This window comes from Pelophylax lessonae (assembly GCF_965119305.1).
Source record: "Pelophylax lessonae genome assembly, chromosome: 4".
NCBI lineage: Eukaryota > Metazoa > Chordata > Amphibia > Anura > Ranidae > Pelophylax > Pelophylax lessonae.
Genome location: NC_138771.1, coordinates 504,062,811 through 504,351,168, shown reverse-complemented (window position 1 = coordinate 504,351,168; position 288,358 = coordinate 504,062,811). Strand labels below are relative to the sequence as shown.

Sequence of the window (288,358 nt, the reverse complement as noted above, 5' to 3'; positions counted from 1 at the left end):
TGCCAAACTGATAGAAAACTGCCTACAACCTCCTGTTCCTGATTCATGATGACCAAGTCGGCTTTGTCAAATCCATAAAAGAAAGAGATAACACCTCCAGGGTGCTAGACATTACTGACCATGCACATTCCAAACACCTCCCACTTTGTCTTTGAACCATTGATGCAGAGAAGGCATTTGACAGGGTCAGCTGGCTATTTCTAGAAGCCTCTCTGCCCACAATTTTTCAGCCAGAACTGCCAATTTCAGACAGGAATGGCAAGGTCCCCATATGAAGTCGAGATTCTGTGTATAGGGTTGAGAGAAAAAACATTTAGGTGGGATAATGGGGATCATGTTAAATATATAGAGGAAACGTGGAAGGATACCTATTTTCACTGTGTTAATGAGCCCAAACCATGAAATATTTTTATATTTCCAATGTGCCAAATCTTTAAATGTGTCCATGAAAATTCTGTGTGTTGGAGCTGGACAGAGTCCAGAGAAGGGCAACTAAATTAATATGGGGTCTAGAGGACCTCAATTATGAGGAATGACTATAAGCACTAAATGTATTCTTCCTGGAGAAGAGACACTTGAGAGGAGATATGATAGCAATATACAAACACAATTCCAAAATTGTGAGTAAAAAAAGAATAGACTAATTTAAAAATAGGATTCAGGGGGGGGGGGGATTAGATTATAATGGGGCAGACAGGTCAGACAGGGGTCAGCCCCTATTGGTGGGTGGAATGGGGAAAGATGGGGGGAGAGTTATGGCAGAGGATAAGAAGGTTCCCATGTTACAAACCACCATTGGAAGTGGTACTATTTGTACCACAATTAAAAGCATGCAAAATAAGTGTGCAAAATGGGACAATGATTTAAAGTGTTTGTTCACAATGCCAGAAGTCTGCCAAGCAAAATAGGTGAGTTGGAAGCTCTAGTGCACGAGGAGAACTATGACTTAATTGGTATTGCTGAATCTTGGCTTCATTCTTCACATGACTGGGCTATTAATATTCCTGGCTATGCTCTCTTTCAGAAAGACAGGGTAAAACGGAGGGGTGGTGGTGTTTGTCTGTATGTGAGAAGTGATCTCAAAGTGAGTGTGAAAGATGACCTAGTTGATGGAGAGTGTGCTGAATCTGAAGCAGTATGGGTTGAAATGTACATGGGTGTGCGTAAAACAAAGATTATCTCTGGAGTTTGTTATAGACCTCCCAGTATTAATGAGGATGTGGAGACTCAGCTTCTGGCACAGATAAAAAGGGCTGCAAGGGCTGGGACAGTGTTAATAATGGGGGACTTTAACTACCCAGACATTGACTGGAGTAATGGCACTGCTGGAACAGTTAAAGGGCAAAAATGTATAAACCTATTACAAGACCATTTTATGGTGTAGTTTATTGAGGCCCCCACCAGAAATGATGCTCTGTTGGACCTGATAATCTCAAACCATGCAAAGCTTATTAACAATGTTCATATAAAAGAACATCTGGGTAGCAGTGACCATAACATGATTTCATTCAATGTTAACTGTAAGCAAAAAACGCATACAGGAAATACAAAAACACTTAACTTTAAGAGAGCAAATTTTCCAAGAATGAGGGCTGCTCTCCAGGATTTAGACCAGGAGGGAATATTGGCATTGATGAGCACAGAACAGAAATGGGAATTTTTCAAAAAGACTTCGTGCAAACTCACTGCAAAGTATATTCCAATGGGTAATATGTCTAAAAGACTAAAAATAAAACCTATGTGGCTCACAGCAAAAGTTAAAAAAAGCTATAGATAAAAAGAAAAGAGCTTTTAAAAAATATAAAAACGAGGGAACACTATCATTGTTTAATTGTTACAAAGAATATAACAGAATATGTAAAATGGAAATCAGGGACGCAAAATTTCTAAATGAACGACAGATTGCAAAAGATAGTAGGACAAACCCCAAAAAATTCTTCAAATATATTAACAGTAAAAAGGTTAGGTCTGAGCATGTAGGCCCTTTACAAAATAATCAGGAGTGGGTGACTGGGGACAAAGAAAAGGCAAATTTATTAAATACAGTAAAACCTTGGTTTAAGACTAACTTGGTTTGAGAGCGCTTTGCAAGACAAGCAAATTTTTAAAATAAATTTTGACTTGATATACAAGCGATGTCTTGATATACAAGTAGCTTCATGTCACAACTGGGTATAAAAGAGAAGAGAGGCGCCTCTAAGTGTAGCAATATGGTTACATTTAATAAAGGTTCAATATTTAGCAGCTCACATGGTTGATAATTAAAACAGACACATCTAAGTATGCAGACATCCGGGGTAAAGCTGTCCACATAGACCATCCTCCGCACTGCCATCTTCATCACACCCTTCCACGCTGCGCTCCACGAGCGATTCAAAGTCTCGCTTTCAGATCACTCTACTGCAGGGTTGTCTTCCCAATCACAATTGCAGACTGACATCGGTGAGAGCCAGTGGTTCAGAAGACGGTCTATGTGGACAGCTTTACCCCGGATGCCTGCTTACTTAAATGTGCCTCTTTAATCATCAACTATGTGAGTTGCTAAATGTTGTACCTTCATTAAATGTCCCTATACTGCTACACTTAGAGGTGCCTCTCTTCTCTTATACTCTGTAGCTCCTGCTGGATTTTGCTTCTAATCCCCTTGTGGAGGTGTCATTTGTGGATGGACATTTTATGATGACACAACCTATCACATTGCTATAATCTTTGTATATAGACAATAAACTGAAAGACTTATAAATAAATGGTTGTGGAACAAATCATCTGAGTTTCCATTATTTCTTATGGGAAAATTCGCTTTGATATAAGAGTGCTTTGAGCTTACAAGCATGTTTCCAGAATGAATTATGCTTGCAATCCAAGGTTTTACTGTACTTTCTTCAGCTCTGTATATACAAAGGAGTATGGGGGAGCTCATGACCATAATGAGGATGGTATTGACACAGCCCCAAATGATCCAAAAGTGACACGGTCCAGAAATATTTAGACAGAATAAGGGTGGATAAAGTGCCTGGACCAGATGGCATCCACCCACACATCCTAAAAGAATTGAGCGCTGTAATTTCTAAGCCTTTGTTTCTAATTTTTAGGGACTCGTTAAGGACTGGAATAGTACCACTTGATTGACGTAGGGCCAATGTGGTGCCTATATTTAAAAAGTGATCAAAGTCTTTGCCAAGTAACTATAGACCTGTTAGTTTAACTTCTGTAGTCGGGAAGATATTGGAGAGTTTAATAAAAGATCACATAGATGAGTTCTTGCTGGAAAAAAATATTTTAAGCAACAGACAGCATGGGTTCGTGAAAGACAGAAGTTGTCAAACAAACCTCATTTCTTTTTATGAGGAGGTAAGTAAAACCTTGTACAGAGGGGTGGCTGTGGACGTAGTATACTTGGATTTTGCAAAACGTTTGACACAGTTCCCCACACACGGCTAATGTGTAAGGTAAAGTCTACTGGCTTGGAATGATCGGTTTGTAACTGGATAGAAAATTGGCTAAAAGATAGAATTCAGAGAGTAGTGGTTAATGATTCTTACTCTGAATCATTAACTTACTCTTACTCTAAAGTTATCAGTGGTGTACCCCAAGGTTCAGTGTTGGGACCCTTACTTTTAATATCTTTATAAATGATAGAGGGTCTGGGATTAAAAGTAGCATTTCAGTCTTTGCAGATGACACCAAGCTTTGTAGTGGAATAACTTCTTTACAGGATGTCTCCAACTTTCAAGCTGACCTCAATGCACTGTTTCATTGGGCAACTATGTGCAAATGAGGTTTAATGTTGATAAATGTAAAGTTATGCACTTGGGGGCTAAGAATATGCATGCATCATACATACTAGGTGGAGTAGAACTGGGGGAATCCATAGTGGAAAAGGATCTGGGTGTTCTGGTAGATCATAAGCTTAATAATAGCATGCAATGCCAAGCTGCTGTTTCCAAAGCAAGCAAAGTCCTTTTTAGCATTAACAGAGGCATGGACTCCAGAGAGAGACATATCATTTTGCCCCTGTACAAATCATTAGTAAGACCTCACCTGGAAAATGCAGTTCAGTTTTGGGCACCAGTTCTTAAAAAGGATATCTGGGAACTGGAGAAAGTGCAGAGAAGGGCAACCAAACTGATAAGAGGCATGGAGGAGCTCAGCTATGAGAAAAGATTAGAGGAACTGAATTTATTCTCTCTTGAGAAGAGGAGATTAAGGGGGGATATGATCAACATGTATAAATACATAAGGGGTCCATATAGGAAACTTGGTGTTGAGTTGTTCACTTAAAGGTCAACACAGAGGACAAGGGGGCACTCTTTACGTGTAAAGGAAAACAGATTTCGTCTCCAAATATGGAAAGGTTTCTTCGCCGTAAGAGCTGTGAAAATGTGGAATAGACTCCCTCCAGAGGTGGTTCTGGCTATCTCACTAAATTGCTTTAAAAAAGGCCTGGATTCTTTCTTAGGTGTACATAATATAAATGGATATGGGTACTAACATTTTTTTTAGGTAAAGTTGATGCAGGGAATATCCAATTGCCTCTTGGGGGATTAGGAAGGAATTTTTTTCCCCTGCAGTAGCAAATTGGATCATGCTTTGCTGGGGTTTATTTTCGCCTCCCTCTGTATCAACAGCGGGTATAGGATTGTGTATATGTGATTGTATGGTTGGGTTTTCAATACTGTTTTTTTTTTTTGGTTGAACCGGATGGACTGCATCTCTGATGGTATGGGGTTGCATGAGTGCGTGTGGCATGGGCAGCTTACACATCTGGAAAGGCACCATCAATGCTGAAAGGTCTATCTAAGTTCTAGAACAACAAATGCTCCCATCCAGACGTCGTCTCTTTCATCGAAGACCTTGCATTTTCCAACGTGACAATGTCAGACCACATACTGCATCAATTACAACATCATGGCTGCGTAGAAGAAGGATCCGGGTACTGAAATGGCCAGCCTGCAGTCCAGATCTTTCACCATAGAAAACCTTTGGCGCATCATAAAGAGGAAGATGTGACAAAGAAGACCTAAGACAGTTGCGAAACTAGAAGCCTTTATTAGACAAGAATGGGACAACATTCCTATTCCTAAACTTGAGCAACTTGTCTCCTCAGTCCCCAGACGTTATAAAAAGAAGAGAGGATGCCACACAGTGGTAAACATGGCCTTGTCCCAACTTTTTTGAGATGTGTTGATGCCATGAATTTAAAATCAACTTATTTTTCCCTTTAAATTATATATTTTCTTAGTTTAAACATTTGATATGTTATCTATGTTGTATTCTGAATAGTGTTGAGCGAACACGGACTGTATTATTCGTGTTCGTACCGAATAATTGGATTTTTTTTACCCGAACACGGACACGGACACTTTACTGTATGTTCGGGTAAAAATCCGTGTTCGGTCGTTTTATTTCTGGGTTTTGCATGCTTTGGCGCTCTTTTCATGGCGGGCTTTCAACAGCCAATCAACAATCGTTTAACTGGTGTGCCTTAAGCCATCCCAGCCATGCCTGCAAATGTCTTAGTAGCTGTGATTGGCCGTCTGAAGCATGTGACCAAGTCTTTATAAGTTCGAGGCAGCCGCCGCAGCAGCGTCATTCTGCTGCTTAGCTAAGGGACAGAGCACACATCAATGTGCTGGCTGCTGATTAGGGAAAGATAGGCAGGAAAAAACCATTTGTGTCCGGATAGAATTGAGGGACAGGTCGGAGTGTTTAGGCAGGGCGAGTTGTAGGCATTTTAGGGATAGAGTCTGCTGAATTATAGGGTCAGTGTCTTCTACAAACTACAATCGATATTGCTGTGTGGGGGGTGGGGTGAATCTGCACTCAATCCTGATCTACGATCTCTTCTCAATCCTGTTAGGGACAGAGTCTGCTGAATTTTAGGGAAACTGTGTTCTACAAACTACAATCGATATTGCTGTGTGGTGTGGGATTGGAGATAGGCAGGTGTCAGTGATCCACATCCATTTTTCTGTGTGTGAGCTGCAGTGAACACAATCTTTTTGGGCTGCAGTGAACACAATCTTTTTGGGCTGCAGTGAACACAATCTTTTTGGGCTGCAGTGAACACAATCTTTTTGGGGTGCAGTGAACAAAATCTTTTTGGGGTGCAGTGAACACAATCCTTTTTGGTGTGCAGTGAACACAATCTTTGTGGGGTGCAGTGAACAAAATCCTTTGTGGGGTGCAGTGAACACAATCTTTTTGGGGTGCAGTGAACAAAATCCTTTTTGGGGTGCAGTGAACAACATCATTTTTGGGGTGCAGTGAACACAATCTTTTTGGGGTGCAGTGAACAAAATCCTTTGTGGGGTGCAGTGAACACAATCTTTTTGGGGTGCAGTGAACACAATCTTTTTGGGGTGGAGTGAACAACATCCTTTTTGGGGTGCAGTGAACAAAATCCTTTTTGGGGTGCAGTGAACAAAATCATTTTTGGGGTGCAGTGAACACAATCTTTTTGGGGTGCAGTGAACACAATCTTTGTGGGGTGCAGTGAACACAATCTTTTTGGGGTGGAGTGAACAACATCCTTTTTGGGGTGCAGTGAACAACATCCTTTTTGGGGTGCAGTGAACACAATCTTTTTGGGGTGCAGTGAATACAATCTTTGTGGGGTACAGTGAACAGAATCTTTGTGGGGTGCAGTGAACACAATCTTTGGGGGGTACAGTGAACACAATCTTTTTGGGGTGCAGTGAACACAATCTTTGTGGGGTGCAGTGAACACAATCTTTTTGGGGTGGAGTGAACAAAATCATTTTTGGGGTGCAGTGAACAACATCCTTTTTGGGGTGCAGTGATCAAAATCCTTTTTGGGGTGCAGTGAACACAATCTTTTTGGGGTGCAGTGAACAAAATCCTTTGTGGGGTGCAGTGAACAGAATCTTTGTGGGGTGCAGTGAACACAATCTTTGGGGGGGTACAGTGAACACAATCTTTTTGGGGTGCAGTGAACACAATCTTTGTGGGGTACAGTGAACAGAATCTTTGTGGGGTGCAGTGAACACAATCTTTGGGGGGTACAGTGAACACAATCTTTTTGGGGTGCAGTGAACACAATCTTTGGGGGGTACAGTGAACACAATCTTTTTGGGGTGCAGTGAACACAATCTTTGTGGGGTGCAGTGAACACAATCTTTGGGGGGGTACAGTGAACACAATCTTTTTGGGGTGCAGTGAACAACATCCTTTTAGGGTGCAGTGAACACAATCTTTGTGGGGTGCAGTGAACAACATCCTTTTAGGGTGCAGTGAACACAATCTTTGTGGGGTACAGTGAACAGAATCTTTGTGGGGTGCAGTGAACACAATCTTTGGGGGGTACAGTGAACACAATCTTTGTGAGGTGCAGTGAACACAATCTTTGTGGGGTGCAGTGAACACAATCATTGTGGGGTGCAGTGAACTCAATCTTTGTGGGGTACAGTGAACACAATCTCATACTTCTGAAGATTTGAGGGTGCTGCCTGTTCCATACTCCCCCTACTCCTCATCTAGCCTTTTAGGGGTACAAACAATAGTAATTGGGGCCTAGTGTGGTTGTGTACGTGTGATATACATACACTTTTTTTGGATCATATTTTCTATTCCGCTATTTAATCAAAAACCTTTGGGGATCAGTTAAATTGGGGGATAGTCTGTGTTGGTACGTGTGAGAGAGATCCACCTTTCCAAGTTGTTGGGGTTCATCTCATACTTCTGAAGGTTTGAGGGTGCTGCCTGTTCCATACTCCCCCTACTCCTAGCCTTTTAGGGGTACAAACAATAGTAATTGGGGCCTAGTGTGGTTGTGTACGTGTGATATACATACACTTTTTTTGGATCATATTTTCTATTCCGCTATTTAATCAAAAACCTTTGGGGATCAGTTAAATTGGGGGATAGTCTGTGTTGGTACGTGTGAGAGAGATCCACCTTTCCAAGTTGTTGGGGTTCATCTCATACTTCTGAAGGTTTGAGGGTGCTGCCTGTTCCATACCCCCCCTACTCCTCAACTAGCCTTTTAGGGGTACAAACAATAGTAATTGGGGCCTAGTGTGGTTGTGTACGTGTGATATACATACACTTTTTTTGGATCATATTTTCTATTCCGCTATTTAATCAAAAACCTTTGGGGATCAGTTAAATTGGGGGATAGTCTGTGTTGGTAAGTGTGAGAGAGATCCACCTTTCCAAGTTTTTGGGGTTCATCTCATACTTCTGAAGATTTGAGGGTGCTGCCTGTTCCATACCCCCCCTACTCCTCATCTAGCCTTTTAGGGGTACAAACAATAGTAATTGGGGCCTAGTGTGGTTGTGTACGTGTGATATACATACACTTTTTTTGGATCATATTTTCTATTCCGCTATTTAATCAAAAACCTTTGGGGATCAGTTAAATTGGGGGATAGTCTGTGTTGGTACGTGTGAGAGAGATCCACCTTTCCAAGTTGTTGGGGTTCATCTCATACTTCTGAAGGTTTGAGGGTGCTGCCTGTTCCATACCCCCCCTACTCCTCATCTAGCCTTTTAGGGGTACAAACAATAGTAATTGGGGCCTAGTGTGGTTGTGTACGTGTGATATACATACACTTTTTTTGGATCATATTTTCTATTCCGCTATTTAATCAAAAACCTTTGGGGATCAGTTAAATTGGGGGATAGTCTGTGTTGGTACGTGTGAGAGAGATCCACCTTTCCAAGTTGTTGGGGTTCATCTCATACTTCTGAAGGTTTGAGGGTGCTGCCTGTTCCATACTCCCCCTACTCCTCATCTAGCCTTTTAGGGGTACAAACAATAGTAATTGGGGCCTAGTGTGGTTGTGTACGTGTGATATACATACACTTTTTTTGGATCATATTTTCTATTCCGCTATTTAATCAAAAACCTTTGGGGATCAGTTAAATTGGGGGATAGTCTGTGTTGGTACGTGTGAGAGAGATCCACCTTTCCAAGTTGTTGGGGTTCATCTCATACTTCTGAAGGTTTGAGGGTGCTGCCTGTTCCATACTCCCCCTACTCCTAGCCTTTTAGGGGTACAAACAATAGTAATTGGGGCCCAGTGTGGTTGTGTACGTGTGATATACATACACTTTTTTTGGATCATATTTTCTATTCCGCTATTTAATCAAAAACCTTTGGGGATCAGTTAAATTGGGGGATAGTCTGTGTTGGTACGTGTGAGAGAGATCCACCTTTCCAAGTTGTTGGGGTTCATCTCATACTTCTGAAGGTTTGAGGGTGCTGCCTGTTCCATACCCCCCCTACTCCTCATCTAGCCTTTTAGGGGTACAAACAATAGTAATTGGGGCCTAGTGTGGTTGTGTACGTGTGATATACATACACTTTTTTTGGATCATATTTTCTATTCCGCTATTTAATCAAAAACCTTTGGGGATCAGTTAAATTGGGGGATAGTCTGTGTTGGTACGTGTGAGAGAGATCCACCTTTCCAAGTTGTTGGGGTTCATCTCATACTTCTGAAGGTTTGAGGGTGCTGCCTGTTCCATACTCCCCCTACTCCTCATCTAGCCTTTTAGGGGTACAAACAATAGTAATTGGGGCCCAGTGTGGTTGTGTACGTGTGATATACATACACTTTTTTTGGATCATATTTTCTATTCCGCTATTTAATCAAAAACCTTTGGGGATCAGTTAAATTGGGGGATAGTCTGTGTTGGTACGTGTGAGAGAGATCCACCTTTCCAAGTTGTTGGGGTTCATCTCATACTTCTGAAGGTTTGAGGGTGCTGCCTGTTCCATACTCCCCCTACTCCTAGCCTTTTAGGGGTACAAACAATAGTAATTGGGGCCTAGTGTGGTTGTGTACGTGTGATATACATACACTTTTTTTGGATCATATTTTCTATTCCGCTATTTAATCAAAAACCTTTGGGGATCAGTTAAATTGGGGGATAGTCTGTGTTGGTACGTGTGAGAGAGATCCACCTTTCCAAGTTTTTGGGGTTCATCTCATACTTCTGAAGGTTTGAGGGTGCTGCCTGTTCCATACCCCCCCCTACTCCTCATCTAGCCTTTTAGGGGTACAAACAATAGTAATTGGGGCCTAGTGTGGTTGTGTACGTGTGATATACATACACTTTTTTTGGATCATATTTTCTATTCCGCTATTTAATCAAAAACCTTTGGGGATCAGTTAAATTGGGGGATAGTCTGTGTTGGTACGTGTGAGAGAGTTCCACCTTTCCAAGTTGTTGGGGTTCATCTCATACTTCTGAAGGTTTGAGGGTGCTGCCTGTTCCATACCCCCCCTACTCCTCATCTAGCCTTTTAGGGGTACAAACAATAGTAATTGGGGCCTAGTGTGGTTGTGTACGTGTGATATACATACACTTTTTTTGGATCATATTTTCTATTCCGCTATTTAATCAAAAACCTTTGGGGATCAGTTAAATTGGGGGATAGTCTGTGTTGGTACGTGTGAGAGAGATCCACCTTTCCAAGTTGTTGGGGTTCATCTCATACTTCTGAAGGTTTGAGGGTGCTGCCTGTTCCATACTCCCCCTACTCCTCATCTAGCCTTTTAGGGGTACAAACAATAGTAATTGGGGCCTAGTGTGGTTGTGTACGTGTGATATACATACACTTTTTTTGGATCATATTTTCTATTCCGCTATTTAATCAAAAACCTTTGGGGATCAGTTAAATTGGGGGATAGTCTGTGTTGGTACGTGTGAGAGAGATCCACCTTTCCAAGTTGTTGGGGTTCATCTCATACTTCTGAAGGTTTGAGGGTGCTGCCTGTTCCATACCCCCCCTACTCCTCATCTAGCCTTTTAGGGGTACAAACAATAGTAATTGGGGCCTAGTGTGGTTGTGTACGTGTGATATACATACACTTTTTTTGGATCATATTTTCTATTCCGCTATTTAATCAAAAACCTTTGGGGATCAGTTAAATTGGGGGATAGTCTGTGTTGGTACGTGTGAGAGAGATCCACCTTTCCAAGTTGTTGGGGTTCATCTCATACTTCTGAAGGTTTGAGGGTGCTGCCTGTTCCATACTCCCCCTACTCCTCATCTAGCCTTTTAGGGGTACAAACAATAGTAATTGGGGCCCAGTGTGGTTGTGTACGTGTGATATACATACACTTTTTTTGGATCATATTTTCTATTCCGCTATTTAATCAAAAACCTTTGGGGATCAGTTAAATTGGGGGATAGTCTGTGTTGGTACGTGTGAGAGAGATCCACCTTTCCAAGTTGTTGGGGTTCATCTCATACTTCTGAAGGTTTGAGGGTGCTGCCTGTTCCATACTCCCCCTACTCCTCATCTAGCCTTTTAGGGGTACAAACAATAGTAATTGGGGCCTAGTGTGGTTGTGTACGTGTGATATACATACACTTTTTTTGGATCATATTTTCTATTCCGCTATTTAATCAAAAACCTTTGGGGATCAGTTAAATTGGGGGATAGTCTGTGTTGGTACGTGTGAGAGAGATCCACCTTTCCAAGTTGTTGGGGTTCATCTCATACTTCTGAAGGTTTGAGGGTGCTGCCTGTTCCATACCCCCCCTACTCCTCATCTAGCCTTTTAGGGGTACAAACAATAGTAATTGGGGCCTAGTGTGGTTGTGTACGTGTGATATACATACACTTTTTTTGGATCATATTTTCTATTCCGCTATTTAATCAAAAACCTTTGGGGATCAGTTAAATTGGGGGATAGTCTGTGTTGGTACGTGTGAGAGAGATCCACCTTTCCAAGTTGTTGGGGTTCATCTCATACTTCTGAAGGTTTGAGGGTGCTGCCTGTTCCATACCCCCCCTACTCCTCATCTAGCCTTTTAGGGGTACAAACAATAGTAATTGGGGCCTAGTGTGGTTGTGTACGTGTGATATACATACACTTTTTTTGGATCATATTTTCTATTCCGCTATTTAATCAAAAACCTTTGGGGATCAGTTAAATTGGGGGATAGTCTGTGTTGGTACGTGTGAGAGAGATCCACCTTTCCAAGTTGTTGGGGTTCATCTCATACTTCTGAAGGTTTGAGGGTGCTGCCTGTTCCATACTCCCCCTACTCCTCATCTAGCCTTTTAGGGGTACAAACAATAGTAATTGGGGCCTAGTGTGGTTGTGTACGTGTGATATACATACACTTTTTTTGGATCATATTTTCTATTCCGCTATTTAATCAAAAACCTTTGGGGATCAGTTAAATTGGGGGATAGTCTGTGTTGGTACGTGTGAGAGAGATCCACCTTTCCAAGTTGTTGGGGTTCATCTCATACTTCTGAAGGTTTGAGGGTGCTGCCTGTTCCATACTCCCCCTACTCCTCATCTAGCCTTTTAGGGGTACAAACAATAGTAATTGGGGCCTAGTGTGGTTGTGTACGTGTGATATACATACACTTTTTTTGGATCATATTTTCTATTCCGCTATTTAATCAAAAACCTTTGGGGATCAGTTAAATTGGGGGATAGTCTGTGTTGGTACGTGTGAGAGAGATCCACCTTTCCAAGTTGTTGGGGTTCATCTCATACTTCTGTAGGTTTGAGGGTGCTGCCTGTTCCATACCCCCCCTACTCCTCATCTAGCCTTTTAGGGGTACAAACAATAGTAATTGGGGCCTAGTGTGGTTGTGTACGTGTGATATACATACACTTTTTTTGGATCATATTTTCTATTCCGCTATTTAATCAAAAACCTTTGGGGATCAGTTAAATTGGGGGATAGTCTGTGTTGGTACGTGTGAGAGAGATCCACCTTTCCAAGTTTTTGGGGTTCATCTCATACTTCTGAAGATTTGAGGGTGCTGCCTGTTCCATACTCCTCCTCCTACTGCTCAACCATCCTTTTAGGGGTACAAACAATAGTAGTTGGGGCCTAGTGTGGTGGTGTACGTGCGAGATACATACACTTTCTTTTTGATCATATTTTCTATTCCGCTATTCAATTAAAACCTTTGGGGATCAATTCAATTGCGAGATAGTCTGTGTCGGTACGTGTGAGATCCACCTTTCCAAGTTGTTGGGGTTCATCTCATACTTCTGAAGATTTGAGGGTGCTGCCTGTTCCATACTCCTGCTCCTACTGCTCAACCATCCTTTTAGGGGTACAAACAATAGTAATTGGGGCCTAGTGTGGTTGTGTACGTGCGAGATACATACACTTTTTTTGATCATATTTCCTATTCCGCTATTCAATAAAAACCTTTGAGGATCAATTGAATTGCGGGATAGTCTGTGTCGGTACGTGTGAGATCCACCTTTCCAAGTTTTTGGGGTTCATCTCATACTTCTGAAGATTTGAGGGTGCTGCCTGTTCCATACTCCTCCTCCTACTCCTCATCCATCCTTTTAGGGGTACAAACAATAGTAATTGGGGCCTAGTGTGGTTGTGTACGTGCGAGATACATACACTTTTTTTGATCATATTTCCTATTCCGCTATTCAATAAAAACCTTTGAGGATCAATTGAATTGCGGGATAGTCTGTGTCGGTACGTGTGAGATCCACCTTTCCAAGTTTTTGGGGTTCATCTCATACTTCTGAAGATTTGAGGGTGCTGTCTGTTCCATACTCCTCCTACTCCTCATCCATCCTTTTAGGGGTAGAAACAATAGTAATTGGGGCCTAGTGTGGTTTTGTACGTGCGAGATACATACACTTTTTTGGATCATATTTCCTATTCCGCTATTCAATAAAAACCTTTCTAGGGCAAGATCTTAAATTACAGAAATATGAGAAGACCGTCAAATAAGGGCCGTGGCCTGGGTCGTGGTGCTGCTGGTAGAGCTCCTGTTGCAAGGAGAGGACGTGGTCGATCTGTGCCAGCTACACGCACAAGTGAAACACCTTCCTCAAGTGTGAGTAGGCGACAGAACCTGCATCAGTATTTGGTAGGGCATCAAACGCCCCTAGAAGTGATGAGGCCAGAACAAGTTGAGGCGATAGTAGATTGGTTTGCTGCTGACAGTGCCTCCAGTTCCTTCACATTGTCTCCCACCCAGTCTACTGCAGAAAGGTCAGAGTTGGCACCTGCAGCCAATGTCCAACCGTCTTTCACCTCACCCCCTTGCAAATCAGGCCAGCAGTCTGAGCCCCAAGCCATACAGCAGTCTCTTATTCTTTTTGAGGACTCTGTCAGCAGGGTTTCCCAGGGCCATCCACCTAGCCCTGCCCCAGAAGTGGAAGAGATTGAGTGCAGCGATGCCCAACCACTTATTTCTCAAGATGAGTACATGCAAGGATCATCGCAGCACGTCTCCGATGATGACGAAACGCAGGTGCCAACTGCTGCGGCGTTCAGCATTGTGGAGACCGACAAGGAGGGCAGGGGTGAAGACTGGGTGGAAGATGATGTGGAGGACGATGAGGTCCTCGACCCCACATGGAATGAACGTCATGCAGGTGACCTGAGTAGTTTGGAGGAAGAGGCGGTGGTCGCACAGAGCCACCAGCACAGCAGAAGAGGGAGCAGGGTGCAGAAGCGGAGCGGCCGTGCCCTAGACACTACGCCCGCTACTGCCCAACGCAGCAAGGGAACGAGCGCACCAAAGTCAGCTCAAAGGAGTTCTCTAGCGTGGAAGTTCTTTAGAAAATGTGCTGATGACAGGACACGAGTGGTTTGCACCCTGTGCAATCAGAGCTTGAAGCGAGGCATAAACCTTCTCAACCTGAGCACAACCTGCATGATCAGGCATCTAAGTGCAAAGCACGAGCTGCAGTGGAGTACACACCTTCAAAACCAAGAAACGTCTCTGGCTCATCCTGCTTCCTCTTCTGCTGCAGTCTCGGCCGCTCCAGCCACATCTGTAGTGATACCGGCACCTGCCACCCCGCAAACAGACGATCTGTCAGCAACACCACCACCTGGGTCACCAACAACCATCTCCACAATGTCCCGTGGAAGCGTTCAGCTTTCCATCTCCCAAACACTTGAGAGGAAGAGGAAGTACCCCCCTACCCACCCACGATCCCTGGCCCTGAATGCCAGCATTTCAAAATTATTGGCCTTTGAAATGCTGTCATTCCGTCTGGTGGAGACGCACAGTTTTAAAAACCTTATGTCGGTGGCTGTCCCACAGTACGTCGTGCCCAGCCGCCACTACTTTTCCAGGCAAGCCATCCCTTCCCTGCACAACCAAGTGGGGGAAAATATCAGGTGTGCACTGCGCAACGCCATCTGTGCCAAGGTCCACCTAACTACGGATACGTGGACCAGTAAGCACGGTCAGGGGCGTTATATCTCCCTAACGGCACACTGGGTAAATGCAGTGGCGGATGGGCCTGAGGCGGATAGCAATTTGGCGCATGTCCTTCCACCACCGAGGATTGCAGGGCGCTTCAGTTTGCCTCCTGTTCCTAACTCCTCCTACTCCGCTTCCTCATCCTCTACCGCCTCCTCATCCGGACAGCGTAACACCTTCACCACCAACTTCAGCACGGCCAGGGGTAAACGACAGCAGGCAGTTTTACAACTTGCCTGTTTGGGGGACAAACCACACACCGCGCAGGAGTTGTGGAGGAGCATGGAACAGCAGACAAATGAGTGGTTGCTGCCAGCGAGCCTCAAGCCCGGCCTGGTGGTGTGCGATAACGGGCGAAATCTCATAGCAGCTCTGGGCCTAGCCGGTTTGACGCACATCCCTTGCCTGGCGCATGTGCTGAATTTGGTGGTGCAGAGGTTCCTTAAAAACTACCCCGATATGTCAGAGCTGCTGCAGAAAGTGCGGGCCGTTTGTGCGCACTTTCGGCGTTCTCACCCTGCTGCTGCTCGCCTGGCAGCGCTGCAGCGTAACTTCGGCCTTCCCGCTCACCGCCTCATATGTGACGTGCCCACAAGGTGGAACTCCACCTTGCACATGCTGGAAAGACTGTGCGAGCAGCAGCAGGCCATAGTGGAGTTTCAGCTGCAGCACGCACGCGTGAGTCGCTCTGCGGAACAGCACCACTTCACCACCAATAACTGGGCCTCCATGCGAGACCTGTGTGCCTTGTTGCGCTGTTTTGAGTACTCCACCAACATGGCCAGTGGCAATGACGCCGTTCTCAGCTTAACTATCCCACTTCTATGCCTCCTTGAAAAAACTATTCGGGCGATGATGGAAGAGGATGTGGCACAGGATGAGGAGGAGGAGGAGGATGAAGAGGCTTTCAGGGCAGTCATTCGCAAGGGGCTCCGAGGGTGGGTTCCTGCACACGCAAACGCCAGGGACGCAATTGTCCAGCAGGGGCACAGTTCTGGAGGATGAGGAGGATGAGGAGGAGGAGGAGCTGGAGGAGGAGATGGAACCATGTTCACAGCAGGGTGGCACCCAGGCCAGCTCATGGCCATCACTGGTGCGTGGCTGGGGGGATACAGAGGACACGGACGATACACCTCCCACAGAGGACAGCCTTTCGTTGCCTCTGGGCAGCCTGGCACACATGAGCGATTACATGCTGCAGTGTCTCCACAACGACCGCCGAGTTGCCCACATTCTAACTTGTGCTGATTACTGGGTGGCCACGCTGCTGGATCCCCGTTACAAGGACAACGTACCGTCCTTAATTCACTCACTGGAGCGCGATCGCAAGATGCGCGAGTACAAGCGCACGCTGGTAGACGCCATGCTGCTGGCATTCCCATCTGACAGCGGGGCCACAGTGGAAGCACAAGGCAGAGGAGGAGGAGGAGGAGGTCGCCAACGCAACCAGGGCACCGCCAGCACCTCAGAAGGCAGGGTTAGCATGGCCGAAATGTGGAAAAGCTTTGTCAGCACGCCACAACAAACAGCAGCACCAGCAGCTCAGATGGAACGTCTTAGCAGGAGGCAGCATTTTACCAACATGGTGGAGCAGTATGTGTGCACACGCATACATGTAGTGAATGACGGGTCTGCCCCCTTCAACTTCTGGGTCTCCAAATTGGGCACATGGCCTGAGCTTGCCCTTTACGCCTTGGAGGTGCTGGCGTGCCCTGCAGCCAGTGTATTATCTGAACGGGTATTTAGCACGGCTGGGGGCGTTATAACAGACAAGCGCAGCCGCCTGTCCAGAGACAATGTGGACAAGCTCACGTTCATTAAAATGAACCAGGCATGGATCCCACGGGACTTTTCCGTACCTTATGCAGAATAGCAATGGATACCGACCTTACCCACCCATTGTTCCATTTTTGCTCTTTCTCACTCTTTTGGGGTGTACCCTCATTTAAAATTTTTGAAAAGAAGCAGTGTTGGCTACCTCGTCCTCCTCCTCAGGGCCAGATTAATGTAGGGGCTATTGGAGCTGCAGCTCCAGGCCCCTACCTTTTATATAGGCCCCGGGTTGGCCATATTCACTGTTACCGCTCTTCTGTCACTTGTAAACACAGAAGTCTGGCTTCTATGCTCGCTTCCCCAGGCAGCACCCTCAGAACCTCCCCACACAGCGTGAAGGCCGGACAAGGAGGGACAGTTGGCGATGCATGGATGTGTTTATGGGCTTCAGAGACAGCATCCCATGTTGAATTAGGCATGCATGGCTGCACCCTTCCTCCTCTGGGTGCATGGCAAGGCACGGCCCTTAAGGCCCTTCAAAATCCTCAGCACCAAGCCCATGATGCTGTTAATCCGGCCCTGGTCCTCCTCCACCGCCGCTTCCACCTACACCGCCCATAGGTGTGCGCAGCCTATTGCATTAAGGTGTGCACCCCAAAGTTGAAATACACATGCATGTGTTTGCCAGCAGGGAGAGTAATGTATCGGGGCCATGTACCTGTAGGCAAGGAGAAATAGAGCAGAGCAGGTCCCAGGGAGATCTTTCCCATCTCCTCACTGGCAATGCTATGTGCCCTAGGTGATTAGGGTGTGCCCAGGCACACCCAGCACACCCTGTGCGCACGCCTATGTCACCGCCACATCCACCACCACCTCAACCTCCCTCCTACTCCATATGGGCCTCGTCCTTCAGAGATGAAGAAGAACATTGTTTTATTTTTCTGTTTTTTTTTGTTGTTTTAAGTTATTTCCCTATCCACATTTGTTTGCAGAGCACTTGCCATGCTCTTAATTACGTTTTGCTGCCATTTGCAGCACTCTAGCCCTTTCCTTTGGTGTTTTAGAGCCATTTTAGTGCCTTAAAGTTCGGGTCCCCATTGACTTCAATGGGGTTCGGTGTCCGGGAAAAGTTCGGTAAAAGTCCGGGACACGGACCCGGACTTTTTTTTAAAGTTCGGCCGAACCCGTCGAACACGGACATCTAGGTGTCCGCTCAACCCTAATTCTGAATAAAATATTGAAATTTGAAACTTCCACATCATTGCATTCTATTTTTATTCACAATTTGTACAGTGTCCCAACTTTTTTGGAATCAGGTTTGTACAAATTTCTCAACGGTTATCCCAGCGTAAGTACAGTATGAAACTTTTTAGTCCCAGGGAGTGTAAGAGGACACAGGGCCACACAATGAAACTGGAAGAGAAGCGGTTTAACCTCAAGCTGCGTAAGGGGTTTTTCACTGTCAGTGCGGTGAAGATGTGGAACTCTCTTCCACAATCAGTTGTGTCAACAGGAAGTACTGATAGTTTTAAAAGACTCTTGGACGTGCATCTTAGTGAAAACAATATACAGGGATATTGGAATTGATTTGCTACACGCATACACACCAACACAGGCTAAACTGCGTGGACCATTGTCTTTATTCAGCCTTACCAAATATGTAACTATGTTCTTATTGTTGTGATTTAAAGTGATACTAAACACACACTGTTCAATTTAAACTGACCCTAATATTTCTGTATGTGAAAATGGCACTGTAATTGGGGTGCATGCGCGCGATCACGGAAGATAGCCGCCTGAACTCCATGCTCCGCGCCACCGGACACCGTCCATCCGGCTTCTCAAGCACTGCCTCCCCTTAGCAACAGCCTTGTTACCTCACCTGATTGCAGACATCACCAAGCACCGGAGGGTATGCGCTACTCGTCTAAATACGGGCAGAAACAGCGATCCCAGCCGAAATCCTCCCAGACCAGTTGGAGGGACAAGATGGCACCCGAACCTCCGGAGCCAGATGACACCACGCGGCTCTCCTCCTCCCTGGCGGACAGACTGCAGCAATTCCCCGTGGACTTGGTAAGCCCCGCTCCCCCTGATCCAGACGCCCTGCTGACTAAGTTTCGTGCCATAGTCTGGGACAAAATCGCCATGGCCTCCCCCAAACTGTCCTCTGACCTCAAGCAGGGCCTCAAAGAGATAGGCCACTGCACCAATCAGCTAGAACAGAGAATGGACTTGACCACTACAGTTTTAGAGGGCCATGAGGATGAAGTCGATAGACTGACTGGGGAACTAAATACTCTCCGTGACAAACTGGAGGATGAAGAGAATAGGGCCCGCAGAGACAACCTCCGCATCCGCAGGCTCCCAAAGGTCATTACTGATCTACAGGGCAATGCCACAGCCTTTTTTCAGGAGCTGGAATGCCTGGAATTCGATAGGATTCACAGATCCTTGGCGCCCAAACCTTCAGAAGGCCCCCCAAGGGACATTATTATAAAGTTCCACTACTACCATACCAAGGAAAGATTGCTACAAGCAGCTAGGGACCTTCCTGATCTTTCCTTTCACAATCACTCCCTGCAACTATTTGCTGATCTCTCCCCAGTCACCATAGCCAGGCGGATCCCTGAAGCCGTACCTGCAAGTCCTACAGACTCACAACATTAAATACCGATGGGGATTCCCCTTTAAGCTCTCTTTCTCCTTCCAGGGCCGACAATTCCGACAAGTTTTCTCCCTGGCTGATCTACGCCGCCATTTTCAGGAGCTGAACCTGGATCTTCCTTCTTCCCAGATGGCCTCTACATTGTCCTCTTCGGTGCCCCGCCATTGTCCTCCCCGCCCAAGCAGCTGTCCCAGTGATGTCATCACGGCTCTCAAGCCCTCCGCTCCCTCCAAGCCCACCGTTTTCGGGATGTTCCCATAAAATGACACTTTTTGGCCCCTCACTTGGTTTGGTTTTTATTTTTGCTCGGGCCTAGCCCCGTCTTGTAAGGACCTCCTACCCGGCTCCCGTGGACATATTTCTAACCCACCTCTGGTGTTACTAATATAGTTTTGTTTGTTTTGCCGGGGGTCCAACATTGGGTTGGCTGCCCTCTCTGTGGCCCCTTAGTTTTCTGGGGGTCTGGGGAACTCTTGCACTAGATGGCTGGGCATTTTTGCGGTTATTGCTGCTTTTTTTTTTTCTAGCCATCCTGACCATTTTTTATATATACCAAGTTGTTATCTTCTTTATGACTTTTGATGTTTTTCTACTTGATTGATCATTGCTGCAGTGCTCATTTTGTACATTGCATGGTTGAGTACCCAGGTACTCTTCCCTCCTCTTTATTTAATAGACAGATGGGTCCGGTGGACCACTGCCCCCCTGTTGAGTCGGATCTTGCCCAGGATCATGGTCCACCTCTTGATGCATTTTTTGCTTTACCAATGCTACCATTTTTATGTCCTCTCTAACCTCTTCGTGTTTTTCTCCCTTGCAACCCTTACTTTTTTCTCTATTGCTGCTTCTCCCTCTCTTCTCTCCTCCCCTCTTTTTCTTTCCCTAGGTCCTGTGGGGTTTTTAAATTCCTCAGATGGAAACATATCATTATAGCTTGCCTTCAAGAAACCCATTTTTCTTCCTCCTCTCACCCCAGGTACTTTGACGCTCAGTATCCCCAGGTGTTTCTAGCAAATGGCCCAACGAGGCAGCGGGGGATACTGATTGCAATCCGTGAGACTATTCCTTTTCATTTCACTAAACAAATAGTGGACCCGGACGGTAGATCTAAATTATCTTTCCTTTTTTTTTTTTCATTTATTTACCAATCATTCATTTCTCATTTCACTTTATCTTTATTATTAATTTTACTTTTATTTTTATTTTATTTTTTATTTATATATTTTTTTTATTTATATTTTTATTTTAATATTGACGTACATATATACAATTTTTTCCACATGGTTGTAACACCCATCCACACTTCAATCTTGGTTGTTTAGTTTTTGTTTTGTATTTATCATTATCATTGTGTTTGTGTTTTGTCAAGGTGGAGCCAGAGAGCGGGGGGCAACGCCTCTTCCTCTGTACATCCATTAAATTTTCCCCCTGCCTGACAGCCACAGGAGATCTGAAGAAGGGCCTGGCCCGAAACATGTTATCCCCTCCATCCGTGGCTTCCTACATCAGCTCCGCCAGTTGTATAGCCAGTCGTATAGCACAGCCGTTGGTGCGCTGCCTCTGCACCCCTCCGGCGGCCGTAGAGCTACATCTGTGCAGCAGCCCTCGGTGCGCATGTCTCCGCCAGGCGCCCGGTGACGTCATCATCCGGCGCCTAGGTCAGTCGGGTCCGAGGAGTAGCGGCCGCCGCCGCCTCGGGGGTGTACCATCCGGTACCGAAGCTGTCTGTAGGGGTCGAGTACTTCACTCCCCCCCCCTCCCCTCCACATCCCAGGCACCATCCGGGCCGGAGGCACATCAGCGGAGAGGTTTCCCGGGTTGGTCGAAGCTGACAATTCCACCGACAAGCGCTACACCTTCCAGGCTTTGCAGGTGGCTAGACGTCGCTCCCCCGCTCCTGGGTCCTCCTTGATCTGAGGTATTTTCACCGGTTCTACATCTGACTGTTGTCTGCTGCACCCTTGGCATACCACTGGTTTTTCCGTCAAGGAGCACATTTTTAACTTATTTTAATAAACAAGGTTTAATGTTTTAAGATTCCGAGCAGCATCTATTTTGTCCTGGTGCCCTTGTGTCCGGGAGCGCCATTATACCCGTTTTTGTTGTTACAATTCCTCTGACTTTGTAGATCTAAGGCGGGAATTGCACCCGACTGACAGGGACTTTACTTATTATTCTCATCCTCACCGCTCCCATTCTTGTATAGATCATGTATTTATGCTGCGACAACATCTTCCCCCGGTTTCTATATTGGCTGTTCCCTGGTCTGACCATGACCCGGTCCTGGTAGCGTGTGAGTCTATCCTGTGTCGGCCCCATCGCCCCTCTTGGATTTTGAACGATTCCCTTTTATCTTTTCAGGACATTCAGGTATAGCTCTTGCAGGCATCGAATGAATACTTTACTCTTAAAAGGGCTCGGTCTCTTCCCCAGTGACCCTGTGGGAAACTTACAAGGCAGTTCTAAGGGGTCATGTTATCCAAATAGCGTCTAAACGTAAAAGGGAACAGCAACAGCTACAACAGACACTAGAGTCCTGCCTGGAACAACTCTCCGCAACTTTTAATCAATTCCCCACCTCTGCCAACCACAGGCTGTTGGCCCAGTGCCGTGCAGAGTTAGATTTGTGTCTTACTGACAAAGCGGAGCGGACCTTGCGCTGATCCCACTAATTATGGTACGCCAAGGCTAACAAGCCAAATGCCATGCTGGCCAACAGGTTGCGGACATTTGCCCCTAAATTGTTCCCTATTACCCTCCGCACTCGCCATAACACCCTCACAAGTAACCCCCTTCGGGTCCTGGAGGAATTTCGCAGTCGCCTCGCCAAACTGTACTCTGCCCCTGCGCAGGATGGCTCTCAGGCTGCGGAAGTCTTCTTGCACCATATCACGCTTCCCACTCTTTCTGCATCCCATAGGACACTTATGGAATGGGATATCCAGGAATCTAAGGTGTTACAGGGAATTAAGGAATTGAAGGTGGGCAAAAAACTGGGCCCGGGTGGCTTCACTGCATTGTACTATAAGAAATTTGCCTCAGTACTGACTCCCCCTCTAACGGCGATGTATAATGTGGTTAAGAGTGGCCAACCTCTGACCCGGACTTCTTGACATCTAACATCATTATGATACCTAAGCCGGACTGGGATCATTCTTCCTGGGCCAACTTTCGCCCTATATCTCTTATCAATATCGATATGAAACTCCTTACCAAAATCTTGGCCACCCGGTTAAACTCTTTTCTTCCCCGCCTGATCAAAAAAGACCAGGTTTTGTACCTCGACGCCAGGCAAGCGAAGCGGTTAGGAGGATCTTACAACTCCAACACCTCGCCCATCAGCGTAAGTTACCTGCTATGTTGCTGTCCTTAGATGTCACTAAAGCCTTTGACACCCTTTCCTCACCTTATCTTATGACTGTCCTCCGCCATTATGGGTTTGGTTCCTCATTTTTGTCCTGGTTGGCGGCTCTTTATGACTCCCCCCGGGCCAAAATCAAATATTATGCGTTCAAATTGTCCCCCTTCTCCATTGGACGGGGCACCTGCCAGGGGTGCCCTTTGTCCCCTCTCCTATTTATCCTGGCCTTGGAGCTGTTAGCAGAGACTATCCGTTCGCACCCCGATATTTCCGGTATCAAGGTTGCGGGCTCAGTACATAAAGTATCCATGTTCGCGGATGACATTCTATTGTCCCTCACCTCCCCTAGAATTACCTTGCCCTACCTCTTGGCCATTTTAGACTCATTCGCTACCTTTTCTGGTCTGCATATTAACCCTGCCAAGTCTAAGCCAATGTTGGTAACCCTCCCCCCCGCTGATATCGAGGCCCTTAAATCGGCCTTCTCTTTCCAGTGGCATAATACTTTACCTTATTTGGGGGTCAAGCTCTCACCGGCTTATGACGATCTATACTCTGTCAACTACCCACCCTTTTTTCGGCAATCGACTGATCTGCTTTCCTCTTGGTCCCACCTGTCCTTGTCTTGGTTTGGCAGAATTACTGCTGTACGTATGACTTACCTTCCGAAACTGTTGCATTATTTTAGGGTACTACCAGTCCCTATCCCATCGCATATCCTGCGTATCCATCAGCGCAAACTCCTGAAATTTATTTGGGGTTCCTCTAGACCTCATATTAATAAAAAAATTATGTATGCGGGTAAGATATCTGGTGGTTTCTCAGTCCCCAATCTGCATGCCTACTATATCGCGGTGGCAATTGCCCTGCTACCCCATTTACATGACACCTTTCAAATGCCAATGTGGGTCACGATTGATCTAGTTGATTCCCATCCAATCCCCCATACTTCTGTGCCCTGGCTCCCTCTGAGGCACCACCCGCCGCACCTCAAACCATGCTTACTCCATTCTCTTCGTCTCTGGGACTCTGTCAAATACTCGGCCAATCTAATCTCCCCTCACCTTTTCCCATGCCCTATGTTCCAGCCTGGCTTTGAGAACCCTTGGCAGTTCTCCTGGTGGATGGACCATGGCTTCAGGGATGTCCATTCGTTATTTACCCCCACTAGGATAATTCCTTTTGGTGTTCTCAGATCTTCTCACGATATCCCCTTGCGTGAACACTACAGATATCTTCAACTTTGCAACTTTTTGCAGCAGCTTATCAAATCCAAACCCTTGCCCTATACGTTAACTCCCTTCGAAAGCCTTTGCAGGGCTAGGCCCCATTTCACTGGGCTTATATCGCTCTTATACGCCTCTATAATTTCTTGTGACAAGCCCTCACTTTCCGCCTCCCATTCCCAATGGGAGGCGGAACTGGGGAGACGACTGCTCTCTCAAAATGTCCCCGTAATGTCATAATCTTAGAAAATGCCTATACCGTAAAGTGTTTTACAGATAGTATTATACCCCTTCTAGACTGGCCAAATTTATACCAACCTACTCTCCCTTATGTTTTCGGGGATGCTCCCATGAGGGGACAATGGCGCACATCTGGTGGACCTGTCCTAAGGTGTGTAGACTTTGGATCTACACATTGCGTCGTAATATTTTTCATCTTAACTTGAAAAGGATCCGTATGAAGCTCTTTTATGTAAACCTATAATAGAACTGTCACGTCGACAACGCCTATTGGCCCAGCATCTGTTTACTGCTACGAAACGGACTATAGCCCGGTCCTGGAAAACCCCCCTCCTCAGTTTTGAGACAGTCAAGAACCGCATGAATGACATTCTGACCAATGAAAAGCTAACCGCTATAGCCACTGATTCCCATGATAAATTCCTTAAGGTGTGGGATCCCTGGATTTCATATGTTACTCCATCCAGATTCCAAGTTGCACTTATCTCCATTTAAATGCTCCCCGGATGCTCGCCCCACAGGACCTACTCCTCCTTCTCTCCCCTTTCTGCCCTCTTGTTCTCCTTTCCTCCTCCTTTCTCTTCCTTTTCTCCTTCTTTCTTTTCTTGCTCCATCTTCTTCTTCTTCCTTTGTGTCTACTTTGTCCTGGCACGTTCTGTGTCTTACGTTCTATGATTATGTCTACTCATAGTCAGTGGAACCCTTTTTGTTGTTACTTTCTTTTTTTTCCTCATCTTTTCCCTCGGTATGTTTCTTATGCCCTCCTCATTTGCTTGAAGGGAAAAGCAATGTTTGCTACCTGCAGGTGGGGGACTATTTGTCCCTACTCATTTGTCCTTTATTACCTGTATACATATGTTATGACATCTTTGGTACAGTCATGTCTTGCATTTGTTTCTCATGCACTTTTCTATTTTTGTTGATGTGTTCCATTTTTCTATTGTATTCATCCACATAGACTTGTTGTATGCCTATGTTTGACATTCAATAAAACATTTTTTTGTAAAAGAAAATGGCAGTGTAATTATTTAATAAAAAAATTAAAGTATCATTTTCTTAATCGATATACAACTGTCACGTGACCCAGGACTTTCCCAGCCTGTCTGCAGAAAAACGTAAACAGGAGGAGCTCCTAGTCCTCTGCTGCTGGTCATGCCCCTCCAGCCTGTGTCTTAAAATAAGAGGGTGGTGAAGTCTCCATTAATCTACAAGTAATATCCCTCCCCCATTGTGTTTACCTGGTTAGTGGGCATGGAGGAGGAGGGAGGGAGTAGGCTGTCATTTACCACTGTGTATATGCCCACATGTGTGATTATAGTCGCATGGGCTGCTCAGACGTGATAGGAGAAAATGCTCAGCATAGAAACTCACTGAAAACTGAGCATGTGTAGAGTTGCCACCACAGCTGAAAAAATCCCTAGCTGAATTGGAGACATGGACAGAAGTTGGAGATAGAGAACAGCAGGATTTCCCAGGTTTTTTTTTTACAGAAAATAAATCTCAGGTAGGCCCATCTTCTTTAGAATAGGACCTCTGACCCACTAAGCCAGTCGTCTAGTTGATGACTATCTTCGCCTCCATGTAAACAGCCTCCCCACCTACCTAAAAAAGATACCCTTCACCTCCTTAACATTCTGGATGGCATGAATGTTCCATCGGAATCCATCATCACCTCTGTAGATGTAGAGGCTTTATACTCAAGCCTTCCCCATGACAGGTGGGTCCATATGAGCTCAATTTTCTTGGGGGAAAAAAGTGTAGAGGTGGGACCTTCAGCTCCCACTACCTTCAGGTGCAGGGAGTGGTGATGGGGACCACTTGTGCCCCATCGTACATCAATGCAAAGAACACTGAATTTTTAAGGGTACATCACTGCTGCTTTCCTTCATTTTCCTAAATTACACAAACCCCAAGTCCCTATACAGGGGTGTCCAATTGTGGCTGCCATTGGCTCTCTCTTGGAGCCCCTTGGCAAATGGGTTGATTTCCATCTTCATCCCCTCATCCAGAGGCTCCCAGGTTACATCCGTGACACAGGACATGTCTTACATGAACTCCAAAATGCAAAGTGGACGGATGATTTAGTCTGCATAACTTTGGATGTCACTGCATTGTATTCTTCCATATCCCACTTACTGATGTTAGAAGCTGTAAAACTCACCTCCAGAAGTATAGTTCCTAAACATTAGTAGTTCAGGACTATCTTCTAAGATGCATAGATTTTCTTTTGACTCACAACTTTTTTTTTTTGGCAATACCTATTACTTGCAATTGTGTGGTGCATCTATGGGTGCCAAATTTTCTCCACCCCTGGCAAATATTTATATGGGTCGGTGTGAGGAATTTGATATTTTTTCCCATCTTAATCCATTTCATAGCAATTTATTTTGGTATGGCAGATTCATTGATGACCTGCTTATCATTTGGGTTAAGGATAACGCTACTTTTGATATCACACCTTTTTTACACCACGTAAATGCCAAAGATCTTAATTTAAAGTTTACTGGTAAGTGTCACAACAGAGTCATGGATTTACTTGATGTCACCTTGGAAGGTGATCCCTTTCCCCAAACTGTTTCCACTAAAACCTTTTGTAAACCCACCGTGGGTAATACCACTTTACTGGCCAGTAGTTGTCATCCAGCCCATACTATAAAGGCCATTCCGTAGGTGGGTTTACTTGAGCCAGAAGAAACTGGTTTCTTTCATTAATGAATGCCAAGTAATTAGGAACAGGCTTGAATCCAGAGGTTATCCTCGGTGGTCCATTCAGAGAGGTTTTGAGGTTGCAGCTGACAAACAGTAAGCAGATTTATTATCCAACGTCTTTGGAGGCAGGCATAACATCTGAACTTCTGTATAGGGGTATATATACACAGACACATATATGTATATATACACATACACACATATAGGTGTTAAAGTAGCGGAGCCCTATGCCTGCAAATAATTTCATTAGCACAGGCATAGGGTTCCGCTACTTTCACACCTATATGTGTGTATATATACATATATGTGTGTGTGTATATATACCCCTACACAGAAGTTCAGATGTCATGCCTGCCTCCAAAGACGTCCACAAAAAAGCCCAATAAACGCCTACAACAAAAACGGCCAGGTGTGAAAGGAGCGGAGCCATATGCTTCCTCTACTGCAATTCTAAGACAATTGATCTTTTTTCTATGGCGGTCACCCTGACATGGAAGAGTTTGGTCACCCTGCCATAGCAGTCAGAGTCAGTTCACCCTACACTACACCACGGTCACCCTGACACTTAACACTTTCCCTACAGAAACTAGATTATTGAATCTAACTATAGTGGAAAATAGTACCCTAACTACACTAGATATCCCTTTCCTCAGACTAATAATTGCTAAATGACACTTTTGCAGCAGGAGTAACAGAACTGCTTCCACTCTCTTCCACAGCCCCTGTATTACAGTGCTAGAGATTTGGCAGGGTTATGTTATATACTGGGGGGCGTATTCACTACTGATTGGCCTCTGGACCCCCTAGTCACTCCAATCACATTCCTAGCATCCTCCTGCCCCCTCAATTGGCTTTTAATGATGGTTCTGGTCCAATCACTGGCTTTTAAAGCCCAGTTCCTGTCCCATTGCATTTTGGTCGGTTCTGGTTGCCGAATTCCGAACTTTTTCCGCAAAAAGAATTTCGAACAGTCAATGTTCGGGTCGAACCGATGGTCTACCCGAACCGTTCGATCGTCCCTATTTGTCACGTCATACTCACTTGAATATCATCAAATCACTAACATCATAAAGCGGAACCTTCCTATTCTGTATTCTGATAAAACCTTATATGATGTTTTATCCAATGGTGCTAGTGTCTCCAGTCGTCACGCACCTACACTTACATCCCTTTTATCTCCAAGAAAAAATGTGGTTATCAAATCAGGGGTTCTTATAAATGTGGATTTTAGACTTGTAGATATTGCTGCACACATACTGTGTCCCTGCGTTTTGTTTCTGCCAACACTAAGGAAGAGTTCAAAATACTACAGGAATACCTCAACTATGGTAGAGATTATGTTGTTTATCTAATCCAATGCACTGTGTGTAGTTTGCAATACATTGGTTGTACGATTCCTCCACTTTGTTCCCACATTGCAGAACATTACTGGGTTAGTATTAATAAAAATACTAAAAACATTTCCACCATATCCAAACACTTCAGGGATGTGCATGAAGACAATATGAGATTACAGACTCGCATCCCTCTTGGCCTTAGCCATAGAAGGGAGGGATGTGTATTTGTATCTGATACACACATATCCAAATTTATTTAGCTCCGCTTTCCCTATACTCCATTGGTGAAAAGGATAAGGTAAAAAGCCAATGCGGCTTCTGACATTCAAAATGTTCCCACACTTTGTTAAACAAAGGGCTCTAGAACACAAATATAATAAAATAATGAATAAACCCAAACAAGTGCATATAATAAATATTGAATAGATACATAAATGTGTTGTGTGGTATCACACAAACCACAAACTTTTTATTAGGTAGAAGCCAGGCTGACCATCCAACACACACAAAATACATTTAAATAGAAACAGATATCTAGAGGTATATACTTTTCCAGTATACTTTTTCATTATACTTTTTTAGTATATTTAATGCTGTTTCTTTTTTATCTTTGTGATACATGATTTTATACACATTCAGTCAAATTGTATGCTTATAGTGTTCTTCTTTTGTATGTTTTGATGTTTGCCACCACCCCTTTTCTGGTCATGTGACCCTTTAGGTTAACTATGTGATTTAGTCTACACTATTTAAGCTGTTTTGTGTCACTTATGTGTTAGCCATGAATAAGGGCTGATGGCCGAAATGCGTTGCCTTTTTATGTGACTGTTGTTTATATGCTACAATAAAACAATGTTTGAGCCGATGTCCATAGCACAACCCTTTCTCTTTTTTGGTATGGATTACATGGAGGTTTACAGAGACCTCATAGGCTTGGTGCTGTGTGTTTGAGGCTCACCAGACATTGCACAGGAGGTAGAAGATTTGATGCACTTGTTCCAGTACGTGAACCTATATCTGGGGGGGGGGGGGGGTGGGTGGTAAGTGTCACGTGTTCTCTTCAGAAGTGTTGTCATGTTATTTACACCATGTATTTTTGTGTAGCAGATATATTGACGATATTTTGATTTTCTGGATGGGACCCAGTGACTTTTTGATTGCTTTTGTTGAGGCATTGAACATCAATTTTAACTTGAATTTTATGCTGGCATGGCACAACGACTGTCTTCCCTTTCTTGATCTTTATATCAAGAAAGGTATAGATAGTTACATTAGTATGGACCTTTACCGCAAGTCCACTTTAAAAGCACCCCCCCCATCTCATTAATTCTTTACCCAAGGGTCAATACTATCATCCAAATGTAACTGTAGCGATTACACCTCTTTAAAAAAAATGTACAACCAGGCTAAAATAATCCTAGAGATTTATTGTAATTTCAAGGAGAAAGGAGCACAGACTCACAAAGAATCTGACCAATCACGAGATTTACCAAATAAAAAAAAAAGAGCTGGGAAAGATCTTACAGGCCCAATTGGAACTCTTACAAGATGATCCAATACTAGCCTGTTTGTTGATCTACAGCCTCACATCACTTTTAGAAAAAATTAGTCCCTTCTCAAGGAGTCATTAAGTCATTTTTCAAGGAATAAGGGCAGGGACCCATGTGGATTTCTTCCACTGGGCACCTTTAAGTGTGGCAATTGTTCATATTTCTAGGATATTAAACAAGGCAAAGCAAATTAACTACTTAATGGCAATCAATTAGGTGCAGCACACTTCGTAAACTGTGATACAATGGGGGTAGTACACCTACTCACATGTGGGTGTGGTAGCTACTACATTGAATAAACAAAAATAAACTTTTGGAGACGGATTAAAAATCATGTTTTGGATAGCTGATGCATTATTATCAATTAACCGATTCCAAAACATTTTGCTACCCACCACAAACATAAATCTGACCCTCTGAAATTCCAAGCTTTATCTAGAATACACCCCCCCCCCTGTACAAGGTGGGAATTTTAATAAAAAGATATTACAAGTAGAGGCAAGATAGATCGTTACAAGTAGTGATGGGCAGAGTGTTCGGTTCCCACCAGAACATCTCGAACAGGGAAAAATTTCTAGCGAACATGCAAACTAAAGTCTATGGGACACAAAAATGAAAAAGTTCTCATTTTAAAGGCATATATGCAAGTTATTGCCATACCAAGTGTATGGGGACCTAGGTACTGCCATGGGGGACATGTATCAATGCAAACATTTTTTTTTAAAACTATCGTTTTTACAGGAGCAGTGATTTTAATGATGCTTAAAGTGAAACAATAAAAATGAAAAAAATGCATTAAATATCATGCCGGGGGGGGTCCCCGTAATGTGCCTGTAAAGTAGCGCATCTGTACGATGTACAGTATCTCACAAAAGTGAGTACACCCCTCAAATTTTTGTAAATATTTTATTATATCATTTCATGTGACAACACTGAAGAAATGACACTTTGCTAATATATAAAGTAGTGAGCGCACAGGTTGTATGACAGTGTAAATTTGCTGTTCCCTCACACAGCCGTTCATGTCTAAACCGCTGGTAACAAAAGTTGCCTGATGGAGAGATTACAGCCACAGCGGGTAACAGCTATGAGCAGCTGCACTTGGTCTGGAATGGAGCATGGCACAGCACAGCTTACTTGAGCCACCAGGAGCCACCAGAAAAATTGCCGCTTGATTGAAAAGGTCAGTGGATACTACTGAACAGACTGTCGGGTCTCTAGCGGTCGGCTATAATATCAGTGCATTGAAAAAATTTGTCCTGTCTTGGGTGGAACTGCCACTGGACTTGGATGTTATCAATAACAGCAGGATGATTTGTTCAAGAAGTGTGCCGCTATCCTCTGGCTCCATTCTCTCCCCCCCCCTCCCCCTCCTACAACGGACTTCCACAGCGATAGCTGTTGATGATTTTGAACCCTGCATATGTATAAGTCTGAATTTTGGATGAATGTTGAAATAAGGGAAGATCCCTAAATATATACAGTAAACTTACCTGAAAAGACAACGGCATCTGGTACTTCAGACTACAGGAATCTCTTTAGGGGGTAAGCAAGATCTTATCCATCCATGAACCATTATATGACTTTAATGGATATGGTTTAGGGATACAAACTCTTATTTCCATTTGGGGACATATACTTACTGTCTGTCCTGATATTTCGATCTACAGCCTTATTGGTTTTTACAGTATACCTTGATCCCACTCTGGATGCTTTTTGTGCGGGACTTTTCTTAGTGAGGTTTTCTCTGTTAGTCTGCAATGCATTATAGACTTTAAAAATAAAAAGAATAATGCAGCGCTGAAAAAGGTATAACAATGGAGAACTATCTCAAATACACATTATATGATATAAAAACGTCTCTTGTGATATAAGTTCATAAAATTAATGTGATGATATTCAGTGGGTGTAGTCCAGTGAACAAATGGAAACAATGATGAAAAGGAATTGATTTCTCCACCACCAAAAACAAGTGAAATGCAAACTCACCAGAGCCAAATGCTGTCTAGATTATAGGACAGCAATTGTTTCCATTTGTTCACTGGACTACACCCACTGAATATCATCACATTAATTTTATGAACTTATATCACAAGAGACGTTTTTATATCATATAATGTTTATTTGAGATAGTTCTCCATTGTTATACCTTTTTCAGCGCTGCATTATTCTTTTTATTCTTGTATTCTTGTGTATGTATATTTTAAAAATGTTTTGCTAGCTGCTTTTTTTATCAGGAGCGCTGATTCCCTTTTTATTATTTATCTGCATTATAGACTTTGTTTATTCCATTTCAAGATGTGTAGGGTACTTGATCATCCAGCCGATCCAGACTTATATACAATGGCATGTGCTTTAATGGTGGGTAAGGGAAAGGTGCACACATGTTCTTATGGCACTCAGTATTTTGTAATTTTTCTATGTAAATTCCAATAAAAACTTTATTACTATACCACCAGCAAGTCTTCGGCCCTGCTAATAACCGCCTGGTTGTCTGGGTCTAGTCTCTATTCCCAGTTTAACCCTTTTTGTTTGACCAGACCCAAAGGGCCTGGTATAGATTTTGGGGGGGGGGGACCCAATGATTTTTTCTTTTTTTATTCTGTCTTAGGGTTCCTATTAGGTTAGGGTTAACCACTTAAATACAGGGCACTTTCACCCCTTCCTGCCGAGACCAATTTTTTAGCTTTCAGTGCTCATTGGCATCTATGGGAAATATTGGTCTGCTTGGCATGGCACTACTCCCCGTCTTTGATATTGGCATCTATGGGAAAAATTGGTCAGCTTGGCATGGCACTGCTCCCCGTCTTTGACATTGGTGTCTAAGAGAAATATTGGTACGCTTGACATGGCACTGCTCCCCGTCTTTGACTTTGGTGTCTATGGGAAATCTTGGTCAGCTTGGCATGGCACTGCTCACAAACTATAAGTGACGGGGACAAAAAAACCTGGGGAGCACGAGAGGGGACCCAGGACTACAACATATCTATACATCTTAAAAATAGGATATGCCTGTACACTACACTGACTGCACTAAACTAAACTTAACACACTATCCACTAACTAATCTCTATTATAACTCACTATACACGGCTGCTGTGTCAGCAACAGCCTTATATAGTGTTTGGGGGTGGACTTAGCCCCTGAGCCATGATTGGCTAAAGGCACCCTGCCTTTGGTCAATCATGGCTCTGACAGGAAATTGTGCTATGATTGGCCAAAGCATACAGGTCAGGTGCATGCTTTGGCCAATCATCAGCAATCAATGCACTGCAAACTTCCCGCTGAGCGCCCCATTTGTTTGTGTGTTCGGCGAACACACGAACAGCTGATGTTCGAGTCGAACTTACGTTTGACTCGAACATAAAGCCCATCCCTATTTACAAGCAAACAAACCCTCGGGCCAAACAATGCCATTAGTGTTGCAGCTTTTCTTTGAGGGATGGACAGGATTTTGAACTGTCTGCATAGAGAGATTTTTTATTTATATTTCACTGCCACTTCCAAACTGTACCACATATATGTTTTGTTTATAGTTTGTATGCCCCCAAATGGTACGGGAGAGTATTACCTGTTTTTCCCCTTTATTTCTCCCCCCCCCCTCTCTCCTTTTTATTATTATTATTATATTTAATAGTTAATTTTTTTTCTTTCGCGATCACTGCTGGATGCGTCACTTCTGGGATTGTCTCCCATCGTTCTCACAGGGAGGACGGGAGGTGACACATAGGGGGCTGGGTCACTTCTGGGTCGCCACAATATGATGTGGAGATGCTGTGCACACCAGGGGAGGCACTGTGACAGCCATCCGTTGCTGGTGCAATCGGCCACTCCTGGCCCGATTCCATGCTTTAGTCTTACCCGGGTAAAGGGTGAAGCCCTCCCACCTCACTTGGGCTTAAGGCTCTTTGGTTGGTCCCTGCCAAGGGGATGCGGGCAGCCTCCAGAGCACACTATCCCTCAAAAATGCATATACACTATATTGTCAAAAGTATTGCCTTTAAATGCACATGATCTTTAATGGCACCCCAGTCTTTGTCTATAGGGTTCAATATTGTGTTGGCGACCCCTTGCAGCTATAACAGCTCAAACTCTTCTATGAAGGCTGTCCAAAAGGTTTAGGAGTGTGTCTATGGGAATGTTTGACCATTCTTCCAGAAGTGCATTTGTCAGGTCAGGAACTGATGTTGGACTCTCCAACAAATTATTTGGATCAGTGCACAAAGCAAGGTCCATAAAGACATGGATGAGCTAATTTGAGATGGAGAAGCTTGACTTTTCTGTACATAGCCCTGACCTCAACTCAAGTTTCACCTATATGGTTGGTGTGGAAAATATATAGTAGATAATATGCATCATCCATGTGGATGGATAAGGTATGTGGTTATACAAAAAGGCCTGTTACATGCCCAGTGATGATCTCATATGTTGGGGTCAAACAGAAAACTAGTGTGCCATTTACAAAGTGATCCCTTGGTAAATGGCACACTCTCTGTCTCTAAGGGTATGTACCAGGTTTTTTTTGTATAACCACATACCTCATCCATCCACATATCGGGAGATGTTGCATATTAACTACTATATATTTTCCTCTGATATCTTTTTTTGATTACAAACGTTTTTATTGGAAGAAAGTTTTACAAACAAAATTTGAACAATGTATACAATGACAATGAGCAAGAAACAAGTATCAGAGTACATTGCAGAAAATAAAGCATCAAAATGGGATTATCGCAAATAACCTTTGGCAAAGTATAGGAATCACAATTAGAGACCATGAGGGAAATAAAGACATACAGCTGCTACATCAGAAAGGGGTTCCAGTACTCCCATTTCCTATGATAGAGGTGCATAGTATCATACAAAGTATGGTGGATACGTTCTGCAAGTTTGATCATCTCCATCCTGGTTAGTACTTGCGACCAAGGAACAATGAAGGAATGCCAGTTTAGCACTATCACCCATTGGATAGCTACAAATAACGTGTGGATTAATCTCATATGAGGAACAGGAACACCGGGGACTGAAGTAAACAGAAGACACATAGGTAATGTTAACGAGATGGGGTGACCTGAAATTGATGATGAAATCATGGTAGCTTTCTGCCAGACACTTTGGAGGTATTGACAGCCCTAGAAAGTATGAGTAAAGGAGCCTATCTCTTGACAACCATGAAAATACCTGGGAAAAACCGTAGGATAAATGGTGTGGAGTTTAGCAGGTGTCATATACCATCTAGTATGTAGTTTGATTGCAGTTTCACAAGCATTGACTGATCTGGTAGCTTTCAGCAGGTTATCTAGCATTTCCCCCCATTCAAAGGGTGTGAAAGTGAGGTTAAGTTCATTTTCCCATTGTAAAATCAGTTTAGATTTTTCTGAGAGTTGCATTTCATTAAGGAATTGATAAATACGTGAGATAATACCCCTATCTCTAGACTGGGACTCACAGATATGTTCAAATAGGGGGAATTGGAGGTTGGATGACCGTGAGCCCCTACATTCGAAGAAGTGTTGAATTTGAATATATCTGAAATACTCAGAGGGGGAAAAGCCATAATCCGCTTGAAGTTGACTAAAGGATTTAAACTGGGGGCCTAACTTTAAGGATGAAATTGTGGAGAGTGCCATTGGTCGAAATGGTGTCTGTGTAGAAAAGCTGGTGGGAAGTCAGGGTCACCAAGGAAAGAGTATAGGGGTGGGAGCGGAGAGGCTAATTTGAATCTGCTGCTGTATAGAGACCAAAGACAGAGAGTTTGGGATGCAATACCATTGGAGGGGGCAAAATCAGAGGGTCTTATAGATTGAGACCACAACAAGCCCTGTAGATGGTATGGAAATATGGAATAGGTTTCAAATCGTAGCCAGGGGACATCCATTATATGGGCATGCCACTGTGCTGTTTGAGCGAGTCTCGCCATGAGGTAGTAGTGCCACAGATCGGGGAGACCTAGGCCTCCAAATAGTTGGGGTTTATACAGCAGGGATCTATGAAATCTAGGCTTTTTGGATTTCCATATAAATTTGTTAACATCTCTCTGAAAGGACTTAGGGACATACAGTATCTCACAAAAGTGAGTACACCCTTCACATTTTTGTAAATATTGTAACAACACTGAAGAAATTACACTTTGCTACAATGTAGTGAGTGTACAGCTTGTATAATAGTGTAAATTTGCTGTCCCCTCAAAATAACTCAACACACAGCCATCAATGTCTAAACCGCTGGCAACAAAGGTGAGTACACCCCTAGGTCAAAATGTCCACATTGGGCCAATTAGCCCTTTTCCCTGTCATGTGACTCTTTAGTGTTAAAAGGTCTCAGGTATGAATGGGGGCAGGTGTGTTAAATTTGGTGTTATCGCTCTCACTCTCTCATACTGGTCACTGGAAGCTCAACATAACACCTCATGGCAAACAACTCTCTGAGGATCTGAAAAAAGAATCGTTGCTCTACATAAAGATGGCCTAGGCTATAAGAAGACTGCCAAGACCCTGAAACTGCATCATGGTGGCCAAGACCATACAGCGGTTTAACAGGACAGGTTCCACTCAGAACAGGCCTTGTTATGGTCGACCAAACAAGTTGAGTGCATGTGCTCAGCATCATATCCAGAGGTTGTCTTAGGGAAATAGACGTATGAATGCTGCCAGCATTTCTGCAGAGGTTGAAGGGGTGGGGGGTCAGTCTGTCAGTGCTCAGACCATAAGCCACACACTGCATCAAATTGGTCTGCATGGCTGTTGTCCCAGAAGGAAGTCTCTTCTAAAGATGATGCACAAGAAAGCATGTAAACAGTTTGCTGAAGACAAGTAGACTAAGGATATGGATTACTGGAACCATGTCCTGTGGTCTGATCAGACCAAGATAAACTTATTTGGTTCAGATGGTGTCAAGCGTGTGTGGAGGCAACCAGGTGAGGAGTACAAAGACAAGTGTGTCTTGCCTACAGTTAAGCATGGTGGTGGGAGTGTCATGGTCTGGGGCTGCATGCGTGCTGCCGGCACTTGAGAGCTACAGTTCATTGAGGGACCATGAATGCCAACATTTACTGTGACTTACTGAAGCAGGGCATGTTCCCATCCCTTCAGAGACTGGGCCGCAGGGCAGTATTCAAACATGATAACGACCCCAAACACACCTTCAAGACAACCACTGCCTTGCTAAAGAAGCTGAGCGTAAAGGTGATGGACTGACCAAGCATGTCTCCAGACCTAAACCCTATTGAGCCTCTGTGGGGCATCTTCAACGGAAGGTGGAGGAACGCAAGGTCTCTAACATCCACCAGCTTCATGATATCGTCATGGAGGAGTAAAGGACGGCTCCAGTGGCAACTTGTGAAGCTCTGGTGAACTCCATGCCCAAAGGGGTTAAGGCAGTGCTGGAAAATAATGGTGGTCACACAAAATATTGACACTTTGGGCCCAATTTGGACATTGTTGCCAGCAGTTTATACATTAATGGCTGTGTGTTGAGCTATTTTGAGGGGACAGCAAATTTACACTGTTATACAAACTGTACACTCACTACTTTACATTGTACATTGTATCAAAGTGTCATTTCTCCAGTGTTGAAACATGAAAGGATATAATAAAATATTTACAGAAATGTGAGGGGTGTACTCACTTTCGTGAGTTACTGTATATACTGTAGCCCACAGGGTCACTGTGTTGACAAAAATACATTCCTTCTACAGTGAGATTTACAACTTACACCAACACAGGAAAAGAACCCTCTTTGATTGAAAAAAGGTATACCCTACTCTCAAACATTTCTATCAATAAACTTTTGGGACCCTGGGTAGGAGTGGACCCAAAACCTGGTCATTAAGAAGTTTTGACAGATACTTTCTATATATATATTTTCCACCTTCTTATACTGTGCATTAAAACTGATGATGACACTCCACCGATTTAAATATTTGTTATTATCCATCTTCAACTCTGTACACAATAAATGTTCTTTCGGGTTCTGTATGACATCCTCAACTATCTTATCCAGCTTTTTGGGAGAGTAACCTTTCTGTAAAAACCTTTCTTTTAACACATTGGCCTGAGATTAAAAAGTCCTCATCTTTGGTACATTTTCAACATACTCGCATCATTGCGACATATGTATTTTTTCTCTTAGAAGTAATTCTAATGTTCAACTGTACCTATATAAGAGATAGGCGGTCCTGAGGAAGTGGATGCCTCCGCGAAATGCATTAACCTAATTTCCTAATCTCTACAAGACTACCATGCTATGTAATTTTCATCTCCCTAGTGGATGGTGATTGGTTGTATCAATGTTCATGCATATATGATGTATGTTTTTTTTTTCCGGAATGAAATAAAGATATGTATATAATTCTTAACATTATCCTATGTATTTGTGTCCACTGGAGGGGTATTTAAAATCCTACTATGTATTTGTATATTGTGGGCTCAGTTTAGGGATGAGGCACTCCACTTGCACTATTATCTAGTTTGAACCATCCCCACACACATAAAGTATTTTTTGAGCATGTGTAGAGTTCCCACCAGAGCTGCAAAATTCCTAGCTGAATTGGGAACATGAACAGAAGGTGGAGATAGAGAACAGCAGGATCAACCAGGTTTTTTTGCAGAATGCAGAAAACAAATCTCATAGTGACATCTCATAGTGAGTGGGTATGAACAGCATGTAATAAAGCATTTATTGATAGTTTTTTTTATGATGAGGGTTTAGTGACACTTTAATCGCTTTAAAAAGTAACAGCTTTTTTTCAGTTCTCCTCTAGATAATGAGAAGGTCATCAATAAATCAATTGGAAAAGACTAATTCTACCCTTCTATTTTGAAGTGCTTGAGGACCTTTATATAAGCATATACAGATTCTAACTCACTTCTCTTCTGTAGATACTAAGACAGACTAATGTACTAACTTCCTCAAAGAAAATGGTTGTGCCTGCCTGCTGAAATTAAAAGATTAGCTCCAATGTTGTAATAACACAAAAGCATTGCACAGAATGTTCCTAGAGATGAATATTTATTTATTTTTTTTAAAGAGGAGCAGTAATTTAATTTTTAAAAGCCCTGTCTAAACAAATACCCCATATGATGTTGAGTAATTTTATTACCCCAAAACGCTTATCCTATTACCTTCTCAGATATAAGTTGACTTCATTAGTGGGATGTAACCTTCACCATGTCATGACTAAGCTCTGCCAACTGAAATTCTATTGTCTAAATAGGGGACAGATAGTTGCTAATCAGGCACTGTCAATGGGCAGAGAGGAGGCAGTGGATGGAGCTGACCCATGAAAAGTAGCACAGCCAGGCGCTAGTCACAAAGTGACAATAAATCAGAGCAGGGGGGTTTGGAGAAAAGGCTTTTCCTGTCTTATAATGGCGATGAGCATCTTGTAGTATTCCCTCTCAGGCAGAGCTGCTACTACTAATGTTTAAAATGTAGTACAGGTTCACTTTAATTATGCATTTTTAGTGCATTAAAGGACATTTTACTATAAAAGGGCAGGACAAAGTCATCAGTTTGGAATACCTTTATACTTTATTTAAAATACATATGAAACAAATTTAAATTAGAATTAAATATTTCATTTTTTATTTTAGAAAAATTATCACAAACTGTACACTCCATGACAAATATTTTGAGGTTTGGCTGTTACAGTACTCATTTGTAATGACAAACATTTTTGTACAATTTCCAGAGCAGACATTTTTTTCAAATACTGAAATGCAATATATATTTTTTCAGGCCAGTGCAAGTACATAAAATAAAAACATGAACCATTTATAGTACAATAAATATATATATTCTCCATAGCTCAAAATTCACAAACATTTGTGTCAGCGCATACAAAAAGCCAGATACACAATTTTTCAAAAATTTTCTTTTTTTTTTTTTTTTATTTAAATAGTACAGAAGCTGGAGATACTGACTTTAACAATAGGCAAGTATCAAATCACAAACTCCATTAAAAATTCACATTATTTTGGACACAAGGAAAATTATACAAAACGCTCAAGTATTTTGTTCAATTTGCCAACAACATATAGCACACATAATCAACAGCCTGCTTGTTTTCTTTTTTGTTTTTTTGTGGCTTTCCCTATGGATGTCTTCTATACATAGGATTTTAATGCTACAAATTCCATGCCCACATATCATTAAAGAAAAACTGCTTTTTCCTGCCAATATATAGGTATTGCAGCGGTGTAACCTGGCAAGTCTAATTTAACTTATAGAAGGCCTTTTAACAACCTCAGGCAAAACTTAAATATATAAACATTGCATCAAGCCTACATAGACCTTGGTGGCTAAAATAACCATTTTTCCTTTCAAGTGTTTTTACATAACTTGCATAATTTAGTGATAAATAGTTTTGCATAATTCAACCAAAAATGTTTTTGGATTGCATATTGTTCAAGACGGCTTTCAAAACATGTTTTAAACCCTGAAAAGAAACTAGAAATATTTTTTATTTTTAATTGTTGACCTGCACTACTTTAAAAGGTAATTTTGTAATCTAGATTAAAAATGTCCAGTTTTTTTTCAACATGGATTTTTTTAACGTTTTATTTAATGCAAATATTCGTTTTCTACACGTTTAGTCCATGTACAAAAATTGCTTTTAAAATGGAACATATACAAAGATCTAGTTCTTGATTTTGCATGATTAGGAAAAAATATATACTGTTCTCTTTTCACAGTCTATCTTTCTGCAGTTTTTTATATTTATTTGTTTTTTTTCTTCTTCTTCTTTATTGTACAGAACAAAATAATAGATTTTTGCCCTCAGAAAGGCAATTTATTATAAGGCAATTGTCTAGAAATGTTTGTTATATATTATCAATAATTCTGTAACAACAGCATATTTATTTTTTAAAAATACATAAATGGGAACTGGCCAGATTACATGGCTGCATGAACCTAAGGTATTTTTCCCTGCCTGCCCTTTCTATAATACTGTTGTTACTATAGATCTCACCATTTAACTATGTACATCAACAAATATATACAATCTCATTGGTACACTAATTACTTAGGAAAAAAAAATTGTAACACTACATTTGGAAGAAAAGGAAATACCTTAAAAAATAATTTGACTTCCTAAATTCTAAATATTGGAGATATGTTTTGCTGGATATGGAATTGAAAAAAAAAAGTAAAGTTCTACTGTTGTCATGGGTGGACAACAGGGCTACATCATGTGGCACCCCTGAAAGGGAAATTGAGGCACTGAAAAAGGGTGCCTGTTGCCAACACACAATGGAGGTGTACATTTTGTTTTTTCTTTTAAGACTTTTGGTCTACAAAATGTCTACCTTTACTGTATGCAGTCAACAGATACACTTTAATAAAACACAATAATTCCCCATAACCGCATGGCCACGTCAAGCCTCAAGGCATTTTTTTTTTTTTTGTTAATTAAAACATTCAAGTTTTGTGCATTCTTTTAAAGGTATTTAAAGATATTTTATATACTTCTTTATAAAATAAATTGTAGGTTTACCCCATTAAATACATCTAGATACAGTGAATTTGTAAGCCAAAGCCTATTAAAATTATTTATAAAAAAATAGGAGCAAATAATACACAAATAAAATGTCAGCTGTTTAGGCTAGGAAGCATAGAATGTTTTGTGCTGATTTCTAATGTTCAAATTATTATATATTCTTTTTACTTAACTATTAATTGTCAAGTGTAGATTAGAAAATTAAAGCTTTTGGTAAATAAACCCTTTAGCAGTCACCTCTCTTTACTCTGCCTATACTGTAAACTGGCTAAATTCTGATTGAATGGGTGAATGGATTTATAGATCCTTTTTTTAATTTTTTTTCCATTAAAATGAACCACCAATTCAGGTTCATTTTAGGCAACCTGCAAGAAATGTGACAGAAACACAGAGGTAGGAAATTCTTGACTCTACAATAAGCCTTGCAGATGAAAAATTGTAGGCAATCCACTTCTGAAAAACAAAAGGCATGTTTGGAATTCTGATTTTTGACAAGATTGGCCAGTAGTGGGTGCCACAGACAGGCAGAAATTGTAATGAAAGCAGAGGCTGGCAGCACCAGAACTTGTTGTGACTCTTACCTCAATAAAGAATTGGTATATGCTCTACAAACATGGTAGGTCACATAGAGATTTTCCTTCAGGTTAGCCTCCATTTGGCTAGATAATCTTCCTATCCCCACAACAAGTTATGAGTGGATGGGCTAGCGTAAATGATAATTCATACCAGATTGAATGAACCTGCAGATTGCTTATCTACCAAAAAAAATGAATGAGCTCAATTGAAGCTGTAAGTGAATACAGTAAAACCTTGGATTGCAAGCATAATTCATTCTGGAAACATGCTTGTAATCCAAAGCACTCTTATATCAAAGCGAATTTCCCCATAAGAAATAATGGAAACTCAGATGATTCGTTCCACAAGTCCTTCAGTTTATAGTCTATATACAAAGATTATAGCAATGTGATAGGTTGTGTAACCATAAAATGTCCATCCACAATATGCAGCCTTCCCAAGGGGATTAGAAGCAAAATCTAGCAGAGCTACAGAATATAAGAGAGATGAGAGGCGCCTCTAAGTGTAGCAATATGGTTACATTTAATGAAGGTTCAACATTTAGCAACTCACATGGTTGATGATTAAAATAGGCACACCTAAGTATGCAGGCATCCGGGGTAAAGCTGTCCACATAGACCATCTTCTGAACCACTGACTCTCACCACTGTCAGTCTGCAATCGTGACCGGGAAGAATAGCCTGCAGTAGAGTGATCTGAAAGTGAGGCTTTGAATCACTCGTGGAGTGCAGCGAGGAAGGGATGATGAAGATGGCTGTGCAGAGGATGGTCTATGTGGACAGCTTTACCCCAGATGCCTGCATACTTAGATGTGCGTGTTTTAATCATCAACCATGTGAGTTGCTAAATATTGAACTTTCATTAAATGTAACCATATTGCTACACTTTAGAGGCTCCTCTCTTCTTTTTTATACATGACGCTACTTGTATATCAAGACATCGCTTGTATATCAAGTCAAAATTTATTTTAAAAATGTGCTTGTCTTGCAAAGCGCTCTCAAACCAAGGTTTTACTGTATTTTGGACCCTTTATTACCTCACTTTTATTTTAGGAATATAGTATCTTTCCTGCAGGTGTGCTCTGCCATCATGAAATAATTACTTTTATCTTTAATATATCCTTATTTGAGCAACTATGTCTAGATGATTCAGTTCACCTATAAGGCCATGTGACAAGCCATTTCTGTATCTTAGGAGAACTCTTATTAGTGCATTCACTCACTAGGAACCCATGCTCTAAAGAAATGATGTTTCAGGAGCCTTCAACACCAGCGGATTTATTATAAAACAGATCATGATGCTGAATTGTGGTGGATCTCAAGTAGAGTGAAGCTGGATTGGGTTTTTGTGATTCAAATCTCAATAGAGTTTGCTCATAACTGGATACAAACACCACTCAAAATATATTTAATTTTTTTGCAACTACTGAGCTGTTAATGACTGTATAAAAGCATTCAAGCTCAGCCTTGAGTGTACTGAAGAGTGTACTGAAATTCAAAACTAGCTTTTATTCTTACAATGCTCATTTGATGTTGTTCTACAGATCCTTCTTGATTTCATTCATTGTTCTGTTATTAAATTGTCACTTTGAATAATAATCAAGGCATATCATGTTGCTCATGATTCGCTAAACCCAATTATGCGCTTGATCCTTAAGACGCCGTCAACTGCTAGATGTAGCAAGTTAATTAAAGATCCTTGGCATGTTGACTTCATAGTAATTATTCTGTATTATTGCATTTTATTTATTGAATAGGGAAATATATCCCAAAGTAATAAAAAGTTATACATCATGCAGACCAACAAACTTTCAGCTTACAAATTTAAGCAATTTAAAGCATCCATGTAAGTGAATCCATGATCACTCACATAAAGCGATATTTCTGAAAGCTATGTCTAGCTAAGAGGTGTCTTAATGGCATTAATTGGAGAACGTAACGGGAGATTCCTTTTTAGTAAAAAAAAAAAAAAGTTTGTTTCCCGCTCCTAGTTGCCATTGGTGTGATCTCTTGGCTTGGATTGTTTTCTTTTTTACAGTGAGCATGTATATATGCAGGCAGCTAGAGTAGGCTTAAAAGAGTAAGGGTGCTTTGAATAAAAGTTGCCCATTCCATCAGGCCTAGCCCTCCTGATTTATTGTATCCAGTAGCACCCCCTGCCCCCCCCCCCCTCGAATGCCAACCCTATAAGCTCACTAAACCTAGAAAGGCAGACTAGAGGAGCTTTCAGAAGTGGCCCTGTGTAGCTCTTTGAGGATTTACTGGACAGATGTGACCAGCCTTTTCTTGAGGCATACTACCACTGTCCAACTCTCCAAGCAGTTATGCGTGTGTGTGTGTGTGTGTGTGTGTGTGTGTGTGTGTGTGTGTGTGTGTGTGTGTTTAGGGTTAGAGAAAAAATTAGTCAGGAGGGTTAGGCATGGGGGTGGTTAGTTGTTTAAACAACCCTTAAACTTAAAATTCCATATTTTGAAGTGTTTCTATTTGTGATTTTCTTTTCCAAATAAAAATAATTATTTAAGACAATTCCTTGCCTGGGAATGAGGAAATGTGTCTATGGAGTCACACACTTGGAAAACTATTTAAAAAAAAACAACATTTTATTTTATTGCATAAATCAGCTTATGTCAGGATGGATAATATTAGCTTTGTAATAATAAAACCCTAAGCATAAAGCAGTAGAATCTGCAAAATAAAAGGTGTAAAATATAGGTGTAAATAAGACAGCAAAGGAAAAGAGAACATTTTGGGATAATCATGAGCTTTTGGTAAAATTTGGCCACTTAGGCAAAATGAATTGACATGTATTTGAATAGCTTCTGAGGTTATGGAAGCTGCATTCAGCTATGCTGGGCCTGTTTTTGTAACAAACAACTGCCCCTCATTTTTAGAAAAATTAAGAATAAAAAGGTTTATTTCTATTTTATAGCAACTTTTTCCTATTTAATCTGCTCACTCCTATTAAGCTGGCAATACACCAGTGGAATTTTATCTGAAATTTTCAGTTTTATGAACATTAATTCGATTTTCTAATCGTTAATGGTGTTTTCTTGAACAAACACATTTCTAATGATGAATGTGGTTTTCATTCAGGAAAGTCAATTTATTTCAAAATCAAATGTTAAAAGCAAACAACATTTTGAAATACTTTCAAGCGACAATCGTCAAGTCATGAAATGTACTGAGAATTTTTGTATGAAAATTTGTACAAACATTCACTTGAAAACCTACTAACGTATGGCCAGATTTTGACAGGTTCAGTAAGTTTTTTAATGGAAATTTATTTTAAGTGATAATAACTATTGTTATTTATAGGGTTGATTCACATATGCCAAACAAAAAAATACATATTCTATTCTGAGTAATTTTACCCATTAAAGTGCAATCATTTAAAAGACATTTGTAAAAGTAGAGAGGTTGATAAAGCATACGGATTATTATTTTTTTTACCTTAAAAGCAGTTACAACATTGAACTCACAAGTCTAATTTTACATAAAAGAGCCACTAGCAACAATATTCACGAATGCAAAGGAATTGCACGAATTCATAAAATTACATTACTTGAGAGGTTTGACATTGTATTCGTGTTTGCAGAGGACCTAAATGTAGCTGGGTGTAATTACCATCCCAGGCTATGTAAAGGCAGAGATAGGAACTTAGCTGGGTATAGGAAAAATGTCTTCTTTAAGCATATTGACCTTTAACTCATATGTTTTCATGTTTAAAACAGATCTAAAGTTTTTTCTTTTTCTAACTGCAAAAGTAAATAAAAAAATGAATAAACCTAATGTTAAAAAATTTGCATGCATACATACTTGTAAAACTAGATGTCTTGTGGGTTTTCCAGGCAGTTTCAGAGCTGCTGTGTGGGCCTGGAATACTCTATGATGTTGTGGCATCTGACAGCTCTGAGACCATAGACTTTCCACACCTCCCTGTTAGTGTGGCATTATGTTCCTATTTTTGCATAAGGTGCAGAGACCAACACTGCAAAAAATTACATGTCCCCTCCCAGTTCTGCCCTGTGCTTTCCGTTCTCAGATGATAGACGGCTTCATTTAGCAAATACATAAAATAGTGGGAAAGAGGGAGGAATATGGTTGAGATAGAAAGCTCTGGTATAAGCCTGATTCTTGGCAAAGAATAAGAAAAAATACCTACACTAAACATCTTGTGAGGCACTGAAAAGAATATTGTCCCAGATGGTAGCACCACCCTCACCATCTACGTTTAATGCGGATTGACAGAGTAGGAAAGATACAATATGGATAATGTAAAGTAAAATAGATTTGCAAGTGTGCATTCATGCACAATTTTAAAACTGCAATTTTAGAGTTTTTGATTTAAAAAGATGCTTTGGTTGTACGTTAACCTTTTGCCACTGACAGCACACAAATATGCAGCCTCTTGACGGCTGGGCCTTGGCAGCGAATGGCCACATATTTGTGTGCAATATTACGAAAAACAGCTGTGCCAAGAGCACAAGCCCTGCGTTCTCCCAACACCGCTACGGATAGCTCCCATTAGCTGTTTGTGATCGGGAGCTTTCTGATCATGTGACCGTAGTGACAGCCAATCACTGCATTTTCATTGTCATAAACCCCGCCCCATCTCCCGGCATCTAAAACCCCTTAAAGGGTAGGGAGGCGCTGGTGCCAAGGGGTTAATAAACTATGAAAATATTTGTTTTGCTGAATGTTTATTTTTTTTTTTTTTTTTTTATATTAAGGGTTCAAAGGCTTTTTAACATTGAGTTAATCCATTCTTTAATTATACAGTAATCTAAGTTCTTCTCTAGAATCTGCCAGTGAGTTGTTTAATTTGCAAACGTCTTGTAAAACATATTAATAATCACAGTAAAAAAGGAAAAACTGTTAACAAAGCTAAAAGCTGTTAAGATAAAAGTATATTTCAAAACACCTGAAAGGAACATAAACATCTACAGGTACTGAAGGGAAAATTAAAAATAGGAATTGTGCTTGTTTTGTTAATATAATTGCCTTGTAGCAATTAAACATCATATTTAATTTATACATCAAACTATTGAAAGTATAACTTGTATTGGTAAATTCCACTCTTTACCATGGAATTAATAACAGTCTTGAGATATTGCTACTACAAAGTATTGTGGTGTTTAAAGCACTCCACGATACAAGTGCTGTATAAGGTTACATTCGCATAAAGTGTCGTGGGCAGGAATACAGAAGTGCTAAATCCTCTTCATATTTTATTATCTAAGTAATTAATCATTTCATTTTTAGGTTTAATTATTTTTATTTTTTACTCTGCTGAATAAATCTTTATCAAATAGATTTCAGCATAGGAATAGTAAAAAAATGCACTTACATTTGTGAAAGATTTTCAAGTAATTATTGGCTTTTTCATACTTGCCAGAATTTCTGGGGCAAAAAAAGACCTTGCCCTGGCCTGCATAAACCCTACCCCCAAGTACACCAGCTGAACCCAGAAAAAGTAACCCCATTCACATTTTAAACAATATAATGCATACATGACCTTTTAAAAGCAGGGATATATTTCAAACATTAAAAACTTAGCCGAGTGCCTCCGAATAGGCATTATAGCAAAAATGTTGATGGACAATTAGTCACAATGACTATAAATTCAATATCACTGCTGGATAAAGGCTGTTATAAGAATGAGTGAATCAGTATTTCACAAAAATTTGCAGAACACGAATAAAACCAACTGAAGCTGATTTGCATTGCCCATTCTGGGTCCAACGGAATTAAGATCTAAAGACCAAATTAAATCCTTGGAATAAGATTGAATGTATGGATGGTTACAAATTTTAGGCTTTTTTGTCACCAAAGTAAGGTTGGTATGCATAATTGTTAGAATATATAATAAAAAACAGGTAAACCAGTAGCCCTAATTGGAAGTCTGCACAAAAAGAACTGTGCCAAAGATGAAGAGAGACACATTCTTGACATTGATTTAGATATACATGCCCTCTGCTTAATCCAGTCAATTCTAAATTTGCCAGGGAAGCATGTGTAATAAAAAGGTTGTTAGGTGTGCTTTCTTTTAATTAATTCAATACTTAAACAGCAATGTTAATAAAGAAAAATGTATCAAGAAATAGGTGGAAATCAAATCTGGCTGGAGGTTTGATAATTTGATAAAGGATAGTGGTAAAATGTGCAAACCTTTTTTATCTACCTACATTCAGGGAGTTAATGATCACATAATCATTTAAATAAAGTTATACAGTTACGTACATTGATGGTTTAAAAGAAACACTTATTGATTCAGGTCAGGCGGACCAATTCTAAAAAATTGTCAACTTTTTCTGCGAAAGATAAAAAAAGGCTTTACAGATAACTTATTCTGTATGTAATTTTGTTTTTATCAATCGATACTTTGGTATTTTTACTTTCTAGGTTTTTTTTTTTAAATTGAGTTATAAAATAGTAAAATGCAGCTCCGAGGTTGCAACACTCACTATTTTTGGATCTGTACCCCACAGTACTTCTTCACCACTAGCTGTCCTTAGTCTTCTTGGATGAATGAACTCAAGCTTCATTCAATCCTGATAAAAGAGGACATCCTGTGTGATTGCAAGGCATCATAGTCCTGGCCCCGGAGGGGTAGTCATCACAGCCCCCTGTGCTCACGGTGTGATGAAGCAGAGTTTGGAGCTGACTCTTTCAGCATCATTGAGGACAACCCACTGCCAAAGTAGTTTCGAAGAGCAGGAGGACCTTATGCCTCACATGACTGGCTTAAAGACTTCAGGAAAAGGTATTAAGAAAAGCATAACATGTACATGTGGGGACCTCTACAGGGAAGGGGCAATATTTGGTGTTGTGGGAATGATCCAGGAGATAGCCTTTAAAATGAAGCATTTGCTTTGCAAACATTTTATTTGTTTATTCCAATTTTTTTGTAACTGTTCTGAATTGTGATGTCAAATGAGATCTACAAAGCTCTCCTGGGTTTAAAATTACTAAGGTTATAAGCTTTTTTTAAAAATGTCCTGCAATGCAGCAGTAATGCTTAATCCTATTATTATTATGTTGTTTTTATGTATACTGTGACATAGTGGGCTGGAGTAATTTAGATTTGTGGATTATCACTTAGCTTTTACTAGCATGTTTGCACTTTATTAATGTTTTTTCTATTTTTGTGAGATTATCTTATATGTATGAGGTTTATTTAAAGGGACAGTAACATTTTTACAAATTAGTGGTATTTTTTCACATTTCTCCTGAAATTTTTTCTATGAGGATTACACACACCAAATAGGCAGCACCACCTATACCTCTCCCTCTATATTTAATGCTTAACCCTGTTTTGGGTTTGAAATTGAACATCTATAAATTTATTAGTTGAGAGCACACTAGTTAAGGCCATAACCGATTTCTTTGGGTTTACTGCACCTTCACAAGAGGAGAAAGATAGGGACTGAACTGACTTTTCTTCACAATTTTTTAGCACAGCTTTAATCCTTGGTGATTTTTTTCATAATTATTTCTAATTATTGAGGCATATATCTGTCACTATGATTAAATAAATACTATTATCTCATATTTTATCTTAATTCCAGCTTTGTAATTCTGCTAATTCAATAAAAAAAAAACTATATTCACACATAAAAATAGTATTCCTTTAGGATGCTCAAAATGTGACACACTTAAAAGTCATCTTTGGGCATAGACAAACCCTACACCCATCTCAGCACTTGCTCGCCACCAGTCATTGACCAATTAACATTATTATTTCTATTTATAAAAAGGCAGTAAAACACAGTTAAGTTGATGAGGCAGAGGCTAGGGGTGTAAACTTGGCCATGGCCATGACCACAATGCTTTGCTTCACAGTCGCAGCAGGAATTATGACTCCTGTCAATTTTGGCAGGCCCTACCACCCACCAAATGGGACCCATTCAAGTGCATGGGGTTGCTCTGCAACCCTCCCCCCAACCCTGTGTAATGCAGTAGAGCATCGTTCGAGCAGGCAGTGAGGAGACGATACAACGCCTCCTCACCACTGTCAAAAGCTCATTGAAGAGCTATCTGAATGCTCTCTTCAGAGATCAAAGCTTGTGTAAATAAGCCCCTAAAGTCTTGCCTATCAAGGTTTCTGGGCAGAAGAGCCTCTTTGGTGCTTCCACAAGGAGCTAATCAGGTGTGTTGCTAACAAGCCGAATGCTGATAGCAGGAGAGCAGAGCGACAGAGAGTTGAGCTTTTTTTTGGTTGAGGGCGGCACAAGACCTTCAATGGCTGAATTTCTTAAAGTGATTGTAAAGTGATTGTAAACCTAACTAATAGTAAATTGTTAGGAGGGATGGGCAGGGGTCCCTGGCAGTGTAAGTGACTTTACATTTTAAAGCAAGCACTGATTTAAAGTGAAATTAAAGTCTTGTTTATTTTGTTTAAAAATAACAAACATGTCATACCTACCTGCTCTGTGCAATGGTTTTGCACAGAGCAGCACCGGTCCTCTTTTTCTGTGGTACCCTGCCGGCAGTCTGAGCTCCTCCTCTTCTCCGTGTGCCACTAAAGGAAGCCGCTTCCTATGGAGGCACATGTGTGGACTCGCTCTCAAGCCACAATGTGTGCATTGACACACACAGTGTGGCTCGGCCGCGTCCCCTGCTTCTTTGTTACTAGATTTGATTGACAGCAGTCCAGTGAGGAGAGAGAGACTGAGCAGTGCCGCTGCTCTCAGGCACAGTGCTGGATTGAGATCGGGCACAGGTAAGCATTTGGAGGGTACGAAGCTGACAATAGAATGTTTTTTACCCTAATACAGAGAATGCATAAAGGTAAAAAAACCTTCAGCCTTTACAACCACCTTAACTATAACACAGGAAATGTAGGTATGTTAACCTGTCAGGTAGGACTGGATCGAAAAACATACAAACCCCTTGACAAGTTAAAAAGACCCCATATCTCTTTACTGTACACATCTGTACAGCCTTTATACCTAAAGTTTATATTCACCATTTAAAGTTTATTCCTTTTAAATAAAAAAAAATTTGATGGGGAAAAAAAAGACCCCATATATGGATTTCATCTGTTTATTTAGCTACCTGGAATTCAGTTTTAATTGTAAAAAAAAAAGTTTTATTTCAATAGAAATTTTAATTTTGGATGTATTCACAAAATACGTTTTAAGTTTTATTTTATATTTTACTGTCATTCTGTTTTCATATTTAAACAGATTTTTAATAAATGGAGTGAACTATAAGTGTCACTTATTTTCTCATTCATAGTAAGGTACTTCCCAGAGATTATCCACTGAAGACAGGTGTGCTTGCTGAGACACACGTACAGGTGAGAACCATTGTCTAATGCCAGGGGGTAGTACACATATCTCACCTTTGGTAACCAGGCCTCCAATGTACTAATGTGTGTACTGTACCAGTCTGACAAACTGTGCAGAGACTGAGAGGTCTGTGTCATAGCAACAGACTGTCCTTGTACTAATTGGCTCTTTCAACAACATTATAATAGGCTCTAGCTCTAATGTACTGTCTTGAAAGTGCCATTAAAACGGAAGGTCAGCAGCTGCAAAAATAGCACTGGATGTCCCCCCGCCCCAACCTTCTCTTTAAGATGCAGCACAAACAACTTAATTTACTGCAGGAAACTGGGACCACTGAACGTGCCACTGTTAAAAAGCAAAGCTATATGTTGGAGTAAAATGAATTAAATTAAACACATTTAGAAAAAGAGAAGATACGTGTACCATGTGTAGTGTAGAGGAGTAAGGCACGCTGAAATCTGGCACACAAGTGTTTCAGAGTTGATGGAATTTGATCTTCTTATGATAGCCCTGGCTAAGTTTTTTTTTTTTTTTAAGGCTAAGTTTACTCTCTGCTCCTACAGAAAAAATACCTGTTTATCCTGTAAGAAATCTAGTGTTTGTAACTTCCTGTAGACTGAACTGAAATCTCAAACAATGTTATCAATCTTTAGGTAAGTATGGGATGACAACACAGTTCCTTTATAGTGAAGTGAGCGAGTGTTGTCACTCTGAGGCAGGAAGTGTGTTACTGGAAGGATCACCAGAAGGAAAGGATTTAGGAGAAGCCTGAAAAAATATATTACATTTTTGTCTTTGGGTTTAGATAGGCTTTAACATTGTTTAACTTGACTTGTAGAAAACTTGCTTTGCAAAGTGTTTATTACAAAAATTGGTATTTCATAATCTAGAGTTTCACACCCATACAGAGGGCAGTGTAAAAGGTACAGCCTGCTTTTATTGCAAGTGTATTCATGGAGTGATAAGGTTTCCTGAACAAATGACTGAATGGTAACAACGATGACCGTCACCTGCCACTGACCTGTCAGGATTAGGCCTCTATGATTGGAGCCAAAAATACAGTTAAGAAATGAGAGCACAAGCTAAATTTATTAGGTCCAGCTGATTTATTTTTGCTAAAGTGACATCTATCTTCATGACGGCTAAAGGATGCAATGTACATATATACACACACACATGCTATATTGTCAAAAGTATTGGAATGCCTGCTTTTCCATGCACATGAACTTTCTTGGCATCCCAGTCTTAATTTGTAGGATTCAATATTGAGTTGCTCCCCCCTTTGCAGCTATAACAGCTTGAACTCTTCTGGGAAGGCTGTACACAAGGTTTAGGAGTGTGTCTATGGGAATGTTTGACCATTCTTCCAGAAGAGCATTTGTGAGGTCAGGCACTGATGTTGGACAGAAGGTCTGACTCGCAGTCTGTGCTCCATTCATAAGTTCTATCGGATTGAAGAAAAAATAACTCACTGCTGAAGGTGGTATAGATGCCTGATGACACACACCGGTGCACGCCCCGGCTCGCCTCCGTGGAAATTCAATAAGAGAAAAAGGAATTGGTAGCACTCCAGATGAGGTCAAAATCCAGATTTATTGAAACATTAAAATAGTGACAAGGTAGCATGCAGTATAGTGTGTGAAACGCATCTACCTTGTCACTATTGTCATGTTTGGATGTCCAGTCAATAAATCTAGATTTTGACCTCATGTGCTGCCAATTCCTTTTTCTCTATCGGGTTGAGGTCTAGGGTCTGTGCAGTAAATTGAAGTTCATCCACACCAAACTCGCTCATCCATGTCTTTATAGACCTTGCTTTGTGCACTGGTGCACAGTCATGTTATAACAAGAAGGGGCCATCCCCAAACTGTTCCCACAAAGGTGTTCTATCGGGTTGAGGTCAGGACTATGTGCAAGTCAAGTCCCTAAACCCCAAGCTGCTCATCCATGGCTTTATGGACCTGGCTTTGTGTATCGGTGCGCAGTCATGTTGGAAGAGCCCATGCTCAAACTGTTCCCACAAAGTTGGGAGCAGGAAACCATTCAAAATGTCTTGGTATGCTGATGCCTTAAAAGTTTCCTTCACTAAAACTAAAGGGCCAGGCCCAACCCCTGGAATGCAACCCCACACATTAATCCCCCCTACACCAAATGATTTGGACCCGTGCACAAAGCAAGATTCATAAAGACATGGATGAGCGAGTTTGGGGTGAACTTTACAGTCCGTCCCTACAGTCAACCCTATAGAACACCTTTGGGATGAATTAGAGTGGAGACTGCAATCCAGGCCTTCTCATCCAACATCAGTACCTGATCTCACAAATGCGCTTCCAGAAAAATGGTCAAATATGGTCAAATATTCCCATAGACACACTCCTTAACCTTGTGGATAGCCTTCCCAGAAGAGTTGAAGCTGTTATAGCTGCAAAGGGTGGGCCAATTTAATACTGAACCCTATGGACTGAGACTGGGATGCCATTAAAATTCATGTGCGTGGCAGGCGTCCCAATACTTTTGACAATATAGTATATGTAGCACCCTTCTAGGTAGAATGTATAGTTTTGAGTCCTGTCTGCTTACCAGAAGGACGGCAGGTAAATCTATATTTTTTTCTAGGATACTGTTTAAAAGCCATGAGCACATGTGCTCGGGGTCTTTCAGCTGGATAGTGAAGTCCCAGAGGGAGGAGGCAGCTGCCTCCTATTCTGTAGAGGTGCCATGCGCCCTCCGATAGTCGACTTGAGGGCCTGGAGAGTGTGAGTGAGGAACTGACCCCAGAGGTCCGGTGAAATGAAAGGTGAGACACTGGAGGATGTGATTCTGCAGTGCAGTAGGTACAGATCTGTGTCAAGGGGACTTAACCTGAGGGGGGACACCCCTGCAGCTAAAAGAGTCAGTGGATGGGTGTCAGTAAAGATAATGTAGATTCACCAAGTCTATTACTGGAGAGAAAAGAGTAAGTGAGACTCAACCCTTTCCATATATGTGGCAGTATGGATTAAGCAGTGCAGCTGCTTCCACAAGCAATCTGGTGAGGCCAAGTGAGAGTTGTCCTTATCCATTGGGAATAGTTATAGTTGGAGTATCCCACTATTCCCTTCTCCCATCCAAGTTCCAAAATAAACACTAAAAGCGAATACCCCTGGCCTGTTTATTGTGTCATGAGCCATTGGGAGTAAGGAGGAACGTTCCCTAAATGACTGTGTGCTGGTAATCAGGGGAGGCCTGAGAAGTCAGTATACAGCAAGCGCTACTGGGACAGTGCTACATTTATATATACTGTATATATATATATATATATATATATATATATATAGGAGTGCAACCAGTGAACCCTGAGGATGTGTTGGATATACTCATATAACTTTCACTTTGACAAGAAAATGAACTGAACCTATTACACTTAGTTGATGCTCTAACTTCTTGACCATCTTTTTTACATCTCTACTACAGTGACCTTTGTTGGCTTCCCCTGTTTTATAGAGAACTGTCCTCATTACATGCCTGCATATGATTCTTTACCCTAGAGTCCAGCGCTCCATCAACACTTTAATCTTTGGAATCCAGGAAGGCAGATTAGACCGTGTATAATGGACCTTTTTTTTGGTATGAGATCACCCACCTGTTCACACAGGGAGCCTGTTAAGGTGTACTTGTTAGTACCTCCCTAAAGTAGCTGGTGGCTTCAGGGAACTCATAAGCATATGATCCATATAATAATATGAAAAGTCATCAAAGGATGTTAAGCATGTGAAAGCCTCTTCAACCAAGATTATCAGGAGTGGGCAAAAAAAGACTTTGGCCCCTTTCACACTTATGCGACGTGATTTTACCGCGCGATTTTGCCGCGACTTTGCCGCGATTTTGAAAGCAATGGCTATGGCTATGGCTCAAAACGCAATCAAATCGTGGCAAAGTAGTGCAGGAACTACTTTGAAGTCGGTGCAACTTCAAAACGCACTGATATGAATGGGGCTCATTGAAAATAATGGAAAACGACTTGTCATGTGATTTTGAGGTCCAAAATCACGGGACAAGTCGCACTAGTGTGAAAGGGGCCTAAGTCATATTGTTTTAACTTTACAAGTAACAAACAAATCTATGTTCTAGGGGAGGTATTGCTCATTTTTATTTTTCATGTTTGTGGTTCCAACAAGCATCAAGTGGCCAGGAAAACAAAACCATAAACTGACAGGAAAGACAAAATAAGGTGGACATTTAAAGGGGTTGTAAAGGCAGAAGGTTTTTTTTATCTTAATGCATTCTATGAATTAGGATAAAAGCCTAGCAGCTCCCCTCAGCCCCCCCCCCAATACTTACCTGAGCCCTGGAAGGGGAGACACTGAGGGATCTGATTCTGCAGTACAGTGAGTACAGATCTGTGTCAAACAGCCTGACCTGAGGGGGGCCACCCCTGCATCTAGAAGAATTAGTGGACATGTGTCCGTAAAGGAGATGCTAGAGAGTGTCCTGAAGATAATGTAGTTCACCAAGTCTATTGCTGGAGAGAGAGAGAGCAAGGAGACTTAACCCTTTCCATACATGTGGCAGTATGGTTCAAGCAGTGCATCTGCTTTCACAAGCAACCTGGTGAGGCAAAGTGTGAGTTGTCCTTATCCATTGTACATAGTTCCAGTTGGAGTATCCCACTATTCCCTTCTCCCATCCAAGTTGTAAAATAAACACCAAAAAACCAAAACCCCTGGACTGTTTATTGAGCAACGAGCCATTGGGAGTAAGGATAATTGTGTGAACTGCACCCTAAGTGACTGTGTGCTGGTAATCAGAGGAGGCCCAACAAGTGATCATACAGCAAGTCCTACGGGGACAGTGCTGCACCTACTTTAAATTGTGGAGGATGCTGTGGAAAGAGATTAACTCTTTCATTTGGCAGCAAAAGGAATGAAACTACTATACATAGGGAAGGATGAAAGAATTCCAAAGTGGAGATTTTGCAGGTGTAGTCCCAGAACCATTAATGCAACTACTGGAAAAGTCAACCCAAGGGAGTCTACATACATCAAAAATTTCACATATGAACATTCGGAAACTAAAATAGATAGTAGTTGATGGGAAGTGGTGAAATGGGGAAGAATTTTGCTTCATGCATGTATTTTCCTATTTCCTATTTTAGTTATATATATGATATAAAATCATATATATATATATATATATATATATATATATATATATATATATATATATATATATATATATATATATATATATGATTTTCAAAAACTGTACCCAACTGGAGCGCTTGCCCAGGCAACCATATTAAATTATTAAATTGACCGTGTCTTTAAAGGTTGCAACCTGCTTGGTTGCTGTGGCCAATTCTCCTCCAATTTACTGTGCTTGCTCTGGATTTTGTTAATTTGATATTATCTTTTTTCCTTGATATTCTAAGATATATATATATATATATATATATATATATATATATATATACTGTATATATATATATATATATATATATATATCAGACACTTTTTGCTTGTTTTGCTATTTATATCTATTCTTCATAAAGGAGAACTCCAGGCATTCAGTTGTAAATACAGTTAGTATACATATTTGAGTAAATGCCTTATATTACCTTCATCTAATCCATAGAACAGCAAGATTAGGAAGCTGTATGTGCCAGTCAAACTGTACTGCAAGGCCTACTGTCCTGAATGTAACACAGACAGCTTACTAATCGGAGGAGAATTAAGCAGGTGATGTTCCTACAAATGTCCAGTCATTAGGCTCACAGCTGTGTCAGTGACTAAGCAATGTTGCTTAACTAAAGCAGACAAAAGTGAAGTGACCAACCTGGCTGTGCTGTTAGCCTGGGGTGCCTGGATCACAAGACTGGCTGAACATAATTACACTCTTTTGACGAGTTAATCGATTCACCTATATGCGTTTAACCTCTGTATTTAGCTGTTTGCTTGGAATTCAGCTTTAATGATATACATCAAATATTCACTGCAGAATGACTCCTAAACAACATTGTAGTCCTCTTCCCTTGATGTAAATCCAAAGATTGTTTTTTTATCAGCTGTAAATAATCTATTTCTAAAGCAGGAAAACTATTATTAAGTAACCAAAATACAGGCACTCTATAGGGAGTTGTCAGATAAGAACACCAAATAAATACTTCTCTACAGCCCAGCCCTTTTATATTGAAACACCAAATGAAAATTTACAAAAATATGTAAATAGCAATATAAATATTTAAATGTTTTGCTTTGTAAGATCGCTTTTTTTTTTTTAGGCATAATTTCTCTGCATACGTATTTAATAACTTTTTTTGAGTGTGTATAATTCATTCGCTGCTGTTTAATTGCTGGTTCCATGTAAGCCCCATGAGATTTGGTAAGAGGTGTAAAAGGGGGTTAAGTAGGGCAAAGCACCCACAATGCACTGATTCATTGTCAGGTGTCCCTCTCCCCTGCCCTGTTGGGTGGCACCTGTGTATTTATAAGATTACATAGAAATGTTACTCCTGAGTGTGTCTGTGTTATAGATCATGCTTCTGGGTTAACCCTTCACAAAGAGTAGGGTAGACTTTTATGTGAGCCTCAGACCCATCTTCTGCTTGTGCGTCTAAGAAGCTGCATAACCCAGGTGAGCGTTGTCACACCATTTTCGGATTGGCTGCTGTACAGACTGTGATAAGGACACTCACGTCATAAGTAAGCATTTGCATCAGTTACAAGTGGAATTATCCACACCAGCAACTTTTACGGTGTTAGAGGAGGCTTCGGTGAAGAGCATGAACCTTGACTGTCAAAGCTGGTAGCCCGGCCAGGAAGCTGCGTTTCAAAAGAGAAATAAATGAATAAGTCACAAAATTCGACTGTTATACATTTACAACATAATGTTTCTAACTTAATAGTGATAATAACTTGTCTGAGAATATTGCATGCTGTATTATATCTGTATTAAACACAGATTTTAGGGAGCCTACTCATCATAAGCAAACCCTTTGTCAATATTATATTGGGATAATGAAAAGGAGAATTTGGTTGGTTGAACTAGGCAATAGGGATAATCTGAGACTAGAGTTGATCCTGAATTTTGGATGACTGTGAACAGATTCTGGTGGTCAAATCTGAATTCAAATTTGAGTGTCATTTTGGTGGTTCCAATTTCCATAATGTTCTGAAAGAAAGGGACCAGAGGCCACAGCACTAGAAGCCTCAAGGAAGGGAATTTTCTGCAACCCCAAAAACTTGTTCATTATAGACATTGAATAACAAACCTTTTTACCACCCTTGGTCATTTGACTGATATATTTATTTTGTGCTTCCATTTCTTCTATATCCATTTGCTTCCATTTCTTCTATGTCCTAAGTATTCATCCAAAGTTTCCCCTTAGTGGGTATCTGTGACCTTAGGAACAACTTAATGGCTCTACATACTAAGATTGGCCTTTATTCCACCACAACTCTTATCCCTACCAATGGTAGCGATTTATGAAGGGGCTAGGGGCCTTTCTTGGTACAATTCATCAGTTGGACAAGCAAGTTAATTTTAATGTCATTAACTGAGTTCAGATGGAATTTTACGACACTGTAGAAAAACTGGTCCTAAGTCTTGCCTTCTTCTGTGTTATCTTGGACATTGGAACTGTTCATTCAATATAACTGATTGGATTCGGCATTTAAAGAATTTCTAAATGTAAAGACAGCCCAGTTTCAGTCCTTATTTAACACACCCTGGTAAAAGGAGCAGACATATATTGATATGTTTTGTTAGATAATCTCTAAAAATAGTACATTTATTGGGTTAAGCTTCTGCAGTTACTGTCTTAACCTTAAAAAGGTGAGAGGGGTTTACCTCGGTTAGGGCATGCCAGTGTGTTATCGGTTTTCTGGGATAAGCTAGCATCTCATTCCAGTGGTCCCTGCCAAGTCCCTCAGCATCAATGCCAGTTCTGCACACTCCAATCACCTCATTGTGGCCCACCCTGTAAAAGAAAGATCACTTACTTAGTCTTCCACTTAAATATCTGGCAAGCAGAAGGAAAATGCAAAAGATTATTCAGAGTAAATCAAATTAAAATTAAAGTTTAAACTCCTTATATTTTGCCTTCTTCACTTCTCTTGTCATCACTGGATCTCCATGTTGCTCTATGCAATGCAGGCAGATCATGGCTGGTGGAAGGGGTTGGCAGGATGCTGTACATAGTTTCCTGAAAACATCGCAGCATCCTGACTTAGTACTCCTCACAAGAGCCCTCTGCCCTGATGGAAGCAGTGTTTTGACTCTTGGGAGGAGTTATTCAAATATAAGAATGCCTTGTTGGGTGGATGAAGTAGTGGGCATTTCTAGGCAGACTTATTTTGCATGTACACAGCCCTAGATAATGCCCCCACGCAGGGCCGTCTTTACCATAGGGCAAAAAGGGGCATTTGCCCAGGGCCCTGTCATTGTTGGGGGCCCAAAAAGCTGCTGCCCCTGGAGCCTTGAATAGTTCTGTAGCGGTCAATTAAGCTGTCCCGTCCTCCCCCGTTTGCTGTTGCACAAGAAAGGCACTGAGAGAGGAGAAGGACAGTTGCGGGCTCTGTGTGTAAGAGCTGGCTCAGCTGACAGGGAGTGAGGCAGAGCGTCTCTCCGTGCTTCCCCCTCCTCCCCCCTCCTCTTCTCAGAGTTCAATAGCACAGAACGTGAAGTGTTGTGGCTGCTCTGATAGGCGGAGACTGCACTGTGTGTGATGGGAAAAGAGCACGAGCACACATAACAGAACTGTGCAGGCAGCATCTCTGCACTGACTGTGAGGAGAACTGTGAGTGGAATGGGGTGAATTTGTGAAAAGAGGTGAGAACTGTAAAGGGGTGGGGTGCAGAGGTGGCTGTAGACATGGGGGGAAGGGATACAGAGGTGGCTGTAGACATGGGGGGAAGGGATACAGAGGTGGCTGTAGACATGGGGGGAAGGGATACAGAGGTGGCTGTGGACATTTGGGGTACTAAAATATTTTCCTGCTGTGAATATTTCCCCAGATCTAACTGCCTGCATGACATGGGACATCCTTCAGAACAGACAGGTTAGCTAAAGTGAGAGAGAGTTTTATAATAGTTAAACTTCCGCTTTAAAACAATGTTGCCTCATATTAAAGGTTTATTTCCCTGTAATCATTTATTCTCCTGAATATTTCCACGCAGAACTGTCTTGAGAAAGCCACACAATTTAGGAACCCATAAAAACATGATTTGGCTTTGTAGCATTCTATGTAAACTGGATAAACCTGTGTGTGTATTTATTCAAAATAGAAAAAAAAAAGTGCAGATCTGTTTGATTTCCAATCCAATTTAACCCTGTGACACACTAAACTAGTTCAATGGTTTTCATTTTCAGTGGCTGTGGAAATGGGGGGTACAGAGGTGGCTGTGGACAGGGGGGATGTAGAGGTGAGTTTGGACAGGGGGGGTACAGAGGTGATGGGGGGGGGGGTACAGAGGTGGCTGTGAACAGGGGGGTACAGAGGTGGCTGTGAACAGGGGGGTACAGTGGTGGCTGTGGACAGGGAGGATACAGAGGCGGCTGTGGATGGGGAGGGTGTAGAGGCTGCTTTGGAGGGGGGGGGTACAGAGGTGGCTGTGGACAGGGAGGGTACAGAGGCAGCTGTGGAGGGGGGGGGTGTAGAGGCAGCTTTGGACGGGGGGGGGGGGTACAGAGGTGGCTGTGGACAGGGGAGGGATACAGAGGTGGACAGGGGAGGGATACAGAGGTGGACAGGTGGGTGAACAGAGGTGGCTGTAGACAGGGGGGGTACAGTGGAGGCTATGGAAAGGGGAGGGGGTGAACAGAGGTGGCTGTGGACAGGGGGATACAGAGGTGGCTGTGGACGGGGGGTGGGGTACAGTGGTGGTGGCTGTGAACAAGGGGGGTACAGAGGTGGCTGTGAACAAGGGGGGTACAGAGGTGTCTGTGGACAGGGGGGGGATACAGAGGTGGCTGTGGATGGGGGGTGGGGTACAGTGGTGGTGGCTGTGGAAAGGGGGGGGTGGCAGTGGTGGCTGTGGACAGGAGGGGTGGCTGTGGATGGGGGGGTACAGAGGTGGCTGTGGAAGGGAGGGTACAGAGGTGGCTGTAGATGGAGGGATACAGAGGTGGCTGTGGACAGGTGGGTACAGAGTATGTGGTTGTTTTTTGGGGTAGACAGCGAAATTGCATGGTCAGGGGGGCCCAAGAAAATGCTTGCCCAGGGTCCAAACAATATTAAAGACGGCCCTGCCCCCACGTGATGATGAGCCTCTATGATTAAAATAACTAAAATCAAATTGATGAATGGGGCAGACAAAGGACAGCCAGGCTGGAGGGGGGCTAGGTTATGATGGATGCCCTCCAGTCAGGAGATAAGGCAGGTTCTATCTGACTTCAGTTCTTAGATGGTGGTAGCTGCATTAGTTTTAATTTTAAGGCCAAGAACATTTTCTGGAAGTAGAGTAAATACCTGCTAATGTGTGCCAGAAATGCAGTGTGCTTGCCATTTCCCTAAACTAAAGTTACAAACGATGTTATCTTTCTTCCAAGCTATCTTCAGTAAGACAGCAAGTGTATTAATCACAGGTTCACCAGGTAAAGATAGAATAAAATAGCCTGACAAAAGAAAACGAATGCAGACACCATACTGGAAAGTTGCAATATATTACATTTTTGTCTATGTGTTTACATACACTTTAATAAAAAGGTTTGGTAACTTTTCCTTCTTGTTCAGAAATCTTTGCCAATTGTAGCAAGCAGTGGCTTCTGCAGAGATGCTGTGCATTGGTTCTAATACTCTGCAGTTGGAGATCATAAGACCTGACACATTCAAACATTACACTGTAGGTTGATATGCTTAGTAGGTTTTGTAGAATTTAGCATTCCCAGCATCTCTCTTTGATAACACAGCTGCTAATTTCCATTGGAGCTTGCGTTGTCAATACTGTAAAATGATTAGATATTCATTTTATGCAGCTATAAAGTGTGTTATTGTAAACCAGCACCCAATACTAATGCACACTAAAGTATTTAGATATTCCAAATAAAGGAATAAAAAGGACGATAAAACAGGCCATTCTTCACCTATGTATCTATAAGCACTATGGAAAAATGAATTTTCACAACAAAGGCACAGCTTCTTTCTCTGAAAGCAGAATCTTGACAGGCTGCCAGCCCCTAGTGTTTCTAAATCTTTTTGTGATCTTCAAAGAGAGAGTGAATAACTTCATATTAAAAGCAGCTAGAGAGGTCAGGGATGACTTATTTCAATGCTCTTTTATGGCTTGTTAAAATATGTAAATGGTTCAATGTCCATAGTCTGAGCACACAATTCAGTGCCTGTCTAAACAACTGTTTAAAAAAGGAAAAGGGTTTCAGAGCTTTTATTTTCTTATAATTGTATCCAATACGATACATGACTGTGGTGGCAGGTAATGCTGCAAGTTTAGATACAAATGCTTAGTTGCTTTCTTCTTTAACTAACAATTTTGACACGTCGCTCCTACATGTAAAAATCTACTTTTTTTTTTGCTAGAAAATTACTTAGAACCCCCAAACATTATATATATATTTTAAAACAGCGCTAGCATATAGCCATCAAAACATTCAATGTGAAACTTTCATTATAATAAACATATGCAAAATAAATAACAAGTCCTTTTAAAAATGGTGAAATATCCAAATAAAGTGCTCCAGTGCAGGGTAATCTATATTAAAGGTGCTCCAAGGTGATGGTGACCCCTATTATTTTTTTATCCTTTTTTTTAATGAACTTTATTGCTATCACAAGGGATGAACAACTTCCCTTGTGACAGCATGGGCCGTGACAGGTCCTATTTATGGAGAGATTTGGGGTCTATTAGACCCCAGATCTCTCCTCTAGCTTCCCATGTAGCCGATCAGACATACTGTAGATCAGTCCGATCGGCTGCTTTCCTGGCTGCTGTTGGCCAGGTAAACAAAGAGGCAGAACTGGATGCGATGGGGCCAGAGAGCTTGAGAGAGGGGGTGGTGGCCACGGCAGGAGGGTGGGACCCCCTTCTGCCAGCTGCAGAAGTGATCGAGTGGCTAATTAGCCACTTGGATCACTTCTGCATGAAAGAGAATCGCTGGCTGAAAAGATACATACTGAAATGATGCCTGAATGTGCAGGCATCATTTCAGTATAACCACTGAAACTGGAGGACATCCATGGAAGTCCTCCGGGCGTGAATTGGTTAAAGTGTATGTAAGGCCAAAACTTTGTTTTTTAATATAGTAGGAAATGAGTAAGGCCACCTACTATATTTTATTTCTGACTGCATTTCGTCTGGCAGTTTCCTCTACACTAAAACTGGCCAATTTCTGTTATTTAGCCTGGTAAAATTTAACAATATCCTGGACAGGGCCACCCACTGAGCGAATTGTAAACACCCTAACTGTCCCAGAAATGCAGCAGAAAGTTAGAGAAAATCTCTTTTTTTTTTAACAAACAGAATGCTTCTTTATTGAAACAAAGGCATGGTACAAAGTCAATAGTAGTGAAATAATCAGAGTAATATATTACACACTGACACTGATAATGAGAAAGGAAACAATGTCCCCCATAACAGAAAACAAGCGTGAATAAGGCTTTACACAACATCTATGAGAATGGCAGTGCCCAATCTTCAAGACATTCAAGAACACATGAGGAGGGTATCGTAGCCACACCGACAGGTATCCAATATGCAAGAGGGGGAAAACCTCCTCACCTAAGCTGTCCGTGGCTGCCATACCCTATCAACCTTCTTAGGGCAGTTCCTGCTGATATAAGTTAACTTATACAAAGGAAGAGCAGAATTGCAATAGGTTTTTTCCAGGAATCTACGTAGAGAGGAGAAAGGGTAAAGAGGAAATCTCTTTAAAGAAAGAGGATAACCGCTCTTAAACAGTTGTCACTTGATCAGGTTTCCTACTGAAAGATTTCTCCTAGCCCTTTGTTCTGGTGACAACTCAAAAATGTTTGATTTGCCATCCTTCGCTAAACCATAACAAACCAGAACAAACAGAGAAGGTGAATCTCCACAACAGGTACAGAGGCAGCAGTAAAAACATTATATAATTACATCATTGGTAGAAAATAATAACCAACACGATTTGGACGTTCAGATAACCCCCCCCCCCCCCTCTTTATTAGGGCTACAGTACAAGTACAAAAGTATAAAAACTTCATGAGTTAATAAGTGATAAGATACATGTTATAGATTCATATTGTAGAGGACATAGTTTACAAAAATGGAAGAAAAATATATTTAAAAACAAATACTATATTGTTTCCCCCCTTTTCTAAATTATATTCCCTTTAATCAGAATCCTCAACATGGATTTTATCATTTTGAACTCTTGAATTTTATACTTTTTTCTTGTAGCCCTGATGAAGGGAGAGTGTCTGATTAATGATTTCTTTAAACACTTTTCTATACTCTATGATCTTAGGTGTGGTGCCTTTACTGCTTTATACAAATTTGGATTTTCCTCAGGACCCCCCTTGCTGGGGGGGATCAGGGTGTATGTGAACAGCTTGATTAAACCAAGCCAGATTTGTCCATAAAAAGGTAGCTCACAACATTATTTAACAAAAATAGAACATCTGGCACAATTTATGCATGTATCTTGAGCAGGGAAAACATGATAGAGTTTCTAACCTTTCACTACTCCATCCAAAATAAAAAACAAAGTTTTGAATATATATGTAAATTCAACTTTTTAAAAAAAGGAAAACTGGCTGTACCTTGTTTTTATTGTACAGTTACACTGCATTTCCTATAAATAAAATGAATAAAAAAGAACCCCAAAGCTGCCAGTGCTGACCTCTTGTGAAAATAAAGTTTTTCTGGCTGTTACATTAAATCTGTTGCTTTAGTACTTTCTAAGTCACCCTACCTAGAACGAATATACACATCCAGAAAGTTGAAAATCTTTACCTGTCAGTGAATCAGGGTAATGAAGCAAGAGGATCAAATGATAGTCTGACAAAACATTTATCAGAAGGAGTTTAGCAAGGATAGTCCCTGTCTCTGTCTCAGGACAGGCTCCTAGTCAAAGGTCAAACTCAGAGACCAAGACACTAACCTGTCATAATCCATGACGGCTATAGAGAGGCTAACCTGGTCCACGTTCTCGGGAGGGATGTCGAAGATGATGGCCTCATTATAGACGGGGTTTAATGTGTTCTTTTTTGTGGTGGTTTTCCTTTTTTTCAGTCTCCGTCCTTCACACATTAGGGAGACTTTGACATAGGGATCTAAGAGATACAAATATTATCTGTAAAGTGTCTGGTATACAACCTTCAAACATGAAACAACAAATACATTGGTCAAGTTTTGCTTTAAAGGGCTTGTAAAGTCAGAAGGTTTTTTTTATCCTAATGCATTCTATGCATTAAGATAAAAAGCCTTCTGTGTGCGGTAGCCCCCCTTACCCCCCCATCTCTATCCAGCAATGTCCATGAGGGCTTCAGCCATCTGGGACTCTCTCTCCTGATTGGCTGAGACACCGCAGTGGCGCCATTGGCTCCCGCTGCTGTCAATCAAACTCAGTAGGCCAATCAGGAGAGGGAGGGGGTGGGGCCGAATAGCAGCACCCCGTCTGAATGGATACATGGAACTGCAGCTCGGCTCGGGTGCTCCCATAGAAAGCTGCTTGCTGTGGGGCACTCAACAGGAGGGAGGGGCCAGGAGCTATAGCCAGGGACCCGAGAAGAGGAGGATCCGGGCTGCCCTGTGTAAAACCACTGCACAGAATAGGTAAGTATAACATGTTTGTCATTTTAATAGAAAAAAAAAATGAGACTTTACAATTACTTTAATTTTACATTTTGGAACATGGAAATGACCTTTAAAGCATTAAACTTTAGCCAAAAAGCTAACTACACAAATAAAATACATGTATGTGGTGCTTCCACTTCCCCTGAAGACGTCAATTTTTAATGAAATGCGTCAGCAGGGCATGTAGTCTGGCATCATCACATTTTGTGCATACACACTGGGTGCCAATGTGCATTGGGTGTCAATCTGTATATAAACTGTTTGCTCTCTGTGAGTACACTCGCTGATGCATGCTACTTGTTGACAATAAACCGGAATTATAAAGCGGTATTATACTATGTGCTTCCTCTTTGATTCCATGGTCCATGCTGGATGAGTTGTGGAGCTGGAGAGGCCATTTTGGAGTGAGTGCCTTGGGCGGTTTTGTGAGCCATCCGAGTGTGGGTCCGGAGTGAGCGGTTCATGGGTTACAAGAGCCATGCATATAATAACATGCGTTGTTTGACCTCCATTATTAAGGGGTCAAACTCCATAAGGAGTTTGTCATTTCTGGTGACAGTGAAGGACTTAAATCACTGGTGTGCTAGCATGGGAGAAGATCAACTCCTTGGGAATTATTACATTTTTGTATGGAATATTTTGGGACAATTTTTTGGCATATTATGTAAAGTGGTCACAATATTTTGGTGTTTAATTGTCACTTAAAAGGACAGCGCTTACAAATCATTGGTGTTTTGATTTAAAAACGAATACCTTTTGCACTTATTAGGATAGCACCTTACATGATAGATAATACAGTATATCGCTGGAAATATCTGTATGTGGATATTTGTGTAGGCCGCTTTCCTGTTATTTGAAAAAAATCTTTTGTAGTTACATTTTGTTTAAAATTTTCAATAATGAGTTCACTGGCTTTAAATTATTTGCATTGCTGTCCATCCAGTCCTGAGATTTACACAGTTCTATCACATAGCACAGCCCTGTCTGGCAAGGCTTGTGACCTAATTTTTTTTTTCTCCTGAAATTTCACTTTCACTTACAGCTCCCATGAGTCTTTGACTGGACAGTAGTACACTGCTCATCTCATGCATAGTATAGTACAGGCTCATTTCTCTGTAACTCTGATCTGCAAATATTGTGCAAATATCCTGCAACATAACATATTACAACTACAACCATTTTATTCTTCAGGGTCTCTGTTTTCGCAAAATATAAACTTTGCTGGGGGGTTACAGTCATTTTTAGAAAAAAAAATGCAGATTTTAAAATGTGTGCAAAAAATTTAAAACTTGGCCTGGTAGGCAAGTGGTCAGGCTTATAATATTTTTATAATATTTTGTTTCTTAGCCATGATCAAGGGGAAGTTTTGAGCCGCTGAATGCATTGGATTTTTGATTTTGTGTTTTGAAATAAAATTTTTCCTGGATTTGCTCAAGCTTTGTGGCACTCCAGTTCTTCTCATTTTTTATAGAGGGAATGAGTACTAAAATATCCAGGCCTCTTAGAATTTTCAACTTGACAAAATAAAGGCATTGAAAGCCATAAGGATGAAAGGAAAAGGTTACTCTTGAGGAAGGAAAGAATTATTGCAGCTTACTATTTTCTAAACATGTAGGGCAGTGTTAATTTTGACGTCAAATTTGGATTTCATTTTAGTCATAGTCTTTTGAGTAAAATGCCATTTTAGTTTTAGCCATATTTTAGTCATCTGAATTGTTTTTGTTTTATTCATATTTTAATCTCCAGTACATTTTAGTCAACTAAAATATTTTAGTCTGCTAAAATCGAATGGGTTTAATTAAACTGAAATGCATTATTATAGAATTTCCAAACTCATTATATACTCCTGGAGTAAAAATTGAATAACATGTTATTATTTATGGTATTAAGGTTGGAACATGCACTACAGACACAGATTTAGCCGTTGTAAAATATATCCTTTGTAAGCTTGAACGAGCAGGGCCCTCTGATTCCTACTGTATTAAAGTGTATTGTATTTGTACTGTCTACCCTCAAGTTTTAAAGCGCTGCGTAAACTGTCGGCGCTATATAAATCCTATATATTAATAATATTAATAATAATTAGTGTTAATTTTGATGTTAAATTACGATTTAGCTTTAGTCGTAGACTTTTTTTTACTAAAATGCCATTTTAGTTTTAGTCATATTTTAGTCATTTGAATTGTTTTAGTTTTAGTCGTATTTTAGATTTTATTCGACTAACATTGTGTTAATATCATGGATGAAAATATTACTGGTGTACAGTGCTGAGATTCATTACTTAGACTGGCTTTACTAATTATAGATTAACTAATTAGGTACAAAAAAAAAAAAAAAAACAATGCAGGAGACCCATTTCATTGGCTGCATGTTTGTTTCATGTAAATGTCTCACTGGTGAAGCAAGGATATGAATGACAGCTTTTTTCTTTAACAACTTGTCGACCAGTCATTGTAGTTTTACTGCGGCAGGTTGTCTTTATTATGCAAAACAACGAACCTGGAGGTGCGCACATGCGCCGATTGGCCAGAGGGGGAGCTAATCAGCAGGTACTGCGGACGCAATGTACGCCGGCCACCCGCGATCGCTCCCCATGGAGACAGAATGGAGACCTGCCTATGTAAACAAGGCAGACCGCTGTTCTGTCAGAGATGATCACTGGGATCCTGTATTCCTCCTATTTAGGAACACAGGTTTCTGTGTTTCTCCAGTGAGTCGATTCCTCATACAGTTAGAAAGCACTCCCTAGGGACACACTTAACCCTTTGTTCGCCCCTGGTGTTAACCACTTCCCTGCCAATGACATTAGTACAGTAACAGTGCATAGTTTTAGCTCTGATTACTGTAGTAATGTCACTGGTCCCCTCAAAAGTGTCAGTTAGGTGTCCAATCTGTCCGCAGCAATGTCACAGTACCGCTAAAAATCCCTGATTACCGCCATTACTAGCAAAAAAAAAAATAAAAAATACATAAAAATTTCCTAAATCTATCCCCTAGTTTGTAGATACGATAACTTTTGCGCAAACCAATCTATATACACTTATTGGGATTTTTTTTACCAAAAATATGTAGCAGAATACATATTGGCCTAAATTGATGAAAAATTAAATTTTTTTTTTATTGGGAATGTTTTATAGCAGAAAGTAAAAAAAATTGTTTATTTTTTTTTTTTTTTTAAATTGTCGCTCTTTTTTGTTTATAGCACATAAAAAAAAAATTGCAGAGATGATCAAATACCACCAAAATAAAACTTTTATGTGGGAAAAAAAGGACATCAATTTTATTTCATTACAGTGTTGCACGACCGCGCAATTGTCAGTTAAAGTAACGCAGTGCCGTATCGCAAAAAATAGCCTGGTCATTACGGGGTATAACCTTCCGGTCCTTAAGTGGTTAAAAGCAAGTGGACAATTTTATGATAAATATTTTGTCCTGAGAAGAACCCTTTAAAGCTGAACTGCGGGCACATTAAAAAAAAAAAAAAACCTGAATACAGTTATATATTGTCTAAAAACACTTTAACATTTTTAAATCCAGCTAGTATAAATACCTGAATCTAAAGTAGAACTAACCTCTTTGAACCCTCAGTATAGATATAATCAGACAGGGAGATGGAGGTGCAGCACTCTGAACCAATCAGGTGTGCCCCATGAAGGTGTGCTGGCAAAAAACATGCTAACAGAAGGAGAAAGCAGAGTGCTGACTCATAAGCTTGCTTCTGCTCATTCACTGTCCAATCACAGGCTGGAGGCAGGGAGGTGACCTGACTGTATTGGTTAACTGCAGCAACAAATGTCACCCGCTGGGATATATCTCAGACTTGCTGGACAGAAATGCAAATACATTGGTAGGTAAGTAAACTCCCATAAACCTAATTTAGCTCTACCGTGTTTCCCCGAAAATAAGCCCGGGTCTTATATTAATTTTGGCACCAAAAGACACAGTAAGCTAAGCTAATCTCCTGCTCTCTCCTGTCTTTCTCCTCTCATACCGTAGCTGTCAGAGGGGGATCTCAGCCGCTCCCCTCTGCAGTGTACACAGACAGAAGAGCCGGGTAGATTAGATTAGAATAGGTTTAGCTGATCTGCCCCTCTGCTGTCCTCTTTTCCCTGGCCGACAGCTGGGGGTTACAGAAGCGCCGATGTACCAAAGGCATTTCCCACAATTCTAATCGAACACTCAGCGCTTCTGTGTACACTGTAGAGGGGAGGGGCTGGGATCCCCCTCTGACAGCTACGGTATGAGAGGAGAAAGACAGCAGGGAATCAGCTGAGAGCAGAGCGGCCATGTAAGGAAGGTATTTCACAGTATTATATTACAAAAACACTGGACATTATTTAAAATGCTAATAAAGGGCATCCTAGGATTTTTCATACACTAAACTAGGGCTTATTTTCAGGGTAGGGCTTATATTGCAGCCCGCCCTGATAATCGAGATAGGGCTTATTTTCAGGGTAGGGCTTACTTTTGGGGAAACACGGTATATTTATCTTTTTTGGTCTGGCGGTCAATTTTGGATTCAATTTTTTAACCTCTTAATATTTTAGTTTTGTTGCTTTTATGCAGATTTTGAGACTTGTTAGTGAACAACTCTAAAAGCACCATCGCTTTTTTTTCTTCTTTTTTTCTCCATAAGGTCAGAACTGATGGGGAGAGAGTGTTTAATTTGAGAATCCCATGTTAAATTACCCAGCGGTGCACGCTGCCGTCCTCACTGATAGAAAGTCTCCAGGTTCTCCGGTCCTGAATCCTCTGTAATTACCTGTATCATTGATTACGTAAATTGTTCTTGCTCGCATGGACCTTTTCAGAATGATTTAAGTCATTTTTCTCCTTGCAGTAGAGATGGTAATTGGATGCAGTGGCATTATGTAATCAGAAATCTATTGTCAATCTAGTCTTGGGCTGAGCCGCCGATGATAAGTTTTCCATCTCTTATTATCTTTCAGTCCCTTCGCTTTCCGCTAACATTTGTTTTCCATTAGAAAAGGTTTTTCAAGATTTTCTTTTTTTATCAATTTTGCTTGTGAAGTTTAAAGGGAACTCGTTACACGACAAAACAACTATACTGGTAAGCTCCAATTTACACAGCCATTCCATTACACATTTACCAATGCAAGTTTTTTTTTTACTAGTGGATCAATTGAGTCACTGACCAGGAATAAAAAATGTAGGCTGCTTTTAGTTCCACCAAACCCAACTCCTAATCCTACCCACCCTACACAGCCACTACAATAGTACATGCAAAAATACATAGAATAAAATATAAGATGTGCTGAAAATCTCTTCATTTTTACATTTTTAGCTTGTTATTTTAATTAAATGTTCTTTTATTTTTAATTTAATGTAATTTATTTTTTTTCATTTTTGTTCTTAATATTTGAAGTGCCCATTACAACCCACCAACTGTTGTTTACGTGTTTACTTTTCCAGTGTATAGACACCCATTGAAGGCACACCCCGGGCAACTGGTAAAGAAATTATTCAAACCTCTGACCTGTCCTCTGCTGAAATTCCTGCTTTGAACTGTAACATTTTTTTTTTTTTTTAAAGCACCTGTTGAAACAGATATTTAGGGCTGATTCACACCAGATGAAGGCCAGTGCATTTTTATTCTGCATCAAAAACACAGGGACAGTGCTTAACATGGATTCCAAGTTTACACCACTGCAGTACATTCCAGTGCAGTCAACAAAAGTTGAACATGTTGCAGTTTTTTTGTGTGGAATACATCTGAAATGTAGTAAAACCCACCAGAAAGCACATATCCTCATTTGTTTTTAATTGAAATGAAGAAAAAAAAGAAGGAAGAAAATGCTCTGGGATGCATCAAAAATTCACTGGAAGACATCAAAATTGTACATGCAGAGTCTCATCTGGAACACAGAAATTGTGGTGTGAACAGCCCCTTCATTTTTGTTTGGTAAATACTAGATTGTTGAATCTCTTTAACCACTTTAAGACCAAAGGATTTGGCTGCTCAATGACCAGGCTCTATTTTGCGATTCGGCACTGCATGATTTTAATGGACAATTGCGCAGTCGTGCGACGCTGTATCCAAATAAAATTGGCGTCCTTTTTTTCCCACAAATAGAGCTTTCTTTTGGAAGTATTTGATCACCTGTGTGATTTTTATTTTTTGTGCTATAAACAAAAAAAAGCGACCATTTTGAAAAAATAACAATATTTTTTACATTCTTTTACATGAAATTCTCAAAAAAAAAAAAAAATGTAAAAATCTAAATTTTTTAACATTTTAGGCAAATTTGTTTTCTGCTACATATTTTTGGTAAAAAGAATCGCAATAAGTGTATTTTGATTGGTTTGCGCAAAAGTTATTGTGTTTACTAACTACGGGAATAATTTATGTAATTTTTATGGTTTTTTTGGGGTTTTTTTTACTAGTAATGGCGGCGATCTGGGATTTTTTGCAGGACTGCGACATTGCGGCTGACAGATCGGACCCCTAACTGACATTTTTGACACTTTTGGGGGTACCAGTGACATTACTACAGTAATCAGTGCTAAAAATACGCACTGTTACATTAAAAATGACACTGGCAGGGAAGGGGTTAAGAGTATCGGTGATCAAGGGGTTAAATGTGTCCCTAGGGGCGTGATTATAACTGTCAGGGGGCGTGGCTTGTGAAGTAATCACAGAGACATGCGATCCTATATAGCAGGATCAAATAGCCTCTGTGATCACTTCAGGGAGAATGACAGACGGCTGTGTTTAAATCAGCCATCTGTCCTTCCCTCTCAGCTACGGGAGATTGCGAGTGCTATCGGAGCCGCCGGTCATACGCACTTGCTCCCCGGCTGACGAGTCTCCTAGAGTCTCCTGAGCGAGTGACATAGTAATACGTCAGTTTGCCCAAGAGCGGCTGTCTGCCGCAGTAAATCTGCCTTGGGCAGTCGTTAAGTGGTTAAAGTTTTTTCTCCATACCTGATGTGCCCATTATGAAGGGTTCCAACTCTCTCTGATGAAATTTTTTTTTTTCATTTTGAATAGTGGAGAATGTAACAGGAAGAGCTGGAACACACAACAATTGGCGGGGACACTCAAAACTACCAGGTGGCAGAAAGGAGAATCTGGAGTTATGTCAGGGAGATCTCATTGTTGGTATATAACAGTGATGGCAAACCTGGCACCCCAGATGTTTTGGAACTACATTTCCCATGATGCTCAACTACAGTGCATGAGCATCATGGGAAATGGGAAAAGTTCCGAAACATCTGGGGTGCCAAGGTTCACCATCACTGGTATATAACATCCCAGAAGCTGAGCAAGCATACTGGGCTCCGCCTGTTACTAAAATATTATTTTTGGGTGGATTGACCCTTTAACATTTTCAGTTTCGTTTCTTGTTGTAGAGAATTCTAGAGTTGAGTATAATTTGCACTTCATATTACCAACATACCAGATGAGCCTGTGATATCCATTGCCTTCAGATTCCGGCACTTTATAACGGTGAGGGTCATTCTGCCAGCAGTCGGTAAGTAGCAAAGCGAGTACATGATCTCTCCAAGATCTACGCTTTCCTGAAAAAAACAAAAAAAAAAAAACAAACACATTTACATGAATAAATATTTGAACAGAACAATAGTTTTTTTCTGCCAAATCTTGCTGGTATAGGCCTGCTGCAAGTTGTCTCCTAAAACTAATACATATTGGGGTTGATTTACTAAAGGCAAATAGACTGTGCAGTTTGCAAATGTAGTTGCTCCAGAGCTTAGTATATACAATGAAGCTTTACTTTGCCAAGAATATCCAATCACATGCAAAGAAAAATTAATAAATTGAATTTTTGCTTGCACATGATTGGCTGATGGAAGTCAGCAGAGTTTCCCTTCATTTACCAAGGTCTTGTGCAACTGCACTTATAAAGTGCACAGTCTGTATGCCTTTAGTAAATCCACCCCATTGTCTCTTCATTGCTCTCTCAATATCACAATTGACAAACTCTCTTAATGTCTCACTGCTACATGCTTTACTTACTAAATTTGCTCGTCACCTTGCACACTTCTCGTCCAGTTTTCATTTTTTCACTTAGTAGACAAATGTAATACATCACTTGTTTAGTATATTCAACTGACCAAAACAGACCAAATAAGAAAAGTTAATTGTTAGGGTTTGCATACCCTTTAATGGAGAGAGAGAGAGAGTAATTGCTGATAGCCTCCCATGGCTTCCAATACCATCTCTACTCCGACAACACCCACATTTATATCTCTACCCCTCAGCTCATTCCTTCACTTCCCTCACGTATCACTAATTTACTAACAGACATGTCAGTCTGGATATCACACTACTTCCTCAAACTCAATCTATCCAAAACTGGGCTCATAATCCCCCGATCTCTCTGTCAAGATCGATAGCACAACTATCAGCACATCCCCACATACCAAAGTTCTAGGTGTAATCCTGGACTCTGAACTATCCTTTTGGCCCTACGTCCAATCACTGTCCAAATCATGCCGCCCCCAACCTCGGCAACATCTCCAAAATACGTCCCTTTCTAATGACACCACTAAGCTCCTAGTTCACTCCCGGGTCATCTCCCGCCTCAACTACTGCAACTCCCTCCTCATTGGATGACTTTTACATAGGCTATCCTCTCTTCAGTTTTTTAATAAATGGTGCTGCCAAACTCATTCACCTTACCAACCACCAAGTGTCTGCTAATCCTCTCTGTCAACCCCTCCATTGGCTTACACTCACTCATCACTAACTAATTCAATTCAAAATACCAACAACAACCTACAAAACCATCCACAACTCTGCCCCCAGCTACATCACTAACCTGGTTTCAAAATACCAACCTAATTGTTCTCTTTGTTTCTCCCAAGACCTTCTGCTCTCTAGCTCCCTTGTTACCTCCTCCCATACTCACCTCCAGGACTTTTCCTGAGCCTCTCCCACCCTATGGAATTCCCTATCCCAATCTGTCCGATTATCTCTTATTCTGTTTGCTTTATGACTATCCCTGAAAGCCCTCCTCTTCAGAGAAGCCTATCCTGCCCTATCTAACAACTGTACTTTTATTTTCTCCATCAGCTCCTCCCCCCACAGTTATTAGAAGTTTTTTGTAACTGAACTGTCTGCCCTCGTGTTGTAATGTGCTGCTCAAACTGTTGGCGCCATATAAATCCTGTATAATAATAATAATAATAATATATTGCACTTATAACATCCAGGAGCTCTCTCTTGTGACAAAACTACAGGTCTTTATATTTAATACAATATCAAAAAATATGAAAAACCAAGAATGTAAACATATGAAAAAATTGTGTTAAAAATGCAAACTTAAAAACACACGATATTTGCTGAGTATGCATTTTATTTTTTATTTGTGAATTCAAGCAGAATTCCAGCATAAAGAGGTAATAGGCAGATTAAAAGATAAAATACCAAAACCAAATTGTGCTGCAACATTCCACTTTTATCCAGAGATTTTTCTACTTTCAGCACTTTCAACTGACTTCTTCTGAGCTTAGATCTTTCTGGATCCCCCCACCAGCCTGTGACTGGGTAGTGAAATGAGAAGTAGCAAAGGGATGAGCTCATTTTCCTGTCACCCTGCTCTCTCCAGCAATCAGAGTGTCATCACATGAACTAATTGGCTATTTGTACTGCTCCTCCCTTCCTCAGTCTAAGCTTATCTGTACAGAGATTGCAAAAGGCTGTTAAGAGGTCAAATTCAGTACTTACACTGCTTGCATATAAAAATATAAATAAATGTTCTAAAGATCACAGCGTTGTATAGATTTGTGTCTTTTATATCATCCTGGATTTCAGCTTTAATAAAATCCTGCATTTTAATCAGCACTCTTATTCTGCAGATACCAACCATCCAATCAACTGGCAGCAGCAATCACAGAAGAAAATTATCTGGAAATACCCTCTGTTACCCCATGTAGGGTTGGTAATTTGACTCAAATGAAAATCCTGCCGAACACACCGAGAACCTGCCATAATCTGCACATGGTAAGTCGAGTATATATAGAAACAACTGATGAAAGTCCTCAATATTTCAATGTGGAATTTGTAGAATGGCAGCGGTATACTTACATTTCTCAGTGATATTCCTGAAAACACCCATGCCCCCAAATATCATTTATCCCTAATGCTAAAAGCTGAATTCCAAGAATGAGTTGTGTTGCAGACTTAAATTGGTTCAGTTTGGCACAATGTAAGTATGCAAATCCCATACCTGAGGGGCCACTGAGGAAGCTGACAGTCCTTGTAGTAGTCAGCGCTATCACAGTGATAGCCAAATCCCACTTGGGTTCTGTGTGGTTTGTGCAGAGCGGCTTCCCAACCCCACATTGACCACATGGGGCTGCTCAGTTGGCACTGTCACATTTATAGAACTGTGAAACAATATATAATCAGCGCAATATTATAAAATTATGTGCTAAGTGTGAAAATAATAAAAATTCAGCCTTAAACCAAGGCTAAATAGTGATTGCTGCCCACACCTATCCACCTTTAACTCTCAAAACAAAACAACACATACGATATTTAGTGTAGCGCAACCAATATAAATACAAGCAAAATGTTGAAAACCAATGATAAGCAAAGTCCCAGAGTATATTATCCACTGCTCTGCAACTCAAAATGGTAATCCAAACAATTTTAGTGATCCAGTGAATTTGGTGACCACCACCTTTAGCTGAAATGCCTGCTCACCTCTAGATAATGACCCCACTAAAGAGTCACAATCATCTATTAAAGCGGTTGTATCCTCACAACAAAAAAAGAAAACCCCCAAAAAAAACGTGCAGGACGAAGCCCCGACATGGTCGCCCGGACAGTGCTGAGGGAGCGGTCATGTTCCCTCGGCGTCTCTTCCGGGTTCGGCGGCTCCGCCGCTGTGAGTGGCCAGAGTCGGGATGACGTCACTCCTGCACATGCGCAGACCTCAAAGGCAAAGAGCTCTGAAGGTCTGCCGCCTGGTGTCAGCAGCTGCATGCAGGGCGAATATCTCCTAAACCGTGCAGGTTTAGGAGATATTCATTTTACCTACAGGTAAGCCTTATTATAGGCTTACCTGTAGGCAAAAGTTTAATGGCGGAGTATACTACCACTTTAAGATGTCTCACAGGATGCCACGTGGGTAGTCCTCCACAAGGTATCTGTAGGCTTCACTGATCTCCTCTTAGGGTCTCAATCATTCATGTGCGGCCCATTCAGAGATGTCCTTCAAATCTCCTCATCTCGCTTCATTTGAAATGGCCGCCTGTGTCACAGCGGTGGATATTATACACTGGGACTTTGTTTATCATTGTTTTTTAACATTTTGCTTGTATTTATATTGGTTGCATTACATTGAATATGGTATATGTTATACCATTCATAGAGCTCCTTGTTTTTTTTTGTTTTTTTTCATTGAATAAAATATATTCTCTGTTTGTCTGTTAGACTAGGTGGAGATTGTGATGTCACTGTCCCTCTTCCACACTGCATCTAATTAGAGAATGCCTTGTATTCACTGAAAAAAATAAACGCAATTCTTTGAATGGTGGCAGTTCCAAGCGAGCAACCTCCGATGTTCTGTGTGCAGAGAAGTCTCTCGCACAGAACCCAAGCAGGACACAGAATGACATTTATCACTGTGTATTATAAACAACTGTCTTTAACCTTTTTTTACCCACTTTTTTGTTTTTTCATTCTTTGTTGTATCTAAGTTCTGTTGACCCCTGATGTTCTTTTGCACCTATCTCCTATCTACATCCACACCACCAATAGCTGCATAGCTTTTCTCAGGGCAAGTTTCCTGAATGGACCATTTCTAGGCAGGCTGTACTTACCCTAGGTAATACCTACATGTGATGCTGAGCCTCCATGATTAAATGAAATGAAATCCAATAAACAAACATAGTAGGCCAGGGGCAGGAGGAAACAGCTAGATTAGTCTTTTTCAACCAGGGTGCCCAAGCACCCTGGGTGCCTTGAGGTTTCTATAGGGGTGCCTTGGCAAAATGCCTTAAAATTGTCAAGAAAATTGTATACAATTCAGCATGTGGATAAAGCCTGCCTTTTAGTTACACAAAGCCACAGGTTTTCATTGTGCACTATTACAACCTTCTAGCTGCCGGTATTCTAACAATCAATGGCATCATCAGTTGATATGGAGGATGTTAGTCACCTGCACAGCATCCTTGTTTGACCCTCCCCTCTCCATCAGCGTTGGGGTCACATTAGCTGACTGATGGAGGAAAACTGAAGGAGAAGAGAAACATTGGAATACTAGTCAGTACCAGCTTGCAAAAGTGCATTTGCTTTGGAAGAATAAATCACCTCTAAGGCTGGGTGTCCAACATGTTTAAATGTTGCTGCATTATGTAAAACTATTAGAACAGTTCTTAAAATTTAGAGTGGGAGTGCCTCTAGACTGTCCATCATTTTTAAAGGGTGCCTTTACTAGAAAAAGGTTGAGCTAGATGATGCTGGATGTCCTCCAGCCATGAAAAAAGGTGGGCTCTACCAGACTTGCTGCAGCCTCTGATGCACATTGTGAGAAGCTCACAGTGGGCAGGGAAATCAGAGTAAGCTATTTCAATACAGAAGAGGAGCCTGCACAACTGTGCAAGACTGAAGGGATGGCTGGAGTTCCGCTTTAAAATTAGACCTTACCAAAAAACCCACCCTGAAAATGTAAACCTAACCTTGAACTTCCCTGCAAAGAAGCTGCAGCACCCAAAAGAGAAAAGAGAAAATAAATGTTTCTAAAAATGGCCCTTTTCATGATACACTAGGATTGATTTACTAAAAATGGAGAGTGCAAAATATGGTGAAGCTGTGCATAGTAGCCAATCAGCTTCTAACATCAGCTTGTTCAGTTAAGTGTTGACAATAAAATCTAAAATCTGCTTGGCTTCTCCGCAGATCCGCACCAGATTTTCCACTTTCCAGCTTTATTGAATAAACTCCACAGTGCTTTAGAAAACAAAATGTCACTAACCTCTTCAGCCTTAGGAAGGTTTACTCCCCTTCATGACCAGGCCATTTTTTTGCAATTTGGCACTGCGTTAATTTAACTGACAATTGCGCGGTTGTGTGACGCTGTACCCAAATAAAATTCACGGTCCATTTTCCCCACAAATAGAGCTTTCCTTTGGTGGTATTTGATCACCACTGCATTTTTTATTTTGTGCGCTATAAATTGTAAATTGTCGATCTTTTTTTTTTTTTTTTTATAGTGCACAAAATGAAAACCGCAGAGGTGATCATCGTTTCATTGTTTCCGGTAGGACTGTATTCAGTGTGGGAGCGGCGGAATTTGAGACTGGAGGCAGCTGCAGTGGCCTCTCCCCCCACCCCCACAGTGATTATATACAAGGTGAGGAACTACAGGTTTCAGCTGTATACTTTTGGCCACAACTATTATCAATTTGATTGTTACTATCTGGATATATGCTGGAGGTTTGTGAGCGTGTGGAGCTTTTGGGGAAAGGAGGTCCTTGAGCTCTAGCTGGCCGGGTGAACTAGATGCCCCGGGTGGTTACCGTCTGAGTGGTCAGAGGTATGGGGAGACACTAATCATGCTAGGAGGTCCATATATGGGGGTGACATTGGTGGTGGATGATGTTAGTGGTTTAGATTATGTGTGTGCATGTGGGGGTGGTTAGGATTGTGAGTGAATTTGCCATAGCTGGGGTGAATGTGGTGAATTGTTTTCATGGTTGATGTGTCGTATGTGTGTGTGTGTGTGTGTGTGTGTGGGGGGGGGGTTGGGATTTGAGGTGTGGTTTAGGTGCTTTGAATGGATGGTGTAGGGGTTGGATGCGTTTCTTTGATGTTAGGGTATGTGGTTGAATGTGGTAGGTTTTGGTGTTTATGGTGAGATATGTTTGGGTGGGTTGACAGTGTGGGTTTATTTAAAATGTGTGCTAAGTATTTGATGTGTGGGGGTCTATCTAGGCATGTTAATTCATTCAGTAACTATACTATGATATGCAAGGTCTCCAAGTATGGCTCCACCCTGATTTTTTTAAGTAATTTGCAGATACTTGGATATAATTGTGGCCTATTTGAACCTGCTAGATACGGTCCAGTGTCCTTCAGACCTGACCCTGGTACACTACCAGGTGTCAGTTGGTTGGCCTACGGCCTGGGTTACATCACGCTGACTGGAGACATAAGCAATACATTGTGGAAAGTTTTGGTGAGCATGGGTTTACCCTTCTGTTACATATATGGCAAGTGCAAATATAAAACAATTAAGTAGCAATGATGTATAATATGTTGTTTTCTATTTTTAAAATTTACAATAGTGTAGATACATAACTAAGTTCCCTGAAAAAGCAGAGAAAGTGTTGTGCCAAATGCGTTGGACCCTTAATGTACCTACGGATATCACTGTCAATATACTACAGTTTGAGTTGTGCTGCCTTCTAGCTGCAGATATGTTTTTATGTCTAATTGTAGACTATTTTTACTATGTTGATATATATATAACATTTTTCTCTTTTAAAAAATATTTGTGAACGTGCTCATCTCGACGATACCACTTCCTTTAAAGTCCTACTTTTGTAAGATGTATATCTCATACCTTCTTTATGTTTTTTTTTGTTTACAGTATATTTGGAAGTGGAGGTGGCTAGTCGCCCCTGGAACTGGTATAATTTATTCAATATCAAAAAAAGACCAGCAATTTTGAAAAAAAAAAACCAATATTTTTTACTTTCTGCTAAAAAACATACCCAATGAAAAAAAATTAAAATAAAAAATCTAATTTCTTTATAAGTTTAGGCCAATATGTATTCTGCTACATGTTTTGAAAAACAAAATCCCAATAAGCATATATTGATTGATTTGTGCAAAAGTTATAGTGTCTACAAACTATGGGATATATTTATGAAAATTTTATTTTTTTTAATTGTTTTTATTAGTATTAGCAGTGATCAGCGATTTTTAGTGGGCCTGCGACATTGCTGAGGACAAATCTGACACGAGTGACATTTTTTTGAGATCAGTGACACCAATACAGTGATCAGTGGTAAAAAAAAAAAAAAATGCACTGTCCCTGTACTATTGACACTGGCAGGGAAGGGGTTAACATCAGCGGCAATCAAAGGGTTAAATGTGCTCCTAAGGAGTGCTTTACAACTGTGTGGGGGAGATGCTTTGACTGGGGGAAGACAGAAATCTATGTTCCTGCTTAGCAGGTACACAAGATCTTCATCTTCCCCTCTTGCAGAACAGTGGTCTGCCTTTTTACATAGGCAGACCACCGTTCGGCCTCTCCTAAGAAGGATCACAGCGAAAGCGGGTTGCCGGCGGTTCGCACGTGTGCCCCAGAACCAGAGCACGAAATCACCTGCAGGTAAGTAATTTGGCACAGGAGGGCCGCCCTGCCCTGCCGCAGTCCAGAAGGTGTTAAGCTAAGCTAGTCATACATGGATCGAAATTAGGCCGGATCAGCAGGGACTGGCAAAATTTCAATTCATGTATGGGCAGGGAGATTCTACAAAAGTCAGTCCACCTATCGACATCTGTACAACTGCGCTGTTGGATTTTTCCCTGCTCGATCAGCGCCACCGGCTATAGCCAGCAACACTGATCAGTGTATTTAGATGGTGGGGAAGTCTCCCCACTGTCAGGATACAATAGCTCAATGGGAGGATTCTCCGATCCACATCAAGTGGGTAAATGGGGGAATCCAGTCTTTTTATTTTCACTCAACTCACTGATTTAATAAAAACAAACTGGCTCATTTATGGGCTGAAGGAATTAAATCCCAAAGTATTTGGGATTTGTTATAGCGCTTGCTACTATTAGCCAGGAATGGACGATTGCTTGCCAATATCCTGGATAAAAATGGTTGGGCAAATGGTGAAAGTGGTAAATAAATAAACTCAATATATAATAGGTAAGTGCGTGTTACATGTGACTGATTAAATAGTATGATAAATCACAATAATAGTCACAATATAAAAATTGATAAATATGTCACAATAAAAACCATATATGTGCTATAAAGTTCATAAGTGACTTCAGTGCATGAATAAAAAACTTGAGTGCCAAGTAAGGGAAAGTGCAGGTGCTTTTGTGCTGGGTCCTCCAGTAGTCCAACTGCTGGTACTTGTGGTGTTAGCCTTGTGGACTTGTGGTGTTAGTCTTGTGGAGTAGTGGGGGGTATGCACTGACCAGAAGTTGTGGGTCTTAAATACCGTACGGTAAAAAGACCTATTAAGCCTTAAGGTCTCCTAGGCCGGGATGGTAACTGCTGGGCTTTGTAGTCCCACACGATCCGGGGTCGCTCTCCTGGATGGCCTGGATCCTCAGGGTGCCGGCAGCTCCCCCTCTGCATCCCCTCTGCGTCCTCACCTCTTATCCTATAGCAGCTGCTATCCCCGCCCCCTCTGCGTCCTCACCTCTTATCCTATAGCAGCTGCTATCCCCGCCCCCTCCCTTCACGATTACTTTTCACCTTATGTCCATACACTAATTTTAATTCCCCCTCCCAATAGGACATCCATAGGCGCAAGGGATATACACCATTTGGAGTATATTTTTTATCATTTATGGGCTGCCTTAGATTTTACATCTACATTAACCTAGCCCCCTAACTGTTAACTTTAGGCCCCTTTCATACTTTTGCAACTTGTCCTGTGACTTGGGACTGCAAAGTCGCATGACAAGCCATACCCCATGATCTCCAATGAGTACCGTTCATATCTGTGCAACTTCAAGACTCAATGACTTCAAAATAGTCCCTGCACTACTTTTGGTCCGACTTTGATATGTTTTGAGGTCCTTAGACCTCAATATTACACAGGCATTGCTTAAGTCCAGTCAAAATCAAAGCAAAAAATTGTGGCAAAATCGCGCAACTTTTAGGTCGTACAAGTTTGAAAGTTACCGTAGGCTGGCTATACATGTTCAATCCTCTTGTACAAATTTCTGTTAGATTTACCAAAAACCATATAATATGACGTCAAAACTAAACATCACTTTCAATTGTATCCAATTAGGCAGGCCTTTGTACAACATAGTGAAGGTAAACCTAAAGAAAATTGTACAGAAAATTGTAAGAAAATGGTATAATGTATGGCCAACCTTACACTTAATATTAAACCCTAACACCATTCAGCGCTTACCTCATCAGCACCATAAACCAAGGCACCAATAGGTAGCACTAAGGCTCCATTCACATCTAGGCATTTTTGGGCAATTTTCTGCTCTAAACCTCAGCTCTAAAAACGCCACCCAGACAAATCTAATTATTTTTAATGGCCCCTGTTCACATCTGCACGTTCTATCGCCCTAAGCAAAATGCCCATTGCTCAAAAAAAGTACATGAGCTTCTTTTTTTGGTAGAAAATTAGCCTTTATTTATTTATTGTTTTCATTGGTCACTTGACAACCTAAAAATGTCTGCACAAAAAAAACGCTGCAAAAACGCTTGTAAAACGCCTGAAAAAGCGCCTGAAAAAGCGCCTGATAAAACACCTGTAAAAATAGCAATGCCTAGATGTGAACGGAGCCTAAGCAATCCTTTTCTCTTTTTATTACAGAAAAAAGAGGGGGGGGGTAGGCAGGGAAAGGAAGCTGGGGAGTCACCTCTTTAAGTATGAAGCAAGAAGGCTCAGAAAAATGTTTCCCATATTATCCTGATTGCTTCATTTCGCCGCCGGCGAGTTAATGAAAATTTGGAGTCATATAATATTTAGGAGGGAAGCGTCTTGCAGCAAGTGACATAATACTCAGCGAGAGTCGCTGCTTACTGTCAAAACTGTCATCTGTAGCTTGTGTAACGCTAATTAACATTATTTCAAAATAAAATGTCACTTCCAAAAATGGACATCCTCTAGGCTGTAGCATCCCTTCATTTCCTTTCAGAGCATTTCTTTTTATTTTTGCTTAAAATATATGAATGCCGTCATTCATTTTGTCTCATCTTACTGTAATATGAAAGTGTTATTAGACTGGGAATAGATTCCATTATGCACTTCTAGCTCATCTCATGATGTTTTCAAAAAAGTGCCAAAGCTGTCGTAATGTAATGTGTCTCTTGTTACTTTAATGCAGCTATAATCAGTGTCCCCGTCAGCAGATTTGTCAGCAGTTCGGTCAAACAGGCTGAAAATTGGCAAAGACCCCAAATTCAAAGTTAATAGTGCCAGAATTTGGGTGGAACAAAATTGTAATATATATCAGCTTACTAACCGCTTGTGGACCGCCTTATATTAGTTTTACTGCTACAGAGTGGCCTCGCTGCAAAGGATTACGTATATATACGTGATCCTGCACTTCCGGGTATCAGGTGTAAATGCGAGCTGCCACCGGCTCACTCACGCTGTGATTTTATGCCGTAGGAGCTTATCAGCGTGTCCCACAGACCCAATGTCCGCCGGCACCCACTGATCATTCTGTACACAGGCAGAACAGCGATCTGGTAAGAGAGGGTAAGAAAGGGGGGTGAGAGAGGGAGTGAGAGATGGTGGGTGGGTGAAAGAGAGGGGGTGAGAGTGTGGTGTGAGAGAGGTGGGTGAAAGAAAGAGAGAGGGATGGGTGAAAGAGAGAGGGTTATAGATAGAAGAGGTGAGAGAGAGGAGGGTGTGTGAGAGAGAGAGAAATGGGGGGGAAGAGAGAAAGAGGGGGTGAGCCAAGAAGGGGGTGAGATAGAGAGAGGGGCTGAGAGAGGGGGGCTGAGAGAGAGAGGGGGTGAGAGAGAGAGGGGATTGAGAGAGAAGATTAAGAGAGGGGTGAGAAAGAGGTGTGAGAGAGCGGTGGGTGAGAGAAATAGAGAGGGGTGAGGGAGAGAGGTGAAAGAGAGAGGGGATGGGTGAATTAGAGAGAGAGGTGAGAGGGGGGGTTGGGGATGATAGAGAGTGGGGGATTGGGAATGAGAGACAGAGGGGAGATAGGAGATGAGAGAGAGATGGCGGGCTGGGGATGAGAGAGAGAGAGGGGGATTGGTGATGAGAGAGAGAGAGGGAGAGAGAGGGAATTAGCCCATTCACACTGGCCAGCAGCGGGCAGGGCCCTTCTGCTTCTGGCTGGTGAGGAAGGGGGTGCTCTGCTCTATGTTATAGACTGCAGACTGTCCGGGTAACAGTGCTTGGCTGCATGCATCTCCCGCTGGACCTCAGGGGGTCCTCTGCCTGCCTGTCCTCTGGGCTGCTGTTGGAGCTGGGTGTGGAGAGGAGGTTGGAGGAATCCATCCTCTGGGTGGCCCAGCCGCATTGGAGTTGCTGCGTCTGCTGCTCCTCATCCCTCTGGTGGCCAGGGAGCTTTTTTCCCTCCCAGCTTTCGCTTATCTATGCTCCCCTTGCGGCACCGCCACTGGTCCAGGATTCCCCATGACAAGGGGCTCAAGGGGCAGCTGCTTTGGGCCCCTCAACGATGATGCTAGTCAGGGCCATCTTTAACACAGCTGCCCCTTTTGCCCTGCGTTAAAGACGGCCCTGACTAGCATTGAGGATTAGAACTGGGCTTAGCAATCGTGTCCATATGCAATAATACCCACAGCTTAATATATGCTTACATGCTGGATGTTACTCTTTTGGATGGTCTTTACACAGGAAAATAGTTTTCTTTCAATCTCTGAATGGATGTTCCTGTGAACAAGGTGTAACGTCTCTAGTGTAAGATTTGAATTGCTTATGGGATATTGATCTGGTCAGTTAAGTAGCAGAGGGGATTGTTAAACTGTTTCAGCAGCTTTGGAGTTTATGAAATTAACAATAGATGCACTAGATGGGCAACAATGAAACAACTTCCAAAACAGGAATGGTTTTACAGGTAAAGGCCACTGACATTTTTTTCCTACTCATCTTTTCTGACTCTTTTCCACTAGTTTTGCATTTGGCTAGGGTCACTACTGTTAGGATAAGACGATACCTGGACCCTATAGAGGTTGCACAGGCAGTCCAACTCCTCCAGGATGGAACAATGCCAGAAGGTTTGCTGTGTCTCCAAGGACAATCTCAAGAGCATGGAGGAGATTCAAGGAGACAGGCAGTTATTCTAGGAGAGCTGGACAGGGCCGTAGAAGGTCCTTAACCCATCAGCAGGACTGGTATCTGCTCCTTTGTGCAAGGAGGAACAGGATGAGCACTTCCATAACCCTACATAATGACCTCTAGCAGGCCCCTGGTGTAAATGTCTCTAACAAAACAATCAGAAACAGACTTATTGAGGTTGGCCTGAGGGCCCGATGTCCTCTAGCGGGCTCTGTGCTCAATGCCCCGCACTGTAGAGCTGGATTGGCATTTGCCATTCAACCCCAGAATTGGCAGGACCGCTGCTGGCGCCATGTGCTTTTTACAGATTAGAGTAGGTTCACCCTGCAGGTATGTGACAGACGTGAAAGGGTCTGGAGCACCCGTAATAATGTTATGCTGCCTGTAATATCGTTCAGCACGACCAGTTTGGTGGTGGGTCAGTGATGGTCTAGGGGGGCATTTCCATGGAGGGACGGGCAGACCTCTGCAGGCTTGACAATGGCACCCTGACTGCCTGAAATCCTTGGACCCATTGTCAGACTCTATGCTGTTGCAGTGGGTCCTGGGTTCCTCCTGATGCACGACAATGCGCAGCCTCATGTGGCAAAAGTATGCAGCAAGTTCCTGGAGGATGAAGAAATTTATACCATTGAATGGCCCCGACGCTCAACTGACCTAAATCCAATAGAACACCTCTGAAACATTATGTTTCGGTACATCCGATGCCTCCAGGTTGCACCTCAGTCTATTGAGGAGCTCAGTGATGCCCTGGTCCAGATCTGGGAGGAAATACCTCAGGACACCATCCGTCGTCTCATTAGGACGTTGTTAGGCATTCATACAAGCACGTGGGGGGCCATACAACTACTGAGGACATTTTGAATTGCTGCCATGAAATTTCAGCAAAATCGACTAGCCTGCTGCATCATTTTTTCACTTTGATTTTTTGGGTGTCTTTGAATTCAGCCCTCTGCAGGTTGATCATTTTAATTTCCATTAAACGATGTGGCATCCTTTTGTTCTTAACACATTACCCAGTCCATATCAGTGTAGATATCCAGCATGATATTTTTCCCCATTGAGATCTGATGTGTTTTCAAAGTGTTCCTTTAATTTTTTTGAGCAGTGTATATGACCTCCTCTGGATTAGGAGCAACACAAATTAAAACCAATATTGCCTAATATGCCTATCTGTGTGAGAGAGGTTATGTGCTATATACGCCTGTGGGGATGACTCTTATATCTTCAGGTCACAGCTCACCTCCTCTGGACCACAGTGGATAATATCATTATTTTGTTTTCGACTGTGCTGTCCAATTTCCTGGTGTTTTGAGTTCAAACTAACTGGCCAAATCTACAACAAGTCTGTTCTTGGATGTTAAGCGTTTACATATACTGGACTGACACTTTTCCTCAACATCATTTGTGTGGCCGCCCATTACTATTTACATATCGAATATATATTTAAGAGGTTAAAATATTGTTACAATATAGCTCTGTATTGAATCAAAGTCAGATTAGGATATGAAGTCAATTTAAGAGCAGGAGCAGGTTAGCTGGGTCATATTGTTAAAGGTGTCCTGTGTTACGTATTGTTTATGTGATTCATTTTAACCTTTACAATAAAGACCTAGTTTTAGTCACACATTCCCCCCCCCCCCCCACTGGGACACTAGAATAATGGTTGACCCTAAAGGGTGTCTAATAGATTGATTTACCAATAGAATTCATTGAGTGGGATTGTTGGTGTTGAGCCCATATCCACCCTGTTGTTGGAGTATTTGTGGTATATTAATTAGTGGAGGGCTCCCCCCACTAGAAAATGGGCAAACCTTGTAGGTCCTAACTATGTGACTTTGTCGTATAACATAAGGGTTTGCTTGGAATATGAAAGGGAAGCTTTATATGTCATTTTGCTTACAATACATTGCCAAATTATAGCACAGCCCTGTAATGGTTTAAATGAGTAGTAAACTAGTAATGATATAAACAGACCCCCAGAATAAGAAGAAACAAATTCTCCTGCACTCAAAAGAGATGTGGCAGCGGTGAATCTTTATGGCTCCAGGTATAGGCACAGACTTTGCTGCCCTCCTACGGTCAGGGGAAACCCAATGGAAACGCTGTAAAATGAAGGAAACGAGGGTGCACCAACCTTGCGCATTACCCAAGTGGTGCTTTATTGATAAAAAGAAAGGAAATATACTCACAAACACAAAAGTCCTAAAAGTTTATCCAGTCCACAATGAACATAAATCAACCAGGTCACCGGGACAGTGTCCAGCACGCCGGAGGACCTTCCAAATGGCTGACACGTTTTTAGGGGAGATCCCCTCTTTCTCAGAGCCAGTCTATAATGATGCATTGACACATTGGAGTGCAGTGAAGGGGTCTGGGGTCTTTTACACATTTGATATAGAGGATGGGCCTCGTCACATGGTCTCGAGACCCCTCCCAAAAGTGGGTGGAAATGGGAGTGGTATAAGAACAGACCACACTATAGTGCATGAGAATAATACCACTGACAATGACAAAATCTAACAGTTTTCCAGACAAAATTGCAACTAATATGCTGGTCCGATCCACCCGCCATTTCCCACATTCAGGACATGCCAGCCATAGCGTCTAGGGAGCCGGAAAATGCAGCTCACATGGAGCAATTTGGAGGGGGCGGAAGAACCATGGGGATGCATGCCCTCCCTGCAGAAAGGACAGCCAACCTCAGTGGCCCCGGAAGTGCAATGCCATACCGACGAAACAGGAGACACAAATTCCTTAACCACAGAGGGAAGACCATCTGACCGTGCAACCTCCCAACGCCCCACCATTGCATATGCAGATTTGAGAGGTGCTGTTATTTCAATAACTGCTGACTATGCATAGTAGTTGTAATTTTGTCTGGAACACTGTTAGATTTTGTCATTGTCAGTAGTATTATTCTCATGCACTATAGTGTGGTCTGTTCTTTTACAACTCCCATTTCCACCCACTTTTGGGAGGGGTCTTGAGACCATGTGACTAGACCCATCCTCTATATCAAATGTGTAAAAGACCCCAGACCCCTTCACTGCACTCCAATGTATTAAAAATGCCGAAAACAGCATTTTTGAATACTGTCACTTTTTTAAATTCGGCGCCTTTAGCCGCCGAGTAACCCGGATGTGGCGTCATAGATGCCGCTTACGAGTTAAATCATCAGAGACCCGGTCGAAGCCAAATCTGGCTTAGTTTGGGACTCCGTCCCACCGGGAAACCCAGGCAGAGCCGTGGAAGGCGGCAGGAAGGGGGCGTCCCCTCTTGCTCACTGGGGTAACGACCGAGTGGCTTCTGAGCCGCATCGGCCATTACCACCTGAAAACTGACTGCTGGCTGTAGAAAATGGTACTGGGATGATGCCTCTAGCTGCAGGCATCACCCCGGTACAACCACTTCTTGCAGCCGACGTAGGGCTACATAGATTCACAGGAAGTGGTTAATGGTGGAGGGTCTGTGCACTTCTATTTCAAAGGTATACATTCACTTGACACATTCACCAGAAGAATTAGGGGGAAATGCTTATATTGTGTTGTGGGAAGTGGATTGAGATTTAAAAGAAAAGTTGCAGCAATAAAATTAAATTCAATTTCCTTGAACTCTTTCATTTGCATGCTGCATTTCTGTGCAGCACACATTGGGGTTTATTTACTAAAGGCAATTCCACTCTGCACTGCATGTGCACTGCAAGTGCACTTGGAAGTGCAGTACTGTAGATCTAAAGGGGAAGCTCTGAAATGAGAGGAAGCTCTGCTGATTTCTATCATCCAATCATGTGCAAGCTAAAATGCTGTTTTTTATTTTCCTTACATGTCCCCCTTCGATCTACAGCGACTGCACTTCCAAGTGTACTTGCAGTGCATATCTAGTGCAAAGTGGATTTGCCTTTAGTAAATAAACCACCTTTTTACAGCATTATGAGGTGAATATGGCACATAGAAAACAAATGTTTTTTATGTGCCCTTGCATTGAGCCTGCGTTGGCCATTGCAGGCCAAGGAAGCTCAACACATTTGGTGTGAATGAGTCCTTATAGTATGGAATTCGATTTGCCTTGTCGTCTGTGCTGACTGATTACAGTTGTGCAGACCAGTGCTCATGTGTACAAATAACTCTCCTGGTTCCGTTGACGACTCCCAGAGGAGAGACCACTGTTCACATCGAAAATCTGTTGACTGAATCAGGACAATTGGTTTTATGAGAATGAACTTTGCAAACAGCGCAAGACGAGTTTGATTAAAGCTAACGATGGTGACATTTCGGAATCCTTCCCCGGGGACTATAAAACATAATTAACATTATGCAAGTCTTCCGCATCTTGGTCCTCCACATATTCTTTGCGACGCAGTGAATGGAGGCTAATTGCTTACATTTTATCAAGTGTTTTAGTAGTCAGGATAATTGTTTGCTGTTTGTACTGTATCCTGCTCACTGCTCTTATATTTGTTAATGAAGCAAGTAAATAGGTCATAACGTGATAAAAAATTATTCACATATTCCAGACCAGTGATGATGTAGGTGTGCAATATTCTGAAGCAACCAAGGAAGAGGTTGGGGATTGGGTATAGAATCTGACCCTGGCTCTTAAAGTGGTAGTAAACCGCAAAAAAAAGAAAAAAATCTTCTCCCTGCAAATGAATGTCACAATGTGCTAGTATGCATCGCATATTAGCACATTATGAAAGACTTACCTGAAAACGAAGCCCTCCAGCGGTGCCCTGTCACCGCTGAATGGGTCCATGGGAAACTGTTGTTTGATTAGCCAAGTGGCGATGGCATCACTCCCACACATGCGCGCATGAATTATAGCCTCGGCGTGAGTCCAGTGTGCATTCGCTGCTAAAGTAAATATCTCCTAAACACAAGGCACATTTAGGAGATATTTACTGTACCTACAGGTAAGCCTTATTATAGGTATAAATTACCACTTTAATGGTGTATGTACAGTATATCCAAAACTTTTTTTCAGTTTTAAACAGAGTAGTGTCCTGAAGACAAAACAGAAGGTAAGAGAAAATCTCTGAAAAAAACTCCCCTTTTAGGTAGGAGTCCCCATTGGAAGACCCCTTTACCTCTTGTTCTGGTGGCAACTGTATAATTTTGGATTTCCAGTCACTTTCTTTCCCAGTGACAATGGTCATCGGAGTAAAAAGGGACAGTGAACCTACCTAGTGGGAACATGTATTACGTCATATATATATCTTTTCATGTGACAACACTGAAAAAATTATACTTTGCTACAATATAAAGTAGTAAATCTGCTGTCCCCTCAAAATAACTCAACACACATCTAATAATGTCTAAATCGCTGGAAACAAAAGTGAGTATACCCCTAAGTGAAAATGTGCAAATTGGGCCCAATTAGCCATTTTCCATCCTCGGTATCATGTGACTTGTTAGTGTTACGAGGTCTTAGGTGTGAATGGGAAGCAGGTGTGTTAAATTTGATGTTATCGCTCTCACTTTCTCATACTGGTCACTGAAAGTTCAACATGGAACCTCAAGGCAAAGAATTCTCTGAGGATCTGAAAAAAAGAATTGTTGCTCTACATAAAGATGGCCTAGGCCAGTGATGGTCAACCTTGGCACCCCAGACACTTTGGAACTACATTTCCCATGATGCTCAACTACACTGCAGAGTGCATGAGCATCATGGGAAATGTAGTTCCAAAACATCTGGAGTGCCAAGGTTCGCCATCACTGGCCTAGGCTATAAGAAGATTGCTAAGACCCTGAAACTGAGCTGCAGCATGGTGGCCAAGACCATACAGCAGTTTAACAGGACAAGTTCCACACAGAACAGGCCTCGCCATGGTCGACCAAAGAAGTTGTGTGCACATGCTCAGCGTCATATCCAGAGGTTGTCTTTGGGAAATAGACGTATGAGTGCTGCCAGCAGAGTGCTGCAGAGGTTGAAGGTGCGGGGGGTTAGCCTGTCACTGCTCAGACCATACGCAGCACACTGCATCAAATTGGTCGGCATGGCTGTGGTCCCAGAAGGAAGCCTCTTCTAAAGATGATGCACAAGAAAGCCTGCAAACAGTTTGCTGAGGACTCAGGGCATGGATTACTGGAACCATTTTCTGTGGTCTGATGAGACCAAGGTAAACGTATTTGGTTAATATGGTGTCAAGCGTGTGTAGCAGCAATCAGGTGAGGAGTACAAAGACAAGTGTGTTCTGCCTACAGTCAAGCATGTTGGTGGGAGTGTCATGGTCTGGGGCTGCATGAGTGCTGTTGGTAATGGGGAGGTACAGTACATTGAGGGAACCATGAATGCCAACATGTACTGTGACATACTGAAGCAGAGCATGATCCCTCCCTTCAGTGACTGGTCCACGGGGCAGTATTCCAAGATGATAACGACCCGAAACACACCTCCAAGACGACCACTGCCTTGCTAAAGAAACTGAGGGTAAAGGTGATGGACTGGCCAAGCATGTCTCCAGACCTAAACCCTATTGAGCATCTGTGGGGCATCCTCAAACGGAAGGTGGAAGAGCACAAGGTCTCAAATATCCACCAACTCCCTGATGTCGTCATGGAGGAGTGGAAGAGGACTCCAGTGGCAACCTGTGAAGCTCTGGTGAACTCCATGCCCAAGAGGGTTAAGGCAGTGATGGAAAATAATGGTGGCCACACAAAATATTGACACTTTTGGCCCAATTTGGACATTTTCACTTAGGGTCTACTTACTTTTGTTGCCAGCGGTTTAGACATTTATGGCTGTGTGTTGAGTTATTTTGAGGGGACAGCAAATTTACACTGGTATACCAGCTGTACACTCACTACTTTACATTGTAGCAAAGTGCAACCCCACAGATTTTCAATCGGATTCAGGTCTGGGCTCTGGCTGGGTCATTCCAAAACTTTAATCTTCTTCTGGTGAAGCCATTCCTTTGTTGATTTGGGTCGTTGTCATGCTGAAAGATGAAGTTCCTCTTCAAGTTCAGCTTTCTGGCAGAAGCCTGAAGGTTTTGTGCGAATATTGACTGTTATTTGGAAATGTTCATAATTCCCTCTACCTTCACCAAGGCCTCCATTCCAGCTGAAGAAAAACAGCCCCAAAGCATAATACTGCCACCCCCAATGCTTACTGAGGGTATGGTGTTCTTTTGGTGATGTGCAGTGTTGTGTTTGCGGCAAACATATCTTTTGGAACTATGGCCAAAAAGTTCAACCTTGGCTTCATCAGACCATAACACATTTCCCACATGTTTTTGCAAAATTTAGCTGGGCTTGGATATTTTCTTCGTATGAAAAGGCCGTCTTGCCACTCTACCCTATAGCCCAGATATATAAAGAATACGAGAGATTGTTGTCACATGTACCACACAGCCGTTACTTGCAATAGGGATGGGCCGAATACCCCCCTGTTTAGGTTCACAGCGGAACTCCTGAACAGGGGAAAAGTCTATGGGAGCCAAACAGGAAAAACCAAAAGTGCCCATTTTAAAGGCTTATATGCATGTAATTGGCCATAAAAGTGGTATGGGGGTCTGGGTACTACCTCGAGGGACATGTATCAATAAAAATAAAAAAAATTAAAAACAATCATTTTTTCAGGAGCAGTGCTTTTAGATACGCAACAATAAAAATAAAAAAATCCTGTAAATATAGTGCCTGGGGGGTCCCCTTGATGTTCCTGCAAAGTGGCACATCTGTAGCATGCAAAAAACATGCTACAGCAAAAATGACATTTCTAAAGAAAACAAAAAGAGACAAATCCCATTAAAATGACTGGCGCTTACCATTGCTAGCACCCGCTATTGAAAAAATAAAGAAAAAAATGAACTGTGTTCCCCCCTAATCTATACTCAGGCCTTCTGGTCTGGTAATGATTTTAAGGGGAACCCCAGGCCAAAATGGAAAAAAAAAAAAAAAACGGAGCAGGTTCACCCTCAAAATCCATGCCAGACCCTTATCCGAGCATGCAGCCCGGCAGGTCAGGAAAGGGGAGGGGACGAGCCCCCCCTGCCCCAAAGCACCTTGCCCCTATGTTGATGGAGACAAGGGCCTCTTCCCGACAACCCTGGGCTGTGGTTGTCGGGGTCTGTGGATGGAGGGCTTATCTGAATCTGGATCCCAGCCCCCCATGTGAATGGGTATCGGTTACGTAACGTCAGGGGGCGGTGCCCCTGAGTGACATAGCCGAGTGGCCCCGCCCTTTGCCTATAAAAGAAATGTCAAAGCACAGAGTCAGCATAAGGCAGGAGTCCGTTGGGCAATAGATTTGCTTTTAGGGGCACCATTTTTTAATTTTTTAATAAAGGACTTGTCAAAAACTTTCTTGTCTCTCTCTCGTCATTACTTTTTGACACTTTTTTGGTGAATGGGTTGAGGTAGGATGTACCTGATACCCATTTACATGGAGGGGTTGGGACCTGGGGACCCAGTTGTTAAAGGGGGCTTCCAGATTCAGATAAGACCCCTGTCCGCAGACCCTGACAACCACAGCCAAGGGTTCTCGTGAAGAGGCCCTTGTCCCCATCAACTTGGGGACAAGGTGTTTTGGGATGGGGGGGTGCAGAGCCCTCCCTGACCAAAAGCACCCACACCCCCCCCATATTGAGGGCATCTGGCCTGGTAATGGTTCAGGAGGAGGGGTGCTCACTCATCCCCTCACCTTTCCTGACCTGCCAGGCAAATGCTCGGATAAGGGTCTGGTATGGATTTTGGGGAGAACCCCACGCTGATTTTTTTCTTTATTTTTTTTAGCTGTCAGCGGGGAAACCTATTGACAGCTGACTCTTCGGTTGTTAAGGATGCTGCGGCCGGCTTCCTGGTCCAACTCCTTAACAACCAGCTTACACTACACCCTGTTTGGGCAAAGCTTTGCCCAGTCAGGGCACAGAATGCATTCTGTGCTCAGTTGATTGCAGGGTGTTCATCGGGGCAAACACCTTCAAATTGGGGTATTCTGCAAATGGCCGAACAGGCAAATGTTTGGCCCGAACTCATGCTCGGGCTGAACCGTTCACCTATCCTTACCAGATATTCCTGCAGCTCCTTTAATGTTGCTGTAGGCTTCTTGGCAGCTTCCCTGATCAGTTTTTTTCTCTTCTTTTTATCAATTTTGGAGAAACGTCCAGTTCTTGGTAATGTCACTGCTGTGCCATATTTTCTCCAATTGATGATGACTGTCTTCACTGTGTCCCATGGTATATCTAATGCCTTGGAAATTCTTTTGTACCCTTCCCCTGACTGATACCTTTTAACAATGAGATCCCTCTGATGCTTTGGAAGCTCTCTGCAGACCATGGCTTTTGCTGTAGGACTTGACTAAGAAAATGTCAGGAAAGACCTACTAGAACAACTGAACTTAATTTGGGGTTAATCAGAGGCACTTTAAATGATGGCAGGTGTGTACCAACTCCTATTTAACATGAGTTTGAATGTAATTGATTAATTCTGAACACAGCTACATTCTCAGTTATAAGGGTGTTTACACTTATGCAACCACATTATTTTAGTTTTTTATTGTTACTCCCCCCCTGAAGATTTCAGTTTGTTTTTAAATTGAGTTGTGGAGTTTATAGGTCACATCAAAGGTGGACAAAGGTTTTGAGATGATTTATCTTTGTCTCCTTTTTTACATCACATAAACCTGACATTTTAACAGGGGTGTGTAGACTTTCTATTTCCACTGTGTGTATATATATATATACATTATATACACTGTATATGTAAAATATGTATATATTATATCAGAGGTTTGGTGATTTTTTCACACTTATTCTTTTTCAGACCTCACTTTAACAAAATTATCTCCTGTCCCTCAAGAGAACTGTTTTTCCCTCTTGTTGCCCTCATTATTATGCTAAGCCCAAATGTTACACATAGTAATTTTGATTGCTTCTTTGTCCTCAGTGAGCAGGTAAATAGGTAGAGGCAAGTTATTAGGCCAATGTGTCTTTGCTGGATGTATGCTAAGTTGGCTAACTTGGAGATCTTCAAAGCATGTAGTCTCCGCAACTCCACATAGCAAGGAGAGATTGTAATTAATATAGAACAATCTTACATCAAGGGAGCTTGAGTTCCATCCAATCGCTTTTATGAGAAAGATATGATTAAGCAGTCTGAATTAATCAGAAATTTCTCAATGACATTTAATGCAAGGAACTAGGATAAAAATGAGGGCTCCATAACACCAAGGAAGGTCTATGCTAGAGAGGACTTTACAATGAAGGGACTTTACCTGGGGGTGACACTAAGTCTACACTATGAGAGAACCCGATTTTCTGTAATTGCTTGAATAGCCTGGAGTCTTGTTTGTTATGAAAATCGCAAACTATAACCCAAGCTAAGTACCTTTTTAGTGTATCCGTTTTTTAGTTAATATACTACAGGGGTCTCTGCTTCCTTGCTTTACTGCAAAGTAATTTTAAAAGATACAAGAAAAACAGAAGACAACAATAAAAACTGTACAGTTCATATTCCTATCGCACACCTTCCTGGTTTGTAGGCACTTGTATACTGGGCTCACCAGCTGGCCACTGGATCAGTTACAAGTAGATACATATTCGCCAACACACCAATGATCTTGCAAAAGCAGTCCAAGAATTATATTCCAGAGAAGATCACATCAAAAATAAATACAGTAAACCCCCCTCCATCGCGCGGGTTACGTTCCGAACCCACCTGCGAAAAGTGAAAATCGACTAAATAGAAAGACCCTATCTAAATACACCCTAGGCATGTTTTGTTAACTTTTTAATAGCATTTAAAGGTCTTTAAACAAACTTTTAAGCAATAAAAACACATAAAAGATAGAGAGAGAGCAAGAGCATTGTAAAAACACAAAAATATTGTGCTAATAGTATACTGTACAGTACAGTAAAAAATAGAGTACAGTATTGTATGTACTGTACATACAGTACTGTGCTCAGCAGAAAAGAAGAAGATGATAAGCAGCAAATAAGAGCAGATACTGTCCTTCTGAAGGCGCAGGTTCAGCAGGAGCTTCTTTAGGTGTAGGTGGGTCATCTTCTTGCTGCTCCATGACCTCCACTTCTACATCAGAGGTGGCTGTGGAGGTACTTGGAGTGGATGCGGACTTCTTCTGTTTTGTGAAGTACATAGCTATAGGCAGTTACTGGGCGTGTTTCTTCTTTTGGGCGAGGAGGTTCTTGTACACCTGGATGGCTCCATCAATGCTGTTTTGGAACTGCAGTGAATGAACCATATCAGGATCCCACTCAGGTAACATCTGTTTCAGGTCATTGGCCGTACGCATGATCCTGCCAAGGCGCTCAATTGACAAGCCTTTATCTTCTTCCTCCTGTTCCTCCACTTCCTCCTCACTCGCTGACTTGGTGAGTTCTGTCAGATCCTCATCCATTAGTGGAGCTGAATGGGTTTCAATTAGGTCATTGACGTTGTCCTGGGTCATATCCTGAAAACCTTCACCTCCTAGCAACTTCCCCAGCCTAATTGACTTGTCCACAGCTGAATGATGAACTTCGTCAGGAGAGAACCCTTCATAATCGTGAATAATTTCTGGCCAAAGCTTCTTCCAACAGGCATGCAGAGTCCCCTTCTTCATCTCCTTGAGGGCATTTTGTATGTTCTCCAGACAGGTTGCAATGGTGTAATTATGCCAGTAGTCCTTCAAATTGAAATTTTCATCATTGTTCATGGATTCAACAAGATGATTCAAGGAGTTGCGAGTGTTCACACCCTGGTCCATGAACTGAATTAAAGACGTGGTGTTGGGTGGAAAGAACTCAACTTGTACTCCTTCGTATGATAGATCCATGGTGTGGCCTCCTGCATTATCCATCAGCAGAAGCACCTTAAAATCAAGGCCAAGTTCGGCAAGGTAGACCTTGAAGGCTGGGATGAAACAATTATGGAACCACTCAGTTGTGAGGCGTTTAGTCATCCAAGCCTTAGGGTTATGCATCCAATGGACTGGTAGCTGGTTCTTGTTTTTATGCTTCAGTGCTCTGGGGTTCTTGGCCTTGTAGATCACGGCTGGCTTGATCATAAAACCAGCAGCATTTCCACACATAACCAAGGTTACTCTGTCCTTATAAGCCTTGAATCCAGGGGATCGGGCTTCCTCCTTCATGATGTAGGTCCGTTTGGGCATTCTCTTTGAAAACAAGCCAGTCTCATCCATATTAAAGACTTGCACTGGTACCCACCCTCCTCAATGAAACACTTGAAGGTCTCATTGGTGTACCTTGCAGCAGCTTCTTTGTCGGCAGATGCAGCTTCACCTTGCAATGAAACGCTCTTCAACTGATAGTGTTTCTGGAAGCGGTCAAACCATCCCTTGCTGGCAAAAAAGTCTCCTGATGAAGATGTACCTGTACTAGAAGTAGAAGGCTGATCAGGATTGTCGCCGTCTGACTGTTCGGCTGCAGCAGCGCCTTCTTCAGAGCCTCCTTGATTGGCAAAAGTGTCATACAGCTTCTTTGCCTAATGTGTTCCTAACGGTGTTACCATCCAATGTGATGCTTTTTTTTCTGTAATCTTGGATCCAAATGGCCAATGCAGTTTCCATCCCAACAATGTTTTTATTGCGGAAAGAAACAACTCTTTTTGCAGCTTGGTTGATGGACAGTGCAGCAGTTGCCCTGATATTTTTGTCATCCTTTTTGATGTAGCGAATCCTTGACTCATTCATACCATAATGGCGGGCTACAGCAGCATAACTCTGTCCTTCTTTTATCATATCAAGAAGTTTCACCTTGTCGGGATTATTGGGGTGATTAAAATAATAATAGAACAAAAAAAAAATGGATTTAAAAAACCATGTATATTCCATATCATGCATATAAGATTCTGAACAGTATAGTTTCCATTTTGTTTAAGGTGAAAGAAAGTTCATATATGTCCTCTTGCAAAATTTCTCTAACAATAGGGTCTTATACTTTCAACAGATGTCTCTGTTTTCTTTTGGGCATAAATAAGTGGAGAACTGACGCTCTTTTAGATAAGACTCAGTCAGCCTGACGCTATGTTAAGGGGTGATGTCTCCTTAATTGTCTGTATTCTAAAGATGAATAATAGGTTCATTTAGAATACATATTTTTAAGATACATTATTATGTGTGAGAAGATATTAGCAATAATTATGTCATTATATTATGTAAGGCATATACATACATATTTAGGAATGTTATATCACATGTTGGGTTTATATTTTTGATAAATAACAAATCTTACTTAGGTAAAAGTAATTCCACTTAAATTACTTCATTTTAAGGCATGTGGTAGTTGTGTTTATATAAGCGTTGCTTTAGAATGGACTAAGGAATAGATCTTCCAATCCAGACTAAATGTCTGACAGCCTATGGCATATTCAAATAAGTAATGGATCTTCACTAGCCAAGAGGTCAAAGATCATCAGATAAGAATATATTCTAATTATTGTTACATACAAAATCTAATGAACGGTATAATACTGCCCTCTTTAGACAAAATACCAAATGCAGTCATGGCATAATTTGGTATTTCCAATATAGAAATATTATATTGTATTAAAAATATAATTATTGAAATGGCATTGCTTGCCAAGATGAATGATGGAGAATAGATGGCCATTTATGTACTGAGAGTATGGACAAAGTTTTATGTTGTGCTTTTATAGTTAATCTTGAACATAGAGAAATCATCATTTAACTTTTTTATACAAAACATAGGGTTAATTATCAAAAGAGGTGTGTCTATGACCTCACCAGTTAAGGTATAGAATATCCCAACCAATGGGGATAATGTTTCATCCCTCTGGGTTTAACTTATGGTAATTTTTATAGCCCTTTGTTCATACCATATAAAAGAACAACCCAGATGAGAGATGAGACACATTACATTTGCCCAACATACAATACACATACATCACACACACTACTACATCCCTCGATATATTCATCCAGACATACTCCATCTTGCTCCATCATTTATCTGAAACTTTGAGGGACGCCAAACGAAACGCCTCCCTCACTGGCATCCATCTTAGGACTCTGGTAACGACCATTTGAAGCTAGCAGCCATCTTAAGTGTGGTAAATATGCCTTGCTATGTTATTTGATTTTATTTAACAATTGTTCATTTCCTTCCTTATATGTTTTATATTGCATATTTAAGGGTAATAAGATTACAATCCCAGCCGTATAAACCATGGTAGATTTTTCTCTAAAAAGCTGATTTTTGTTTTTATACATTTTTATTAATATCAGATTTAGTGCATTATTTGCGATTTTAAGTCTTCCGTTTTGCATGGCTTATTCTCACTCCATCTGCAGTGGAATGACTTTCGGCCATGTGATTCGCAGACAATTGTGGTCTGTTTATATAGATCACTTACCTATGGTTTATGCTATACCTGGAGAAATGGTAATCTTACTTTCGTTTCACTTTCACTTTGTTTCAGTTTCACTTTCATTATTGAGCTAAACATCACATTGCATTAATTGTTTGAAGTTAGTATTTTCTTTAGATTTATCTTTTTGTGTCACTTCTTGTTTGATCATTTATTGTGAATACATGTCTTGTGAATAAATATTTTATATATATTCCATACTGTAGACTGTACTCATTAAGATTGGTATATGCTTTTAAAAAGAAATTAATCAATTAAAAATAATTCACTACATATTGATTTGTGGAAATAAGTGAAGATTCTCCTTCCGCACAAATCTTTGCTTATTAACCATAAATAGACACTGTTATGTTCAGAGCAGTATAAATATTCTGACATAATGAAGTACGAGTGCGAGATATTATTATTAAATATTCTTACATATAATGGAGGCACTGCTGAGATAATATTATTGATTTCTTACATATGCCAATCATAATTATGATCAGGTGACATAATCAATAACTTTGAAAAAAAAATAAAAATGTATGAATTTTTTTTAAATTAATTGTGAATGTGATAGAAATGCCTTAAAAATGTCTACAGCAGGTAATGTTCACGCTGCCAACTCTGGCAAGGTGTCAGTCCCTAGTGGTAATGCCACAACCCCAGTAGATTTGGCACAGATCAAGAATGTGTGGAAACACCTCTCTGAGTCTGAAATGGTGGAATATGTAAATGCTGGTTAGAGTCATATATCAAAATCCTCAAACGTTGGGCCAATAATGGGCATCTGACACTTGGGTAGAGGAAAACCCGCTGTATGAACTCACCAATAGCTTATCTAATACCAAAAGACGTCAGGAAGCGTGATCACATACTTTTTGAGTCATGGCCAATCTTACTGTATTTCTGTGAGGAACTGCACCAGAAGGCTCAGCAAAAAGGAATTTAGTAAAGCTCCAATCTCAACTCCAAATAAATGAGAGGAAGTGAGATAAGGAACCTCCTTGAGCAGGTGAAAGTAACCCCTATTGGGACACATCAGTTAAGAGAATGTAGCGTGAAACTGCAAAATGAAGTAGAACTGTGGCAGAAGTCTTATCAAAAGAAAGCTGTGATGAAAGTAACCATTTGAAAGAGAAATGTAAATGATTAGTGCAATAATTAGGAAGTTTTGAGCAAGGAAAAATGTTTTCTAGCAAAAGTTGCCGAGTAATCAGCAGTGGGAAAAAAAAATGTAACAGTTCAATTCATGACAGGAACTCATCAGTAAATAAATAGGAGAGTTCCAAAAGGTTATGGTGTCCATGCATAGGGGCAATGCTTAATTTGTCCTGCATTATAAATATGATGTAATATAGATATGACTCCCAGTCTGATGGTTATGACCCAGACAGGGGGGGAGTCAGGCAGAGAGTCCACTTCCTACCCCAGCCATATTCCTAATATAGGAGGGCAGAAATTGGGCAGCCACGCATAAATAGGTATAAGTCATATCAGGTCACTGCAAAAGAACGAGCACCCCTAAAAAGATACCATACACCTCCAGAATTAAAAAAAAAAAAAAAAGAGTACTGTCCTGATTTTGTTAAGATAAGGTCCTTAGACATTATTGATCATCTTGAGGCCTATAAAAACAGACTTCCTGTGTTGTGCCTCAAGGATGTCATTTAAAAGTCACCCCATACAAACCTTTACTGCTGCTAGAGCTGTTATCTACAATCTAAAATGTACACAGCACCAAAGCCCCACTGAATTTTTTTGCTGTACTCAAAAATGCCTAACACCCTTCAATGAAGGAGCCTGAGTACAACCACCCGGAATTTAAATCCCTGTTCTTTGAGGCATTGCCCATGTACATAATAAAAGGTTTGGCAAAGGAGCAAGACATGCCACCTAGGCCCCAAGGGGAACACCGGATACCTTGAGGACACCGGACATCCCACCAATTAACAAGGGGGGGGCACCCGCAAGTAAATAGGGATTTGCCCCATCCTAGGGTTCCCCAAAATCCTCGGGAAGTTCGAGTGCCATTTAGGCCCAGACCTCACGCCAGAACCGAGCAACTGGTTCTGATGGGGATCTGTCCCATTCTGTCTGAACCCGAGAGAAATAGGCACTGCAGGAGGCGGAGCCAATAATCTCATTTTGAAGAAGTTTTCAACATAGTAGATGCCAAGTTGGATCAGCTGATCACTTGGTTCACTCAGGGCACTGCAGCCCAGAACTAAAATAATTCCTCTTTAGGAACAAATCCTGTGGCCAACCAAGGGCCATGAAATCCTTAAATGTCCAAATGGCAGGAATCAAAGGGATACACTGAATAGAGGCATAGGAAACAGAGGTTCTAACACCATTTTATCCCCAGGTCACAGTATTGAGGATCCTGAAATCCCTGCCAGGGGATCTTGGTTGTTGGATACTAACTATCCTCCTATTTTTCAGTGGTCACTTCATCCCTCTGACTCAGACAGGTCGCTCAAAGCGGGCACATTTCAAAAAGATCGCCAATGACGGTGATACCAAGGAGGATCAAACCCTAATGACGTAATGCAGTCAAGAGGTTAAAGGTTGTATACGGTAATCAAGAAGGAATCCTCAATGTCAGGTAGTTTGTTGCCTACAACAAATTGCATTGATGCCCCATAGGGGGAGATATTATATTTTTTTCCTAAGTAGTAGGTAAATTTTAACAAAATATTGTATCACTGTACAATTGTTCAATGTGTTATATCCATGGCGATAAATACATCCCCATGTTAATAAGCCCCAGAAGTCAGTTGCCCCTAGGAAAGGTCGCATATATAGTCTCACCTTCCATGGTGGTCAGAAAAAGAACTGATCACATGGTGGACTAAAGGAGAACTCTGAGAAAGCTTAGAGTACCAACCGCGCATTGAAATGTCAATTGATAAGAATGTATATTCATATTGTATGTTTCATCCAATAGGAGGAGATTAACCTTCCATGCCAGGTCGTTGATTGGTATAGACGATGATGTTTGTCAAAAACGCAGCGATCGGATGAGTCATCTCATTCCATTTGAGCCCAGCTCAAGACGGAACCCCTCATTGAATCGGGTCCTTCTTCAGGAATCATGCGGCGAGACGCCCCAGATTCTTGTTGACGGAGAGGAAGATTTGTTTCAAGAGATCTTTGTGCATTTGATCCGAGGAAATCTATTGAGAGGAATCACACTACCTCCTATTTTCAGTTGAAGGAGATGTGAGAATGGTATATCGCACATGTAAGCAGAGCTCAGGCTAGAGTACGAGATATTCTAGACCATGCTAGGAAACCATTCATTGTCCAACCAACATCCAAGGTTGAACGTCCAAACAGATTTCTCGGATTCCTGATTGCCAGCATTGTTTTACTGCGCTTTGAATGGTAGTTGCTAATGCCATTGCAGCAGTTAATTTCTGTCTCTATTAAGACTTTGCAAGCTGGAGATGCAGATTTCAAGGAAAATTTTGAGTTTCTTTACCAGAAGTTCGAAATTCAAAAAGACTAACAAGAAACAGTTTGTGACATAGCTAACACTAGCAAAGTCACTATGAACTGACATTTTGAACTGATGATTTTTTTTTTTCCTTTCTTATTTTTACCGCTTTACTTAAAAGTTATGAACAATTCCCAATATGAACTATTCTCTTATAAAAAGAGGACAAGGCATTTTTTTCTTTTTTATTTCTCTTGACTTTCTTCCCAGATATGGCTAGGCTGCTCACCTGCATACTGGGAAGAAAGGGGGGGATATGTTGGGATTATTGGGGTGATTAAAATAATAATAGAACAAAAAAATGGATTTAAAAAGCCATGTATATTCCATATCATGCATATAAGATTCTGAACAGTATAGTTTCCATTTTGTTTAAGGTGAAAGAAAGTTCATATATGTTCTCTTGCAAAATTTCTCTAACAATAGGGTCTTATACTTTCAACAGATGTCTCTGTTTTCTTTTGGGCATAAATAAGTGGAAAACTGACGTTCTTTTAGATAAGACTCAGTCAGCCTGACGCTATGTTAAGGGGGTGATGTCTCCTTAATTGTCTGTATTCTAAAGATGAAAAATAGGTTAATTTAGAATACATATTTTTAAGATACATTATTATGTGTGAGAAGATAATAGCAATAATTATGTCATTATATTATGTAAGGCATATACATACATATTTAGGAATGTTATATCACATGTTGGGTTTATATTTTTGCTAAATAACAAATCTTACTTAGGTAAAAGTAATTCCACTTAAATTACTTCATTTTAAGGCATGTGGTAGGAGTGTTTATATAAGCGTTGCTTTAGAATGGACTAAGGAATAGATCTTCCAATCCAGACTAAATGTCTGACAGCCTATGGCATATTCAAATAAGTAATGGATCTTCACTAGCCAAGAGGTCAAAGATCATCAGATAAGAATATATTCTAATTATTGTTACATACAAAATCTAATGAACGGTATAATACTGCCCTATTTAGACGAAATACCAAATGCAGTCATGGGATAATTTGGTATTTCCAATGTAGAAATATTATATTGTATTAAAAATATAATTATTGAAATGGCATTGCTTGCCAAGATGAATGATGGAGAATAGATGGACATTTATGTATGTACTGAGAGTATGGACAAAGTTTTATGTTGTGCTTTTATAGTTAATCTTGAACATAGAGAAATCATCATTTAACTTTATTATACAAAACATAGGGTTAATTATCAAAAGAGGTGTGACTATGACCTCACCAGTTAAGGTATAGAATATCCCAACCAATGGGGATAATGTTTCATCCCTCTGGGTTTAACTTATGGTAATTTTTATAGCCCTTTGTTCATACCATATAAAAGAACAACCCAGATGAGATGAGACACATTACATTTGCCCAACATACAATACACATACATCACACACACTACTACATCCCTCGATATACTCATCCAGACATACTCCATCTTGCTCCATCATTCATCTGAAACTTTGAGGGACACCAAACGAAACTCCTCCCTCACTGGCATCCATCTTAGGACTCTGGTAACGACCATTTGAAGCTAGCAGCCATCTTAACCGGTTGCCGACTGCGCACAGTATATTTCCTGCGGCAGTCAGCCCCGGCCAGGCAGAGTGACGTAGACCTATGTCGCTCGCCTGTCACTGGGATTGGAGCCAATAGCGGGCGAGCGCGCGCCCGCTGAGGCACGCGCCCACCTCGGCTCGTTCAGGGAGGAGTGCGGGCGTGTGACCGGCGGACCCGATGTCACTCGCCGATCGTCGGTACAGCGGGAGAAAGGCAGAGCGGCTTATGTAAACAAGCCGCCTGTCATTCTCCCCTGTGTAAAAATGGAGATCAGACGGTTCTACTATGTAGAACCGTTGATCTTTGTTTTTACACCAATAGCCTTGTCCCACTACAGTTAGAATCACACCCCTAGGACACACTTAACCCCTCCCTGTCCAATACAGTTAACCTCTTCCCTGCCAGTGTCATTTTTGCAGTAACAGTGCATATATATAGCACTGATTACTGCAGTAATGTCACTGGTACCCCCAAAAGGGTCAAAAATGTCAGTCAAGGGTCCGATCTGTCCGCCGCAATGTCGCAGTACCGCAAAAAAATCGCAGATCGCCGCTATTACTCGTTTAAATAAAAAAACACCAAAAATGACAAAAATCTTTCCCTTTGTTAGTAAACGCGATAACTTTTGCGCAAACCAATCAAAATACGCTTTTTGCGATTTTTTTACCAAACATATGTAGCATAAAACAATTTGGCCGAAAATGTTAAAAAATTTTGATTTTTACATTTTTTTGGGGGGAATTTCATATAAAAAAAAGTGAAAATATTGTTATTTTTGCAAAAATTATGCTCTTTTTTTGTTTATAGCACATGATCAAAAAATCGCACAGGTGATTAAATACCATCAAAAGAAAGCTCTGTTTGTGGGAAAAAAGGACATGAAATTTGTTTCGGTACAGCGTCGCACGACCGCGCAATTGTCTGTTAAAGTCACGCAGTAAAAAATCGCAAAAAAAACCCTGGTCAGGAAGGGGGTAAAATCTTCCGGGGCTTAAGTGGTTAAGTGTGGTAAATATGCCTTGCTATGTTATTTGATTTTATTTAACAATTGTTCATTTCCTTCCTTATATGTTTTATACTGCATATTTAAGGGTAATAAGATTACAATCCCAGCCGTATAAACCATGGTAGATTTTTCTCTAAAAAGCTGATTTTTGTTTTTATACATTTTTATTAATATCAGATTTAGTGCATTATTTGCGATTTTAAGTCTTCTGTTTTGCATGGCTTATTCTCACTCCATCTGCAGTGGAATGACTTTCGGCCATGTGATTCGCAGACAATTGTGGTCTGTTTATATAGATCACTTACCTATGGTTTATGCTATACCTGGAGAAATGGTAATCTTGCTTTCGTTTCACTTTCACTTTGTTTCAGTTTCCCTTTCATTATTGAGCTAAACATCACATTGCATTAATTGTTTGAAGTTAGTATTTTCTGTAGAGTTATCTTTTTGTGTCACTTCTTGTTTGATCATTTATTGTGAATACATGTCTTGTGAATAAATATTTTATATATATTCCATACTGTAGACTGTACTCACTAAGATTGGTATATGCTTTTAAAAAGAAATTAATCAATTAAAAAGAATTCACTACATATTGATTTGTGGAAATAAGTGAAGATTCTCCTTCCGCACAGATCTTTGCTTATTAACCATAAATAGGCACTGTTATGTTCAGAGCAGTATAAATATTCTGACATAATGAAGTGCGAGCGCAAGATATTATTATTAAATATTCTTACAACCTTCTCCTGAATCGTAAGGAACTTTCTCTTCTTTTTTGGCTCACCAGAAGCCTTAGCCTTAGATGATGGGCGTTTGGGTGGCATTCTTGCGGGCATCCTTGCTTGTGGTTGGCAAAGGAGCACATCTGCATATGCTCCGAATCGCGTTACCGCCCCCTCTAACATCACCGCGCTCAATGCGGTCCACGAGCGTGGCATGCGTTCCACCGTAGCTTCGCTCTGATTCTCTGCTACATAACCGCGAAATGGCCAAATATTACCACGATATCCGAATTAATGGGTCCTAATTAAAATAGCACGATATACTGGGACCGCAAAAACTGAACTGCAATAGAGCGGGGATTTACTGTTGTGCACTATTTCTTTTTTTATGTGATCTTCTCTGGAATAAAATTCTTGGACTGCTTTTGCAAGATCCTTGGTATGTATCTAATAATAAAAACTGGTCATCCAGCATCTGTAGAGATTATGTACTGTATATGGCTGCCTAAAAGTGTGTCTAAAGTCCAAACTGTACATCAGTTTTGGTCACAGTATATTGTATTAACGATGAATCTTGCATGTACCTTATTATATGTTACTTTTAATTGGTCTATGTCTTTCTAGCCCTAAAGACGATTGCATAGCTTTGCTGCTGAAGTGTGATGACTTGTGGGTTGTTTAAATAAAACTTTTTGGACTCTGGATCCCAAGGTGTGACACTTTTATTCTTCCTCTGGGTCCAAATGTGCATTGCTGTCTGTGTCCCCACTAGGGAAAATCACCCTCTCCACTTGCCTTGATGGCTGTGGTCCCTGGGACGGAAAGTGATGGGAAACCTAATTGCTCTCTCCACTAAGGAGACTCACTCTTCACGCTCTGTATTTATCCTGGAGACCACCATCAAGGAGATTACCAGTGATGGGACATCCAAAACATTGAGCTGTCACCAGAACAGGAATATAATAAAAAAGAGATCTTCCAATGGGGACACCTGTTCTGGTGACAACTGTCAAACAGGGGCTTTCCCTTTACTTTGAAGAGATTTTCTCTTTTATCTTATTGTGTCTATGGGTCAGGAATTGAAGGGATTTTTAAAACTGAACACTGATGGCAAAAGCAAAACCTGATAGGGGGGTTTTATCAGTTCCTTGCTCTATTCAGTGAAAAAACAAGTTTTGGCTTTAAATATAATTTAAAGCTAAACTCTGCTAAATAAAATTTCCCATTAGTAGCCACCCTTGTTCTCCCCCCCCCCCCCAGACAGTAAAAAATAAAGCTTATAAAGTCTAGTGGCATATAACAGAGAGGAAAACCTACCTTGTTTATTGTTACAAGCCACTGGTCTGCTCTGCTGCAACCCAAGAATGTACACAGGTCCTCGATGTCACCACATACATTGTATCAATTCTATTTATTACATATCCCCTAGATTAACAAGCATTATATCCTCACTATGCAGGTAGAAGGGACTACCATGCATAAAATTGTACTAGCTGACCAGAATTCAGGATTGCAGGCACTTGAGGAAATTCCACATATGAGATACATCCTATAAAACCTAATCAAAGTTTCTATAATGCATCTCTAACATCCTGCTCCTCACCCCCACCACTATTACAAGCATTTGCTGGCTGTCATACATGCAGCTGGAAATTGCTTTGCATTACACAACAGCAGTGGTTGTCAAAATGCAGCCTCTCCTGTATAAAATGATGTCATTAAATAAAAAAATGTAACAAGGTATTGTTTCATTTATTTTACCATTTCATTCATATGTAGATCAAACCTGGTAAATAAATTGTTTTCCTTTTTGTAATGGAACCTCAACCCACACTGTACTTGTGGACTTCCATCAGTATATGGCTTCCTCCCAGTTGTGAACATAGATATCAGATTTCCCCAGCCGCCCCCATACAGAGCTAGCCGACAACTTAACTTGTATAAGTTTTGGAACCTTCCAGGATAAGAACTGTTTATTCAAACACAGGCACAAAGAGATATACACTGTGGGACAACCTCCCCTCCCCCTTAGCAGCCAATCCACATACCCATATACATCCCATAATAGGTTTATCTTATGACAGAAAGAAACAATAGAACAATGGGATACAGGCACTTACCCATAACAAACCCCACCCACCTCACTATCTAGCAAGGGTCTATAAGAGACTCCAACAATATTTAAGCTATCTGAAAAGTTAAATTGTTTATCTTTATATATTTCTTGATGGATATTGTTCAGAAATATTATTGTCCCAAGTGAAAGAGGCCCTTCATTCTTTCAACACAAACCACACATATAGAACCCAGGATAACTGGGGTAACACAAAATGCGGTGTGGTTATACAGTGAGGCTGATTAGTGCAGACCCAACTGGTGTTCTTGGTCACCTTGTGCCCCTAATAGAGACAGGGTGACTTACAAATAAAAGGGGCCGGGGAAGCGTGACAAGGAGTTTCCTGACCTCTCTAAAGTAATATGGGTTCAACGAGCCCCCCACCCAAAGTGACTCCTGTCACACTATTTAACCCCTTATTAAACTATACATTCATATTCACTTGCATGCTGCAGCATCAGAGTAAAGCTGCAGCTGTTCCACATCGGTTCTAAGACTGAGAACTGAGCAATTACATGACTGCTGATTGCTCACTTCTTGGTCTGCTCTAAACAGAGAGTGGTGACTGACACTCTCTGCTCTGTTTCTCCAGTAATAATTGGAACAACAGGCTGGGTAGGAAGGGATGCAGCTGGCTTTGGCTCTCAGCCATGCTCTGAGAGGTGGAGCCAGTAATCAGTCAGACAGCCAGATGGATCACAACAATATTTTCAGGATTTTTGCAGAGCGTGAAGCTGCTCTGCCTCATTAACTGATAGTGGGCAAAAGCCTGCTATCAGCTGACTCGGGGTCATAGGCCCCTGTGACCCACAAAAAAAGCTTTGGCCATGCCTCTCTTTTAAGTCAACAGTTGTCCCCAAACAAATAGGCCAATTGTAGAAATATAAAAATTGCTCTGGTCCATAAGGGGTATACGGATATAAGAGCTGAATTGGTTAAACTGGGGTTCAGTCTTGGTAAAATCAAAGGCATAACATTTGTTCAGCACATTTAAGAAAAACAACAAGTGGTGGAACTTTCAGCGGCAGCTGCCAACTTCGTGCCTGGAAGAACATTCATAATTTCCTAATCAGCTTGAAAATAGAAAAGTCTGGGCATATTTTATCAGCAAACATTGTGGAGTGCGTTTCTCACAGAAACATATGGTTGCCTTCTAATTCAATCTGAGCGCATTTGTATGTAAATCATATTATCTCCTTGTGGAATTTCCCGACGTTCCCTGGTGGATTGATGCTGAATTACATGCCATGCTCAAATAAATCAACATTTCCTATCCAATTTCATATCTTTTTTAATCGCTCCATTGCCCAGTAGAGCTTGTTTTTCTTAGGCAAGTTCCTTCGGGAAGTATGCTTTTCACTTAGAGAACCAGTCGTGGCTGGGTTTACCTATAAAACTATACATTGAATTTTCAGTCAGTATAGTCAGTATAATGGTGTTGTGAACAATATATATATATATATATATATATATATATATAGTCAAAAGTATTGAGACACCCACCTTTACATGCACATGAACTTTAATGGCATCCCAGTCTTAGTCCGTAGAGTTTAATATTGAGATGGTCCACCCTTTGCAGCTATAACAGCTTCAACTCTTCTGGGAAGGCTGTCCACAAGGTTTAGGAGTGTGTCTATGGGAATGTTTGACCATTCTTCTAGAAGCACATTTGTGAGGTCAGGCAATGATGTTGGACAAGAAGGTCTGACTCACAGTCTCCGCTCAAATTCATGCTAAAGGTGTTCTATCAGGTTGAGGTGCAGGCCAGTCAAGTTTTTATACCCCAAACTCACTCATCTATGTATTTTTGGACCTTGCTTTGTGCACTGGTCCAAATCATTTGGTGGGGGGGGGGGGGGGTATGGTGTTTTTTAAGGGGTTGGGCTTGGTCCCTTAGTTCCAGTGAAGAGAACTCTTAAGGCATCAGCATACCAAGACATTTTGTACAATTGCATGCTTCCAACTTTGTGGAAACAGTTTGGGGATGGCCCCTTCTTGTTCCAACATGACTGTGCATCAGTGCACAAAGCAACGTCCAAAAAGACATAGATAAGTGAGTTTGGGGTGGAGGAACTTGCCTAGCTTCACCCAGGGCCACCATCTATTTCCTGGACTGAGATGCCAACACAGAATCCTGTAAAATCTGATGCCCGTGCAGTTCTTGGCTGTGTTCACAAATGTCTGACACAGATCAGACCCTTCTGCAGCCTGGCACTTTGTGACTTGCTACAAAACTACAGCCTAGGCAAAGTCACCAGACTAGAGTGCAAGAATAGATATTTATTTATAAAAGGTGGAGCTTTCTTAAAGGAAAATTGAATATTGTGATGTGAATTTTTGAATTTATTGTAGCAATGAAAATTTTTCATGGAGATTGATGGAAATACTAAAAAGTTCACTTTAAATATCCTCAACTCAGTCAACAGGACCTAACACCTTGGAAATTTCTGCATCTTTGCACACTGTATTATGCTGACATGCAACGCAACGCAAATGCAGCGCAAATGAAACCTTGATCTATTTCAAATACAGAGTTTTATGACATGTTGAAGAGAACACAACAAATCAATTTTTTCATTTCTTTACATGTGCCTGGATGTTATATGACAGGAAGTAACTGTAAATCTCTCCAATGGGGACATAGAAAACAACCAAAACCACAACTTTAGACAATTAAGGAAGGCTTATTACTGTTGACAAGATTTTCATTACTTTCTGTGCCTTTCTGTCTTAAAGGCTAATTTCTTTACAGGTATCACAGGAACAGGAAGTGGGGAAAACTCTCCCCAGTGAGGGTCACAGAATTGTAGGCAAGTCCACTCTATACCATACATGTGATAGGCACATGCAGTAGAGTATTCCTCCTAACAAACAGAGCTTAAGGCACGTAACTTTTTGCCAAGCTCAAGCATTAACCGCCTGCATGTATGCCACTTACTTCAACTCACCCTTTTCAGTCCTTTATACCCAGAGCACCTCCTAACATGGGCCCATGGTTTACATTTGGTCTAGGCCAGGGCTCCCAAAGTCAGTCCAAACACTTAGGGCCCATGATACATGGGAGACCGAGTCATCTGGCACGTGTTACCTGAGGGGGTAGTTTCTTATCGCCAGGAGGAGGATTTTGCTTCTCCAACCACCACCTACTCTGTAGCCAACCAGGTTTGCACCAAACCCATCACAGTTAACACAACTCTTAACCCTCCTTTTGTGTTAGGGTCAGAACTGACCCGTTTTCAGGTTTTGAATGTCTATAAGTATCACATAAATTTGTTTATTGCATCAAGATTTTTTTACTTTGTCAGGAACCTCTATTTAAACAATGTAATAGAAAGATAATCCTTTTCACTAAATTATAAAATACTGTGGTGAAAATTAAGACGTTCATGGTGTTAGGGTCAATTCTGACCCAGTTATAATATAGGATTTTAGGACACTAATAAGTGCCAAAACTGAAATCATAAACACTCTCTCTGCTTAGTAACAGTGACAGCCAATCCCCTCTCAACCCTGTGAGCTGTAGTTAGGGAGGGGCCTATCTCTTTTCCTGCTTGTCTGCTTCTCTAAATAAAGTGAAGAAAAATAGGACAAATTCATTTCAGAGTTGCTGACTTTATTTTACCATTTTTTAAATTTGAAAATGAGAGGTATGCTATCAAATGAAAGGTCTAGGGGTCACACCAAAAATATTAAAACCAATCTTTTCAAGGATAAAGAAGCCTAACAAGGTAACCAAGAGGTAAGAAACAAATTTGATGATAAATAATTATTCAGAGGGTATTTTATGGCTTATTTAAAACACGGGTCAAAACTGACCCTAAACATCATGGATAGTAACGGAATTCTAACATAAGAGGAGGGTTAACTGAATTCAACTCTCCACCTTTTTGTAATGCAGTACTTCATTCTACTGAGACAGTAATGAGGCCAGAAATGAATTTGCTTTAACTTTACTGAAACCTGTAAAAAGTAGGTTAAAACATCCTTTGTGTGGTAAATTTCCAATATAGAATGTTAGAACAGTCCAGACATTGGCTATAAGAGCCAACACGTTGGTCCCATTCTCATATTCAGATTTTTGTTGCACGATTTATTGAGAATAATGGCATGTCACACATTTTGGTATCACATAGATTCTGGCCAGGCTTCCAAATTTTCTAATGTGAATTGGGCCTTTGCCTGGTATAATTTAGTCCCTGATTGATTCTTTAAATTCAAAAAGTTTACTCTTTCAGTTCCAGGAGGGGTACTGTGGTGTACTGTTTTGGGCACGCTGCTCATAGTCCCAATAGGCCAGAGGCCTCCACTAGTCTCTTCTTTTGCATCTCAAGGCACAGGGGCACCATCCTATGGTGAGGAACAAGCTGTCTATTCCAAAAGACCCCAGGAAGACTCCTACCAAACCTGTTATAGGTAAGATGCAGAGGTTACCCAAAGGAAGTGACTCAAAAAAAGGAGTGTCCTAAGAACTAAAGGTGAACACAGGTCCACCTGCCTACAGACAGAAATTACAATTTGCCAGAAATTTTAAATCTAACCCTATCTACACTAAGCAAAATGAAACTGTATGGAATTAGGTTCTACTATGTTATCACAAACTTACGAAGCAATCTTCTTTCATTAATAAACATTTTTACCACTTTCAGGATCTACTGTATATCATTGACTTCACGCATCCCAGGCCTGGGACTTGTGAGATTAATTAGCAACATCTTTGTATGGGTTTGAACACAATTATCATCGCCATGAGATTCCTGTGAAATACAGGAAGTAATTATGATATGGGTTATGCGAGAATGAAAAGATGTCAAAGGTAGACGTTGTATATAATCCTTTGGAATCTTCCTAACTGTTAATTGTATTATAGGAGTGTGACTTTGGGAAAACAGTGGGAATGTATTTTTCTAGATCCATTGTTCCTCCCCGGAGGATGTATTGAATGCTTCAGCTGTTATGAAAATGGGTAATAATTAAAAAAAAAACAAAAAAAAAACAAAACACTAAATCTGTCTTTGTTATCTTGCTTTTCACGTGATGGCAGATTTTTCCTTTTTCTGCGCTGCTGTGTTATTTGGGAGAGGAGCGGTTAATGCAAGTTTGCACCTATTCAAGTCCAACTAAAGGTACAATAAACCTACCCAAGTTAAAGCAATTAACTATTCCATTGCCACAAAAAGGACATCCCTTCCCCACTTTTCCATCATGTTGGTTTTATTGTACACCCAGTAAATATGTTCATTTACATACTACGATTAGTAAAGCCTTTGCTGTAATTCTGTACCCCTTGGGTGTAAATGCTGTAGCTCCTATAGAACCAATGCTATGGTTATGTCTCTGCCTCCTTCTTCTTGTGGTTCACACAGCGAAGCCTGGGGCTGTGTGTTTTGTAAATGGTCTGGAGAAGGAGGCGGAGAAACAAGCACAGGGTCTATGAGACCTACAGCACATATATTCAAAAGTTACAGATTTACAGCAGGAGCTTTATTAATCCCAGCATGGAAATTACCAGATTTTCCAGATGTAAAATAAAGCCAGCAAAGCGGGGGGTTGCTTATTTGGTAATGCAATGTATAACTGCTTTACCACAGATAGAAACAAGTGGCCACTGTCTCCATCTATAACTAGTCTATTGCAGCAAGGAGCACTGGAAGGGTGACGTATGTCAAACAAATACAAAGAGATTTTCAAACTCAAATTTACCAACCAGCCAGCAACCAACCAAATGGACCTGTCTAACAATATGCATTAAGAACATGGGTTTAGTGTGCACACATTTGCAAATACTTGGAGATGTGTGCAGACTAAACCCCTGTTCTTAACGCATATTGTTAGACAGGTCAATTTGGTTGGTTGCTGGCTGGTTGGTAGGTTTGAGCTTGGAAATCTCCTTGTATTTTTTTGACATATCCAGAGCTCCTTGATCAGTTAAAGGTGGGGGCAGTGGCCACTGACATCTTTGCTGCCATAGTGCAATGTGCTGGGTGTTCAGTGTTCCCCTGTACCTTTAGGGATGGGTGGGCTCCTTCCAGGCCACCTGTCCTCCGCCTATCCATTAAAATGCATGTGCTTTCATTGTGGAGACTCAGAAGTCAGAGTTAGGGACTACAGAAAACAGGGTGCCTTGCCGGGGCCTTTAGCCTACACATGTATTTGCAAATGTGTGCATGCTAAACCCCTGTTCTTAACGCATATTGTTAGACAGGTCAATTATTTTGGTCGCTGACAGGTTGGAAGGTTTCAGCTTGAAATCTCCTTATATTTGTTTACCACAGGTAGGTTTATTGTGCAATGTGAGCTTTAAGAGACAGCGGCTTTAAAAAAATAGAATAAAAGATGCCTGCAAAAAAAAGCTGTCTTTAATTGCTATAACCTCCATACATCTTACATGACTGGAATGCGTATTCCCGCTCATGGTTTTTTTTTCGTGTGGGAGATTCACACATCTTTCCACATGTTGCGCATAGGGAAGCCCATTCAATTGAAAGCATTGCCCTTGCCTCTAAAGCAGCTGGCCTGTGCCTAGCGAAACTGGTCAGGCGCACTCATCATCCACCTCTTCTCCTAGCCCCATTGGTGATCTGCTGGTTCAGGTGTATGGACTTTTTGGCAGATGTATTCGTCTGTAGGAGAACCATGGTTCAATTTCTATATAAAACTACCGGACAGTTGAGTATACTACTTGTCTGTTTCTACAAACATAGCCATTAACTCTGTGACCTGTGAGTCCTGCTTTAATCATTCAGAGGACATCTATTTGCCTAGATGTGCGAGGGAGGTTTTGGTCACACAGTCCATTTTGGAACCAAACATCAAATGCTTTATTTAGCTTGTGTTTCTGTCTTTGGCAAACATTTATTCTCCTCTGGACCACACTAGCTCATATGTTCTTAAACCACTGTGGAAAAACTCAACATGTAACATTGTAATACATATTTTCCTTTTTTGAATCATTAAATTACATTAATACAGTGAGTATTGATATATATATTTTTCATAAACCTTTTGGTTGAGATAAAAATTAGGTCTTTTAAAATCAGTTTCTTTAGTTGTTTAATTACCGATATTCTCCCACCATTTAAATAAAATAAAATAAAAGTATTTGAGATAATCAGGGGTTCATCTTAGAGTACCTACTTTAGGTTTTCCTATGCATGTTTGTCACAGCAAGGAAGCTCATAGACCAAATTTTGGCCCTGAGCCACACTTTTTTTTGCACACACACTTTGCCACGATTCCTGTGTGTTTTTTGCATGACAATGGCTACAAAATATGCACATTTTGCCGTTATTTTAGCGCAATTCCAGGGGATCGGTGCCTTGACTCCCTGTCTAGTTTCTGCCGATCCCTAAGAGTGGACTAGCATTATGGAGACTTATGGCCTGGTCACTAGGTACAGGAAGAGAAGAGTTAGGTGAGAGTATTATGAGGTCTGCGCTATGTGCTCGGTGGGACCCCGTTCTGTTACTGGGAGTGAGGTAACAGATGTACAGTGACTGGTGGAGTAGCAAGAGGCTCAGCCTTTTCCTCTGAATTTAACACATACTCCAGTAAAAAAGTATGTAGGGTATGGGACAAAACAGTTTAAATAGGAACTCTGTACATTGAATACTGCACACAATTGGCTCATCTCTGAGTTGAGAAGTTGCCTTAATGTTTGATTCTTCACATGACCGTGGCTCCTGTCAGGTCCCGGGCACTGGTGAGCACGCTTTTAGGCGAAATGTTACCCCATGTGCAAGGGTCAGTGACCCTGTTCAATGCTTGTTCAGCCCAAAGAACACACCCTGGGGTAGGCCTCTCATGTGAACCTTGATCGGTGCCCAACAAAGGTGGAAACATGGATTATGTGACGACCACCACACCCCATTCACCCTTTATAAGTTACACAAGCATCCAATATTTGCAGAGGTGTAAGACTGTAGCTATGTACAAAAGCAAAGATCCAAGGAATGTAGTGCAGTATGGCTGTTTTTGTAGAACTGGATGACAACCCTGTATCTACAGGTGGCTTCTGATCCCAGTTTTTGGCTGGGCTGCATGTTTAGTTTATGTTCATTGACTTTCCAAAAAATACTGGCCCTCAAGGGTGTATAGATAAATCATGCAAGTCAAACCACCCTATGAGAACCTATGGGTTTATTTCAAAGTTTCTGGCTAAAATTGAAATGATCTGAAAAGTTGAAGATTTGCTGGATTAGAGCAAAAATGTTGTCTAAGCATTGTCCTGAAAAATATCCCCTTTGATTGCAATTACTCCAGAAAATATAAGTCTACCTCCTGGTATGTGAGGATGCCAAAGCACTACTGTGCATACAGCCTCATAGTTGTATATCTGCAGTGTGAGATCTAAGGCACTGCTGCTTATGATTGCTAGTCTCAGAACGTTTGGAATAATATTTGGTGATGTCACTACTACCTTTGACCTGAGGAAGCGAAGCCCTGCCTCTACCAAGATGACTGCCACCATATAGAGAGACACAGTGTAGAACAAGGCATGGTAAGTCAGTAATGGGGAACTGCAAGGAAACCACAAGCAATACAGGTGAATTGTCATTTACCATAGATGTTTAATTTTTAGGCACAGCTTCCAAAGTTTACATTCTGTTTAGTCTGGGTTTTCTCTTAAAAAGCTGTTAAAATTCTTACATAATTTTTGACACGATTGATCTGAACTGACTCTGCTTCAACCTGCTATGGAAAAGGAACATGTACACACAGATGATTTAAACTGTACTTAAACTCTAAAAACAAATGCCTCTTCTTTGCTCCATTTTGGTCTGTTAGATATACCATTGAAATAATTTTGTTATATCTGTTTAATAACTGCAAATAAATATCTGTTGAACATGTCAGAAATTTTTTAAGGTGACAACTTCCTGTGCTGTCTGCCTGTAGTGCACAGTTATCTGTTAAATTATTCCCAGCGATCCCTGATGATTACAGAATACCTCCCCTCTATGTAATGAGAGGAGAACAAGTGGGGGAGGTGTTCAGTAGTCCTGTCTTCGGGCGACAACACTAACGTTCCTCTATAGGTACAGTACAGAGCATTGTCACCCTAGGACAGATAATGTGGCGGGATCACCAGGGGAAAAAAGAGAACAAAAAATCCTGGATAGGAAAACGAATGCAACCCCCTTATTTACAGAGTGGTAAGTTGCAATATAATACATTTTAGATTTGGGGTTTAGAAACACTTCAAATACACCTATCACAAATCACAATAAAATTAAATGTATAGTCAGTGAAAACTGAATGTCAAAACATCCCAAAGATCTAGAGGTATAGGAAGTTAAAGTTTTATGAAATTCTCCAATTTTCTTGTGAAGGTAGAGCTTGACCCTGGTCCCTACAGAACCTCTATTGGTCCTTTAATGTGAAGGATGAATCAATACCCTATGTCCAACACAAAATGTTCTATTCAAACCATTGCAAAATAGTAGGTACAGTAAAAAGCAATGATAGACCTCTGAATGTTCTGACTTTAGGCTCCATGTACACTAGCAGCTCTTAAACTTTAGTTTATGAGCTTTTGGTGTTTTTTTTGCCAAAGCTCCTAAACTCAACTCCATAAAAGCCCATGTGTCAATGTACACATATGCTTTTAGCAGAATTTAGGAGCTGCTGCAGTTAGGTGAGGTTCAACCCAGGGGAGGACTGGGCCACGGGGGCAATTGCCCCCTGAGCCGCTCGGATGCCCCATAAAAAGGCTGCACCGCTTCTACCACAGACATGCCTAAAGGATTCTTGGTGAAATGGGGTAAAAGTCCCCACCGCTGACCTACAGAGTGCGGGTTAAAGACAAGGACAGAGCGCAGGCCTACCCCCCCCCCCTGCATGGATGATGTAAACTGTGTCTGAGCAGAGGTCAGTTCCATGCACCATTGGAGACTCTCCTCCCCACCCATCCCTGATCGAGCTGTCCCAGCTCCCCCCAACCACCCACTGTTGGCCAGGTCAGGAACCCAGTCATTTGAGAGTACCTGGAACAGAGCTTCAGCCTGGAATGGGGGTCAGGAGGAGGCCGGGAAGAGGAATAGTGGGAGCAATGCCGATTCGCTGCACCATGGGCTTCTGGTTTGTACTTGCCCCCTGGGCTGCAGGTTGCCAGTCAGCCCCTGGTTCAACCTCCCTCATCCTCCCTCTCCTAAACACAGAAAAATCGTGTTGCTACGCAAAATTGTGCCACGATTTTGCCACATTTTCCAGCAACTGCGATAAATGACTGCCAAGTGTACATGAAACCTTATCTAGGTCATGGTAAAGCTAATAATAATTAGTCACTGGAAATTATTGAATTTCTGAAATTTAAAATTGACCAGTCTTAGTAAAGCTGAACTTTATCAAAACTCATAGACCTCTGAAGTTCAGAATTGTTAAATCAAAAGCCCCACCTAATCAGAATTAAACGTGGAAATCTAAACTGCCAAAAACAGACATTTTGATTTGACTTGGGACATCCAAATTCACAATTTTGGGATCTCTTCTATTAATCATATTCAACAGGACTTATTCTGTGATGCTTAAGATTGCCAATACAAGTGGCTTCCAGTGCTAGATTCAAATTTGTGAAGGCTCCTAGCCAGTCGAAACCTTGCCCCCCCCCCCCTGCAGGTTTCTGGAGGTTTCTTGTGTGCGCTCCAGTGGGATAACATTGAACTAAGTAGCATGTCAGCCGCTAGATGGGGATGACCATCACTACTGTACCTTACACGTACGTAGGTTGCACTATCACTTGTTACAAACTGACAGCTGAAAAAAGATTAACTTTTTAGGAGACAAACTGTAATGTTACCCTGATGTCAAGGGTTAGGTACTTTAATGTGGTATTGGGTACATTGTATAAATACTTAAATACTATATTTTCTCTATAGATTTTTTAGCAAAAAGTTTTTGTGTCTTTGAGTTGATTAATATTTTTCTATCTTTTGTAAACAATATAGGAAAGCTTCACTGTACTTTTCTTTCAAGATCAAATCAATATCATTTTTATCATTATTGCAGGGCCCTTAAACGGCTTGGGGCCCAAAAGCCAGTGCCTACTCTGCCTATTTGGTGGCTTCCTCAGTTCAAGTGAGTCCCAGGAATATACTTCAGGATTTATAGCCACAGGGGCAACTCAGTCCTCCTAATCTATATGCAGTAAAGCATGCTTGTTATACTTACTGTGGAACTGAAGGGATTAATCCTCCCCATTGTGTAAAAAGGCTGTTTGATCCTATCTTCTGTGATCATCTCCTTCTTCCACTGACTCCAATATATTTCCTGATATTTACAGAGTCAGGGGACAGGCTGCACATGCTCAGTTTGGTGTGTGTTGCTAGGGAGTTTTTATTTATTTTTTTTCTTGGAAGAGTGCATGTGATCAGCACAGGGCCAATCAGCACTATCCAGACAGAGGGTTAGGGGTCCTGCATTTTTATAGGTCAATTATGGGAGAATGAAAACTCATCCTACAAGCTCCAACCAGACACTGACAGAAGTCACAAGACTGCTATAAACTTCTGATGAGAAAAGATATTTAGCAGTTTATATAACTAAAATAATTGCATTTCCATGTTTTGTGTGCCGTGGGAGACAAGATATAGTGAATGCAGGGTTCTGGGTTAAGTAACACTTTAAGGAAATGTTTTATTTCCAAAAATAGAATAAAAGAACGGGATAGAGGTCAGTGGGAGGGATGGCAGGGCTACCAATTTTGCATGAAGAAGGTCTTTAAAATGACTGGGTGACCTGTGTGCCTATAAATCCTGGGGTATGCTCTTCATATTAGAACTGAGAAATCTACTTTTATGAGTGGTGAACTCGCCTTCTCTTCAGTTAAATTCAGCTTACTAGTATTAGATAAAGACACCAAATACACTAGTACAACTATGACTAGGATCTAGAGATGATGTACTTACAGTTGTGGCACAATAGATGTCTTTCCACACAGCGGTTTCTCTGGAGAGGTCTGACACTTCAAATAAATTATCCAAAATGACCTCCCCAATCATGTCGTGTCTGGAGAATCGGTCAAAGTCGTAAACGCTGAAATGCAGTTTCCTAATGCTCAGCTGGTCATAGGCCACGGGAAATTGGAAAGTCTCATCAAAGATGGGGTTCAGGGTTTTCCGGTGAACCCTTGTCTGAAACTTCTTCTTCCTATCTGGGAGAAGATAGATTTTCACGTAGGGGTCTGAGGTGCCACACAAGTCCTTGGCTGGCAATTCCAGGGCTTTTATGATTTTCACAAGAAGAAGTTCATTCTCATAGTCATATTGTAAGGTGAAGTTGAGTTTGCCGCACGTTTTAGCGTCCTCTTTCTTATTGTCCTCCGAGTCAAAGGATTTCTGTTTGTAGAGTTCCGGTTTAATTCGGCCGATGCTGGTGGTGGTCTCACCTCTTTGTAACGGTTCCACGCCCATGCTAAAGTCCACGCTGGATACCTGCATCTGTCGTGGCAAGTGTCTCCGGAAGGAATTGTGTCTGAAGGAGGAACAAACAAGTGTAATGGAAGAAATTTGGCTGTGTTAGAAATTTGTTATGTACTCCACAACCCAAAAACAATAATGTAATATATTACAGCTTACAAATCATTAGATTAGGTGGCTTTATTTCATTTTCTTTTATTTAGACTTTTTCTCTCTGTATTCACCTGGGGATTTGGCCAGCAATGCATCTCCTGTATTAGAGTGCCCTGGATGACGGAGTGCAGGGGCACCTTTGGATAGCAACATTGGGGAATGTTAGATGCACTTGCAGATTTGGATACACCAACAAACTGAAGCCAGACTCCAGATAATACTTTGTAAGCAGTTACAGCAAACTTTTTTTTTCTTTTAGGGATAAATGTTTTATGTAAATAATTAAAAGCAGATTACTGTAAGCACCCCTGTCGGTGTAAAAGGTTTGTCTCATTCCTGTAACTGCGACATCTGCAAGAGAGCTTGTAAAGACTTACAGGCCAGATTGCTATGTGAAAATAAAGGAAATAAAGCTTAACCACTTGCCGACCGCCGCAAGTACATATACTGCGGCGGTCAGCCCCTCAGAGGCAAAGTGACGTATGGGTACGTCACTAGCCTGTGAGGCTCTGGGGAGCAAGCGCGCGCCGCCGGATGCGCGCTCCCGCGCGGTCCCCCCCGTGTCCGCCGGGCACTCGCGATCGTCCGTGACAGCGGGAGAAAGGCAGGCGGCTGATGTAAACAAGCCACCTGTCATTCTCCCCTGTGTATGAACAGTGATCATACGGTTCTACTATGTAGGACCGTTGATCACTGTTCCTACACTTCAAGCCACAGCCAATCACAGTAAGAATCACGCCCCTAGGGACACACACCACCCCTCCCTCTAAAATAAAGTTAACACCTTCACTACCAGTGTCATTTTACAGTAACAGTGCATATGTATAGCACTGATTACTGTAGTAATGTCACTGGTAACCCCAAAAGTGTCAAAAATGTCAGTCAAGGGTCCGATCTGTCCGCCGCAATGTCGCAGTCCCGAAAAAAAAAAATCGCAGATCGCCGCCATTACTCGTTAAAAAAAAAAACAACAAAAATGACAAAAATCCTTCCCTTTGTTAGTAAACGCGATAACTTTTGCGCAAACCAATCAAAATACGCTTTTTGCGATTTTTTTTACCAAACATATGTTGCATGAAACAAATCGGCCGAAAATGTTAAAAAATTTTGATTTTTACATTTTTTTGGGGGGGAATTTCCTATAAAAAAATTTGAAAAATATTGTTATTTTTGCAAAATTTACGCTCTTTTTTTGTTTATAGCGCATGATCAAAAAATCGCACAGGTGATCAAATACCACCAAAAGAAAGCTCTGTTTGTAGGAAAAAAAGGACGTCAAATTCGTTTAGGTACAGCGTCGCACGACCGTGCAATTGTCCGTTAAAGTCACGCAGTGCTGAATCGCAAAATACCCCCTGGTCAGGAAGGAGGTAAAATCTTCCAGGGCTTAAGTGGTTAAATAAGAAAACTAAGAATTGGTAAGCTGCAAAATAAATACCCCTTTCCTTGCACGACTATTGTGGATCCCTGCCAACATTCCTAAATTCTTCTAATTGCTGGGGTCACTAAAGATATACATTTTCTCAAAGGATTTTTTAATGTATGAAAAAATTGGGGTGCTGGGAGAAATTGATACATATTTTCTTCCGCTTCTGACAAATCAATTGGGGCATGCTCAGTAGGGGTAGCCAAACATGTGTCCTAATCTTTAAATATGTGGCTGACGTTGAAGAACTAGAAGGTCACATCTTTAATGCTGTCCTGTAAAAGTCTTTGCAGCCACTCCTAGTCTACATGTCTACATGTCCTCCAGCAATGGCTGCATGGATGAGACAATGCCAGTGTGTACTGAAACATCCACCTGTAGTCTCCATCGTGTGCCTGAGTGACAATGCAGGAGCACAATTGAGGGACAAGAAGAGAATGTTGTCCCCTTATAACAGGAAATGCCTGAACAAAGTCATTTTTGGCAGGATCACCAGGTAATATACTAGGGAAAATGGCAGATTTAAAGATACTAAAAATGGAAAATACAGTAACGTTTTAAAGTGATACTTAACACACACTGTAATTTACATTGCCCCTTCTATTTCTGTATGTGGATCATGGCACTGTAATTATTTTAATAATAGTAAAAAAACATGTAAGAACCTTTTTCCTAATTGATATACAGCTGTCACCTGACCCAGCTCTCTCCCAGTCTGTCTGCAGGGAAACATAAGCAGGAGGAGCTTCTAGTCCTCTGCTGCTGATCACATGTTAAAAAAAAAACTGCCTTTGGAATACAGAGTAAAAAGAATATATCGCTGAAATCAAATCTTTGTTATTTTGTGGAAATAACATGGTGTGTGGGCAGACTTCTGCCAGTCAAAGGCTGTGTCACTCTCCTCCAACCTGTGTCTTAGAATAAGAGGGAGGTGAAGCCTCCATCAATCGTCATGTAACATCACAGCCTGTTGTGTTTAGATCGTTAGTGGGCATGGGGGAGGAGGGAGGGAGTGGGCTGTAATTTACCACTGTGTATATGCCCATATGTGTGACTCTATATTTACATGGACTGCTCAAATGGGATAGGGAGGGAATGCTCAGCATAGACATTCACTGAAAACTGAGCATGTGCAAAATCCATAGCTGTACGGAAGGACATGGACAGAAAGTGGAGATAGAGAACAGCAGGATTAAAACATTTTTTTGCAGAATACAGAAAACCAATTCATGGTGACTGAGTTAGTATGAACAGCATGTAATACACCATTTATTCATAGTTTTATATGATGTGGGTTTAGTGACACTTCAAATACATTAACATTTTTCAGGGAAAACTGTAGATTTTAAGATACTAAAAATTAAAAAACACATTTATATGTTAAAGATTATATGACATTTTAGTTTATATTAGCTTTTATTAAGATTTTAGTACTTGGGTACATTGTCAATTTAGATGCAAACCAATTCTTGCTTTCATGTTTTTCTGTGTTCCACTGATCATCGTCCATTGACTACATCAGACAAAACAAGGAAAATCATTCTGGAAAGTTAAAGATGATTAATTAAAGATACAACATAGCTCTTTTCTCATTTTTCATCTGATTTTCCTGTTTACCTCCCATGAACCGCATCCTGCTCCTCCATTGAACACGTCACCCTTTGTTTAACGATAGCCAGTTAAAATCATTCATAAAGGGGAATGTATAAGGCCTATTATATATGAAATAATTTTCCAATGCTTAACTATAGGTTGACATGACATTTCTCCCAGATTCAATTAATTTTGTTCTTTTGTCTGCCAAATTTGCATACAGAAATTGTCTGTGTGTTGCATAAATTACCTCACATCGTTATCACACTGTCTGAACTCGTAGAGTTCCAGAGTAATTACTTTTCGTTTTGTGTCTGTCAGCAGCTTGCCAGAACCTTCCACCCTACCATCCCCCTAGACTTGTAGATATGGAGACCAATAAAGAAGACGCAAGGACATCAGCAGTGATAGTGTACAGGTTTATCACTGTTATATGACATTAGACAACTTACAGGTGGGTGAAGAGTAATGATGAGCAGTGGGATGTATGGCAATTCTGGAAACTTTTCATTGGCTTTCAACAATTGCAGTCTTCCCTGCCTTTTAAATAATGTACTGGTCTTTAGTGACTGAATAACACATATTTGATTAGATCAATGTAACCCAACCAGTGACAAAGGCAGGTACTAAGGATCGAAGGCCTAATGAGCCTAAAATTTTATTATGCAGACTAATGGCATGGTAATAAATGGATGATAAAGGCAATCCTAATGGCCCCTACACACGATCAGAATATCGTACGATAAAATACCGCTTGCAAACATTAGTACATTATTACACAGGTTTCAAAAGCCGATCACAAGAGTTCATCTGATATTATCCGACAGGACAAGCGTGAACATTTTCCTCATACAATACCAGATTGTACAATTTTCGTTTAATTAGTACAGTTGTCGTTTGAAAATACAATACAAATATACTACAACACATTACATCCCTTCCGAATTTTTTATTCTGTCGTACAAGAATTTTAGTAAACTCTTTATTTTCGATGTGAGACTAGCATGCAAAAAAAAAAGAGGGACGATCATTTGTTCAATAATCTCATCGTGTGTACCAGGCATAACACTAAACTTAATGCTAATCCTAACCTAAATGCTAATTTTAACTATAATCTAAACTCTAAAGTAAACCCTAAAGCCTATCTAAACACTGAGCCTAATCTAAACTATATTGCTAACCTTAACCATCATCTAAACCATAACACTAAGGCTCCATTCACATATGGGTGCATCGGATCATGGGCAGAATCGTCACGATTCTGCCCGCGATCCAGAATCATTGCAAATCGCGGGTCGCCCAGTGCGATTCCTGTGACTTTCAATGTCACCCCAAACGCGTCGTGATTTTGTTGCAACAGGCGACCCGAGATTCTATTTGCGCGATTATACCGCGATTCATCGGGCAAATCGTGCCGCGTTTGGGGTGCCATTGCAAGTCACGGGAATCGCACAGGCGTCCCGCGATTTGCAATGATTCAGGATTAACAGCAGAATCACTGCGATTCTGGCCGCAATCTGAGACACCCATATGTGAATGGAAATTATGAATTAAAACCCGCGCTTATGGTGTAAAGTGAATGAAAGTGAATAAAAAATTGTGCCAATAAAATAAATTTGAATAAATATGAATAAATTGAATTGATGCAGCTGCTGTATCTCTAAGTAAAAGCTTAGATAAAAGTGGGATGGTCAAATTTAAAACAGCGCTAGCATATAGAAAATGACAAACAATAAAAATGAATATAAATATAGTGAACAAGTTGGCATACATAGCATAATAAATAAATGAATGATAAGTCCTTTTAAAAAGCGATTAAAATCCAAAGAAGTGCTCCAGTGCAGGTAATCTATTCAAGGTGCTCAAGGTGACAGGTGACCCCTCTTGGTTCCCTACTCACCGCAACAGAAGATATAAATCGCTTGAAATATCAATAAAGATGTTGCAGAAATAAATTTCTATAAGCATACTACACTATATGCGGCCCTTTTGTCTTTTTGCTTGGGGTCCACGGAGGAGACTTGGACCAGTTCCGCCTAAGGAGACACTAGCAGTCTTGTGATATCCTCAGAAGAAGGCTGGGTGCAACATCTTTATTGAAATTTTAAGCGATTTATATCTTCTGTTGCGGTGAGTAGGGAACCGAGAGGGGTCACCTGTCACCTTGAGCACCTTGAATAGATTACCTGCACTGGAGCACTTCTTGGATTTTAATCACTTTTTAAAATGACTTATCATTCATTTATTTATTATGCTATTTATGCCAACTTGTTCACTATATTTATATACATTTTTATTGTTTGCCATTTTCTATATGCTAGTGCTGTTTTAAATTTGACCATCCCATATGTGAATGGAGCCTAACTTTAATGCTTTCCCAGACACCAACCCTAATCCAAACACTAATGTTACCCAAAGGCTAAACCTACAACTCAATGCTAACCCTAAATCTTATTTAAACCATTACACTAACCCAATGCTTACTTTAATGATAAACCTAGTAAAAACCCTAGCAATAACCCTAACCCTAATGCTTTCGCTAGTGATATTGTAAGGCTTTTGCTAACACTAATACTTTTCAGAAGGCTAACCCTAATGCTTTAGTAGAGTATAGATCCTCTGACTTGCCCTGAAAGTCTTGTGGGGGAGCATGTGGCCTCATGATCAGGTTCTCCCATGGAGGTTACCCTACAGGGGAGCCCCACCTAGTACTTGGGTGAACCTTGCCTAGGCAGGTCCCCTGAAGAATGGGATCTTCTTGGTTTCAGCTGGGTGGACAATGAATACCCCAGTCCCTGTCAGGAGTCATGCTCCCCCAGGGGATCAGGGCCAGTGTGCTCAGGGGAAGACCATGTGTACACCTTGTGCACTTTTTTGTGATTCACTTTGTGTGTGCTCATTTTTTTATTGCACTGCAGAGCGTTAAAAAAAAGGCCCTAATGCTTACCATGATTCTAACCTTATTCTAAACCGGTTGGTGTTATTGTTAAGTATATCAAGGGTTCTAAAAGTAAATTTTGTGTGGTGGCATCTTCTTCATTCAATTGCTTGGCTCTACGGTGCCTACCCACCATGCACCCTTTTATTATTTACAGGTCTAAAGAGGTCATAGTGCTGAATGGACTTTGTTTTCTGTAATCTAAACCATTACCCTTTGTTTACTTATAAAGCAATATGAACAATATGTCAGCACCAATTTGGTGACCAGTGGCTTTGTTCTGGTAATAAATGTATTAGTGCTGTCGATCAGTGGCTTTTTTAGGTAACACAGTCCCTCGAGACAATGTCAGTGCAGATATGGTAAGCACATGGCTTTGTTGATAAAAAAAAGCCATGTCAGTGATTGGAAGCTGTCACCACATGTCTTTCTGAGAGACCTTGAATTGCGCCTAGAAAAAAATACATCTGTTAAAGATTGTTGTTAAATATAACAATAAAAGTTTTAATGTTTTTTTTACAATTAAAAGTAAATGTAAAGTAGCTTTCATAACCCTAACAATAAAAGTCCATTAAACCCCAAAAACCCACCAAAAACATGCATTTTTCTCATTCCAAAAACGTAGCTTATTGTAACAAGGCCCTTCACTTAAAACTGGTGAATCACTGTGAAGCCTGCCCAAATTAGAGTAAAATACTTTCAATAGACCCTCAAAAAAACCTCTCTAAAGAAAAATGAAAATAAAGAGTACAACATTTTTTTTTAATAGTAATAAGTAGCTCAATGAGCAAAATTGAGAGTTTCTGCTTTAGCAAAATTCCTAATTTTACAGCTAAATCAATTTCACTGATATAATTTTGCTCATTCTGTGTTGCTTGTCACTGAAATATGATGTAGCAGTGGCATCACTCTCCTTAGACGATGTAAAGTAAAAGGAACCTAAAAAAGCATTTTCCCATCTTTATGGTAAAAATTAAGGTATTTACAGTCTTTTTCTGAATGCAAAAATCATAATTATATGGAGATAGTGTAAGCAGCACTGTAATTAGTGTTTTTGAAATCCACCTTTAAATATATCGATGGAAAAAGACTCTTAGGAAAACATCACCCAGTTGAAAACAAACCATAAATTGTTCAGGTAAGAGCCTGCAAATAATTTCTTGCTAAACATTCCAAAACACAACAACTCAAAAAGCTACTTAAAACTAACTAATTACGCAGCAGAAAATGACATGTTTTGACTACTCCTAAAAATTAATTACAGAGAGGAATGGATGCAAAAGACACATTTTTTTTTGTTTGTAGTCAGATCCCATAGCATGTCCCTTTCTAACTTCCCTTCCCAAAACTCCATGTTGATGTTTGGAGCTTAAGGTCAACCAATCATCATTGGGATGGAAGAAAAACAATATTATTCAGGCTAAAGGTAAATGTAAAGTGGTATTAAACGCAAAGCCAAAAATGTATTATACTGCAGCTTACCAATCATTAGATTAGGTGGCTGCATGAGGTTTGTTTTCTTTGGCTTTTTTGCCTCTGTTTTCACCTAATGATCTGGTCAGTAACACACCTCCTGTATCAGAGAGACGCAATTCTGGAGGAATGAGAAAAGGATACATAGCAGACAGCAGCATTGTCAGTCTGGGGGAGTGTAGTGTTAAAACTAGCCGATTTAGATACACTGACAAATTATAGCCAAACTCCATCTCACACTTTATATTTAGTTGTAGCTTTTTTTTTTTTGCCTTTTGAGATAAATGTTTTGCATGATTAAATAAAATCTTATTAGTTTAGTGTAATCACCCTTGGCAGTGTTAAGTGGTTAGTCCCATCCATGTAAACTGATATATTTTGCTGGAGAGCTGGAACTTGTGAAACACAACAGACTTGCTTGCTGGATCACCAGATAAAAAACGAAAAAAATAAAGCCTAAAAAGGGAAACTAATACAGCTATCACATCTAAGAATTGGTAAGCTGCAATATATTAAATGTTTGCTTTTGGCTTAATACTGCTTTAAGAAATATAAAGTCACATTTAAAATGCTAAAACACCTCATGGGCAAGGAAGGCATCTCCGTATGCCTGCATAATCCTATTGAGCACCCTGGCTGCCCTGAAGGTCAATGACATGGCACCTTTTTATGCAGCACTCCACTGTAAGTCCAGACCTAGGGGAAGAGCCTTGATGCAGGCAGAGAGTTGAATAAACCAGCTGTATGTTGTCAGACCATAGCATTTCACTGCAGGATTTCTCAGTATAGGAATATACCTTTAACATATAATATAGCCACCCACCTTTTTTCAGGCATTCCCTATTATATCATACAATTACTCAGAATACAAACATATGTTTTCATTTCTAACCATAGCAGCCAGTGAGTCATCATGGACCTTTTACTGCATTCGAGTTAATGTCCTCTTTTTTAGCTCTCTTTAGGTCAACATGCCACTAAAGCCCTTATAATATATTGTCATTCTTCTGTGCTGTTGCCATGGCATTAATGATAGCGGGAATCAAGAGATTGGCAAGTGTACTTTTTTAACCTCCTCCCACCCGGCCACTGCATATAAACAGCCGGCTGGGAGCTTCCTCCTTCTGAATGGACTTTCCATAATGTCCTTTCAAAAGGAGGGAGATTGCGCGGCCGCTTGCCCACTCAGCTGTGTGATCCTGGTGTCTGTGTCCCCAGGACACATTGCAACACGGCTCGGCAGGAGGGCTCTGTGATTGGCTCTCTTGATCACATGATGGCTGTGTCCAATCACAGCCGTCATGTATTGTCAACACAGCCATTGTAACAGTGATTGGCTCTGCTTCTCCTAACACAGTGCCTGTCAGTGCTGAGAAGGAGAGCATATCTGTGCTGCCAGCCGGGAATCAGTGAGTTTTGAGCTGTTTTACTGCTTTTTATTCACTGATCACCCATTTAGTGTCCCAAAAACAGTGTCCCCAACACAGTGTCCCCAACACAGTGAAAACACCTGTCACACATCTGTCCCAGTAAAATAATCTGTTACAGTGAACATCTGGCACATCTGTCCATGATCATCTGGCGTGTCTGTGATCATCTGGCACATCTGCCTGTGATAATCTGGCACATCTGTACGTGATCATCTGCCACATCTGTCCATGAAAATCTAGCACATCTGTCTGTGATCTGGCACATCTGTCCGTGATCATCTGGCACACATCTGGTTCACATCTGCCAGTGATCATCTGCCACACCTGTCTGTAATCATCTGCCACATCTGTTCATGATCATCTGCCACATCTTTCCATGATTATCTGGCGCACATCTGCCACATCTGCCAGTGATCATCTGCCACATCTATCTGGGATCACCTGGCTCACATCTGGTGCACATAATCTGCCACATCTGCCAGTGATCATATGCCACACCTGCCTGTAATCATCTGCCACATCTGTCCATGATCATCTGATGTACATCATCTGCCACATCTGTCCAAGATCATCTGCTACATCTATCCATGATCATCTGGCACACATCATCTGCCACATCTGTCAGTGATCATCTGCCACACCTAACTGTAATCATCTGCCACATCTGTCTGTAATCATCTGCCACATCTGTCCATGATCATTTGGCGCAGATCATCTGCCACATCTGCCAGTGATTATCTGCCACACCTGTCTGTAATCATCTGCCACATCTGTCCGTGATCATCTGGTGCACATAATCTGGAACATCTGTCCGTGATCATCTGCCACATCTCTCCGTGATCTGCCATATCTGTTCCAGTCAACATCTGCCACATCCCAGTGATCAACATCTGTCACAGGGCCTTAAAAAATGTGATAGGTTCTCAGGAAATGAAATGTGTTATTTATGCTCCTAGAATGTCTGACGGTGCTACATGGATGTTGGGCCACTGTATTTTGCCAGGCTGTGGAAATGTCTCACACATGTGGTACCGCCATACTCAGGAGGAGTAGCAGAATTTTGGGGTGTAATTTTTGCTATGTACATGCTGTGTGTTAGAAATATCTTATAAATTGACAACTTTGTGTAAAAAAAAAAAAAAACGTTTTCATTTTTCTTCCACATTTTCCAAAAACTTGACATGTTCAAAAGACTCATTATGCCTCATAGAATATACATTGGGGTGTTTTCTTTCCAAAATGGGGTCATTTTGTGGGTAATTCCATTGTCCTGGTGCTCCAGGCCCTTCAAAAATGTGATAGATACTCAGGAAATTAAATGTGTAATTTAAGCCTTTAGAACGCCTGATTGTGCTTTACCACAGCCAGGCTGTGGAAAAGTCTCACATATGTGGTATTGTCATACTCCAGAGGAGTAGCAGAATATATTTTGGGGTGTAATAATTGAAAGTTTATCTATGCCATGTGTAAGAAATAACTTGTTAATATGACAATTGTGAGGGGAAAGAAAAAAAAATCTTCATTACCCAAACTATTGTGGGCAAAACATTGCAACTTCAAAAAACTCACTATGCTTCTTAGTAAATACCTTGGACTGTCATCTTTACAAAAAGGGGTAATTTGGGGGTTATTTGAACTGTCCTCACATGGAAAGGAGATGAGTAGTCAGTACATCAGGATTGATCAATTTTCAATGATGTAGACTAGCTTGAAGACTCTATAACTTTCACACAAACCTATTATTATACACTTATCAGGATTTTCTTTTACCAAAGACATGTAGCAGAATACATTTTGGCCTAAATTTATGACGAAATTTGATTTTATTGGATTTCTTTTGAAATAACTTTAGAAAATATTGGGGTTTTTTTAAAAAATTTCTGCTCATTTTTCGCTTATATCGCAAAAAATAAAAAAAACTCAGTGGTGAATAAATACCACCAAAAGAAAGCTCTATTTGTGTGGACAAAATTATAAAAATGTAATTTGGGTACAGTGTAGCATGACTGAGTAATTGTCATTCACAGTGTGAGAGCACTGAAAGCTCAAAATTGGTCAGGGAAGGAAGGGGGTGAAAGTGTCCAGTATTGAGGTGGTAAAATAAAATTCTTAAAAGCCATTCATGCTCACGGAACACAGAAGAGATATATTATTTTCCAAATAAATCAAACAGATGCTGCAGCACAACTAGTTCAGAACAAGTCATTCTGCCTTGTAAATAACATGGTATCAGAGAGTGCCATTGTAAAAAGATAATCAAAGTTATTCACTTAACCTGTCAGTGATCATAATCTATCTATCTATCTATCTATCTATCTATCTATCTATCTATCTATCTATCTATCTATCTATCTATCTATCTATCTATCTATCTATCTATCTATCTATCTATCTATCTATCTATCTATCTATCTATCTATCTATCTATCTATCTATCTATCTATCTATCTATCTATCTATCTATCTATCTATTCCAGTGGTTGCCACTGCACACATATCAGAGAGATGGGCCTGGGTGTTCAGCAAAGCCTGTAGTACATATAGTTCAAAAGAGAGAGCAGTAGAGGTAAAGAAGAGGTAAATGCACAGTGAAGATTTTATTTCTACATGGCACGACCTGGTCCTGAGGAACCCTGGGTCCACATTTTATTTTTTAAATCAAATTTGAATAGTTTTCTAGTCATTCTGCCTTGTAAATAACATGGTATCAGAGAGTGAATTAAGGAATTGTAATCTAATCTGGGTCGCTATTTGGCATGTCCCTTGTTAAATTTAATGCATGTTCAAGTTTAAAATATTTCTAATAAATTGAAATTCTTGCATGGAAATCTCATTAGCTACTGCTAAAATGCTGGATGAAGAAAGTATTTTTATGTATAATTTATAGCAAGATTTAAATGTTTTAGATATAATATTGTATATCTGGGTTAATTTGAGCAAGGGCTGTGTGTATGAAGATACGACAGCTTTAAAAGAAAGAGTAACTCCTCTGGGGCGTGGATTGTTTGAAATAGCTCCTTGTTTACTGTGAAGCTCTGCAGAATGTGGTTTATTTACTGAACAAATATTATTAATATTATTAGTATTTAGGATTTTTACAATAATATGACTAGAAACATTGGACTGTTAAATCCTTTGGAGCAAAGCATGTGTGAATGGTTATGTTGTAAGGATTAGCGTCAAGGGTAGAGTTTCCAAGGAAACAGTCTTCTCGCCAAAAGTTAATTTAAGGGCAGCTTTACCCACTTTTTTTTTTTTTACAACAAAAGTTTAAGTGATTGTAAAGTCTAATTAAAAAAAAAAACATAAATAAACATATATAAAAACAAACATGTTTTACTTACCCCCTCTGTGCAGTTGGTTTTGCACAGTGCAGCCCAGATCCTCCTCAGCTTGGGTCCCTCTTTGTTGCTCCTAGCCCCTCCCTCCTATCGAGTGCCCCCCCAGAAAGAAGCTTGCTATGGGGGCACCTGAGCCGAGCTACAGCTCCGTGTGTCCATTCAGACACGGAGCTGCCTTTCGGCCCCACCCCCTCTGTCTCCTGATTGCCTCACTGATGTTGATTGACAGCCGCAGGGGAGCCAATGGCGCCACGGCTGTATCTCAGCTAATCAGGAGGGAGAGTCCCAGACGGCCAAGGGACTCCTGGACATCGCTGGACAGAGAGGAACCTCAGGTATGTATTAGGGGGGCTGGGGAGGCTGTTACACTCAGAAGGCCTTTCTACCTTCCTGCCTTTACAACTCCTTTAATTTAATATAAGTGGATTACCCTTACATGAGTTTTTCAGCATTACTCATCCAGGCACCTGGATTCCTGTTGTAGCACTGCTGCTCTGGCCCTCAGGCTTAGGGTCTCCATCAGCTCCTCCAAAGACAATCCGCACACACACACACACGCACACAACACTTCTGCTACCAATAGCACGTCCAGCTGCACTAGTCCAGCCCTGGGCCACAGAAATTCCCAGATCAAAAGGGCTTGTGCACATCTGCACAATCAGTGGGTGCTAATTGACAACAAAATGGGGACCTAGGGTTAGAGGCTAGCCAACCCAACATTCTAAAAAGCCTCCATGCTTCAGGACCCATAGTAGAACTTGCCAAGCCCTAGAAAAACAACAACCTTGTTTTCTTTCTACATGACACATACTGTATCCTTGAGCACATCAGTCTGCATGGGTGAAAACCCTAGGTAACATCAGTACCTTACATGACCTTGGGATTCAGTCCCACCTATGGTTAGTGCTTCCATGTCAAACTGTACGCCAACTTTCTTTTTACATCATGACATAGTATTAGCCTGTCACTATATACACTGATCAGCCATAAATTTATGACCACCCACCCAATATTGAGTAGGTCCCTCTTTTGCCACTGCAACAGCCCCCTCTGGATGCCATTAGACTTCTGAAGGTATGCTGTGGTATCTGGCTCTAAGCCGTCAGTAGCAGAACCTTTAAGTCCTGTAAGTTGCAATGTGGAGCCTCCATGTATCTGACTTGTTTTTCCAGCAAATCCCACAGATGCTTCATTGGATTGAGATCTGGAGAATTTGAAGGACAAGTCAACATCTTAAACTCATTGTTGCGTTCCTCAATCCATTCTTTAACCATTTTTGTAATGTGGCAGGGGTCCTTATTCTGCTAAAAGAGGCCACTGCCATTAGGGAATGCCATTATTATGAAGGGATTTACTTAGTCAGCTACAATGTTTAGATATGTGGTACATGCCAAGTAACATCTACAAGAATGGCAGGACCAAGTTTTTCCAGCAGAGCATTGCCCAAAGCATTGCACTGCCTCCACTGGCTTGCTTTCTTCCCATACTGCATCCTGGTGCTATTTCTTTCTCAGGAACATGACGCACACGCACCCAACCATCTACATGATGTAAAAGAAACCATTAATCAGACCAGGCCAACTTCTTCAATTGCTCTGTGGTCCAGTTCTGATGCTCACATACCCATTGTAGGTGGTTTTGGCTGTGAACACGGGTCAGCATGGGCACTCTGACTAGTCTGCGGCTATTCAGCCCCATACATAAAATACTGTGATGCCCATTTTTCTGCTTTTGACACATCAACTACATGGATAACATGTTGCCTTGCTGCCTAAGATATCCCACGAATTTCAGATGCCATTGTAAAAAGATAATCAAAGTTATTCACTTAACCTGTCAGTGATCATAATCTATCTATCTATCTATCTATCTATCTATCTATCTATCTATCTATCTATCTATCTATCTATCTATCTATCTATCTATCTATCTATCTATCTATCTATCTATCTATCTATCTATCTATCTATCTATCTATCTATCTATCTATTCCAGTGGTTGCCACTGCACACATATCAGAGAGATGGGCCTGGGTGTTCAGCAAAGCCTGTAGTACATATAGTTCAAAAGAGAGAGCAGTAGAGGTAAAGAAGAGGTAAATGCACAGTGAAGATTTTATTTCTACATGGCACGACCTGGTCCTGAGGAACCCTGGGTCCACATTTTATTTTTTAAATCAAATTTGAATAGTTTTCTAATCAAAATCGAATTTTTTGCATTTTCAAATAGAATTCAAATTCAAATTGTTTATAAATTAATTTCAAATTTCCAAAGAGAATAAAATAGAATAGAAAATAAAGGAATAGAATAAAAAAGAATATACTAGAATAGAAAAGAAGAGAATGGAATAGAAAATAAAAGAATAGAATGTAATAGAGTAAAACAGAACAGAACAGAAAATAAAAGAATAGAGTAAAACAGAACAAAATAGAACAGCCAATGAAAGAACAGAATAAAATAGAATAGAAACTAGAGGAATAGAGTAGAATAAAAAATACAATAGAATAAAATAAAATAAAAAAATATAACCATCTTCTGAAATTCGACTTTTAATGCATTTAAATTTAAAATACAATGGAAAAGAATAGAATAGAAAAAAAGAATAGAATAGAATAAAATAGAATAGAAGAAATATAACATTCCTCTAAAATTCGAATTTCAAATAAAATAAATTTAAATTTGAATAGAATAGAAAAAAATAGACTAGAATAAGAAAGAATAGAATAGAAAATAACCCTTTCCCAAAATTTGAATAAAATTAATTTGAATTTGAATAAAATAAAAAAGAAAAGGTTAGGTTAGAATAGAATACAAAATAAAAGAATTGACTAGAATAAAAAAGACTAGAATAGAATAGAATATAAATAATAAAACCATCTCCTGAAATTTAAATTTCAGATACAATAAATTCAAATTTGAATAGAAATGAATAGAATAGAATAGAATACAATACAATAGAACAGAAAAAACAATAGAACAGAATGGAATAGAAAGAATATAAGCATCTTTCTAAATTCGAATTTGAAATAGAATAAATTCAATTTCGAATGGAATTCAATTTAAATGGAATTTGATTTGAATTTGAATGCAATTCAAATGGAATTCAAATCAAATTCAATTTCACCAAATTCTGAAAATTTGAATCAATTCATATTAGAATAATTGAAACGAATTCCGAAAACAAATTACACAAATTTGTGCTAATAATGAATCTAAACTAAATTAAACCAATTTTTTCGTTCTGCACTGGAGTGTTTCAACACACGTTCAGTTTTACACAATCAGGGCATAAGCACCACTTCTCTGTCTGATCTCCTCTTTAGCCCCTAACCTCTTTTCCTTTCAAAGTGTTACATACTTCTTCTGTGTAGCTGCTTCTCTTCAGCCTCATTATCATATTGTGTCCTGATTGCATTAGACGGATTCTGAAGCGGTTACAGGCTCAGAACTCTCAGAATATGCATAGTAAAAATTTGCACAGCACAGCCACTGTACACACACAATAGACCAAACACAGTCAGAGCACACAGAATAATCCCAAAAATAGAGCACACACAACAGACAGAGCACATGAACACAGGGTACACTGGCAGACAGAGCATGTGCATTGAGAGTACATACACATTAGAGATGGGCCGAACACCCCCTGTTAGGTTCGCAGCAGAACTCCCGAACAGTGGAAATGTTCTAACCCAAACGACAAACCCCATTGAAGTCTATGGGAGCCGAACAGAAAAAATCAAACGTTTCCATTTTGAAGGCTTATATGCAAGTAATAGCCATAAAAGGGGTATGGGGGTCTGGGTACTGCCCTTGGGGACAGGGATTAATAAAAAAAAAAAAATTGTAAAAACAATTGTTTTTTCAAGAGTAGTGATTTTAATGAAGCTTAAAGTGAAACAATAAAAATGAAAATTTCCTTTGAATATAGTGCCTGGGGTCCCCAAATGTGCCCATAAAGTGGCGCATCTGTAGTATGTATAGATCTTGCTACAGCAAAAATTTAATTTCTAAAGAAAAAAAAAGTCAAATCACATTTAAAATGACGCGGTTACAATTGCCGGCTCCCAGGTATTAAAAAAATTGGGTCTGGTAATGGTTTTAAGGGGAACTCCACGTCAAAAAAAAAAAAAAAAGAATGGTCCCCACCCAAAATCCATACCATCCATACCAGACCCTTTTGCGAGCATGCAACCTGGTAGGTCACGAAAGGAGAGGGGACGGGTTCTACCCCTCCTCCACCCCAGAGCACCTTGTCCCCATGTTGATGGGGACAAGGGCCTCTTCCAACATCCCTGATCTGTGTTTTTTTCGTGGTCTGCGGGTTGGGGACTTATTGGAATCTGGAAGCCTCCTTTAACAAGAAGGCCCCCAGATCCCACCTTCCCCACTAGAAAAGTGTACAAAAAAAAAAAAAAAACAATATTTTTCACATTCTTCTATATGACATTCTCAAAAAAAAAATTTAAAATCTAAATTTTTTAACATTTTAGGCCAATTTGTTTTCTGCTACATATTTTTGTTAAAAAGAAATTGCAATAAGCGTATTTTGATTTGATAAACGTTATCGCGTCTACTAACTACGGGAAAGATTTATGTCATTTTTAATGTTTTTGTTTTTCTTTTACTAGTAATGGCGGCGATCTGCGATTTTTTGCGGGACTGCGACATTGCGGCGGACAGATCGGACCCCTAACTGACATTTTTGACACTTTTGGGGGTACCAGTGACATTACTACTATAATCAGTGCTATAAATATGCACTGTTACTGTAATAAGGACACTGGCAGGGAAGGGGTTAACAGTATAGGTGATCAAGGGGTTAAATGTGACCTTAGGGGAGTGGTTCTAAATGTACGGGGGTTGGTATTGTGAAATGATCATAGAGACATGTGATCCTATATAGAAGAATCACATGAGCTCTGTGATCATTTCAGGGAAAAGTTTACAACAGCCGACTGTCCTTCTCTCTCAGAGGGGAGCGATTGCGGCAGTCAGGCAGCAATCGGAGCGGCCTGACACAGGCATTGGCTTCCCCGCTGACGATCGTGCGCTCACCCCCTAGCTCCTCCCAGGCGAGCGACGTAGATCTACATAGTTTTGCCTGTAGGAGCCAGCCTGCCGCAGTAAAAATACAGGAGGTGGTCAGCAAGTGGTTAATAGCCAGGAGCTGTCAATTGTAACCGTGAGTCATTTTAATTGGAATTTGACTTGTTTTTTTTTTTTTTTTTTAGAAATGTCATTTTTGCTGTAGCATGTTTATTGTATGCTACAGATGTACCACTTTACAGGCACATTAAGGGGACCCCCAAGCACTATATTTAAAGGTTTTTTTTTTTTTTTTTTGAACCAGGACTTTTTTCTTTATGTTGAACTGTCAGTGGGGAAACCCATCGACAGCTGATGACTCCCCCGGCAAATACCCTGCAAAATTGTTATTTAGATTTACAGTTTTCCCTGTAAAGAGTTGTGTAGTGTGTCATTGCTGAATAAATATACAAACGAATACATTTCTTACCTTGAGGAGGATGTTGGCTCAGTGATTTGACGCTGCATTCGTGCATGCTTCATCAAATGTTCCTTCAAGGCATTTTGGACCTCAGCAGGAATATCGGGTGAAGTGTGGCTGATTTTCATTGCTGCCTCTTGCACCTTCACCGAATGCTTGCCGTTCTGCTTAATTTCCATCTTCTCGTTGGTCTCCACCATTTCAGGTGGGGCGCTGGGGATGCAGGGAGGGGCAGCCTGCGCTGTGCAAGTAAGTGGTTTACTGCGCCAACAGGGCCAGCACAGCTTCCAGAATACGAATAGGGAGACCACCAAGAGTGCCAAACCACAGAAACTGACCACCACGGCAAGGAGGCTGACAGATATATCTGTAAAAAGAAAAATATGTTTTTTAAAAAGCTTCTGTCCCCTACAAATGTCCCTGCACTTAGTGCTAATATTATGGAAGTTTTTTTTTACATGTGACAGTCTGAGAGACCATTCTTCCCTTTCTGGTTTCATTTGGTTTGAGGGTGTGTTTTTTAAGGGGTCTATTTAGGGTATTCTTTTTTTTTTTATATTTCCTATTGTTGTGTTTTTGCCTTATTTGAGCATTTAATCCCTCTGTGTATACTGTTGCTTTTTTTTTTATTTATTTATTTTTTTATTCTACTTATATTTGGCTGTCCTTTTTTAATGACAAAAAATGTAAAATAATGAGGTCAATTAGAGACCATTTTTGGTACAAAAACAGGTTCAAGATAGTAAAAAAAAAACAAAAAAGTTTCTATAACCCGCAGGAGCCATTTAAAGCAACCCTATCTCATCACAGGGTCACGCTGCTCAGTAGATCACTTGTAATAGATGATCATGTGTAAAACACAGCTGGTTTAAAAAATAATCACCCCCTTTGTTTTATCCAGCTGTATTTATATCCAAGTGAAAAATATAACACCAACATGTCAGAAATTATATTTTAAAAATTCAAAAACAGAATCACTGTGTTGGAAAAATGATTACACCCCTCTTAAAAAAGACTTCAATCAGGTGTAGCTAATCATCTTCTGACTTTAAAGTGTGATCATCTGTAGTCATTTTGATTAGCTCAGCATGAAAAGAGCTTTCCTGGAGCATTTCCATCCCTGATAGTGCAACTGAAGCTGATTATTTTTAAGGGGGCATGGTTCTTTTCTATACCCACTTTGTATAGCTTCCTTACAGGTATCCTGTGTATTTAACGGCTGCCTCTCTTCCTATCCCCAGCTGCTGCAAGTAATCTACACCTCTGGTGTGTAAAATACCTGTTCCTCACACCAGCTACTGTGGTTCTTCCTGATGAGTCATTTGCCACTATAGGATTTTACCGGAATATCATCAAATTTTACTGGAGCAAGTAGAAGCAGCTGGTGTTTTCCTTTATTCTGCTTGGGGAACATATTTCAAGCTTACTTTAAAAAAAAAAAAAAAAAAAATTGATTAAAGAGGGATTCCAACTTCTGAATTGTTGTAAATATTGCAAAGTTCATGGTGGTGTGTTGCCATGTGTTGCATTACAAAAAAGGTTCATGTGCAATTTCAGGCACATTAGGATGCATTGGCTGCTTTAATGCAACATATTTTAACACACGGCATAGCACATGTTGACATAAGTGGATTTGTACACCATAGAGAACTTAATTGGCCATAAAGGTTATTGACACGTTAATCAGAATATTAATACTATCAGATTATGAAAAAAATGGGCTAAACATGTTTGGGCCCCAGTGCACTGGAAGCAGAGATACATTTTATGTATTGTGCTATGTTATGTGTATATCCTGTGACATTTTGATATACAGTATTAGTATAATTATGTAGTATTCATTATTGTCCTGCAGTGGACAGATTTATGTCCCACCTGCTTTTTAAAAGCAGAAATACAGGACCAGCTTGTCTTACACATAATGACTTTTTTATAACTGTCACTATGAAAGTCATTTTCAGCTTTACCAATTCCATCTTCTAACAATTGCCTATTTCCCCTTTAGTTTATTTTGCTGACCTTTTCTGCTGTCATCAAATGGTCTAATTAGGCAGTGCGTTGCTTCCTGTGGAATACATCAAATTTTTATGGATGAAAGAATTGCTCAGAAACCAGAAATAGGAAAAGCAAGCAGTGTACACATTTATAGAACTGGGTTTTTCAACCAGGGTTCCATGGAAACGTAGGGTTTCTTCAGGTGTTGCTTGGAGTTCCTTGAGCAATAAGAACCCTCTTAGATACGTTCCCACTGACACCATTGATATTTTTAGTTATCTGTAAGAGGGGAATTCTTGCCAATGACCACAAGTGTAAAGCCTCATACACACAATAAAAATATAAGATGAATGATCATCTGCTTTTTTTTTTTTTTTTCGCCTGCTAGTCTCAGATCGAAAAGGAAGAGCTTAATAAATTCTCGTACAACAAAATACAACTTCCGAAGTGATGTAATGTATTGTATTGTATTTAAGTGCCGGTTCACATATATGCGATGTAGGAACCCCGCATTGCATTCAAATCGCAGGCAGTTCACACTGCCATATGTGAATCGCTGGGGATATCAATACAAAGTTAACGACACCCCCAGATCAGTTCGCATATTGCAGTGCGAACTGTCAGTTTGGACATGAATCGGATTGCATTGGTGTGAACCACCATGCGATCCGATTCTGCTGCGGACCCAAAAAAGGTTCCTATGCGTGTTGTGTCCGAATCCGTAGCAAATTCAGCCATACAATCTGCATGGCTGAATTTGCATCGCACAGACATCGCATGTGATTTTTAGAGCAGTGCACTCCGAATCACTTGCGATGTCTGTCATCGCTATAGTGTGAACCGGGACTTAATGTATTCTTTCCTTTGCGAGCATGTGCGGTCATGATTTTTTTCAGATTAATACTGTACGGATTAAATAAAAATCGCACGATCCTATATTGTACAAGAAACATTTTCGTGTTTGTCCCTACGGATAATTTCAGATGAAATGTCGTGATCGACTCTTGAAAGCTGTGTACTAATGATCAGATTATTGCATGATCCGATCACGTGTACCAGGCTTTAGGAGCATTCTTCCCACTGACCATCATACTAATGTATCATGAGTTGTAGATATAGTAATCTTTAGCACGGGTTCCCTGAGACTGGAAAGTTATTCCAAAGGTTCCTCTGTGCTGAAAAAATTGAGAAGGGGCTGATCTAGTGCAGTATAAGCAGTAAACAAATTCAGTACAGGAGATGAGCCTGTAAGGCTGGGTTCACACCGCATAAAACATCGCATATGATTCATACCACACTGCTGTGCAGATCACATGTATTGTCTGTGCGTTGCAAATTCAGCCATACAGATCACATTCGCACCATAATGGTGCAGGGCACTTTTTTTGGTCCGCACTGGAATCGGATTGCATGAGTGTTGATACGATTCTTGCACCATTTGGCAGTTCCCACTGTGATCTGAAAACCGATCTGGGGGTGCATTGACACCTGCAGCGGTTCACAGATGTCAGTGTGAACCGCTGGTAGGGGACATGCAATGTAGGAACCCGCACTGGAATCACTCTGGTTCCCGGAACGCATATATGTGTACCGGGACTCAAACTGTTTAATGCTTTCTGCCCTGTGAACTGCACAAGCTTTCAGAACATATTCGCTGATGCAAAGACTACCTGAAGTTGATTCGGCTCTTAGTAAGGAAGATTAGACCTGCTTCACCTTGCCCTCATTCCATAATGCAATGCTCAGGGCCTGAGCAATGTACAGTATAAGCAGACCTAAGCATTACCATGTTGTGGGTGTTTTCATGCTTATGCAAATAACAATTGAAAAAAAATTGTTAATGGCATAGCAGCTTTGGAGAGCACCAGGGCCGCTGATAAGCCAGTACAGCCAGCCCTCCTGTAGGGGGCCCGAGCTCTGTCACTTCAGAAGAGGGGCCCGGTGTTCCATGAGAATTACCTACCCGTGAGAAAAACCTACCCTCGTCACTTCCGGTTGCACGGCACTGTTTGTAATGCGGCGTTTACATTAAAACAACTGTGCTGCAATACGAGTGATCTCCGCTCCTGTCCCTGTCACTTCCCTCATCTCAGCTAGTAAATATAAAAGCGGCAGCGGGTGTATGAAAAGATAAATCGCGGAGCCGCAAGCCGCTTTTATATTTACTTGCCGAGATGAGGGAAGTGACAGGGACAGGAGCGGAGATCACTCGTATTGTAGCCGAGATGTTTTAATGTAAGCGCGGAGTGGGTAGGTTTTTTTCATGGATCAGTGATAATTTCATACTAGTGCGCATGCGCACTACTCACCTCCTCAGCTGTTACATTAGGTTGCCGGGGCTGTGAGCATGCGCACTGCTGCGCTGCTCAGCTGTTCCTGGCCGGAAGTGACGAGGGTAGGTTTTTCTCACGGGGTAGGTAATTCTCACGTTACACCGGGCACCTGCAGGAGAGGAGAGCCGACTGTACTGTCATGTGACTCCTGTGGATCTACTTGCAACACTCAGTGCCAGCTTTCTTTCTCCAGCAGCTTGGCAGAGGGATCGGTTCTACATGCTGGCAAAGTGTCCAGATCTGAAGTAGAAGGAGACAGCTGCAGAGTCTCTGTCAGGTCCTGAAACTCCCCTCCGTCTCTCCTCCTGGACAGTAGTCGGCAGTGTTATCTACTGTCAGTGAGATGAATGAGCAGGAAGCTCCACCTCCCTCCAGATCGTGCACTGACTGCTCTGTTTCACTGTGACATCCAGGATTTGGATGCATCAATGCTTCTGCTGGAGGGGGTGAGTGTGAGGGTGGGGTGTGTGTGTGTGGGGGGGGGGGGGTGTTGGGGGGTTCCTGTCCTGATAGAGTGAAGGAAAACTGCTAGAGTGAAGGAACAGAAACTTCAGGATTTTTGAGAGGGGTGAACATGGACCCAGCCTAGAACTACAGGTAGCTGCTGCACTGCTGGAGCTGGGAGCCAGTGTAAACATCTCTGCCCAGTCTTTTCTATATACCACTCTTAAGGCCCACTTTATACTTCACATAGCAGGAACACACATTCCTGCTTGCATTTTTTATCTTCCTTTTCGTACATAGGTAACCTAAACAGTTGAATGGGCTGCCATGTGTGACAAACACATCACAGAAGCTCTAGAACCTATTAAGACATGCAGCTTTGCCACATGACAAAACGCAGGTCTGATAATTGCATTTGGGGTGCCATTAACATTTAATGACATCACAAGTGATTTGCGCATTTGCAGAGCATTACCAAAATGCACTGCAAAACGCCCGTTACCTGTGCACTTTTTCACACATTCAGGAAACATCACACAAGTGTAAATGTGGCCTAATGCCTAGTATATACTGCTAGTTTTTTTTTTTCGTTCAACCCTGCGGGCTAAACAAAAAAAAACCTTGCACCTCAGGTCAGAGCCGCTGTACTAACAACCCAATGTCAGTACAGCAATCTCCCCTGCTGTTCAATTGTGTTTTGACAAGGGGACCACCCACCAGAACACTCTGGTCAGCGCTCTCAGGCCATTGGCTGAGAGGACTGATCGGGAGATGGTCGGCAGACCTTTTTTTGGTCATGCCCCTTCGACAGAAGCCAGCTATTATATAGTCAGACAGGACTGTATACATGCTATGGCTGCAATGCTTTACTTCATAGCTGTGGCATTTTTAACGCAGGCTACAGAGTTTGACAGGCAGTACCAATCCCCATTGAGTTCAATAGGGTCGCTCTGCACCTTGAAGTCAAATAATTGGCTCACAGTTGCAATGCGATCTCACAATGTAAAATTGCCATTCAGCTATTTAAAAAAGTAAAAAAAAAACAAAAAAAAAACATGCCAGTAGCAAGGTTCTAATTTCTGCCATGGTTGCAAAGCATACCATTGCGACCATGGCATTTTAGCGTATTGATATTTCCGGGGGGGGGGGGGCCCTGTCAGGTAGGTTGTAGGGGGCCCCATGATTTCTAACAGCGGCCCTGGAGAGCACCCTTTAGATTGGGATTTGGAGTTTCTGCAACAATATACAGTGGCAAAAACAATTACTTGAACCCCTTGGAACATCCCTGTTCATGAGCCTATCATACGTACCGTATATACTCGAGTATAAGCCGACCCGAATATAAGCCGAGACCCCTAATTTTACCACAAAAAAGTGGGAAAACCTATTGACTCGAGTATAAGCCTAGGGTGGGAAATGCAGCAGCTACTGGACCCAACTGGACCACTACAAGACACAAAACAGGGGCTGTGGGCATGGTACATGAGATGGTGCAGGTCATAGTATAGGCATTGCACAGGTCATGGTAAGGGCATGGCACAGGTCAGGGCACAGGTGATGGTATAGGCATGGCACAGGTCATGGTACAGGCATGTCACAGGTCATGGTACAGGCATGGCACAGGTCATGGTACAGGCAAGGCACAGGTCATGGTACAGGAGATGGTATAGGCATGGCACAGGTGATGGTATAGGCATAGCACAGGTGATGGTATAGGCATGGCACAGTAAGTACAGGCATGGCACAGTATGTACAGGCATTGCACAGTATGTGCAGGCATGGCATAGTATGTACAGGCATGGCACAGTAGGTATAGGCATGGCACAGTAGGTATAGGCATGGCCCAGTAAGTAAAGGCATGGCACAGGAGATGCAGTGCTGCGGGCATGGTACAGGAGGAAATGCAGGGGCTGCGGAGGAGTCTCACTTACTTGTCGGTGAGCCACTTTCGATGTAAAAATCGCGCCGCCCGGCACCAATACTACGTCACCGCAAATGCGCCGCCGATGCTCGGGAAATCCCGAACACGTTCGGCTATTCCCGGGCATGCCGCACATGCGCAGTGGCACACGTCGGCGCTATTTTTCACGCAGTGAAGCCAGTGACTCGAGTATAAGCCGAGGGGGGCACTTTCAGCATGAAAAAACATGCTGAAAAACTTGGCTTATACTCGAGTATATACGTTAAGTCTTTCAACAGGAAGGGTGTCCATGTCAAAACACCACAGAGGAAGCTGCTGCTCTTAAACCAAAAAATTGCTCTATGCCTAAAGTTTGCCAAAGAGCAACTTGGCAAACCACAACGCTACTGGGAAAATGTTCTGTGGACAGATGAAACAGAAGTTGAATTGTTCAGGAAGAATACGCAACAATATATACAGTATCTCACAAAAGTGAGTACACCCCTCACATTTTTGTAAATATTTTATTATATCTTTTCATGTGACAACACTGAAGAAATGACACTTTGCTACAATGTAAAGTATTGAGTGTACAGCTTGTATAACAGTGTAAATTTGCTGCCCCATCAAAATAACTCAACACACAGCCATTAATGTCTAAACCGCTGGCAACAAAAGTGAGTACACCCCTAAGTGGAAATGTCCAAATTGGGCCAAATTAGCCATTTTCCCTCCCCAGTGTCATGTGACTCGTTAGTGTTTCAAGGTCTTAGGTGAGAATGGGGAGTAGGTGTGTTAAATTTGGTGTTATCGCTCTCATTCTCTCATACTGGTCACTGGAAGTTCAACAGGGCACCTCATGGCAAAGAACTCTCTGAGGATCTGAAAAAAAGAATTGTTGCTCTACATAAAGATGGCCTAGGCTATAAGGAGAGCACAAAGACCCTAAAACTGAGCTGCAGCATGGATTACTGGAACCATGTTCTGTGGTCTGATGAGACCAAGATAAACTTATTTGGTTCAGCTGGTGTCAAGTGTGTGTGGCGGCAACCAGGTGAGGAGTACAAAGACAAGTGTGTCTTGCCTACAGTCAAGCATGGTGGTGGGAGTGTCATGGTCTGGGGCTGCATGAGTGCTTCCGGCACTGGAGAGCTACAGTTCATTGAGGGAACCATTAATGCCAACATGTACTGTGTCTGTGACATACTGAAGCAGAGCATGATCCCTTCCCTTTGGAGACTGGACCGCAGGGCAGTATTCCAACATGATAATGACCCCAAACACACCTCTAAGTCGACCACTGTCTTGCTAAAGAAGCTGAGGGTAAAGGTGATGGACTTGCAAAGCATGTCTCCAGACCTAAACCCTATTGAGCATTTGTGGGGCATCCTCAAATGGAAGGTGGAGGAGCTCAGGGTCTCTAACATCCACCAGCTCCGTGATGTCATCATGGAGGAGTAGAAGATGGCTCCAGTGGCAACCCGTGAAGCTCTGATGAACTCCATGCCCAAGAGGGTTAAGGCAGTGCTGGAAAATAATGGTGGCCACACAAAATATTGACACTTTGGGCCCAATTTGGACATTTTAACTTAGGGGTGTACTCACTTTTGTTGCCAGCAGTTTAGACATGATTGGCTGTGTGTGGATTTATTTTAAGGGGACAGCAAATTTACACTGTTATACAAGCTGTACACTCACTACTTTACATTATAGCAAAGTGTAATTTCTTCAGCGTAGTCACACGAAAAGATATAATAAAAGATTTACAAAAATGTGAGGGGTGTACTCACTTTTGTGTGATACTGTATATAGTTCAAAAATGGCACAGCTTATCAACATCAAAACATTCCAAAGATGAAGTATGGTGGAGGGAACATCATGATTTGGGCTTGCTTCACTGCCTCAGGGCCTGGATCACTTGCCATTGAAGGGAAAATGAATTCCTAAATTTAACAATATAACCTACAGGATATGCAGCAGGACAATGACCCTAAGCATCGAAGTAAATCCACCACAGACTGGCTTCAGAAAAAGAAAATGTGTCTTTTAGAGTGGCCCAGTCAGAGCCCAGACTTTAACCCCATAGAGATGCTGTGGAATGTCATCCAGAGAGCCAATAACACCAGACATGTGTCTGAGATGAAGCAGTTTTGTAAAGAAGAGTGGTTAAAAATGCCTCCTGAATGTTGTGCAGGTCTGATCCAGAGTTAGCGAAAGCGCTTGCTTGAAGTCATAGCTGCCAAAGGAGGTTTGACTAGCTATTAACTCTAAGGGTTCACTTACTTTTTTCCTCCAGCACTATGAATGTTTATTGGGAGAAATTAGAATTGTTTGTGTGTTACCAGTTTAAGCACATTGTGTTTGTCTATTGTTGTGATATGGGTGAAATCACATTTTATAGCAAATTACTGCATAGTACCAGTTAATTCCAAGGGGTTCCCATACTTTTTCTTGCCACTGTATATATTTACACTGACAGCTTCTACTCTCAATTACATGCTGCTCATTTCAATTTTGTATCTTTTCCACAGCTTTATCCTATCCACTTTCACATCTTTTCAGGAGTGCCCCTTTAACTCCTTTACGACGTACGATGTACGATGTACTGCGGCAGGCAGCCGCTCCTGGGCGAATCGCCATACATGTATGGCGCTTGCTCTCGGGAGTCTCGGGGGCAAGCCGGCACACTCCCACCGAAGCCGATGTGCGTGTCAGGCGGCTCCGATTGCCGCCTGAAACCCGTGATCGTTCCCCGCTAAAAGAGGACAGTCAGCTGTTGTAAACACAGCCGACTGTCCTTCTCCCTGGGATGATCATAGAGCCCATGTTATCCTGCTATATAGGATCACATGTCTCTATGGTCATCTCAGAAGCCACCCCCCCCCCCCAGTTAGAATCTAGGGTCACATTTACCTCCTTGATCACCCACAGGGTTAACCCCATTTCCTGTCAATGGCATTATTACAGTAATAGTGCATATTTTTAGCACTGATTACTGTAGTAATGTCACTGGTACCCCCAAAAGTGTCAAAAATGTCAGTTAGGGGTCCGATCTGTCCGCCGCAATGTTGCAGTCCCGCAAAAAATCGCAGATCGCCACCATTACTAGTAAAAAAAAAATAACAATAAAAATGGCATAAATCTTTCCCGTAGTTAGTAGATAACTTTTGCGCAAACCAATCAAATTACGCTTGTTGCGATTTTTTTTAACAAAAATATGTAGCAGAATACAAATTGGCCTAAAATGTTAAAAAATTTAGATTTCTAATTTTTTTTTTTTGGGCATGTCATATAGCAGAATGTGAAAAATATTGTTTTTATTTTTCAAAATTGTCGCTCTTTCTTTGTTTATAGCGCAAAAAATAAAAATTGCACAGGTGATCAAACACCACCAAAAGAAAGCTCTATTTGTGGGAAAAAAAGGACGTAAATTTTGTTGCACGGCCGCGCAATTGTCCGCAGTGTCGAATCGCAAAAAATGGGCCTGGTCAGGAAGGGGGTAAAATCTTCCGGGGCTGAAGTGGTTAAGGTTTGGAATGTTTTCCCTCAAGCTCTCGGTTATACAATCCTGGAAACCAGCCACACATAGTCTTGGTTGGTTTCCTAGAAACACATAAAGCAGCTGATCCTCTGCAGATTCCAAGGCAATTGTCAACAGTGAGGGCATTTATTATAGAATATCCTGGCTCCCATCGTTCTTTATCATAATATTCAGCATGAAACCACAGATGGGTCATGTATTATGCTGAAAAATGACCTGATCTGTGATCAGAAGACCCCCGATGGCCATGAAAATGTTCAGAGCTGCCTTCTACCAAGTTGAAGCCTAAAATGTTACTGTCTGTTATTTTGCCAGTCTTTGATGAACTGTAGTGTAAGCTTTCTGCTGACAAATAGCCCATGTGTGGGCATGATTGTTATTATACCTTTTCTTGAAAAAAATAAATAAATAAACATTTGTTAAAAAATAAAAAAGACATGATCTGTAGAGGACATTGCCTTACTTCATTCTACAGTATGCTTGGTGGAAAGGTCACTGATATCAACTGAGAAAACCAAGGGAATTCCTGTGAAATTTTTCAATGAATTTTTTTTTTCCTTCAGTGTTCTATTTTTGCTCCCTTCTGAGGCTGAATCTATCTGACAAGACGATAGGAGGAGGCTGAAGAGAGTGACTGGAAAAGGGAGGTTGACTAAATACTTGATATAGATTTATACTCTGCTCAAAAAAATGAAACACTTTTTAATCAGAGTGCAGCATCAAATCAATTAAACTCCTGGGATATTGATCTGGTCAGTTAAGTAGCAGAGGGGATTGTTAGTCAGTTTCAGCTGCTTTGGTGTTAATGAAATAAACAACAAGTGCACTAGATGGGCAACACTAAGACAACCTTCAAAACAGGAATGGTCTTACAGGTGGATGCCACTGACATTTTCTTCCCTACATATCTTTTCTGACTGTTTTTCACTAGGTTTGCATTTGGCTAGGGTGGGTGTCACTACTGGTAGGATGAGGCGATACCTGGACCCTATAGAGGTTGCGCAAGCAGTCCAACTCCTCCAGGATGGCACATCATTACATGCCATTGCCAGAAGGTTTTCTGTGTCTCCCAGCAGTCTCAAGAGCATGGAAGAGATTCCAGAAGGCAGGTAGTTACTCTAGGAGAGCTGGACAGGACCTTGGAAGGTCCTAAACCCATCGGCAGGACCAGTATCACCTCATTTGTGCAAGGAGGAACAGGATAAGCACTTCCAGAGCCCCACAAAATGACCCCCAGCAGGCCAGTGGTGTGAATGTCTCTGACCAAACAATTAGAAACAGACTTCATGAGGGTGGCCTGAAGGCCCGACGTCCTCTAGTGGGCCCTGGGCTCACTGCCTGGCACCATGGAGCTCGATTGGCATTTGCCATTGAACATCAGAATTGGCAGGTTTTGCCACTGGTGCCCTGTGCTTTTCACATATGAGGGCAGGGTCACCCTGAGCATGTGACAGATGTGAATGGAGAGTGTTATGCTGCCTGTAACATTGTTCAGCATGACCAGTTTGGTGGTGGGTCACTGATGGTCTGGGCAGGCATATCCATGGAGGGACGCACAGACCTCTGCAGGCTAGACAATGGTACCCTGACTGCCATTAGGTATCGGGATGAAATCCTTAGACCCATTTTAAGGCCCTACGCTGGTGCAGTAGGTTCTGGGTTCCTCCTGGTGCAAGACAATACCCGACCTCATGTGGTGAGAGTATGCAGCCAGTTCCTGGAGGAATTAGGGAAGTGAATGGATTGAATGGCCCCCATGCTTGCCTGACTTAAAATCCAATAGAACACCTCTGGGATATTATGTTTCGGTTCATCTGACACTGCCAGGTTGCACCTCAGTCTGTTCAGGAGCTCAGTGATGCCCTGGTCCAGATCTGGGAGGAAATACTCCAGGGCACCATTTGTCGTCCTATTAGGAGCATGCCCCGACATGCATACGAGAACGTGGAGACCACACAAACTACTGAGTACCATTCTGAGTTGCTGAAATGAAATTTCAGCAAAATTGACTAGCCTGCTGCATTATTTTATCACTTTGATTTTCGGGGTGATCCTTTAATACCCAGTCCATATCAGTATAGATAGCCAGCATGATATTTTTCCACATTGAGATCTGATGTGTTTTGAAAGTGTTTCTTTAAGTAGCACTGTCCCCATAGGGCTTGCTGTGAGATGACTTCTTGGGCCTTCCTCTGATTACCTGCAGACAGTCACTAGGGGATTTTTCTCACATCCCTCCTTACTCCGGCTTGCTCGTTACTCAATAAACAGTCCAGGGTATTTGGTTTTTTATATTTATTGTGGTACTTGGATGAGAGAAGGGAATAGTGGGAACTGAACTATTCATAGTAGAAAAGGAAAACTTTCACTAGGCCCCACCAGATTATTTGTGGAAGCAGACACACTGCTTTAACTATACTGCCATTTGTATGGAAGAATGAAGTCCTCTTGCTCTCTCTATAGCAGCAGACTTGATGCAACTACTTTATCTTCAGGACACTCTCTAGCATCCCCTTGACTGACACCCGTCCACTGACTCTTCCACTGAATGGATGGCCCTCACACGACAGGCCCCATGACACAGATCTGTATTCACTGTAGGCAGAATCAGATCCTTTTCAGTGTCTCCCTTCCAATTAGCTCTGCAGGATATCTGGGTTCAGCTCCTATCTGACTTTCAGGCCCTCAGGTCGACTACTGGAGGCTGCATGGCAGCTTCTACAGATGAGGGGCAGCCGCTCCCCAGCTGAAGACCCAAAGTACATGTGTCTTTGGTATTTATACAGTCACCCAGCATGTACCAAGGAATATTCCTCTGCCAATCACCAGGGCTGTAAAAATGCCCTTGCCCTCACTTGTCAGGTTTCCTCCCACTGTCCAATATGCCTCACTATTGGACCAGTGTGAAATATTTCAGACAAGCTGAGCAGCACCTGAGCACCATGAGCAGACCCTACCTATGGATCCTGCTCTCTGGTAGGCAGAAAGCAATCTAAATTTACCTTGCAATCTCTCTGGTAAGCAGAAGGACTCAAAAAATATACTCTCTTCTAGCACCTACCTAGGAGACTGCTACATTCATATATACAGTATATATATATATATATATATATATATATATATATATATATATATATATATATATATATATATATATATATACTGTATATACCCCTCACATTTTTGTAAATATTTTTTTATATCTTTTCATGTAATTTTGCTGTCCCCTCAAAAAAACTCATCATACAGGATTATAATACATCCTGTTTTATGGCCTGGAACCTGGAGGCTTTGTATAGTTTGGGTGGGATAAATCCTCCATTCCTAGGTCCACATCTAACCGGTTGCTAGACGTCATTAATAGTCTTGGGTGTGCACAGCCACAGGTCTTTGTATATGTGAGCTAACTTATATTCAAGGTTCACTTTCTCTTTGTTGTTGCAGCCTGCTGCAGGTTGAAAAGGCTGAGTGCTGACAAAACACTAAAAAACTGACCTGAGCTTAGTTAGTCACTTGTACGGCCATATATTTAGTTTTTTCATGCTATGGAATTTAATGTGTAAAGCCCTCCTGTACTGAAACTGTTCAACAATGTTCCTGATTGGCGCATTATGATAACTGTGAGCTGTTTTGAACCTTTTGGCTTTATTTCTATCTGTCATGGATTTTGTGCACACCTGACAATAAGAAGGTAGTGCATTGTGGGGGATATTTAATAAAGTAATAAAGAAAGATTTGTTGATCATGTGCCGCTTTCGTAAAGTTGAATGCCCCTCAAAAGATTTGCTGTTTGCGTATTTGTAAAACTAATTTTTTGTCAGATCTATCTATCTATCTATCTATCTATCTATCTATCTATCTATCTATCTATCTATCTATCTATCTATCTATCTATCTATCTATTGTGAGGGATTAGCTCGGTGGTAGGCGTGGATGACCCCTTTGGGGGTGCGTTTTCACAGAGAGATAGCCGAGTAGTGGTTGCAAACAACACTGATTTATTCATGCAATTTACTTCACACAATTGCAAGCCTCAAAACAGCCAAAATAAAATAAAACAAAATAAATCCTTGCCACTGTGGGCGGCTACCTCTCTGTGAAAACGCACCCCCAAAGGGGTCATCCACGCCTACCACCGAGCTAATCCCTCACATATGGTGGAGGTATGCAGTGGGCAGAAGCAGAGATCCCTGCAAAGAAGTGCATATGTTTGATGAACTTTGTCTGGTGCACGAGATTGCACAATCTATGTGTGCGGGAGAGAAGATCCTGAAAGAGGAAAAAACGTGTTTTAAAGAGACAGCGGTCTCAAAATTTTTGATGAACTTTTTTATGTCTGGTGCAAGGGACTGCACAAACTGTGCGCAGGAAAAGAGATCTTGCAAGAGAGAGAAAAACTACATGTGTTAAAGAGACAGTGGTCTGAAAATTTTTTGCTGGACTGTGAAAAATTTGTTTGTGGAGTTATTGAAGCTGGGGCGATCAAAACGCCTGAAAAATGCAAAGATAGATGAAATGAGAGACCGGATTTTATGGATGGAGGGGATGTTACCGTCTGAACGAGCCCCATCCATGCCTAAAGAGAGTCTACTAAAGAGGAAGGTTGTTGTCCCTAGCAACACTGATGAAACTGCTATGGAGACGCAGTGTGCTCAGATGGAAAGTAAGCCCAAAATGGAGGAGATGTTGAAACAACTGATTATATCAAATGCAGCTCAACAGCAGGCAAATGCAGCTCAACAGCAGGCAAATGCGGATTTTCAGCGGAGCTTTGCAGCTCAACAAAAGGCTCATCAAGAGAGCATGGCAGGCTGGAAACAGAGACGCCAGCAGCCAATGGAGGCCATCGGTATGGAGGAAACCGAGTATGTGTGCAGGGCTGAGCTGGCTGCCATACAACGGAAAATGGAAGAAAAGGAACAACCCCTGGGGGTACAGTTACAGTGGGAAGAAGCCACTGCTCTTCTGTTTTCCGAGTTGAAAAACCGTAGAAAGGCTATAATTGAGAAAGATTCAATCCTCATGGAAAAGGAAATTGAAATTCAGACTTTGCAGAAGCAAAGTATGTGTGAAATGTTGGAGTTGCGTAATCAGCTGGAAAAAAGTCTTCAGTGTTTGGAAGCTACAAAAATAGACCTGCAGGGGGCGCAGGAACAGAATGTTGCTCTGAAAACAGCATTGTCTCTCAGCGACAAAGAGAAAAGTGAAAGAGAGGCTAAATTACTGAGTACTGTGTATGAGCTCACTACTTTGAGCAATGTGGTAGATGAATTGCGTGCGGACTGTGAAAGTTGGAAAGGGGAAGCCCAACGTGTCCAGCAGCAGTTAAAGGAGAAAGAAGCCTGTGTGGCAGAATTACATTGTTATTCCCAGATGCTAGCCAGTGAGGTGAAAGCTCTTATGCAGGGAAAAGGAGATTCTGAACACAAGAGAAAAAAAGTAGAGGCACAGCTGCAGGAATCGCAAGTCAAGGTGTCAGAAAGTGACCGATTGTGTGCTAAGCTGTCAGAGAAGGCAAACCGACTGCAGGTTGAGCTGGACAATGTTACAAATCAGCTTTCTCAAGCAGACAGCAAATCTAGAAAAATTGCCAAGGATTTTTCTATCTTGGAATCGCAGCTGCAAGACACGCAGGAACTCTTACAGGAAGAGAGGTGTCAAAGGCTGAGTTTTAGCACAAAGCTCGAACAAATGGAAGATGAGAAAAATGGCTTCCTGGAACAATTTAAAGAGGAGGAGGAAGCAAAGAAAAACCTATCAGAGCAAGTCGCAACATTGCAAGCTCAGATAGCGGATATGAAAAAACGCATGGAAGAAAGCGTTGGTTCATTAGAGTGTGTTGAAGATGTGAAAAAGAAGTTTGATCAGATGCTTGGTGAGGAGAAGACTGTGTCTGCAAAATATGCAGAAAAACGCGACCGTGCAAAAACTCAGCCTTTGACACCTCTCTTCCTGTAAGAGTTCCTGCGTGTCTTGCAGCTGCAATTCCAAGATAGAAAAATCCTTGGCAATTTTTCTAGATTTGCTGTCTGCTTGAGCAAGCTGATTTGTAACATTGTCCAGCTCAACCTGCAGTCGGTTTGCCTTCTCTGACAGCTTAGCACACAATCGGTCACTTTCTGACACCTTGACTTGCGATTCCTGCAGCTGTGCCTCTACTTTTTTTCTCTTGTGTTCAGAATCTCCTTTTCCCTGCATAAGAGCTTTCACCTCACTGGCTAGCATCTGGGAATAACAAAATAAATCCTTGCCACTGTGAGCGGCTACCTTCTCACACACTGGAACCTATCTAATGAAGTCTGTCCCCAATCTACTGTTGGGCAGACTTGGCTGGTCATACAGCAGACCCTCAATAGTCCATGTTTTATCTCTCCACCACAGCACATGTTCATTTAAGCTTTCCCTTTGTTTCTTCACATTGAACACAGTTCATCTATTTCTTCCACATAGAAATAGTTCGTTTATTTACCTTGAGAAGTCTTCACCACTGGTTACCCTCCTTAGCGCACATCACTTCAGGGGGTCTTCTCCCATGCTCACCAGCTTGTCGGGAGGCACTTATCTGTCTGTCCTCCTCTCCCAGCCCACACGGCGACAGGAGGCAGCAGTCCTTCTCCCAGGCTTCCTCAGCGTAGGGAGGCACACATCCGTCTGTCCTCCTCTCCCAGCCCACACGGCGACAGGAGGCAGCAATCCATAGACTTCCTCTGGACAAATTATAGAGGCCTTCATTTCCTCATTCCGAACAGCTGAAGGCCTTTCAACTTCTTTACACCTTCCTGCTGCCTTTGGCAGCCGACACCCTATAGTAATTGGTGAACTTTCCAAACCAGGTGGGAATGTGTCTCCTCTCTGTGACTACATCCCCAGATTTACCTGACTTCCTGTCACACTATCTATCTACTATCTACTAGCGAGGCCTTAAGGGTTACTCGCCACCAGTTGCCCCACCCAACTCCTACCCTGCCCAGCCCCTAATTCCGCCTCTAAACACACCCTCATAAATTATCTCCTAAAATTACACTGTTAAATGTTTTTGCATTAATGCAGAAGTTACAAAAATAAATATTAATAACAACGTTTTCAGTGCCCATCAGTGCAGCCTCATCAGTGCCCATCAAGGGTCTGGAGGGCGGGGGGCTGAAAACCCCGGGGGGGGGCTGAAGAGCACTAAGGGGCTGGAGGGGGGGCTAATAGCACTGGGGGGGCTGAAGGGGGGAGGCTGAAGAGCACTAAGGGGCTGGAGGGGGCTGAAGAGCACTGGGGGGCTAGATGGGGGGGCTGAAGAGCACTAAGGGGCTGGAGGGGGAGGCTGAAGAGCACTAAGGGGCTGGAGGGGGGGCTGAAGAGCACTGGGGGGGCTGGAGGGGGGGCTGAAGAGCACTGGGGGGGCTAGATAGGGGGGGGGGCTGAAGAGCATTAGGGGGTGGAGGGGGGGACTGGAGAGCACTAAGGGGCTAGAGGGGGCTGAAGAGCACTAAGAGGCTTGAGGGGGGGCTGAAGAGCACTGGGGGGCTGGAGGGGGGCTGAAGAGCTCTGGGGGCTGGATGGGGGGGCTGAAGAGCACTGGGGGGCTGGAGGGGGGGCTGAAGAGCACTGGGGGGCTGAAGGGGGGCTTAAGAGCACTGGGGGGCTGGAGGGGGGCTTAAGAGCATTAGGTGGGCTGGAGGGGGGGCTGAAGAGCACTGGGGGGCTAGAGAGGGGGGGATGAAGAGCATTAGGTGGGCTGGAGGGGGGGGGGGCTGAAGAGCATTAGGTGGGCTGGAGGGAGGGGGGCTGAAGAGCACTGGGAGGGCTGAAGAGCACTAAGGGGCTGGAGAGGGGGGGGGCTGTACAGCACTGGGGGGCCAGCAAAAGAAAAAAAGAAGTTGGATAGGAGGAGCGGTGGGGCGGCTACATATAGAGGAATTGATCTTTCCATATTCCTCCTGCAGAGAGGAGAATCAGGCATCCAACAGCTGCAGCAGTAATATGGAAAGATCAATTCCTCTATATGCAGCCGCCCCACCGCTCCTCCTATCCAGTCACACAGGGAGGCTGCTAAATCCTTGGACACTCACCTGCTTCCAGCCCCTGCGAGCAGCGCAGCACTGACCGAGGGAGCAGCGCAACATGAGATGATTGGCGCAAGTACCGGCTTGATCCCCTCCATGGGTATGCCACTGCTGGCCGGATAATGTCAGAGCGGCGGATCATCCCACTGTAACAGCTTTAATTGAAATTGCCGGGCGCTCGGTGACACACACAGTCCCGCCTCCTAGCCCGGCTTCTTTGATAGACGTCACACGTCCTGGTTGGCCAGGTGTTCTGTCTATCAAAGAAGCCGGGCTAGGAGGCGGGACTGTGTGTGTCAGCGAGCGCCCGGCAATTACAATAAAAGCTGTTACAGTGGGATGATCTGCCGCTCTGACATTATCCAATCCTTCGGCTGGCCGGCTTTCCTCTCCTCTCTTCCCCTGAACGGAGCTCGCCCTACATAATTTTCCACTCGCAAAATGCGAGCAGGTGAGTGGAAAATTTGAGGGCTGCCCATAATATTAGTAGTATATACCCATACTATTTGTTTTTTGGAATATTGTAGGGAGGGGATTCTGTAAAACAACATTGAGCCTGGTTTCACACTGTAGCAATGCAGGAACTAGCGTGATCCCAGTGCGGGTTCCCGCATCGCATCTCCCTCGCAGGCAGTTCACACTCTCTGAAAACCGCTGCGGGTGTCTATAGCCTGTCACTATATACACTGATCAGCCATAAATTTATGACCACCCACCCAATATTGAGTAGGTCCCTCTTTTGCCACTGCAACAGCCCCCTTTGCCGCTCCAACAGCCCTGACCTGTCAAGGCATGGATGCCATTTGACCTCTGAAGGTATGCTGTGGTATCTGGCTCCAAGCCGTCAGTAGCAGAACCTTTAAGTCCTGTAAGTTGCAATGTGGAGCCTCCATGTATCTGACTTGTTTTTCCAGCAAATCCCACAGATGCTTCATTGGATTTAGATCTGGAGAATTTGAAGGACAAGTCAACATCTTAAACTCATTGTTGTGTTCCTCAAACCATTCTTTAACCATTTTTGCAATGTGAATAAAAGAGGCCACTGCATTCAGGGAATACCATTATTATGAAGGGATTTACTTACTCAGCTACAATGTTTAGATATGTGGTACATGCCAAGTAACATCTACAAGAATGGCAGGACCACGTTTTTCCAGCAGAACATTGCCCAAAGCATTGCACTGCCTCCACTGACTTGCCTTCTTCCCATACTGCATCCTGGTGCTATTTATTTTGCAGGAGCATGACGCACACACACCCAACCCTCTACATGATGTAAAATAAACCATTAATCAGACCAGGCCAATTTCTTCAATTGCTCTGTGGTCCAGTTCTGATGCTCACATACCCATTGTAGGTGGTTTTGGCTGTGAACACGGGTCAGCATGGGCACTCTGACTAGTCTGCGGCTATTCATCCTCATACATAAAATACTGTGATGCCCATTTTTTCTGCTTTTGATACATCAACTACATGGATAACATTTTGCCTTACTGCCTAAGATATCCCACAAATTTCAGATGCCATTGTAACAAGATAATCAAAGTTATTCACTTAACCTGTCAGTGATCATAACGTTATCTATCTATCTATCTATCTATCTATCTATCTATCTATCTATCTATCTATCTATCTATCTATCTATCTATCTATCTATCTATCTATCTATCTATCTATCTATCTATCTATCTATCTATTTATTTTTTAGTAGTATATACCCATAATATTTGTTTTTTGGAATATTGTAGGGAGGGGATTCTGTAAAACAACATTGAGCCTGGTTTCACACTGTTGCGATGCAGGAAGTAGCACGATCCCAGTGCGGGTTCCTGCATCGCATCTCCCTCGCAGGCATTTCACACTCTCTGCAAACCACTGCGGGTGTCAATGCAAAGTTAATGACACCCCCAGATTGATTCCCAGATCACAGTGCGAAATGTGAATTTGGACAGGAATCAAATCACATGGGTGCGAACACCAATGCGATCCAATTCCAGTGAGGAATAAAAAAGGTTTCTTCAGCATTTTCGTGCAAATGCAATGCGAGTTCAGCCATACAGACTGCATGGCTGAATGCGCATCCCACAGATATCACATGTGATCTGCACATGTGATGTCTGTATTTGCAATAGTGGGAACCCAGGCTAAAGAAATGTTGTGCTTCTTTTCCTTTGACAGTGCAATGTTCAGTGCATTAATCATTTGCCTATTTTTTTTCTGAGGAAGTACATTTCAATAATCATCTAGTAAAGCCATTCTCGTTCTCTTGGTATTTCGATCCCTCTTTCTCTTGCCCCCTCTCTCCATCGCTAACCTGTTGCCTGGGGAACTTGAAGTAATTCACATTTTCACCAAATGCTTGTCATAACAGAATTATCACCAGCTCCTCCAACTTCAAAACTGGTTTATTTAAAGGTCTGCTCATTAACAATCAATCTTGCTGTCATGACAGCCCCGGCTCTATACTGGGTGCAGGGATAAACACTTAATAAAACCTCATTAAATCTCTTTATCTTCTGCAAATGCCAAACTTAATGCTAAAGGAAAATAAATACTGTCTGAAAATATATAAATATAAATTACTAGGTAATGATTTTAGTTATTGAAATCCATCTTTTTCATTTGTAAAAAAAAACAGGTCCATGGAAAAGTGCCATTTCAGTTTTGGGTGGGCTTGGGCTGATTGAACCTTGCACTAGTTTTTGATATCTCTCAGGCATGCTTGCTGTGATTATTTACTGGTAGAGTTTAGGTAGGAACATAGAAATCTGGTAGCGCTAAATTTTCTGAAATACAAGAAAGCAGCTGATAATTGCCTTCTTTCCACCTGTAGCGGTGTGTACATTCTTCATTTTCTCAGTTATATTACATTTCTTTCTCAATGTTTGTATTCTCTCAGTTTGTTGTTCCTTTCATGTCTTTCCCTCTTCAAATGTTATTACCTGCTATTGGTAAATTGTAGATATAAGTGCCCCTGGGTGTACCAAAGAAAATTACCATAATGCCATATAAAAGTTCCAATATTTCTATATCTCATGTGTTCATTATTTCCAGCAACATATAAATAAAATAGGTATGGGTATAAAACCTTTTCAGCAAGGTCACCCCATCTAGTTAAATAAGATGTAAACATTTACTTTGCTATGGGCACTGTGTAGTATAAGCAATGTTTTTTTTTTTATAATATTGTTTTCCTTTTTTTCATCCTTTCTCCCATCTCAGTACTTCTGAACTCCTCCAGTCTATTTCATACACTTCCTGTCTACAGGCACTTACTCCAGTGTTTTTGAAAATCATTGCACAATGTGTGTCAGCACAATGGCCAGGTTTATACTTTTTGTCCCCTAAGCCAGCTACCTTCTCCTCCCCAACACACACAGTGTACTGAACCAAAATAATTTACTAAGACTTATAATATAAATTCAGTAAGATCATACCCATGCTTACAGGATCTAAACCAAATCAAATCAAAATTAATGTAATCACAACCAGTAAATAACATATCCCTATAGACAACATAAATATGGTACCGATACAACCAGAAAACTCAGCAGAAACACACTCAGTACTGTACCAAGGTAACCAGTAACCATGTCAACAGGGACACAATCTATTCCTCACTGAAACAACAAGATATCCATAATAAAACAATCGGTATCATGCTAACACAACCAGAAACATGTTCACAGAGATATGATCGGTACCTTGTAGCAAGGTGTTTAGAACCCTTTGTAATTTCTTGATGAAATTCTTCTGCAATGCCATTAGATGTCTCCACAGGGATGGATTGCACCTAAATGGGGAGGGTGCAGCCTTACTGGGTGAGAGGATGGCCACAAAGTTAGAGGGGCTTTTAAACTATGTTATGGGGGGTAGGGTACAGATGTAGAATTAGCCAGTGGAAAGCAAGATTCAGAGGGCACAAATGGGGGCATTAGCGGTAGGGTGTTCGGAGCTCCTAAACCCAGGGTGGGTATGGGGAAAAATCACAAGAGCAGCCTAAAAAAATTAAATGAGGATATATGTAACCGGTCAAAATTACGAGGCTTGTATACCAATGCCAGAAGCCTGGCTAACAAGATGGGAGAGCTGGAGCTACTGATGTTTGAGGAGGACTTAGATTTTGTGGGGATAACAGAGACTTGGTTTGACAGCTCTCAGGACTGGATGGCGACCATTCAGGGGTATTCCCTTTATCGCAGAGATAGAGAAGGTAAAAAAGGGGGAGGGGTATGTCTGTATATTAAGAACAGTGTACATGTAAATATGAGGGATGATATTAATAATGGAGCTATGGACGAGGCAGAATCCCTATGGGTAGAACTTCAAAGGCAAGGCACTGTGGGGAAGGTAATATTGGGCGTATGCTCTAGGCCCCCCAACCAGAGGAAGTAGGGGGAGGCGGACCTCCTTTTACAGATAGGATTGGCAGCAACGATGGGAAATATCATTATAATGGGGGACTTTATTTATCCAGATATAGACTGGGCAGAAGGAACCGCGCATTCAGCCAAGGCTCGGCAGTTCCTAAATGTTTTGCAGGACAATTTCATGGGTCAGATGGTGAACGCACCGACAAGAAACAAGAGCTTCCCCTTTGGGAGGAAGCTGGAGAACCCAAAAGTGCAGTATTAGAGAGAACAAAAAGTGCTCTGAGTACTCATGCTGTTAAGGACTTTGGTCTTAGTTTGGGAGAGCTTTCTGGGGATGGACAAGACAGGGTTTTCACTTTTTTTTTAAGAGACTAACTAGGCATCCATGACACTCTGTGTGCCTGTAAGCGAGTTGAAATAGCTACATAGGTGTTATCCTGGTCGGGAGGGTAGGAGTTAATGCCTTTCCTGGTTCTTTGGTCTTTTGGTGGGTTCTTCCCTGGGTCTGATCCATTAATCTGGTGATGTATAAATATGGGACAGTGATCAGGTACAAGAGAGACCCCTAGCGAGGTTGATGGGGAGTTCGGGGCTTTCCCCTAACAAGAGTCCCAGAGAGAAGGCTCCCCCTGCTAGAAGAGAGAGATTGCATACCTGTAAGGGAAAGGGATGGAGAATGATCCCTGATCTACTCCCACAAGGAGTAGAAGGAGGCCATCTGGTATCATCGGGATGTAAAGTTATCTGAATCTGGAGTTCATTCTGAAGACACCAGCAGTGGATCTGAAGGATTTACATCTGCATGGGAGTGCCTCTGAAGGACTGTAATTGCTTGGAGTTCACCTTTTCAAGTATGCCAGGATAGCACAAGCCTGTAGTTAGGAGTAGGGATGTAGAAAGACCCTTGTATTTGTATGTAGGACTTTGGAATGTTCATTTTTTGCACTTTTCCCTAAGTAAAATACTGAAATGTTGTCCCTGCCTGGTCTGAAGTTACTAAAGAGGTGTATTGCAAGTAACTGGCACACATAGTTCACCGAGTGGGTCTTAACACCTTGAGGTATGAAGATATTGGTGTGAAGTGGCGTAATGTGAAGACATAAGTGGTTGCTAAGAGTAACAGAAGTGTAACAAGCAGCCTATCGATAGCGTGTACCTGGTATAGGCCTCTGGCAGCGAGGTAGATGTTGTCGGCACTCCTTTCACCGGTGGTTTGTCTACCAGAACAAAGGGAGGGGATTCATGGCGCAGATTTCCATCCTGAACAGAAGTACTGAGGTTCAAGAGTTAAGTTAGGTGCATGTGCGGAGACTGCGCAGAGTGCAAGGCAGAGCCCACTCCACTACTTCAGGGTAGTAGTGTAAAAACTCTGGACAGGTAGATGTGGAAAAGGTTTGGCATGTCCCTCCTATATGCAGATTGCACAGAAGGTGTACACCATGGGTGCTCAACCTGTGGCCCTCCAGCTGTTGCGGAGCTACAAGTCCCATCATGCCTCACCCTTCGGGAGTCCAGCTTGCAACTGTCAGCAATGCAATGCCTCATGGAACTTGTAGTTCCAGAACAGCTGGAGGGCCACAGGTTGAGCACCCATGGTGTGCACTGTCACAGGGAACCGAGATAGAACAGTTGCAATGCAAGTGTACGTGGTGTACGTTCATCTCTAAGAGAAGAGGCCCGCCTTAAGGTTAAGTATCCCCCCACAGCAGCCTCAGCCTTGTCCTAATGCATTGATAAAAATGGCACAAAGCAAAGGTATTCCACGTGTAGTAAAGTGACCCTGTACAAGGTGCCTAGCATAGCCCAGAAGAACCCACCTCAGGGTAGACCTCTTACGTGAGCCTTGCTTGGTGCCCAACATTGAGGGAAACATAGAGGATGTGACAAACAACCACCCACCTACCCTTACAAGGCAGCAATTCTGACAGAGGTTTGTTCTATTAAAACTTTCTCTTGGCCACCATGTTGAAAATGGCTCTTTGTGAAAAAATAATTGTTTGCCAAAAAGTAAAGTTATTAAATGCGATCTGTATTTGACGGGTTATTCCATATCTGCAAAGGGCTCGGATGAAGGGTGAGAGTGAGCAGTGAGTAGAAAAGGTTCTTGGCACCATGGAAGCTTGGTGTAGAATGAGATAAAATGATAATGAGTTAACCTGCCAATGGGTCACTGTTGTTGTGGCATGGGGTGCAGGGGTTTCCCATTCTACTGAAATGCTCTATGAACCTTGTGCCCTGCTGTCTCAAGAACCTCTGTGTTGCAGCAAGACCCTGAAGGCAGGTGTCTGGATCTGCCAGTGTGAAGAGAGACCTTTTGAAGTAAATGTTTCCCTGACAACATGAAGTTGTGTATACTGTACAGTAAGTGAGCCGTGAGTTAAGTGACTTGGTTCCTCCCTGCCTTATAAAGAAGATAGCTCAACAGGAACTGGCTTAAAAACCTGCTGAAAGGACCATGTTGGTAATAGTCATCTACCAGCTACTAGGGGGAGCTGTATACCAGCTGATATCACAACTGTATTAACACATTTAGAGACATCTTCACAGAGACAATCAGTACTGCACTGACACAACAAGAAACATGAAAAAGAGTAAAAGATGGTAGCACCAATTTATTTATTTGCATTAAGAGTTCCCTGTGATACAAATGCTGTGTCCTGTGGCCACTTTTTTCTATATATATATATATATATGCAGTCCTGTTTGCTGAGTGTCTCATGTTCCTGTAGGAGGAGGAGGAGGTCCTGGACAGACTCTTAAGCATTGGAACATTCTAGTTCAGGGGTGGGCAAACTTTTTGACTTGAGGGCCGCAATGGGTTCATATATTGGACCTGGGGGCCGGACCAAGAGTAGATGGCAAAAAACGCTGTAAAAAATTGCGTGACTTTGAGGTCACAAAAGTGTGAAAGGGGCCTCAGTAATTAAGGTATAGTGTGCCCCCTTTCAATGCAGAGAGACCAGTGTGCCCCCTTTCAATGCAGAGAGACCAGCCTGTCCCCTTTCAATGCACAGTGACCAGCGTGCCCCCTTTCAATGCACAGTGACCAGCGTGCCCCCTTCAATGCAGTGACCAGCGTGCCCCCTTTCAATGCACAGTGACCAGCGTGCCCCCTTCAATGCAGTGACCAGCGTGCTCCTTCAATGCAGTGACCAGCGTGCCCCCTTTAATGCACAGTGACCAGCGTGCCCCCTTTCAATGCACAGTGACCAGCATGCCCCCTTTCAATGCACAGTGACCAGCGTGCCCCCTTCAAAACAGTGACCAGCATGCCCCCTTCAATGCAGTGACTAGCGTGCCCCCTTTTAATGCAGTGACCAGCGTGCCCCCTTCAATGCAGAGACCAGCGTGCCCCTTCAATGCAGAGACCATCGTGCATGCCCCCTTTCAACTCAGAGACCATCGTGAGTTCCCCCTTTCAATGAAGAGACCAGCGTGCGTGCCCCCTTTCATTGCAGAGTCCATCGTGCATGCCTCCTTTCAATGCAGAGACCAGCGTGCCCCCTTCAATGCAGAGACCATCGTGCGTGCCCCCTTCAATGCAGAGACCATCGTGCATGCCCCCTTTCAATGCAGAGACCAGGGTGCATGCCCCCTTCAATGCAGAGACCATCGTGCCTGCCCCCTTTCAATGCAGAGACCAGCGTGCCCCCTTCAATGCAGAGACCATCGTGCGTGCCCCCTTCAATGCAGAGACCATCGTGCGTGCCCCCTTTCAATGCAGAGACCAGCGTGCGTGCCCCCTTCAATGCAGAGACCAGCGTGCGTGCCCCCTTCAATGCAGGGACCAGCGAGCATGCCCCCTTCAATGCAGAGACCAGCGTGCGTGCCCCCTTCAATGCAGAGACCAGCACGCGTGCCCCCTTCAATGCAAAAACCAGCGCGCGTGCCCCCTTCAATGCAGAGACCAGCGTGCGTGCCCCCTTCAATGCAGAGACCAGCGTGCATACCCCCTTCAATGCAGAGACCAGCGTGCGTGCCCCCTTCAATGCAGAGACCAGCGTGCGTGCCTCCCTTCAATGTAGAGACCAGCGTGCGTGCCCCCCTTCAATGCAGAGGCCAGCGTGCGTGCCCCCTTCAATGCAGAGACCAGCGTGCATGCCCCCCTTCAATGTAGAGACCAGCGTGCGTGCCCCCCTTCAATGCAGAGACCAGCGTGCGTGCCCCCTTCAATGCAGAGACCAGCGTGCGTGCCCCCTTCAATGCAGAGACCAGTGTGCGTGCGCCCTTCAATGCAGTGTGGCCCCCCAAGACCAGTGCACTTACCTGCAGCAGCAACAGCGGGTTCTCCTCAGTCCCACTGCGTCTCCTCGAGTTCTCCCGCCTCCTACTCCACCAATGGCATGGGGTCTGCCTTGCGGCCAATCAGGAAGCGGGTATTAGACCTGCTTCTTGATTGGCCAGGAGGAGGATCCCTGTGACAATTTTCATTCATATTGTCACACAATGGGTGGGCTCGGGGCGCACTGCTCTGTGCCCCGGGTCCACCCTTTGCTGAAGCCTAGGACCGGCCGGCACTGTAAATTAATAAATTAGCTAGTGCTCCGCGGGCCGGATTAAAAGGTCCGCCGGGCTGTAGTTTGCCCATTCTTGTTCTAGTTGTATGTGAGTACATCTACAGTTATGTCTTATGGTTGAGATGATGACTGATGTAAATACAATTTATTGGTAGCTTTTTCTATATTGCAGGGTGGGGATCTCTCTCTCCTGATTGGCTGGGACACAGTCAAAGTCAGTTAGCCAATCAGGAGAGAAAGGGGGCAGGGCCAAATCGCAGCTCTGTGTCTGAATGAACACACGGAGCTGCAGCTTGGCTCAGGTGCCCCCATAGCAAGCTGTTTGCTGCGGAGGCACTCAACAGGAAGGAGGGGCCAGGAGCAGCAACAAGGGACCTGAGAAGAGGAGGATCCAGGATGTCCTGTGCAAAACCACATGCACAGAGGAGGTAAGTATAAAATGTTTGTTATTTATTTATTTATTTATTTATTTATTTTTAAAAACAGACTTTACAATCACTAAGGTTTTGGATAGAGTAAAGAAAAGGTAAAACGTTTACCTATTATTTAAATTAAAGTCTCCCACCACTTTGTAGTCTTGTTATTTATTTTTGATAGTAATTTATTTTTAAGCTGCATGGTGAAAAGCGTATGCTCACAACTAATACCAGGAACAGAAAAAGTGAGAAACACAATAACGAGAACGTCCAATAGGAGGGTGAAACGCAGCGTCTAGCAAGGCAGAGAGCGTGTGACGTCAGTCCCCTACCACTTCCGTCTGGTGGAACGCACGCTGTGGGAGCAGCGTCCACCAGACCTGACCAGACTGCTATTTTTTACCTTCAACTCTGTAAGTGTTTTTCTTTATGTCACAATACACTGTTAGTACATACTTCACCATGGCAGGCTATTCTTGTTTTGTTTAAATGAGGAACACATAGCTAGTGGAACTTCAAGCTACCCAGTGGATACACGATCAATGAGGGATCACCAAGCCTATCACATATCCAATTATAGGGCGCAATATTTACATCTTTCCGGTAAGTGGGGTCACCCAAGGGGAGCACCAGCACCTGATGTGAATTATCGCACTGGAGCACCTTGCATATGTATTATTGCACTGAAGATCTTTTTTTGCACTATTGATGGACTGATTTATTGATTTATTTATCCTGATATATATTTATTGGAAAGCACAGCAAGCACTTGTTTTATGCAATTAATTGATTCAATTTAAGAATTTTTTACACATTTATAGTTTATTATTGTTTGATTAATTTAGATGGTTATTAGATTTGCACCTAGCACTTTATTAAATTGAGCAGATCCTTATCACGTATATTGTTATAGTAAGAAGGCAGCGCTGACTCACATATCTTTTTTACAATAAAGTGCACAGGTTGTTTGCTTGGTCCTCCTCAGAAGAGAAATAACCTTGGCCCTGTTCCCTCAGGGCATAAAACCAGGCAGACCCCATTCTTCAGGGTACCTACTGAAGAAAGGTAACCTTAAAATACCCCATTTCTGAAAAGTTTGCTTTCTGCACTCCCCCTCAGGTGCTAGTTGAGTTACACCGCTCTGTAAAATAATAGTGTGTGGTAACAGTAAACAGTGTAACTGAGTGTTAGATCTCTTTATAACAAAGCCTTCTTGTAGTGATGTCATGGGTGAAGTCATTGCCCATATAAAAGGCAGAATAGGAGGAGTTCCAGCAATCCGGGGCATTGGAGTTGAACAGACCATCAGCATGCAGATGTAATTAGCTAATGCAGAAGCCTTGGACAGGGCAGAAGAAAAGCGTGAGATATTTCTTCACCCAGAAGAGCTGCCTGTAGTCATCCTGACTCTTTATGGTTGGTGGAGGCTAAGAGCAGGATGCAAACGACTATTTAGGCCAGGTTAAGTGTTCTCTGGTATGAGCACTATGGCCCTGGAGGTCCTAGGAAACTGAAACTAGAAGAGAAGCTTCAGCAGTACTCTCTCTGGAAAAACTAGCAGGGAGTTGTGAGCTGAATGAAAAGAGCCCAATGACAAGTCATAGCCCTCTGTCTAAATACTAATGACCCTGGAAAGGAGAGGGACTTCCACTATATGTGTAAGGGTAGGGTTATAGGGTGGCCATCAAATCCTCAATGATTTCCCTCCTTTTTTGGGCACTAAGCAAGGGTCACATGTGAGGCCTACCCCATGGTGAGTTCTTTGAGCTACACCAGGCATTGAAAGGGGTCACTAGCCCTAGCACATGGGAAACACTTCACCCGAAAGCATGCTCACTAATGCCTATGACCAGGCTCTGAGCAGTTGAATCAACTTTTACTGCAAACTTGGCACGACATGTATAACAAGTAATAACGACTTTCTCCTAACTAAATCTAACTGTGGCTGGTCCAGATTACCTGCACAGGTGAAGTCTCTTTGAGAAAAGTCTATGCTTGGAAATGCTGAAACAGAGAAGTCCATGTTCTTGGGGTCTTCTGGCGAATCTGCATTCTAGAGCTGACCACAGGTCCCAGTAAGTCTCTAGTTGCATATGTTCTCCATGCATTTCTCCAAGCATTCCCTGGAGCTCTTAAGGATCTGGACCTCTTCCCTTTTATAGAAGGGAGGGAGGCTGGACCCCAACAAAAACCTGCAAACACAAATGGTAAAGGTGCCAAAACATTAACTTTTTCCCCCTGATCTGGGCAGCCAGGTGTTAACTACATATATGTATAGTAGGACACTTGTCTACATATGTGATTAGCAAAGAATGTCAAGTGACCCTGGATAGCATGATTGTGTGATTTATCGCTACCATCTTGATGAACGTCAGTAAACTACTTAAGCTATAATATTTGTGTGGACATTCCTTTCTTCTGAAAATAAAGGCTAATGGCTGGGGATGTCATGGGAAGGCCTTTGGAAAGGAGTTGGACACAATATGATGAAGGCAAAAAACTACCAGCATGTAAGCAGGTGCTGACAGGGTGCCTGTGAGTATTTTAGCCCTGTCTTTGCTGGACTGTTATTTATGTAAAAATTGCTAGTTAGCTGCTGCCAAACCGAGAGGAAAAGGGTTAACTTATGTCCTGAATTTCTGTCTCTGCATTTGGCAGGCTGTTGCTGGGCTATGTTCCTCCCTGTGCATATAAAACCAGGAGAAAGCTTTGCCCGGACGAGACCAGCCATATGGGGGAAGAGAGGCTGACCGCAGCAATGTAACCCGATCCTTCAGCATACCATCTTCCCGGAGGGGCGCTACTCAGCTTCAGATACCTTCTCTGCTATCTGTTATCACTAGAAATGCCTGCTCTGAGGAGTCTGGCAACATGCCTGGGGCTGTGTAGTCTCACAATTCACAGCCTGCTGCTTGGAAGGAAAGCCAAAGACAGCCAGCAAGGTGTGGAACAGAACTTCTGTCCTGATTCCAGCAAAGCTGCTACAAACCTGTGTCCTGAAGCTTTCCACGTGGTGGGGGAATGCTGAGAATTGCAGCCCTCCCAGAAGATGTCAGCAATGGACCGTTTACTAAGCAGGTTTGCCGGGGGCAGACACAAGCCTCTAGTTAGGGACTAAGGATGTTTGGAAAAGTCTGCACCTAATGTTGAACTATTATTTTGTGTTTCTCATCATGCTGCACTATTCCAGTAAAGCTTTTGAAACATTTCCATGCCTGGTCTGAAGTTAATTAAAGAGGAGCTCCAGTGTGGGCAAAAAAAATGAAAACTCAGCAGCTACAAATACTGTAGCTGCTGACTTTTAATATAAGGACACTTACCTGTCCAGGGATCCAGCGATGTGGGTACCCAAGCCGATTCTTCGATCAGCTTCAGGTGCAATTGCTGATATCTTAGGTAAGGGAAACTGGGCAGAGAAGCCTTCCAGCTTCACAGCTGGTTTTCTACTGCCCATGCACGAGTCTTGCTGCACATTGTGAATGGTCCCGCAGCCTCCTGGGATCTGTGTATGTCACAAAAGGCTCTGGGGGGGAAGGATGAGGGGCTAAAGATCCCCGTAGATTGCCGTGGCGATCTGACCTGCAAGTGGGAGTGGGTACCTGTCAAAACCAGGTAACCACTCCCCCCTATAAATTGCCAAATGGGGCAGTATGGGGGGGGATGCGAACAAGCAGAGCTTCCCTTTTGGGTGGAGCTCTGCTTTAAATGAGTGCATGGTGGTAATAGCGTATAGAAGAACAGGGCTCGAATGCACATACACAGATTGAAGTGGTGACATGCTGTTGCTAGAGGTAACAAGTACCAAGGAAGGATGATATGCCAGCCAGAAAGTGGGACAATGGTAGGGGCAGGGCTTACAGGTCTTAAGCATAGTGAAGGAAGTGGTCGGTGCCCCAGCAACCAAGACCAGTCCTGTGTGTTGGGGACCCTAGGAACCTAGCCATATTGTACAGAAGAGTTAATTATGCACGTGCATAGGGTTCGCGCTAGTTTCTGCAGGACCCGCTCTGTCACTAATAGATGGGTGGTGGAGTATGGCTGGAATGGTCAAACAGGACACTGTAGTGAGGTGTCTCTTTCAACATGTTGCATCCTGAGCAGGCGTATGTATCATGGGACCGGGAGGCACCTGTATACAGCTTCAGGTTATGATACAGAGATACTGGGGTGTATGACTTGATTCTAAGTCGGGGTGCCTCCATGTTAATGCCACCTAAATGCAGCCCTGCCTGGTTCGGGGCATTAGCAATTGTGTGCACCAAAGTGTCCAGAGGAAGGAGGGTGTGGTGAGAGAGAGCAAAAAGGCCCCATGTGCACCGGCCAAGTTGGCACCGCCGACAAGCAGGTGGGTCCCAGTTCTATCCAAGAAGAAGAGGGGCAGGAGCTTGAGTTTTTGACTCTAATCATCAGCCAATCAAAAGTCCCTTTACATGCACCCTTCACTTTAGAGAGTGTTTTCTCACTCTGTCTGTTGCTGTTAGCACAGGAAGTAAAGGGAAATCATCTAAAGCAGTGGCAAAGACAGTAACAAAACTTGGCACAGATTTTGAAACTGGCCATATACTTTTTTTTTATTTGTTTTGATTATGGGCTTAACAAAAAAATGTAACTGATTCCTCCATCCACGCGAATACAGTGCAAATAGACAAATCCTCGCCTGCACCTATTATGTTCTGACATAATATGCATTGTTCTAATTGGATTCAGCCATTGTTCAGCCAACTATTTTCCAAATGGCTCCCAATCAAAGGTGGGAAGGAGCTGACAGGGCTCCCCACTAAGTGAATTTCAGCAGTTAATTCAGAAATTTGAACAGTATATGGTTAGCTTAACTCTTTCCCATCCTATAGTTAGCATACCACATTAAAGTCTCCTCCAAAATGATTAAAAAGCCTAGGCCATTTAATGGTATTTTTTTATCAGAATGAAACACATGTAACTCATTCTTTTTTTTTTTTTTTTTCTGTAGCATAAAGGTGGAAGCTCCCTTGCGGTTAACAAATCCAAAACTTGTTTCAAAATCCACTGTCCCCCTTGTAAATTGTTTGTACTCTGAGGGGGTAAGATTTAAGAAGTAATTGTATCTAGCGGAAAATCCCAGTGCTTGGAGCAATTTATTGACAATGAAAACTCCCTTTCAGAGTAACAAGTTCTGTTTCCATAGCAGCCACAAAAACACGAATGCATTTCTACATATCAATCATGTACATTGTATGCTAATTTCACAGAATGGATAAAACTCCAATAACTCTTTTCATCACGGATCTGCAGGGCCAGATAACAAAGCAATGCATCAAAGGCAAACAGCATTTTTGACAAATCCCTCCATAATAATTGTGTAATGATGCTCTGGCTTTATTTAAAATTTATATCACCTATATATATATCAGCTGCATCAAAACATATGATGTTCAAAGTCTTACCAGTGCATTAGCTTTGGAAAGCAGCCACAACCTGAGTAGAAATGGAACCTTGTTCTATGTGGAAGCAGCGGCCTCCCTGTAGAGGTCCAACATGTCACTTGCTGAGTCAGAGTCAAAGCTCTTCAATCAGCAAGGAGCATGAGATTTGCTGATTGCAGAGCTATGGGTATGACTCAACAGGAGGTGTTTCAGGGAGAAATCCCCCGTCTCCAAACAACACTCTGTCTGTGTCTCCCACCTGTGCTCCTACAATGTCACTGTGTCACACAGGTTTCCAATAGAGACTACAAGTGATAGTTTAATCACACAAACATGCTCCACTGTTGTCACAATTAGGAAACCCACTGTAGCGCATGTATACATGAACTGGCTATGCAGAGGCTGTAAAAGATTAATAGCCCTGGGATGTAACAAAAGATGAAAAAAAATGTTAAAAACATTAGGAAATATGCTCTCCTCTCCCTAACTACTAAGAATTTTTTCGTTTTGCGTTGATTCGTAATATAGGGAGCTTGTCCATTGCCTTCCCTGGTCCCTCCCCTTGCTGATTTATGGCTTCACTGTTTATTGCAGTGCATTACTTATAGTTTAGAATAGTTTATTATCTTTCCTTATATCTCCTCCTTACTTTTTCTATCTTTCTTCTCTCTTTCTCTCTTTTTTTTCCCTCTCTTTTTTTTTTCCTTCCTCCTACTTTCCCAGCTTATACTCGAAAATTATGAATTCTTTTTTTATTTTTTTTCTTACAGACCTTTTCATTTGATGCCTGACAGGTTTTTCATCTCTCTTGTTCTCTCTTTTATATCTCCTTATGAGGGATAGCCAAAAGCTTTCTCTGGTATAACATGTTTCTTTAACTCTGCATTTGTATGGCTCCATGGTTCCCAATTATTTAATATGAAACTGTCTTTGTTGAACTCCAATAATGTTTCATGTTGTCGGATTTTATTTGTCTTCGAATTTTGGATTCTATACACCTGAATTGTCTGTAATATTTGATTTACTTATTGTTATAACTTTTTTAACATTAATAAAAAAATATTTTCACCCCTAAAAAATGTCAGTTGTTTATGATACATAGTGTACTCTGTGCAGACTAAATGTCACTCAGTTAGGGTTCACATCAACTTTAACCACCCTTATACCAGCATAATACACCCCCTTCTTTTCCAGGGCATTCTTTAGTTATCAATGCTGTGAGAGTTTCACTTGCAATTATTTGGTGCAATTCTGTAATAGTTTGAATGACAGTTACTCAGTGCAGTGATGTGATCGTTTGACTGACAATTACTCAGTCGTGCAACACTGTAAATTAACTTTATATCAGCTCTGTGCCTTTTACCTATGATCTCCACTGTCTAATGATAGTGGGTCACACCAATTGTAAACAATAGGATGTTTTTAAAGGTCCACGCAGAACAGCTGCTCCCCCTACTGCCCATTTTACTACAATGAAATGTAGAAAATAAAGAAACATAAAAAAAAAAATAAAAACAAGAAACAATAAATTATTTCTAATTGTTTTAACCAACAGTAAACTGTGCTTACATTTGCTTTGTGCACTTGGACAGTCTCAGCAGTGCTCTATTAAGCCAATAGATCCATATACATTATCCAATGCCTCAATATTCTCCCTACAATTGCTACGCACACCAGAGTCACTTTGTTTAGATACAAATGACCCTGCTAGTATGTTTTTGTATTGGATGAATCCAGCGCACCTGCAGAAAGCAGATACATCAAACATTGTACATACAAACTCCATACAGGAAATTCATGCAAACTCCATGAAGGACTTGAAACCTGCACCCAAGGTGTGTTTATCGTGTTAGCCACAGCAATGCCCCACTTTGCATTTTACCATTGATTTTTGCGCACTGTTAATATTTATAAACCAGCCTGTTTCACAAGCAAAGAATAACCTTAAATCAACCCTGTTTAGACCACCTCTCTGTGTAATCTCTTCTACTTAGCCACTGTAATAAAATACAATGTAATCTGAATTTTCAAATTGCTGTAAAGATGCAAAAACCTCACGTGTAATCAGTTTAGCAGTTATTGATAAATGATATTACAGTTACTATATTTGTATATATGATTTGATTAGTATATCCTGAATTTCTCAGTTAAAGTGTACCTGTGGTGGTAGAAACCACATCAAAACACCAATAACTGACTAGTCAACTTAGCACCTGTGAACTCCAAAGGACAGAATGCTCTGAAACACAAACAACTGACCAGCAACTGTTGCCATAATGCACTGTAGACCTTTGGAGCAGCTATATTCAATAAATGTATCGGCCACTTATTTTTGTCCTATTCATATACCATTTATATAAGTCATCTCATGTAAGTTTATTTAAACTTTTTGTAATTATTCTAAGACCAATTCAGACCAGTAAAACAACAAAAAGCTGATTCTGGAACAGAGATTCTGTGGGCACAAGGTTGTGACTTCAATGATGGAAATCCAACCCTACCATTGACCTCACATAGTCCTCAGATTTGCCCACCTTCTTCCTGCACCTTACTTTTGTCCGATCACTGTGACCACTGATTCAGTAAGCCGGCAAATCCTCCTTGCTGAGGTAGCAGTCTCACAACTCTGGGTACCGCTCACATTCACTATTTATCTCTCCCAATATGTCCACATTTCTGTCCCTAAGCTCACCAAGAAAACTTTTTATCTTTCCCCCCCATGAGCCATTACCCAGTCCCTTCTTGGTACCTAAATCTGCCCCCAGCTAAAGCTTCCTTTATAATGCTTTCTGCAGCAACTTCACAGTATTGAGGTCTCCAGCTTTACCTCCACTGCAGCACCAGGCATCATCTCTTTCATCCTATCCCACCCCTAGTACTCCAGAATTCATTTAAACCCGCTACCTCAGCCACCATTCAATCTATCCCACCCCACCGCTAACATTACACTTTTTTCCCCTAATAAATACCTTTTAACTTACCTTCAAATCCACATTCTTTTGGACACCAGGAACTCCTTCCTTCCTACTTTTTCAAGTCTACAACCCCAAAAGGATTTTATTACTATCATCAAAACCGGGCACAACCTACAGGAGAAATTCCTACCTACTTGCACACACAACCAACCACCCACGACCAATAACTGATCCAGTCAGTCCAGCGTGGTCTACAGCACAAAATAGATACCATCACTGTGACGGGCCGTCTCTCTAGTCAATATTGAGGAGCAGATGGTTGAAGGAGTCAACTAGAACTGGTGGCCAGGAAGCTGGCAACATTTTAGGTCATCTTGGTTTTGGGGGTATTGGGTTCTGTAGAAGATCCAAAAAGGTAGGAAGGCATCAAGAGGTTTTACATTAAAATAAACCTTTAATTCCACAGTAATGTAAGCACAGTGGACTCTCATAATCTGAATCAATAGCTCTTATTTCCATCTCTAATCACGACACCTGACAACTGATGTATAGACACAAGAATGATGTAGGGGCTGGGGGAGGAAGCCACAACATACAGCGGGATCCAGGAATCCGAAACAGCCAAAAGTGAAGTGATGCTTAAGATGCTTCAGTCACCATAAAGCTTTAGCATATCGGAATGAGGATTCACCTCAACAGAGATTAAATCAAACTTGCAAAAATGATTAGCACTTCCAGGTTTAAAGTAAATTCAAGTTTGTATTCATCCATTAAAAACAGGGTATATTTTTACTCCTTGGTGATTTGAAATGCCATGTCTGTAAAATACATTTTTCTGCGCCCAAAATACATTGCTTTAATGGAATAAATAAAGCCTTGCATTAAACTCTTACCTTCAAAGTGCTGATTATCTCTACACCATTGATAGATGGTTTACACCTTGGTGAATGTGGATTGTGCCCAACAGATACGTAACAAGAGTAAGCTTTTGAGTAAAGCATACAATATACAATTTTCTTATTCAATTTTCTTTAGATTTACCTTCAACTATGCAGTGCAAGAGCCTGCCTGATTGCATGCAAATTGAAAGTGTTTAGGTTTGACATCATATTATATGTTTTTGGTAAATCTAATGGAAAATTGTACAAGAAAAATGTATAATGTTTTGCCAGCCTAAGAAAGAGTAAGTAAGCTGAGGGTCAGCTGGTCAAACTTTCTTGTATGTTTAAGTATTCTACCTCTTCTTTTGCAGGGGTTATTACTTAATTTTTTTTTTTTGGAACCACGGTGACAATTTTAGGTAGATTTAACAGCATAACAAAAAGCTATGCATCATAAAGTTATCATTGTCTGTTTTCAGGATGAAAAAAAGGTGAAAACAGATAATTATTTAAAGCACAGGGCGATTGTTTTTGATACACACTGGTTTAACAAAATAAATTCTTTCAGTTAGAGATTACATCTACTTTACCGTAAACAATATGTGACAGTCCCAGTCTGAAAATCAAGATATGAATGAAAAAAACAAGCCTTTTCATTCCCTAACCTATACCAAGAGAACAGAGTCAGGAATATGAATGGATACTGGCAGACTCCTACACAGCCTCTGCTCCAGTGAAAGAACAATGTACATTCCATTGACTCTCTCTGCCTTCCATTCACAAAACAAGCTTTGATGACTGCAAACCCCTATAGTAAATGTGGAGTGGGCAAGAAGGTCCTCTATGATCGGACCTGGCATGTACACTGCACAGCAATGACTGCAGAAGAGGTGACTCAGTCTACAAAGCAACAAGTGTTCTAGTGAAACAAAAAATCTGTAATCACAACATAATTACATAGAAGAAACATTCAGGCAGTGCTGGATGCTATAATCCAGGGCCCCCCAACATTTGTCTTATACAGGGCTTCCTAACCATGAAAACAGGGCAGTAAGCATTTTGTTTGATCTATTGCAATGGTAAGTAATACATATTAAAACTGGCCCCAAAGGAATAGAACCTAAGCTATTATTTTACATTAGATGTAGGTTTCCAAAATGAATGATTACAACTAATATTACCTACAATTTTGAGATCACACATACTGTAGATGTTTTCATACAGGCTGACATTGAATTGCCTTTAGCACCCCAAACCTTTAACCTCCCTATAGCAGGCAACACATGAAAATCTTATGATGGGGCTACTGCTAGTGTAATAATATTGGGGACACACAGTAATATTATAGAAGCAGAATGTAGTATTTGAGCAATGGGTAGATTTAGTGAGAACATGCAGGATAACATTAGGGTGTTTAGTATGTTCAGAAAGTACAAGCATCATAGCAAAGGGATGATGAGTCTTTCCATAGGGAACAAGCAATGTAATGCTGGGATGATGGGTACATTGCAAGGATTTCCATTAATGTTATATTGGGGCGATTTGTTTTTCTTGGAATACATAGCAGTGGATTATTGGAACAAACTGTAGTGTAACATTAAGGGGTATATTTCTAAATCAGTGGATATGACATTCACTGATCATTCACTGCAGGTGAATCAAGCACATTGACTTAAGGCATATGCAGCAGAACGATTCACCTACAGAGAATGTTTGGTGAGTGTCACATATATTGCCCCTATGTGACATGTTTTGGGGTACAGATGAGTGTTATTTGGTGGCTATGTATATTGCCTAAGGGTACACAGTAGCATAATGTTGTGGGTAATACATACTGTATATAAGTGCATACATAGGTACACAGTGATGTAAAACTGGGGTGGTGGGTATTCTATGGGTAAACCGCTGTGCTCCATCAGTAAAGCAGAGCACGCTCAGCCCTTGACATATCAGGTGAAATAATTTCCTTTCAGGAGATTCCTCGGATGTGGAAGGGGAGAAAGTTGAACTGTCTTAACGCCCACACAGTCTGCAGCTTTATTAATCCAGATCGCAGACTCCTCCAGTCTCTGTTGACTGAGGATGACAGGGACCACACAGCATCCAGCAAGACACCCAGGATGGAGGAACTGGGAGCTCGAAGAGGAAAGGGGACCAAGGGATGGATGGAGATAGATCAAAAAGGTGGTATTGGGGGAAGGGGGGTGTCGGGAACAGTCTGGTTAGGTGGAAGGGTTATTTAGGAAATAGGGAAAAGCAGCCAATCACATTTCTTGTCTGTTTTTTTCTATAAAATGAAATGCAAAACCTGAATGATAGCTATTGGCAGCAACCCTATTTTTTCCAGTATTTGTGAATCAGTTGCCCAGCAATGCTTGAATCACTTTGCTTCTAGAAAGAGAGCTTTCCTTGGAAAAAAAAGGCTCTCAGCCTTTCCATTTGTGAGAAGAGAATGTTTTAACTGCCACTTTTGGCTTAGTGGAAAGGTTAGAGGTGGAGAGTGATGTGGGTGGGGTTCAACAAAAAAGCTTTCCCCCACCCCCACTAAAGTATGAAGGTTAGGGGTTAGGGTATATGGAGGATTTGGGCAAAGAAAGTTACCATGGTGTCCATGGATTGTCTAGGAATTCTGGTAGTATAGGGATACAGTGGTGTGGGCTACTTTCTTGGTGTGCAATTGGCATCTAACCCATACAATGGGGTAAACTAAGATCTGTGATAGAGGATGCTGAGATAATTAAATGGAGGGGGGGGGGCAAAATTTAGGGGAACAACAGGAGGAATGAACTTGGAGGCAGGTTGTAAGAGATTTAGCTTTTATTTTTGGGTATCTGAAAGTTGGTGATAAGGTGGCCATCTCACAACAGGGTATTGACTTTAGAGTTTTCAGAGACCAGTATTAAAGAATAAAGAGGGAGTTTGGAGGGTACCAGAACTGGTGGGGGGTGGGGGTTACACTTTGAGGAGTTAGATACTGGTAATGACAGTAAAGCGCTTCGGAAAATGTAATGATTAACCCACAGCCAACATCTTGCTCTCAGCCTGATAATAAAACTAAATTTTCCAGCATTCATTGGCTAGCAAGGCGTGTAGGAACTTGTAACCTTACAATAACTGGAGAAAGGGGGTCCCAAAAGTGCGGGTATAGGGAAACTGGGTTTCAGTAGTAGTTAATTTTTAGTGTTGGGTACACAGGGGTCTTCCCTTGGTTCAGCAGTGGGGATAATGTTGTTGAGTAGAGAATGAAGGGCAGGGATCTTTCCCAGACTCAGAAGTAGGTTTAGTGTAGGGTTTAGAGTGAAGGCCATGGGTCTCCCTTAGGTTTTGGTAAGTGTTGGGTACACAGTGAAGAGCAAGGGGTCTCTCCCATGAACAGCAGTCGGGTCAATGTTGGGTATACAAAGAAGGGCTTGGGTCTCCCTCATTTTTTGGGTTGGTGCTAGGTACCCAGTGAAGGGGAGAGGTATCCCCAAATTAGCAGTGGGGTCAGTATTGAGTGCACAGTGAAGAATGAGCATCTCTCCCAGGTTTATCAGTGGGGTCACCTACCTGTACTGCCTGCTCCATGGTTGGTGGAAGGGAAGATTCCAGTGCACTTGTCCCATTCCACCTGCCCTCCCAGGCAGAGCTCCGACACGATCTGCAGCGCTTTCTGGCACAAGCTCACACCGTCCTCTTTATGGAAACTCATCTCCAATGTGACTGGCTCTCCAGGGCTCTATGTCATGGTCATCCACAGTCCCGGACACGAGTAGAAACCCACCGGCAGCATGCGGGATGCAGCCTGGAGAGGGTAGCCGAAGGGCACTGGGTCTTCTTCCAGGAGAAACTGTTGCTTTCAGCCCGCACACGATAAAATGCGGAGACTGGCACACATACAGACTGACACAAATGGCACTGGCTGCCAGCAGAGAGTCTCGCAAGACTAGCACTGCCCGCAGGGGAGAGGGGCACAGCTGACACTGGCTGCAAGGGAGAGGGGCGCAGCTGGCACTCCCTGCTGGGCACACTTGGTGCTGGCTGCTGGAGAGTCGCACTCCAGGCAGAGGAGAGGGGCACAGCTGGCACTGTAAGAAGAGCTCAAAGTCTGGGAGACAGATGCCAACAGCTTTTAGGAGATCACAGGTGGGCACTGTGGGTCGGACTGGTGCACACAACTGGTACTGGCTCAGAGAGTGGATCGCAATCCGGCAGATCGGTGTCCAGAGTCTGGGGTGGCTTCTGGAGCAGAATGAGAGGAATAGACTTCCACTGGCTATCGGAGAGGATCACAGCAGAGAAAAGAGACTTGTTGCTGAAATAAAACCAAACTGCTTGTGGCTGCAAGAGCGAGTCAGGGATGACAATGACTGCAGAAGTAAGTCTTAGCTGCTGAGACTGATGTACAGAACCTGTTGCAGTAGTGGATAGAAAGAAGCTGACAGTGGCTGCAGGTATAGATAAGACTTGGTTCTGGCTTCAGAAGTGGGTTACAGATTGTTCTGTCTCTAAAAGTGGGTCCGAGCTATTTCGTATTGCAGAAATGGGTCAGGCTTGGTTCTGGCTCCAGGAGTGGGTCAGCGCTGGTTCTGGACTTAGGACTGGATAGGTATTGGCTTCAAAATAAAAGCGAGCTGGTGCTAGCTTTGGAGCCTTGATGAAAAAGCGACTGGCACTCACTCAGAGCCTTGAAGGTGGTTTGGGTCAGAACTGGACAAGACCACATCAGAGAATCAGAACTGGAACTCACACAGACACCAGAGATGAATGTCAGACTCTAGAAGCAGGATGGAAAGGCTGGAGCTCGCAGCCCTTGTAACTGGCTGCAGGAGGGTATCAGAGACTTTGGCTGTTTGCAGAGGGAATTAAGGATGGTGCACGTTGCAGCAGGGCACCATGGATGGTGCAGGCTACAGTAGGGTATCAGGGATGGTGTAAGTTGAATGAAGGTATCAGGGATCGGGGAAAGTTGAATGAAGGTATCAGGGATGGTGTAAGCTGAATGAAGATAGCAGGGATGGTGTAAGTTGAACGAAGGTATCAGGGATGGTGCAGGCTGCAGGAATGTATCAGGGATGGCACAGGCTCCAGAAGGGTATCAGGGATGGTGCAGGCTGCAGGAATGTATCAGGGATGGTACAGGCTCCAGAAGGGTATCAGGGATGGTGCAGGCTGCAGGAATGTATCAGGGATGGTACAGGCTCCAGAAGGGTATCAGGGATGGTGCAGGCTGCAGGAAGGTATTAGGGATGGCACAGGCTCCAGGAAGGTATCAGGGATGGTGCAGGCTGCAGGAAGGTATCAGGGATGGTGCAGGCTGCCTGAATGTATCAGGGATGGTACAGGCTCCAGAAGGGTATCAGGGATGGTGCAGGCTGCCTGAATGTATCAGGGATGGTACAGGCTCCAGAAGGGTATCAGGGATGGTGCAGGCTGCCTGAATGTATTAGGGATGGTACAGGCTCCAGAAGGGTATCAGGGATGGTGCAGGCTGCAGGAAGGTATCAGGGTTGGTGCAGGCTGCAGGAAGGTACCAAGGATGGTATAGGCTCCAGGAGGGTATCAGGGATGGTGCAAGTTGCATGAGAGTAGCAGGGATGGTGCAGGCTGGAGGAGAGTATCAGGGATGGTGCAGATACTTCACGAGGGTTTTAAGAATGGAGAGAGGCTGTTGCACATATCCTCTGGAAGTGGCTGTAGAAGTATGATAAGGATGGAGAGAGGACCGGCACTCACATCCTCGGAGACTCACAGTCGGTACTTAGCAACGCTTTATGTAGCAGGCAGAGAGGCTCCCGGCAGCGCCGGCACACTACACAGCTGGCCAATGGCAGGCAAGCAGAGAGGCAGGGAGGGAGCCACATGCTATATAGCTATACATTGGGGTGACTCAGTCAGGGGGGGTCAGGTCATGGAGGAAGCGGGTGTCTCTCTCTCTCTAAAAGATCTTATATAACATGAGGAGCTGAGTAAAAGAAGGTGATGTGATCAAAAAGAAAGGATTATACTATGCAAATGTGCATAGTCGCCAATCAGCTTCTAACTTTAGCTTGTTCAATTAGTCTTTCACAATAAAACCTGGAAGCTGATTGGCTGCTATGCACAGCTGCACCAGATTCTGAGTTCTCCAGTTTTTGTAAATCTCCCCCACTTTATTTTTATTGTATAGAAGGACTTTAAGTGTCATGTAAAAGTTATATGTTAGTTAAAGGTGGAGCCTAGTATGTCACTTCCTGGCTTCTTATATCATCATGGATCATCATGGATCATCATGGATCCTATAACTGCAAGACCTCTAGCCCATATTTCATGCCTATGTTTTGGCACACCTGTTCTTGCTCACATTTGTGTGTTCCAACTTCTCTGGTTACAGTCTCCATAATTTAACAGCAGGGATGGTGGGAACCATTCATCATGGGGGCAGCATGTGTGCAGAGCTGGGAACTTAGCACAGAAATGGTGGAAAACCCTCAAAATGGGCACAGCAAGTGTAAAGTCCCTGGAATGTAAAGCAGGGATGGTGAGAACCCCTCATAAAGGGACAGCAGGTGTGCAGATCCAGGAACTCAATGCTGAGATCTTATTAATAGAATCCCTGAGGGATAGAAAACACATTAAGGGGGGTATACTCTCTAGCACAAAACAATAAACTAAAATATATTTTGGGTTATTTGACCCTTTAAGAGGTGTTTGGTGTTGCATCCACAGCATGAATTATACCACTATAAACCAGGCCACAGTGGTGTGTGTTGTCTTACCAGGGGTAACAAAACAGAACAAGAAGGTAACTGTGACGCAAGCTAAATTGACAGGTGTCACTCAAGGCTCCACACATCCTCCTATGTAGCAACCCATTTCCTTTTCCATAAGAAGGTAACTGTGGAAAATATAACACATTATACGACAAGCTTAATCTAGATATAAGGTTTTTATATGACAGATATGTGGTGATGGTGATGGTAGTGGTGCTGGTGGTGGGGAGATTGAAGAAACAGAAAAGAGGGGAGAAGCAAAAATAAATGTATGAGAAGAGGGAGAGTTGAGGTGAGTGGTAAAATAAATAGTGAGAGAGAGGAGGGGGAGAGATAAGAGAGAGAGAGAGAGAGAACAGAGAGAGATGTGAGAGCGAGCGAGAGACAGAGATGAGAGAGAGAGAAGGAGAGAGAGAAAATGGGCAAAATAATAAGAGAGAGCTATGGAAAGATAGAGATTGGAGGGGTTGAGGGGTGATAGATAGATAGAAGAGTATACAGAGTAATAGAGAGAAAGGGAGGGAGAGCAAAGGAGATAGAATATATAGATATAAATATAGAGAAAAAAAGAGAGAGTGAGAGAGACAGGGAAGAGGACAGAGAGTATAGCATAGTATAGCAGAAATCCAAATAAGATAAAAATGAATATCCAATTTAAAAACCAAATGACAAAACCAACTTGCTGCAATATTCACCTTCAAGCCAGAGATTTTCCCTGAAGTACTTTTTTCTGCCATAAGATGTACCCAGTCTTATGGCCAGCATCAAACAACCCACTTCCACTAAGCCCAGGTTGCCCTGGACTTGCCCCATTCTGTGATTGGACAGTAAGGCCTCATGCACGCTGGATGTTTTTACAGCTGCTGTTTTTTGGCGTCAGATGTTTTTTTCTTCAGCCAATAAACGCCCCAGCATGTTATCCTATGTGTCCATGTACACATAGGGTGTTATCAGCAGTTTTTGCCAGGGGCAGTTTCTGGCTGTAAAAAAAACCCGAAAACTAGTGAGTTTAAAATGGCATTTTTTAGCTGTAAAAATGCTCTAACGTCAATAAACGCGATAAACGCTGATAAACGCCAAAAAAACGCTGCTAACTGGCGTTTTTTTTAAGTTTTTTATTCCACTGCTTTTTTTAAGCCTAGGTTCTGTCTCGAGGTGTCGTTCATGGAACATAGCCTGGGTTCAGACTGGTGCATGCTTAACACCGCATGTGATTTGCACCAAAAATGCACCACATTCCTGTGCACATCACATGTGATGTCTGTGCGATGCAATTTGAGCCATATATTTTATATGGCTCATATTGCATCACATTTGCACCAAAATGTTGTAGGACCCTTTTTTTCCTCCAGATTTAATCACATTGCATGGGTGTGAACACCCATTCGATGCGATTCTGGCAAGCGCACTGCATTTTGCAGTCTGTTTCGGGGTATCGTTCATGGAACATGAAGCCTTGTTGACATTGTGACGATCACATGTTCACACCCATGCGATGCAATTTTTTTTTTTCCAATCTTGTTTAGTTTTATTTATTTATTTATTTTTTATTTTTTTCTAAGTACTTATTATTAGATTTTTCAACATTACAAGTAATCAAAAAGCAAAAAAGCTGTTCAACTGTACAAGAACCACGGTATAACAGATAATACAAACAAGAAATAAAGAGAAATACAAAGCATAATATAGTAGCAGTCATCGATAAAGCACAGTAACACGCCAGTGTAGATTGTGGATAGGTGAGAACAGGCACAAACAATATCTTGTAGATCTGCAGGGAAATAGTAAGCTGCCTCGGAACGGAGTGGAGGTAGGAGAAGCTCACAAGTATTGGGTAGGTTATAGAGTTGCGGAGTCAGATGCAGTGGAGGGGCCCACACCCCTGACACCCCTGTTTAAAACTCACTGTGTCCGAAGGGTATACCCCCCCCCCATCATCCACTCCCCTGTCATTTCTCCACACCCCACTTCCCCCTCCATTAAGAGTACCATAGGTCAATTGGTAATAATCAATAAGTCAGACATGCACCCAAATCGACCACTCTGTCACATTTAGAGATAGTCAAATTGGCTAGTGCCAATAACCGCTTGTAAGAATAGTTGTCATTTAGACTCTGGGTCACATGCTGCACTGGCCAATCACAGCCATGCCATTAGTAGGCATGGCTGTGATGGCTTCTAAGGGCACACTAGTTAAATGCTTGCTGATTGGCTGCCTTGCACCTGTTGAAACTGCGCCATTAAAACCGCGCCAAAACATCAAATAACATTACCGAACAACGGACAGTACCCGAACATACAGTGAAATGTTTGGGTCCAGGTACCGAATACCCAGAAGTCCGGTACGATCCCGAACAATACAGTCCGGGTCCGCTCAACCCTAGTCAGCACCAATAAATCGATTTTTCTTTGCTTTCTACCATTTCAGGACAGGAAGTGAGATTATATTTTTCCAACCGTAAACAAGACAGCAATAAAAAAAAAAAAAAACACAACATATGCACAGCAGCTAGAGGACCCTTGTGTGCAGGTTGTATAACTTTGTCTTACTTCTGCACCCCAAAAGACATCAGCGCTGCCAATATGATAGACAGCAGCTCTGGTGTTGTGTCTCCTCCCCTAGCTACACTTGGCCACTCAAAAAAAGGCTTTTTATGATGCTGCAGTTGTAGGTTTTCTGAATGGCCAAGCGTTAAAGGGGTCTTTTTCTTCCTTACTTGTACTTACAGGGCTGCCATCACACAGTCTCTCTCTGTTGACCAACATCGTCATGTTCCCCAAGGTTGTAGAGAGAATGTGTGAACAGGTAGCTTCCATTAAAAAAGAAAGCCAGACCTTTTGTATAAATAGGACAGTTTATAGGAGACTTTGACCTCCAAACTAGATTTCTCAAGGCTTCTTCCAGTTTAATATAACATATTACAGACATTGGGCTATGGGAACAAAAATATATGTCACAAGGTTACAGACTTTAACCATTAGATGCCATGGGGTATATGGGTGCAAAAAAAACAATGCAAACCAGTTGAATTAGCAGGCACTTTTTCCAGTCAATGGACACATAATGAAAAATAATGCAAAACATCAAAACCAGATCACAAACGTCAGGATCAAGAAAAAAGAAGAAAACCCCATCACACCCCAACTATAGAGACACCATGAATATGGTTAGAGACAAGCATATTATATTACTAAATATATTTCTTTTTGTCATATATTACTTTGTTTTTTGTAGATTCTGTTGTGGCAAATGTTTTCTTTGTAATATTTTTTTTTTTTTTTGTGGTAGTAAAGCTGTGTATGCTAGTTTTTAAACTTTAAATTTAGTATTGATTTTTTGGCAAACCATGCTTGCTTTTTCTATATTTGTGTTCTAAGTGGTATGTGAATATCCTAATCTACACTGTATATGTTGTTGTAGGCTGTAAAACGCAGCAAGTGTTCCTTTTTACTGTATGATTGCTGATTTAGAACTAACTGTAACTGGACTCAATCTTCATGTTTTATGTGTATAGCTTACAGATTTCAAATAACAGGAATGGTTATATAAGGACACTTTCAAAAAACATCTTCATTTTATTTTCTATAACTGGGTACGCTGCTATGAGCATTACACTTACATCTTATAATGTGAAAGGCAGATGTAGAGATGCTAATGGACAGGTGAGGAGGTTATACAAGGACACTTTCATAAAACATCTTTATTTTGTTTTCTATAACTCGGAATGCTACTACGAGCATTAGAGAATATTAATATATCCAAAAAAAAATGGAAGGGGAATGTAGAGATACTGATGGACAGATAAGGAGAATGGATTAGTCAGAAGCAGAATGAGTTGATGCAGGAGAGGGTCTGCCAACGAAGGGAATTGGAGGTTCAGTTTGAAATGAGTGAAGGATTATTAGGGGCGATGGAGGAGAGGGGCAATGAGGCTATACTGGAAAGAATGGAAGGAGGAGCCAGTATTGGAGAGGATAGGGGGAGATGTCTGTACTAGAGAGAATGAGGAGAGGAGCTGTACGAGAGAGGATAAGGGGAGAAGCCTTTACTGAAGAGGATGGCGCGAGTGTAAACTGAAAAGGCTGCGAGAGAAGTCTGAACTGCAAAAGATGGAGGGAGGGGCCTCTAATGGAAAGAATGGGGTAAGGAGCCAGCACTAGAAAGGATGGGGGGAGGGGCCTGTACTGGAAAGGATGGTATAGGAGCTTGTACTTTTAAAGATGGGAGGAGGAGCCCGTACTGGGAAGACTGCAGTAGAAGTCTGTACTGTAGAGGATGGTGGGTGGAATCTTTATTAAATAGAATGGGGGGGGGGTAGACGGTACTGAAGAGAATTGGGGGTTGATTCTGTACTGAGTATGGGGAAGCCTGTATTGGTAAGCATAGGGGGCAGAGCCTGTAGTGGAAAGTTTGGGTGGAGGAGAGTGTAATGGAGAGGACAGGAAAGAACCTGTACTGAAGAGGAGGGGAGGGAACTCTGTGCTGGGGAAGATATGGAGAGGAGCCTGTATTGAAGATGATGAGGGGAGGGTCCTCTACTATATAGAATGGGGAAAGAAGCCTGTACTCAAAAGGATGGGGAAGAGACCAAACTGGAGAAGATGAGAAGCAAAGTGTACTTAAAAGTATAGGGGTGGGCACTTAAACTGGAAAGGATAGGAAAACAGGCTGTACTGGTACAGATAGAAGGAGGAGCCTGCACCTAGGAGGATGGGTAGAGCCTGAATGAGAGAGTTGGGAGGAAAAGAGTGTGTAGGTTAGTTGAAGCAGGGAATGGAAGTTCTCCTCCTAGAAGGCAAGTTAGAAATCCTAAGCCAATTAAGTAATTCTCCACACTTTGATTCCTCCTAAGGCAATAACCACTTTATATCCAAACAACTTTATCACCCAAGCGCTCACTCCGATGGAAATAATAGGCGTGCCGCTCTCCTCAGGCAGGGAACTCCTAGCAGAAGTGCATAAGAGAGAAAGGAGGCATAAACACCATGTGCATTACCCTTGGACACCTTTTAGAACTTTTATTAAAAAGCCAAAAACATACTCACAGACACCCGTGTAACTATAACGCATTTAGCTTGTAATATATTTACATATGTCATATAAATTTCATTTGATTGAATATTTTTAGAAAATTGATTACTTAATTTATTTATTTTTTTTTGTTTTTTGGCCCCGCCCAGGGCACAATGGGGGGGAGGGTGGGGGTGGGAGGAGAGACGGGTGTCGGCACACATGGCACATACAGTATAAATATGATCTCGCTGATAGAAGGACTAGCTCTGAGGAAGGGAGCGTGACTCCCGAAACGTGTCAGCGGTCCAACGACAGGGAAGAATACCTCCACGTGTGGTGGACTCATTTAATGCGATATGTGCTCTTTATGTAGGTTTTTGGCTTTTTAATAAAAGTTCTAAAAGTTGTCCAAGGGTAATGCACTAGGTGTTTGCGCCTCCTTTCTTTCTCTCTTATGCAATAACCACTTTATACACATTATCACTGACTCTTACCATGTTGGAATCCCCCCCCCCCTTCTCTACAGTTACACTGCCGGGCCAAAAAAAAGCCGCCACCAAAAAAAAATGGTCACACGCTCTAATATTTTGTTGGCTTTGATTACGGCACACATTCACTGTGGCATTGTTTCAATAAGCTTCTGCAATTTCACAAGATTTATTTACGTCCAGTGTTGCATTCATTTTTCACCAAGACCTTGTATTGATGATGGGAGAGTGGGACCGCTGCACAAAGCTTTCTCGAGCACATGCCAAAGATTCTCAATGGGGTTAAGTTCTGGACTCTGTGGTGGCCAATCCATGTGTGAAAATGATGTCTCATGCTCTCTGAACCACTCTTTCACAATTTGAGCCCGATGAATTCTAGCATTGTCATCTTGGAATATGCCTGTGAAATCAAGGAAGAAAAAACCCATTGGTGGAATAACCTGGTCATTCAGCATATTCAGGTGGTCAGCTGACCTCAGTCTTTGGGCACATGCAGTAACTATCCAATAGGATATGTATAGTTTAGTAAGTTGCTTAGTTAATTCCAAGTAGCGACTTTTTTTTGGCCAGGCAGTGTATATATTCCAAAACACAGGATATGACGCACCTGCAGAGAAAGAGGTCATTTACAACCTAACGCCTGCAGCAAACAGCCAGAATATTTAAAGTCACATAACACAAAAATTATTAACACAAGCGAAATACATCAAAATAGTAACATGCAGGAGGCAATTGCCTACAAGTGTAAGCAGAAGTTAGAACTTCTTTATTATGATCCCTCCTTTGGGTGAAGCCAGTGAGTGGAGTACCCCTTTTATCCCCTTTATAATCTGGTGTGGGAAGAGTCTCAGGCAGAGGAGTGATGGGTGAACAGGCTACGACTGATATACATTATGTGAGGCAAGCTATAAGGCCGGGTTCACACATATGCAAATTGGATGCGTGTTTCCCCACATTCAGTTCACATGACAGGAGACGAGTATTGATGTGTGAACGGTTCAGCCCGAGCATGTGTTCAGGTGGAACACTGGCTGTCCATCCATTTCAGGGCGTTCGACTGTTTGTTCGGCCGGCTGAATGACCACAATGCATTGGAAGCCCTAATTGGCAAAAGCAATGAAAGCTTTGCCCAATCAAGGCACAGAGCACTGTCAGAGCCAGGGGCTTTTAGTCCCACCCCACACTATAAAATAATTCTTTCAATAGCGGCCATTTGTAGTGTGATATCGGCATGAAGAGAAAAAGAACAGGGCTCTGTTCAGTGCTACTAGAGTGTTGGTGTGCTATAGTGTGCTACAGTATTCTATTGTCAGTGTAGAATATCAGTTTATTGTGAATCTAGTGATAGTTCAGTCAGTGTGAGTGAAGTAAACGTTCATTTTTACTTTAGTGTAAATCTAATGATAGTTCAGTGAATGTAGTGAGTGACTATTCATTTTTACTTTAGCGTCACTTTGTTTTGTCAGGGCAGGTTTACTGGATTATAGTTCAGTGCGTTAGTGCACATTTAGCAAAATATGTTTCTGTGCATTACTGCACATTTAACGCAGTATATTTTTGTGCGTTATGCGTCCTTTAACGCAGTATATTTCAGTGTGTTACGTGCCACTTAACGCAGTATATTGCTGTGCGTTAATGCACGTTTAACCCAGTATATTTCTGCACGTTATGTGCCATTTAATGCAGTATATTTCAGTGCGTTACGTGCCATTTAACGCAGTATATTTCTGAGCGTTAGTGCAAGTTTAACACAGTATATTTCTGTGCGTTATCGCATGTTTAAGGCAGTATATTACAGTGCGTTATGTGCCATTTATCGCAGTACATTTCAGTGTGATACTGCACGTTTAACGTAGTATATTTTTGTGCGTTAGTGCACGTTTAACGCAGTATCTTTATGTGCGTTACTGTATGTTTAACGCAGTATATTTCAGTGTGTTACGTGCCGTTTAATGCAGTATATTATAGTGCGTTAGTGCACATTTAAAACAGTATATTTCAGTGCATTACATGCCGTTTAGCGCAGTATATTTCTGTGTGTTACTCCATGTTTAATGTAGTATATTTCAGTGCATTATGTGCCATTTAACGCAGCATATTTCTGTGTGTTAGTGCACGTTTAACGCAGTAAATTTCAATGCCTTACGTGCTGTTTAACGCAGTATATTTATGTGTGTTAGTGCACGTTTAACGCAGTATATTTCTGTGTGTTATTGCACGTTTAATGCAGTATATTTCAGTGTGTTACGTGCCATTTAACTCAATTTATTTCTGTGCGTTAATGCACATTTAACGCAGTATATTTCAGTGCATTACGTGCCATTTAACGTAGTATAATTCTGTGCATTACGTGCCGATTAATGCAGTATAATTCTGTGCATTACTGTTTGTTTAATTTCTGAGTGTTAGTACACTTGTGTTAGATATTTCTGAGAGTTAGTACATGTTTAACGCAGCATATTTCTGTGCATTAGTGCAAATTTAACACATTTACCACAATATAATTCAGAGTGTTAGTGCAGGTTTAACGCAGTATACTTCAGTGCATTACTGCATGTTTAACACAGTATATTTTTGTGTGTTATTGCGCATTTAACGCAGTAAATTTCAGTGCGTTACTGCGCATTTTAACGCTGTATATTTCTGTGCATTAGTGCACATTTAACGCAGTGTATTTCTGTGCCTTAGTGCACGTTTGATGCAGTATATTTCTGTGCATTAATGCAATTTTACTGTAGTATATTATAGTGTGTCGGTGAAGTGTGTCTGTGTTGTGAGTACTAAAGTGCACTTTTCCATTTAATAAAGTGCATCCACATGCACATTTCCACATTTTTATTACATTTTGTTAATAAGCACTTTCCCATCATGTCTGGGAGGCCAACAAGGAGAGGCAGACATTCCCAGAGCACTGTGAGGGGGTAGCAACCTATGTGATCACAGGCAAAGGTGGACGTGGTCAGTCCTCAGGCAGGGCATCATTTCTTCTGTTTAGTGATGTTGTCCGTGCTATCCAGCCACAGCAGGCAGAGGAGGTGGTGGACTGGCTTACTAAACCATCCTCATCCTCCTTCACCCAAGCAGAGACTAGTGCGCAGTCCACTGCAGCTGCCCGAGTGGCTAAATCTGCCTCCTTGTCCACAGCTATTCCTGCCATTGCCCCATTATCAGGCATGGAATAGTTAGCTGTGGTATTTGAACACAGTGTCAGCCACTTGCTCCTTGACGATGCATAGCCATTATTTGATTCAGATGTTGGTTCTGATGTTGAGGAAGGTAGGAACATGAGCCTACAGAGAGGGGAGAACACTGGTACACAAATTGGCAGTCATGTTCCCCCCTAACCACAGCGTATTGGCATGTTGTCTCCAGTGGTAATAAGGATGGAGGAGATGATAATGATGAGTTCACTGATGTGACTTGGGCGCCGGATAGAGCAGAGGAGGAAAGTAAAGGTGAGGCACAACCCCAACGAGGCAGCCATCATGGAAGAGTGGAGAGCAACCCTATTCCATCAATTTGTGGAGCTGTTATCTCCCGACACCCTTCCCACAGCTCAGCTGTCTGAGCCTTTTGTAGCAATTTGCAATCTTTGTGTCACGTACCTGGTTGGTGAGCCTGACATGTAGAGGAGGGCCTCTCATACAGCTCCGGCTCGAGGGCCACTGATAGTGAGACAGCAGCCACAGGAGCATGGTGACGTAGGAGTGTCTGTAATCAGCCCAGTAGTCTGCGTGGCAGCAGTCAGCAGGTAGATCTGGCAGCAAGCAGGCTGGTAGTGGAAGAGCTGCCACAGGCCTTGGCAAACTGTAGAAGACAGCTGGAAGCGGGATTTGTTTGACTGACGGTTGTAGCAGGCCGGATGAGCAGGATGCAGGGTCAGACAAGCCGGGTTGGTAATGGTCGTTCAGATTAGACATAGACGGCCGGCAGCAGGATGGTCGGGTCCCAAGCTAAGTCGTACCAGGAGAACAGTAAAGCAGAATCAGGAGGCAGAAGCGAAATCCACTAGACAAACTGGGTTCAGGGTATGAAGTAGACAATCACAGGTTAAGGATAAGCCAGATCAAGATAAGAGGGCACACTGAATCAGGAATAACACACAGAAGCTACAGACCAAACAGCAATGAGTCCATACAGAAGGGCTGTTTAAATAGCCTGCCTGGCGCCAGCATTAGTAACTGGTGCATTGATGCATGAGTGCGCATGCGTGCGTGCTGATGCGCGCTCCCTAACCCACGAGTATGAACATCTGCCTGGCCAGTTGCTGGTCTGTGCATGCACATATGCATGTGCCAGGGAACTCCATCTACACTAAGGACAAGACTTCTCTGACATTGCCCCCTCCCTCCGGGCAACCTCCGGATGCCCAACTGGTTCTTCTTCTGCAGGTGGCTGCGGAAGAAGGCATGAATCAAGTCTGTGTCGTGCACATTATGTACAGGTTCCCAGGAATTCTCCTCTGAACCATACCCCTTCCATTTAATCAGATACTGTAATCTTTTTAACAAAGAAGTGAGCGGTCTCAACAGCAGATGGCATAATCTTCAGGGGTAGGAAATTAGACATTTTTTGATAGGCGATCCACTACCACAAACAAAGTGGTATACCTTTCAGATGGTGGAAATTTGACTATAAGGTCCATGGAAATCATCTTCCAAGATCTGTCAAGTACAGGCAAAGGTCTGAGCAACCCCTGGGCTTTATTATGGGTAGTTTTACTCCGGATGCAAGTGGTACATGCATTTACATAGCCCTTGCAATCTTTCTCCAGCCCTGGCCACCAGAATGTGCATTGCACCAGCTCAGAAGTTTCTTGCCTGTAACGTGACCAACTAGATGCTCCGTTGCTCAAAGTCGCATTTTTCGGCCTTAGCATAAAGTGCCCCCGGTACACCTCTAGTGATACAGAAAATATCAGGACTTCGTCCAGATAGACAACGACAAAGATATCTAGGAAGTCTCTAAAAATGTCATTGATGAAGTGCTGGAGGTTGGCTGGTGCATTGCATAGACCGAAAGGGGTACGGAACGCAGTCTTCCATTTACCCCCTTCCCAAATATGGACCAAGTTGTAGGCCCCTCTCAAGTCCAGTTTTTTAACGCAGTGGTGGATTTAAGTCTTTCAAATAGTTCAGGGACCAAGGGGAGAGGATAGCGATTGTGATTTTCATGTGATCTTGTTTAGGTCACGGTAGTCTATACGCGGTCTCAAAGAATGATCTATTTTCGCTACAAAGAATATACCTGCACCAACCGGTGAGGTAGAAGGACGGATAAATCCTTTATGTAGGTTTTCGTGGATGTAGTCCTTCAAGGCCCCTAGTTCCTGTTCGGACAAGGGGAAGATGTGTCCAAGGGGAATTTCGCCTCAAGGGAGAAGCTCGATGGGGCAATCATAGGGTCTGTGTGGGGGAAGAGTATCTGTTCCCTGTTTACTGAAAACATCTAAGTATTCATAGTAAGGTTTAGGAACCCCTTGGCACAATTCTGTGTCTGAGTCCATACACAATAAGGTAGCGGATGATGGAGCTGATGCTGTTCCTGGCAGAATGGTGACAAGAACTTGACACTTCCTGAATTCCAATCAATCTGTGGGTTGTGAGCCTGTAGCCAGGGTAGGCCCAAGATAACAGGAAATAGTGATGATGAAATTGCATCTGAACGCAGTTGTTCTTGATGGTTGGTGGAGGTGATGGTCAGGATTGGCGGGGTCTCTTTGGTTACAAGTCCTGATTTAATGCAAGACCCATCAGCCAGGAATACGGTAATTCCTTGTCCTCTGGTTTGTAGAGGGATAAGTTGCTGAACTGCGATGGACAGGTACATGAAACAGCTGCAAGCTCCTAAATTAATATTTGCAGTCACCGACACGGTTCTTCCCAGAAGCTGAAAGGAAGGAAGGAAACAGGCAGAGCTATGTGAGCTGAGCTGGCAGACAAGAGTGACTGGTTAACTGAAGAAAGAGAAAGACACTTATGCAGCTTATCTGGGCAGGTGCGTACATAGAGACCGGATTCTCCACAGTATAGGCAAAGGTTGTTCAAACTTCAGCGTTGACGTTCTTCTAGAGTTAGCGAATGGCAGATCGGGCCCAGTTGCATAGGTTCAGGTGCCTCTGGAGATGATGTAGCAGTATTTTCGGAAACCGGATTGGGAGGAACAGGAATCCTGGGCAACATCCATACTGGACCGAACTGTTGTGTGGAACTTTCAGATCTGCATTCACATAAACGCGGTAAATTTGGATCGAAGGAGCGATTAAACCTTCTAGAGAGCTTGGCATGCCAACCCGGGCAATTTTATCCTTAAGACCCTCTGAAAGACCCAAACGAAACTGATGATGCATCATTCCAACTGGTATCAGAAGGCCTGTTTAAATAGCCAGCCTGGCGCCAGCATTAGTGACGGGTGCACACATTGATGCTCGGTCCCTAACCCACGAGTATAAACATCTACCTGGCCAGTTGGTGGTCTGCGCATACGCATATGTCCTCGCCATGGAACTCCATCTACACTAAGGACCTGACTTCCCTGACACTTTGTCTCAAGCACATCAAGCATTGCAAAAACACCAGTCATTTGGGTACCACATGCTTGACAAGGCATTTAACCTCCCACCACCCACCCATTGGCAAGAGCACCTGAAAGCCACACAAAAGGGATGCAATTATGTTCCTCCTCCTTATTCACCTCAGTCTACCCCCGCTATACCTAATGAGCCTCCACCGACAGGGATGATGGTATAGTGAAGAGTGTCCAAGGTCCTTGCAGCACATCTGCCAGTAGCACACCACCAGCTGTATACTATAGCTGGCAAATTTCCCTGCCCCATCTGCTGCAGTGGAAAAAAAAATACAGTCACTGTCACCATCATGCCCATCGTCTAAATGCAAGCTTGTCAAAGCTGCTGGCTTTACAACTTCTGCCTTTCCGTCTGGTGGATTTTGCCCCCTTCCGTGAATTTGCAGAATGTGCTGTACCACAGTCGGTATTTCTTTTCACGTAAGGCTATTCCAGCTCTGTACCATCATATGGAAAGCAATGTTGTGGCGTTGTTGGGCAAGGCAGTCAGCCGCAAAGTCCACATTACTGCTGACACGTGGTCCTGAAAGCATGGCCAGAGATGCTATATTTCGTTCACAGTACACTGGGTAACTCTGCTTGCAAGTCGGAAGGATGCAGGACAGGGCTCAGTGCTTCAGCTTGTTGTGCCACCATGTCTCTATAAAGCTAGTGGTAATGATGCGAGATTTGTGAGCTCTACCCCCTCCTCCATGCCCTCCTCTGCTGAATTGTCATACGAACCACAAGTAACCCCTAAACATTCAAGGGGCTATTCAATGAGTCAGGCCTAAAGGTGCCATGCAGTGCTTCAGTTGGTGTTTCTAGAGGACAGGAACCACACCGGAGCAGAGATTCTTGCAGCTCTTCAGGGGCAGGCCCAGAGGGGGTTCACACCACACCAGCTGGAGCCAGGAATGGTGGTGTGCGATAATGGCACAAACCTCCTGTCCGCCCTTAGAAAGGGAAAGTTGACACATGTGCCATGCCTGGCACATGTCCTAAATTTGGTGGTGCAGCATTTCCTAAATAGGTACCCAGAGATGGAAGATCTGCTAAAGCAGGCCAGAAGAGACTGTTGCCATTTCAGGCGGTCATGCACAGCCAGTGCTCGGTTGGCTGAAATTCAGCGGGAACCGGGTGGAACTCGACTTTGGCAATGCTGCAGCGGCTGCACGGGCAGCAGATGGCCTGTCAATGAGTACCTGTGTGAGTATGGCACAAAAAACAGCCTCAGGCCAGCCCAGCCTTTTTTCGCCAATGGCTGCTGATAAAGAATGCATGCACTGCACTGTCCCCATTTGAAAAGACCACAAGGATGTTGAGCCATGACAATGCATGCATCAGTGACACAATCCCTGTTGTGTTCCTGCTGGAGCAGACTCTGTGTGGCATTATGAACAGCACATTTGAGGCAGAGCATCGGGAGGACTTTCTTTCCTCTCAAGGCCTGCTTTATGCAGACATCATTATTCCTACACCACAGAACGCACAAGAGGAGAGGGAGGAGAAGGAGATGGAGGATTCTAGCAGTTTTGGAGACATTGAAGCAGAGGAAGACATACGTCAACCCTCAACAGATGATTTTCCATCCCCAGAACCCTTGGGAGTAGTACATTGCTAGGAGGAGGCAGTTCCAGATACTGTAATCTTCAGTGACCCAGAGGAGTCTGCTTCTCCTCCTGCCTCCACAAACTTGCGGTGCATGGGCTGCCTCATGCTTCAAAGCCTGCGAAAGGACCCAAGAATACATGGCATCAAGGAGAAGGATTACTATTGGTTGGCAACCTTCCTTGACCACCGTTACAAGGGGAAAGTCTCAGAACTCATCCTGTCACCACAGAGGATGCAGAAGATGAAATCTCTTGAGGACACTTTTCCAGACTCTGGTAGGTTACAGTGTCATGGAAATTGTAGTTTTGAGACTTCTGTTCGTTGAGAGGAGAGGTGGAGAAGGAGGCCGCCTAAATGATGCATTTCACAATTTTTTGAGTCCTCGCCATCCAGGGCTGTCAGCTTCCACATCCCATCAGCAGCATCTGCATCATATGGTGGACGATTATCTAGGGGCGAAAACAGAGATGGAGAGATTTCCAGTTGACGATCCACTGGGTAACTGGGTCAGGAGAATAGACCACTGGCCAAAACCTGCCCAGTATGCAATTGAGCTGCTGGGTTGCCCTGCATCCAGCATGCTTTCCAAATGGGCATTCAGTGCTGCTGGAGGATTTGTTACTGATAATAGAACACGTCTGTCCAAAGACTGTGGACTGTCTGACATTGATCAAAATTAATCAGTCATGGATAGCCAGCAGCTATGAAGCCCCTGATGCCGATGTCACTGATTAAGTGTTTTTGGGATGTGGAATCTCTGCAAGACTTCTTGGCTGCCTAGTGTTGTGGGTGTTGATTTCATCTGGAAGAATTTTTTTGGTGTAGGTTTCATGGCCACAATTAACACCCAAAGACCAATTTTTCCACACCTGTTTGACAGATGCATATCATTTCAGTTTTTGACAGCAAGGCAATTCTTGCTTTCATCAAGAGTACCTCTATAGAGTTATGGTGTGAAGTCAAATTCGTTTAGGTACAGCGTCGCATGACCGTGCAATTGTCCGTTAAAGTAACGCAGTGCCGAATCGCAAAATAAGCCCTGGTCAGGAAGGGGGTAAAATCTTCCGGGGCTTAAGTGGTTAAGCATTTGTGGGGAACGGTGTCAAAGGCCTTTGCAAAGTCCAGATACACCACATCCACAGGCTTACCTTTATCTAGGTGGCAGCTCACTTCATCATAGAAGCTTAATAGATTGGTTTGGCAAGAGCGATTTTTCATGAATCCATGCTGATTACTACTAATAATACCATTTTCATTACTAAAGTCTTGTATGTGGTCCCTTAACATCCCCTCCAAAATCTTGCAGACTACTGATGTTAGGCTGACCGGCCTATAGTTACCCGGGATATATCTCGGCCTTTTTTAAATATTGGTACCACGTTGGCTTTTTTCCAATCGGCTGGCATCATTCCCGTCTGTAAACTATCCTTAAAGATCATGAATAATGGTCTGGCAATCACCTGGCTGAGCTCTTTAAGAACCCTCGGGTGCAAGCCATCCGGTCCCGGTGATTTATTTATGTTAAGTTTCTCTAGTTTGGTTCTAAGTCTATCTTCTGTTAGCCATGGTGGTACTTCCTGAGGTGTGTTGTTTAGTTTGGCCTTACAAGCTGGGTTAGTGTAGTCCCCCAATTCTTTTGTGAAGACTGAAGAGAAGAAATTATTTAACACTACCGCCTTTTCCCTGTCCTCTGTGGCCAAATCTCCCTTGTCATCTTTTATGGGGCCAATGTGTTCTGGCCTCGCTTTCTTACCGTTTATATACTTAAAGAATTTCTTGGGGTTCTTTTTACTCTCTTCCGCTATGTCTCTCGTGTTCTATTTTAGCCTGATTTCGTCTTTACATTTCTTATTACACTCTTTGTAATGCTTGAATGCTGCCAATGACCCCTCAGTCTTGTATTTTTTGAAGGCCTTTTCTTTAGCATTAATATGCATTTTTAGCCACCCAGAGTTTAGCCACCCAGGGTTTAGTTTTGCTCTTTTAAATGTATTTCCCTTTGGAATGCACTGGTCAATCCCTTTGTTTAGTATGCTCTTAAAGCACTCCCATTTTTCCTCCGTGTTCTTTGTTCCCAGGTTTCTATCCCATTTGATATTTTCTAGCAGCGAGCGCAGTTTTGGGAAATTGGCTCTTTTGAAATTCAGTGTCGTTATATTACCCTTATGTTTCCTATTACTACAATTAATACTGAAACTAATTGACCTATGATCACTGTTTCCTAAGTTGCCCCGTATTTCTATACCCGTGAGCAGGTCTGTATTGTTGGTAATCAGTAGGTCAAGTACCTCATTGTTTCTTGTCGGTGCATTCACCATCTGACCCATGAAATTGTCCTGCAAAACATTTAGGAACTGCCGAGCCTTGGGTGAATGCATGGTTCCTTCTTCCCAGTCTATATCTGGATAATTAAAGTCCCCCATTATAATGACATTTCCCATCCTTGCTGCCAATCCTATCTGTAAAAGGAGGTCCGCCTCCCCCTCCTCCCTTCAGCTTGGGGGGCCTATAGCATACGCCCAATATTACCTTCCCCACAGTGCCTTCCCTTTGAAGTTTTACCCATAGGGATTCTGCCTCGTCCATAGCTCCATTATTAATATCATCCCTCATATTTACCTGTACACTGTTCTTAATATACAGACATACCCCTCCCCATGTTTTACCTTCTCTATCTCTGTGATAAAGGGAATACCCCTGAATGGTCGCCATCCAGTCATGAGAGCTGTCGAACCAAGTCTGAGTTATTCCCACAAAGTCCTCCTCAAACATCAGCAGCTCCAGCTCTCCCATCTTGTTGGCCATGCTTCTGGCATTGGTATACAAACATCCTAATTTGGGCCGTTAACATATATCCTCATTTGATGTTTTTAGGTTGCTCTTGTGATTTTTCCCCATACCCACCCTGGGTTTAGGAGCTCCGAACACCCTACCGCTAATGTCCCCATTTGTGCCCTCTGAATCTTGCTTTCCACTGGCTAATTCTACATCTGTACCCTCCCCCCCATCAACTAGTTTAAAAGCCCCTCTAACTTTTTGGCCAACTTCTCACCCAGTACGGCTGCACCCTCCCCATTTAGGTGCAATCCGTCCCTACCATAGAGCGGGTGGCCGACTGAGAAGTCTAAACCCTCCTTACTACACCAGCTCCTCAGCCACTTGTTAACTTCCCTAATCTCCCGCTGCCTCTCTGGTGTGGCTCGAGGTACAGGTAGTATTTCTGAAAATACTACCTTGGAGGTCCTACTCCTCAACTTAGCGCCTAAGTCCCTGAAATTGTTTAGGACTCTCCATCTGCCTATGTCATTGGTACCCACGTGTACCGTGACAGCTGGGTCTTCCCCAGCCCCACCCAATAATCTGTCCACCCGATCCGCGATGTGACGAACCCGAGCGCCCGGTAAACAACAGACTGTTCGGCGCCAAAGGTCTTTGTGACAGATTGCACTGTCTGTCCTTCTAATGATTGATTCCCCTACCACCAGCACCTGTCTTTCCTTTCCCTTTCTCCCGGCCTCACTGGAGGAGTTCTTCCCCTGGCAGCTAGGGTCCCTGACTGGTTTCCCCAATATCACGCAACGGGGCGTTGATGCTTTCACTTTAAGCATCAGTAAATCACTTCACCATAGTGAATAAACAATAATGAATAGGCAAATAAATAAACACATCTTAATTTAAATGATAGAAAATACATCAAAATGGTGAATTCTATGTATAATCTCACACATGAATAACATCCTCAGTGGGTATAGGAAAGGTTCCTCTCCCCCAGCATGCAGACACACTATACACTCACCAGACTTAATTGACCACTATTACAGGGAGTCAAATTGCGCATATGGGAAAATACAAGATGTCATAAATGAGGTCACTGGAATTAATTCAAATCACTGCTTTCATCCATTCAATATGTATATAAATAGCATATTCAAAGCTCCAGTGTTACCGTATAGAGAGGAAGAGGAAGAAACACTTTAATGGTGCAGTATTTCATATCATTTATTTAAAAAAGAAGGTTGTATTGCACTTACATCAAAGAAGACAGGAATTTGTCAGTTTTGGGACGTGTAAACCTTATTAAAATGAAAATACTTCCAGTCTTCTTGTATTTTCTCCGCAATTCTCCGGTATGGGTCCCTCGTTCCTTCTTCCGTAAGGTGAATGGCCTGATAGGCTCCTTTGTCTGGGGCAACTCCCCGCCTAGAATAGGCCTGAATGTGCTTCAGGAGCCCTGGGGGACAGGGGGGACTCGCTCTGCCAAATTTGTATAAGTATTTTTTGGTGGGACAAGGGGTGTTTGCACGTAGGTGGCTTTGCGGTGATGATGGGGATTCCGCCACAGTATTGGAGGCGGCTGTTTTTGGCTCCTATGAGATTCTCTGTCTCCTCCTGCATCGCGGTCCCCAGGCCGCTTTTCCCTTAACGGGGACGATGCGTGCCACTATCAAGGCCTGGGACCAAATGCAGGTGCTGCTGGCACCTGGAGCGACTGGGTTTTCCCTGGCCTCTCCCCTGTGGCAGAATCCTCGGTTTGCCCATTTCCTTTCTATACCTGACCCTGTCATATGGGCCTCTAAGGGTGTCAAGACGCTGGGGGATATTACGTCCAACGGGGAACTGTGTTCCTTTGACAATTTGAAGACCAGGTTTAACCTGCCTAATCTTTATTTTTTCAGGTATCTTCAGCTGCATCATGCCTTGTATGCGCAGTTTGGTTCCTCTCGCCTGGAGGTCAAGCTGTCTGCTTTGGAGACTATTGTGCAGGCTGAGGACATGAAGAAGCCACTGTTGGAGCTCTATAAAGAACTATTCGTTACATCCCTGTTGGCGGTCCGCAGGTGTAGGGAGAGGTGGGTGGAAGAGGTGCCGGACTTGGGTAGGGATGACTGGGATGATATATGGAGTATCCCGTTTACTCACCTAGTTTCTGCTAGGAATCGGTTGATTCACTTTAAATTCTTGCACAGGATTTACTATGCGCCCGCCAAGCTTGCTTGCATTTATCCGGGAGCTTTGGCTGAATGCTGGCGTTGCTCCCATGCTCCGGCGGACTTTGACCATATATTCTGGCAATGCCCGGTGGTTCCGAATTTCTGGACTGCTGTGCTGCGCTGTATTGAGGAGGTGACGACTGTGCGGGTTCCTAGGACTGTGGACATTTGCCTGCTGGGGCTGGTTGACAATTTGGTGTCTCTGTACACTATTGAGCTTGCTGCTCTTTTATGCCCGTAAGGCCCTGCTCCTACACTGGAAGAAGCCTGCAGCTCTGACTACCCTCTTTTGGAAGGGTCTAGTGAACAAGGTGACTCCCCTCTATAAGGCTACATAATAAACAAGCAAAAAATTTGGGGAGCAAACCCTGAACATGTATATCTAAAGCCGGTGCAGCTATGGACCAAGCGACATGTATATTAAAAAAGAATAGCGCACAAATGCAAAAGAAATGACTATCAAATATGGAGACAATCCATAAATAAAAATGGGGATTTAGTCCCACCATATGGCCATATCGTGCTCAAGCCCACCACTGCATCAAAGTACCCCATTATCAGTGGGTCCTACACTATCCATAAAAAAGGGGTGAATCCAGCCTCTCTAACCCTTGGAGACAACACTCCTTGCTGGGATAGATGTGCTAATATCCCAGCAAGGAGTGTTGTCTCCAAGGGTTAGAGAGGCTGGATTCACCCCTTTTTTATGGATAGTGTAGGACCCACTGATAATGGGGTACTTTGACGCAGTGGTGAGCTTGAGCACGATATGGCCATATGGTGGGACTAAATGTAATGTTCTGGTACCTCTGGTACCCTTGTCTCCATATTTCTCCTCTGCTAATTGCGTCCCATCTTGTATAACAAGAGACGCATATACCTTTAAGACCGGATGACATCATTGCCGAGCGCCGCTATGAGCGGCTATTTCAATCGCCGGCTTGTTCTCACTCATCGCTCGTTCAAACCACATGTTCACCGCACCTACTCCTGTGAAGTCGGAGCTGCTGACATTCTCCCTTGCTGAACTGAAGCCGGAACCTCGCTGGTGATCCGTATCTCGCTACGGGATCACCCCTCTCCTATGGACACTGTTACTACTAACCTAACTAAGTGATAAGTACCCCACAGGGGATTCTTACTAACCAATCTCCTACTGTCATCTACTGCAATTACCAAGACTATCTGTATCTATCTATTGACTATCATCTGCATAGACTGTTAGCTCTTGGGACTACCTTCAACTATCCTTGCACTAGGTTACTCTGTCTAAGTATACTCCATCTGTGTCCTTTTACCATCTGCACTATACTAGACATCAGAACCTATCTGCTTTACCATCACCTGCAACTCTCCTAATACTACTTCTAGTGCTCACCATACAATAGCCTGTCTCTCATCTATACATCCTCATATATTCTATCCCTCCATTAAACATCTAATTAATATATATGGTATATAACGGGCTGTGCACGGTGATGAAGTCCTGAGAGTTGGATATGTTTGTTCAACAGTATCTCTACAAGGCTACTGAGTGTAATAATTCTGCAGCTGTAAATCCATCCACTAACAAAAACGCATGAATGTTACACTAAATCCCCATTTTTATTTATGGATTGTCTCCATATTTGATAGTCATTTCTTTTGCATGTGTGCGCTATTCTTTTTTAATATACATGTCGCTTGGTCCATAGCTGCACCGGCTTTAGATATACATGTTCAGGGTTTGCTCCCCCAATTTTTTGCTTGTTTATTATGTATTCGGTTTGACCAGACTTCTGAGGTTGAGCACCCCACCCCCCACACACACACCTGTACTCTATCAGTGTCCACTATCAAGTAGATATAGGAGGAGTCCTTTGTAGTGCATTAGCACATCTATCCCAGCAAGGAGTGTTGTCTCCAAGGGTTAGAGAGGCTGGATTCACCCCTTTTTTATGGATAGTGTAGGACCCCTTGATAATGGGGTACTTTGACGCAGTGGTGGGCTTGAGAACGATATGGCCATATGGTGGGACTAAATGCCCATTTTTATTTATGGATTGTCTCCATATTTGATAGTCATTTCTTTTGCATGTGTGCGCCATTCTTTTTTAATATATAAGGCTACATACTTAAGTCGGAGCTGTCCAAAAAAATTTGACAAGGTCTGGAAGTTGTGGCTGGATAGCCCGGCCTCGACCGCCTGCTGAATGGTGACGTATATCCTTTCATACTGTTTGCATAGGTTGATGCTGAGTGTGTGCTGCTAACTGTTCTTTACATCCTAGTAATAATATTGTGCAACTGTGAATGTGTTGGACTATATTGAGGTGTTATAGCCTCATCCGTTCCTTGTGATGGGCCTGCTGGGTAGAGCCTGCGTTTTTGGGTGGGGGGGGGGGTTTCTTGTATTAGCTAGTGGTTTTTGTACTCTGTTTTCTTGTTTAATGTACTCGCTCTGCGAGGTGACTGAGTTTATGTTTTGTCTTTTCTTGTTTTGAAACAATAAACAGAAATTTATAAAAAAAAAAAAGAAGACAGAAATTATCATGTATTTTATAGGAATCACCGGTTTGCACTCCACCTGCGTTCCAGCTGACCGGGAATGACATATCTCAAGCACCAGTCTTAATTAATTGATTTTCTTTCTTTCCACCACTGGTGGAAGGAAAGAAAATTGCTTGATTCCTCCATCAACACAGTCAGTGTTGATTGGGGTTCTAATGCCAAAATATAGACTCTAAGGGAAAACCCACAAGTAGAAGACCTTCAAAAGGAGTGTGAGATCTGGCCGAACATTGCTGAAGTATTTGCAATTGATTTTAAACTGTGAACTGTATATGACACTATAGAGTTGGAGAATGCAGTGTCAAGGTCTGAAATGTGCTTATTCTACAGTAAAAACATTAAAAGGCTGCTCCTGAGGACATTCTTTTATAGCCAAAAAATATATGAGAAGCAAAACAGTTAAAATTTCTATATTTTATTTAGTCCATGGTTAAAAGAATCCTCATTGGTTAAAAATAAATATATTCCTACATGCCAGGTATGTAGTCACAATTCCATATTACATAGGTGGTTGTGGTGTGTCATTTTATCCCGACATGTTTCACCAATGTTGGCTTCTTCAGGGGATTTAGAAACCACCACTATTTAACCGACTGCAAGAAGACAAAAAGCATATAAGCAACATAATCAGTTATTTTATATCTGCATAATAAAATACATTTATTTACAGTTGTGCATGTCTACACTCATCTATTTACATTCATTCTGCCCTAACCATTCCAAGCTTACCCAGTAAGCCACATGTGTGAGCCCGTCAACACCATCCACACCCAAAGCGGAGGGGGCAGCCTTGTGACTACAGGAGGCACAAAAAAGGACCAAGTTAAAATAGACAATATATAGAAGGTAAGTATTATATATATCTTGGGCATATATCTTATGTTCAATTACTGGCTAATTAGCCCCAAAGGATTACTCACATTTCTGATTGGCAATGAAATAATAATGAAAGGAAAAAGATGGCCATCCAGATGGGAAAGGGCCTATATTTAAGAGGATGGGGGAAAGAGACCATACTTGAGTGGATGAGGGAGGAGCCTGTACTAGAGAAGATGGGAAAGGGGCCTGTACTGGAGAGGGTGTTGGGAAGAGGCTGTTCCTAAAAGGATCAGGGAATAAACCTCTACTGATGATGATGGGGAGAAGCCTGTACCGGAAATGATCAGACAAGAAGCCTGTACTGGGAAGGATGAGGGAAGAGCCATGCTTGGGAATCCTGGATGGACTGTGTGTTTATTTTCGTTAAAATGTTCTTAAAGCACTATCACTTTTCCTCTGTGTTTTGGTTCCTGGAATATCTTCTTATTTAGTGTTATGAAGTATGGAGCACAGTTTGGTAAAGTTTGCTCTCTTGAAATTTAATGTACTTGTCCTGCCCTCTTGTTTGCTTCTTCTGTACCTTACAGTGAACGTAATTGTTCTGTGATTGCTGTTCCCTAAATGATCTCTTACTTCCACATCTGGTATTAGTTCTGGGTTTTTAGTAATTAGTAGGTCAAGCAGAGCCTTGTTTCTAGTCGAGGTATCCACCAAGTGACACATAAAAGTGGCCCGCAAAACATTAAGGCTCCGTTCACACCTGAGTGATTTTAAGCTTGAAAATCCCTCTTCTGTGAAGCTCAAGAACACCCAGCAAGCAAAATCCTATTCATTTCAATGGCCCCTGTTCACATATGAGGGTTCTGTCGCCTGAAGCAAAATGCCTGTCGCTCCAAAAAGTACATGAGCTTCTTTTTTGGCAGATTACAAATGTTTTTTGGCCCCATACACTTTAATAGAAATGCCTGAAAACATGTAACCTGAGCATTTTACAAGCATTTTGTCACTTGCTTTCTGTTCAAACAGCAGCTCTCCACCCCTAAATAGACATATGCAGAACGATAACATTTGTTTTTTTTTTTTTGTTTGTTTTTTTCATTTCGTTTTCATTAGGTTTCCTAGTTTTCTAAAGAATTACAAATTTTCAGAACGATTGGAATTCGAATCGGTTGAAAAATGAACGACTGATTTGAATACTGTGTGAAGAATAACTGGCTGTTAAGCAGCAGGCCGAGAAGCCGGCTGCAGCGTCCTTAACCAATGAATCTTCAGCCCTCAGCAGGCATCCCCACTGACAGCTGAATGTCAGAAAAAGAGTGCCGGCATTGAAAAATAAATGGAAAAAACAGTGTGGGGTATACCTTCGGGTCTGGTATGGATTTGGGGGAACCTTACGCTGAAATTAAAAAAAACGCATGGTGCCCCCCCCCCCAATCAATGCCAGACCCTTATCTGAGTATGCAGCCCGGTAGGCCAAGAAAGGGGGGAAGGAGGGAGCACCTCACTCTTGAACCATACCAGACCACATGCCCTCAACATGGGGGAAGCCCCAAAGCACCTTGTCACCATGTTAATGGGGACAAGGGCCTCTTCATCACAACTCTGGGCAATCTCAACTATTGGAGTCATATAAATAAGAACATTTTTGCACAAGAACATTTTATTTGGACTTTCAATGCACGGACTTCTGTTTTAGTGTTGCACTTATTCATCTGTTATCATTTCAGCTAATTTTAGTGTTGCACTTTTACTTGGTAATATCCCGCTTTGCACATTTATGTAATTTAATTAAATTCTGATACTCATTTTTTATTTAAGATATTGCACATATATTTTGATATCACATTGCTCTTTTTGTGGTACACATAATTAATTTAATATTTTTTCTCAATTGCACATTTATTGAGCTAATTTGCTCATTTAGCATTTGCACTTTATTACACCTGCCATCACCTTTAAGGAATAGAAATATTCCCTTACAGAAACACCCACTATACAGGTGTGTGAACAAGAAATTGCTCACCCTTGGTTAGTAAAATCAGCAAGCGCTATATTAACCCCTTAGGGGGTATACTCTCTATTTCACTTCTTTCCCTTAAAAAACTCTTTGGTTGCTTTCGCAGTATGCTTCGAGTCATTGTCCATCTGCACTGTGAAGCGCCGTCCAATGAGTTCTGAAGCATTTGGCTGAATATGAGCAGATAATATTGCCCGAAACACTTCAGAATTCACCAGCTGCTTTTGTCAGCAGTCACATCATCAATAAATACAAGAGAACCAGTTCCATTAGCAGCCATACATGCCCACGCCATGACACTACCACCACCATGCTTCATCATGTTTGGATCATGAGCAGTTCCTTTCATAGTTACATAGTTACATAGTAGGCGAGGTTGAATAAAGACAATAGTCCATCCAGTTCAACCTGTGTAGGTGTGTGTGACTGTAATCATCTAACATAGCCCTCAATCTCCTGATCCTTGAGATGTAAGTCTAAGAGTCTTTTGAAAGTCACCATACTACCCGCAGAAACCACCTCTTGTGGTAGACAATTCCACAATCTTGTAGCCCTAACAGTAAAGAACCCCCCACGTTGCCTGAGGTTAAAACGCTTCTCCTCTAATCGCATTGTATGTCCTCGAGTCCTCATGCAATTCCTTCGAATGAACAGCTTTTCTTCTAAGCTGAGATCCCCATTAAGATATTTATAAATTGCTATCATGTCCCCTCTCAGACGTCTTTTCTCCAGGGAAAATAAATCGAGCGATTGCAGCCGCTCTTCATAGGTAAGGTCCTCCAACCCCCTAATCAGTTTAGTTGCCCTTCTCTGGACTTTCTCCAGCTCCAACACATCCCTCCTGAGGACTGGCGACCAGAACTGGACAGAATACTCCAGATGCGGTCGGACCAGAGTTTTATAAAGTGGAAGGATTATAGTCTTATCTCTGGAATACATCCCTTTCTTTATGCATGCTAATATTCTGTTGGCTTTGGAAGCTGCCGCTTGGCATTGCATGCTGTTGCCTAATCTATCATCAACTAAGACTCCCAAATCTTTCTCCATTTTTGATTCCCCCAAGGGTTCCCCTCCTAACGTGTATTGTGTTTTTATGTTTTTGGTCCCCAAGTGCAAAACCTTACACTTCTCCACATTAAACCTCATTTGCCATGTCGTTGCCCACTCCGTAATTTTGTCCAGGTCATTCTGTAGGATATCTGCTTCATGCTGTGCAGTTATTGCCCTGGCCAATTTTGTGTCATCTGCAAAAACTGATAACGAACTACTGATCCCTTCCTCAATGCTGTTTATGAATAAATTGAACAAGGTTGGTCCCAGGACTGAGCCCTGGGGCACCCCGCTTACTACCTCAGACCAGTCTGAGTATGCGCTGTTTATTACTACCCTTTGGACACGGCCTTTTAGCCAATTCCGTATCCAAGAGCAAACCCTGCTGTCGATACCTGCAGACCTTATTTTATAAATTAAGCGCTTGTGGGGAACTGTATCAAACGCCTTAGCGAAATCCAAGTACACCACATCCACTGGTCTCCCCCTATCTAGCTCACAGCTCACTTCCTCGTAGAATGCTAAGAGATTGGTTTGACAAGAACGCCCATTTGTAAACCCGTGCTGGTTACTACTGATGATGTTGTTGTCTTTAGCATACTCTACGATATAGTCCCTTATCATCCCCTCCAAAAGTTTACATATTATTGATGTCAGACTGACAGGCCTATAATTTCCCGGGATATGTCTCTGGCCCTTTTTGAATATCGGAATCACGTTAGCCTTCCTCCAATCCCCTGGTACAACTCCTGTCCTAATACTGTCAGCAAAGATCAGGAACAGTGGTCTAGATATAACCATACTGAGTTCCTTGAGCACTCTCGGATGTACGCCATCCGGGCCTGGTGATTTGTTTGTGTTAAGTTTATCCAGTCTTTCCCTGATTTCCCCCTCTGTTAGCCATAGTGGCAAGTCCTGTGTATTACTACTAACCATACAGTCATGGTCAGTGTACCCTTCCTTTTCCTGCGTAAAGACTGACGAGAAAAAAGAATTCAGCACGGTTGCTTTTTCAGTGTCCTCTGTAACCATCCTCCCATCATCGTTAATTATGTGTGCAATATGCTCTGCCCTAGTTTTTTTGCTGTTGATATATTTAAAGAATTTCTTTGGGTTTTTTTTACTATCCTCCGCTATTTGTCTCTCAAAGTTGATTTTAGCCATCTTGATTTCGTGTTTACACTTCTTATTTTCCTCCTTGTATTGCTGGAAGGCCGATACTGTGCCCTCTGATTTATATTTCTTGAAGGCCAATTTTTTTCCCCTAATAAGTTTTTTAACGCTACGGTTTAGCCAGCCAGGTTTGGCTTTGTCTCTTCTAAATTTATTCCCCATAGGAATGCACTGCAAGATGCCTTTGCTTAATATTGTTCTAAAGCATTCCCATTTTTCCTCTGTGGTCAGTGATCCCAGGGTTTGGTCCCAGTTTACCCTTTCCATCAATGAGTACAATTTTGGAAAGTCTGCCCTTCTGAAGTTTAGGGTTCTTATGTTCCCCACTTGCCTTTTTATATTGTTATTTATACTAAATGTGATCATCCTGTGATCGCTAGAGCCCAGGTTGTCCTGGACTCCTACCTCCGAGATTATGTCTGGGTCATTAGTGATCAATAGATCCAGGATAGCATTCTCTCTAGTAGGGGAATCCACCAACTGCGACATGTAGTTATCCTTCTCCATACTCTTCTCACTCTGTTACAAGTTGATCTTGGTCTCACCTGTCCATAGGATGTTGTTCCAGAACTGTGAAGGCTTTTTTAGATGTTGTTTGGCAAACTCTAATCTGGCCTTCCTGTTTTTGAGGCTCACCAATGGTTTACATCTTGTGGTGAACCCTCTGTATTCCCTCTGGTGAAGTCTTCTCTCGATTGTTGACTTTGACACACATACACCTACCTCCTGGAGAGTGTTCTTGATCTGGCCAACTGCTGTGAAGGGTGTTTTCTTCACCAGGGAAAGAATTCTTCGGTTATCCACCACAGTTGTTTTCTGTGGTCTTCCGGGTCTTTTGATGTTGCTAAGCTCACCGGTGCGTTCTTTCTTTTTAAGGATGCTCCAAACAGTTGATTTGGCCACACCTAATGTTTTTGCTATTTCTCTGATGGGTTTGTTTTTTTTTTTCAGCCTAATGATGGCTTGCTTCACTGATAGTGACAGCTCTTTGGATCTCATATTGAGAGTTGACACCAACAGATTCCAAATGCAAATAGCACACTTAAAATGAACTCTGGACCTTTTATCTGCTCCTTGTAAATGGGATAATGAGGGAATAACACACACCAGGCCATGGAACAGCTGAGCAGCCAATTGTCCCATTACTTTTTGTCCCTTAAAAAGTGGGAGGCACATATACAAACTGTTGTAATTCTTACAACTTTCACCTGATTTGGATGTACATACCCTCAAATTAAAGCTGAAAGTCTGCAGTTAAAGCACATCTTGTTTGTTTCATTTCTAATCCATTGTGGTGGTGTATAGAGCCAAAAATGTTAGAATTGTGTCAATGTCCCAATATTTATGGACCTGACTGTAGCACCAAAAAAAGTGAAAAAAGTGAATAAAGACATAACAAGAGTTTTTGACAAGTCCTCTTATTAAAAAATAAAAAACAATGCCCCCTGATGTAGACCCATCATCAATCATGCTGCTAACCACTAACTGCCGACTGCCTGCTTCTCCATGTGACATTTCCTAAATAGCTAAGGGGCAGTGTCACCCGATGATATCAGCGGGTGATACCTTCCCCATATGATGTCACCGACCCAGCATGTACCGGACAGTAATGTTACAAGGGGGTGGGGTCACCCGCTGATGCCATTGGGTGATTCCGCCCCTTAGCTTTTTTTAAGAAATGTAACACAGGGGAGCAGGCAGTCGGCAGCTAGCCTTTTCGTTGTAGGTGAAGCCCCCCCTTTCCTGGCCTGCCGGGCTGCATGATCAGATAAGGGTCTGGTGTGGATTTTGGGGGGGCCCACGCAGTTTTTTTTTAAATTTTGGCGTGGGGTTCCTCTAAAATCCATACCAAACTCGAAGGGCCTGGTATTGATTGGGGGGGGTACCCCACACTGTTTTTTCCATTTATTTTTCATTGCATGCATTTTTTTATTAACATTGAGCTGTCGGTGGGGAAGCCCACTGAAAACGAATGACTCATCGATTGTTAAGGATGCAGCGGACAGCTTCCTGGTCCATTGCTTAACAACCAGCTATTCTTCTCAAAGAATTCCAATCTGTCAATCATTTTTTCGACCGATTTGTACATGTCTACCCCTCTCCCTCTCCTCCCCTTAGTGCTTTCTATTGGCTAAACAAAAACGACTGTAAGGCTGTAAAAACACTTGTAAAAAGCTGCAAAGGACCGAAAAACGGCAGTAAATCACTATGCTCAGGCGTGATTGGAGCCTTAACCACTTGCTGACTGCCTAACGCCGATTTACGTCGGCAGTCAGCCCCTCACAGGCAAAGCGACGTAGGTCTACGTCGCTAGCCTGTGAGGCTCTAGGGAGCGAGCGCGTGCCGCCGGAGGCGCGCTTCCGCTCCCGCTCGTTCACGGACCCCCCCCCCCCCGCACGTGTGCCCGGCGGACCCGATGTCCACTCGCAATTGTCCGTTACAGCGGGAGAAAGGCAGGCGGCTAATGTAGACACAGCCGCCTGTCATTCTCCCCTGTGTAAGAATGGAGATCATACGGTTCTGCTATGTAGGACCGTTGATCTCTGTTCTTACACCAGTAGCCACATCCAATCACAGTTAGAAGCACGCCCCTTGGGACACAATTAACCCCTTCCTCAAAAAGTTAACCCCTTCACTGCCAGTGTCATTTTTACAGTAACAGTGCATATGTATAGCACTGATTACTGTAGTAATGTCACTGGTAACCCCAAAAGTGTCAAAAATGTCAGTCAAGGGTCCGATCTGTCTGCCGCACTGTCGCAGTCCCGCAAAAAAAATCGCAGATCCCCGCCATTACTCGATAAAAAAAAACAACAAAAATGACAAAAATCTTTCCCTTAGTAAACGCAATAACTTTTGCGCAAACCAATCAAAATACGCTTTTTGCGATTTTTTTTTACCAAACATATGTAGCATAAAATGTTAAAAAATTTAGATTTTTACATTTTGTTTGGGAATTTCATATAAAAAAATTTGAAAAATATTGTTATTTTTGCAAAATTGATGCTCTTTTTTTTGTTTATAGCGCATGATCAAAAAATCGCACAGGTGATCAAATACCACCAAAAGAAAGCTCTGTTTGTGGGAAAAAAAGGACATCAAATTTGTTTAGGAACAGCGTCGCACGACCGCGCAATTGTCCGTTAAAATAACGCAGTGCCGAATCGCAAAATAGGCCCTGGTCAGGAAGGGGGTAAAATCTACCGGGGGTTAAGTGGTTAAAAAGTGTCAAGCCTTAGAGGAGTTAGCAGTACCATCATCCCAGTTAATATCTGTATAGTTAAAGTCCCCCATGATGACTATATTGCCCTGTCTTGCCACTATTTCTAACTGTGAAAGGAGAACAGTCTCTTCTTTATCTTTTAGGGTAGGGAGCCTGTAGCAAACACCCATTAATAATTTCCCTTTTGTTTCTTCCTTTCGAAGTTCCTGCCACAAGAATTCCACCCCTTCCAGTGCCCTGTTAGTAATGTAATTTGCCATGGTCACCAACAAATTAATTTTGACATACATACACTCCTTCCCTCTTCTACCTACCTTGTCCTTTCGGTAAAACCCCTGGATAGTCGCAAGCCAGTCAAGTGAGCTGTCAAACTAGGTGTCTGTTACTCCAACAAAGTCAAACTCCTCCCCATGCATAAATAGTTCCAGTTCCTCCATTTTATTTACTAAACTTCCAGTGTTCGTGAACATGCCTTTTAGTTTTTTTGACCACATACTATTCGTTCCCAAGCTGCTGTTAGTTTCTGTCAGCCCACATATGTTGAACTTATTTATTCCAGTTGCACTGACCACCAAAGTACTTTCCGCCCTTTGTTACATATGCTCTTTTAAAGAAATGTCTTTGTTCTACCAGTCTACACCCCTGAAGAAAGAATATAAGTCTGAAACGCGTTGGGTGATCCTGTTGTGCCTGGCCATCATTGGACCATATTTCATGTCAAAAGACACTGTAGAATACTGTTCACATATATATATATACAGTGGGTACGGAAAGTATTCAGACCCCCTTAAATTTTTCACTCTTTGTTATATTGCAGCCATTTGCTAAAATCATTTAAGTTCATTCTTCTTCCTTATGAATGTACACATAGCACCCCATACTGACAGAAAAACACAGAATTGTTGACATTGATGCAGATTTATTAAAAAAGAAAAACTGAAATATCACATGGTCCTAAGTATTCAGACCCTTTGCTCGGTATTTAGTAGAAGCCCCCTTTTGATCTAATACAGCCAGGAGTCTTTTTGGGAAAGATGCAACAAGTCTTTCACACCTGGATTTGGGGATCCTCTGCCATTCCTCCTTGCAGATCCTCTCCAGTTCTGTCAGGTTGGATGGTAAACGTTGGTGGACAGCCATTTTTAGGTCTCTCCAGAGATGCTCAATTGGGTTTAAGTCAGGGCTCTGGCTGGGCCATTCAAGAACAGTCACGGAGTTGTTGTGAAGCCACTCCTTTGTTATTTTAGCTGTGTGCTTAGGGTCATTGTCTTGTTGGAAGGTAAACCTTCGGCCCAGTCTGAGGTCCAGAGCACTCTGGAGAAGGTTTTTGTCCAGGATATCCCTGTACTTGGCCGCATTCATCTTTCCCTCGATTGCAACCAGTCGTCCTGTCCCTGCAGCTGAAAAACACCCCCACAGCATGATGCTGCCACCACCATGCTTCACTGTTTGGACTGTATTGGACAGGTGATGAACAGTGCCTGGTTTTCTCCACACATACCGCTTAGAATTAAGGCCAAAAAGTTCTATTTTGGTCTCATCAGACCAGAGAATCTTATTTCTCACCATCTTGGAGTCCTTCAGGTGTTTTTTAGCAAACTCCATGCGGGCTTTCATGTGTCTTACACTGAGGAGAGGCTTCCGTCGGGCCACTCTGCCATAAAGCCCCGACTGGTGGAGGGCTGCAGTGATGGTTGACTTTCTACAACTTTCTCCCATCTCCTGACTGCATCTCTGGAGCTCAGCCACAGTGATCTTTGGGTTCTTCTTTACCTCTCTCACCAAGGCTCTTCTCCCCCGATAGCTCAGTTTGGTCGGACGGCCAGCTCTAGGAAGGGTTCTGGTCGTCCCAAACGTCTTCCATTTGAGGATTATGGAGGCCACTGTGCTCTTAGGAACCTTAAGTGCAGCAGAAATCTTTTTGTAACCTTGGCCAGATCTGTGCCTTGCCACAATTCTGTCTCTGAGCTCTTCAGGCAGTTCCTTTGACCTCATGATTCTCATTTGCTCTGACATGCATTGTGATCTGGCAGGTCTTATATAGAAAGGTGTGTGGCTTTCCTAATCAAGTCCAATCAGTATAATCAAACACAGCTGCACTCAAATGAAGGTGTAGAACCATCTCAAGGATGATCAGAAGAAATGGAAAGCACCTGAGTTAAATATATGAGTGTCACAGCAAAGGGTCTGAATACTTAGGACCATGTGATATTTCAGTTTTTCTTTTTTAATAAATCTGCAACAATGTCAACAATTCTGTGTTTTTCTGTCAGTATGGGGTGCTATGTGTACATTCATGAGGAAGAAGAATGAACTTAAATGATTTTAGCAAATGGCTGCAATATAACAAAGAGTGAAAAATGTAAGGGGGTCTGAATACTTTCCGTACCCACTGTATATATATAAAAACTTTCTTGTTTGAATAGAATATTAGGCATAACTTGTTTTTTAATATGTATTTATTAAATTTTTTGGGAGATTTTAGAACTTTAGTTGCTATGTTTGAGTGTTTGCTGATATTTAGGCCTACAATGTCCCATAGTGGGAGTCTCTCTTCATTCTTACAATTGTATATACTGAGGTGTGGGCCTGTTTTTTTTCCACTTGACTATACCGACAATTCACCTAAGGCCTCTTTCACACGAGCGTTCCGTATGTCCGTATATCACCCCATCCGTTTGCGGGTGATATACGGACATAATGCATGTCAATGGGATTGCGGATGTCAGCGGATGACTATCCGCTGACATCCGATTTTTCGTCCATTCAGTTCTGTTCCGTTTTTTGGAACGGAACCGAACCCTATTTTTTCTTCCATTTAAAAAAAAGAAAGGACGCAAAATCGGATGTCAGCGGTGTCATCCGCTGACATCCACAATCCCATAGACAAACATTATGTCCGTATATAATCCGCAAAAGGATGGGATGATATGCGGACATACGGACCGGATGACACAAGTGTCATCCGTGTTCGTAAAAAAAAAAAAGTGCCGGAGCGGATCGCAATACGTTCCGCTTCGTGTGAAAGAGGCCTAAGTAATCCAGGTTACTCCCAATTGCTCCCTTTACTAAAGTTTATCCCAGTACTCCAAGTTACTCTAAAATTACTCCTAGTGCCCCAGGTTACTCACAGTGATCCAATAATCCTCTTGTCAGTGTGCCCCGTCAATACTCCTCCTGTCAGTGTGAGTACATTTATAACATTTTTTATGTGGTTTTTATTCAGATTAATTCCAAAATCAAATGTTAAACGCAAACAAAATCTTTCAAACAACAAATTAATGTTTTGAGAATGTTTTGAAAATTTTCTTACAAAGACTTTTTCTAAAAATTGTCATTTGAAATTCTATCCATCTATGGGCAACTGAATACACACTGTAAGTTTGTTTTTTTTGTTTAACCCAGCAGGCTGAACAAAAAAAGCATACAGATCGCCGTAACAACACAAGTGACGTTAGTACGCCAATCTCACCTGCTGGGCTATTGGGTTCTGACAGGGGGACTGCCCCCCCCCCCTCCCCACCTGAACACATTGATCAGCGCTCGAAGACATTGGATACTGGTTTTCCAGCATGCTCATTCGACAGAAGCCATTCGTGAGGGCCGGCTTCTGTCAGACAGGGAGCTGTACTCACAGGCTGAAAGTTAGCGGGTTGCAGCAGAAGATTTTTGACCTGTGTGTACCCAGCCTTATGGCCGGAATACACGATAAGAAAATCGGCCGAAAATTTTCCTTCAGCGAAGGATCGGCTGATATTCTACTCGTTAATGCCCAGCCATCAGTGACCGATATCGATATTGTGAACGAAAAATTCAGTTTAAAAAAAACGAAAAATTCCGTCGTCTCGTTTGCGAACGTTGGTTCTATACGTTGGTGTTAAGGTCTTTCATTTAAAATCTGTAGAACATCATCACGCATGCACTGTTTCGATGGTCGGCGGTCAAACGTTCGGGGGGCAATATTCGGCCTGTGTATGTTGGCAACGTTTTCGACCAACAAACACTTTTTCATAAGTCGGTGGTCGAATGATCGGGCGATATTCGGCCCGTGTATTCCAGCCATTAGGCAAGTTGCATAACCGTATTAAAATGCTTCTGTACTGTACTGTTTTCTTAATTTTTTTTTATTTTTGTTTATATCTGCTTTCTGGAAATAAACTTTTTTTTTTTAATTTTGATTTCCATAACATTATTTCTCTACTTTTTTTTTTTTTGCATAGACAATTTTTTCTCTTATAGTGTTATGGCATAAGCACCGCCATCAATATGCAAATATTACAGAAAATAACTTTTTAATGCAGAATCAGCAATTGAGCTGCATGCAAAACCTTAAAACAGTGGGAATGTGGAGAAAATAAAACACAAGTGATTGTCAGTATCTCCAGGCAGGCTACATTACCTCTAAGAGGGAGAAAGAGAGAACAATAGAGGTAATAAAGCAAACACAGCAACAGGGTGAGTATAAATAATAGATTTTAAAGAGCAACTCCAGAAAAAATATATTGAATATCTTTAGTGGGAATTTTTAAATGCATGGGTTATAAAATTATAGAATAGAAATATATTTTTTCTTATTATTGCTTGTTTATTACACAAAAAAATTCTAAAGGGTAGCTTGTCATTGTCTTGAAACATGCATGTTATTATTCTTATTTTTACTTTTATTATTATACAAGTTTTGTATAGTGGCAACAGTTTGCAGAGCACTTTACAAAATAAAGGAAGACAGTACAATTGCGAGTAATAAAACAGGTGTACTTGGCCATTTACATAATATAAATTTCAAATGCATAAATTCAAAATCAATATATATATATATATATATATATATATATATACTTACAATCAAATGTTCAGTAAACACTATACATAAAAAAACAAAATTAACGAGAAGCAGAATTAACAATGTCAAAAATATATATAATCTAGTCCAAAAAGTTATTACATGCAAATAAATTATAAATATAACAGAAATGAATGTGCAAATAAAAAAAAATCTAAACATTAAGGAAGGTCCCAGCTCAAGCAGTAGAGATAAATTCTGTGATAAAAAGCTCTCAGTGCAAGAATTAGCAATAACGTGCTCCAGTGTTGATGTGTAACTCTCATGCAAAGCAGCTTACCAGATGCAAAGATCTCATACACAGGAGGTCTAAATGCGCTTGTGTATATATAAGGTAAGAAACTCCACTCACTGGCTCAGGAAGCCATCTGCATCATGAGGATCACAAACCAGTAACTGCAGTTTCACATGTCACTCATAGTAATTTACACTGGTTAAAATATAAAAGATAGGAGAAGCCTCAAAGTGTAGTAAACTCCAAGTAAAATGTAATCATTGAATATTGCACATACAGATTTAACAGGCTATACAACAGTATATCAAACTGCATCCTGCTTCAAGCACCGCTGCGAGCTCTGACAGCGTGCATGCACGATGACCCTCAAAAGATCAGCTCCACCTAATGCATTTTCCCCCGAAAGGGCTTTATCAGGAAAGGAGGCTGGTCTTAGGTCACCATATACAAGGTATAAGTAACCACATTATAACTGGTGCAAACCATCTAAAGCCGCTACCGCACCGGAATTAAAAACGAGATCAAAAGACCTCAAGAAACCATATTTTTAAATACCAATATCATTAACATGAAATACTTTAATTTAAAATGTTACAATTAAAATTAACAAAAAATAAAAATATTAAATCCAATAGTTAACCCAGAGGGACAATATTTAAAAAAAAAAAGCAGTGATTATATTATCAAAAACTAAAACTAAAATGCAGACAACATCCTAAATTTAGCTATTATCAATATAGCAATTGATGTCCCAAACTAAATTTATTTAACCCCCACAGGGAAAACCTTTGGAGGTCAAATACTCAGCGAGTCTCTCGTCAGGATATACGTCTCCCAAGATTACTACCCCGCTAATGAGGGGAATATTTCTCAATGGCTATTCATTTTAATAAGGAAGGATCATTATTGTGACTACTCAGAAAATGCTTGGAGAGACTATGTAACTTGAATCCATTATGGATATTAGTAAGATGCTCCTCAATCCCTACACTCAGTGCCCATGTGGTCTGCCCCACATACTACAGACCACATGGACACTGAAGGAGATAAACAAGACCCCTAGTAGAGTAGGTAATAAACTTCTGTATGGCATATTGTTTATAAGTAGCATAGGAAGAGAAAAGTTCTGTTCGGATGGTGTTGAGAAAACACTGGTGTATTTAAGAATAACAAGATATTAGACCCACGCCTCCCCGAAAAACTTAATGTGATATTAAAAAAGCATGTACTTTGAGGGATTCTATCACTTCCAGTCTTGTGGACAGACCCCCAAAAATAGAGATGTTTGGCAACTTTAAGGGATTTTATCCTTGTAGAGGGTGCAATATATGCAGGAACTGTAAAACCATCGGAACAGTTATTTTTTCTTCTCAGGCTACTTCTAAACAATATGTCATTTATTTATTTGTTTATTACCTGCTCTACTATTGGTGTTGTTTATCTCCTTCAGTGTCCGTGTGGTCTGCAGTATGTGATGCGGACCATTTGGGCACTGGGTGTAAGGATTCTGGACCTCCTTACCAATATCCCTAATGGATTCAGGGGAGTAGTAATCTTAGGAGACATATATACTGACGAGATACTTACAAAAGGTTTGCCCTGTGGGGGTTAAATATAGATTGGGACATCAATTCATATATTTATAATAGCTACATTTAGGATGTTGTCTCCCTTTCATATTCTTTCAGTTTTCATTTTTGATGTTATAATTTTATTTATTTATTTATTTATTTATTTATTTTTACAACCCCTCTCAAATTCTTCATTTTGCCATCTCTGTCACATTGCAGAGATTTTCCTTCCCATCTTGTCCCATAGCCATAAAGTGAGAGGAAACTCCTCCAATGAGGAAATCTGTGGTTGTTACCAGGGTCACTAGAACTAGTGTCCCAAATGGAAGATTTTCCCTCTGTTCCTGTTCTAGTGACAACTCAAATATTTTTTTTTGTTTCACTCTTAGTGATAACATTAAACAGGACAAATAGGGCAGGTAAATCTCCTTAATAGGGGCATAGACAGCAATAAAAACCTCAGGTGCTCTAATCCCTCCCCACTGCAAAACTAGACAAAGTCTGCACTAAGTTTTAAGAAACTCTTTTGGCATTTCTTTTATAGTTCTTCATTCTTATCGAGTGACATACTTGGTATTTTATTTTTTTGCAGTGGTAAAATATGTTAAAGCTACTCATTAACCAAAAGCTGACTCAAAGCCTTACATTTAAAAATGGGTCCATGTGGTATAAAGCTAAAGAACACAACCAAAAGAAAACCAACAATATGGACTTCAACAACCTTATATATTCTTCAAAATAGAATATATAAAGTTGTTGAGGTCCATATACAACTGCAAGAAAAAGTATGTGAACCCTTTGGAATGATATGGATTTCTGCACAAATTGGTCATAAAATGTGATCTGATCATCATCATCTAAGTCACAACAATAGACAATCACAATCTGCTTAAACTAATAACACACAAAGAATGAAATGTTGCCATGTTTTTATTGAACACACCAACAGGCACATCTAAGTATGCAGGCATCCGGGGTAAAGCTGTCCACATAGACCATCCTCCGCACTGCCATCTTCATCACAAGCTTCCACGCTGCGATCCATGAGCGATTCAAAGTCTCGCTTTCAGATCACTCTACTGCAGGGTAGTCTTCCCAATCACAATTGCAGACTGACATCGGAGAGAGTCAGTGGTTCAGAAGATGGTCTATGTGGACAGCTTTACCCCGGATGCCGGCATACTTAGATGTGCCTCTTAATCATCAACCATGTGAGTTGCTAAATGTTGTACCTTCATTAAATGTCCCCATACTGCTACACTTAGAGGCACCTCTTTTCTCTTTTATACTCTGTAGCTCCTGCTGGATTTTGCTTCTAATCCCCTTGTGGAGGCGCCATTTGTGGATGGACATTTTTTTTGATGACACAACCTATCACATTGCTATAATCTTTTTATATGGACTATAAACTGACTTATGAATAAATGGTTGTGGAACGAATCATATGAGTTTCCATTATTTCTTATGGGAAAATTTGCTTTGATATAAGAGTACTTTGGATTACAAGCATGTTTCCGGAACGAATTATGCTCAAAATCCAAGGTTTTACTGTAAATAGATAAAGAACAAAAACATCTAAGTGTGTACTGTATAACTAAAACTGTCGTTTATTAATAAAACCGCACCTACACAAACAATTCTTGTATTCCGTGACATAATTGACATAAGACTCCTCCCGTACATGTTACGTCCTACGGGACTTTGTCAGAGGGGGACGTAACGCATACGGCAGAGCGCCCCACATCACTGAGTGCCGCACAGTACATTCTAAGCCCTGATTGGGTCGGTGATGTCACAAGGGGGCAGCGCCACCAGGTGATGTCACCAGGTGGCTTCGCCCCTTACCTATATGTAGCGGAGTCTTCCATTATACAAGTTCTAAAAGACTGCTGCTTGACATTTGAGAGGAACTCGGCTCCATCTAGTGGCCAAAAGGACACATTGCAGCGGCTATGGAATGTCTTTTGATGTTATTTTCCTTTCAGGAAGTTGAGCAGTCTTCATCGCCCATAGTGCTTTGAGAATACCAGGGTGCACTGCTGCACCGCACAGCCTTCTGGGGGAAGCTTTATAAAGGAAGGGAGGAGCCAGGCTCACTCTCTTGGGAAAGACACAGTGAGACAAGCAGGATGCCAGTGCTGTGGGCTGATGCTGTATGCTAGGCCGAAACTCCTGGGCCTTAAGTGACTAAGTTGCAGTGTTTCATCTCCAGTAGAGGATCCCTCCTGGAGGTCCCATCGATGTTCTACAGAGACCAGACTCATCCACCCCAAATACCTAGCGCGGCTGGTGACAGAGGCCGGAGACTGAGACAGCAGCGGAGGCTTCCTGGGAGACAGTCCTGTTGGTGAGAGGGCACCTGCCCAAAAACTGACTCTATCTATCAAAGAAGTAACTTTAGTCAGGATTAGCCTTAGAGTAGTAGAAGGCAATATACCAGGTGGCCCAGTACATCTCTCACAGAAGTTTTACCGGCAATCCTGCACAGACACCCCGCGGTGATTACTAACTGTTTGCTGCCATTCTCTCTATTGATCACCCATCCTCAATGTGGATTACAAATTGCGAGTGCACCAACGTTGCTAGCGAAGATATAGAGAAGAAACAGCGGACTCAGATAGGTCTGACATTCTGATACTGTGTCTAACTGAATGCTGAGCCTTATCTCCAAAAGTATAATAGTGATTAAGATGGCGGTCCTATAGGCTCTGAGACATTTCCTGAAACAATTAATGTGCCCTTGAGGAGTGATATCACAGTATTTATCTTATCTTTGATTAATTAATTAGTATATCCTTTTACAAAGTCATATTTTACTGTATCGAAACTGTTTATTTGATTCACAGTAAATAACTTTCCTGTTTAAAAGCAAGCTTGTGTGTGGTCACCTTGTATTACCCAGAAGGACTGCAGCTGGAGAGAGGTAACAGGTCATTATTATTTATTGAAGTGTTATATTCCAATCTGTGTAGCCATTTGGTATTCCAGTCCTATTCTGGGTCAGTTGTGCCTAGGGAGGGTTCGAGCCAATTCTGTGGGTTGTTAGGCAGGACGTAGACCCAATAATCTAATCAGCAGCTCCTGCGGGGGTGGTGCTACACGTGGGGGCTCGTCCGGGATGATCTACAGTCCTGCAACACAACCCTCTCAGCCACAGAATCCCCCTCAACGCAGAAATGGATCCTACCGCTGCAGCCGAGTGGTGCAGGGAAGAGAATGTCGTAGTGGAAAATGGCCTGGTGGTTGAAATCAAGGGAGAGGTCTGGACTGAGGAAAAACTCCTCCCAGTTTTAAGGGCACTGTCCACAGACAGGAAATTCTGGGTGACTGACATAAAGACAGACACCACCGTTCCACACACGTATGTATTGTGTGAGTGGAGGAAGGGGGTCCCTGATTACTTTAAGGGAACCAGTGTAAAGACTACTGACCAAACAGAACTTTTCTTAATACATCCAGAAGTCCTTACTGAAGGTCCCTCATCCACCACTCCTGGGGGATCCAGCAAAGAAAAAGGTGTCCAAGAAGGGAGTCCAGAGTCACCACCTTTGTCTACCTTTAGCTCAGAACTGTGTGCTGTTCTCGGGGAAATCGTAGCAAAATGTAGTAAGGACTCCCCAAACTATCTGATGACTGAATATAGGAAGCTCAGGACATTCTCTGGGAAACAGCCTGTGCCTTCGACAGAAGATGGGTTTGAAGAGTGGTTAGATACCGCCACTCAGGCTTTGGAAGAGTGGGAGGTACCAGAACAGCACAAGAAACAGAGAATCACAGAAAGTTTAAAGGGACCTGCACTAGAGGCCGTACGTAATCTCAAGCTAAGCAAAAAGAACTGTACTGCACAGGATTATCTAGACATTCTACAAGATGTATTTGGTCGGACGGAGAACGTGGCTGAACTTCTTTACCAGTTAGACCACTGTTACCAAGAAGAGGAAGAGAAGTTGTCCGAATTTATTAGACGCCTAGATAAGATCATCCACCAGATCTTGATAAAGAAAGGGATAGACCCCCGGAAGGTAGATGAGACTCGTGCACGGCAGGTGCTGAGAGGGGCTCAACCCTTAGATCCCATTGCCATACTGTTGCGAACTCGCCAAGATGGTGGCATTCTGGAATACCCTGACCTGATCCGAATGGTCAGAGAAGAAGAGGTCATGTTAGACAACAAAAGGAAGAGTCGGCAGTTTGACTCAACTGCTCGTGTCAGAGTGATAAGTGCAAAAGAAAGTGACTCGCAAGTTGAACTCCTAAAGACCCAGGTGTCCCAGTTGATAGAAATGGTGTCCATCCTGACTAGTCAGGCATCTACTCTACCTGATGGAAACGTGTCAGAGAAGCCGGATAAACCTTCTAACCTTAGAGTAGACCCGGAACCGAGACCTAGGAGATCGCTAACTTGTTTCAACTGTGGGGGAGTAGGACATGTTAGAGGAGTATGTCCCAGCCCAGGAAATGTCGCCTCAGAACCTCGCAAGCCAGCGGAAAAACTTCAGAGGGCACCCGTGAAGGAGTCGACCGGGTGCCCGCCAGTTTCAAGGGAATCCAAGAGACTCAATGATTCAGGGAATCTGAGTCAGGGAGTCAGATCCAGGTACAACGCCCCTAGTTCTATACTCCAGGCTACTGAGAGAAGGAAAATCAATGCACACCGGGCCCAGAGGGGACTGAAGTCCAGAAGAAAAAAAAAGAAAAGAGCCTGGGTGCAGAGAACTGAATCAGACAACAAGGCCACTTCAAGAGAATTCCCAACTAACTTGGTCGGGCCTTCCCCTGTAGTCTCTGTCCAGGTAGAAGGAATTTACACAAGAGCCCTCCTTGACACTGGGGCCCAAGTGACTCTTCTGTATAGAGACTTCTATGATAAACACCTTACCCATCTACCTCTGCAGAAGTTGGAAGATCTGGAGATATGGGGTATCGGGACTCAAAGTTTTCCCTATGACGGGTATCTGCCAATCAAGTTGACCTTTGACCCATCAGTGGCTGGTGAAGCTGAAACCTTCGACACCCTAGCGGTGGTCTGTCCTCGTCCGCCAGGGGCCAACAAAAGCTCTCTCATCGTAGGGACCAACACTGACCTAGTAAGGCGCCTCCTGACACAACTGGTCCAGGGACAGGATGCTCCAGCGCCAAGGATTCACCCCATGCTACGGCAGGCCTATCAACGATTAGTATTGGAGCAAGAGACTCCTGCAGAAGGAGTTGGAAGGCTCTGGAAGTTGGACAGAACGGAAAAGGTCTTGCAGCCAGGAGAGGTGGCTTGTCTGAAAGCTTCCGTTAAACTCACATGGAAACAGCCGGGCCCTTTTATCATTTTTGAATCAGGTCCACAGGAAGAGGAGAGAGGGATAGAAGTAATCCCTGAAGTGATCCCTTTGAAGGTGTTACAGAAAAACCATGGAAGGGTTTTAGTGAGTGTCAGAAACACCTCTACTACACCGGTGAAGGTACCGGCCAGAGTGCTGTTGGGCCAAGTTAACCCGGCTACCCCAGTTGTCCCATCTGATCTTAAAGAGGAGGGAAGGGGTGAAGATGTTATAGAAGAGCTCTGCTCTGGAAACGCTGCCCTCCCACCAGAATGGGTGAAGAGGGCCAAGGCACAACTTGCTGGATGGCGAGGAATATTTTCTAGGGCTGAGTTCGATGTGGGATGCGCCAGGAGTGCCACTCATAAGATCCGCCTGAGTGAGGACAAACCTTTCCGAGAAAGAGTCCGGCGAGTTCCCTTAGGTGACTTAGAAGATCTACGTCAGCAGCTGGCGGAACTCAAGAAGACTGGGGTTATTCGAGAATCCAGGAGCCCATATGCTTCTCCGATAGTGGTAGTCCGGAAGAAAAACGGATCTCTGAGGCTTTGTATCGACTACCGAACACTGAACAGAAGAACCATCCCAGACCAGTATACCACTCCTCGAATCGAAGACGCCCTACAGAGCCTGTCAGGGGCGAAGTGGTTCAGTGTGATGGACTTAAAGAGTGGGTATTATCAGATCCCCATGCACCCTGAAGATCGGGAGAAGACAGCCTTCATCACCCCTGTGGGGTTCTTTGAGTTCAATCGCATGCCTCAGGGATTGTCAGGGGCCCCTGCTACCTTCCAAAGGCTGATGGAAAGGACCGTTGGAGATATGAATTTGATAGAGGTACTGGTATACTTGGATGATGTTATCGTGTTTGGCAGAACTTTGGAAGAACACGAGGAGAGGTTGGAAAAGGTCCTGAAGAGGCTACATGAAGAAGGCCTGAAACTTTCTCCTGAGAAGTGCCAATTCTATCAGTCCTCGGTCCATTACCTGGGCCACATCGTGTCTGAAGAAGGGGTGGCCACCGACCCGGACAAGCTGGATGCTGTCGCCTCCTGGCCGAGACCTACAAATGTGACCGAACTTCGGTCGTTCCTGGGTTTTTGCTCCTATTACAGGAGGTTTGTAGAGGGGTTCGCCAAGATTGCCCGACCCCTCAATGAGTTACTAAAGAACGAAGAAGATGACGTTCCTGAACTGGTCAAGCCAATGAAGTCCACCATGGGACCCCGGAAGGCCAAGGAGTCCATCCAGGATCAGTGGACCCCAGAATGTGAAGGGGCTTTCATTCAGTTGAAAAAGAATCTAACCACTGCCCCTGTGTTGGCCTACGCAGACCCCACGAAACCATATGAACTACATGTCGATGCCAGCCGAGATGGGCTGGGTGGGGTACTCTACCAGGAACATGGGGGCCACCTGCGACCCGTAGCCTACGTGAGCAGGAGTCTACTACCTGCTGAAAGGAATTATCCTACCCACAAACTTGAATTCCTGGCCTTAAAGTGGGCAGTGGTCGACAAACTGAAAGATTACCTGTACGGAGCTGAATTCATTGTCAAGACGGATAATAATCCCCTTACCTATCTGTTGACTACAGCTAAGCTGGATGCAACAGGACACAGATGGTTGGCTGCCCTCTCTAGCTTCAACTTCAGCCTGAAGTATCGGCCAGGAATCGGGAACAGGGATGCAGATGCCCTATCCAGAAGGTTGCATGCACCACACGAACCTGATGAAGAATGGACCCATTTGGCTCCAGAAGGGGTGCGTGCCCTATATCAGGGAACTGAACTTCGATCCAGAGGAGGATCAAGAGCCGAAGAGATTGGGGTTTCGGCTGTCGGAGTACCCAAATACTATTGCAGGGTGACCCAGGTTGAAGGGGAAGATTTACCCCGGCTGTCCAAAAGGGACTTGAGGAAGGAGCAGCTGGAAGACCCTCTGGGAAAACTTCTTTTGGAAGCCTTGGAGATCCAGCGCCCTGAGTTGCTTCTCACCGACTCTCCTCAGGGGGCCCGTCTGTTGCATAGAGAGTGGACCCGGTTACAGATCCGAGAAGGGGTGGCCTACCGAAGAGGCCCATCTGAAGATCTGGAGGAGAAGTGGCAACTGTTCTTACCAGCTAAATACAGGGAGAGAGTTCTGGCTGCTCTTCATGATAATCATGGCCATCTGGGACCTGAAAGAACTTTTCAGCTTGTCAGAGACAGGTTCTACTGGCCCTGTATGAGGGCCGAAGTTGAAGGATACTGTCATTCTTGTGTCCGATGTATACAAAGGAAGACTCTGCCACGTCAAGCAGCCCCAATGGGCCATCTGCAAAGCCAGGGACCCATGGAACTGGTGTGCATTGATTTCCTTTGCCTAGAGCCTGATCTGAGTGGCCAAGGGAATGTCCTTGTGGTAACAGACCATTTTACCAGATACGCCCAAGCATTCCCAACAAGGGATCAGAAGGCCTCTACAGTAGCCAAAGTTCTTGTAGAAAAGTTCTTTGTACACTATGGGTTACCACAACGCCTCCATTCAGATCAGGGAAGAGACTTTGAAAGCAGACTGATCAAGAGACTGTTAGATCTGTTAGGCATCCAAAAGACTAGAACTACTCCCTACCATCCACAAGGGGATGCCCAGCCGGAAAGATTTAACAGGACTCTTTTGGACATGTTGGGGACTTTAAGCTCAGAGAAGAAACAGCATTGGGGCAAACATGTAGCTGCCATTGTGCATGCCTACAACAGTACTGTCAGTGATGCTACTGGATATTCCCCTTATCGTCTAATGTTTGGACGAGAGGCTCGATTGCCAGTGGATTTGGCCTTTGGCATCTCGCCCGATCACACCTCTTCAGCATCGCACAAGGGATATGTGGACCGACTGCGGAAGAGTCTGAAATCGGCCTATGATAAAGCTCAGGCCACATCTGATCAACGTGGACTGAGGAATAAAAGGAATTTCGACTTAAAAGTTCGGATCCAAGACTTGCAACCAGGGGACAGGGTATTGTTGAGGAACTTGGGTGTCCCGGGAAAACACAAGTTGGCAGACCGCTGGAAGTCCCAACCTTATGTTATCTGCAAGCAACTACCAAACCTCCCTGTGTATCAAATTCGGCCTGAAGGAAGTGTGGGTCCATTGAAGACTTGGCATAGGAACCATTTACTGCCTCTCTCTGAAGCAGTTCGCATGCCTCCTGTCGTAGATTCGCCAGAGACCCCTTCGACCTCTCGCCTGTCCAGACCAGTCACCAGATCTCAGTCGACACTCCCAGATGTGAGGGAGGGAAATTCTCCATCTGAAGATCTGGAAGATGAAGAGGAGGTACCTGACTGGATGTGGTCGTCTCAGTTACCAGAACCCACACCTGCCTCCCTGTCTTCATCCGAATTGGCTGACAGAGGAACCCTTCGGGCGGAAGCCCCCGAATTCATACCTTTCCACATGCTTCCAGAAGAAGTAGTTGATGATGAAGATCCTGAGGAGGAGGTTGCACCTTCCTCTGAAGAAGAACTGACCGCTCTTGAAGCATCAGATTCCTGTGTGTTGGAACATGAGGAGGAGGACATTGAAGAATCCCCAGAAGTGGCTGGTCCTAGTACCTCTGAGATCGTGCATCCCAAAGAACAGAGGGAAAGAAGAGTCATTCACCCGCCCAAAAGACTGACCTATGACCAATTGGGTGAATGCTCAGAAGAGGCTATCTTTACTTCCAAACGAACTCTTGATCAGCCTAGTTCTTCCACCGCAGATTTGGTGGAGGACAACCCTAGCTCACCCCCAGGCACATCTGTACAAGCCACTCAAGTGTCAGGGGTCTGTGAACAGAATTACCTTCCCTCCCCTGACAATTGGTGGGAGGTTCCTATGTCGAACTTGTGTTGTAATATGCAGTTGTTAAGTTTGAACTCTGCTTATGAAAAGGAAGATGATTCCCTGTTATGCATATGTTAATGTTTTTTTTGTGTACTGCCAACATATGCACTGGAGTACATGCTGTTGTCCTCTTTGGGGACCAAAGTTTCTCAAGTGGGGGGAGTGTGTAGCGGAGTCTTCCATTATACAAGTTCTAAAAGACTGCTGCTTGACATTTGAGAGGAACTCGGCTCCATCTAGTGGCCAAAAGGACACATTGCAGCGGCTATGGAATGTCTTTTGATGTTATTTTCCTTTCAGGAAGTTGAGCAGTCTTCATCGCCCATAGTGCTTTGAGAATACCAGGGTGCACTGCTGCACCGCACAGCCTTCTGGGGGAAGCTTTATAAAGGAAGGGAGGAGCCAGGCTCACTCTCTTGGGAAAGACACAGTGAGACAAGCAGGATGCCAGTGCTGTGGGCTGATGCTGTATGCTAGGCCGAAACTCCTGGGCCTTAAGTGACTAAGTTGCAGTGTTTCATCTCCAGTAGAGGATCCCTCCTGGAGGTCCCATCGATGTTCTACAGAGACCAGACTCATCCACCCCAAATACCTAGCGCGGCTGGTGACAGAGGCCGGAGACTGAGACAGCAGCGGAGGCTTCCTGGGAGACAGTCCTGTTGGTGAGAGGGCACCTGCCCAAAAACTGACTCTATCTATCAAAGAAGTAACTTTAGTCAGGATTAGCCTTAGAGTAGTAGAAGGCAATATACCAGGTGGCCCAGTACATCTCTCACAGAAGTTTTACCGGCAATCCTGCACAGACACCCCGCGGTGATTACTAACTGTTTGCTGCCATTCTCTCTATTGATCACCCATCCTCAATGTGGATTACAAATTGCGAGTGCACCAACGTTGCTAGCGAAGATATAGAGAAGAAACAGCGGACTCAGATAGGTCTGACATTCTGATACTGTGTCTAACTGAATGCTGAGCCTTATCTCCAAAAGTATAATAGTGATTAAGATGGCGGTCCTATAGGCTCTGAGACATTTCCTGAAACAATTAATGTGCCCTTGAGGAGTGATATCACAGTATTTATCTTATCTTTGATTAATTAATTAGTATATCCTTTTACAAAGTCATATTTTACTGTATCGAAACTGTTTATTTGATTCACAGTAAATAACTTTCCTGTTTAAAAGCAAGCTTGTGTGTGGTCACCTTGTATTACCCAGAAGGACTGCAGCTGGAGAGAGGTAACAGGTCATTATTATTTATTGAAGTGTTATATTCCAATCTGTGTAGCCATTTGGTATTCCAGTCCTATTCTGGGTCAGTTGTGCCTAGGGAGGGTTCGAGCCAATTCTGTGGGTTGTTAGGCAGGACGTAGACCCAATAATCTAATCAGCAGCTCCTGCGGGGGTGGTGCTACATATATAAGAACTATCAAACAGCGGATCTTATAGTAGGTGTTGCGGGCATGTAACGCTCCGGCATTTGTTTAGTGAACTGGATTTGCAGCTGCAGAATTTCCACTCAGTAGTCGTGTAGAGATGTGTTGAATTACCATATCCAACTCTCCAGACTCATCATTGTGGCCCAGCCTGCCTCAGCATGCAAATATACAGACACTCAGATAAGATGTTCCTGGAGTGATAGGTTGTATACTATAGTATAGAGGTGATGTGCTGAAAGGACAGGCGTGAGTAGTGATAGCAATGATAGGCACTCAATAGTAATGTTCAGGAGTGTTAGCAGATGGTGATAGATAGTATGCAGATAGGTTTAGCAATCATGTACAAATAACAGGTGGTAGGGGACAGCAGATGAAGTGTACAGGAATTGCTAACTCAGTGCAAGGATATAGATGGTAGTAGACTCAAGAGCTAGCAATCTATGTAACAGTGCAGATGATAGAAATAGTAATGCATAGATAGCAACAGTCTTTAGTATGCAAGAGTAGATAGTGTAAGTTGATAGGAAGGAATCCCCTGTGGGGTACTTATCACTAGTTGGTTTAGAGAGATGAGGGGTCCGATAATGAGATAAGGATCAGGTAGCGAGATACAGGATCAGTAGCGAGATACAGGATCAAGTAGCGAGACTCCGGTCTATCCAGATACTGGGGAAATAGCTGGAGGCTTTGGCAGCGTCAGACAAGGCTGTATAACAAGCGGTTTGCACGAACACCTTGTGAGTGAAAGCCGGCGATTGAAATAGCCGCTCAGAGCGGCGCCTAGTGGTGACGTCATGAGAGTTAAAGGGACAGGTAGCTATATGCGTTCCACCTACCTGAATGGTGGAACGCAATGCGGAAGAAACGGGCTGGAAGGGTACCGAAGGTACCAGAATCTTACAGTACCCCCCCTTAAGGCCGGCTCCGGAAGGCCTATAGCACTGGTCTCTCCGGGTATTTGGAGTGGAACCTTCGTATAAGCCTGGGAGCGTGAACGTCAGAAGTATCCAACCAGGTGTCGTCTTGGGGTCCATAGTTTTTCCATCTTATGAGATATTGGAGTTTCCCTCTGTGGATATGAGAATCCAAAATCTCCTTAATCTCAAATTCTTCTCCGCCCTCAACTTGTACTGGAGGTGGAGGCGAGATGGTAGGTCTTATTCCTTGGTTGGGAACATGTGGTTTCAGTAGCGACACATGAAAGATGGGGTGTATTTTAAGATCTGCCGGTAAGGTGAGTTGAACTGCAGCTCTCCCAATGAGCTTCTCAATTGGGAAAGGTCCTAGAAACAAAGGCCCAAGCTTTTTACTGGGGATCTTTAACCTTACGTTTTTCGTAGATAGCCAAACGAGATCCCCAATAGCATATTGACGAGAAGGTCTTCTACGAAGGTCGTAGTACCTTTTTTGTTGGCTATGAGCATGTGAGATGGTGGTGTTAAGTAAACCCAGAGAGTCTTTTATTTGGGTAAGATAGTCAGAGGCTACTGGGTTACTTGATGGCAGGATGCGTGGTGGAAGAAGTGTGGGATGAAACCCATAGTTTAGGTAGAATGGACTTTGCTTAGTAGTACTGTGGGTTGCGTTATTGTAAGCAATTTCTGCCAGAGGGAGGAGGTCCACCCAATCATCCTGTAGGTATGAGGTGTAGCAACGCAAATATCGTTCAATGCACTGGTTGACTCTTTCAGTTTGTCCATTGGTCTGAGGGTGGTAGGGAGAAGTAAGTTTTCGCTCAATTCGTAGTATATGACATAGAGCTTGCCAAAACTTGGAGATGAACTGTGAACCTCGGTCAGATAAAAGAGTCTTTGGAATTCCATGTAGCTTGAACACATGTTTCACTAGTAATTCCGCTGTTTCCTTAGATGAAGGTAGTCTGCGAATAGAAATGAAATGTGCCATCTTTGTCAGATGGTCCACTGACACTAGAATGGTAGTAAATCCTTTGGAAGGTGGTAATTCTACTATAAAGTCTAAGGACACAACTTCCCATGGAACTTTGGGTATTGGTAGACTGCAAAGTAGACCAGATGGTTTTGTAGTGTCAATTTTGGACCTTGCACAGATGTCACATGAGGAAACAAATTTTTGTACAGACGTCTTCATATCAGGCCACCAAAATTGCCTGGTGAGCAAATTGAATGTCTTAGTCATACCCATATGTCCTGCCATAGGTACGTCATGTGATATTTCCAAGATCTTGGTACGCATACCAGGAGGTATGTAGAGTTTGTCGTTAAAGTAGAGGAAGCCTTCTGCATCAGCACTTAGTTGTGGTGGTGGCGAATCCAGTCCTATACTGTGCAGAATCTCTTCCTTCAAGGAACGAACAACACCAATAATACGGTCATGGGGTATTATAGGAAGTGAAGGGATTTCGGCGCAGTTATCTTCGGTTAGCCGTGATAGCGCATCCGCTTTTTTGTTTTTGTCTGCAGGCGTGTAGGTCACTAGGAAGTTGAATCTTAGGAAGAATAATGACCAACGTACCTGCCGGTGGGAAAGAGTCTTGTTGGTCTGAAGGTATTGGAGATTCTTATGATCTGTATATATGAGTATTGGCAATCGAGTACCTTCAAGTAAATGTCGCCAATTTTCTAGTGCCAGTTTTATGGCAAGCAACTCTTTTTCACCCACTGGGTAATTCACCTCTGGGCTACTTAGTGATTTAGAGAAAAAAGCAACTGGGTGGAGTGGTGAAGTATTCGTTGGTCGTTGGGAAAGAACTGCTCCTACAGCCATATTTGACGCATCTACCTCCAGGATGTATTGGAGGGATGGGTCTGGATGGCGTAGTATGGGAGCAGAAGTGAAGCTTGATTTTAACAAGCGGAAAGCTTTATTTGCTTCTTCAGACCATTTGAATGGTTTCTTTACACTTGTAAGTTGTGTGAGCGGTCTCACAATAGAAGAGAAGTTCTTGATGAATTTCCTATAGAAGTTTGAAAATCCAAGTAATCGTTGTAATGCCTTACGAGTTGTTGGTACAGGCCAATCCAGTATACACGATATCTTGCTCATATCCATCTTGATACCGTTCTTAGATATGATGTATCCTAGGAATAGTACTTCTTCCTTATGAAATAGGCATTTTTTCAATTTTACGTATAAATTGTGTGCGAGTAATCTGGATAGCACAAGTCTTACATGTCTTACATGTTCGGACAAGGACTGAGAATAAATGAGTATATCATCCAGATATACCACAACACAAACATCAAGTAAGTCTCTGAAGGTGTCATTTATGATTTGCTGAAATGCTGCGGGAGCATTACACAACCCAAAAGGCATCACTAGATATTCGAATAATCCGTATCTGGTTCTGAATGCCGTCTTCCACTCATCCCCATTACGGATTCGGATGAGGTTGTATGCCCCTTTTAGGTCCAATTTAAGTAGCTCCGCGCACTAGTTCAATGAGTTCGGGAATGAGAGGTAAAGGATAGCGATCCTTTATCGTAATGGTATTTAATTGCCTATAGTCAATAATAGGCCTGAGACTTAAATCCTTATTGCGGACAAAGAAAAGTCCTGCAGCTGTGGAAGAAGTAGAGGGTCTAATAAACCCTTTCGCTAAATTCTCATCCAAGTATTCCTTGAGATGAGAAAGTTCATCCTGAGAAAGAGGATAAACATGACCGAAAGGTAGTTTACTATTAGGGAGTAGATCAATAGAACAATCGTAGTCCCTATGGGGAGGCAATACTTGAGCATTTTTCTCAAGGAAGACTTCTGATAGATCCTGATAACATGGTGGTGGTGAAATTTCATCTGACACCATGGACAGGATTTTTTTATATGATTGGAGGTTACACGTGGTCTCGCAGTAGTGAGAGGGGAAGGTTAGAGTCCGTGTTTTCCAATCAATGATTGGTTGATGTATGTGTAACCAGGGAAGTCCCAAAATAATGGGAAAATGTGGTGAAGGTAATACATCAAAAGTGGTGGTCTCAGCGTGAGACTCGTTAGCAGTAGCAAGGAGTGCTTGTGTCTGATTGGTAATTGGACCAGAAGATAACGGAATACCGTTAATAAAACTAACAGAGACAGGTTTAGATTTTGAAATAATAGGTATTTTATTTAAAGCAACAAAACTAGTGTCAATGTAGTTCCCACAAGATCCTGTGTCGATCATAGCCTTGGTGGTGATCCTATTGTGGTCCCACTGTAAGGTCAAATGAATAAAAAGATAGGGATTAGAAAAAGAAGTCGTTAATCCCCCCAGCAAGACATGTGAACACTCACCCTCTTTTTTGCGGACAAGGGGACAGACGCTTATCAAATGATCTGGGGAGGCGCAGTACATGCAGAGATTTTCAGATCTTCTCCTGGCTCGTTCAGTAGACGATAATGGTGGGCGTATGGTTCCTACCTCCATAGGAGTAGGGTCAACGGGCGAAACCCGAGAAGGGTTGGATAATGGTACTCCCATTTTCTCAGCCTTTCTTTCTCGCAGTCGCCTGTTAATATTGATGCTGAGTTGTATTAAGGCATCCAAAGTGCCAGGTAAATCCGCTCGGGCGAGCTCGTCTTTAACGGCTTCTGATAACCCGAGTCTGAACTGGGTTCGCAAAGATGCATCATTCCACCCTGAATCAAGGGTCCATCTTTTGAACTCTGCTACGAAGTCTTCAACAGGTCTCCTTCCCTGTTTTAAAGCCCTCAATTGGCTGTCAGCAGTACTCTGCCTATTTGGGTCTTCATATAAGCTAGCGAGTTCTGCTAAGAATAAAGGATAGGAGTTAAGAAGAGGGTCATTTTTCTCAAAGAGAGAGTCTGCCCAAGCCCGTGGATCACCCGACAAGTATGAGATAGTGGTGCAGACTTTAATTTGGTCTGTAGTGTAAGTACGAGGTTTTAAATTAAAAAGCAATTGACATGCGTTTTTAAATTCACAAAATTTTTTCCGATCACCTGTAAATACTAGAGGAGGGTTTATTTTGGGCTCACGAGGTTGAGCAGCAGTGAGTTGTGAAACACGGGCTATCTGCTGTCTCAAAGTCTGATTTTCATTTTTCACTTCGGCAAGGGAAAGGATTAATGCATCTACCTTTTGTGTTAGTTGTATCACATGAGTGGCTAATTCTGCTGAATCCATTTTTTTTTCTGGTTCGTGCAATCTGTAACGCTCCGGCGTTTGTTTAGTGAACTGGATTTGCAGCTGCAGAATTTCCACTCAGTAGTTGTGTAGAGATGTGTTGAATTACCATATCCAGCTCTCCAGACTCATCATTGTGGCCCAGCCTGCCTCAGCATGCAAATATACAGACACTCAGATAAGATGTTCCTGGAGTGATAGGTTGTATACGATAGTATAGAGGTGATGTGCTGAAAGGACAGGCGTGAGTAGTGATAGCAATGATAGGCACTCAATAGTAATGTTCAGGAGTGTTAGCAGATGGTGATAGATAGTATGCAGATAGGTTTAGCAATCATGTACAAATAACAGGTGGTAGGGGACAGCAGATGAAGTGTACAGGAATTGCTAACTCAGTGCAAGGATATAGATGGTAGTAGACTCAAGAGCTAGCAATCTATGTAACAGTGCAGATGATAGAAATAGTAATGCATAGATAGCAACAGTCTTTAGTATGCAAGAGTAGATAGTGTAAGTTGATAGGAAGGAATCCCCTGTGGGGTACTTATCACTAGTTGGTTTAGAGAGATGAGGGGTCCGGTAATGAGATAAGGATCAGGTAGCGAGATACAGGATCAGTAGCGAGATACAGGATCAAGTAGCGAGACTCCGGTCTATCCAGATACTGGGGAAATAGCTGGAGGCTTCGGCAGCGTCAGACAAGGCTGTATAACAAGCGGTTTGCACGAACACCTTGTGAGTGAAAGCCGGCGATTGAAATAGCCGCTCAGAGCGGCGCCTAGTGATGACGTCATGAGAGTTAAAGGGACAGGTAGCTATATGCGTTCCACCTACCTGAATGGTGGAACGCAATGCGGAAGAAATGGGCTGGAAGGGTACCGAAGGTACCAGAATCTTACAGGGCAGAGCATTTTTTTTCTTTCTTTTTCCAGGTCCAGCGGAGGGGGTGGCACCGTGAATAACAATGAACGACACCACAGCCCAGGGTTGCGATTAAGAGGCACTTGTCCCCATCAACATGGGGACAAGGTGCTTTGGGATGAGGGAGCAGAGTCTCCCTTTCCCCAAAGCACCCCCACCATGTTGAGGGCATTTGCCTGGCATGCTTCAGGAGGGCAGGGGTCACTTGTTTGTTCCCCACTTTCCTGACCTGCCAGGCTGCATATTCAGATAAGGACCTGGTGTGGATTTTGGGGGGGACCCCACAACATTTTTTTTTCTTTTATTTTGGGATGGGGTTACCCTTAAAATCCATTTCAGACCTGTAGAGCCTGGTATGTATTGGGAGGGGGGGACCTTATGGCATTTAAAAAAAAAAAAAAGATTTGTATTTCCAGGTGTCGGCAAAAGCTTGCAGCCACAAAGTACATTTAAATGCATTTTTTTTCTCTAAAAATGTCTGTTTTGCTGCAGAAGGTTCTATACAATATGCAGATGCTCCACTTAACAGCCAGGCTAAGGGGACCCCCCTTCTAGATAGTATGGCTGCATTAGTTTTCTTTTTAAACGTTTATTTTCATCTGGTGATCTGACCAGTAAGTCTGGTATTTTTCAACAGAACAAGCTGTCCTGCAGATGTAGCAGTTAGAGGGATATGACAAACCATTTATCATTGACAGGGGTGCTTACAATGTACAGCTTTAATTAATTTATGTAAAACCTTTATCACAAAAGAAAAAAAAAACTGCTGTGACTGATTATATGTAAAACCTTTATCACATAAGAAAAAAAACTGCTGTGACTGATTATAAAGTGTTAGCTCAAGTTTGGCTTCAGTTCGTCAATGTATTTAAATCTGCTACGACATTTAACACTTCCCTCCCCCCAGAAGGAAGGGGCACTCTAATACAGGGGGTGTGTTACTGTGTGTGGCGGGTTTGGCGGGAGGATGGTGGTAGGGGTTAGGGAGCAGCAAAATGCACCTGCATCCTTGAACTGGTCCTGTATTCAGGTTTACTGCTGCCCCTGGGCCCCTGTGTGCTCCCCTGCTCCCCCCCTCCTCTCGCAGCACTGCTGGCTTCCTCCCTTCCCTCTCCCACCAACTTCTACAGGGGATGCTCTCAGGATAGAGAGCTGAGGAAAGGGTTGGTAAATATAATTTACCGCCCCTTCCTTTTCTGAATGAACACAGTGAGTGATCAGTCTGTTTAGACCCCTTAAATCTCACCAAAGCCCCTCAACAAGGCTCCAAAATAATTGTAAAAAAAAATGTTACAATTTGTAAAAAAAAAAAAAAAATTAAATTAAATTAAAAAAATAAAAATAAAAATGAAAATAAAAAAATTGTAAAAAATACAAAATCATTTAAAATGTTAAAAAATAATTAAAAAATAAAATAAAAAACTACTGACCCTGTCCTCTGCACTACTGACCTTGTCCACTGCCCTAATGACCCCGTCCATTGCCCTACTGACCATGTCCAATGCATTGCTGACAAAGTCCACTGCCAAATTGACACCATCTACTGCTCTACTGACTCTATTTGCAGTCCTACTGACACCAGTGGTGGATCTACCAGATCAATTGCAGAACATGCGAAATGAATCCACTGCGGGACTGTAAGAAAGGGACCTGAGATGGGAGTAAAGGGACCCAGGATCAGTGCAAAGAACTCCCTTGGCTCAGAGGGAAGGGCCCCTGGGGGGGGTGGTTTCATGAAGCCGGGGCCCTGAAGGTTCTTGTTATACCTTCGCCTCTTCCCCAGTTATGAACTGGTTAAGGACTTTTCCTCTAAGCACCAGCCATATTGTAGATGCAGTTATACTGTATATTTACATGTAACATTTTTCTGAATTACGCTCCAGGTCTGTTTCTTGTCACTGTAATAAACTCTTAAGTTGTAACAAAATAGGTTTACCATAAATTATTCATTTCCCTCTCCTCACTGCATGCAATGTTACTTAATTTATATAAATATATGTGATGGAAATCGCACTCCAAATAAGTGTATATTACAAGGCATTACATAAATATTTGAGTAGTTTTCAATCGATCATGCAATAAAGCTGCTGCTGACATGTCATGTTGCCAGCATAATTTTTTTTGGATTTCATTTGCATGGTGATTCATTTAACTATTTCATTATATTGCTGTTCTAAATGATGACAGATAAATGAAATCTTTAACAATTTGTTATAGGGAGGTAATACAATCACTTGTAACAGAGACATTATTCCTCTGCTATATTTAGAAATATGCTAGGCACTTTAATGACTGAATTTGCTTTTTTTTTTTTTTCATTGCGCTGCTTAGGTGAACTTTGCTTAACCACTTTCAGACCGGAGGATTTGACTGCTCAGTGACCAGGCCCCTTTTTTCAACTTGGCACTGCGTGAGTTTAACTGACAATTGCGTGGTCATGCAATGCTGTACCCAAACAAAATTTACGTCCTTTTTTTCCCACAAACAGAGCTTTCTTTTGGTGGTATTTGATTACCCCTGCGCTTTTTATTTTTTGGGATATTAATTAAAAAAGAGCGAAAATTTTGAGAAAAAATGACATTTTCTACTTTGTCTTTTAAAAAATATCCAATATAATTTTTGTCATATATTTTGGCCAAAATATATTTAGCTACATGTCTTTGGCAAAAAAAATCTCAATAAACGTTTTTACTTTCTGACTGCCTATCTCATTTCATGAAGAGCTAAAATGGCAGGGCAGTACAAACCCCCTCCAAATTACCACTTTTTGGAAAGTAGACATCCTAAGGAATCTCCTGAGAGGCATGTAGAGCTCATTAAATATTTAATTTTTTTGTCACAGGTGTTTGAAAAATGACAAAAAATATATATATATCTATATACATTTTTAAACAAAGTTGTCAATGAAATGATATATTGCTCACGCATGCCATGGGAATATGTGTAATTACACCCAAAAATATATTCTGCTGCTTCTCCTGAGTACAGGGATACCACATGTGTGAGACTTTTTGGGAGCCTAGCTGTGTACGGGACCCTGAAAGCCAATCACCACCTTCAGAATTTCAAAGGGCGTAAATTTCTCATTGTACTTTCTCACTACCTATCACGGTTTAGGAGGCCCTGAAATGTCAAGATACCACAAAACCCCCCCAATTACCCCATTTGGAAAGTAGACACCCCAAGTTGTTTGCTGAGAGGCATGGTGAGTCCATGGAATATTTTATATTTTGCCACAAGTTTTAGGAAAATTACATTTCTTTTAATTTTCTTTTTTAACACAAAGTTGTCACTAAAAGATACATTTCTCACACATGACATGGGTATATGTGGAATGACACCCCAAAATACATTCTGCTGCTTCTCCTGAATACATGGATACCACATGTGTGAGACTTTTTGGGAGCCTAGCTGTTTTGTGGGACCCCAAAAACCAATCACCACCTTCAGGTTTTCTAATGGCGTAAATTGCTTATATTACTTCCTCACCACCTTCACACAGCCCCCATCGCAACTGCGATTATGGAAACGCTACATAGACGATATATTCGTCATATGGGATGGAGACTCTGATTCCCTATGTGCGTTCTTTGAACGTTTAAACCAGAATAATAGGGGTATTCAACTGGAGTTTGAAATCAGAGCTTCCGAATTGCACTTTCTGGACTTAGATATTAAGGTTCACAATGGGAAACTCGTCACCTGTACGTTCTTTAAAAGTACGGACAGGAACGCTTATATCCCCAGATCGAGTTGTCATCATAAGGTCTGGTTGGATGCGGTACCTAAGGGCCAGTTCCAAAGAATTAGGCGCAATTGTTCTAATATGGAGGATTTCCACTTACAGGCCAATACTTCAGGTTCCTTGAGAAAGGATATAGTGAACCAGATATTGATAGAGTTGTACACCAGGTGGCGAACATGGATAGAAGATCTCTACTTGTTAAAAAAAACACGAGATACTTTAGGTGCTGATAAATTTAGTTTTTCCATGTTTACCAGGTATTCTAACCCGTACTTTTCTGTGAAAAAAATCCTGGGAAGATACTGGAATATTCTTAAAGCAGAGTTCCGGCCACAAAATCGACATAACCGATTTTGTGGCCATCCGCTTGCTTTTCCTCACCTGAAACAGAAATGGATAGTTAGGATTTTTTTTTTTTACTTACCTTGTAATTGTAGTCAGATATACTCACCTGTCTTCCACTTCCTCCCTCGGCGGCCGCGGCCCACGCCGTCACTTCTGGTTTGCAATGATTCCTGGGAGCTGAACGTCATCGCTCCCAGGAATCAATGCGACGGCACCGGCCCCGCTCGTCACTCCCAGTGCGACGCCGCATTCCTTGCTAAACAGCTTCTGGGCATGCCCAGTAGCTGAGGAGGAATGCGGCGCCGCACCGGAAGTGACGAGAGGGGCCGGTGAAGGCGCATTCTGGGAGAAGAAGACACGGAAGAGGACGCAGAAGAGGATCGCGCTGGCTTCAGCTGCCCAGATGGCAATGCTGGAGAAGAAATTTTAAAAATGAGTATTTCTTCCTGCAGGTAAGTGCGAACCGGGACAGATCAGAGGCTAGCCATTGTGGAATGTACTAGCCCTGACTGTCCCGGGGGTATGTTTATTGAAATTTTTTTTGTGGCTGGAACTCCGCTTTAAGAATGATAGGATTTTAGGTTCCATCTTGCCAGATCGACCCTCAGTCATTTTTAGAGGGGCTCCATCGGTGCGTCATCAGATCGCACCGAATGTAGTGGATCCGCCTAAACCTCTTTACTTCTTCCAGCCTCTTTCAGGTTATTTTCCTTGTAGAAGCTGTAGTATCTGTCAGATCAACAGCTTCAGATCTAGGAGGTGTATGCAGTTCCAGTCCACACTCACACAAAGATCTTTTGAAATTGACACTTTCGTCACATGCAGATCTAAGTATGTTGTGTATTTGATCCAGTGTCCGTGTTCTAAACAATACATTGGAAGGACAAAAAGAGAACTGCACATTTGCCTTTCAGAACATGTTGGCAATATCAGACGAGGGTTCAAAGGTCACAGTCTATCGAGACATTTTGACAAATGTCATAACAAAAGATCCATCGGGTACCTCTTTCCTGGCCATTGACAGGATTACAGCTAATTGGAGGGGCACCAATTTAGTTAGGGCGATTTCTCGCCTTGAGACCCGTTGGATCTTTGACATGCGTTCTTTCGCTCCGTTTGGTTTAAACATCAACTGGGACATCAATTGTTTTATTAATAATGCTTGATTTATTTCTGTAGTTTTTTATTTCATTTTATTATTTTTTATTTATTTTTTCTGCGTTTTTTTATTTATTTTTTCTGCGTTTTTATTATTTTTTTCTGCGTTTTTATTTTTTCTGGTTTTTTTTTTTTCATTATTTATATACCTTTTGTCATTTATTGTATTTTTTATGTTTGTCCCATTATTTGTGATGTCGCAGCGTCCGATTGCCTATAAATTCCTCCAGGGTCTTACCTTCAGGTAGGTCCGTTTTCAAATTCATTTTAGAGGGTATCAATCCTTTTGGATCTGTTCACCTTTTTAACAATTTTTTAATATTTGTGGCTCCTTCACTATCATCTTTGCTGCTTATCTATTGGTATGTTGTCATGACTACTTAATTCTCCCTGGTCCCGTTTGCGTGACCATATGGATGCATTTAGCAGCAGGTAGTGATCTTATGGAAGTGTATTTATATATTTATATTTTTATTGTCCCCAAGTATTTTTGTTCCTGTTTTTCCTCATTTCGGGTGGTTTATGGGCAAACTGCCAGTATCCAATATGGCGGTTTAGCCTATTTAAACCCCTGACCTCGCACAGTGCCGCCTAGGACCAACCCCCAGAGGACGTGAGTTATCACGAAACATGTAGTGGTTTATCCTGACGGCGCGAGAGTTCGTATTGGTCCCTGGTGTTTAGATGGATCATCAGCGTTAGCTCTCCACCATACTGCCGGGTGACCCACGATCTGAGGAGGAATGTTCTGCAGGAATGCTGCGGCTGCATGTCATGGTTTGTTCCGCTGACATACGAAGTTTTTACATGTGAGTGCATCCCTTTTTATTTATTAAAGTTATACATTAGTAATGCACTATGGGAGTGTTTCCCCTTTTTATTTCCATGGTTATACACTGGATATCCCTGTAACCTATGATTGGTTGTCCCCGGAGAGAGTGACCTATGCTCCTGCCTGGCCATTCCACTACATTGGAGGATCTCTCTTTCATATGAGCGTTCAGCCACCTATAATCTAGTGGCAAGAGCTATTTGGTAAGGAGCCATCTTTCACTATATTGTCTGGTGGATTCATTTCTACTCCTGGGCACACCCGATCTTCACCTTTCTTCATTTGTTTGGAGCTTTTCCTTTCCTGGGAATCTGTTTTAGCCAATACCTTCCTTTGTGGACTTCAGTGTTCATTTTTTGGACTGTATATGTTAACATCATACTTTGATTCAGTATAAGTGTTTGTCATTCACAATTTAGCGCTACAACATTCTGTTTTTATTACTTCCTCACTACCTCTCACAATTTCGGAGGCTCTGAAATTTCAAGATAGCACAAAACCCCCCCAAATGACCCCATTTTGGAAAGTAGACACCCCAAGCTATTTGTTGAGAAGCATGTTGAGTCCATGGAATATTTTAGCTATTTGGAGAGAGGCATGTTTAGCGTTTTGCAGATCTCACTTTTTGTCACAAAGTTTTGAAAATTGAAAAAAGAGAAAGAAAAATGCATTTTCCTTTTTTTTTCTTCATTTTCCAAAATAAATGAGAGCTGCAAAATACTCACCATGCATCTTAGCAAATACCCTGGGGTGTCTATTTTTCAAAAAGTGGTCATTTGGGGGGGGGGGGGGGGTTGTGCTATCTTGGCATTTCATGGCCTTCAAAACTGTGATAGGTAGTGAGGAGTGAAATCAACAATTTACGCCCTTAGAAAGCCTGAAGGCGATGATTGGTTTTCGGAATCCTGTGCGTGGCTAGACTGCCAAAAAGTCTCACACATGGGGTATCCCTGTACTCAGAAGAAGCAGCAGAATGTATTTTGGGGTGTCATGTCACATATACCCATGGCCTGTGTGAGCAATATATTATGTAGTGACAACTTTGTGTAAAAAAAAAAAACAATATTCCCAAAACTTGTGGCAAAATATAAAATATTCCATGGACTCACCATGACTCTCAGCAAATAGCTTGGAGTGTCTACTTTGCAAAATGGGGTCATTTGGGGGGGTTTTGCGCTATCTTGAAATTTCAGGGCCTCTGAAACTTTGACAGGTAGTGCAGAAGTAAAATAAGCAATTTACGCCATTAGAAAACCCGAAGGTGGTAATTGGTTTTCAGGGTCCCGTACACAGCTAGGCTCCTAAAAAGTCTCACACATATGGTATCCCTGTACTCAGGAGAACCAGCAGAATGTATTTTGGGGTGTCATTTCACATATACCCATGGCATGCATGAGCAATATATCATTTAGTGACAACTTTGTGTAAAAAAACAAACAAACAAACAAAAAAAACAAAACAAAAAAAAACAAATTGTCACCTTCCCGAAACTTAGGGCAAAATACAAAATACTCCATGGACTCAATATGCCTCTCAGAAAATAGTTTTGGGTGTCTACTTTCCAAAAAAGGGGTCATTTGGAGGGTGTTTGAACTGTCCTGGCATTTTATGCTCAATCTTAGCCGCACATCACCCACTCAACCACTTGAAAACCAAGCCTTTTCTGTGACTTTTTGTTTACATGAAAAAATATTTTTTTTTTATAGAAAATTACCTTGAACCCCCAAACATTATATATTTTTTAAAGCAGAGGCCCTACAGAACAAAATGGTGAATGTTGCAAATGTTTTTGTCACATGGTATTTGCGCACAGATTTTCCAAATGCAATTTCTGTGAAAAAAATAAATTTTCTTTTAAATTTAATGCACAAATACACTATATATTTCTTAATTGTTTGGTAAAATTTAAAAGATGATCTTATGCCAAGTACATAGATACTAAATATGACATGCTTTAAAATTGCGCACGCCCGTGCAGCTGCAACAAACTACGTACATTTTTAAAAGCCTTTAAAAGCATTTACAGGTTACCAATTTGGACTTACAGAGAAGGTCTACTGCAAGAATTACTGCCCTCGACCTGGCGTTTGAGGTGATACCTTACATGCATGCTGCAATTGTGGTTTATATATGACACTAGACCAACGTTTGCCTGCACCTTTGCGCACAAGCACGGGGGGACAGGGGGGGCTTGATTTTTTTTTTTTTGCTATTTTTTTTTTATTTTGACACCTTTCCTTTCATTTTTTTTTTTTAAATCATTTTTATTGTTATCACAGTGAATTTAAATATCCCCTATGACAGCAATCTATAGTGACAGGTACTCTTTTTTAAAAAAATTGGGGTCTTTTAGACTCTAGATCTCTCCTCTGACCTTAAAGCATCTGACCACATCAAAATTGGTGTGATAAGATGCTTTCCCAATTTCCCAATGGCTCTGTTTATTTCTGGCGAAACAGAAGTCATGAAATGATCGTAGCTTCCGGTATCTTATGCCATTCTCGTCTCCAATCAGCTTTATGGTCAGATAATGGAACCACCGGCTGCACTCTCGGGTTAACCGGTGGGACAGGAGAGCCCAAGAAAAACCGTGGAAGGGGGCGGGAGGGGGGGGGGGAGTCCCCTTCCACTGCTTGTAAAAGCAGTCTAGCGGCCAATTATCCGCTAGGATCATTTTTACATGTAAGCCAACCGCTGGCTGTAAAAAACAATACCAAGATGATGCCTAAATCTGCAGGCATCTTCCTGGTATAACCACTCAAAGTCCAGCAAAGTAACTGTACATTGCTGGTCCTTGTTTGGCATATATTGTAGGTTTTTTTTTTCATGCAGCCTGTGGACTGAACGAAAAAAAAAGAACCTAACAGAAATCTCCGCAAGAAAATTGTGTAGTATACCCACCATTAGCCGCCCAAAACATTCAAACCTACTTTCTAATGATGGGTATACATGACAAATTTCATGTATACCTAATTTTTTTTAACTGCGGTGGTGAAATCCCCTCCTACAGCGCTGCCATCAGAGATTTTAATATATGCTGAGCGCAAACACTGTTAACAATAGAATAGAAATAAAAGATTACATTGGTACCTGAAAAGTAAAAAATGGTTACCATTGAAAAACAGTCACAAAGTACAGTAAAAGTAAAGAAGGAAGACTAGAAGTAGAAGAGCAGAGTAAGAACAGAAAAATAACTCAAACGACAACTATTTTTGGCTTTTTTATTTTATATTTATTTTGTAATTTTTTTTGTAACTTTTTTGTAATTTTTTTTTTACACTTTTTTTCTTCAACTCAACTGCAACATTCCAAGTTAGGGTCTCTCAAAATGACAATAGCCATCGAACAACTTTGGAGACCCTGTGTTAGTGTGCCCTACACTGTGCGTGTGCTGTACCCTACGCTAATACTCCACTAGTGTGTGGTAGTGACGGAAACAGTCCCCGATGCAGAGACCAGGTTGGTCAGGACAGTCGGGACAATAATAACAGGTGTCACGCCTAAATCCACGCCTGCTACAGACACGACATCTTCTTTGGGGGTTTCTTTTGGTAGGGGTATGCGGGAGGACATGTGGAAAATGCCTCTCATGCAGCTGTCTCATTGCATCTGGTAGGGGAAGTTGGGCAGGAGCCCCTCCTGGAAACAGGTAGGCTCCGATGATCTCTTCCTGGAATTCTAGGAAGGATCCAGTTCGTCCTGACGCATTGTATAGCACAAAGGCATTCAGCGTAGCCAGTTGGAATAAATAAACAGACACTTTTTTGTACCAGCGTCTGGCTTTACGGGCAACTAAGTACGGTGCCAAAAGCTGGTTGTTGAGGATCACCCCTCCCATATTAAGATTATAGTCATGGACACAGAGGGGTTTCTCCAAAACCAGTTGCCATAGGAATTTGGACCGTCGTATCTGTGTGAAGGGAGGACCGAACGAAAACATTCCGTGTATCCCTCCACTTCACTGCAAGCAATTTGACCATTTTCAAGCAGGCTCTCTCCCCCCGACTAAGACGGGAATCTACAAGCTGTTGGGGGAAGCCCCGGCGATTAAGTCGCATGGTGCCACATGCGCCACTTTGTAATTCAAGCAGGTGACTAAATAGTGGCACGCTTGAATAAAACTTGTTCACGTACAAATGGTACCCCTTTCCGAATAAGGGTGACACCAAGTCCCAAACTATCTTGCCGCTGCTCCCTATGTAGTCTGGGCAGTTGGGAGGCTCCACAGTGCTATATTTTCCCTTGTAAACACGGAATCTAACTGTATAGCCTGTGGCCCTGTCACACAGCTTATACAGCTTGACCCCGTATCTGGCACGCTTGCTGGGGAGATACTGCTTGATAGCAAGGCAGCCAGTAAACTTAATCAGGGACTCATCAACGCAGACAACTTGTTCGGGGGTAAACAAGGCTGTAAACCACTGTTTGAAGTGGTTTATGAGGGGCCGAATTTTGTGGAGCCGATCATATCCAGGGTCTCCCCGAGGATTACAGAGTTCATTGTCGTTGAAGTGCATGAACTGCAGAATTTGCTTGTATCTCGCCCTGAAAATGGAAGCAGAGAACACAGGCATATGGTGAATTGGGTTAGTGGACCAATATAACCGCAACTCACTCCTTTTGGTTATGCCCATGTTATGGGAAAGGCCCAGAAAGGTGTGAAACTCGGAAACTGTTATAGGTTTCCAGCCGAATGATCTGGCAAGGGACGAATTTGGGTTGGCGGTGATGAATTGACCAGCATATAAATTGCTTTGGTCCACAATAGATCTGAAAAGATTTTCCGTGAAAAACAGCTCGAAAAAATGAAGGGGAGTAAAATTGGCTGTTTCCATGTGGATTCCGGGTTGGGCAGTGAATGGGGGAAGTACAGGCGCTGTAGAATCAGTGGGCTGCCAATTAGGATATGCCAGCGCTTCAGGGAGGGCACTATGGGCTGTACGGGCCTGTCTTTGAATTTGCGGTGGCTGCGGGCCACTGCTTGTGCTAGCCACCGCACCAGCTTCAACTGCACTTATGGGACTCTAGGTCCAGGGTGCACTAGGGCGCCGGTGCTTGCCAGTTCACCAGTAGTGTGAGGGGCACTAGTACCGACACTCTGCTCCATATGAGCACCCTGCAATTCCTGCACCTCAGCAACTCCAGAATGGGGTCGGGTACGCCTAATCCTAGCAGGGACCCATACGTCATCGGAGCTATCTGTCAGGGAGCCACTGCTGTCTACAGGCTCATATACTGACCCTGATTCTGTAAGTGAGGCTTCCCCATCGCTCTCATGGTCAGTATGCTGTAGACCTCTTCACTACTGTACCACAGTTTGGACATTTTAGCAACTAAATTTATAGGTACAATAGTGTGACTCACAGGTAAAAAAGCACCTGGTTGTCAAGGACTATTTCAACCGCTACCAAAAAACTGCTAGTGCTAGCAGGGATCAGGCCTGACTCTGCTAATGCAGCGGTTTTGTGTGTTGTGTTTTTTGGAAGTGACAGTAATCTATTGATTACTGCACTTGCCTGGGTGGGGTGGGCTGAATGGCTAAACGCAGGTGCTGGCAGGTGTCGTGACCGATCCTGCTAACGCAGCATTTTTGGAACCCTAAACTATTGGGGACGCTAGTTTAGTTCTGATCAGATCAAAGATATTTATCTGTTGAGGTACTATACTAGTAATGAAGGTGTATGCGTGTGTATGTGGTAATCAAGGGGTTAACTAATCTTTCTAACTACGCGGCGGGGATCTGTGCTGTCCTAGACTGACGCAAACGCTAACTAATGTCACCTGTGACACTAATAATAGTGATCAGAAAAAAAACTGTACACTATAAAAGTGACACTGTGACTGGGCAATGAAGGGGTTAACTGGGGGTGATCAGGGGGTTAAATCTTTATTGGGGGGATGGTGGGTATCCTAAGCCTACTTGGGACAGAAACAAACTTCATTAAGGCAGTCGGCTAGCCCTTTATGTAGAAGAGAATAAAGGGCTAGCCGACTGCCTTAATGAATACTTCTGTTCAGTTTTTACAGAAGAAAAAGAAGGAGAAGGACCTCCACTCGAAAGGATGACTAATGAATCATTTGATGCATGTGTCTTTACAGAGGAAGAGGTTCTAAGATTGCTGTCTAAAGTGAAGACAAATAAGTCACAGGGTCCTGATGAGATACACCCAAAATTATTAAAAGAGCTTAGTGGTGAGCTGGCAAAACCATTAACAGATTTATTTAACCAATCATTAGTAACAGGAGTCGTCCCGGAAGATTGGAAATTGGCAAATGTCATGCCCATTCACAAGAAAGGTAGTAGGGAGGAATCGAGCAACTATAGACCAGTGAGTCTGACATCAATAGTAGGCAAATTAATGGAAACCCTATTAAAGGATAGGATTGTTGAACATCTTAAATCCCATGGATTGCAAGATGAAAAACAACATGGGTTTACTTCAGGGAGATCATGTCAAACAAATCTTATAGATTTTTTTGACTGGGTGACTAAAATAATAGACGGTGGAGGTGCAGTAGACATTGCATATCTAGATTTTAGTAAGGCTTTTGACACTGTCCCACATAGAAGACTTATCAATAAACTGCAGTCATTGAGCATGGACTCCCATATTGTTGAGTGGATTAGGCAGTGGCTGAGTGACAGACAACAGAGGGTTGTAGTCAATGGAGAACATTCAGAACAAGGTCATGTTACCAGTGGGGTACCTCAGGGATCTGTACTGGGACCAATTTTGTTTAATATCTTCATAAGTGATATTGCAAAAGGCCTCGATGGTAAGGTTTGTCTTTTTGCTGATGACACAAAGATATGTTACAGGGTTGATGTTCCTGGAGGGAAACGCCAAATGGAAAAGGATTTAGGAAAACTAGAAGAATGGTCAGAACTCTGGCAACTGAAATTTAATTTGGATAAGTGCAAGATAATGCACCTGGGGCGTAAAAACCCAAGGGCAGAATATAGAATATTTGACACAGTCCTGACCTCAGTATCTGAGGAAAGGGATTTAGGAGTAATTATTTCAGAAGACTTAAAGGTGGGAAGACAATGTAATAGAGCAGCACGAAATGCCAGCAGAATGCTTGGATGTATAGGGAGAGGTATAAGCAGTAGAAAGAGAGAAGTGCTTATGCCGCTGTACAGAACACTGGTGAGACCTCACTTGGAGTATTGTGCGCAGTACTGGAGGCCATATCTCCAGAAGGATATAGATACTCTAGAGAGAGTCCAGAGAAGAGCTACTAAACTAGTACATGGATTGCAGGAAAAAACTTACCAGGAAAGGTTAAAGGACCTTAACATGTATAGCTTGGAAGAAAGAAGAGACAGAGGGGATATGATAGAAACTTTTAAATACATAAAGGGAATCAACTCGGTAAAGGAGGAGAGCATATTTAAAAGAAGAAAAACTACCACAAGAGGACACTGTTTTAAATTAGAGGGGCAAAGGTTTAAAAGTAATATGAGGAAGTATTACTTTACTGAGAGAGTAGTGAATGCATGGAATAACCTTCCTGCAGAAGTGGTAGCTGCAAATACAGTGAAGGAGTTTAAGCATGCATGGGATAGGCATAAGGCTATCCTTCATACAAGATAGGGCCAGGGACTATTCATAGGATTCAGATATATTGGGCAGACTAGATGGGCCAAATGGTTCTTATCTGCCGACACATTCTATGTTTCTATGTTTCTATGTAACTCGCTAGTGCTAACTGAAGTCACAATCACACTAATACAGAAATACAGAAAACCGCTATATACTGTATATAGTGTGCGATGTGACAGGGGGTGAAGGGGTTAACTGGGGGTGATCATGGGGATCAGGGGGTTAAATCTTTTTTTGGGGGGGGGGGTGGCGGGTATCCTAAGCCTAAAAGTAACGGTTGCAAGCACTAAACCAAGTCACAAGTCCCACTATTACAGAAATATAGACAAATACTATATACTGTCTATAGTGTGCAAAGTGATAGGGGGTGTAGGGGTTAACTGGGGGTGATCAGGGGGTTAAATCTTTATTGGGGGGGTGGCGGGGACTCTAAACCTACTTGGGACAGAAACTAACTCGCTAGCGCTAACTGAAGTCACAATCACACTAATACAGAAATACAGAAAACCACTATATTACCTGTATATAGTGTGCAATGTGAAAGGGGGGAAGGGGTTAACTAGGGGTGATCAGGGGGATCAGGGGGTTAAATCTTTTTTGGGGGGGTGGCGGGTATCCCAAGCCTAAAATTAACGGTCGCAAGCGCTAAACCAAGTCACAAGTCACACTATTACAGAAATATAGACAAATGCTATATACTGTCTATAGTGTGTGTTGTGACAGGGGGTGTAGGGGTTAACTGGGGGTGATCAGGGGGATTAATCTTTATTGGGGGGGTGGGGGACCATAAACCTACTTGAGACAGAAACTAATTCGCTAGCGCTAACTGAAGTCACAATCACACTAATACAGAAAACCACTATATTACCTGTATATAGTGTGCAATGTGACAGGGGGAAGGGGTTAACTGGGGGTGATCAGGGGGTTAAATCTTTATTGGGGGGGTGGCGGGTATCCTAAGCCCAAAAGCAATGGTCACTAGCGCTAAATGATGTCGCAAGGCACACTAATACAGAAATAGAGAACGCTGCTATATACTGTATACTATGTGCGATGCGACAAGGGGTGTAGGGGTTAACTGGGGGGGGGCGATCTTGGTTAAATGTGCCTAGCTAGGTGTGTGGAAGTGTGCTTGGTGCAGTACTTACATTTTGATCCTCTCTCTTCTCTCGATGAATCCAAAAAGGATTTTGGGAGAAGAGAGAGGGTAATTTCTGTGCCTGTGTTTACATTAGACAGGCACAAGTCAGTCTGTGATTGGTCAGGACTGATTTATTTTATTGCCATGTGTTTATTTCTATTTTTTTGTGCTTGTAATCTTCAAGCACTGTTACTTAGCACTGTAACTATTTTTTCTACTATTTTTCATTTTCTTACTCTGGAAAAAAGTAAAACAGTTAGGCTAAGTAGGGGCACTTTTGGCACAAAATAAAAAGGCCCAGCATAGCTGAAAGGAGCTTCTGTAGCCCTCAGGAGCCACGTTGCATCCTTAGAAACCCCAAACACCCTAATTTTGCCTTCTCTATTGACTTCAATGTATTTAGCCAACATGGAGACATTTCAAAGAATTCTCACAATTTTAGACAGATCAGGGCCAAATGCAGAGACACAAAGTATTGACTGGTATGTTCCTGAAATAATTAGAAGCCCTCTGATGATACATCTTTTAAAAACTGGTCAGTAGTAGGACGATTTTGCTTTAGAAAGTACAAGGACAGCCTCAGCAAACATCTGGCAAATTTATATCCTATTCAAAGCAGGTCTTTTATATGTGTGTCTTCTAAAACTATTGCAAAGCCTTTATTTAACTCATATGATTCAAATTATAGTGGATTGCTGCTTCAGTTTCTACAGGTTATAAGCTAAATGTTAAAAATAACTAAAGTCATTTTTTTTTTCCATTTGGATAGTGTTAGGGAGATTCCCCTTCACTTTCTGCCCCATAGCAAAACAGAAGTGAGAGAAAATCCTTTTTAAAGTCAAGGAATCCCTAATTGTCACCAGGGCCAATCTCCCTACCTGGTATACAGACTGTAATAAAAATCTGATAGGTATTCTACTCCTTCTCTATCAAAAAATAAAAAAAGTTTTGCCTTTCATTATATTTTTGAGAGGAAATTATCAATTTCACAACCAAATATTGTGGAAAATACAATTTAGTACATTGGGGCTATCTGAAAATCCCCCCGATACACCTTTAAGGCAGAGGTGGGGGACTCGAGTCACATGACTTGACTTAAGTAAGACTTAAGTCACAAGTTGGAGGACTTGAAACTTCCTTGACTAAAATTAATAAAAGACTCGACTTGACTTTGACTTGGTATTCATGACTTGAGACTTGACTTTGACTTGAGACATATGACTCGAAATGACTTTACTTTTTTAAGGTTTTAAATATTTGCATTTTCTCAAGATGTGTTAAAGCAAAATCAATGTGCCTGTTATGTTTCTGACACCACAGTCACTTAAAACACCTCAGTGTGTTCTGATTTTTAGGACACTGGCTGTTTAACAATGGAAATACTTAACACGTTTTTAGTGACTGTGGTGTTGAAACATGACCGGACGAAGGATTTTGAGTTGTTTGAGCATTCAAAGTCTCTTTAATATGCCAAGAAAAAAAGCACTAATCAGGTTTGTTAATGTTGAAAATAAAACAAAACCTTTCCTGACCACTGACTTTTAACTGATTTAAAGGTGAAAATTGGGGTAGATCAGTATTTTGACTTGATTTGTGCCTTGACCAAAATAAATGACTTGACTTGACTTGGTTGACTTCTAGCAGGGACTCGACTTGACTTGCTTGCTTTTCACCACAGTAACTTGGGACTTGCTTGAGACTTGAAGGTTAAGACTTGAGACTTGCTTGTGACTTGCACATGTGTGACTTACTCTTATGTCTCCTTTAAGGCATCCTCAAACCTGTCATTTAAAGGGTTTGTGTATTTTAAAAGTTGAACATGAAGCTGCATGAAAAGAACGCTTTCCCCGCTGTACAATACATCATTTTTTTTTTGGGGGGGGGGTTGGCAAAAGTTCCACATAGCAGTACCCAGCTTCCCATGCCTTTTTTTTTTTTTTTTTTAATACCTTGCCTAGTAGCCCTATATATGGGCAGAATTTACTATATGATTCACCCCCACACATAGAATTCACTGCAATTTGCATCAAACACCATGCAAATCGAACCTGGATTGCTTTACTCATCACAAAATTCAACCAGGAATGCTTCGGATTACTGTAAGTGTTCAGGTAGGATTTTATTTTTTACTGTTTTTCTTGCCTTTTTCTGGATTAACTAGTTTGCGAGAGTGCAAGGGGTGCGGGTCTATTTTTTATTGGTGGTGAGTTGGAACTGACAAGTTTCTTTTTCATCTAACTTCACAAAAAGCTTTTTTTTTTTTGTGTTACCGGAGGGTCGTTTTCCGCGTAGTCAAGTTTGATCTGTATGCTTACTATGAAAATTAATGGAAATTCTGCCAAAAAGCAGTAAAACTAGAATGTTCTCTTTTTTTTATTTCAAATGATACATTGTACAGAAATAGTATCTAAAGAAAACTTTGCAGACCAGCAGAGGTTTTGTTTCAGCGTCAAGGGACATTTTTAAATGAACCCTGTAATCATGACTCGATCCAAACTTCTGCTCGGATGCCGATCGGCGCACTTTCCTCATTGTCTCCATTCTCCTTTTAGTAGCATGACAAGAAACTAATGAATTTTTCCCCTTTTCAATCATGTTTGACTTCCTCGTGAATGCCTTCTGTCTTTCAGCAGTTGTTTGCCAGTGAAAGCTCCGGCCTTCTCATTTGTTGAAGCTTCTTTTCTGTGACAGAAAATCTATAGGTTAATAAAACGTGATTTGCAGCTATATTATCGATAGCCTTATCTGGCAGCCCAGCAGCTCTTGCTCTTCCCTTTGAACCATTAGTCTTATTTAGTAAGGCAGAGGAGAGGGCAACAAGGATGTGTACAGCACAGTAACCCATGGCAACTGTCACTACTTCAATCCTAACAGCATACAGAATAATAATGTGGTCCTAGTATGCTGTGCACATTCAACATCCATTTGATACCACTTTTGTGACCGCAGAATGTGCACACTACCATTTTACTGAAAGGTGAACTCCAAAGTTTTTATTTTTTTATTCTTTCCTCACATATCAAATAATATATATTGCTAATCACTACTCACTCTCCATGCTCCAGCGGTGTCCCTTGCGCCCTCCTCAGTCCAATGCCATTGGTCCTCCTAGAGCTGAACAGATCACTGATTCTGCCCATTTCCTGTGATCCCAGCCTGTCATTTACATGCCTCCTAAGGGGGGTGCCATCACGCAGGCTGGGCTCATAGTACTCTAGGACTGATCGACTGGAATAATAACTGCTCCCCCAACACCGGAGAAAGAAAAAGAAACAGCTGCAATGTCACTAACTGGTTTGAAGGTTGTGGGGAAAAAATATAAATAGGGTTTTTTTTCAATTAAAAAGACCAGGGTGGGGGAGGCAGGTTAAAGATGGGTGGAGTTTTGCTTTAATTTGAATTAAAATTAAAAAAATGCGACAATCTATGAAATGTAATGTGCCAAGCTAAATGGAATGTCAAGAAACACTGTACTCTACTGTGCCATAGTTAGTGATTCTAAAGGCTCCCTTTTTTACCTAAAATAACAAAAAGATGTTATACTTACCTGCTCTGTGCCCTGGTATTAGAAAGAGCAGCCCCAAACCTCCTCTTCTGGGGTATCCTGCTGGTGATTCTGGCTCCTCCTGTGTCTGCCACCATAGCAAGCTGCTTGCTATGGGAGCAGATGTGCAGGTTTGCTCCCGCGGCATGCTGTATGTGTCCATAGACACATAGGGGTTGATTTACTAAAGGCAAATAGGCTGTGCACTTTGCAAAGTTCAGTTGCACTCTGCAAGTGCAGCTACTCCAGAGCTTAGTAAATGAGCAGAAGCTCTGCTGACTTCCATCATCCAATTACGCGCAAGCCAAATTGCTGTTTTTTTAATTTTCCTTGCACGTGATTGGGTACTCTTTGCAAAGTGAAGATACTGTATACCTCATTTACTAAGCTCTGGAGCAACTGCACTTGCAGAGTTCACTGTCTATTTGCCTTAGTAAAACAACCCCAGTGTGAAGCTTGCCCCCGCCCCTCTTGTTCCCTCCTTAATGGATTTGATTGAGAGCAGCAGGAGCCAATGGCTCCCACTGCTATCACTCTGTTCTGTGGGACCAGGGAGAAAGTGCAGTGCAGCTGAAGATGGCCACAGCTCTGGATCGATACTGGACACAGGTAACTATTTAGGGAGGGGAGGGAAGCAAAACATTTTTACTCTAATGCAAGTAATGCATTAAGGAAGAAATACTCGTGACTTCAGAACCACTTTAAAAAAAAAAAAAAAAGTAGTGTACAGATATATATTTTTAAAATCTAATTTCTAAGCATCAGTAGATAGAATCCCATACCCCAGTAAGTGCTTGAACTTGTGCACATATGCACATACATAGAGTACATGCATTTAAAATTAAGTTCCCCCTCCCCCATATGGTTCATTAAAGTAATAGCCCTTTTTAATCTTGGGGTTATGATGAGTAATGACCCTCTCCAAATAGGATATTGCGCTAAACCTATAAGTAAACGAGAAGCAAAACCTTTGCTAATTGGAAGTGGGGGTTTAATAAAAAAAAAGTTGGTGTCACGCTTACCCAAAACGCAGGTGGACAGACACTATAGCTGGCTACTGTGTTCTACACCTCCTGTTGTTTAGTCGTTTAGTGGTGTCCGACTCTTTGTGACCTTATAGACCATAGCACACCTTTTCTGTCCTGCACTGCCTCCCAGAGCTTGCTTAAATTCATGTTCATTGTTTTGATGATGCTATTAATCCATCTTGTTTTCTGACATTCTCTTCTCCTTTTTCCTTCCATGTTTCCCAGCATCAGGGTCTTTTCCAATGAGTCCTCTCTTTGCATTAGGTGGCCAAAGTATTACATTTTCAGCTTCAGGATCTGTCCTTCCAGTAAATATTCAAGGTTGATTTCCTTCAGAATTGACTGGTTTGATCTTCAGATGGACTTTCAAGAGTCTTCTCCAACACCATAGTTCAAAAGCATCAATTCTTTGGCGTTCAGCCTTTCTTATGGTTCAAATTTCAGAGCCATAGGTTACTACTTGGAAAACCATAGCGTTGACTTTATGGCACTTTGCCATTGCTTTCCTCCCAAAAAGTAAGTGTCCCTTAACCATCATGGCTACAGTCACCGTCTGTCGTGATCTTGGTGCCTAGGAAAATCTGCCAATAATCCATCTGCTTACATTTCTTCTCCTTCCATTTGCCAAGGAGTGATGGAACCGGTTGCCATGATCTTAGTTTTTTTAATGTTCAATTTGAGGTCAGCTTTTGCGCTATCCTCTTTCACCTTCATTAAGAGATTCTTTAGTACTTCTTCACTGTCTGCCATTAGTGTGGTATCGTCTGCATATCTCAGGTTGTTTATATTTCTCCCTGCGATCTTAATTCTGGCTTGTGATTCATCGATCCTGGCATTTCGCATGATGTACTCTGCATATAAGTTAAATAAGTCTGATGACAAAATACATCCTTATCATACTCCTTTCTCAATTTTTAACCAGTGAGTTGTTCCATGTCCTTTTCTAACTGTTGCTTCTTTACTTGCATACAGGTAGACAGAAGAGACAGATGAGGTAGTCTAGTATTCCCATTTCTTTCAGTATTTGCCACATGTTGTTGTGATCCACACAATCAAAGGCTTTACTGTAGTCAATAAAGCAGAAGTTGACATTCTTCTGGAACTCCCTTTCTTTCTCCATAATCCAGAAAATGTTGGCAATTTGATCTCTAGTTCCTTTAAATAACTCAGCTGGGTTACCATCACTTCCGCTAGCATTGTTATTAGCAATGCTTTCTAAGGCCCACTTGACTTCACTCTCCAGGATATCCGGTTCAAGGTCAGTGACTGCATCATCGTGGTTATATGGGACATCCAGATCTTTCTTGTATAGTTCTTCTGTGTATTCTTGCCATCTCTTCTTTATCTCTTCTGCTTCTGTCAGGTCCTTGTCATTTATGTCAATTATCGTGCCCATCTTTGCACAAAACTTTCCCTTGATATCTCCAATTTTCTTGAAAAGCTCTCTTGCCATTCTGTTGTTTTCCTCTAATTCTTTGGGTTGATTGTTTAAGAAGGTATTTTTGTCTCTTCTTGCTATCCTCTGGAAGTCAGAATTTAGCTGGGTATATTTTCACCTTTCTACATTGCCTTTTGCCTTCCTTCTTTGATGTGGTCAAACAGGAGATGGCAAGACTGAACATCGATATCTTGGGAATTAGTGAACTAAAATGGACTGGAATGGGCACATTCAACTCAGATGACTACTATATCTACTACTGTGGACAATAATTTCTCAGAAGAAATGGTATAGCCCTCATAGTCAACAAAAGAGTGTGGAAAGAAGTACTTTGGTACAATCCCAAAAACGAAAAGATGATCTCAGTCCATATCCAAGGCAAACCACGCAAGATCACAATAATCCAAGTTTATGCACCAACCTCTGATGCTGCAGAAGCTGACATTGACCGCTTTTATGAAGATCTATAACATCTTTTAGAACTAACTTCAAAAAAAGATATCCTTCTCATAATGGGATTTGAATGCTAAAGTAGAAAGTCAAAGCATATCCAGAATAACAGGTAAATATGGCCTTGGAGTACAAAATGAAGCAGGACAAAGTCTAATAGGGTTTTGTCAAGAGAACACACTGGTAATAACAAAAACTCTTTTCCAACAACCAAAGAGGTGACCAGATGGTCAATACAGAAATCAGATAGATTATATTCTCTGCAGCCAAAGATGGAGAAGCTCTATACCACGAGTAGTGAATTAAAATTCAAGGAGGTCCAGTCACTAAAATTTTCTTCTGGCCGAGGTCCGAATCTCAAGTCTGTGCGATGAAAGATTTTACGCTTCTACTTTCCTTTTTTTGGCCCAGCCACGCGCTTTGGCGCTATTCTTACTGTTTTCTCCACACACTTCATTACATTGGGTGCCCCCATAAAACTGTTGCCACTGTCAGGGTACCCCCTTATATCAGGTGTCCTCATCAGAGTGCCCCCCTTACATATGGTATTCCTGTCAGAATGAACACTTACATCAGGTTTCCTCATCAGAAGGTCCTCTTACATTCGGTGCCATCATCAGAGTGCTCCTTTACATCATTTGTCCCCATCACATCAGGTGTGTCAATCAGAGTGCTCCTTTACATTAGATATGCTCATCAGAGTGCCCCCTTACATAATTGGTCTCATCAGAGTGTCCCTTTACATTAGATATCTTCATCAAATTTCCCCTTTACATCAGTTGTCTCCATCACATCAGGTGTTCCCATCAGAGTGCCCCTATACATCTAGTGTCCCCATCAGAGTGCCCCTTTACATCAGGTGTCCCCATCAGAGTGCCCCCTTACATCAGGTGTCCCGATCAGTGTACCCCTTTACATCAGGTGTCCTCATCAAAGTGTCCTTTTACATCAGGTGTTGCCATCACAGTGCCACCTTACATCAGGTATTCCCATCAGTGTGCCCCCTTACATCAAGTGTCCCATCAGAGTGCCCCCTTAACCTACCTAGCGGCATTCCCGAGTGTGGCTCGGGGTTAATAGAGAGTACCAAAAGCGGTAACCCCGAGCCACATTCGGGATTACCCCACAATAAAACTCACCTTCCCCTGCGATCCCCCGCCGTCCTCCCTAGCTGTCCTCCAGCCATCCTCCCGCTGTCCTCCCGCTGTGTGTTTGGCAGATACCGACACCTGTCTTCCGGTTCCCTTCCCTGCGAGCGTCGCGACGCAGGGGGTTGGAACCAGCGGCAATTTCAAAAAAGTAAATAAAACAAATGACATGATACAAAGTTGTTATCATAACGGATTACACTGTATCAAACCATTTCACCTCAGGATTTCACAAGGTGACTTTTCCAGTGCCCTGCCTGTGCTTTTCCAGATCTTTGTGCCTGGAAAATTGAGAATAACCATGGTGTTCAAAAAGCGTTCTTTTTGCGCAAAAGTGCTTTTAGACAAGCTGGGAAACAGCGACAGCGAAACTGAGTTACTTGAAGAACTGAGCGATAGCGATTTGTGGGAAAATTCATCATCAGGTACGGAAAGTGACGTCAGCGATGATTCTGCGACTGAGCTCAGCGATGTGCGGACTTGGTGCTCTATTGACTGCGGTATGGATCAGGCAGCGCCCCCAAGATTCCCATTTACAGGAGCACCTGGTATGAAAATTGACGTTGACCATGACAGCCCCTTGGCATAAGTACAATTATTTTTGACCAATGAGGTTATTGAAAAAATAGTTACCGATATCAACCGGTACAAAGAGCAACAATGCGCTATGCATCAGAGGTTTTCAAGATGCAGAAAGTGGGAACTAGCGATCAAAGGTGACCTTTGGAAATTTCTGGGCCTAATAATTCTTCAGGGAGTGGTGGGGAAACCCTTGCAGAAGTGGTATTGGACAACCAATACATTACTTGCCACTCCATTCTTTGGCACGGTCATGTCAGAGTACAGATTTTCCCTCATAATAAAATATATCCGCTTTGAAAATAATAAAGAATTTGATGAAACTACTCATCCTGCACCAAAACTAAAAATAAATTGGGAAGTATATCAAATGACTCTTCAGAATTTCCAACGGAGCTATGTGCCAGAAAGAGACATCAGCATAGATGAAAGTCTAATGGCCTACAAGGGAAGGCTCAGCTTGGTGCCATACACTGCATCAAAGAGGGCCCAATTTGGCGTAAAATCCTACATGCTATGTGAATTGTCACTGGAATTCAGTGATATACACTGGAAAAAGAACACAATTTGATGAAAAATACAGTAATTATGGAATGGCAACATAGATGTGTGACTAATGAGTAGGGATGGCCTTGCAGTTCGCCCGGCGGTCGGTTTGCGGCAAATTTTGCTTTTTTGCTATCCGCCAATTTTGCGAACACAAGGCGTTGTTCGCGGCGTCCATATTAGTTTACATTGGGGAGAACTTTGACCCATGACACAGCCGTCAGGTGGAACAGGACAGCCAATTGAAACATTTCAGCACAAGGACATGCCCCCTACCTTATAAATAGACCAGAGCAGGCGGCCATTTCTAATTCTGCTTTTTGTCAGCATAGGGAAAGGTCTGCTGTGTTTATCAGGGAGAGATTGCCAGACACAAATAGCTCTGTTAAGATCCACAAAAGTCCTTTTCAGGGCTGGTATTTCGGTAAAGGTCTACTACAGTCTCTTTTCAGTTTAGGGACAGGTATCCAGTCTGTGCTCCAGGGACAGAGAGAGATCGGCAGTGACACAAATCGCTCTGTTAATGTCCACAAAAGTCATTTAAAGGGCTGCAATTTATTTGGTATAGGTGTGCAGTTTCTGTTCAGTTTAGGGACAGGTATCCAGTGTGCTCTAGGGACCGATCAGCAGTGACACAAATCGCTCTGTTAATGTCCACAAAAGTCATTTAAAGGGCTACAATTTATTTTGTATAGGTGTGCAGTGCCATGTAATCCACAGTATAATATACTTTGTAATATAGAAAGCATATTATAGTGGATTTTATTGTGCACTGTGCAGCATTGTGACAGATGTGGTGACTGAGCGTTGCTGCAGCAATACTACAAACAGTGACAAAAGCACTTTTAATGTATTATAACTGGTGTGATAGACTAGTGCCCCCCCCCCAATACCACATATTGAAGTGGGGTGTTATCTGAGTATACTTTTACAAGTGTATTTGTGTCCTGCAACAATATTGCCTCTTTTGTTGTGTTAACTCTGATACACACAATGCCAAATTCCTTGGCCAATTTTAGGAACAACTGGTGTGATAGACCAGTGGCCCCCCAATACCACATATTGAAGTTGGGTGTTATCTGAGTATACTTTCATAAGTGTATTTGTGTCCTGCAACAATATTGGCTCTTTTGCTGCATCAAGTCTGATACACACAGTGCCAAACTCACTGGCCATTTTTTTGAAAAACTGGTGTGATAAACCAGTGGCCCCCCAATACCACATATTGAAGTGGGGTGTTATTTAACAGTATACATTTCTAAGAGTGTATTTTAGTCCTGCAAAAATGTGGCCTCTTTTGCTGTGTTAACTGTGCTACACACAGTGACAACAGTTACTGGCCAATTATTTGTAGAACTGGTGTGATAAAACTGTGGCCCCCAAATACCACATATTGAAGTGGGGTGTTATTTAACAGTATATTTTCTAAGATTGTATTTTTGTCCTGCAACAATGTGGCCTCTTTTGCTGTGTTAACTGCTACACACAGTGACAACAGTTACTGGCCAATTATTTGTACAACTGGTGTGATAAAACTGTGGCCCCCCAATACCACAGATTGAAGTGTGGTATTATTTAGCAGTATACTTTTGTAAGATTGTATTTTAGTCCTGCAAAAATTTGGCCTCTTTTGCTGTGTTAACTGTGCTACACAAAGTGACAACAGTTATTGGCCAATTATTTTTAGAACTGGTGTGATAAACCTGTGGCCCCCCAATACCACAGTTTGAAGCGGGGTGTTATATACCTTTTTCCAGATATACTGCGATTCTCTAGAGACTTTTGACACAGGGTAATTTAAAAACATGACAGACAGAGGAAGAGGCAGACACTTACGCAGGGGTGGTAGGGGTCGGGCAGGAGCAGTAGGCCAGAGCCAAAGTGTGAAGTTTCAGAAGGTGCGTTCAATTACGTCAAAGGACGCACCAGACTTGGTTGAGTGGCTCACTCAGCCTTCCTCTTCTGCACCCTCCTCATCCTCTCTATCTGCACCCTCTTCACTCTCTGCTGTGTGCACCCCCAAACCACCACATACCCTCCGCTTGAGTCACTGGAATTATTTTCCGATCCATCACAAGATGCGCAGCCATTGTTGGCATCAGATCAGGAAGAGGAAGTAGCAACAGCCGCCACTCAGCAGTCTGGCGACAGTACCCAGATCAGCCCAGGGAGGTTGGTCCCCGCTGTTGCTGCCTACTCCAAGATCTCGAATGTTAGTGGTGGGGAAGGTGACGTGGATGATGACGTTTCTATGGACGTCACATGGGTGGCCGCAAGAGAGGAAGAGGAGGGGAGTTCAGAGGGAGAGACGGACCGGCAGATAGGGAGGAGAGGCAGGAAGAACTTGCATTGCACAAGAGGTACAAAGCAGACTGCTATTGTATCAGGAGCGAGCTATCAACCATGTACAGTCACATCTGGTGCTCCCAGGACGCCGGCACATGGCTCCACAGTGTGGGCTTTTTTTAATGTGTCCGTTGCTGACAACAGTGTTGCCATCTGCAGCCTTTGCAGTCAAGGCATAAGTCGCGGTAAGCCCAACACTCACCTAGGGACGACCGCCTTAAGAAGGCACCTGAACTCCCATCACCGAGCCCAGTGAGAGCAACACCATCAGAACCCACAAAGCCACACTCCAGGCTCTCACCGTCCAGCCTTTTCTCCTTCTCCTCTGTCCTCACAATTGTCCTCCACTCCACCTTCCATCATGCCGTCGTCGCGTTGTTCTGGAAAAAGGCAGGCTTCTGTGGCCCAAATGTTGAAGCGGAAAAAAATGATGACACCGGATAACCCTCTTGCCCAACGTTTGACTGCTGGCTGGAACTGATAGCCCGCCAACTACTGCCATATCAACTGGTCGACTCGGAGGCCTTTTGTAAATTTGTGGCCATTGGAACACCACAATGGAAGGTCACAGGCAGGAAATATTTCTCGCAGAAGGGCATTCCAGAGCTGTATGGCCATGCTCAGTGGCAAGTGAATATATCTCTGGCACACAGTGTTGGTGCCAAGATACATCTGACCACAGACACATGGTCTAGCAGACACGGACAGGGAAGGTTTATCACTTTTACTGCCCACTGGGTGAACCTTCTGATGGCCTTCAAGCCCGTGTAGATTTGGTTGTACTGCCATAAATTGCATGCAGGCCTGCCTCTTCTTCTCCTCCTCCTCCTCCATCCTCCCTCTCCTCCTCGGCTGACTCCTCCTTTTCTGCTGCTACCGTCTCTTTCGGTGCGTCGCCCAATATCCCCAGAACCTATTCCACATGCAAGGTGAGACGTTGCCATGCTGTGCTGCGTCTGTTGTGCCTGGAAGCCAAGAGCCACACTGGTCCTGCACTCCTTTCAGCTTTGTGTTCACAGGCAGATCAGTGTTTGACACCGCTCAATTTGACAGTTGGTAAAGTGGTGTGCAACAACGGTGCCAATCTGCTGAGCGCGCTGAAACAGGCATAATAATACACGTGCCATGCATGGCCCACGTCCTGAACTTGGTGGTGCAGCGATTAGTTGCCAAATACCCTGGGGTCCAGGACGTCTTGTGGCAGGACAGGAAAATCTCGGGCTATTTCAGAAAATCTTACACAGCCATGGCTCGCCTTGCTGACATTCAGCAGCGACACAACCTGCCCGTCAGGCATCTTATTTCTGACTGCCCGACGCAATGGAACTCAAGGTTGCATATGCTTGATAGGCTGCTCCAGCAGAAAAGTGCAGTTAACGACTACCTGTACGAACTCTGTGGCAGGACAGGTTCTGGGGAGCTTGGGTTTTTTTCACCTCGCCAGTGGCTGCTCATGCGCGACGCATGCAGACTTCTGCGGCCATTCGATGAGATCACCAAACTGGTCAGTCACGGCCAGGGTGCCATCAGTGACATCATACCTTCGCCTTCTTTCTGGAGCGTGCATTGCGTCGTGTCATTGATCAAGCCGTCGAGGAGCAGGAGCAGGAAGATGTGGAAGTTGCAATGTTGGATGAATTCCCAGTGGGTGCTACTCCATCTGAGAAAAGTCAACAGCAGGAGTCTGAAGAGGAGTCAGAGGAAGATGGTGCCGGGGGGATGAGGAGGAGCAAGAAGAGCATGCTTTAAACCTTTCTGGGATCCCTGGTGTTATCCGTGGATGGGAGGAGGAGAACGAGGACGACATTATCCTAGATGATGAGCTGGAAGCAGGCCACTACACCGCTTCCAGTTTAGTGCAAAAGGGGGACCCCCATATAAAAAGCATAAAGGCAAAGGACCAGTACTTAGACCCCCGGTACAAACAAAATAGGCGGAAATGTTACCACAATCACAGAGGGCGGTCAGAATGTAGCACTTTCAGGCCTTGCTGCGGGAAATGCTGCATTCTGCTTTTGCGTGCGCTGGCAGAGGAATTTCCAGTCACAGAGAGACAGTTGCGGGTAGCAATCCAACAGCACCTGCAAGAAGAGGGCGGTTTGAAGATGTCTTGGTCACTTCAGATATGAGATCCTTCTTTCAGCCGAACCATCGACAGCTGTACTCCGGATCCAGCATCAGGGAACGCCTAGACCAACAGATTTCCGACTAGATCGGGTTCTAGAGCGTTTGCAATGGAAATGTTGGCTTGCCCCCCTGTCCAGTGTCCTGTCTGATAGGACGTTCAGCGCAGCAGGGGGGATCGTGACCGATAAGCGCATTCGCCTAGCTCATGACAGTGTAGACTACCTCACATTCATAAAAATGAATGAGGCGTGGATCTCTGAGGAATTCAACACATGTGACCAGTAGACCATGTTTCATTGAAATTCCTCATGCCAGGCCACAAATATCCACCAGACTGCCATTCACCCACAACAATTCCTGGTCCCTGTCTTCGCTAAATACAGCGGCATTAAAGGCATTTCATGTCCATTGAATGCCAAATTTTTGCAGGCCTTCCAGGGCCGACAATTATTTTTTCTGTGAATGCCTAATGTACCTCCAGTGACAGAATACAACTTTCTTTGCTGTCAGGTAAACCCATGTAGGCTAATTTTTGGGACCTATACTGGCCGACACTTACTTCTGTATCCTGTGAATGCCTAATGAACCTTCAGCCTCAGAATACTACATTCTTAGCTGTCAGGTAAACCCATGTGGTTGAATCTTTGGGGCCTATACTGGCCGACACTTACTTCTTTATCCTGTGAATGCCTAATGTACCTCCAGCCACCAAATACTACATTCTTTGCTGTCAGGTAAACCTATGTGGACAAATTTTTGGGGCCTATACTGGCCGACACTTACTTCTCTATCCTGTGAATGCCTAATGAACCTTCAGCCACAGAATACTACATTCTTAGCTGTCAGGTAAACCCATGTGGTCGAATTTTTGGGGCCTATACCGGCCGACACTTACTTCTTTATCCTGTGAATGCCTAATGTACCTCCAGCCACCAAATACTACATTCTTAGCTGTCAGGTAAACCCATGTGGTCTAATTTTTGGGGCCTATACTGGCCGACACTTACTTCTGTATCCTGTGAATGCCTAATGTACCTCCCTCCAGCCACCAAATACTACGTTCTTGGCTGTCAGGTAAACCCATGTGGGCTAATTTTGGGGCCTATACTGGCCGACACTTACTTCTGTATCCTGTGAATGCCTAATGTACCTCCCTCCTGCCACCAAATACTACATTCTTAGCTGTCAGGTAAACCCATGTGGGCTAATTTTTGGGGCCTTTCATGGCCGACACTTACTTCTGTATCCTGTGAATGCCTAATGTACCTTCAGCCACAGAATACAATGTTCTTAGCTGTCAAGTAAACACATGTGGGCTCATTTTTGGGGCCTGAAATGGCCGACACTTACTTCTTTATCCCGTGAATGCCTAATTTTTCAGACTGGAATTGAAAATCAATGGGTCTGTAAAGGTTCCGCCAAATTGTGGAATGGATTCGGACCCATTTTACAGATGTGTGAATGGACCCTATATGTGTTTGACATGTATTTACCGACTGCTGTCAGTTCTGGCTGATTTATGAAAAAAAAATATATTTTTTGCTGTAAAAAAAAAAATAAAAAATTTTAGGGCAACTTTTCCAATTGCAATACTTCTGTTATGACATTGTCCATGTGCTGGGACTATTTGCGCACAGCTAGTAAGTCTTTTGTGGCTGCAAATATGACCTAAAGGTTTTTAAAGTTCGCCTCCCATTAAAGTCAATGGGGCCCGCCGCAAACTTTTGAGAAAATTTGCGGCTGAAGTTCGCAGACCGCCCCGGCCAATGTTCGCCCATCACTACTAATGAGTACAGTGCATAACACCTCCACTGTTATAGTACGCACAAATGTAGGAAAAAAGTCATGAAGCCTCAAGTAGTGATAGACTACAACAACACCATGGGAGGTGTCGACAGAGCTGACCAAGCATTGACATTCTACCCAGCTATGAGGAAGCAGCAAAAAAATACTATAAGAAGATCTTCAGACATCTTCTTAAGCAATGCTTGTGGAATGCCTACATTCGGTTAAAAAAAAAGAAGAGTGACAAGCCTGTGATTCATGTGGACTTTATTTGGGAAGTTACCAAACAAATCTTTCTGATTTACCAAACACCATCAATGGCTGTGAACAGATCTGGACGTGCTGTTGGCGTTGTCAACCCGGAACGCCTGACTGGTCGTCACTTCATGGACTAAATCCCACTAACTGAGAAAAAGTCGCACCTACAAGGATGTGTGTGGTTTGTTGCTCGAAGAGAGATGACAGTGGAAGGAAAATAAGAAAAGAAACCAGATTCTATTGTGACGTCGGACTTTGTGCAGTCCCATGTTTCAAAATGTTTCATACCCGAGATGTTTACTAAACCTTTATTACAGTGACTAGTAATATTGCACCCCTTGTTTGTACACAATTCAGTGTTTTTGGTTTGATTATATTATTGAATAAAATGTATTAGGCTCCTTTCACACGGCCGCTCCGTGTGAAAGGTCCGCTGCGGGACTTTTTTTTTTTTTTTTCCACGGAGCGGATGACATTTCTGTCATCCGCTCCGTGCGCCCGCATATCATCCCATCCGTTTGCGGATGATATGCGGACATAATGTAAGTATATGGCACTGCGGATGTCAGCGGATGACACCGCTGACATCCGATTTTCCTTCCTTTCCGTTTTTTACACGGAAGGAAAAATGGGGTTCTGTTCCATTTGTAAAAACGGAACAGAACTGACAGGAGGAAAATCGGGTGTCAGCGGATGGTATTCCGCTGACATCCGCAATGCCATTCACTTACATTATGTCCGCAAATCATCCGCAAACGGATTGGATGATTTGCGGACACACGGAGCGGCCGTGTGAAAGGACCCTTAATATTATATTATAATTTATGATTTCGTGTTTCAAACTTTATCATACCCAGGATGTCTACTAGACTCTTGTTTGGACAGATTTAAGTGGGTTATTCCTAAGAATTACAGGCCTAAAATATAAAACATATTTCCATGCAAAACAATGTACCGCATTTAGCACAAAAATTCTGACATAATCAGGTTAATATAATATGTGCCCATCAGCGTGACCCCGCTAACATAATATGTGCCCATCAGCATACCCCTTATTTTATGTTAAGGGGCACTCTGATGGGTACATTTTATGTTAAGGGGCACGCTGATGGACACATTTTTGAGCCCATCAGTGTGCCCCTTAACATATGTGCCCATCAGAGGGAACCTTAACATAAAATAAGGGTCAGCAAACAATGACTGCGGAGCGGAGATGTGGCACTTAAGATTGAGATAAGATGAAAAAGCACTATAGCAAGCTGACAATTAGCATTCTGATCTGTTTCAATGCCTCCTGCACTGCAGCCTTCAACCATGCACAGCAGACATAGCAGGCACCAGATGTAGGCTTTAGACAAGCATCTCCGTCAATCAACAGCAGTAATCACTGCTTCCTACCTCCTTCACAGTGGTCACTGCTCCTACAACTATTCCCACTCAGGGTGATCATGGTTTTCTTATGCTGTGAAGGTAGTTAGTGACATACTTACACACTCCAGCTTGTTCTGCCGCACTCCCTGTTTCCTCCTACTCCGGGCTCGCCAGACAGTCAATGCTTTAGACACACCACATGCCGCTCTTTATTTGTTGATGTTTAGCAGAAGGACTGAGCACAGGGTCGGCACTCCACTAGGTCAAAGGAGAACGATTAACACAGCTTCAGCACTTGGCACTCCACTGTGCCTGTCTCACTGTCACAGTCTGCACTCCGACTCTCATAGCTCTCGCAGCCTCTCACACACTCGTTGGAGTGGCCACATCAGCAGCTGGGTTTCTGCGTGCTGCCAAACAGGGAAGAATTTATACTGGCGACCTGACGGTCTGGATAGGAGCGTCACTCGGTCTGTGTTCGGACAATGTAATGTCCTCCGGGAGGTCATTTTGTATGAATGTCTCTGACCAAACAATCAGAAACAGAGTTTATGAGGGTGGTCAGAGGGCCTAATGTCCTCTAGTAGGCCCTGTGCTAACTGCCCAATACCATGGAGCTCAATTTGCATTTGCCATTGAACACCAGAATTAGCAGTTCAACCGATGGCACCCTATGCTTTACACAGATGAGAGCAGGTTCAACCTGAGCACATGTGGAGAAGCCTTGGAGACTGTTATGCTGCCTGTAACATTATTCAGCATGACCAGTTTAGTGGTGGGTCAGTGATGGTCTGAGGAGGCATAACCATGGAGAGACGTACAGACCACTACAGGCTAGACAATGGCACTCTGACTGCCATTAGGTAACAGGATGAAATCCTTGGACCAATTGTCTGGCCTTATGCTGGTGCAATGGGTCCTGTGCAGTGGCGACTGGTGCTAAAAAAATTTCTGGGGGGGGGGGGGGGGGGCGAAAAATATAATAGGCATTGCTTTGCAGCAAAAAACGCGGCAAAAAATTGCATGACTTTGAGGTCACAAAAGTGTAAAGGGGCCTTCAGTAATCAAAGTATAGTGTGCCCCCATTCAATGCAGAGTTAGCACAGCATGCCCCCATTTAATGCAGAGTTAGCACAGTGTGCCCCCATTCAATGCAGAGTTAGCACAGCGTGCCCCCATTCAATGCAGAGTTAGCACAGCGTGCCCCAATTCAATGCAGAGTTAGCACAGCGTGCCTCCATTTAATGCAGAGTTAGCACAGTGTGCCCCCTTTCAATGCAGAGTTTCTACAGCGTGCAGAAAGACCAGTGCACTTACCTGATGCAGCGGCAGCTTCTCCTCAGTCCTCCGCATCTCCCGAGTCCTTCTCCGCCTTCTTGGCCAATTGCAAAAGTTTTCCTTTTGGCCAATCAGGAAACAGGTCTCGGACCCGCTTCCTGATTGGCCGGGAGGAGGATCCGTGTGACAATAGCGAATATTCATTCGCTATTGTCACACAATGGGTAGGCTCGGGGTGCACTGCTCTGCACCCGGAGTCCACCCTTTTCTGAAGCCTATTAGAGCCTTTGGTTGTAATCACGTGCTTCAGAAGAAAAAAAAACTGCATTGAACTCCATACGTTCGGCGCCCCGCATGCAGATTAGGGGGCCGGACGCATGGATGGGGGTGGCGGCACCCCTGCACGCCCAACGCACCGGCCGCCACCTGGTCCTGTGTTCCTCCTGGTGCACGACAATGCCCGTCTCCATGTGGCGAGAGTATGCAGCCAGTTCCTGGAGGATGAAGGAATTTATACCATTGAATGGTCCCCACGCTCAACTGACCTAAATCCAATAGAACACCTCTGGGACATTATGTTTCGGTCCATCCAACGCCGCCAGGTTGCACCTCAGTCTGTTCAGAAGCTAAGTGATGCCCTGGTCCAGATCTGGGAGGAAATACCCCAGGACACCATCTGTCGCCTCATTAGGAGCATGCCACGATGCCGTCAGGCTTGCATACAAGGATTTAGGGGCCATACAAACTACTTTTTGAGTTGCTGCAATGAAATTTCAGTAAAATGGACTAGCCTGCTGCATAATTTTTTTTCACTTTGATTTTCAGTCTTTAAATTCAGCCCTCTGTAGGTTGATGTATTTTAATTTCCATCCAATGATGTGGCATCCCTTCATTTCTAACACATTACCCAGTCCATATCAGTATAGATATCCAGCATGATATTTTTCCGCTTTGAGATCTGATGTTTTTTCAAAGTGTAACACACACACACACATATATATACAGTGGGTACAGAAAGTATTCAGACCCCTTAAATTTTTCACTCTTTGTTATATTGCAGCCATTTGCTAAAATCATTTAGGTTCATTCTTCTTCCTCATGAATGTACACATAGCACCCCATACTGACAGAAAAACACAGAATTGTTGACATTGTTGCAGATTTATTAAAAAAGAAAAACTGAAATATCACATGGTCCTAAGTATTCAGACCCTTTGCTGTGACACTCATATATTTAACTCAGGTGCTTTCCATTTCTTCTGATCATCCTTGAGATGGTTCTACACCTTCATTTGAGTCCAGCTGTGTTTGATTATACTGATTGGACTTGATTAGGAAAGCCACACACCTGTCTATATAAGACCTTCCAGATCACAATGCATGTCAGAGCAAATGAGAATCATGAGGTCAAAGGAACTGCCTGAAGAGCTCAGAGACAGAATTGTGGCAAGGCACAGATCTGGCCAAGGTTACAAAAAGATTTCTGCTGCACTTAAGGTTCCTAAGAGCACAGTGGCCTCCATAATCCTCAAATGGAAGACGTTTGGGACAACCAGAACCCTTCCTAGAGCTGGCCGTCCGGCCAAACTGAGCTATCGGGGGAGAAGAGCCTTGGTGAGAGAGGTAAAGAAGAACCCAAAGATCACTGTGGCTGAGCTCCAGAGATGCAGTCAGGAGATGGGAGAAAGTTGTAGAAAGTCAACCATCACTGCAGCCCTCCACCAGTCGGGGCTTTATGGCAGAGTGGCCCGACGGAAGCCTCTCCTCAGTGTAAGACACATGAAAGTCCGCATGGAGTTTGCTAAAAAACACCTGAAGGACTCCAAGATGGTGAGAAATAAGATTCTCTGGTCTGATGAGACCAAAATAGAACTTTTTGGCCTTAATTCTAAGCGGTATGTGTGGAGAAAACCAGGCACTGCTCATCACCTGTCCAATACAGTCCCAACAGTGAAGCATGGTGATGGCAGCATCATGCTGTGGGGGTGTTTTTCAGCTGCAGGGACAGGACGACTGGTTGCAATCGAGGGAAAGATGAATGCGGCCAAGTACAGGGATATCCTGGACAAAAACCTTCTCCAGAGTGCTCTGGACCTCAGACTGGGCCGAAGGTTTACCTTCCAACAAGACAATGACCCTAAGCACACAGCTAAAATAACGAAGGAGTGGCTTCACAACAACTCCGTGACTGTTCTTGAATGGCCCAGCCAGAGCCCTGACTTAAACCCAATTGAGCATCTCTGGAGAGACCTAAAAATGGCTGTCCACCAACGTTTACCATCCAACCTGACAGAACTGGTGAGGATCTGCAAGGAGGAATGGCAGAGGATCCCCAAATCCAGGTGTGAAAGACTTGTTGCATCTTTCCCAAAAAGACTCCTGGCTGTATTAGATCAAAAGGGGGCTTCTACTAAATACTGAGGAAAGGGTCTGAATACTTAGGACCATGTGATATTTCAGTTTTTCTTTTTTAATAAATCTGCAACAATGTCAACAATTCTGTGTTTTTCTGTCAGTATGGGGTGCTATGTGTACATTCATGAGGAAGAAGAATGAACCTAAATTATTTTAGCAAATTGCTGCAATATAACAAAGAGTGAAAAATTTAAGGGGGTCTGAATACTTTCCGTATCCACTGTATATATATATACTGTATATACACACACACACACACACATATACATACTTTGTGTAAATATATATGTATACACATTTTTTTGTGGAAGCACCAGTTGTAAATTAGAATCAATGATTTTCACTTGCAAATATATATATGTATATTGGATAGTTTGTTATCTCACACAATTTTACAATCACAAATGCATTTTTGGCATTTGCGCATTTTGGCATTCACTATAGCACGCAGTTAAAACTGAATAAGGGAAGGATTGTGACTGTTTTTCTAGTCTGAGCATGCACAATTGTGTCAGTACACACTCGTAGAAACAAGGAGAAGTTATCTCTTCTTATAGTTTCCTTGATATTTCTGGTTTATCATTAACAATTGAAAAAATTTAAAATTTAAAACCAGATCCTCTACAAATAAGGTACCTCATATCTACTCTACTCTACTCTAAACATTATGTCAATGTGCAATTCTCCTGCTCTTACCACGGGAACTGATTTAGACGGTCGCTGAATTCTGTGACCGTTAGTAAGTTCACTTTTGCAACAATTTTTTCCTGCGCACTATAGTAAATTCCTTTTTTTCTCCCCAGATTTATCCAATTGTGACCGTGCATTTGCACATTGGCCAACTAGGCGCTATAGTAAATTAACCCACGAGCCTAAAATATTGAACTTTTTCACAATAGTCTAATTTTCTGAGATATGTAATTTTGGGTTTTCACAAGCTGTGTAAGCCATAATAATCAAAAATGAAAGAAAGAAATGCTTGAAATATATCACTGTGTGTAATGAATCTATATAATTTATGAGTTAAATTTTTTTAATTGAATTACTGAAATAAATGAACTTTTTAATGATATTCAAATTTTTTAAGATGCACCTGTATATATTGTGAGGGATTAGCTCAGTGGTAGGCGTGGATGACCCCTTGGGGGGTGCGTTTTCAAAAGAAGATCTCCGAGAAGTGGTTGCAAACAACAGTTTGGTTTATTAATGTAATTTTCTTCACCAGACTGCAAGCGTCAAAAACAGCAAAATAAAATAAAACACCAAAATAAATCCTTGCCTCTGTGGGCGGCTACCTTCTCACACTGGAACCTACCTAAGAGTCTGTCCCCAACCTACTGTTCGGCAGACTTGGCTGATCGTACAGCAGACTCTCAATAGTCCATGTTTTATCTCTTCACACAGCACATGTTCATTTAACAGGTCCCTTTTCCTCTTCTCATTGAACATGTCCCTTTGCTTGTCTCTTCACATAGCAAAACAGTTCATTTATTTCTTCCACATAGAAATAGTTCAAGACCTCACCTTGAGTCGTCTTCACACTTGTTAATTTCCCCTTCACACAGGAAATGTCCATTGGTTTCTTTCCACCTAGAAACGATCCAAGACCTCACTTCGAGTAGTCTCCACACTTGCTACCCTCCTCAGCTTCACATCGCTTCAGGAGGTCTTCCCCATGCTCACACAGCTTTCAGGGGCACACGTCTGACTGCTCTCCTGTCCCCAGCCCACACGGCTTCAGGAGACAGCTTCCGGAGGCAGCAATCCTTAGACTTCCTTTGGACAAATTATAGAAGCCTTAACTTCCTCATTCCGAACAGCTGAAGTATGTTCAACGTCTTTAGACCTTTCTGCTGGCTTCTGCAGCCGACACCCTATAGTGATTGGTGCATTGTATCTCCCATCTGTGACAACACTCACAGATTTACCTGACTTCCTGTCACATTTACTTGACGTCCTGTTACATATCCCCCCCCCCTTGTCTCAAGCCTGGGGTTGGGACACAGTTTTCCAGGCACGCATGTGTCTGGCACTGCTCTTGACTCTCACTGATAAGCCTCCCAGTAATGTTCAATCCATTCAATTCTTTGTCTGCTTCAGCTGCCAGAGATACATCCCTCTGAGCAATCCGCTCTGCTCTCTCCATCAGCCACTGTCCTCCATGCCGACATGAATTTACAACTGCCAACCTCTGTTGAAACGCCTGCAGGGGTGGCTCTCTCTCCAAGTCCGTCAGCTTGTCCACATACACTTGTTTTGGCTGATCCTCTCCATCTTCATATAGCCAATTCTCTGAATCTTCAAGCTTCAGGATGAAACTGTTTCTGTCATCTTCATTGACAGATTTCTCATATACATATTTCTCAACTGCATTTTTGGCATCATTTAGCTCCTTCTCAAGTTTGTCCTGCATAACCGTCTGTCCTATCCGCCATGGAGGACCGTGATCCATAGGCAACTCAATTGTGTTAGTCTTAATGTCTTCACCAATCTTGAGCCGTCTTTCTCTGCAATCAATAAATGATTTCCACAACACTTTGAGCACCTCTGCTTCACTTAGCTTTGTTCCAAGTAATGTCCGTACTTTTTTTAGAGGATCTGTTTTGTCTAGATCCACGCTGACGGTTCCCACTACTGTTTCTTTTAAAGTTTGAAGGACTCCTAGAGAGTCCGCATGTATTCTTAAGAAGTCTCCTAATTTGGACAGGGACTCTTGACGTCCCTCTGTGACTTGAATTGCCTCTCCATACAGCTGTACACAATCATTGACTCTTTGTTGTAAAAGGAAATGATCTTCCTTCTTGAGCTTGGCTTGCTCCAAGATGCTGTGCAGAGGATTTTCCATTTGCGACAACAGGCTGTCACACATTTCTTCAAAGTGACCCCTGTTCCTTTTTCCAGAGACATCAATATCATTCACCAAACATTTCATATTCAGAGGCATATCTGAAGCATTTGCACTCATCAACTTCTTAAACTTTTCGCCCTCCTGAGCGAGTCGCAGTAAAGGCCTACTATTTGATTTGATATCCAGTTTATATTTCTTGCCAAACTCTTCACAGAAGTAGCCAACCAGAACTTCATCAACTTTCCTTCCACCAACATAGGGGTCAAAGGCCACAACACAGTCTATTACAGGTTTCTTCAATGCACTTTCTGCTGAACTATTTGACCGCTCAAGGTCACCTGGTTCCTTTTCTTTATCTGAACTCCACATGGAATGTATCTCCAGATCACGCTCAAACTTCTGCCACCTGTCTTTCACCATTTCCATTTTGGAAATATTCCCTGAAAGGCACTTGAAATTCATTTGCTTCACGTTTTCACCAACTGCCTTAGTTTTCTCTACTAGGTGGTGTTTGCTCTTTTTCTCCAAGTTTTATATCACTTGCTTTAGTTTTCTCCACTAGGTTTTCAGCCTGAACTGAGAAATCATCCCATTTCTTACACAGCTCCTTTGTTTGCTGAAGCTCTAATGATACATTTTCCAGTGCTTGAAGTTTTTGAAGGAACTGTTTATTCCAGAGGGGTGATTCAAGCAACATGTCATCAAATTTCTGATGCTCACTCAGGACAGACCCCAAGACACTGTTCCTTTTAAAAACTGCATCAGGCACACTATCCCCTCTTTGGGACAGATCCTTTGTCGCCTGTAATTCCTCTTCAAGTTCTTCCATCTGAGTCTTCATCTCTTCTACTTGCTGTTCTAAGGCTCGCTTAGACTTTTCTAGCTCCTGAACGCTTTTCTCAACATCCTCCTTGGAGCTGACCAAATATTCCATCTCTGTACACAGCTGTTTGTTAACTCTTTCTAGTTCAGCCTTAGACTCTAGAGCTTCCTCCACAGAGCGAGCCAAGAACAGGGCTTTGCTCTCTTTATCACGCGCCTCCGCTTTTGCACGGTCGCGTTCTTCTGCATATTTTGCAGACACAGTCTTCTCCTCACCAAGCATCTGATCAAACTTCTTTTTCACATTTTCAACATTTTCTAATGAAGCAATGCTTTCTTCCATGCGTTTTTTCATATCTCCTATCTGAGCTTGCAATGTTGCGACTTGCTCTGATAGGTTTTTCTTTGCTTCCTCCTCCTCTTTTAATTGTTCCAGGAAGCCATTTTTCTCATCTTCCATTTGTTTGAGCTTTGTGCTAAAACTCAGCCTTTGACACCTCTCTTCCTGTAAGAGTTCCTGCGTGTCTTGCAGCTGCGATTCCAAGATAGAGAAATCCTTGGCAATTTTTCTAGATTTGCTGTCTGCTTGAGAAAGCTGATTTGTAACATTGTCCAGCTCAACCTGCAGTCGGTTTGCCTTCTCTGACAGCTTAGCACACACTCGGTCACCTTTTGACACCTTGACTTGCGATTCCTGCAGCTGTGCCTCTACTTTTTTTCTCTTGTGTTCCGAATCTCCTTTTCCCTGCATAAGAGCCTTCACCTCACTGGCTAGCATCTGGGAATAAGAATGTAATTCTGCCACACAGGCTTCTTTCTCCTTTAACTGCTGCTGGACACGTTGGGCTTCCCCTTTCCAACTTTCACAGTCTGCACGCAATTCATCTACCACATTGCTCAAAGTAGTGAGCTCATACACAGTACTCAGTAATTTAGCCTCTCTTTCACTTTCCTCCTTGTCGCTGAGAGACAATGTCGTTTTCAGAGCAACATTCTGTTCCTGCGCCCCTGCAGGTCTATTTTTGTAGCTTCCAAACACTGAAGACTTTTTTCCAGCCGATTACGCAACTCCAACCTTTCACACATACTTTGCTTCTGCAAAGTCTGAATTTCAATTTCCTTTTCCATGAGGATGGTATCTTTCTCCATTATAGCCTTTCTATGGTTTTTCAACTCGGAAAAAGGAAGAGCAGTGGTTTCTTCCCACTGTAACTGTACCCCCAGGGGTTGTTCCTTTTCTTCCATTTACCGTTGCACGGCATCCAGCTCAGCCCTGCACACCTGATCGGTTTCCTCCATTTGCTGCTGGCGTCTCTGTTTCCAGCCTGCCATGCTCTCTGGGTGAGCCTGTTGTTGAGCTGCAAAGCTCCGCTGAAAATCTGCATTTGCCCCAGTGTTGCTAGGGACAACAACCTTTTTCTTTAGCCGATTCCGTTCAGGCATGGATGGGGCTGGTTCAGACGGTAGCATCCCCTCCATCCATAGAATCCGGTCTCTCATTTCAGCGATCTTTGCATCTTTCAGGCGTTTTGATCGCCCCATCTTCAATAACTCCACAATAAATTTTTCACAGTCCAGCCAAATATTTTGAGACCACTGTCCCTTTAAAACTTAGTAGCTTTTCTCTCTCTTGCAGGATCTCCTTTCCTGCAGACACAGTTTGTGCAGTCCCTTGCACCAGACACAGTTCATCAAAAATTTTGAGACCGCTGCCTCTTTAAAACACGTTTTTTTCTCTTTCAGGATCTTCTCTCCTGCACACATAGATTGTGCAATCTCATGCACCAGACAAAGTTCATCAAACATATGCACTTCTTTGCAGGGATCTCTGCTTCTGCCCACTGCATACCTCCACCATATGTGAGGGATTAGCTCAGTGGTAGGCGTGGATGACCCCTTGGGGGGTGCGTTTTCACAAGAAGATCTCCGAGAAGTGGTTGCAAACAACAGTTTGGTTTATTAATGTAATTTTCTTCACCAGACTGCAAGCGTCAAAAACAGCAAAATAAAATAAAACACCAAAATAAATCCTTGCCTATGTGGGCGGCTACCTTCTCACACTGGAACCTACCTAAGAGTCTGTCCCCAACCTACTGTTGGGCAGACTTGGCTGATCGTACAGCAGACTCTCAATAGTCCATGTTTTATCTCTTCACACAGCACATGTTCATTTAACAGGTCCCTTTTCCTCTTCTCATTGAACATGTCCCTTTGCTTGTCTCTTCACATAGCAAAACAGTTCATTTATTTCTTCCACATAGAAATAGTTCAAGACCTCACCTTGAGTCGTCTTCACACTTGTTAATTTCCCCTTCACACAGGAAATGTCCATTGGTTTCTTTTCACCTAGAAACGATCCAAGACCTCACTTCGAGTAGTCTCCACACTTGCTACCCTCCTCAGCTTCACATCACTTCAGGAGGTCTTCCCCACACTCACACAGCTTTCAGGGGCACACGTCTGACTGCTCTCCTGTCCCCAGCCCACACGGCTTCAGGAGACAGCTTCCGGAGGCAGCAATCCTTAGACTTCCTTTGGACAAATTATAGAAGCCTTAACTTCCTCATTCCGAACAGCTGAAGTATGTTCAACGTCTTTAGACCTTTCTGCTGGCTTCTGCAGCCGACACCCTATAGTAATTGGTGCATTGTATCTCCCATCTGTGACAACACTCACAGATTTACCTGACTTCCTGTCACATTTACTTGACGTCCTGTTACAATATTCATACATACACTATATTACAAAAAAGTATTGGGACACCTGCTTTGCTTTGTCCACTGGTCCAAATCATTTGGTGGAAGGGGGATTATGTGTCCCAGTGAAGGGATCTCCTAAGGCAGGGCTTGTCAAACTCAATTTCATTGCGGGCCGCAACAGCATTATGGTTGCCCTCAAAGGGCCAGTTATATCTGTTGGATTAGATGTCCAGAGCACCCCACGCCCTCTTACACCCTTACATGGGATGTCAAGAACCCCCCCACCATCAGAAGTCAAGAGTCACCCACCGTTCCTTACATCACAATGCACCCCCTTACCTTGTGCTGCTGCCAGGAAGAAGATGCGGTGGATCTGGGAAGAAGTGCAGAGTCTGGAGAAGAACCAGAGGAGGGCTGGAGTCAGTTTCCAGTGTCTGCTGAATGCTGAGACCAGGGGAGGCAAAGGCAAGGTGTTGTTGCGGCTGCACAGAGAGGTGCAGGATCTGCAGGAGGAGTTCTGCCCTCCTCTCTGCTGCGGACAGCTAAGAAGGGGGGGGTGGGCAAAGATGAGCCTTTCTGCAGCTGCACACAGGAGTGCAGGATCTGGCAAAGGAGTCATGTCCTCTCTGCTGCCGACTACAGGGACAAGGTCGGGGCAGAGACAAGGGGGGTGCCACAGCTGCAGGAGAAGTGCGAGGGCCACATGAAATGGCCTGGGGGGCCGCATTCAGCCCGTGGACCTTGTGTTTGACACCTGTATCCTAAGGCGTTAGCATACCAAGACATTGTGGATGCAAATTTCATTCTCCCAACTTTGTGGGAACAGTTTGAAGTTGGCCCCTTCCTGTTCCAACATGACTGTGTACCAGTATCCAAAGCAAGGTCCATAAAGACATAGATGAGTGAGTTTGGGGTGAAGGAAGTTGACGCTTAACCCAATAGAACACCTTTGGGATGAATAAGAGCGCAGACTGCAAACCAGGCCTTCTTGTCCAACATCAGTGCCTGACCTCACAAATGCTCTTCCGGAAGAATGGTCAAACATTCACATAGACACAATCTTAAACCTGGTGGATAGCCTCCCCAGAAGAGGTGAAACTGTTATAGCTACAAAGGGTAGGCCAACTCAATACTGAACCCTACGAACAAAGACTGGCATGCCATTAAAATATGTGTGTGCTTGTAAAGGCAGGCGTACTAATGCTTTTGGTAATATAGTTTATAAGCTATGGGCAACATATAATATAGGAACCCCTTCCTAAAAATTCCTGCTTCTGTTTTAGGTCAATACATGTCAATTGAGAACGTTACTAACAAAAGGCAGGAGAAGGCTGTTTTCCAGGGTGAAAAAGTAACATCGGGCTATACTTGTGAGGGGACGCCGCGCTGAGAGGGCTTGTTGTGGGACGAGCAGTCGCCTTAGAGAAAAAAATGCCACACAGAGAGGTCTTATTGCCTACATCTGAGGGAGGATAGTCCTGCTTTCGCAGCTTATCAGGGACTGTGCAAGTATGTACCAGAGCCGAGGGAGTCTTTCGCACCTGATGTCTGGAACCATCAAGAGTGTGGAGTGGGACCTGTCATCTGCCAGGAGTGATGAGAGGAGAACCCACATGTAACCCCTTGCTATACCCTGCTATTCATATACTGCCCCTTACCTAGTAGCCTGCAGCTATGCATCTATTTACTCTTAAACAGACAGACTTTTGTGCACCACTGACAGAGGGCCCCATTGCAAGCCAGCCAACATTAGTATTAAGGTACCAGGTACTTTGCGACCACCTTTAGGAGGTACCCTCCTCAAGAACACCTACAGATACCCATATCTGGGGCATCCTTATAGAGTGCACTCAAGAACTTTACTATTGAGTTTGTTGGGTCTAATCCAGCTCAATAGTAGTTAGTCTAGTCTAGTTAAAACTTGGTTTAACGCTGTCATAATACAGTTAGGTCTTCCAGTTGGAGGCTTCATATCAAATCTTGTACTGTTACCTGCTTCAAGACATTAAATCTACTTGCTATCTGGTAATCTGGGTCTCATTTTCTGTGCATTGCTACATTGTTGTGAACTACTAACGCTCAATTTGTCAAGGTGTACACAGTCCTCTACCTCTAACTGATGTGTCAGTAGGGACCAAGCAGTCTTAAGAGTTGTGGCAGAACAGAGGACCCATCAACCTCAACACCTTTTGCAGGGTAAGCACTATATTAAGCATCCAATTATTTACAAAAACAGACAGTAAAGGGCAGCAGATCCCTAGTTCCTTACACATTAGGAATCTTCATAGGTTTTCTTTACCCCCACCCCAACTAAAGTATTACTCCACTCTAGCAAATAAAACTGTTATACTTATATAAAAATATATATGCAAATACATGTACATTTTTTTGCCACAATGCCTTTCTTTCAGAAAGCTAGGAGATAAGTTTCATGTAAAAAGAGCACAGGGCACATTCACTCTATAGCATGCTGGAAATTTTGCTGAATAGAAAACAAAGAATATAACAAAGTGTCTATTTAAAAACAAAGAACTTCCATAGAAATCTAATAAAAGGGAAATGAAGTGTCTTGTACTGACAGAGAGTGACAATAGGACACAGTGGTTAGCATCTGCTCTTTTTGTGTGTGTATTGTATGACAGTATTCTAAACGTCAGTGCTGTCTTTGAAAAAGTAATGTATGGCTCATGGTCAGCATAGGATTTGATATTGCATGACATTTTTACAAGATATTTAGGTTTCTTAAGTGGACCTGCCACCTTATCACAAGCTCAAGTTTGCCATTTGAACCTAGTTTCTCATACTTTCTGCTGGTTGCTATGGGGAACATTACTAAAACATGCATGGGGGGGTTGGGTAGCATTGAGGCTAGAGTGTCACTTCCAGGCCTTCTGTCCTCACTGCAATTCAGTAACATTGCAACCAATGATATTGTGCAGCCCAGCCTTTGGTTGCTGCTATGCTGATGGCCGGGCCACAGCATCATTGGTTACTGCGCCAGTGTCCTAGCAATTAAGGAGGGTGGGGGCTAAAAATGGACACATGCGTTGGCAAAAATGGCGTGGCATCAAGAGTGTTCAAAAGCTAGCATGATCTACGGCAGGCATCCCCATTGCTGTGTCATCCCAACCACAATCCAGAAAACAAGAAGCAGTAATAATGTTTCCACTCTATGGTGGGTTGTTGTCAAGGTAACGGTGTTGACAGCTGGAGATTGTACCAGCTTCTGAATGTTTCCAAAGGGCTGCAAAAATGGCCACCTTAAGAAGCAATTAACCTTGACATCCTCCTGCAAGAATGTGATTAGCAGCCTCTATGGGAATTATTAACGCATAGAAGACATGGAAGACAGTAGCTTGCAGAGCCAGACCTTTGACCCAGAAACTCAATTAAAGCTTAATAAAGCAATGGGTCCCGACAGCATTCATCCCAGGGTTCTAAGAGAACTTTGAGATATAGTTGTTGGACCATTAACTTATCTTTTTTAATCAATCTCTTCTAATGGGAGAAGTTCCCCATGACTGGGGGGCAGTCATTGTTGAAGGATTGGTCAAGCAGTGGAAAGTGTAGTTCAATGTATTTAAATGTACTTTAAAGCTGAACTCCAGGCAGAAACATTTTTCCACGTTGTTACTAGTGCTTTGCTACCTTGACCAGATATGTACTCCATTTGTTTCCTCGGGTTGTAATTTAAGAGAAAATGAATGTACATTATTTAAATCATGGGCTTTATTACCAGTGATTTCTGTTTGTAAGACCAGTGGTTGCTGGGCCCTCTATCCCCACAGCCACCGGTCTTGTAACTTCCCAATTGTAGTTCTGTATGAGTGTAATAAAGGCTCCTGGTCTGTACTTCCCACTGGCAAGAATCAGAACACAGCTCTGTTCTCAACTTAACCCCAGCAATGCTCTGCTCTCAACAGGCTGAAGGCAGTCCCCCTTACAATGTCATATATGATGAAACACGTAGGATGGGGCCTACAGGAGTGATGCCATCTCGCACACTGAGTTTTGACTGTTGGCTGGTAACAAACTGCCAAGTTCATAGGAACGCCACCTGTTATTTTATGCATTTGTAGCCTGGCGGCTATTTATTCCAAGGGGCTGTGCATTTCTGTTCTCTTTTAAATCTACCAGTTCCCATTCAGCCAACTGCAGATTGACAGCTGAGCAGGACTCTCCTGCTTCCGGGTGGACCTCATATGACATCCTCCCGGTCATGCTGCTCATGCATGCCTCTGTGCTAGGGGACTTCCAGCAGTTTTGTGTGTCATCAGTTTGCGGCACGTTACGGATGGCATTTCCTCATTGCATACTGCCGCCCATAGTGCAACTTCATGAGTATGAGTGTCTGCTCCAGGGAACGTCCCTCGCATGATCGTGGTGTGCTCAATGACGTCAGACATCAGCGCATTCCATCTCACGCAGGGCAGGCTGGATTTTCTAGGGCAGTGGCCACGGCAGACACAGGAGTGACAGGAGGACTGAGAACAGACAGTGGGTGTTTGGCGGACTGGTCCAGTGGTGAGTTATGGAAGAAGATAACAGTATATATAATATTTTCTAACTGTTCTTTTTATATAAAATAATGGATGGGGGGGCCTTTTGGTGGGCGTTTTTTTTTTTTTGAGGGGTTGGGGGGGGGCAGCATTTCATTCTTGGACCCAGGCAGCGCAATGTCTTGGGCCAGCCTTGGCCGTGTCCCTCAAACAAAGCGCATTGCCGATCAGGTTAAGGAGCCAATTACATTGACTTTTTATTATGTGATCAGCTGTGTCCAGTCACAATTGATCCAATGTAAACAAATGCTAGTTATTGGCATTTCCTTTACTCAGCGCTCTCACTGTGTGAGGAAAGGAAAGCCAATACATTTCCTGTGACAGCAGACATTTACACTGATAATCAGTGATCAATGATAAGCCCCATCAGTGGCAATCAGTGTCCATCAGTGCAGTGTATCAGTGCCTATCAGTGCCATCTTATCAGTGTAGCCTCATCAGTGCTTCTTCTACATCAGTGCCCATCGGTGTCCATCAGTGCCGCCTATTAGTGCCCATCAGTGCGCCCTCATCATTGCACCCTCATCAGTGCAGCCTCATCTTTGCACTCTCATTAGTGTCCATCAGTGCAGCCTCATCCATGCCCATTAATGCAGCCTATCAGTGCCCATCAGTGCAGTCTCATCAGCGCACATCAGTGAAGGAGGAAAGTTACTTGAAAACTTTTATAAACAGAAATTAAGAAAAACGTTTTTTTTTTTTTTCAAAATGTTAGTTTTTTTTTATTTATTTAGCAAAAAAATAAAAAACCCAGTGGTGAATAAATTCCACCAAAAAAGCTCTATTTATATGAAAAAAAATTTATAAAAATGTAATTTGGGTATTGTGTTGCATGACCACGCAATTGTCATTTAAAGTGTGATAGCACTGAAAACTGAAAGTTGTCCTGGTCAGGAAAGGGGTAAAAGTGGCCAGTATTAAAGTGGTAAATGGGCCTTACGGATTTAGCTAAGCGTTTTTTTTTTTTTTTTTTAATCTTACTTCTGAGAAACTGTTGCTTGCTATTCAAACCTCTTTTAGTGGAGTAGATATATATCGGTCAATGGGAGACCCTAACCCCCATAAGCGCTGTTTGAGTATCTGTTACTCACGGGGGTCAATTTGATCTGGTAAAGAGCTGTAGTGTGTGCTCTCTTGGATGGGATACATCATTCACTTGTATATTGCTATCATGGATGCCGCTTTCAGTCACAAGGATGTTCTTTTTTGTTTAAAATTGTAAGGATCACTTTCTTTTTTTCATTTATATTCCATTAATTTTACACTATTTATTTGAATGACTTTTTCACCATTTACAGTACTTAAACCATAACTCCACTTTTGTTGAGAGGAAAACATTTCCCTCTGGTTAATCTATGTACATTGATTTTAACAAAGAAATAAAGTAACCACTGTTTGTACCTCTGTGCCCCTGTGCTAGGTGAGTCTAATGGGAGTGCTTTCACAATTATCAACCACCTGCTGCAGAATCAGGGCTCTAATGAGGAAAGTGGCAGGGTCTGCATTCCTTTAGACGTTATTTCCTATTGGGAGTATCTTACTAAAAATTGCATTTTTGTTGAAGGGGATGTCAAAAATCTGACTTGTATCTTAGTTTAGACTTTTGGGAAAATTACACAATCACACAAGCAGGAAATTACATATCTGGGGGGCGTTCTGTACGCATTCTGTGTGCAGAACACCTCCAGGTAGCCATATTGCATTGAATTTTACAGAAAATTACAGAGCTGCAGCTTGAAAAGGAAAGGTCATTTTTAAAAACATTCAATTACAATATGATTTGTGTCGCAATTGTATATGCTATTTTTTTTGTGCTATATTTTTATTATATTATATATATATATATATAATTTTTATTGTGTTAGTCAATGCTTGCTTTTATTGTATAGCGCTGCACCTATTTCTTTGGTATGTGTTTAAGGGTTTTTGTATCATAAAATCCTGGCGCTGGCTGCTTTTCTTACTAGTGTGTTATTTACACCGAGTGCAGAGTGTTCATTTTTTTATTAGTAACATAATTAGTAATAAAAGTCCTTTAATAAAAAAACAATGTCCCTTAATGTAATCCACCATCAATCATATCATCCAGCAATGTAGATATATATCAAATATTATTATTATATCAAGTATGCCCCTTATTGTTAAAGGGGGCTTCAAGGTTTTGATAAGCCCCCACCCGTAGATCGCCACATCCACCCGGCCAGGTTTGTGCGGAAGAGGCCCTTGTCCTCATCAACATGGGGAGAAGGTTTTGCCAGGGGGTCCCCTCATGTCGACAGAAAAGTAGCCCCATGTAGCCTGGTATAGTTCAGGGGGATGCAGGCTGCAGATTTAGATTAAGTGTCTGGTATAGATTTCCTGTGGGACCTAATGCCTTTTTTTTTGTATGGGGTACCCCCCCCCCCCATAATGTCTTTTCACTTGCCAGTGATATCTGTCCCAACACTGACTAAAAGACATTTTGATAGATACTGTGTTGAGATCAGATTCTGTCCACCAGCTCTATTACACAATCTATAGTTCTCTCTTGCAATCCAAAGGTATGGAGTGAAGCTTCTGTATACTTCGCGAGGCTGCACACACTGTGGTCCAGGCCCAGTCCCTAGGAGGGTTCCATTACACAGCAGGCCCTAATGTAAGGATCTTGCCTCTTAGAAGGGCAAACTATACAGCCACCAGTTCAACTCACCGACAGATACTCCATCACTGGCCACCACAGCCTCTTTCCCTGAGTTGGCTGTTCCTACATCACCCAAAAGAATAACATAAAGGTTACATTACGTTCCCCATTCCTATTCACTGTAGAAGCACACTCTCTTTCCTCAAGTAAATCAGAGTAGTAGCTGATATTAATCAGAACTTACTTTACTTGAATAAAACATCCTTAAGGTAACTGTTCCATAGCATCTTCAATTGTTACATAGGAGAGGCACATGTCATCAAACATGGCAGTTCTCCTTTTCCCCTATGTAAATAATGTTATGTGCCCTTACCTTTTGGATCATGTTAGTTCCCAACCAGTAGTGGTATGGTTTTCTCAGGGAAATCATGTGCACATGCTCATAATAATTCTCGAGTGACAACTAGACATGCCCTAACTCAAGCAAGTGTGCATGCCCTTTAGCGTGCGCTTATACTTGAAGCTTACTTGCCTATTTAACGTAGCTCCAGAGACCAGAGGATTTCTGAAGTGGTCTTCAGATTCTCCTGTTAGTGATTTGTTCCTGTACTTCCCGGCTTTTTTTGACAATGCCTGTTCCTGATACTCCGTTTCTGATTCTGGCTTGTGACCTGACCCTGCCTTCTTCCTGCTGTTTTGGTACCTTTTCTGCTCGCCTGATATGAACCCCAGACTGGCTCTGACCCTGCTTTTGTTCCTGATTCTGTACCTCTAATGTCTGGCTGATACAGACTCTTGCCTTCCTGACCACCCGAGATTCTGCATCCACCTGCTTGATAACCTGCTTGCTGCTTGCTGTTCCTGCTACAGCGCCTTCTCATCTGCCAAAATATCCTACATCGACCTGCTGGCCAGTCTGCTTGCTGCCATAGATCTACACCTGCTGCTGTGTCTTTGCATCAGCCAACTCATGAGTCCGTCTGCTGCTTGGCATCTGCTGCAAAGTTCTTATGGACAGGATCTTCTACAAGGTACCATTAAGGTACCATGCCCTGTTATATCCTGCGATCATCTCCGGGAGAAACAGGACAGGAGGTGTTAGGGGAAGCCCTCTCGTCAAGTCAGCCTCAACCAGGTATGTGACAGATTTCCTCCTTTAGTTCCATGCCAAGTTGCTGCTAGGGAGTAACCCCACTCACAGTGCAACACTACATCTCCACGTATACAGTCTTTCCAACTCCCACACCTGACAACCCACTTCAGCCCAACCCCCTATAGCTATATACTGCATATCTATATCCCTACTATGGGAATCTCCATATACACACCACAACACATTATCTCATGTTTAACCAAAGATTAAGCCATAAGCACATGAAAATAACATTTTAGGTACCTGTCTGCAAGCCAGCAATGAAGCCAGCAATGCCAAAAATTCAAAACACTGTCTTCCTTTGGAAATGTCAGTGCTACTTCAGCACTTTCTGTACATCACAGAGATGTGCCCCTTCACAGACAGGATTGGGCTACACCCCAGGCCTATTTATTTAAAACATTTTTTTTTGTATTGGTACATGTTCCCCAGGGCCACTGCTCTGTACAATGGTTTTGCACAAAGCAGCTCCAATTCTTTGGTCCCCTGCTGGTGCTCCTGGCTTGTCCCACTGCCAAGTGCTCCCATGGAAGGCTATTCATATGGGCTTGATCCTGAGCAGCACTCTGTGTGTCCATTGACACACAGAGCGTAGCTCGACCCCATCCCTCGCTCTCTGCTCACTGGCTGTGATTGACAGCAACAGGTGCCAATGGTTGCCCAGTGAGGAGAGATAACGCAGAGAGAGCCGCTGCACCTTGGGCACAGCTCTGGATCGAGATCAGGCTCAGATAAGTAGGAAAGGAGGGGGGGGGGGCTGAACACAGAAGGTTTTTTTTACCTTAATGCAGAGAATGTATTAAAGTAAAAACCTTCTGCCTTTAGAACCACTTTAACCACTTAAATACCCCAATGACCCCTTTTTGAAGTTTTTTTTTTATTTACATACTGTCACCAGTGCAGTACAGCATCTTCATAAATTAGGTGTGGCAGTGATCAGGGACACTGACTGGTGACAGTACGACAAAAATATTAATAATACTTTTTCAAATTTTTTATATTATATATTTTTTTTACGATTTTTCTTTTAACACACTTTGACCAGAGTAATATAGTTTTACCATAGTAGCATTGTACTATAGGAAATGGATCAGTTTGTTTTTTTTTTTTACACATTATGTTTGCATATACAGTAGCAGTGCATTACATTGCTATACGCAAGCATTTTACTAAATTAAATTGATTCATTCAGTTTATTTTGTTGTGATTAGTTGTGATTGGTCAGAGCTAATCACATGGTACAGATGGGCTGGGACTGGCCCAGTCTGTACCATGTGGTCACACCCACAGCTAGGAACAAAATTGTACAGAATAGATTACTTGAAAGGATACAAGATTACACTGAGAGTCTTCTCTCTACCTTTCTATTCTTTCTTCTTTTACCTTTCTCTTTGTACCTCTTACTTCCTGCTCTCCTTGTGTGTCTCCTCCTCCCCCTCTGCCCCCTTCCTTCCTTCCTCCCCCACATCCCACATATTCATTTGATTTTTGCCTAACTACATTTTTTTTTTAGCTTTTCTAGGTGTGAGTTCTGACCGATCGGGGGTCTTCATCTGTACACCATGGTGTACTCACATCTAGGTAAGACTCCATTTCTGATTTCACATAACAATAACGGCTTAAATATACCAGAAAAAAGGAAAAAAATCCTATATGAACTTAAAAAATGTAAACCCCAAGTAGTATTCTTGCAGGAAACACATTTTAAAGGCCCCACTCACCCATCTATGACGAATACATTTTTTCCGACAGCTTATTATGCCTCAAATATCCAAGCAAAGATGAAGGGTGTTGCTATTCTGCTTCACAAGGATACCCCTTTTGTCTTTGAAAAACAATTAGCCGACCCAGATGGCAGATATATTTTTGTTTCTGGTACCCTGGCAAATAAACTGATTACCCTTGCGAATGTATACTTCCCTAATCGAGCTCACCTGACATTCTGCAACCAAATGATTTCTGATCTGAAAAGTTTCGCAAAGGGGTGCATCATCTTAGGTGGAGATTTTAACATACCTTTTAATCCCCTATGTCAGGGATTCCCAAACTACGGCCCTGCAGCTGTTGCAGAACTACACATCCCATGAGGCATTGTAAAACTCTGCTATTCACATACATGACTAGGCATGATGGGAATTGTAGTTCCTGAACAACTGGAGGGCCGTAGTTTGGGAATCCCTGCCCTATGTGATACCTCCACGGGAAACTCTAGCATCTCTTACGCGGTCCCTAAGAAAGTTAAACTATCACTACAATCTCTCACGCTTATAGACACATGGAGGACATTGCATCCTTCTACAAAAGATTTTACTTTTTTCTCCGCCCCTCATAACCGATACACTAGGATCGATAACATTTTTATTTCCCAAAGAGATCTGGCAGATGTGGTGAAAGCGGAGATAGGATTAATCACTATAACTGATCACGCGCCGACTTCTCTCCATCTGCGGTTCTCTCCTGTGCGTAGATGCGATCACTCATGGAGACTCAACCCATCTTTGCTGCTTGACCT

General features: G+C 42.4%; 1 protein-coding gene across 1 annotated transcript; it reads right to left on the bottom strand.

Moving 5' to 3' along the window:
• Positions 1-57,160: 57,160 nt before the first annotated feature.
• On the bottom strand, positions 57,161-180,441 carry SYT10 (synaptotagmin 10). Its single transcript, XM_082255757.1, has 7 exons — positions 180,026-180,441; positions 139,715-140,072; positions 121,333-121,897; positions 73,619-73,739; positions 65,503-65,674; positions 59,260-59,389; positions 57,161-58,232 (listed from the first exon to the last, which is right to left on the bottom strand). Exons 1-7 carry the CDS (start codon positions 180,165-180,167, stop codon positions 58,161-58,163), a joined length of 1,560 nt encoding a protein of 519 aa, XP_082111883.1. The 5' UTR covers positions 180,168-180,441; the 3' UTR covers positions 57,161-58,160.
• Between the last annotated feature and the right edge of the window lie 107,917 nt (positions 180,442-288,358).

Bases quoted from the DNA above. Each gene is read 5' to 3' on its own strand.
- SYT10 (XM_082255757.1), bottom strand. From the start codon at position 180,167: ATGAGTTTCCATAAAGAGGACGGTGTGAGCTTGTGCCAGAAAGCGCTG. The intron at 73,740-121,332 runs GTAAGTACATCA...TGTTTTTTTCAG, and splicing joins ACATCTATTGTGCCACAACT to GAAAGCGTAGATCTTGGAGA. The intron at 65,675-73,618 runs GTATGTTGGTAA...TGTATCTCTTAG, and splicing joins GGATATCACAGGCTCATCTG to ATCCCTATGTCAAAGTCTCC.